This window comes from Cervus elaphus, chromosome 3 (assembly GCF_910594005.1).
Source record: "Cervus elaphus chromosome 3, mCerEla1.1, whole genome shotgun sequence".
NCBI lineage: Eukaryota > Metazoa > Chordata > Mammalia > Artiodactyla > Cervidae > Cervus > Cervus elaphus.
In genome coordinates this window covers 46,599,329-46,848,989 of record NC_057817.1, presented here as the reverse complement: position 1 = coordinate 46,848,989, position 249,661 = coordinate 46,599,329, and the positions used below count along the sequence as shown (strand labels likewise).

At 40.3% G+C, this 249,661-nt stretch overlaps 1 protein-coding gene and 2 long non-coding RNA genes across 7 annotated transcripts; 2 read left to right on the top strand and 1 right to left on the bottom strand.

Moving 5' to 3' along the window:
* Positions 1-14,456: 14,456 nt before the first annotated feature.
* MSRB3 (methionine sulfoxide reductase B3) lies at positions 14,457-184,154 on the top strand. 4 transcript variants are annotated; one of them, XM_043887958.1, is made up of 8 exons: positions 14,465-14,609; positions 30,567-30,608; positions 46,902-47,028; positions 66,099-66,207; positions 67,831-67,908; positions 107,292-107,320; positions 171,350-171,447; positions 180,934-184,154. In XM_043887958.1, exons 3-8 carry the CDS (start codon positions 46,953-46,955, stop codon positions 181,096-181,098), a joined length of 555 nt encoding a protein of 184 aa, XP_043743893.1. In that variant the 5' UTR covers positions 14,465-14,609; positions 30,567-30,608; positions 46,902-46,952; the 3' UTR covers positions 181,099-184,154. The 4 variants fall into 4 exon arrangements, with proteins under 4 accessions (XP_043743885.1, XP_043743893.1, XP_043743894.1 ...); XM_043887950.1 differs by lacking the exon at positions 30,567-30,608 and having other exon boundaries at positions 14,457-14,609; XM_043887959.1 differs by lacking the exons at positions 14,465-14,609; positions 30,567-30,608 and adding an exon at positions 14,872-15,014.
* LOC122684112 lies at positions 21,715-30,067 on the bottom strand. Its single transcript, XR_006337939.1, has 3 exons — positions 30,056-30,067; positions 28,990-28,993; positions 21,715-21,859 (listed from the first exon to the last, which is right to left on the bottom strand). It is a non-coding gene; the product is annotated as an uncharacterized LOC122684112 (long non-coding RNA).
* On the top strand, positions 59,532-66,089 carry LOC122684101. 2 transcript variants are annotated; one of them, XR_006337937.1, is made up of 4 exons: positions 59,532-63,513; positions 63,787-64,012; positions 64,106-64,180; positions 64,427-66,089. It is a non-coding gene; the product is annotated as an uncharacterized LOC122684101 (long non-coding RNA). The 2 variants fall into 2 exon arrangements; XR_006337938.1 differs by having other exon boundaries at positions 64,106-64,313.
* Positions 184,155-249,661: the final 65,507 nt, after the last annotated feature.

The window sequence follows — 249,661 nt, the reverse complement described above, 5'->3', positions numbered from 1 at the left end:
GTTTTCCATCATCTTTATCAATTTCATGAAATGCTACATATTTTATGAAACTTGCAAGTTCACTTCATAGTCAATTTTCATTGCACTTGCATTGTTTTTTGAATGACAATCTGTAGACAGTGGCAAACACAGACATTAACACAGGAGGTACTATGAAGCAGGGAAGAATGTTTGAGGAAGGGTTGTTTTCTCTTTTTTTTTGGCTACACTGCACGGCTTGTGGGACCTTATTTCCTCAACCAGGGATTGAAACTGTGCCCTCAGCGGTGTATACATGGAGTTCTAACCACTGGTTGCTGTTCAGTTGCCAAGTCATGTCTGACTCTTGTGACCCCATGGACTGTAGCCTGCCAGGTTCCTCTTTCCATCGGATTCTCCAGGCAAGAATACTGGAGTGGATTGCCATTTCCCCCTTCAAGGGATCTTTCCGACCCAGGGATCGAACCTGTGTCTCCTGCATTGGCAGGCGAATTCTTTACCACTGAGCCAGCTGGGAAGCCTCCCACCATGTTTTAATAACATGGAAAAATCAAAATCACTTTCCTTGGTTTTCCCCCAAGGCAGCTGAATATACTGAAAACACTATTTAGGGACTTCCCTGGGGGCACAGTGGGTAGGGATCTGCCTGCCAAGGCAGGGAACACAGGGTTTATCCCTGATCCAGGGGAATTCCACGTGCTGTGGAGCAACCATGTCTGTGGGCCACAACGACTGAGACCACATGCTGCAACCACTGAAGTTCATGCGCCCAGAGCCTGTGCCCTGAACCGCAAAAAGCCACCACAATGAGAAGCCTGTACACTGCAGCTAGAGAGAGTCTGTGAGCAGTGACAAAGACCCAGCACACCCAAAAATAAAAAATAAATAATTAAAAAAAATATTACTTGGTTATAAAACAGAACCTTACATATGAAGATAGGTGGAATCAATATTACCCTATGAAATTTAAATGTAGCAGTATGCTATTTTCATGATATTTAGAAAAAAATAAAGTTCAGTTGAACTTTAATATGGGTTTGAACTGCATGGGTCCACTTATGCTCAGATTTTTTTCAGTAGTGAAAACTACAGTACTACATGATTCGTGACAGGTTAAATTGACGGGTGCAGAACCACAGATACTGAGGAATCAGATATAGGTAGGGTTGATTGTAAGTTATACTTGTATTTTTGACTGCACAGAGGATCACCACCCAGAACCAGTGTTATTCACGGGTGAACTGTACATCATTAAGTATATTCTAATATTAGAGAAATTGGTAAGAAAATTACTATTTACCTGGAGTAATTTTTAAAGATATGCCTTAAAAAATTTAATATTCCACTCAACTAGTCCCTTGGACTGCAAAGAGATCCAACCAGTCTATCCTAAAGGAGATCAGTCCTGGGTGTTCATTGGAAGGACTGATGCTGAAGCTGAAACTCCAGTACTTTGGCCACCTCATGCGAAGAGTTGACTCATTGGAAAAGACCCTGATGCTGAGAGGGATTGGGGGCAGGAGGAGAAGGGGGCAACAGAGGATGAGATGGCTGGATGGCATCACCGACTCGATGGGCATGAGTTTGAGTGAACTCCGGGAGTTGGTGATGGACAGGGAGGCCTGGCGTGCTGCGATTCATGGGGTCGCAAAGAGTCGGACATGACTGAGCAACTGAACTAAACTGAACTGAGGAGCTAGAACCCAATTCAAAAATAACCAGTTTTCAAAGAAAAAAAACATTCACAGGGTTAAAACTATGGAAAGATTAATCACTGATGACTCACAAAGCAACTCAGAATCTTGAAGTGCCTCATTTCAAAACTTATTATAAATCAAAAATTGCAGTTATTTGAGTTCCCTGTAAAGGTCATGAATGCTGTGTTATTTATACGCATGTATTTTCCTGTAATCTTTTTCACCTCTTATGGGCATTATAGAAAATAAGAGTTTAAAACTTATCCTCTGCAGTTGGAAAGTAGACATGAAAATTACTCTGGTTACTTAAATCAGCAAGATCTGTGAAGACCTGTCTTAGCATCATTTGGGATGCTTGTTAGAAGTACAGATTTCTGAATCCCTCACCAGACCTGAATCACTGTATGTAGGAGAGCTCCCAGGATAGTAACAAGTAACAAGGTATTCTCATATCTAAGTTTGAGATCCATTGCCACATGACTTCTGGATCTGAGATATCAACCTTGAGAGCACAAAAATAATTCCTCCCATAAATGTTGATACAGGGAAAAAGTGACATTAAAATGGGTGTGCTACTTCCCACAGAGTATAAGAACAGGAAATAGTATGTTCTGCCATCAGAAGAAAGGAATTCTAGAGGCAAAGTTGGAAATAGTTAAGAGCTATTTCATTCTTGGTTATACTAATAACATCATTGCTTACATAATGTGTAGATTTTCCAATGTATTTTTCCTTATTGATGTTAAGTGACATGAAATTAGCTGAGCATCATTTGATGCCTTTGGAAAATGTTTTTGTTGTTCTCGTGTTTTGCTTTTACTTTAAACACTCAGATGTATCTTTAGGAGTTCTTTCCACTAAACATCTTGAGTTTTCAGAGCTATGGTTGTGATAAATGTTTTCATTAATGCTAGCCATTTTTACTTATAAGCCCAGTTATAATTGTTACCAGTGGAAACCGAATAAAATGGTTTTTATGGCACTTTCCTGGTGATCTGGTGGTTAAGAATATGCCTTGCAATGCAGGGAACACGGGTGCAATCTCTGATCAGGGAACTAAGATCCCACATGCCACAAAGCAACTCAGCCTACACGCCACAGCTACTGAGCCTGGCCTCCAGGGCGTCAAGGCTCAGCTAGACAGTCCCTGTGCCCACTGCAGTGAGAGACACTGCAAACGCAACAAAGATGAAGCAGCAATATATATACACACACACACATATAATGGTTTTTAGAAGGAACTAAAGTTCTTGATTTTTCTTTTTACACAACTGTGTAAAATTAAGTGGCTAATAGTTTTCATTTGGTCAATTTGTTTTTTGTGAGTTGAACACACATAATTCTTCCTTAATCATCTCCCAACTTCCCCTTCAAACCTTGCGTTTCCTCCCCCAGCCCCCCACTGCTGCTGTGCTGGGTTCAGCCATCTCCCACTCTGCAACCCTGTGGACCCACCAGAACCCTATGGACCCGCCAGGCTCCTCTGTCCATGGCAAGAATATATCCAGGCAAGAATACTGGATTGGGTTGCCATTTCCTACTCCAGGGGATTGTCCTGACCCAGGGGTCAAACCTACGTCTCCTGCATTGGCAGGCAGATTCTTTACCACTGAGCAACCTGGGAAGGCTGCTTTTTGTTTTTTCTATAGGAGTTGAATATACATGAATTCTTCCTTAACTGTCTCCAAGCTTCCCCTTCAAATCTCAAACCCCTCCTCCCAGGCCCAGGTTAAAAAGAATCAGTCAACAGCATTTACTGAGCATTCATCACACCATGGGGAATCACAAAAGAAGAATCTAGGCTCCTTTTCTAAGTTCTCTATCACTGATAAGAGTTCCATCAGTATCCAAGTCCTGCCTCTATTACCCCCAAATTTGCAAGACTCACTTTTGCTCAGGGGCCACCATGGACCAATCATGAGGTCTGGCCTTATTCTCCTCCATCTGTCTTCTCAAAAACGCTCTCCAGAGGTATGGGCTGTGGGCTTTTTGTGGTCTCCAGTTTCACAGGGGGCTGTTCTTGGGTGCTGTTGATCATCAGTTGTGAATCCTAGTGTGCCCCATATCTGCAAAAGTGTATTGAAACCAGACCTCTTTCTCCTTGCTATCATGACTTTTCAACCTCCACAGAGTGAGACACTAGGGCCTAGTAAAGATAATTTCAGGACAAAATTACAAAGCAGGAGAGAGAAGGGTTAAAGTTTGGAAGCTCCATTTTGAATTTTCACCTGCATTACCCAGGAGATAAAACCTTAAAGGTCTTAAGCTTTTAGATGGAGAAAGTCACCTTGAATGCTCCTGGTTTCGGGTTTGTAACACCACTTCAAATGGATTTCCTTCTTTGAATCTTTCAACTGTTCCTACTTTTCACTGAAAGGGACCCTGTTGTCTAAACCTTTTCCTTCCCATTCATACCACACACACTGTCCAATCAAGATAAACCAGGGGCTTGGGCTGCATAGGGAAGAACTCCCTGGTCCAGTCTCATGTGTACATGGGTGGGTGTGTGTGTGTGTGTGTGTGTGTGTGTGTGTGTGTGTGTGTGTGTGTGTGTGTGTGTGTGTGTGTGTGTGTGTGTGTGTGTGTGTGTGTGTGTAGGAAATGATGGATGGACTGTGGGTTCTCCAGTTCACGCTTCTTATTCAATCTCTCCAGGGTAATTGTAAGCCTGTGGCTTTTTTGCTAATTAACCCATACCTTAAACATACACACATGTGCACACACATTCACATAGATACGAAACTCATATATTGAGAATAGAATATAGCCACAATATTAGTAACTTTCCTGTCTGGAAAACAAATAGGTCTGTAATGAATGGTTTGATATATTTCTTGATCTCTTTAGGCTCTATAGAAGAACTGGAACTAGCTCTATATGACTTCATTTCATAGTGGTCACGTTGCCCACGTTTTTGTTGTTTCAGAATATGCCTCAGAAACATGCGGATGAGCGTAGCAATAAATTCACCAGTTTCTCTCTAGGATTGCCAGACGTAGCAAATAAAAATACAGGATGCCCAGTTAAACTGGAATTTCAGATAAACCATGAACAATGTTTTAGTGTAAGTATATGCCATGCGATATTTAGGATATACTAAACAATTATTTGGTGTTTATCTAGAATTCAAATTTATCTGGGCATCCTGTGTTTTTTACCTGGCAGTTCTTTTCTTATCATATCTCCTCGTTCATCTCTGGTCTCACAGCTACCGTCTTAGACCAGGGGCTCTCATTACCTCAAGCTTGGGTTTCTGCATCTGCCTGGGTTGCCTTCCCAACACTGCTCTCCTATACTGATCTATCCCATAGCCGGCTACACACTAAAGGTTTTTTAGATGCGACTTTCATTAGGTTTCTTTAAGAAATCACAATGGCTCCTCTTTCTTTCCAAAGTGATTTTCTAAAAAGAAATGATGCACATGAATTTATTTACAAAGTAGACTCACAGACTTAGAGAATGAACTTATGTTTGCCAGGGAGAAGGATGAGGAGAAGGGATAGTTAGGGAGTTTGGGATGGACTCGTATACACAGCCATATTTAAAATGGATAACCAACAAGGACCTACGGTATGGCACATGGAACTCTGCCCAGTATTATGTGGCGGCCTGGATGCAGGGGAGTTGGGGTTGGGGGAGAATGGGAACATGTATATGTATGGCTGAATCCCTTTGCTGAAACTATCACAACAATTGTTAATTGGCTAAACTCCAATAAAAAGTAAAAAGATTAAAAACAATAAAAACCTGATTTTCAGTCAGTGTACAATCAATTACATACCAAACTATGTGGGTTTGTAGGTATACGCATTTTCCTTAGAGGATCTTTTACTGTTTCAATTGGGATCTCAATGTGGTATCTTCAAGCTGTGTAAAGAACTGTGGCTCATACAAAGAAACAAAAGTAGATGAATTTAGAAAAATGCACCTCGCCTCAGTCATGACTTTTGCTTTAGACATCAGCATTTTGAAAGCTCCCTTATTAAATCATTCGACTTCCACCAGCATTTTGCAGAATAGGCAGAGCAGGGATTATTTCATTTTAAAGATAAAGTAACTAAATCCCAGATATGTGAATTGTAAAGTCATGCACAACTGTCATGGCATAGCCAGAGTTTGAAGGAAATCTGCCAACTGCAAGTTTGTTTCTCTTTCCCCTTTTATGATCACCAGCTTTAAAAATGGCTTCCCAGATGGTTCAATGGGTAAAGAATCTGCCTGCAATGCAGGAGACACAGGGTTCGAATCCCTGGGACAAGAAGATCCCCTGGAGGAGGAAAATGGCAACCCACTCCAGTATTCTTGGCTGAAAAAGCCCATGGATAAAGGACTCTGATGGGCTACAGTCCAAAGGGTCACAGAGTCTTACATGACTGAGCAAGTAAGTATAGTAGTACAGCTTTAAAAACTATAAAAAAATTTGTACAATATTTTAAACAACAGTTTTAAAGCCACTTTGTATATATTTGAGCCTCACAAAATTTCCTCTCCGTCTCTAAAGAGATGTTATTCCCCGAGCTGTGTGGTAGGCTTATCGTTTAGCTGTCCTTCACACGTCACAAAGATGGGGAGCTTGGCCATTTGGCCTATAGCGTTAACTTTTCAGTGTGGTCACAAGAGTATTTGTATTCCAGTGCTGCGATTCCTCAGAAATCTAGAGACTATTTTTTAGGGTAGGTTTCAGAGTCGATCTATAAGTCACAAAATAAAATCATTTTTAATATTTTATGTTTACTCACTTAAGCATAAAAAGGATATAACTTTATATGGTGATTCATCTATTTTGTTTCTAAGTTTTTGTCCTTTTCCACAAATAATATATTCTAAGCATATAAATTGAAGAAAGAGGAAAGAAAAAAGCTTCTGTTGCTTCCTAGGCCTCTTTACGGTATTGATTTTCCTGCTACCTCTTTAGCAGCCTCACTTTCTTTTTTCTTTTCTCTCTTTTGACCAGGAGTACAGCTTGCGGGATCATAGTTCCCTGACCAGGAATCAAACCCATGCCCCCCTAAATAGGGAGGTTGGAGTCTTAACCGCTGGACCTCCAGGGAAGTCCCAAGCCTCACCTTCTTAGTGGTTCTGCTGGCTTTAAAAAAAATCAATCTGGGACCTTCTCATGATCTCATGATTGTTCTCTATGCTACCTACAGCCCAGACATTCTCCTATAAATGCAATCTTCATATTTACTGCTCTAGATGAACATAGTCCTCTATGTCTAACAGCCATTTCCAACTTAACATGCCCAAAACCACCACCTCCTTCTAAGACCATAGTCTAGGAAATGGTAATTCCGCAATGCTCAGCCAAAAAAGGAAAAAAGTATAGAGGCATTCTCAACTTCTCTTTCTTTCACAATCTACTCTTGATTTGTCAGCAAATCTTGTGGCCCCCTCTGTCCAGATTTCTCCTCGACTAGGTCACTCTTCACCCCCCCCCACTGCTTCCTCCCTACTCCCAAATCACCATCACCTCTCGCCTGGATTATTATCAGGACCCTCCTAACTGCTCGCCTTTTCTGTCTCTGCGCTCCTTAACAGAACAGCCGAAGGATGTCAGATCATTTCAAAACTCAAAACCCTATAGTAGCTTCCCTTCTCACTCAGAATAAAAGCCAAAGTCCTTGCAAGGACTCTAAAGATCCTACATAGTTCCCTCTCAGGTCACGTTGTCTAACTTCCCCCCATGCCCCTTCGCAGCCTTTTCTCCTGGATGGTCTTCCTAGGAGGCAGGCCTGACCCTGCTGTGGGCATGGCCTCCTCACATGCCATTTCCCCTCTCCAGACTCCACACATACAGCTTCCTTTTTATTCTATGTCTTTAATGTTATGATGTCAACACTTTCAGCAACCTTTTCTGCCTTATTTCTCTTATTAGCAGTTTGTCACTAACATACTAAATATTTTACTGGTTTATCTTGTTTATGTCTATCCAGCATATAAAAAGCATTCAATAAATGTTTGTTGAATGAATGAATGCAAAGATGATTTTCCTGTGTTGAAGCTATTTTTTTTAAATGTATTATGTTTTTTGATGGCAATTCTAAAACTGGTTTTCACAAAACAGTTTGAGGAATTGTGTGTAGCCTTCTAATCTTATTGAGAAAGTTAAAAATATATTTGAAAACATAGTTACTATTAGTAACCTTGGGTATAAATATAAAATGTAAATTTGAAGAAAATATGTGTTGACAGGATTACTAAATCTGAACAGACTTCCTTAAGAGGTGATTATGGATACAAACATAGGACTCAGCTATGAAGAGAAACTATGAGTCATTTCAGAGGAAATCATATTAGATAAGGCTTAAAGGCAAAGAGTGGCTTTGTGGTAGTTGAAAGTTAGTGAGCAACTATAGAAGTTAATAACATTAGTACTACATTGATATTTATTAAGGGTTTACCATTTCCTAGCATGAGGCTAAGGGCTAAACATCATGAGTGGTAGGTATCTTTATTTTTCCATTACACAGAGAAAAAAGAATATCAAGGCTTAGAGTAATTAAGTAACTTACCCACTGTCCCAGAAGCTTTAATGGCAAAGGTAAAACTACTGCAGAAAACCCTGGAATGTAGCACCATTTTGGAGGGCAAAATACCATTTCCCAGGAAGCCCAACACAGCCAGGGGTTCCTCTGCCTTCGATTGGAGCCACTTTGGATGAACAACACGTCAAAGAGCTGGTTAGGGTAAGTTGTGTGGAAGACACCACACCTTTACACACTGGCCACACACACCACGGGGTGAGGTGCTTTGGATATCAGAAGCACTCAGGAACAGACCTAGGGAAAGCGCTGAAGCAAGTCTCCTGTCAGAATCTTCCTGTACCGACTAAAAAGTTTGTCCCTGTCTTCCGGCCCCCTTATTGTGTGTGTGTAGCTGCCTTTGCATATGCTGCTTTATGTGATACAATCTTGCCAAAAGCCAAGGAGCTTTGCTGGTCTAGAGAGGATTGCTTCATCCTCTACAATATTGAAAGTCTTGTTGTTAAATATTTATTACTTGTAGCATATCCACAGCCCAAGCTGGTAGAATCGGGCAGCACATTAATCACGGGAATGCATTCTTCAGATCGCTTCAGAATTAATCAGCGAAAGGGATGGCCTCAATGGGAACAACTTACAAATACAGGCAAACCATTTTACCAAGAGAAGGAAAATACCCACGTTAATTCAGCCTTCCGTCTTTCAGAGTTCTTGTCATTTTAGAGCCTTTGATGACTGGGGGCTGGGAGGGTGTCATGGAAGTGGGAATCCTTCCTCAGAATCTGAGAAAATGTTTGGTGTCACCCTTAGCCAGTCAGCGTTGACTCTGTGTCCTTCATGTTGCTGAGAAGAGTTCTCAACTCTTATCCCACTGCAACACCCGGAGGCACGGGGGCATACTTCCCTCAGTGTGAAACCGTGTTCTCAAGGGGTGAGGGTGACAACATTCTACTTTGCAAGATAAGAAAGCAGAATTTTGCGAGTTTGGGTTGAGTGAGGTTAGAAAAACTTTCTTCTGGAGAGTCTGTTACACCCTCCTATGAAGTAATTTCCTTTACTTTCCAATTGATCGTTAGTGGTTTAGAACAACTGTTGCTGTTCACTTTAAGTTGTATCCGACTCTGCGACCCCACGGACTGCACCACACCAGGCTTCCCTGTCCATCACTGTCTTCTGGAGTTTGCTCAAATTCATGTCCATTGAGTCAGTGATGTCATCCAACCATCTCATCCTCTGTCGCCCCCTTCTCCTCCTGCCCTCAATCTTTCCCAGCATCAGGGTTTTTTCTAATGAGTCAACTCTTTCCATCAAGTGGCCGAAGTATTGGAGCTTCAGCTTCAGCATAAGTCCTTTCAATAAATATTCAGGCTTGATTTCCTTTAGGATGGACTGGTTTCATCTCCTTGCTGTCCGAGGGACTCTCATGAGTCTTCTCCAGCACCACAGTTTGAAAGCTTCAATTCTTCAGCATTCAGCCCTTCTTCATGGTCCAACTCTCACATCTGTACGTGACTACTGGAAAAACCATAGCTTTGACTATATGGATAATATACTTGATAAACATACTTGATAAATAACATACTTGATAAATGCTCATTGAATTGAAGTACTAACTTGGTTTCTCACCCTGCCTGGGACTTTTGAATAACATTAGGTGGAATGTGTCCATTTTCCTGTTTGCATCTAGTCAAGATGTTCTTTTGGGTATATGACGTGGGGGCTGTCTCAGAGCCTTGCATAATGGCTGAGGGAATTTCATTAAAGAGGTGAGAATGGTATGCCAGCTTGTAGCTTGAATGCCTGCCATGCTCACAGACTCCCTTTTCAAGAGGCTGCCCCAGACGCACCCCCCTGAAAAGGCAGCAACACAGTCTGCTTCTTTCTTCCTTTCTGCCATGTTGGGTCTCAGCTGTGGTGCTCGGGCTTTTCTCTAGTTAGGTCATGAGCCCACAGGCTTAGTTGCCCCACAGCATGTGGGATCTTAGTTCCCTGACCGAGGACTAAACCTGCATTCCCGGTATTGGAAGGTGGATTCTTAACCACTGGATCACCAGGGGAGTCGCCAGTCTCTTTCTTTAGTAGAGGTGACCATGCCATGTCCCCTGTGAGCCTTCTCTCTTAGCGACAGCTGAAGACGCAGGAGAGGACGCCTGGCTCAGAGGTACTCAGTGGCTTATGAGATAACCTCACACAAGAACTTTCCCCAAGAGGGACAGTCGTGATAGAATCAACCTCTGCCCTCCAGGGCATTTGACTGTGAGCTCTAGAGAACTGCCAGCTGGAAGAAGGCTTCCCTGGTGGCTCAGATGGCAAAGAATCTGCCGGCAACGTGGGAGACCTGGGTTCAGTCGCTGGGTTGGGAAGATCCCCTGGAGAAGGGAATGGCAACCCACTCCACTATTCTTGCCTGGAGAATGCCACGGACAGAGGAGGCTGGCCAACTACAGTCCATGGGGTGCTAAAGAGTTGGACACGACTGAGCAACTAACAGTGGGGGCAGGAGTAGAAGGATCTGTGATTGTGCAACTTGAATTTTGCTGTGTTCGGAAGACATTAACAAGGAGTTGGGGAGTGGCGAGATGGGCTGGCTCATGCAGACGAAGAGCTGGTTGAGCAGATCTCTTCTCAACTTTGACTCCAGAGACTCAGGTTGCTGGGAGTATTGACATCCACATAAATTGGCTTTTGTTACAATTCAGGTTTCCTTCCTCCAGATCTGGTTGTTAAATATTTACTAGCACACCACTGGATTGGGTGAGGCATCCCTATAATATATATATATAATAAACAGAGGAAGTAGTTACCTCCTCTGAGTGTTTTGTCTTAAAAGTGATGCCGAAAGCTCAGCTTCTCTGTACACAGTGTGGAATCAAATCTCGAAAACAGAGTTTGGGGAGAGGTTAGAAAAGAGTATCTAGAGTGCACAGCAGTAAAGAATCTGCCTGCGGTGTAGGAGACACGTGCAGGAGAGGCAGGTTTGATCCCTGGGTCGGGAAAATCTGGAGAAGCAAAGGGCAACCCACCCCAGTACTCTTGTCTGGAAAATCCAATGGACAGAGGAGCCTGGCGGGCTACAGTCCAGGGGGTCACAAAAGAGTCAGACACAACTGAGTGACTAAGCAAATAGATTTGCCAGGCGAAGGGGGACACAGCAGGCTCACGCCCTCAAATCAAGTGTCCCAATTTGTGGAAGGCTGTGGTAAGTTTTTATAGTAATTGTGCAAAGAGGGTGTGATCAGCTCATAGACATTCTTCTAATGGGTTGGTGGTGAGTTAAATATAGTCCGCATTGTTCAACCTTCAGGTCCAACTCGTCTGGGGTCTATATGCTTGTGGGCAGTATACCATTGTTAATCGTTATCTGCAAAACAGCTCAGAGCTATTGTTGTGTGCATTAACAGGGAGCCAGGACCTTGCCCCAAGGCTGCTCTGACAGTTTGTTTCTCCTGGGTCTCCTATCCTCTCCCTTCCCTTGTTAAAAACTTCTTGGATCTGCCCATTGGAACTCAGGGAAGGGCACAGAGGGCGAATGAGGGCTGTTTCCTATAATCAAAGAAACGCTGGACATAAAGGCCTTGTGCCCAGGAACCCTCCACAGGGCCCTGCACGTATCAAAAGCAAACATAGTTTAAGGTAATACATTAACATGATTGTCATTAAGATTATAATAACAGAGAAAATGTTGGGAAATATATGATTTAAACTACAAAACTCATAGGAATGTGGTCATAGGGTGGTAACTTTCCTGTTTCTGGTACCCATCAAAGGCACAGGCCCCCAGCCCCAGGCTCACAAAGGATGACCTGACAAGCCGGTTAAGTCTCTGGCCTTATTTCCACACGTTTTCTTTACCCCTGTTACTTGAGGTAACCTGAGTGCACACTAGTTACTTAAAACCACAAGAACTCAATGAATACAGTTTTTGAAACCCCATTTTCCCCCCCTAATGTAGAGAAAATGAGGCAGATCAGATGAGTAAAAAGAGCATATGTAGCCTTTGGAATGAGATTTGAATTCCAATACTACTTTATCCCTTCCTGATAGCATAATTTCCTTATCTATGCCTCTCCTTATCTGTAAATGGGGACAAAAAATAAAAAGTTCAAAGATATTTGGAAGATTTAAATAAAATGCTGTGTACAAAACAACTAGCACAGTGACCAGCACTTACTATGTACTCAGGAACTGCTGTTCTTTCCTTTCCTCGTCAACATATTTATTCAAGCTTTTAGAACAGATGCTAATATCGCTGTCAAGTCAGCAGTTGACAGGATTAATCAAGCCCCCACTTACAGTAACAGGCAGTGTTATACTGCATTCTTTGTAATTTTATGTAATTTTGCACTTAAGGTCAACTATTTTAAATATAGACAAAATTATTACAATCCTTTGAAACAAGGTTTTCTTTATACTTAGGGAGCTCCTGTACACCAGTCTACAAAATGTGCTCATTTTACTTTTGTTTTTAAACAGACATTTAAACTATGGGCAAAGAATTATACTACATGTTGTGGTGGGTGCGTGCTAAGTCACTTCAGTTGTATCTGACTTTGTGGCCCTATGGATTGTAGCCCACTGCCAGGCTCCTCTGCCCATGGGATTTTCCAGGTAAGAATACTGGAGTGGGTTGCTATTCCCTTCTCCAGGTGATATTCCTGATCCAGGGATCAAACCCATGTCTCTTGTGTCTCCTGCACTAACAGGCTGTGGGGGAAATAAGAAAAAGTGAATATGAAAAGAAAAGTGCTTATATAATACAAAATATATAAAAAAGAGGAAAGAGAGGGAAACGTAAAGAGTTTCCTGAATATTCCCTTTCATATACCCCACTTCTAGGTACTTAAATTGAATAATGCCATGTGTCCTTTAAATCCCTAATATACTGTTTAATAGTTTATTTACTGTTAGTTTACTTAGGTCATCTGACCTTCATCTCATTATCACTGCTAGTACATTAAGGGTGAAATCTGCCCATTTTCCAGGAATAATTCATGGGATGTGGTGTTTCTCAGTACCAGATGATTTAAGGGGAACCACTTGCCAATGGACTGGTTTTTGGCATACAGGGCCTTAATAATACGCCAGAACTGAATTTGTTTTGAAATAAAGTTTCTAATTTTCAAATATAGCATTTTCAAACAAATAGTGTGATGTACAAATTACTGTACTTTAGGTCATGTTAGAATAATCCACCCTCTAAATCTGTTTGGCTTTCACCCCTTAAGTATTTTGCATCAGTTAATCATTTCTGTAGCATATCACAATGGTTATAAATAATTACATAATCCTACATCTTCAGGGCCTGTCCCATTAGTCCCAGTAAAAAAAAAAAAAAAATGTAATTAGACATCATTATGTCCTCTTGAAAAGCTAAGGTCATTTGGCCTTGATTGCTGGCAGAGTTATCAGTGCCAAAGAAAAGTCAAGCCACAATTGGCTTAGGCCTGTGATTAAACATTGGGCTTGACACTTTTGGTCGGTCGTCAGAGGCAGTACCTTTTGAATAAATTTCAACACTACCCTTCAGATAAGTTGAAATAAATACAAAACTAGTGTAAAGGGGTTGAAGACCATATATGGTATTCAAATATAAGTTTGGGAAGAGCCCCTTTTTAACTCTTGCTAAGCGCGAGGCACACACACACCCATACACACACCCTGGTGTAAAGGTCTCACTCATCTGGAATGCAGAGGGCTGGTTTTATGAGTTAGATCAATAATGCCTGTTCGTTCTGGGTAGGATGGCTCACCTGAGTATGTGCATTACTGACAGTGCTGCTCTAGCCTCCCCCTCCCACACTCAAGAGAAGCACTTGCCAAATATTTTTATGCCCTTACTCCCAGAGCTCTCAATTGATCGGGGTGGGGGGGCGCGGGGAGGCATCGCAGGAGTCTCCTTAAACTCCTTAGACGTCTTCCCGCGGGTCCTTGGCTAGCTGTCGGGTCTCCTCGTGATGGTTCCTCTCTCTTCTAATTCAGGGGTCTTAGGCGGGACCCGTGGAGGGGGGATGCTCCGCTCTGCTCTTGGGCCCTAACACTGGAAAGGGATGCCTTCTGGCAGAGGGCACCTCTGGGTCGTGCTCGGCGGCCGGCGGCCTTGGGGTGGCAGCCTTGGAGGAGGAGGAGAGAAGGGAGGGAGTTGGCGGCTGCCGAGACCCGGGCAGCGGGCCCCGTCCGCGGCGGGCGAGCTCGGCGGTCCTCCCTCGCTCGTCTCCTTTGCTCATATTTGGACTCGGCTGCCCGTGCCCAGGAATTTCCCGTCATGCCTCCCGCCGCCCCGTCCGTCGCCCGGAGCCGGGGAGGAAGGGAGGGAGGCTCGGACAGCGGCGGCGGCGGCGGCTCCCTGGCACTTCCATGAGCCCGCGGCGGACCCTCCCGCGCCCCCTCTTGCTCTGCCTCTGCCTCAGCCTCTGCCTGGCCGCGGCCGCGGCCCGAGGAGCAGTGCAGTCCGGTGAGTTGGGGCTCGCCCCCCCACCCCTCGTCTGCCCTGTCGCCCGGACCCCGCCGAGTTGAGATGTGACCCCGACCTCCGCTCCCCTGCGAGCGCCGGCAGCGCCCCCTTCAGCCTCCTGCCGGGAGCCCCCCTCTCCTGAGCCCAGGAGGGGCGCGGGTGGTGAGAGGCGGATAGAAGGAGGTCAGGGCTGGCTTCGCCCCCGCCGACGGGAGGCGTCTGGCAGCGTAGCTGACACCTTATCCCGTCCCGGGAGCGAACCCGAGCCCGAGGGAGGCTCTGGACCGACGTGGGCCCCCGAGGGAGGGGCCTGGCAGGACGGCTGGGGAAGGATCGCCGCCTCGGGCTCGGGAGGGCGCGGGTCCGCGCCGGGGACCACCTCGGAGTCCCCTGCCCCGCGCGGAGGTGTGTGTGTGTGTGTGTGGCGGGGGGTACTCCTGCGCAGCAGCCGCTGAGATAACGGGCCCGGGCGCGTGGGAACGGCCAGCCAGGCCCGTGCCTCCCGCCGCGCGTCCGGGAGGGGCGCCGGGGAGCGGGGCGAGTAGGGGGACAGCGCCGGGAGCGGCGGGCGCGTGGCGACAAGGGGCGCGCCCAGAAGCGCACCGCCGCCCTCGCCGCGGGGTCAGGCTCCCGCGGGCCCGGCTGGTGTCTAATAGGCCAAAACCGAACAAAATCCCGGGTTTTCCAGGTACCAGTTTTGTTTTGTTTTTGAGCGGAAAAAAGGGCATCGGAGTCTAGTTTGTAAGTTTCACCCTGGGCTGTTTGCAACTATAAGATCGAAAGGTGCCATTCCTGCCTTATTTGGTTTAGGACTACGAGCTATCAAGCGAGGTAATTTTGTAGTCTTAACAGGACGATTTTTAAAGATAGCTTTCTCTAAATAATGTGGAATAAGATTATTATAAAAAGTAATTATTTGAAAGTACAAATGTAGAGTTTAAGGTAAATGTCAAATTGCAGGAACTTTTATATCTGTGATGAGTATATAGTCATCAAAACTTCTCGATGCCTAATGTTATCTGGAATGGAAGAACAGAAAATATAATTGCTCAGAGTTGAGACCTCTTCGGAAATTTTAGTTTGCTTTTGTTTTTGCCACCAATAAGCTAAACTGTCAAAATAAGATATGGCTAACAGCTAAGATTTAAAATTAGTTGAAAACTGACTCTACAAAGTATAGATTATATTCAACACCCTCTGGTCTATTGCTTCCTTTTTCCATTTGCAGTGGTGGTGGCAAAGTAGATTTTTAAGTTAGTTTTGCCTATAAAATAGTCTTAGGATTCATGTAATTTATAAAATGGATAGATTTTAAAAATATTTAGTATGTGCAGATTATTGATGTTAATTTAAATAATATCAACTTCATGTTTGCTTCTGATTAATATTGTTTTTAAAAAAAGACCTACTTTTTAATGAATCTGCACTTTAAAAGTAACTTTAATAGCACTTCTTGGGGGACACAACAGGTTCTATCTTCACATTTTATCAATGGTCTTCTAAAATATACTGTGCTGCAGATAAAGGGTAGATTGTACTGCCAGACAGTATATGTTGTTTTTTTTTCCCTCAGTAATGTGTTGACTTAATACTTGTGGTCAAGCAGCCTTTGAAGACTGAAATCCAGAGTACTATGGCCCCTTGCCAGCAATTTTGGAAATCAAGTTTATATTTGGACCATTTAAACATTTATTCTTTTAATTTTGGTCCCAGCTGACATATAAGTCTAATTTCTGGTGACTTTTATTAGGGCCCTATGTGAATGTCTGGATTTTTTTTAATATATATTAAAATAAGCAACTCTCTGCCATTTAGAGTTTTGTCACAGTGCCTAAACTGCCTGTCTGCCAAGATTGCAAATATACAACATCAGATAGGTTTTTGAATCAACACACAGTTTTTTGACTTTTAAAGGTGCTTGGTCTAATATTACCTTAACTGAAATGCTAACCCATTTGGTCAGAAACCGTTTTGCTAAACTTAAGTAATAAGAATATGCAAAAAAAAATCCCAACAGTAGTTTTCATAGATTTTTCTAATACAGTATTTCTTTTATAATTAAAAATAAATTTTCAACCATTAGAGAAACTTTAGGAAATAATCTTTTTTGGTTCTGTCACAATCTGGTCACAGTCCCTTTGATTTTCATCTCACCTGTATTACTGTAGTTAGGGATTTGTTTAATGAATTTGGTTTCAATGTTTAGCTTCCTTCTCTGTCAAATGATGAATTTGTACATAGTCTCTATGTCCCTTCCAACTCCAGGATCCTCCAGGATTGTTTTTGTTTATAGAAACCTGCAGAGCCACCCACTAGATTGGTCCAGGCTTCTGATTATCAACTCTAACTTGCTCTACATGTTTAACTGGTCTCCTTGTAGTCAAATCTGTTGGGTGTGGATCCAGCTTTGGGGAGACGGGATCTGTCTCAGGAAAATCTTGATACTTGCCCCATCACACAGACGTGTACACCCGAAAAGAGTGCCGTGATATTAACCTTCCATTACTTTCTTCCCCTTATCTAATAGTAGAAAGTGCTGGGTATGTCATAGGGTCAATAGTTCAAGCAGGACCTAAGATGTTTTGGTATTCAGTGTTGAAATTTGGGTCTGGGTCAGGGATCTCACTGGAGAGCACCCAGACCTCTTTGTATGGTTGGGAGAACTGTGGCTAGTCACTCAGGGCATTCCAGATGCAATGCCCTGTGCTCAGTTATGACCTTTTTCTCATGCTTCAGAGGAGACTGAATTGGATCTACTCATCTGGTTTGTTCAGAATTATATTGGCTTTGGGTATGAGAGTAATCACATAGCTCTTTACATTACCGGTTGTTACTCACAGATTTAGAGAACGAATTTACAGTTGCCGGGGGACAGATTGGGGGAAGGGACTAGTTAGGGAGTCCGGGATGGACATGTACACACTGCTTTATTTTAAATGGATAATCAACAAGGACCTACTGTGTAGCACAGGGAACTCTGCTGAATGTTATGTGGTAGCTTGGATGAGAGAGGAGCTTGGGGGAGAATGGATACATGTATATGTATGATTGAATCCCTTCACTGTTCAAACTGAAATGACCACAATACTGTTAATGGGCTATACCTCCATACAAGATAAAAAGTTTTAAAAAAATTTACCAGTTGTTTGCATCCCTGATTGCTATGCAGATACCTCAAGGCTTTACCTTGAAGATTCCTACATTTTCTCCTTCCTGGAGATGATGGATTTTCCTTTTAAAAATACTCAACAGAGTCCTGGATCCCTGTTCACATATTTGTCTCTATAATATACCAAAGTCATGGTTATGGCTTTTAAAGGAAATACAAATGAGAAGAAAGTATAGAAAAGGTAGCTCAGTAATAAATCAGCCAATTGACCTTATGACGGATTCTGGTTTTTGCCTCATTTAAGCTTCTGTTCCAAATAACAGCAATGAACTTGAACTAGTTTTAGGAACAAGAAAGACAGGAATGTGATGGGAGTCAAATGCACGCAGACCTTATTAGGGACTAGGAATAGAAAACCTGGAACTTCCTCTGTCTTTAGTTTTCGTCTTTCTTAGCTTCATTGATCTCTCTGTGCGAGATCTTTCCCCCGCTGTGCTCACAGTCATATGTGGGTGCTAACAGTTTCTGGATATGTAGGTGTCTCTCAGGGCCAAGCACAGGGAGACACTAAATCAATAAGCCCTAATTCCAAATTCCTGGAATAACTAGATAGACATAGTTTGGGTCACATGGTTGATCTAGATTTTCTCTACAGTCTCTTCTAATTGTAGACTTCTTTGTACTATGCAAACATTTACATGGTTTGACTTTGCATTTTTAAACTTTGTATTACAAGGTTACCAGTCCTTAAAATGTATGTATGATTTTTCCTTGATTGCGATGTGTATGTAGAAGAGTGTGTCACCTTCAGTGGGATCCCAAGATGTTAGAGCTTTTCATTCATACTACTGCAGGAATGCCGAAGAGCCAGCCTCTGGGAGTCAGCTGAGCGCGACACCACACTCAGGGATTATAACGCAGCTTAGGATCCAACAGAGTTGAGAAAATCCTGTTTAATAACAACTAATCCATCCTGCAGATAATCATCTGCCTGTTTTCAGGAATTCATTGAAGTAAAACCCTGAGCTCAAATAGCTCATACACTTTTAATTAATTAAAACTGTGTAAGTGATCATTAGAGACGTTCAAAATAGTAATAGTTTAGGGGCCCAGGGTTCATCAGTTGTTTTCCTATTTCTCACACTTGTAGCAATTTCCACCTCTACCTTTCCGTTAGACCGTTTCTGCTGCCTGGAATACCTTTTTCTCAAGATTTGTTGAAGTCCTTACAGCCTCTGTTGCATGGTATTTTATGAAGCTTTCTTAATCTCTTAGAATTTCTAATTTTTTTATGCTTCTAAGACATTTTGCACCTTGACTGGAGCACGATTTTACTACCTTGCATTATGAAGTCCATACGTATTAATCTTCTTCAGGGGATTGTAAGTTCTGTGAGACCAGTGAATCATTTTGAAGAACTCTAGACTGTTAGCATCCATTGTCCCACATGTAATGCTTCTAACGTTTCAAATGTTCTGAAACTTCTATGGCATCCTGCTTGTCACTACCTTTTTCTTTTGACATTGCAGCTCAATCATACTGCTCGTCTTTGTCAACGTTCCCATCTGTTTTCTAGGTTTTACAAGATTTTCCATGAATATGATAATTTTCTGTGTGAGAATCAGTTATTCAGAATGATGGGATGTTTTCCTATAAATTGAGATGGCATGGGGAAGGAGAATATAGCAAACTCATATGGAAGGAAATCAACTTTTGTTGAGTACCCAGTATTTCCCAGATCAGATTGACCAGGAGTAGGAAACAGCTGGAGCATATATGAGGGGGCACAGAGAGAAAATAAAGTGCAAAGATGGAAAGTTAGGTTTGGCCCAGAACATGGGAGGCTTTAATGCTAGTCTAGAAAATTTGGACTCAGTTAGTCGACTCTGAGGTTGAAGTTATTTTTGGTCCTGGAAATGTCATGATCAGAGTTGAATTATAGGATATATTATTATCTAATTATCCAGAGGATGAATTAAATTGGGAAGGAAACCGTTGGACTAATAAGGGAAAGTTACAAGAGTTTTTGTTAGAGAATGAAAACATAAGCCAGGAGTGGCAATAGGGTTGGAGAAGTGTTGCTGAAGTGAATTAGACAGAAAGAAACAGGTAATTGGACCTGGGGATAAACAGAGGGGAAAAGAGAGGGATGAATAAAAGGTGATGGTAAGATGTGAAGCCTGGGTGATTAAGAGAAGTGAACTTGGGGCAAGTTGGTAGGTGGGGGTAAAAAAATAAGTTGTGTTTTAGATCTATTGCATTTGAGGCGCTGGTGGACTACTCATGTGGAAGTGTGTGGTAGAATTAGAAATGTGAGACTGTAGCTTGAAGAGACTGGAACTGTAGATAAAACATGTGTGAGTAAGGAAGGTTAAAAATAAAGGGGGGGAGAAGCATTTGTTGACTGGAGTAAGAACAAGGGCACAGGAAAAGCATTGTAGAGAAGATACAGTTTGATCTGACTGAATATGCCTGATCAGCATATGGCATTCTGTTTAGGAGCGTTTCCTGTTTAGGGGACGTGACATCTTCTCCCTCCACAAATAGTGCCTGGGAAACATTGAGGAAAGGATACTGCAGCTAGGATGATGTTCTTAAACTGCAAAATTGTTGCTGCTACATCTTTGCTTAATTTCCTTCAGTGGCTTCTTATCTTTTTGTAAGCTAAGGAACTAACTCCTTAAAAGTCTTCATCATCACCAAGCCTTGTTCCTCTGGACTTTGGGCTTCTTCCAAGTTGTTCAGTTGGCCTTGAACACAGGTTCTGCTAAGTCTCCTCCCAGTTCCTCCCTTCACCTTCCCCAAGAATATGAAGCGGGTGTGATTCCCACCAGATGGAGGACTCTGGTTTGTTGTTGTTCTTTATGGGCAATTAGACAGTGATTTTTCATGTTTACTTATGGCTATGCTGGGTCTTCGTTGCTGTGCACGAGCTTTCCCTCGTTGCAGAGGGTGGGGGCTGCTCCTCGTTGCAGCGTGCAGGCTTCTCATTCTCTTACCGTGGACCGTGGGCTCTAGGATGTGTGGGCTTCAATAGTTGCTTCATTGGTTGTGGTACATGGACTTAGTTGCCCCGCAGCATATGGGATCTTCCCAGACCGTGGATCAAACCAGTGTCCCTTGCCTTGGCAAGGTGGTTTCTTAACCACTGGACCACCTTACGGGCATTTTTTATTGCCATGCTCAGGTTTTTATTTATACAATAATTATTGACAATTTCCTTGTTGTTGTTCAGTCACTAAATTGTGTCCGACTCTTTGCCACACCGTGAACCGCAGCGCGACAGGCTTCCCTGTCCTTCACTGTCTCCCTGAGTTTGCTTAAACTCTTGTCCAGTCAGTGTATGATGCCATCCAACCATCTCATCCTCTGTCACTCCTTTCTCCTCTTGCCCTCTATCATTCCCACCATCAGGGTCTTTTTCCAGTGAATCTGCTCTTCTTATCAGGTGGCATAAGTGTTGGAGCTTCAGCTTCAGCATCAGTCCTTCCAATGAATATTCAGGATTGATTTCCTTTAGGATTGACTAATTGGAGCTCCTTGTTCAAGGGACTCTCAAGAGTCTTCTCCAGCACCACAGTTCAAAAGCACCAGTTCTTCGGTGCTCAGCTTTCTTTATGGTCCAACTGTCACATCCGTACGTGACTACTGGAGAAACCATAGCTTTGACTACACAGACCTTTGTCAGCAAAGGGATGTCTCTGCTTTTCAATATGCTGTTTAGGTTTGTCATAGCTTTTCTTTCAAGGAACAAGCATCTTTTAATTTCGTGGCTGCAGTCACCATCCACAGTGATTTTGGAGCCCAAGAAAATGAAATCTGACACTGTTTCCACTTTTTCCCCATCTATTTGCCATGAAGTGATGGGACTGGATGCCATGACTTTTGTTTTTTGAATGTTGAGTTTTAAGCCAGCTTTTTCACTCTCCTCTTTCACTTTCATCAAGAGGCTCTTTAGTTCCTCTTCACTATCTGCCATTAAAGTGGTATCATCTGCATATCTGAGGTTGTTGATATTTCTGCTGGCAATCTTGATTCTAGCTTGTGAGTCATCCAGCCCAGCATTTCGAATGATGTACTCTGCATATACGTTAAATAAGCAGGGTGACAATATACAGCTTGGAGGTACTCTTTTCCCAATCTCTAGTAAAGTAATTTATAATAAGTCACATCCCTCCTGCTTTCTTACAGAATGCTTTGCTTCTCTTATCTCTTCGAATGTCACCTACAAGGTTCCTGAACACTTGAGTTGACCACTCTGGCCACTGTACCCTGACTCTGATGCTTGGCTGCGGGAGCCTGGAGCAGAGCTGTGACCTGGATTTGTGTAATCAGATTGCCTAGCTGTGTGCTGATTTGCAAACTGTGAGACAATTTCTTGATACTCGACTTCCTGGAGGAAAGTGGAGGGAATTTACTTCATTGAAGACACTGACGGTAGATAGGTTTGTAGAGTATGGAGCTGACGGCAGGGGAAATAGAAAAACAGTGCTGGTACAGGAAGTGTGTTCTCAAGGCCTGGTTCCTGACCAACTGTCTATCCCGGTTCTGTTTCTAAAAATAGTACATTGTTCATAATGCTTGTCTAAAGTGACATGTTTATGTCCAAGTATTAAGGGTAATTTCTAACTCATTTAAGAAATGCTAGCAGTGTGGTTTTAGTAGCTATTGACTGAGAAAATATATACTGACAAACAGCCACTGGAAAATTTTGCATATTTTAAAATATAGATGCATTATCATATGTTTGGAAAGTGCACATTGGTGGAAATTATGACTCACAAGTCTACGGACAACATGATTTCCTGCTTTGTGGATACTCTCAGGGAGGCTCTGGTCTCAACTTTCAGCAACTCATTGTCGTCTCACTTCAGAATGTGGGGGAGACTTCTGTTTGAAAATGTGAGCCATAGCTAAACTTTTTCAATGAAAGGAAAACTGCTTCTCACCATCTTCTTTCAACTGCAGTTGCCTGCTTTATGCTAGGCAATGAACCTTATGCTAAAGTCGGGCTATTAAATAGTCTCAGGGATTAATACATGAACACTTTTTAAAAATTAAATTTTCAGGTGTATGGCGTCATTTTTAGGGCTATGATCTGTTATTATAAAGATGAAAATTAGTAGATGGTTTGTATGAAGTACTTTTCTGCAATCTGTCATGGCCATGGCATGACTGTCTTCTATTACTATAAATTACACGGTGAAATTTTATAGTTTATTGGGTCAGTTATTTTATTTAAAGCAAAAATGAAAATCCAAACAAAACAAAATCAATCCTTCAGTTACATATGTTAAGGCAACTTTGAAAATAAACCCATGCTGCATGTTAGAGACCGTAACAAATATCAGGACAGCCCTTGTATAAAGCCAAGAACCCCGAATTGTCCATTATTATTTCGTTTCTCTTGCTTCTGTTGTGTTTGGTTGTCAGAGCATCTGAGCTTGTTTGGGTTGGGAGGGCTCTTTAGTGACTATTACAGGTAGGTATTTCTTTCATCTTAGATTAGTAGAGTGAAATAAGGAAAGGTGCACAGTACAAGAGAATCGATGTGGATGAGGGACCACACGTAAGGTCCTGGAGCTCTGGGCTCGCGGTACTGAGCGTCAAAGAGTGCATGCACTGTTGGCCCTGTTCCTGATTTCTTGGTGTGTGAATATGCCTTCTAGTCAGAAGGGGCTGGAAAGATGGGTTGAAGGCAGAGGGCGTTTACCTTTATGCAGGATCAGTTGAAAAATTGCAGACTCATTGACATATCTGCGTTCTTGCCTGTATGTTCATGTCCCAAGGGAGTCAGCAGTCACTGGATAGCAACTTGAAAGGCTGGGTTTCCTAGTCCTGTTCTTATCTAAGGCATTTTAGCTTCCTATGCCTCAGTTTTCATACCTGTAAAATGAATGAATTTTGGATGGATAATACCTGATGTTGCTTTTGCATTAAGATTCTGTAATCTATGACTTGTCTAAAAGTCTTCAAGTAGCTTTCATAATTTTTAACGGAAGTGACATGACTAATAAATTACACAAAATTATGTATTGTCTTTTTTTTTTTTTTTGTCTTGTTATATTTGGTTCAAGCTGTCTATTTTGTGGAACTAAATATAAAGGTTATTCTGAGACTAAGATCCTATTTGAACCTTGCAGTCTACTGTGCCCAGTAATTTGATCCAGAGCAATATTACACAACCCTTTTAAAGATTTAGTATTTATTTAGAGGATAGGTTACAATGTATTAGAAACATCATATTATTAATAACTGTCCCATCTAAAGTAATGGCATTAAGCATGAGAAATTACATTGGTTGTTCTAAATGTACAGCTAAGAATTGTTTGTTTAGGCCATATGCTGATTAGGCATATTCAGTCAGATCAAACTGTATCTTCTCTACGATGCTTTTCCTGTGCCCTTGTTCTTACTCCAGTCAACAAATGCTTCTTCCCCCCTTTATTTTTAACGTTCCTTACTCACACATGTTTTATCTACAGTTCCAGTCTCTTCAAGCTACAGTCTCACATTTCTAATTCTACCACACACTTCCACATGAATAGTCCACCAGTGCCTCAAATGCAATAGATCAACTTATTTTTTTACCCCCACCTACCAACCTGCCCCAAGTTCACTTCTCCTAATCACCCAGGCTTCACATCTTATCATCATCTTTTTTTCATCCCTCTCTTTTCCCCTCTGTTTATCCCCATGTCCAATTAATTGTTTTTTCTGTCTAATTCACTTCAGCAACACTTCTCCAATCCTATTTCACTGCTATTTGTAAGGCCTCCTCAGACAGCCAGTTTGCCTTTTTGCATTTCTTTTTCTTGGGGGTGGAGTCGATCACTGTCTCCTGCACAATGTCATGAACCTCCGACAATAGTTCTTCAGGCACTCTGTCAATCACATCTAATCCCTTGAATTTATTTTTCACTTCCATTGTATAATCATAAAGGATTTGATTTAGGTCATACCTGAATGGTCTAGAGGTTTTCCCTACTTCCTTCAATTTCAGTCTGAATTTGGCAATAAGGAGTTCATGATCTGAGCCATAGTCAGCTCCCGGTCTTGTTTCTGCTGACTGTATAGAGCTTCTCCATCTTTGGCTGCAAAGAATATAATCAATATGATTTTGATATTGACCATCTGGTGATGTCCATGTGTAGAGTCTTCTCTTGTGTTGTTGGAAGAGGGTGTTTGCTATGATCAGTGCGTTCTCTTTGCAAAACTCTGTTAAGCCTTTGCCCTGCTTCATTCTGTACTCCAAGGCCAAATTTGCCTGTTACTCCAGGTATTTTTTGACTTCCTACTTTTGCATTCCAGTCCCCTATAATGAAAAGGACATCTTTTTTTTTTAAGGGCAAAAGGGAGGGCCAGATGAGGAGTTTAGATACTGTTCTTTGTGATTGAAGCCATTAAAGGCTTTTGGGCAGGCAGTGACCATATCTAATATGTATTTTAAAGTGGTCATTCTGGCTGCTATGTGGAAAATGATTTGCAGGGACCAAGTGTGGAAGCAGGTAGACCATTAGGGCTAGTTCAGTGGTTCAGAGAGGAGTTGATAACGGTTTGGACCAGGGTGCTGGTGGCGGAAGTGATAGGTTGCTGATGGATCGGCTACAGGGTCTAAGAAAATGAAACATCCAAGCTATTCCATTGAAACTGCTTTGACTGAAGCCACTAATGGTGTCCATATCACTAAATCCAGTGGTCTCTCTATCTTCCTTCAGTGAATTTGATATACTTATCATTCATTCCTAGAAATGCTATGACAAACCTAGACAGCATATGAAAAAGCAGAGGCATTACTTTGCCAACAAAGGTCCGTCTAGTCAAAGCTTTGGTTTTTCTAGTAGTCAAATATGGATGTGAGAGTTGATTATAAAGAAAGCTGAGCACTGAAGAATTAAAGCTTTTGAACTGTGGTGTTGGAGAAGACTCTTGAGAGTTCTTTGGACTGAAAGGAGATCAAACTAGTCAAGCCTAAAGGAAATCAGTCCTGAATATTCATTGGAAGGACTGATGCTAAAGCTGAAGCTCCAGTACTTTGGCCATCTGATGCAAAGAGCTGACTCATTTGAAAAGACCCTGATGCTGGGAAAGGTTGAAGGCAGGAGGATAAGGGGACAAAAGAGGAAGAAATGGTTGTATGGCATCACTGTCTCAATGGACATGAGTTTGAGCAAGCTCTGGGAGATGGTGAAGGACAGGGAAGCCTGGTGTGCTGCCGTCCACGGGTTGCAAAGAGTCAGCCACAACTGAGCGACTGAACAGTACTCCTAGAAACAGTCTTTTCTTTTAGCTTCTAACACTGTTATTGTTAGATATATGATTTTGAAAAAAGTGAAAGTGTTAGTTGCTTAGTCATGTCTGACTCTTTGCGACCCCATAGACTGTAGCCCACCAAGCTCCTCTGTCCATGGAATTCTGTAGGCAAGAATACTGGTGTGGGTAGCCATTCCCTTCTCCAGGGGATCTTCCTGACCTAGGAATTGAACCCAGGCCTCCAGGCCTGCATTGCAGGCAGATTCTTTACTGTCTGAGCCACCAAGGAAGCCCATATGATCTTAGGCAAATTAATTAAATTATCTGTGCCTCAGTTTCTTCACTTGTAGATTGAGGATAGAAGTGTTCCTACCACATGGACTATTGAAATCATTAGATGAGATAGCATATATGAGTTACTTAGTGCAGAGTCTTCCACAGACTTAATTCACAGTAAATGTTAGCCAGCACCCTCATCACCATCCTAAACTCATCATCGCCACTGTCTTTCTGGAACAATACTCTCCTTGACCTCTGCCTTCTTTGGCCACTGCTCTTTCTTGGTCTTCTTAGCTAGTTCTTTCTCTTCCAGCTCACCTCTGAATGTTGAGGTTCCTCAGGGCTCTGACATTTTGTCTTCTCATTTTACACATTTTCTTAGGCAGTCTTATTTACTCCGTGGCTTCAGTTCCATCTGATAAGTCAGTTCCCCCTAAATTGACCCACAACCTAGCTCTGTATCTAAGCTGCTGTTGCTGCTGCTAAGTCACTTCAGTCGTGTCCGACTCTGTGCGACCCCATAGACGGCAGCTCACCAGGCTCCCCCATCCCTGGGATTCTCCAGGCAAGAACACTGGAGTGGGTTGCCATTTTCTTCTCCAATGCATGAAAGTGAAAAGTGAAAGTGAAGTCGCTCAGTCGTGTCCGACTCACAGCGACCCCATGGACCGCAGCCCACCAGGCTCCTCCGTCCATGGGATTGTCCAGGCAAGAGGACTGGAGTGGGGTGCCATCGCCTTCTCCGCTGTATCTAAGCTACAGTCCTGTATATCCACTTGCTTCTATCTCGTCTCCATTTGGTTGGTTGTATGTACCTATAATAGGCTTAAAGTTTATTATTTTTGCCCAAGGTTACGTCTCTTGCCTTGTCCGTTCCCTTTTAGTAGATGGTATTACCGTGTGCCCAGTTGCTTCAGCCAGAACTGGACTCTTTATTAAATTTATTTCTTGTCTCATACCCTATGTCAATGGTTTGCCTAGACTTCTACAATAGCTTCCCAATTAGTCTCACTACTTCTGACTGATGCCACTCCCAGCCATATCCCACCTCTTAGCTGCGGCAATCTCTTAAACGTGAAGATCTGATCATGTTACTCTCCCTCAGTTACTTCTCTTTCTTTCTAGGATGAAGTTCCAAATTGTTTTAACAGCTTCAGGGTTTCTTCTGCCTGCCTCATCAGCCTCATCGTCTTGTCCATCTGTTGCTCACTTACACCTTCTAGCCACACTGCTTTTCTTTCATACCCTTCAGTGGCCTGCACTCACTTTTACCTCAGGGTCCCTGCTCATCTTTTTCTTTGTCTGGTACACTTCTTCCCTCCTTCTTAATTTGGGCAACCCAGCCTTATCCTTTATTCTTAGTTTAAATATTACTCCCTGCCGGTTGGCTTTCTTATGCCTCTCAAGCTAGACTTCTTCCTTCTGTTATATAGGATCTTTATTCCCCTTTTGCCTCTCTGTGATCTTTATTGCACTTGCTAATAATATCTTTCTCACAAATAGGTAAGCTTCATGGTGGCAAGGACCATGGTCTCTCATTCCTCACTTTGTTCCCCGCATCTGTTTAAATAGAGTAACATGAATGCAGTGTGGGCTTGCCCAGTTTGGTAAGTGAGAGAGGCTTCTATCTGAGTTTGGTGTGTTTTTCATAAATCTTTCAAGGTGGTAAAAGGGAAGGAGACAAAAGTTTAGGTGTACAGCAGTTGAACTTTCAGACTCCAGGGACCTCAGCTAGCGAGTAAGGAAGCAGCATCAGAACCGGAGGTGGCCCTAGTGAAAAGTGTTGCCTTAGGGTTAGTTTTTTCCCTAGGGTTAAAGTGACATCAGAATTTTCAGGCAGTGCCCTGAATGTTTCTCAGGCTTCACTGTCTCCTTCAAAAGTCAGCCTTGGCAGTGCTTCCCAAATCCTTGGAATGCTGGGCTTGGGCATCGCCGCAGAGTGCCTGTGAGTGTGGCTTGCAGTGTCAGAAGTGCTTGCCGAGGTGACCTGTTGGGTTTAGACAGACCCTGTGCCGGATATCAAGCTCTTAATGCCTTCCACCTACCTGTTCTCTGGCCTTGGCTCCTCCTCCTTAGAATCCTGGATTCTCCTTCACTAACTTGCAGGAACAGTGTTTGCACATAGATGAGTTAGGAGTTGGCCTTTTCTTTAAAACATCCTCTGTACTTTATCTTACACAAGTTTATCATGTTTTAGTTTCCAGGGCTGGTGTAGATTTTGCTCTGTTTTTATATTCTGCTTACCATTTCAGTGGGAGGTGGTTGGAAGCTGATTGAGGGAGAAGATGAGTGAGTTCTTTTTTAAAAGATATTTTTTATGTTGCCACCTTTGTGTGCATGTGGACTCACGTGTGCACAGGTATGTGTGCATGTGTGCAATCTCTCTTTTTTCTCTCTGCTTCTTTTCTCTTTTGATTGCATTATGCCATTTCTTTGTTTTGTAACTCTCTTTGAGAGTCATTTTTTAGCAGGTGCATTTACATCATTTATATTTTGTTATCATGGACGTATCTGATGACATTCCTTGTCTTACTGTTTCATACCTTTCTTATGATCTTTTCCCTTGATTTTCAGTATTTGGCATCTGGTTTCTGTGTTTTATTTGCTTTTATCTTTCACAAGGATTTGAAAGAGTGACATCATATTTTAGGTTCCACGACCTTGAACAAGTGCTTAAAAACATTATTGAACCTGAACTAATCTAATCATTAAATTAAAAAAAGTAAGATTCAGTAGCACTTGGCTCCTTTCTGCAGGAAGAATTTTGGAATCTTTTATTGTTTTCCTTCTCTGCTTTTGTTAACTAAAGTAGTACCTATAGATCTACACGATTGTTGCTATTATTTTTATATTATATGTTCACTTCAGGATTTTTATTTTAATCTTTTTCATTTAATTATATAATAACATCTACTGCCTTCAGTGATTATGACCATTTACCCCTTAGCTTATCATTCTTAAGGATATTTTGATTCATGTGCCATTTGGCTAGAGTCTATCCATGAGTTGATGTCTTTTTTTTCTTTTTTGGTAGGGAAAAATATATGCGTGCATGTTTCCTGAGCTCTCTTATTACCTGAGGGAAATACAGACTGTTGTATATTATGTGTTAACCTTCCCTTGCAAAATAACATTTAATTGAAACCAAAAAAAGCATAATTAGAAGGCTGGAACTTGCTTATAGAATAATCTGAATGTAATTAGTACTGCAATTATGGAACATAAAATATTGCTAGCATTCCCTATGGAAGAAGAACCTGGGAACAATGGAATTTACTGGCATTCAGATAACAAGTCAAAGGCTTTGGTGGTTCAGTGGTAGAATTCTCACCTCCCAGATGACAAATCAATATCAGTCACAAGGTTACTACCGGGAATTCAATACCGCTGATGTTGTAGATACTTTTCAGGGTCATGATGCAAAATTAGTTATAAGTCCTAGAATAGTTTTATCTCTGAGTAAGAATGGTGGTTTTAATTGAATTCCAGCAATATTTTATAACTGCTATTGATGTGTTCAAATTAGAGTTGACTAAAGCCTGGCGTCCTACAGTCCGTGGGGTCACAAAGAGTCAGACACAATTGAGCGACTGAACAATAATAAAGTTTACTTTGTCAAATTCCTGTTTTATTATTACATTTGCCTCATGCATGCATAAAGTTATATCACTCTATATAATCAACTGAAACAGTTGATTGCAAAACAAGGTTTTTCCTTTTGGTCAGAGATAATGATTTTTTGACAATCATTAAACTATAATTACTGAAGTAGAAAAATTAATCTTATCTAAGTTGCATATTAAACAATCACCTCACTCTTCCCCTGTCCAAAATTGAACTAATTAAACCCTCCAACACAGACACACAGACGCAGGCACACACATGAACACGGTCATCCTCACTCACACATGCACATATGCATACACGCACTCTCTCTCATGCTATATCTCTACATGGTATCTCAGACCTCTTCTTGCTTTTCCTTCTCAGTAAGGGAAGTAAAATTCACTGAGCAGTCTTCTAGTTATTTTTAAAAATATTATCTCACTTAATCCTTCTGAAATTTAGTGAAATAAGTGATATGATCTACATTACGCAGGTTAGGAATCAGACACAGGTAATTAATTTGCTCAAGATTTATCAGCTGGTTGAGAGATAGAGTCAGAAGTTAACTCGAGTATACTGCACTGCCTGGGTATAGAATAGGACTCTATCCTGGGGGAATTGGGACATTATGAACAGAGATGGGGGGATACAGAGGAAGTGACATTTGAGTTCAGTTCCGTGAAAATGTTTATTGAGTCTTTATTTTACAGAAGTGAATCCTGCTGACTACTCTCAAGGAATTTTTAAGTGAGGTATGTATATGTCTAAAATTCTAACTTGCAAATAATAGATATAATAATAGAGGTACCGAGGTTGGAAGTAGTAGAGGCAGAATTGATTCATTTTCTAATGGCATGACTGGGGAGAAAGGTGAGAGGAATAGCTGTGAAAAAATGTTTCCTAGGGCAGATGATGTCTAAACTGGCCTTGAAGGTTAAAAAGGAAGAGTTCATTCTTTATATGGTATGGAAAATATAAGTGATATGGTGAGGATGGAAAAGTGTGTAGGAAACATTAAATGGTTGACTATCATCAGAAGAGACTCTTCATTCATTCATTCAGTCAACAAATGCTTTTGGAGTGGCTTATTAAAGGTTAGACACTGGTGAGGACTAGAGATAAAGTAAAGGACAAAAGAGTTAATGGATTGTATAATGTCCAGTGAGTGTTGGGGTCTGAAGTTAAGATAGGAAGAGAAATGAATCTGATAGGTCTTGACTGCCAGAATAGGTTGGTTGTGTTTTCCTCATAGTTGTTGATGACTGTGGAAGCACATGAAGCAGAGTTCTGACGTGGTCAGAGTGAGTTTACATTATGCCTGCAGCAGAATGGAGGGTGGCTGTGACAAGGAGTCAGGGTAGAGGCAGGAAGACCATATTCTAGATGAGAGATGGAAAGAAAAGAATATATTTGAGCAATATCTTGGAAATAAGATTGGTGGCACTTGGTGTTGATTAAGTATAAAAAATTAAAGTAGAAAATGACTGAGGATGACTCTCAAGTTTGGGGTTTAGTGGTTGTATGGAATGGAAGTACTTTTTAACAGGATCAGGAATACAGAAAAAATAATAAATTGGTGAAGAAAGAAACAAATTGAGTTTTGGAGATGATAAATAGTTTGAGGTGCACATGAAATAACTAAATTCTTTTTAAAATATGATTTAATCATCTAAAATTAATGAAGAAAACAAACCATTGAGGACAAAGTAGAAACAACATAATGCAAGATATTTAGTATCTTTGTTTATGGTCTCATTTAGGGCTTCCACCTTTCTCCCAAGTTCAGCATAGTGTTAAAAGATAGTTGATAAAGGCCATTAAGATTTACCTTTCAGTGGAATAGGACTACATTTTCATAAAACTTGTCCTTTATCTGCTTTATCAGATACAAGGCACAAGGCATACTCTCATGAGAAAATTCTTACTTTCTGCAACAGAAAGTAAACTTAGAGGGGAGGGATGCTACAATTCTGATACAAGAGCAAACATTTGCAGTTTCCAGTGCTAAAACTTCCTATTCCAGGAATGGTGGCAAAGTTCTAATTTAAATATTTGAAGCATGATTTACAGATACATATTTTTAGGATTTATATTAAACTCATTAAAAATAGTCTTTTAGTGATAGATACAGATAACTGTATAGTCAAAGCTATAGTTTTTCAAGTAGCCATGTGAGAGTTGGACCATAAAGAAGGCTGATTGCTGAAGAATTGATGCTTTTGAACTGTGGTGTTGGAGAAGACTCTTGAGAGTCCCTTGGACTGCAAGGAGATCCAGCCAGCCCATCCTAAAGGAGATCAGTCCTGGTGTTCATTGGAAGGACTGATGTTGAAGCTGAAACTCCAATACTTTGGCCACCTGATGGGAAGAGTCGACTCATTGGAAAAGACACTGATGCTGGGAAGGATTGAAGGCAAAAGGAGAAGGGGATGACAGAGGATGAGCTGGTTAGATAGCATCACCAACTCAATGGACATGAATCTGAGCAAACTCTGGGAGATAGTGGAGCACAGAGGAGCCTGGTCTGCTGCAGTCCCTGACATCACAAAGAGTCGGACATGACAGCAGTAGATAATAACTGTAGTTTATAGTCATAAGGGTAAGGCAGGATTTGTTCAGCCTGTAATAGCAAGTTTTTCTTTAGATGAAATGGTGCACTGAGGCACTGCATCTTTTTTACATGCCTAAGTGTGTTTTATTTTTGTTTTTGCACATGGTTCTTGATGAGAGGGAATTTCAGGTGAAAAGCAACAGCCTCCAATTCTATCTCTTCTCATCTTTGCCTCACTTTTCTGAAGCAATGTTCTAAAATCATTCTTCTGTCAATCCCCTAGTTTTTGTCAGTACAGTTATAGCACTATTTCTTGATTCATCAATTTCAGATAATATACAGTTATGAAAAACAAGTATTTATCTGCTCTTTGTTCTCCCTTATGTCTACCGTTGTTTATTGTTTTGTTGATTTTTAATATTCCCTTATTGTTCACTTGGTGGTAGTGGTTTAGTCGCTAAGTCGTGTCTGACTCTTACGATCCCATGGACTGTAGTCCGCCAGGCTCCTCTGTCCGTGGAATTCTCCAGGCAAGAATACTGGGATGGGTTGCCATTTCCTTCTCCAGGGGAACTTCCCGACCCAGAAATAGAGCCCAGGTCGCCTGCACTGCAGGCAGATTCTTTACCACTGAGCTACAAGGGAAGCCTGTAGTTCACTTTTGTAACATTAAATAATATGTTTGCTCATCAACTTTTGATGTAGCCACATGACAACCTGTTGTGACAGAGAGATTCCAGGGAGAGTGACAGACACAAGTAGAAGTTTATCTTTCTCCCCAGAGACAGCCTAAGGTAGGTAGTAGCCCGAGGTTGAGTCGGTGAGTGGGCAGCTTTGCTTCATGGCCTGTTCAGTCCGCCTTTCTCATTAAGTAGCTTCCATCCCAGGATCCAGGCACGCTGCCGCAGCTTTTGCCATCTCCCAGGGGAGGAAGAAGTCCATGGGGTCACAAAGAGTCCGGCTCAGCTTAGCCATTGATCAACAACAAGGGGAAGAGGAAGTCTAAAGCACGTGACTTTGTCTTTAAAGGAGGTGACCTGAAAGATCACACATCATTACATTGGCTAGAGCTTAGTATCATATTCACAGTTAGCTACAGAGGAGGCAGAGAAATATAACTCAGTGCTCAGCTAAGATTTCAGAAGTTTTTGATACTCATGGGAAGAAGAGAGGATGGATTCTAAGGGACCAGTTGGCATTTTGCAGGCTAGTTAGTATCTCTGAATTTTCTGCTTCATAAGATGGGAGTCCTAGTACTCTCGTCCTTTATTCTGCCGTCCTTACTGGGCATTTTGTTAGCTATGTACATTTTCTTTTTGTTTTAAAATGTGAAGTTACTAGTGTTTACATTCTGATCTGAAACAACAGCCAAATCTTTGTCTATACATTTGTCTCTAAAATCTTGCATTGTTATACATATTGTTTACTTCCAGGTCAAAAAAGTGAACCATTAGAGTATTCCTTTTCCTTAGGCCAGGGTCATGATTCATGAGCCACTGAGAAGGACAGACATTTATCTTTTTAGCGTCATGGCAAATGAATCATTTTTTTTTTTTTTTTTTTTACATTTATAGATTAACATCAGGACACTATATTTCTAAGGTCTGTGTCTGGGCACTGACTTGTTAGATGAGTAAGAAGCTTCAGCAGGCCTGGTTAGTGGCCAGGGAGCTTTCAGTCACTTCAGAAAATAAAATCTTCATAAGCAGTCATTTTGTTGTGATCAGTAGCTACTGAGTCAGTTTACAGCTGAGTGAAGTTTTTAATTCTTTTTTTCCAATAGCAGTATATTTATTTTAATGGATATTAGTAAAAATACAGCTTACACATCAGACTTGGGATTCCACGTATATTACCACATAGGAAAAAGCTAAATTCAACTTACAGAAAATATTAAGTAAATAATAAGGCAGAGGAGTTATGAGGATATGGCAAAAATTGTGAAGAAAACCTTTAGTTGTTGAAGGGTTGGGACTTATTTGTTAGCTCCAGGAGATCCAAAGTGAAGTAGCTTTCTCCCAGTCTTTATGTCTGAATATGAGAAGAGAGCCATATCTTCTGACTCTCTTTGGGGTATTTAGAAATAGAAGGGGTGACTAATGAGAGGAAGGCCTTGGTCTTTTCAGAGTGGTCTCATTGTCTTTGGCATTCGACTTCTCAGCCTTCAGACCCTGTTGTTTTTCTAAACAAGGACAGCTATCTGGGAAATAAGAGTCCCTGCCCTTGAGGAATGTTTAATGTACTATGAAAGATTAAAATAGACTTCAGTTCAAATTCTGTCTTCAGTACTGACCATATGACCTCAAGCAAGTTATTCTCTGAACCTTAGTTTCTGCTGGAACACATAATCCCCAGATCCCAGTGGCCTCAGCCACTGAAGTTTTATTTCTTGCTTGTATTGCGTGTTCATTGTCTGTCAGACGGGAACTCTGCTCCACGTCTCCTACTCCAGGACTGTGGTTAATGGAGCAGCCATCATCTAATTATAGAACATTGCTGATCACTGTTGGAGAGAAAGAGAGTTCTAGAGAGCCTCGTGCCAGCAATTAAGTGATCTGTCTTAGAAGTGGCACACGGTATCATTTCTGTTCACAACTTCCTCCCCAGGACTAGTGACACGGTCTCATGTAACCACGGGGGCCCAGAAAGTACCTGGAAAATGGAGATTCAGAGTGTTGTGAAAATAGCACTGATGACTACCACATATAGGAATGCCTACCTCAGGGTTGACGTGAAGATTGAATGATATTAGCTACAGACATGGACATGAACTTGTGTGTGCCAGGGGCTTCTCTAGTAGCAGTTTTGCCAGGAAACTATTATAAACTCCAGACTTACAAATGAGACTTTCATAGCTCAGAGTAAACCTTGTCAAATGAAACCTAGCTAGTTGGTGAGAAGGTTTAAATTTGAACTCAAGTACTAGAAAAGCAAAACTATTACATAAACACAACAAAATGGAATAGTCAAAAAGACTGAAACATTCTGAAGGTATTTTTTAATAGTAATCAAAAGTGATTTGTTTATGTGGGTTTTGCTTTTCTGTTGACACTTGTTAAATATGAAGAAAAGCTTTGTAGATGAAACACATGTAATGTAGATGCTGTGGACCATGAAATCAATGCATATTTTAGAAGAAAAAGATTTGTATTCTGTACTGGTGATAAAAGTTTTAAAATATGAATGTGAGGGATTTCCCTGATGACCTAGTGGTTGAGAATCTGTCTTGCAATGCAGGGGACCTGAATTTGATCCCTGGTTGGGGAACTAAGATCCCACATGCAGCAGGGCAACGAAGCCTTTGTGGTGCAACTACTGACCCGTGTGCCTCGTCTAGATAATCAGTGCGCCACAGCGAAAGGTCCCGCATGATGCAACGAAGGTCCCTGGTGCTGTAACTAAGGCCTGATGCAGCCAAATAAAATAAATAAATACTAAGAATAATGTGAGAATGAATAAATGCCTGCATTTGACTAGATGACCACAAAACAGGAATCCTGGGAAAAAAGATAGCATTTAGTAGAGTTAAAAGTAGCATCAGAAGATGGGTTTATAGCTGGGCTTCCCTGGTAGCTCATCTGGTAAAGAATTCACCTGCAATGCAGGAGACCCTGGTTCAATTCCTGGGTCGGGAAGATCCACCGAAGAAGGGATAGGCTACCCACTCCAGTATTCTTGGGCTTCCCTGGTGACGCAGACGGTAAAGAATCCGCCTGCAATGCAGGAGACCTGGGTTCAGTCACTAGGTTGGGAAGATCACCTGGAGGAGAGTATGGCAACCCCCTCCAGTATTCTGGCCTGGAGAATTCCATGGAGTACAAAACAGGAATGCTTGGAAAAGAGATAGCATTTAGTAGAGTTAAAAGTAACATCAGAAGATGGACTTATATACATAATTCTATTTTAATTATACCATTGGTATACCTTCTTAATGGACACAGAGTAACCCTTGCATTGTCAATATTAGGTACAATTCTTTTTTTTTTTCTCCTTTATTTATTTATTTATTTTTTTCAGTGGGTTTTGTCATACATTGATATGAATCAGCCATAGATTTACACGTATTCCCCCTCCTTATGTCCTTTTCTCACTTTTTGTGTGAACCGAATAGAAAAGAAACTGTAGCTGCCACAACATGTACATAAAAGGAGTTTTAGCTTAATGTTTTCCCCAAGTGACTTTCTGACCTGGGCTAGGTCTGTTTATCTCTGTTTTGCTATTGACAAAATAAGAGCTTTGGATCAATTCATTGTTTTTCCCACTTTTTTTACAATGAGATACCCATGATGGATGATATTTCATGAGCAATATCCTCATGTAGTCATATACAGATGATACTTAGAGACTGAGGAGCAGATGGTCCAAGCTGCACATTCCTGGTGCTAGTTCTAGTTCTAGTTTCTGAAGAAAACACTTCAGAAAACAAGTGAAGGAAAGTGACATTATTAAAGAGATAACTCTAAATACATCCTAGTTGTTTTCTTCAAAACCTTATCCTCAAACAACAACAACATCAACAAAACAAAACAAACCTTATCCTCAAACTTCAGCATCTAGAGACAATTTTAAACAAATTTGTTGTGAAACGCCTTTAAACTAATTATTTTACCTTTATTGAGTGGTCATTTCATGTTCAAAAATCTATGCATTAGGTGTTCATCAAGAATTTTTCTAGTTCTAGACTTATTTAATGATAACAATTCTGTTATTCTCAAGTATTTCTGAAAGTTCTAATTCCTTGATTATTTTACCAGCAGTACACGGATTAATAGTACCACGTACATGATATGGGCTCAATAAATACTCTTGCTGTTGTTCAGTTGCTTGGTCTTGTCTGGCTCTTTGCGACCCCATGGACTGCACCACGCGAGGCTTCCCTGTCCTCCACTGTCTCCTGGAGTTTGCTCAAACTCATGTCCATTGAATCAGTGATGCCATCCAACCATCTCACCTTCTGTTGCCTCCTTCTTCTCCTGCCCTCAATCTTTCCCAGCATCATGGTCTTTTCCAATGAGTTGGCTCTTCGTATCAGGTGGCTAAAGTATTGATTGGAGCTTATCAACAAATTAATTTTCCTTTTTCTGGACCTAGCACTAATTTGCAAGTTGTTTTCTTATCCCTTAGAAGGACGTATACTTTTATATTGCAAGGAGTGGTGCTGAGGAAATTGGTCTGTAGTGTTCTGATTGTTACTTTCAGAAATCTGTCATAACTGTCCTCCTCAATTTGATAAAATAACTCACAATTTTACATTTGCATTTACCCATAGACTAGATGAAGTAGGAAATGAACTAATTACCTTAGAAGTAGCAAGAGATCTAAATACTACTGGTATTATTTTCTAACCACTTGTTTTTTCTAAACAACATGGGTTACGTTATAAATGTAGTTCTCTGTTCTCTGTTCACTTATTTAACAAGTGCTTATGGGGACTTCCCTAGTGGTCCAGTGGCTAAGACTCTATGCTCCCAGTGCAGGGGACCTGGGTTCAATCCCTGGTCAGGGAACTGGATCCCACATACTGCAACCAAGGCCCACCACAGCCAAATAAATAATAAAAATAAAGCATAAAAAAACTCAAGTGCTTATGAAACATTTCCTGGGCTTACTGTGTGTCAACCAGAGGGTTAGACCAGCACCTTTCAAGGTGTGGACTGAGGATCCCTGGAATCTGAGAGCCTTTCAAAGGATTCACAAAGTCAAAACTATTTTCATACTAATGCTGACATTATTTTCCTTTTTCACTGTGTTGACATTTGGGTTTATGTTGCAAGAGCAGTTGAAACTGCTGGTGTTTTAGCATGAAGTGAGGCAGTGGAAACAAATATCATTAGCCCGACTGAGCGACTAACACTTACTTATACTTCAACCAAAACAACATATCACAATAGATTAAATGCAGAAGCAGAGATGAGAATCCAGCTATTTTCTGTTAAGCCAGACGTTAGAGAGATTGATTTGAAAAAAATGTAAAAGTTCTCCCATTAAAAATATATTTGTTTGTTTTGGCTAATCTAGTTATTTTTCACTGAAAATGTCATTTTGGTAATGTGTATTGTTATTATTTCTATTTTTGTTATTCTAAATGGAATAAACAAATATTTTTAAATGGCTGTTTTAATTCTAATATAGCAAATATTGATGGGTGTAACTACAGAAACAAAAGGCATTTGGGGTCCTTGATAATTTTTACATAGTGTAAAGGGGTGCTAAGATCAAAAAATTAAAAAATGGCTAATCCTGGAGATATTAAATAAAATGTTCTTCTTTATGTAACTTTTCTTTGGTTCCCAACCCTTCATAACCCTGCCACTCCCTCCCCCTAAAGTGAAAATAAAAGTGAAGTTGCTCAGTTGTGTCCAACTCTTTGCAACCCCATGGACTGTAGCCCGCCAGGCTTCTCCATCCGTGGGATTTTCCAGGCAAGAGTACTGGAGCGGGTTGCCATTTCCTTCTCCAGTGGATCTTCCCAATCCAGGGATTGAACCCGGGTCTCCGCATTGCAGGCAGATGCTTTACCCTCTGATCCACCAGGGAAGGCCCCTAAGCTGGAAGAAATTTTCCTTCCTCTGAAACTCCACGTACTTTATTTCTGCCTCAGTAAAGGCATTGAGTACATATCTTTTGGTTCCATCTAGGCTAAATATGTTCTTTGACAGCATATATCTTTGTATATTCATCAGCTGTTAATACATTGTTTTCCATGTGGTAGGAATTGATACAGGTGAGCTGACTAAAATTTGGTATCTTAAAAGTGTTATGTCTCTGAATGGTTTGGAAGATAGAGGATTCTGATAGCTGGGGTTCTATTGTTTCTTATAACAAATACAAGAAGATCTCTGCTTAACAAAAGAAATGCCCGATTCTAGATTCTAGCTAATTAGGCATGTTGATTCTGAGAGGTAAATGATTGGTTGATCAATTCATTCAGCAAATATTAGTTGAGTGTAAACTGGGTGCCAAGTATAGAACTTTATCGTAGACATTTAGATTAGTGGTTTCCGCATGCTGGCCCATGATGAAGTTTCTTCTTTTCCTGAGAAATGAGAATAATAGCAACAATGAAATGTTTTTCCTCAAAACTTAAACATATTATTCAAAAGAACATTCTTTATCTTGAGCTTGCTTTCTGAGTTCCTGGTGTGGATATAATCTTTCTTTTCTGAAATTATGATGAGATTTGGGTTTGGGGCTTTTTGTTCTTACTTGACAAAATTAAAATTTGTCAACTTTCTGTTGGCCCTTGAAGTTTTGGGGGGAACATTTTACTAACTCATGGAAAACCACTGCTGTTTTGTCAATTATTGGAAGGGATTTGACCTTTAGGTTTGACTTTTTAAATCCACTAGCACGATCAGCTCATTTATTTTGGAGTTAATTATCAACTGTGTGAGTTCCCTGCTTTCCTGTTTATATCATCTCTCTTTGGCAGATGATTGTTCAATTGCAGGAAAAAAAGTAGAAGGAAATAAAAACAAACCCAAACCAAAAAACTAACAAACTAACGTTTGTCAAATTTTTGGATGTTGGAGTTCTAGGGATAAGAAAGGATGGAGAAGTAAACATTTTTGACCAAAAAACGGCATTTGAATTATCTTCAGATCTCAAGTCAGATTGCAGTTTCAACTTCCTACCTCTTCACAGATACTTCTAATTGCTCTGAAGGAATCAACTGATCTTAATTCAGATTCTTACCTTTAAGCACCATCAAACAGTTGAGATGGCAGAGAGAGCAGGGTGGGAAGTGATGACCCTGAACAACCATTTCCATAGTCATATTTATATAATCATTCTTCCACTCAATACATGAATGGCTGTTAGGTGCCAGGTACTAGGATACAAAGATGAAAAAGAAACTGTCTCTACACTTAAGAGGCTTATAATCTAGAAGAGGGGGGTGTGAGCAAATCAGTGCCCGAAGAATTGTTAATAAGGGATGTGACAGCATGCTAGTGCTTCACTGGGGACTCAAATAGGAGAAGTTAGAAGGGGTGGGAGTTGAGAATGGTGAAAGGAGAGGATATGGAATGAAGAAAGATTTGGAAGTGGAAGTAGGAAACAGCAAACCTGTTTGTGGAAAGTTATTTTTGGCCACCTGATGCAAAGAGCTGACTCATTGGAAAAGACCCTGATGCTGGAAAAGCTTAAAGGCAAAAGGAGGAGAGGGAGGCAGAGGATGTGCTGGTAAGATAGCATCACCGACTCAGTAGACATGAGTTTGAGCAAAGTCCAGGAGATAGTGGAGGACAGGGAAGCCTGGCCTGCTGCAGTCCATGGGGTTGCAAAGAGCCGGGCACAATTTAGCGACTGAACCACAAATGAGTATATTGGTATGGCAGGAACGTGGGGTGGGGTGGGATGTGGAGTATGGCAAGAGAAAGGGCTGAAGGTTAGGCAGCAGCTAGATGTAGAACTTTAGATGCTTTGTTCAGGAATTTGGACATGATCCAAAGGATTTACCAGAATGTGTTCTGTGGGCTGGTGCTAGGAAAGAAAGGGGTTTTGTAAGGTCAAAACCGTTTGAAAGGCACCAGCTGAGACAGAGGCAAGCAGGTGTATTTATTGTGAAACCTCTCAGGCCCTTCCTATTGGGTGGCATTTCCGCTACTAATTTTGTTTGAAGGGGTAACGCCTGTTTCTCAGAACAGGGTTTGGGAAACCCTGCAACATGCGGGGAGGAATCATTAAAAAGTTTCAAGCAGAAAATTATAGACAATTGTGTAATCTAATTCTCTTCTCAACACATAGTGTCACACTACTCATTAGGTATCATTCAACCCCTATTTTTTTTTTTTTTTGATTTATTTTTATTAGTTGGAGGCTAATTACTTTACAATATTGTAGTGGTTTTTGCCATACATTGACATGAATCAGCCATGGATTTACATGTGTTCCCCATCCCGGTCCCCCCTCCCGCCTCCCTCCCCATCCCATCCCTCTGGGTCTTCCCGTTCAACCCCTATTTTTAAACACTAAATAATTCCAAAGTGATGTATTAGATATTATGAGAGATTAGAAAGATGTGTGAATTGTGTCTAGCATTTGAAAAGAACATGTGGGTTATCTATAAATGTTACTCTCACCTGTGAAATTATTTGAGTCAAATTCACGTGGCTGTATGGCAGAACCCAATAAAACGTTGTGAACCAATTATCCTCCGATTCAAAATACACAAAAGACAAAAAGCACTATAAAAGTGAGGGAGTTGAGATAAACTTGGGGAGCTATAGATTTTCCGGGTGGTCTTGAAGCAGCAGGTAGATGCCCCTGCTGCCCCGCCCCCCAGCGCCCCCCACTCCAAGCACCAAAGCGTTTGGAGAGTCATCCCCTATGGACTGAAACTCCAAGATGAGACGAGCAGGACAATTAAGGGAGGAGCCTGGGCCCCGTGCAGACCACGTGTTTCTCCTTCTCGAAATCAGGAGACCTCCCTGACTATACATGCACAGAAAAGGTCCTTGGAGGTCAAAGGGGAATGATGCTGCTAATGCCAGGCTACCCACAGGCCTCTTGGGTAGAATCCGTCTTGGTTAAGGGTACACACGGGAGAACCCTGAGATACACCAGGCAGATCAACATGATTGGTCAAAGGAGACACAGAGGTGCCCCATGAAAGTAATTCAAACTGCCTCAAGGGGGCAACTCAGCGGCTCTCTCTCTCTGTCTGTCTGCCCGTGTGTCTATCCACATGTACTATACTCTGTTTTAACCTATTAATAAATAATTTACTTCCTTTGCTACTTTCTATCTTTGTGGAAATTCTTTTCTGCAAAGCCGAAGGCCAGGGCCCTTGTCACTGACCACTGGCCTAGTGGCTAGGATCGGGTGCTTTCACCACCGTGACCCAGACCCAATCTCTGGCTGGGAATCCAAGCCCTGCTCCAAGCCATTGTAGGCCAAGGCCAACTGAGGTCAGTCTTTGCTCAGTATTGATTTCCAGGGAATGTTATTTATTTATTTAGCTGTGCCGAATCTTAGTTGCGGCATGAGGAACCTTTGTAGGTGCAGCACACAAACTTAGTTGCAGCATGTGGGATCTAGTTCTCCAATCAGGGATCTAACCTGGGCCCCTTATATTGGGAGCGTGGAATTGTAGCCACTGGAACACCAGGCAGTGTAAGGGGTGTTTAATGCTAATTCTTTTCCCAAAGACTGCCATCACTCAAGGTATGTGTGTGTTTTGCCTCTTTTTGGGCTAGGGTTGTTTCTGGCTAGGGTCTTCGTCCAGGCAGCTCAAGGGGCACAATGGGAAAAAGCAGGCTAATTGAAACTTGAATATTTTGGCGGGGGGAGCAGTGTGGAGAGTAGGTGTTGGTTTGTTTGATCCTCAGAAGTACTGTATCATCAACATATTGAAGCTTTAGTAGATGCAAGTGGACTCAATTCTGGGCTTCTCTAGGTTATATATCCTAAAAGTGTATCAAAAGAGTGTAGAGAAAAAATTTGAAGATGAAAGGGAAAGAGAAGTTACATGTGGTGGGACAGAAAGATTAAATCTAGACGTCTGAGTATGTCTCAGGCTTTTTACTTCCTTAACTCGGTACTTTTTTCACTCAAAGTCAAGAAAGTCTTCAAATAATCTTCTTGAATTCAGTTCAATTCAGTTGCTAAGACAGGGAAGCCTGTCTATCACCAACTCCCAGAGCTTGCTCAAACTCATGTCCATCAAGTCGGTGATGCCATCCAACCATCATATCCTCTGTTATCCCCCTCTCCTTTTGCCTTCAATCTTTCCCATCATCAGGGTCTTTTCCAATGAGTCAGTTCTTTCGCATCATGTGGCCAAAGTATTGGAGTTTCAGCTTCAGCATCAGTCCTTCCAATGAATATTCAAGACTGATTTCCTTTAGGATGGATTGGTTGGATCTCCTTGCAGTCCAAGGGACTCTCTCAACAGTCTTCTCCAACACCACAGTTCAAAAGCATCAATTCTTTCAACCTCAGCTTTGTTTATGGTCCAACTCTCACATCCATACATGACTACTTGGAAAACCATAGCTTTGACTAGACGGGCCTTTGTTGGAAAAGTAACGTCTCTGCTTTTAGTGTGCTCTCTGGGTTTGTCATAGCTTTTCTTCCAAGGAGCAAATGTCTTTTAATTTCATGGCTGCAGTCACCATCTGCAGTGATTTTGGAGCCCAAGAAAATAAAGTCTGTCACTGTTTCCTCTGTTTCCCCATCTATTTGCCATGAAGTGATAGGACTGGATGCCGTGATCTTAGTTTTTTGAATGCTGAGTTTTAAGCCAGCTTTTTCTCTTTCACTTTCATCAAGAGGCTCTTTAGTTCCTCTTCACTGGAACTAAATCATTTAGTTCCTCTTTTTGAATTAAATGAATCTTTATTAAGTATTTATTATCAGCCACATTGTCTATTAGGAGAACATAGAGTCAGAGTATGTAGAGTGAATTGGTAACAACCTTAGACTTTTCATTGCCGATTGTAGTGGTCAAGAGCACTGGCCCTGGAACTAGATGGCTTGGATTCAAATCCGTTAAATCATTCAGTCCAGTGACTTAAGGGCTCTGCTTCTTACCAGCCAGGAAATCTTAGGTAAATTCCTTAGCCTCCTTATGCCTCAATCTTTAAAAGTGGGAAAATGATAATATGTACCTTTTAATGTCCTGAGGATTAAAAGAGCTAATAAATGCGAAGTGCTTAGAATACTGCCTGTCATATGGCAAGGGTTTCATCAGCCGCCAAGCTTAGAATATCTTTATCCCACCGTGGAAATCAATCCAAGAGTAGTAAGTTTTCTGGCCTAAATCAGAATCAATGTTTGGAGAATGGCCTGCTAAGGCTTAATAGAATTGGGTATAAATGGACTGTTAGAAATTTCTGATTCAAAAAAAAAAAAAGAAATTTCTGATCCATATAATTTTAAAATAAAAACAAATATTTGTACATTTAAATAATAGTAAGAGCTAATGTTTGTGAGCATAAACTGTGTGCCAGGAGTTGTTCCAAGTGGTTCTAACCAATTAACTGATTTAATTGTTCTTTTAGAGTTGAGGAAACCGAGGCTCTGAGAGGGTGAGCCGCTTTGCCAAGGTGACACCACTCCTTAGGGGCAGGACCAGGATTCAAACCCAGGCAGTCTGGTCTCCTAGATCCCATCCATCCATTATGATATCACATCTTTCATCCAATGTATTCTGCAGTTTAGACTGGTTTGTCAACGTATTTTATTTCATGTATTGCAAGCATAAACTAAGAGAAACTAAGTGGAAAACGTTAAACTAAATTTGTTACATCGTTTCACCATAAAAATATTCCATTTTCTGTTCTATAGATGAGTTGCTCCTGGTGTCACATTCAGAGCCATATTAACTAGGTTTTGTTTCCTGAGGTACAACATTCTGAGTTTGATTTCACCAAGGCATCCAGAGGCATGTATCCATTCTCTAGAAATGTTTCTCGCTTTCCATCTCAGCTGCATTTTTTTCAGGGTAGACTGTAGTACCTGGTGCATTTTTGCAAAGTTAGCTGCTTTGTCTGTTATCCTCACAGTCCTAACCTATGAAATGGCATGCTTTGTAGGACTTGAGGACGGGCGGGCACTGTAACAAACTGTACTTTTTGTTAAAGAGGCTAGATTGCTCTGAAAGTAGTCACTTTGTTCCTCTGCTTTGTTGGATACTAACACAGATGGGTTCGCTTTTAAAGAAAACTGGGCAAAACTAATTTGCCACTAGATGGAGCCCTGGCTTTTTGGGTAGAAATAAAGGCAAGCGTCAGAACATTAAATCACGCCGTCATATCACGCTGAAGGGCCCCCGGTATTTGAGGCCCTCAGCTTTTAATTGCAGAATGCATCTTTGTTCTCCGCCTGACCTGCGGAGTGACATCACTCGCTTTCTTCCTGTGCGCTGGCTTTGACACAAGCCAGATGGCTGTGGCCATCGGTAGGCGCGCAGGCCGCCTGGTACCGCAGTTGATGAAACAGAATAGGAAGACGCTTTATGGTCAACTGCAGGAGCACAATGAGGCCGCGGCTTTGCTAAGTAATTACGTTCACCGTGCCCACGTTACTCCTCACAGAGAAGGTCACAGGGAGAAAAATGCGTTTTTATTTATAGTGTTGCGAGGTACAGACCTTTGATCTTTTATTAGTCAGTAGTCTGCTCCAGAGGAATGCTCTCTTTCCCCTGCTCTGCAATCACTCGTGCGAATGACATGTTTATTTATGTTTAATGGTTCTTTCAGGCTGTGCATCCTGATACTTACCTTCCCTCTTCCTCCCTTTTGTCTCCAGTTAGTAACACAAAAATGTTTTGGTTTTGTAGTGAGTTTAGTTTGGAGAAGTCAGAGTTCAGGCATGTTAATACAAGCAGATTTCTGTCAGATATACTCCAGAGTGATTTGGTCAAATATATTACTGTTTATTATGTGTTTGTTCTTTGAGGAGGTCAGGCTAGACCAGGAACAGACTTTTATTTGGGGGGAGAGGGAGTGGGGGGGTGAGGGTCAGGAAATGAACGAGACATTAATTTTATATCCATTTTTGGACATTTAGTGGTTAAGGGCACTTGTAATGTTAATTTTAAATGAAATATGGGAAGTTACTATTCATCTAGTATTTCCACCTTCATTTGAAGTTAATCTTTACCAACTGAAAGATTGTCTAAAACTTTAAAGAAAATCCTAACAACTTTTCTTTAAAGTTTAACATTCACACAGTTCCACATGATTCATTTCCAAAAGCTTTAAAAATTATTTTTACCCACTTTAAGGCCAGGTTGTGAACACTGGTTACAGAATTGATCTAGAAATTATAAATCATAAAATCAAATGAAAATTCGTAGTTGATATGTTGTCTTCAAACGTAACGCTGTTTCTAAAGTGAAGCCTCCTAGTTGTCCTTAGGTTATTTGGTTCTCTATTTTTTAAAAGTATGAAACTCTAACAAAAGAAATCTCTTAACCTTACAGTCTTAATCTTTGCAGTCTTCTCCAGATTTGCAAATAATTGCTGGAAGAAGGCAACATGGTGTGAGGAGAGAGGGGGACTTTGTAGTTGGACAGAACAAGGCTTTCTCATTTTTTTTTCCCCACTGGCTGTCTTTGTGTCCTTGGACCTTTGAGCCTTGGCTTCCTCACATATACATTGGGTGATAAAACCTACCTCCTAGGTTTATTCTAAGAATTAAATGACACAATATATGTGTATTTGGCCCCAGACAGTTCCTGTCACTTGGTATGAAGTCAGTAAATGTTAATTCCTTTCAACTGTTTTAAACTTTGTCTCTTCTTCCAACCTCTTGCAAAATGTGTTCACAGATTACACTTTATATAGTGTGTATTTTATTCATAAGATATAAACACGCCTGGGTTGAAAGTAAGCTCACCATCGGAAAAATAGGCATTTGCAATTTATTAGCACTGTGTGTGTGTGTTCAGTTCCGGATAAAACCGTAACCATCAACTGTGCAGTGAACGTGTTTAACATTTGTGATGTTTTAATTTGTTTTTGTTTTCTTTTTTTCTCCTACTCAGCTCTTGCCCCTGTTCTTTGCCTCTCGTTTTGTTGGTGAAGATATCACAGTGATGTCCGCATTCAACCTGCTGCATTTGGTGACCAAGAGCCCGCCAGTCGCCCTGCGAGCCTGTGGGCTTCCCTCAGGTGGCTGCTTCTCGTGCTGTAACAAGTGAGGGCGCCGCTCCGGGGCGGGGGTGTTTCTGCTGCAGGAAATGCTCCATTTCGTTTTCTTTTACTTGGGCCCTAATTTGAAGACGGAAATTGGTTATAAATCACCACTCTACTTTGAGTAACATTCATTTCCACAATCCTTACAACCCTTGGAAACATTGTCCAGTTTCCTTGCTTAGTATACAATTGTCACTAATATTTCATGATATCTTCTTATTCTTTAATGCGCACTACACATCTGAAAATCATAATGTCCATAAGAGGCTGGCAGTCTTGATAAGAAACTGCCCCAAATCACACAAAATAGGACATTCATCTTGTTAAAGGATAATGAAAATGCTTTTCATTCCACATGTGGCCATTCCTTTAGGAAAGAAAAAAAATTAAAATGAGCAACTTTAATGTAATAAAGTTAGTTATTGTACTTGCAAAGAAAAGATGTTCTATTTAACAATGACCAAATAAAGAGAATTACTATAGCATGTGTTAACTGGTTCTTAAATTAGAACCACCACCCAGTCTTTTTTAAAATGTGATTTTAAGCATTTAAACAAGAGAGACATAAAAGTCCAAAATTTTACTATTTGCCTGTGTTTAACATTTTAATTTTGTTATGAAAATCACAATGGCCAGATATTTTCTGTGAACATTATTATCAATATTACTTTTATTTTCTTTTAGTTTTCTCCATTACAGTATTATATAGAGAATTTCATTCTAACTCATTAAATATTCATTGAATATTAACTATGAGTGCCAGGCATTGTGTGAAGCAGTGAAGATACAACGATAAATAAGATCAAGCCAATTTCTTTAACAAGCAAAGATGGAGCTGAAACTGTGTAAAGACCATTGAACCACGTGGTGATAAGACTAAAGTATTTATGCCTCAGATGTTAGGGGAATGCAGAGGATGGTCCTAGCTCTTTGCTTAGGCGAAGGCATTTTTGGAAGGGAGGGAATGTCTCTGAAGTTTAAGGAAGGCTTCATGTAGGATATAGTGCTTAAGTTGAATCTCAAACTATGAGCAAGAGTTAGCCAGATGTCCAAGGAGGGCAAAGGACTTTTCTGACATATGAAGTAGTGTAGGAAATACATGAAGACCTGAAAAGCCAAAGTATGTTCAGAGAAATACAAGTTATTTAATGTGGCTTGCTTTGGTGGGTGAGGGCAAGTTAGAAGAGATAAGAAAGAAAGGTAGACAAATCATAAAGTGCCTTATATGATGTTTAAAAAATTTTAAATCTTAGGGAAGGGATGAAGGGGGAGTAAAATGACTTGGTTTGCATTTATAAGGTTTATTGATTTAGTATGCTGGAAGGTCAGTGCTGGTTCCAGATATTTCTAAGAGAAGGTAGAGATGGCAGCTTAATTAGAAGTGAGGATAAGGCTTTTGTCTTGAAGCTATACTTGAATAGTAAACACTGTCCATTTCAAAAAATAGCTTTTACGTCTGTTTGAGTTGAGGGGTCAGTAAAGCTTGATGCTTGGAGTCCGTGACCACTCTTCTGACACCTTTGCTTCCCAACCTGCCATGTTCTTGCACTGCTGCCTCTGAGTATGTTGGCAGAGCTTGAGGCCGGAGGGGCTCATGGAGCATGCAGAGCCTTAACAATGATTATTACAGCAGGTGTGGAAAGAAGGGGGATGGATAAGAGAAAAATTCAAGTTATAGAACTGACAAGTTTTACTTCTTTTATTGTATGTAAGCTGGAGGGAGAGCATCAACCAGTGTAGTTTCTGTGCTATGTGAAACTTTTCCATGACTCTGAACTATGTATAATAATTCCTGGGTTGGGAAGATCCCCTGGAGGAGGAAATGGCAACCTGCTCCAGTATTCTTGCCTGGGGAATCCCGTGGACAGACCTCTGGTGGGCTACAGTCCCTGGGGGTCACAAAGAGTCAGACTCAACTGAGCAACTGAGCACACATGCACATAATAATTGGAGTATGCAAGTTATTTAACTAATATGTAGCCATGTTTTCCACCAGGAGAAAACCCCAGGTGTGAAAGCACTAGCATGATTCTTGCAACATTAGTTTGTCATACACCAAGGAGGCTCAGCATTTATGGAAACTTATTAATTAACATGGTATCACTCGAGATATGACAATTGTAGAGTTAAGAGGTTTCATAATGAAATTGTTTAATCAAAATATGTGTCTTTAAATTTTGATATCCACATGATTCAAAGATAAATTCAACAAAGATTGATAGTTTTTAAGAAGTAACCATTATAGCACAATGCTTAAGCACACAAATTCTGGAATTCCACACATCTAAATTCTAGCTTTGCCACTTAACTGGCTTCGTGCCTTGACTTCCTTGTTTGTAAAATGGGAATGATAATAGTACTAACCTGGAAGGGTTGCTGTGAGAACAAAATAGCTTAGGATGTGAAAAATGCTTACAATAGTGGCTGACATATAGTAAGCACTGTATATAAATGTTCACTAGGTCACTGTAGACATCTGTATCGATATAGATATATATTTTTTCGATTTTTCTAGTAAAATAGACTTTAAAAAACATTTCAATACATCCCATATTGCACTTAACTCTTTTTACTTTAATCGGAGCCACACATGCACTTTATATTTGAGAAATAACCATCTCAGTTTGTTGTTTTGATCTCTTTATTTTACTCATACATCCCAATGAACCAGAATTCAAGTCCTATAGATATACAACACATTTCTTTTATTCTTACTATCTAGTACTAATGGATGCTCAGATGGACTCGGTCTTTTTTGCTTAGGGCTTGTAAACCTATTTTACTTTGATAAATGAATTGGTAGAGTAGTATTCCATAATTGCTTAGCCATTCAAGGACCTAGTACTTTTTAAAGTGTTATGAAATTTCCAGTGTACACATATTTCATAGCTTCAGTGTCAGCAAAATCTTTGTTACCGTCCATTTCTCTAACAGAATTTTACTTTTGTTGTTGTTCAGTCACGTCTGACTCTTTGCAACCCCATGGACTGCAGCATGCTAGGCTTCCCTGTCCTTCACTATCTCCCAGAGTCTGCTCAAATTCACAGAATTTTACTCTTAGAAAAGTAGATATGTTGAAGACACTGCTAAGTTCAACAATAATGTGAAACAAACTATTTAAATTTTGAAAAAGAAAAGTGAAATCGAAATGGGAATTCTGGCCTTCATCACTTTATTCAAGTAGAGAGCAAAGAGGCCAAATTTGGAGATACAGGAAATTAAGGTAAAAGTTTGGCGTCTTGCTGTAATTCACTGTTCCCTGGTCAAAACCCATTACAGCAAAAATCTCTGTAAATCAAAAAGATTTCTGCTCCCTAGCCAGTACCCTACTAATTTTAGGTATTATTCAATACGAAATAATTCCAGAACTGAAAAATAATTGGAGCACGCTCTTAAAGTTGATTATAACTGGATTGGCCTGTGTGAAGGCCACATCCCAGAAGGCTGATCTATCATTTTTCAGCTTTGACTTCCTTTTCTTTTTATTTTTAAATAGGCATAATTTCAATTTAGAGCTTATTAAGTGCATCTGAGTTATGGTTTGCTCATGTTTGTAATTAAAGGTTATTTTTTTTTTTTCTCTCAGAGCTCTTCTTAATTTCCTATAACAGTTTCTTTTATGTATTGAAAAAGAGCACTGGAATAGGAGTCAGAGAACGAACCGCAGCTCTGTCATTAACTTGTGTGACCTTGAACATACCAGTAAACAGATCTCAGTCTCTTTATTTTTAAAATGAGAAATTTAAATTAGAAAATCTTTTCAGTTTTGAAATTCTGTGATTTTATGAACTGTCATTGTTTTTACTTGGCTTTGGGTTAATCAGATCTTAAGAGTCGGTACTAATTAACGACTGGGAATTTACAGAAAAATCTGCCTGGTTGTGGTGGGAGGACAGAAATATTTTCCATGTTTGAACATTAGAATTCCTCGCCTCTAACTCAGGACTGAAGGGGTTATCTTAGGAAGGGTTAGGAAGCACAATTTTACACATAGTTTCAGTGCTTGATAAAAATTAAGTCTAATTGTAACTTAGACTAGATATCATGGTAGTTTTCAGCCCAGTGAGAGTATTTGTCTAAGTAGTACTAATTACAGTGATAAATTGTGCTTTTCTGCATCATACACGTAATATGTGGTTGCTACTCTTATAGACTTTACTGGCATGTTTAACAGTCCATGAATTGAACAGCCACATGGCAGTTTATGCAGTTTTTAAAGTTATGTCATAATATTCTAATGTAGAAATTAGAAATCTTAAAGACAGATACTTTGCAAATGGTGTTTGTAAGTAGAACTATCATTTGGTTAAGTAGGGATCTCGAAGAACCAGGGGCCTGTGGCTCCAGAGCTTAGCACAGTGCCTGGCACTTAATAAATATTTGTTAAATGAATGAATAAACATTTGGAAAGTTTACATGTAGGTGAAGTGATAGCTATAACAGAGAGGACAAATTTATCTGAGACTCTTTTCGGCCTCAAATAAATCTAATGGGAAGGTTAAATTAAAGTTCATAGTTTGGGCGCCTTTTGAAAATATTGTAAAAAAACCAATTTCTCTTTTCTCACTTTATTGCATTAATACAATATGGTAGATTTCTTAGGTATAAATCACATTGTAGCCCACAAATAATAATAAAAAATGGTAACACAGATTCAAACTATATAATCCAAAATTTCTTTTACTTTTTCTCTCCAGCAATTTGAGTTTTGGTGATAAACTGTTTGAGGAAGGGAATAAGTACATATTATAAGTACAAATTATACATATTATGAATAAGTACGTATTATAACCTGTAATATAGTAAGTACATATTATAGCCTGCAGTCCATGGGGTTGCAAAAGTGTCATACACGAGTTGGCAAATAAACAACAACAAATACCATGAGAAGTAAGAACTCGGGTTCTTTTGGTCGCTTCTCTCTGGAATGAATTAACACTGTCTGTTGGGCTTTAAGTTCTGCATTTGTAAGGAGGAAGTGCCACATATACAGTGTTCTTGGGGTTTCTCTGGAGTGCCACGCACCAAAGCGACGTCCGCAAGTGAGAGGTCCTGTCGCTCAGGGCTGAGCTGCCAGTGTTTCATTAGCAGCGTGTGATGCTGTCTCTGTATTTACTGTAAAGAAATAATTGAAATCAGTGGTGTCCTACTCACCTACCGAATAGACTGGCTTTCTGTATTATTTTTATTTTTTAACCATTTTGGATCATGAAAACATGAACCATCTTTAATCTAAAAAAAAAAATTTTTTTTAATTAAAGTTATGACTTTTCTTCTCCAGAAGAAAAGAAACATATGTGCACCTATGCAAGTTTCCATCCAGTGTCAAGATTTTTTTTTTTTTTATTAGATACTCTGATACTTGTAATTGAGGGCTCTTTGACCACAGATTCAGAACCTGTCTTCTAAAAGATACACTTGAAACCAATACAAAAACTCTAAGCAGAATGCATTATTTCCAATTTCTGTATTGATGTCACCAATGAAATTTTCTCCCACAAGTTCAGTTTAATGTTCTCTATTCTCTGGCTTCACATTCTTACATGTTCACCTTACCTAATTTAATTTGATTAAATTGAAAGTGCCTTGTGGAGGGCTATTTTTTTTTTAAAAGAAACAAAGAGTTCTTAAAAAAAAAAAAAAGACATTCAGATTTCAGCTCCCCTAATTCACAAAATTTGCAATTAATTGATTGAAATGTATCCACTTTTCCCAGTAGATGGCACTAGGTTTACATTCTTTCACTTGAAAGGGTATTGATATCATTAGCACATAGGTGCGTTGTGAAAACTTAAACAAAAGTATGTTAAAAATATTCAGTTAAGAACACATGGATTTACAAACCACAAATTTTTTCTGCTTATATTATGTTCAAACAATATTTGTAGAGTGCAAAACCTTTTTCCATTTTCAACAGTCTTCCAACTCCCTTGTGCTTGGACATCTCATCGAAATTGTCTTTCATGTGTAGACTTTCTATAAACTAAAACACGTTTTCATAAATTAACTTATCTTGTATCCAAATAGCTGATTTAACAGTAATTTATGGTTTTATATGTAGCTAAATTTTCTTCAGCAGACCACCCAAGAATTAAAGAAAATTTCACATTTTGTTTTGCTATGTTTTGAGTTTTTATAGAATCTTGAAAATGTTATTAATTTAACATGTTGACTGTTAAGCATGAGTCCTTTCTTGCATAAATGAAAATATTTTTGGAAGCTAAGAAAAATTATATTTAAAATGTTGATGAGGACTTGAATACAGCTATATTCTTTACTAAAATAAAGTGTTTTAATAACTCCGTGATATAATAAAGTATTAGTTAATGTTCAAATGTTGCTGCACAGCATCTAATTATTAGATGAGTTTTAAAAATCATTTGTGCATGAGGCCAAATTGCTATAGAACAATAAATGCATATGTATGAATAAGGTGTTGGGCATATGGTTTGTTAAATGTGGAATTTGTTAATTTTTTGTTAAATATAGAATAAACTCTTCACCTACATTAATAATTATAAAATACCTAACAAAATCTAGTGTCAACAGAGATAAGATAGGCATGAACACAAAAGAATTTTAATTTTGTTTGAGAAATTCTCTGATTAACAATGACCACTGAATATGAAATATTTTAAGTTCTGAAAACAAATGATAATGTTACAGTTAGTTTATTGAGACAACACAGACTTTTGGGAATCATATAGATAGAATTATTAGATGTTTATCTAAACATGTTCACAAAAATTTACCCAACAGATCACAGAAGGATTTATTAAAACAAGCCGTCTTTTGCTTGTTTTCAGCAAATATGTGTTTAATGAAGAATGGGATGTGAATGACAGTTTACAAGGCGTTACTAATACATGGCTAGATATTTGATGAATTTTCATCGTCAGTCTTTTCTAGTTTTATAGCTTCATCCTAAACATTTTATTTAGAGATTGAATCTCTCATGGTTGCTTCTGCTAGATATATTTTAATTTAAAATGCTTTGAATAGATTTTATTGAGATGCAGTGGCAAATTATCTCAATTTTTGTGCCTTTGCATTTGAAATCAACCCTTTGAAAATTTAAAATCCCCATTTATTTTAATTCTCTTGGTTTTTCCCTCTCTCTTTTTTTACATTTAGTATATTTGCAATTGTTTTAGTCACTTTAGAATGCATGTTATAAAAATTACCATGAAATGACAAAGATATCAGTTATTTAGGTGACTTTTAAGAGATATACATTTATAGAATTTAAATTTACTCGGTTACTACTATGGTAAGCGTTTCCTTCAACAGTAGATATATTTATTGTATTCAACCACATAATTGCAAATTAAGAATGTACTGCTAATCTAACTTCCTAGATTACTTAAATTTTAAGCAAGCAAATAAAACCCCAAATTTTATAGCTATAGTTTTCAAGATTTAGTTTTGTTACAGAAGTGCATAGTTGCTCACAGAATGGTACAGCTGTTCATAGTATATTCCATTTTGATCAATATTTCTTATGCAAATTTTAGATAACATCACAGCAAGTTTCTGAGTTTGCTATCCTGTTTTTGGTATTGATGAAGAATGAGTTTGGAAGCATAATCTGCATTTACTAGTTTGTTTTTACCACCAACTTGCCTTCTGGCCCCAGAATTTGTTTTGTACCTTTTATTCCTATTCCTCATCTGTAAACTTAGAATGAAATACATTCTTGTCAAATTGTTCACAATTAGATATTACCCTCAAGTGTTAACGTTACTTGACATTTCCCAGAAATTCATTCTGTGCAACTTTAATCCCTGGCTATAAGGGAGAATAAACTGGAAAAATATAAAAAGGCAGGGGTGGGACATCAAATAAGTCTGGGAAAGTTGATAGGTTTGATCATCAAAATCTATTTCTATTACAGGAAAACCCGTGGTTCCTGTATAGTAAGCTCTGGCAAGGTAGAGATTTTTTTGTGTGTTTAGTTCACTGTGTCGTCTTAGCAACTAGACTTCTGTCATCTGTCACTTATTGAATAGGTACTCAATAAATATTTGTTGAATGAATGAATGGTGATGAATAAGTAGCATCATCTTACGTATCAAAATAATGCCACATAGTAAGTAATGTGAGCTCTGTTTTTAAGGAAAATACATTCTTGGAAAGATGGCTACTTTGGGCCCAAATTTTGTTATCTATAGAATAAAGGGAGTTATATACTTCATGTTTTTATGATTTTATATAAACATTTCCTCCTTTGCTTTACTACTGAAGAAAGGAGTAGAATAAATAGGAAAAGCATTGTGCGTCTTTTTGCCCAGAATGGCTGATGAACTTCTTAGATTAGGATTTGAAGCAGTGACAGTTCTTCTGGAGGATATTGAAGGAATGCAGTAGATGGAGTTATAATTAGCAGGAGATTGTAGGAGGAGAGGGTGGCGGCGTGGAGAGTGGAAACAGACTGTGGGCACATAGGTTAGTGAAAGATGGGCATGTTAATGTACAACAGAGCTTTGGTTCAAGAGAGGAATATAATGAATGAATAAATTAAAGGAGGAAAGCTGCAGACAGGAGCTCGCTCTCGTTAACCAGGTGTGTGACTAGGTCATACAACATCTTTGGGCCTTGGTTTTCTTCCTCATGAGGGCTTTGGGCTAGAAGTTTATCAATTCCCAAATTATGAACACTTGTTCTACTAATAGCCAATAAAACTGATTCCATCATCATATGGAGAAACTGCATGCTACCATATCTAAGATGACCTGTTTTCACATTTCCTCATCTTGGTAATGAGGATGCAGGATACAAATCATTTTGATAAGGAAGTATTGCTCTGGTCTGATTGACAGCTCTTTTCTACCTTTCTAGTGGAGCATAAAATAATGGTGTGTCAAAATACCACATATTCAGTAATGGACGCTGGCATAAGAAAGTCTGGACGAACTCTTCATTTAAAGCTCATGTAACCCAGATTTTCCTAATCTGGTTTGACTGTGGAAACTTCTCTCACCCCCCAACAGGAACTACCTGTAAGCATTTGTTTTGTTTTTTTTCAGAGCCAGTGTTTCACATGATATGTTTTGCGGAATTCTGGATTAAGTAATCTCAGAGTCTTAAATCCAGAGAATTAATGGAATATTAGCCATAATAAAAGACTTGAGAGTGGAACTCTAGAGAGGTAATAAAAGATTCAGAGTGGTAATTAAGAAAAAAATTTAGTTCACAATTTATTTTTTAAAAAATTTCATCGGTTTATTGAGCAAATATTATTTCAGTTTTTAAACTAACTTCTGAGAAACAGCCAGAGTGGTCATTTAGAAAACATCTTTAGGAAGAAAATTTAAATAGCAATAATTAAAATGGAGAGTTGAATAAATATTTAAGTACAACATGCACTTATTTAGTACTTACTCTTCTCTGGGCACAATGTAAGGTTCTGGGTTGCAAAGATTATTCAAATTATCCCCCTATCCCTTAAGGAGATATTGAATAATTCAGAAGAAGTCTTATGCCTTTACCTTAGTTATCTGGCTGATAAAGAAAACTGTAAATTTTTTGACTTTTTTTTTTCTCCAGAACCTCTTAGATTTTTCTGGACTGTATACATGTATAGCTAGACTCAGATTTAGCTGTTCATTGAGTGACAATTGCAGACTTATCTGTCCGTTGAGCTTAATTAATTTAGATTTTAAATTTGATTTGGGTGATAATGTAATTTTAGACATTTACAAAGCTGAGCTCTTAGACAGTGTAGATTTTAGTTTCTTTGTAAAAAGGTATACTTGATGTTACATGGAAATAAAATTCTGCATGGTAATCTAAGAGAGGGCTCCTCTCCGTCCTTTTTGGGGGTGGTTACCTGTCATCTTCCCCTTTCGGTCTGTGCTCCCAAGACGGTGAGGGAGGATGGGAGAGAGAGCTATTTTTTGCAAGTCTTTTTGATTGCATGTGAAATGTAGAATGGAAATGAGCCTGTCTGTTTTTAATTTTTTTTTCTATACTGGCTATGATGTTCTACTGAAGACCCATACTGGAAAAAAATATTAAAACCAGGGAACGCTAACTTTGTCAGACGTTTCACTTGCAATCAGTTAGACTTGAAGTTAAGTAACTTTCTCTTCCACTATTGTCATTTGATGATGGCAGTGCCTTTCAAAATTCTCTTTTTAGTCAGATGCTTTGCAAGTAAGAAAACGCTTTCTGGATCAACACATGTTTGAAATATTTCCCTGAACTCTAGTCTTCAAGGTCCACATTAATACAAAAGTCATTGTTCTTGGTATTGGCATTACGTTTGGAAGAATTGATAAGTACTCTTTAGTTTATTTTAACACACTTAGTGAACAGTGATAAAATGATTTCTACACGTGAATTCAACAATTAAAACTTTGTAACCTGCAAGTAAAGGATAGAAATGTAAAATGTGGTTTGTATTTTACAGAGTTCATTCAGGTTAATGTATCATCGGATAAATGTAGTGGTAAAGCTCTCCACTGTCTCCTCTCAAGAAAATCATGCAGCCTTACAGATTATTTACTATTAAAGGCTAGAATTTGAAATCATATTAATAGACTTTAGATGTTGTGGGAGGTACATTTACTCCTATTGACTTGCAGTGAGAAAACATTGACATATTTCCCTTTTAATTTTAAAACTGCCTTATTTCTCTGCTGCCCAATTTTTCCTCTTCCAGATCAGAATCTACATTTTATTGACTTTGCAGTGAGAAAACATTGACATATTTCCTTTTTAATTTAAAAACTGCCTTATTTCTCTGCTGCCCAATTTTTCCTCTTCCAAATCAGAATCTACATTTTATTCTGGCTATTTTACTTTGTTAAATTAGCTAATCCCACTGACATGAAAGACTCTGATTACCATCTTGACATTGTATGTATTTGATCACACTACATGTATCAGCTTGTTTACATAGAGTTCTCTTCCCTATTTGAATCTTCTTTGGCCCACTGACCCTGTAGATGCTGTTTCTACAAATAATGTGAGTTTTCTATATCCCAGTTATAATCGGACCTAGTCTATGTTGGTGGGCAAAGTTTAACAGTATTAATGTCTTCTTTGTTAACTCTCTTGACACAAAACTTTACATATATTTTTCCTATAAGACTGCACATTGTATTGATTGTTTTTCTTATCTTTACTGCTACAGTATGTGTTCCCCTAAGGGCAGCAACCTTGACTTCCTCATTTTTAATTTTCCAGTGCTCATCACAGTTCTTACTTCACTGTAGATGTTTAATAAATAGTTGCAGAAAGTATGAGTTAATATTAGGCTCAACAGTTTATGTGTTCAAAGAATTTATAATCTGGGAAGATAAAGCAGAAACAACTGAAGATATTTGAGAATAATTGCAAAATATTATATTAGCTCACGTAAATTGTACCCTGCAGAGTAAATACACTAGTACTGAGGATATTCAGATGAAAGATCAGAGTAGGGATGAATTTATAGGGATATGTAGACTTGGAAGGAAAACTTCCTTGAAAATATTTTCTTAGTTTATCTATTCAAACCTTCAGTATAGAAACCAGAAGACCAATTTTATCATTCAACTATGCACCACTAAAACATATGGTCTTGTTTAATTCAAGAAGTTTAAAATGCTGTGTTGCCTTGGCATGCTTATAATGTCCATTGATGTTAATTAGAACTCTGTGCATGCATCAGTAGAACAGAGCTGAAACTGATCTGTAGAACCGTCTTATGTGAAGTATAATAGAAAAACAGCAAGAAGGCATGAAATGCGATTACTACTATGAGAAATAAAGATATGCCTTTTCTCACATATAGAAAAGAAAAAGATCTTTACCTTCTGATCCTATGGCCTAGAAGGTTTTTTTGTTTTCTTTGTGTCGTATGTAGGACGTGGTGGACCAACAAAATTAAACTGAAACTAAGTGTAAAAATTAAGAATGTTTTTAAAAAATGAAAACTAAGTCAAGGTACTAATTTTATATTTTCTTTAGTTATGGATGGTTCCTGCTACCACCTACAAGATTACTTTGAAGGGGAGATTTATTGAAATGTTTCCTAAGGGTAATTGTTTGGCCAAAGGATTTTGTTCTCTAGGCCTGTCAAAAATTCATCACCAAAGAACACCTACTGAGTGTCTTGCACATGACTCCAGGTTGGGAGTGATGATCGATAGTCTGAAAGGGATGACATTAAGTACACAGAGGCAAACTAGCAGAGGCTGTGTTTGCCTCTGATTCTGTGTTCAGCGTTCAACCAAATACTCTCTAAGAGCTATTCTGAGTATAGCCTTTGGCTAAAAGGATTTCACTTGGAAGAAAGAAAGGTCATGTCAGACAATGTCTGTCCTAAAATATTGCAATTGTAAATTTCCAGATATAAAAGTATATTCTTTTTGTTGTTGTTGCTAATCTACATTTTGGCCATCTGATGCGAAGAAATGACTCATTTGAAAAGACCCTGATGCTGGGAAAGATTGGAGGCGGGAGGAGAAGGGGATGACAGAGGATGAGATGGTTGGATGGCATCATTGACTCAATGGACATGAGCTTGAGTAAACTCCGGGAATTAGTGATAGACAGGGAAGCCTGGGGTGTTGCAGTCCATGGGGTCGCAAAGAGTCGGACACGACTGAGTGATTGATCTACCCTATTCATATTCAAGTTTTAGTATTTGTGTTATAGTTACTTGTCTCCATCTCTACCACTGGACTAGGAACTTTTTAGTGTATTCATCTCTCACCTACCTTCCAGATGGTGAGGGGCAGGGAGGCCTGGCATGCTGCAGTCCCCGGAGTCACAAAGAGTTGGACATGACTGAGTGAACAGCAACAACGATCTCTCACATTGGCTGTTTCCCCCGGGTGTCCGGGAAGCTCTTCCTTCAGACGGTAGCACAGCCAGCTTCTCCTCCTCCAGGGCTGTGCTCAAATGTCACCTCTGTGAGGCTCATCTTGACCATTCTGTTTAAGGTTATAGCCCTTACTTCCAGCACTCCCCGTCTTCTCTGCCCGGCTCAGTTCTACCCTTTTCCCCCATCCTGTATACTTACCACCTTCTGAGAGGCTATATAATAATTTTCGTATTTATTTTTGTTGTGCTTTATCTGTTTTCTACCCCTGCTGGGATGGCGGCTCCCTGAAAGGATCTTGATTTTGCTCACAGATATGTCTTAAGGACTTAGAATAATGCCAGAAGATAGTAGGTGCTCAGGGCTTCCCAGGTGGGACAGGGGTAAAGAATCTACCTGCCAAGTCAGGAGACACAGTGTCCATCCCTAAGTCGGGAAGATCCCCTGGAGAAGGAAATGGCAACCCACTCCAGTACTGTTGCCTGGAGAATCCCATGGACAGAGGTACCTGGCGGGCTACAGTCCATAGAGTGGCAGAGTCAGATACTTCTGAATACACATGAGTAGGTGCTCAGTAAGTAATTGTTGAATGAATGAATGAGTATTTTACTTAGCTGAGTACTCTGTAAACACTCAACAATTTTGATGACTTAAAAAACCAGTCAGAAAAACGTATCGGTGGTTCTCAAAGTAAGCCCTGCAGCCCTAGTTTCATGGAAACCCCAGATCTGAAGCCAGTGTAATGATGGCTTAGATGGTATGTTCATCTCAGGTATGTTTTTCCTGTATAGGTCTATGCTGAAAGAAAAAAATCAAAAGAATTGAGTATTCTTCTACAAGCATGGAGCTTTTCTTTCTTGTGTTATGCATTTTTTAAAAAAACCTTTATTAAATTACTAGAATGCAAAACAAAACACAAGGAAAAATGGTTCATGGTACACAATTTTATATTCTATTGTAAAAATGGGCTAGACATGGCTTTTAAATGCACACTTATTTAGAAATTCCTAACACTACTACATCTGGGATAAAAGTTTCCTTAACTTTCCAAAATGACAGACTAATAACCGACTAAAAATTGTAATTTATAGTGAAAATTGAAATAGACCATTTGTAAATACAGTGGCAAGATATTTCAACATGAGCTTTACTCAAAGGAAAATAAGATAGTCTTATCATCTCTAATTCACTTACTATATTGGTAAAATAATAGTTTTATTTTTTTCTGATCCTAGGATCAAAATTAAAATTATGCGATCTTAAGATTTTGTTTTGTTTTGATTTTTCACACTGAAATATAAGATTTATGACTTAAAAGTGCCCTAAGATTTAGGTTACAGGTTTGATTTACTTCTTAACAAGAATTTTAAAAGCCTTTCAACATTTTATAGACATTGTGAGAATCCCATTTGAACCTTGTCACTGACCCTCTGCTGAAGGAGTGAACCCAGGTAAAACAGACATTGGCTAATAGACAAATGTTTTTACTTTCTGGATGTACTACAGTGATCATTACTTTCCTCTCTTGTTATCTTTAGTTGTTAGTGATAGTTTTCTAGTTGAAAGTTATCATATAATTTAGGAAGAAATAAGAAATTTGTAGCTTAATTTTTCCATGGGTTTTGCACTCTGACAGCCTGAGATTTGAGTCAGTATATCTTTTTTACTGTTTGTCCTTTTTAAGTTATGTTATAACCTCTCTGAACCTCAGTTTCTGTATCTGTAAAATGGACATGACATCTACCTCCTAGAATTATTGAGAGGATTAAATGTAGTTATGAGAAAGTGCCTAGAAATATGTCTGGCACAGAGTAGTTACTCAAATTTTAATTTTCTTTTCTTCTTCCAATTCTTGTTTGAATCATTTTTAAAGAGAACTTGTGAGGAAAATACTATCCCAAGAGAATTATTTTAGAAAAATAATTATCAATAAAATATTTCAGCACACTGAAATACCTGATCTGGTTATCTTCTAAAGTACAGTTTTAACCTCAGAATTCCCTGTAATAAAAATGATAATTTAATACTGTATTTGTTTAGACAGTGTTAGTTAACTGCTCACTGTGATTCTCATAGCAGACTTCTGAGGGTGGTGGTACGTGGAGAGAGACCCACTTGTCTAAGGTCCCATGACTAGGAAGCAGACAGAGGCAGAGAGTGAACTCTAATTCAAGACAATACTGGATTCGAGGCAACAATATGGAACCAGCTTTGATATACAAAGAGACTGTGGGCGTATTTTAGCAAATAAATGCCCTTTGATTGGGTTCAGGGTGGATCTGATATACGCCAAGCTTACTCCGTAAGGCACGGTGTTGTGATTAGATACCAAGGCAGCAATGTTACCCGTTCAGTTATGCTGCGTGTTGTCTGTGTATACACACACACTCGTGGCTTCAAAGTACTCTATTAAGCATTTAAATAAAGAGAAAAGTCTTTTCCTCACATACTTCTAAGTCAATTTAGGGGTCATTGAACAGATGTCATATAATACTAATGTCAAATTACCCTGTGTAATAAGAAAATTACAGTACCTGAGTGAAGATAGTAAAGGGAAACCATCCAATGAATTATTCTAGAATTTCAAAATGAAATGATTTCTTCGAAATTAACAGTGGCACCACACGACTTTAGAAAAGTGAGTCTGATAGGGAGAAGGAAAATTAGAGACAAAAGTGAAGCCTTTCTGTGTTTATATACGCCAGGTTTTGGTTATGATGCTAGGAGAGCTAATGTAAGAGTATAGCTTTCAACTGTCCAGGAAAGCATATTATTATTAAACTATGTGGCAAGAAATTTATTAAAATTTGACTAACTTCTCATTGTTTCATATTAAATCACAATAGTTTCTAGTCCACACACACTTCCTTTTGCTATTAGGCACACTTTAAAAGCCTAATTATTTTGAGAACATAGTATGACCAAAGAATAAAAATGTACAAAGTTTGACAACTTTAAATAAACACTAGCATTTCTTAAAGAACAAACCTCACTTACAGTTAGGAAACAATATTTATATTTAAGGTTGAAAAGCCAGGATGTAGGAAAATTTTGTTAATTTGGAAGATGACCTTTAAGTGCACCAAAACCAAATAATTTGTAGGCTATGACATAGGGCACATTCCTATGAAATTTGTGTGAATGCTGCTTTAGTGGTTCTTGAAAGACAAACAAAGAAAGCTGGAATGAAATCTTTACCCCCGCCACCCCCCCCCCCCCCAAATAAGACGGAGCCTAACAAAAGAATACAGCAGTACGCTTTCAAAGCTTGCCATTAAAACGAGGTCTCTGTAGCACGACTAATGAGATGGTTCATAGTGGAAAACAATCTGTTTTTAAGAATGTTTAGATCAAAAGTAATTTCTAATCTATGAAATAAAGTCTTTTCAATACCCTTCATTCACCAGCAAAGCTTTTATGTTTGTATTATTTACTTCAATCAGATGTTTTCAATTTTACCTTTTCTCCTTGTACAAATACTTGACATGGTTCGTCAATACTGACCAACAGTTTTATTCTTTTTCTTCAGAAAAGAGAGATTTTTGGAGAGAAGGAGAATGGAAAAGAGAGAAACATCTTTGCCTAAACGATTTGCAAGCATCTGTGCTTTAAGCTACTTTTTATGAACACTCCTTAGTAAATGACTCAAGGTAAAAAAGCAGAAAAGCATCCAATGTTAGGAAATTGCAATCCAATACCATGTAATTTAAACCTGCAGTTGCTTCTCTTGTACTAAATGACATACAGATGGGTAGCTTAGTTCTCTCAACTTTAGGAACACAATTGGTCTTTTTGTATGAATGAACATATATTAACAAAAATATTTTGGACAGAATTGTTTCAGAATTGTTTAACTGTACAGAGTTGAATTATCTGTGCCACTGGAAAGAATAATTTTAACCAAGATATTTTTATCATATTAGGTTTGCAATTAATGAATTTTTCTGGACAAAATCAACAAAGATACAACCCGTCCAACATATAAAGAAACAGAAACAAAAAACACCTCTTAAGATGTCTGTAGCGAATTGAGCGGAGACTCACCTCTCACAGCCAGTTCTGCTTTCAAGCTGTGGAGAGGCTTGTTCTGATCGGACAGACATTTCTCAGGGAAACATTTCTGTCTGTCTCTTAGAAGATATAAAAAGTGTAAGTAGTAGGTATTTGGGTAAAGCCTGGTGTAACATGGGGTCCAGCGAGGTGAGTGACACTGCGGCTGTTCATTCGTGTGGCTCTTTTCAGGCCAGAGCAGCACCAGCCACGCTTTGTGGAAGGTCAGAAGAGGTGCTGGTTGACAACCCACAGGCCTGCTCAAAGGTGTGCTTTTCCGTTTGGCTCTGCTCTGCTCTTTTTCTGCCTCCATATTTCCTCAGAGAATCAGTCACTCTGTCCTGGTGGCCCTGATTCTGGAAGCTGATATCCCTCTTCAGTCCCAGAGTCAGAGTCAGTGGTTAGTTGTGTTTCTCTTGTTATAATTCCAGTGATCTCATATACTATGACAGTAGGTGCCTTAAAGTAAAAGGAGTAGGAAGCATTTCTACTCCTCAATCATGTTTCTTTTAGGTTTCCAAAGAAGTTTTTACTATTCTGAAAACTTAAGCAAGCTTTCTCATAGTAACTTCGAAACATGGTAAGAAATTTTTGCACGTAGGGCCATCTGCATGCCTCTTTCACGCTGTGATGCAAAAGCAAAGAAAAGCAACTTTGCTGCATTGAGTAAGGGTTGCCATGTCTGTAGTTACAGGTATCCCTCAGCATTCATGGGGGATTGCAGTTACCAAAATCCGAGGATGCTCAGGTTCCTTATATAAATTGGCATAGTATGTACATATAACCTATGTACATCTTCCTTTATACTTTAAATCATCTTTAGATTGCTTGTAATGATACCTAATACAATGTAAATGCTGCATAAATAGTTGCTTTAGCATGGCAAACTCTAGGTTTGCATTTTGGAACTTTCTGGAATTTTAGGGGGGTGGTGAATATTTTCCATCCTGTTTGGTTGAGTGTATAGTTGTGGAACCCGCGGATACAGAGGACTGACTGTATTTCTCTTCAGTCATTTGTTCAGGTAAGACAGAATAACACATATAAGCAGGTGTTGTCTGGACATTTTACTGCAGACTATATAAGTTGAAATAAAAGCTAACATTGTTATTAGAATCACATTAAAATTATTTTACCATTGAAATACATTTAATCAGTGAAGTCTTCCTAGGTATACTTCACAAAAGGAAAATGTAGGTCTATAAATAAAATCCCATTCACTTTTCTTTATCTTTCCCACCCTCCTTATTTTTCTCACTCTTTTTTTTGGAACTTCTTGAAACTATATTAGTATACATGCCTTCTCCTGGAGTCTGTTACACGTTTCTTGCCCATTGAAACATGGTAAGATACAGTCTTGCAAGAGATATTTATTTTAAAGGACTCTTCAGAACCCAGGGAGGCCTCTGCCAGAATTACTGTGCCCTGCTCACTTGCTTCAGTTGTTCCGACTCTTTGCAACCCTATGGACTGTAGCCCGCCAGGCTTCTCTGTCCATGGAATTTTTCAGGAAGAATACTGGAGTGGATAGCCCTTCCCCCCTTCCCTTCTCCAGGGGATATTCCCAACTCAGGAATCGAACTCGCGTCTCCTATGTCTCCTGCATTCCAGCAGATTCTTTACTGCTGAGCCACTGGGGAAGACCCGACAGAATCACAAAGAATAGCAATTCCTAGTTGTGGAAAAATGCATCTCTCAGGTTCAGTAAATAACTAGGATAGTATTTAAATCACTCAGGATGGAAATTGAATGAGGAAGGTTTCAAGCTCTTCTACTAATTGAATGGAGAGTTACTGTTTAACATAATATGCCCATCATCTTATATATACAGCAGAAATGCTTATAGTTATGTGTTTTGAATTTGTTTGTAAAAAACATTCAAGGTCTTGGAAGACATAAAGGATGTGTTCCCATCTTGTGAATGTTCAGTGGGTTTTTACTGTCTTGTGCTAGCAGCTTTGGCTATAGCACATCATCAGCGCACCAGTGGGATCACTTGAATCTTGAGCACCTTTCTTTTTAAATTGAGAGAAATAACTGCAGTTCAGGTAAGTTTGCCGAGTGTGTCCGGGACTGCTCTGGTCATTGACAAGTGACGGCAGAAGCTGTGCTGTGGCGGTCAGCCAAAGCGGTTATTTAGGATTGAAGCTAAAACTCCTCCTTCTCCTTCTCCTCCTCTTTCCAGGGTCATGCAGGGATAAAAAGAACTGTAAGGTGGTCTTTTCCCAGGAGGAACTGAGGAAGCGGCTAACACCCCTGCAATACCATGTCACTCAGGAGAAAGGGACCGAAAGGTAAGGTGAGCTTACGAAAAAGTCATTAGGCAAGAGCTAGTTTTCTTCATCCTCTGTGCCCCTGCTCCAACCTTTGAGTCCTCTCCGTTGCCATTTAATTTAAAGGATTCTGCACTTATTTGCTAAAGTCTGCAAATTAGTATCCTTGAAAAGGTTGAAAATAGTATTGTTTAGATTAAGACTAAGTTTTATTTATTCTTTCCCCCATTTAATGAACACTCTATCTTTTGTAAAGTCACAAGGCTTTTGTTAAGGGCCTGTTTTTAGTTTACTACAAAATGTGTGGAAGTAATAGCGATTTAGGTACATTTTTTGGGAAGACATCACAGTAAGCAAAACCATGAGGGAATGGCACTTTGCCAGGATGCTGAAAATTTGAAGGTGGCCATTGTAAGTATAGATGTTTTGGCTGCAAAAAGAAGGTAGCATAATTTAGTTCCTTTCTACCCCACTCCAGTTTCTTTTTGAAGCACATGTGGAGAAAGTATTTATTGGCTCATTTGTGGTTGGAATGTCAAAAATTTTCAATAACTGCCCTCACATGGCTTTGGTCCTTGGAAGTTCGCCCTAAGTCCTGAAAAAAGAGTTTGTTCACTTCCAAGACTGTTTTTGGTGAATAAAGTCTCTCTCAGCTGATTCCAGCTCAAAGGTAACTTGCCAGAGTCCGACCATTTTGTTGTCTAATTTATACCATGGAGCTTGGCATAAGGCCGTAACTTACCTCTGATCCAAATTTATTAATGATGTAACTTCTTGTTTTCATTCATGAACTGAAAGAGCTCTTTGCCACACATGGGGTCTTTGTTAATAGGCAACACTCTCTTCCTGTCACCGTATATACTGTTTACTGACTTGAACAAATGTTGAATCTCTGACAAAGTCCACCCTCACCCCACAAGGAGCTAGAGATGGACTTGGGTCTCGGCCCGAGACGTCTACTTGTCCTGTTGTGTACATGACTAGCAAAATGATTTAATGCACACAAACAACTAGAGATTAGGTCATTCTTAAAAATTCTGTTTATAAAAAAATTGGACCTCATAAAGAGGGTGAAAGGATAATAAAAACAAGCTGTAGAGCACATAGACTTTTTGTTGGGCCTAGCACAGCTGATTTGTATTAGCTGAATGACCTCCTAGCCTTTAAGATTGTTAACTTAGAAAAATATTCCCTTAAAGCTGCAATATTCCTTTTCAAACCAGAAAATAAGACTCCCTCCACTTGAAGTGTTGGACCCTTCTGTATTTTCTGGTATACATTCTTGGACACTGTAGAGGAGCAGAAATATCATGTAATAATGTTTCTCTCTGTGAATCTGAACTACAAGCTTTTTTTTTTTTTTAAATAGGAAAAAAAAATTTCTAAGCATTACATAACTAGACGGCTTGATTTTTTAAAAAATTTAACCTGCATTAGTTTGGAGTCGTTATATGCACATTTTATTATACAGATTTGAAATATATTAGTAATGTTCAGATTTCCATATGTTTGGTCTGTTCTCATTTTAAGACAAAAAGCCCTTGAAAGATTTATTAGAGAAATATATTTTAAGCAAATACGTTCTTTAAGAAATAATGCTAACTTTGTTTCATTTTTTTTTATGCTCTGTTTATTCCGTATCAGTGCCTTCGAAGGAGAATATACACATCACAAAGATCCTGGAATATACAAATGTGTTGTTTGTGGAACTCCATTGTTTAAGTAAGTATATTAAAAACCTAAGGATGTGAGCAAATCACAGATGGTAACAAACTTGATTTTGCCTGTCCACATTAGATCTTCCCATTCCTAAATTTTCTTATTTCTAATGTTTCTACTCCCTGCCTCCCCGCACCCCCCCACCACAAAACAAAAGTAATTATTGGCTTTCACAATAAATTACCAGTTTGGTAGACTGGCTGAGTTCTTGTTACTTGAATCTTTAAAATACCTAGCATTAACTTGGTCATCTCAGTAACCAAGGTGCTTAGCAGAGCTATGAAAGAGATTTTGGTGAACATAAAAATGTCTATATTTATTGATTTTTCTATTACCAAGTGATGGCCCTAAATTTATTTATTGGACCATAATGGAAGTTCTTTATGTGCATCCTTCAGATTGAATAATATGCACCAAGTGGATTATTCATACTCCTGCAGTGAAGGGCAATACCTTTATTGAAAGTCAAGTGGGAATTATAACAAATATTTATACATACGTAAGTAAATTACATACTCAGAGTTTAAAGTTTTGCGTTGATCGAAAATCTTTTATTTTAAAGATCCCAGTAGATTACTATAAAACAGGTAGTACATAGATTTTTTTTAATGGAATAGTTAAGTCAGACATTGTATTCTAGAGATTATGGATCTTATCCAAGAAAGAAAACTCTTTATTAAAAATGTATTTATTTAGGTCAAAAAAATCCTAGGAGCCCCATACTCCCCGTGGGGATGCTGATTTAGGGGAATAAAAAGACAGAAACTTTAATTGAGAGTAAGTGTCATTTATTTAAAACAGAATTACAAATTTCTTAGGGGAAATGCACAAACAAGAATCTGATATGTGTAGCTTGTAAAACATACTTAATATCTCCTCACAAATGTTTCCTTTTGAAAACACTAGCATTTACAGATTTTCCAGAAATAACAGGAAACAGTTTCCTTGAAAAAAAATTTTAAAAGTTTAAAACCTTTCTTAACTTGCATAAACCTTATTGCACATTAGTGTTGGTTGAGAATCTGTTCTGAATTCTTAGGTATTTATTCATTCTGTTAAAAATACCAGCCCTTCAAATTGTCACCCAGTTCCTCTCAGAAAACACACGTCTTTATATTTCAGCACCTTTAGTTTGTGTCATAATAGTTGATATAACACTTAAGATAGTTGCCGAGCCATGTTAAGCTTGTTAATATCCCAAATGGTAAAAATTGGCCACATCTCCTTTGCTTTTGTTTAAGATTCTTCATTTCTTTCCCTATTATATGATTCAGTGAAGTAGTGGATCTAAGGAAAACTTACTGTTTTAAATAAGAAACAGAGCCACTGTAAATGAAGGATTTAAGCCATGTGACATCTTGAGTCACAAATAGTAAAAGCAAGACCCTTATCCAACCATAGGTACTGGTGGGGTTCAGGAGTTTCATATTTGATGTGATATTGACTCTAAAGGAAACTTTAGCATTCTTGTAAGGAAAGCTTTTAGTTTCTAAATTTTTATGGAATATAATTTAATATTTTTAGTCTACATTACATGAAAAAAAAAAATGCTGAACTTCTTCCGCTTGGTTTCTTGTCAGTTTTGGGGGAACAGTATCTCTCTCTGCAGTGTAGAATGCAGTAGTTCTTTGGTCTGGCGCTGCTTTCTTCATCCTGGAAAACTTGTACCCTGGGTGTCCACAGGGCATGAACAGCTTTGAGGGAAGCAATTTTCTGGTCCTTAGCCCCTAAGCAAGCATTTTCCTGAAGCTGCTGTCTGTTACTGAGGGAGTCTGTGGTCTGCCACCTCGTCCTTCCAGTCTCCTGTGTCATGGTTCCCCTTCTCCCACTTCACAAAAGATGGCAATGCCTTCCACCCATCCCAGTGCTTACTATGATTTATTATCACACGGTAAAAATCTCTAAGGCATTGAGCAAAAGGACAGTTCAGGAATGCATTACTTCTGGAGAGACCCGTGAAAGCAAGGCCAAAAAAAAAAAAAAAAAAAACCATTGAAAAGTATTGAACTGGTAAAAAAAAAAAAAAGTATTGAAACAGTATTTCATCTTGGAGATAGTCTGTCTGTCTGCCGGCTGTCTGCTTATCTATCGCTCCATCTGTCTATCTGTCTATCCATGTTCTACCAGTCATAAGTGAGATGTGTGTCATGAAAACATGTATTGATATATTTGTTCAAAACTTTTAGGTGAAAGTCTTTGTGTATGTATGTGTGTACAGGAAATAAATCCGATTTACTTGAGACAGTGAGGACTGCTTTGCAATAAGGTTGTACAGTAGTCTTCTCCATTCATTAATTGATCAAGATACATCACTCTTAAGGTTTTGACAAAAATATATTTTAAGAATATCTATATTCAGAACACCAGATAATTTATCTTTTTTTCAATTATTTAACTTCTTGGTAAGAAATTTTAGCCATCACCTTAAAATGTATGAGGAAGTGTGTATCAGTCAGCACCCAATCTGGATACAGAAGCCACACAATAATTTGAACAGGAAAGTCTAATGCAAAGAGTGACTATCTGTGACAGAGGACAGTGGTGATGAGGGATTGGTAGGTAAGAAGCAAATAGAAATTCTGAAGAATATAGAGACAGCAAATACAGGAAGTGACCATGACCCCGAGGGCTGAGATAGACCTCAAGGGAAAGCTTCCCTTGCAAACTGCCCCCGTTGCCAGGGGCTGACGGTCCAGGAGTCACTGTGGGGCTATGATGGTGCAACTCCTGGGATTCTGCCTCCTGGAGTGTACTGGATACCTCCCCTCTGGGGTGCTGGGAAAAGCTCTTGGCAGGGAAGTGCCTCACTGGGGGCCCTCCACTCCAAAACTACCCGAGGGAGCTGCCAGGGGAGGCTGCTGGCCACCAGGTGAGCTCATCCGCCTGCCCTGAAGCCAGCAGCTTGCTCCAGAGGAGATGCGGGTGTCACAGGAGCCATCGCCCGAGAAGCAGCGCGGCCCCCAGTGATGGGGACCAGAGAGGCTGCGCACACTAGGGGTCGGGTGCTGGGGGGGCTGCCCTCTGCGAGGCCTGCAAGGAAGAGGCGCTCCGCGAGCCGTGTGAGCCACACGCCAGGGAGGCAGCGGGCTCTGCAGGAGCCCGCTGAGAAAGCATGCTGAAACTGAGAAGGAAGAACCTCTTTCTCCCGCAATCCTTCTCCTGTGCCCTCTGCTGACAAAGAGTCATATCATGCTGGCTGACAAAAAGACAAAAATATTTAAAGGTCCCAGCTCCATTTTAGCAAAGCAGGTGAGGAAGATACATTTAGAGGTGAGAGGCAATGGACTGATAACTGGCACAGAGTCTCCATTTTACTCAAAATTCTTTTAGGGATTTGTGAGCAAAAGTTTGAAAGCCACTCAGTAGTCTAGTGAATTAATGGCATCACTGTCAGACCCCCTCTTGATAGAGCTGGTTTCATGCTTTGAACACAAAGTGTGGGAAACAGTTGACTTGGGTTAGTGTGAGTGTGAATGAGAAAGTGTGTGGAGGTTTTGTCTGTTAGGAGGGAGTGAGGAGAGAAAAATTCAGCAGGAAAGGGTAAATAGAGGAGCAATAGGAGAAATAACAGTGGGAGGAAAACAGATAAATAAAAAGTAATAAGAAGGAACTGCTGAGTTTAAAAATGCCTTATCATTAGCAGTGTGAAAAGGTTGTTTTTCCAACTGCCATTTCTGTTACCTTATTCACTCTCATTTTGTGTGTGTATGTGCACATATTCACATATATGTATAATTCTCTTCATTTACTTGACTGATATATATATGTATATATAAAATACTTCCATACATAAAAGGCCATTCAAACTTGTACTCTACCCTAAATACATTCCTTCTCAACAATATACTGCTTTTTTACTGCTTACCAAGTACAAGAACCTTATTCACAGGCTGCTTTATAAACCAACTGCGTAATTTATTCCATGGTTCACGTTTTCTTCACATTCACAAATTCTACCAAGCTAAGTTTATTTCTCATATAGTACTACTGACTTTCAGTTAGTAAATTAACTGACAGAAATAAGAATGTTCTCTCCTCTGGCTATTTGAACTTCTAAACTTTCATAAAATGAATTTATTGCACATCAGATAAACCATAAAAGGCATTGGTGAAATAATTTAATTCAGAAAGTATTTTTGACATCTTGGACTTTGCTCACACTTTGCTGGGTGTTGTGAAACAAAATTAATTTGTGAACCCTTTTTTTCCTTAAGGTATTTATAGTTTTGTTGGAGTGATATGATAAACAATAAGCAATGATAAACTGTGAAGAAATAACATTAATCTGCACATACATGTTTGAAATGCTTTCATGAGTAATAGGAGAGTATATGACTGTATGCCAGCAGGACCTGTTTTCATGGAGGAGATGAGAACACGCTACCAGGCAGAGAATATCTGATGGAGAATGCCATATGAGGAAAGGAATTAGAGATAGGATCAAAACTGGGTTTTTCAAGGAAACAGTTCTGAGACTGATGCAATAGGAGTTGGGAGGTGAGTTATGTTGGGAGTAATGGTGAAATGTCTAGAGGGTTAAAAAGGATCAAATAAGGAAGGCTTGGGATCCCAGCGAAGCCTTTTAAGTTTCTGCTTGAAATCGTTAGCACCTTGGCATCCTTTCCTCCAGAAGCCAAATCTGAGCCCTCCAGCGTGAGCTCCGGTGCTCTCCACCTCTGCTCCCAGAGCATCTTGTATGCATGCTCTTCCTTCATTGCGCTTTGCGCTTCATTCTGTGCGTGAGTGCATGCTAAGTTCTTCAGTTGTGTCTGACTCTTTGCAACCCCATGGACTGAAGTCCTCCAGGCTCCACTCTCCATGGGATTCTCCAAGGCAGGAATACTGGAGTGGGTTGCCATGCCCTTCTCCAGGGGATCTTCCTGACCCAGGGATTGAACCTGTGTCTCTTAGGTCTCTTGCATTGGCAGGCGGGTTCTCTACCACTAGCGCCACCTGGGAAGTCCCACTTTGTTTTGTAATTATCTGTTTATGTGCCCGTCTGCCCACTAGTAAGTAAACTCCACAGTCACAGGCCATGCCTTAGTCGTATTTATATCTCTGGTGGTTTAGTCGCTAAGTTGTGTCTGACTCTTGCGACCCCGTGGACTGTAGCCCGCCAGGCTCCTCTGTCCAAGAATACTGGAGTAGGTTGCCATTTCCTTTTCCAGGGGATCTTCCCCAGCCAGGGATTAAACTCAGGTCTCCTGCGTCGCAGACAGATCTTTACCAAATGAACTACAAGGGAAAGTGAAAGTGAAGTCGCTAAGTCGTGTCCAACTCTTTGCGACCCTGTGGACTGTGGCCTACTAGGCTCGTCCGTCCATGGGATTCTCCAGGCAAGGATACTGGAGTGGGTTGTCATTTCCTTCTCCAGGGATCTTCCCAACCCAGGGATCGAACCCGGGTCTCCCGCATTGCAGGCAGACGCTTTACTGTCTGAGCCACCAGGGAAGCCCAGAACTACAAGGGAAGCCCTATTTATATCTATTTATATCTCTAGCCTCTGACATACAATAGCCACCAAATATTTGTCTGTTGATCAGAGGCATGTCTGAAGTTAGTGAGATAGACTGTGGAGAGACTTTGAATAAGACAAACACATGATGAAAATGGGAATTAAGCCAGAGCAGTCCACAAGATAGATTTCTGGAGCTGAAAAGAAAAGGAAATAGGGGTTTAATAGCTTCAGTGGGCACTTTTTTCCTTGTCAGCTGATAAACCTCAATGTTATCCATATTAATCAGTTCCTGATAATTTTAAGGTTTTCAGGAGCCACATAGGACAGTTTTTATTTCCTACATGTTTACTAATAAGGCCTTGCACTGAATTAATAGCTCATTTTACACAGGTTCACTCATGATGAGGATAATAATAGTAAATAATCAAGAGTGCATAGCACTTACTTCTTGCCTATTATGGTTCTAAGTGCTTTGTATTTAACTCAGTCTTCACAGCAAAACATTTTATAGATAAAGAAACTGAGAGGATAAGTATCTTGTGAAGAACATACAGGCAGTGTACATGGATTTAAAACTGTAATACTCAAACTTTTAGGAAAGGAGAAAGTTAATTATAGGAAAATGAAGTTTTAAAATTTTATTTTGATCACTCATATCTGATTATCTTACTCGGCATACTTGGAACAAATGCATCACACGTACATACACACACACCTCAATTCCTTGAAAAATCTGCCTTTGTCGTAGTGTTTAAGTTGAAAATTGAAGACTGTTCCAATCTAGGGAGGGCTGCTGTTCTTGTCACTCAGTCGTGTCCAACTCTTTGCTGCCACATGGACTGCAGCACGCCAGGCTTTCCTGTCCTTCGCTATCTCCCAGGGTTTGCTCAAACTCACATCCATTGAATCTGTGATGCCAACTCATCCTCTGTCGTCCTCTTCTCCTCCTGCCCTCAATCTCTCCCAGCATCAGGGAGGGCTGAATCAAAAGTGAATAGATCCATCACGGCAGGTCATTAAGAAGAATTCAGCTTCAGGCTGGCGGTTATCCTCAGGGAGGTCCCTTGGAATCTGAGCAGGAAGATGTAGCCAGTGTTTAGAAGCCATCAGGCCATTTACCATCTGCAAAGTAGGGCAGCACTGGATTTCTGGGCTGGATTCTAGTTATTAAAACTGGAAAGTCATTTTATTTTTTACTACTAACCCCCCGTTACATTTTCTCAAGGAACTGTATTCCAATTTTTTTTTTAAATCACTTTTCTCTTTTAAATTCTGTCCTTATATTTCTGAGAAAATTGAGGCCACCTGACATGAGGTTCTTTTAAATGTCTTCCCTTCTATCTTGAAATTTCTTTATATCTCCATTTTTATCAAACAATCAGAACAAGCACGGGCTAAAAGCAATTGATGGGATGAATTGAATACCAGGCCAGATGTGTGACCTCAAATTCATCACCTATAAGGTGGGGAAAATAAAACCAAACAGGTGTAAGTAAAGTTCCAAGTATATGGCAAGTATTCAACAATGCTAAATTCAAGTGGCCTGACCAAGTCTGAGGAACACATCTTACCATCACAACAGTCTAAGAAACCCCTTCCAACGTGAGAAAGTGCAGGCTTTACTGGAGAGCGTCTGTCTGTTCACAGTAGATGTTAGTGTGGTGAGTCACCGCTCCAGCTGCGTGGCTATGTTTCAGATGGGACTCTGCTGCAAAACTGTTCACACATGCTGCTTTTCACATGCGCCGCCTGTGCAGTCTTATTCCAGGCTACTAGAAAATTTAAGCCTTTTTTCAGCTCTTTAAGAACATAAGCCATTTCACTGAAGAAATTCCAGTTCAGTGCCACACACAATTTATTCAACTATTCTATTCCATTTATTACTGAAGGAGACTTTCAACATAAGCTTTCCCTCTTCTGGTAGAGTGGGGTGTGTGTGTGTGTGTGTGTGTGTGTGTTGGAAGCATGGAGGGGGAGGAGACAGGGGAAGAATGAAGGTGTGTTTCATCCTTACTTTCTATTCAAATTCCATTCTTCCAATCCTTTTCCTACTCATATAATATCTACTCATAAACCATTCTAGTCGCTATGGAATTCTACCAGGAAGAGGAGCATGAATTTAACTTCAAGCTTTCTTTTTATGGAACTCTAGCTGGAAATTGCTCATAATTCTAGCAAATGTTTCTTAACCTTTAACAAAGTACATTTAACTTGAATTTAAAAGATCTGAATTGCCCTTCACCGAATCATTCTAAATCCTTTAACAAAGTAAGCTGTCCAGTACAGTGAAACCATTATGGAATGAACTAGATTTCTGAGTAGTGACTTAAACTTTTGTTATATCTAAAAACTCATATATTATTTTGAAGAGAATACCAAATTGACTTCTCTCATTCCATTGATCCTTCCTGTCTTGTCCATACATACAATGATTTGCAGGAAAAGAATCTGTAATGTAGAGAATTTCTGTTCTATCTTCAAATTATCTGAAAGCTACTGGCAAAGATAGGGAGAGAAAAATAATGTTAGTTTTTCTGACTAATTAAACTTGACTCATTAAACCATCAGAAGAAAAAGAAAAGCATAAATAGTGAAATCATAAAAGCATAGCATAACATAAAGAACAACTCCAGTTTGAGAAACTTGAAAACTATAGTAAGGGATGATTCAAAGTCTGGCAATATGCAAAGATAATTGTAACTGCATTTCTTTAATTAAAAACTACATAGACACATATAGAAAAATTGAAGTGATAATTACACATAAAATCTTTGGATAGTTGAAATTGGGTACAGGGCTGTCTGTGTATCTTGGAATGGGGAGGATCTTGCCTTCTGTTTCCTAAACTAAATCCTAGTTGTTTAGTTAATTTTTCCAATGTAGACAGAAGTAGATTCGTTTTTCTTAGTGAATTAGAATGGATAATAAATTGGGAAACAAAATAGGCAAAACTTTTAAAACTATAATTCATGTAAATTTATCCTGGTTATATGAAAATACATCAGAAAATTAATGAACATCTGTTATTCCCGTTCACAGACTTTGAAGTTATTTAAAGACAAGTTTTAGCCAGTACTTCTGAGGCAGTCCACAAAGCTGCTCTCCTTATAAATGAATAATGCTTTTTTCAAAACATGGTCATCAGTTCAATGAGAATTGCATGAATTTTCACCCAGATACATGTCTTCAATGTGTCTTATACATGGATAAGTGACCCACCACACAATATTACCAAAGAAAAGTGCAGAAGCTATCCAGAGTACCAAGCAGAAATAAAGCTTTATAAAGTTTCAGCGACTTAGCAGCAGCAGCAGCAGCAGCACGGATGTAACTACATAACCGTGAGCAAGTTACTTAAACATTCCCCCTCATTTTTCTCATCTATAAAATGGTAAGAATAACATTAGCCCTTTCTAACTGATAGTACTTCTGTACCAAATGAGATAAACACATAAACATGCTATAAAAGATATAAAGAACAACTCATCTGGCTTGCAAAAAGGCAAACAACCTGATAAAAAATAGATATTTTTCCAACTAAGATATACAGATGACAAACAGGCACTTGAAAAGATGCTCGATATCAGCAGTCAGTAGAGAAATGCAAATCAAAACTGCAATGAGGTATCACCTCATACCTGTCAGACTGGCCATCGTCAAAAAGTCTACAAACAATAAATGCTGGAGAAGGTGTGGAAAAAAGGGAACCCTCCTACACTGTTGGTGCAGGCACTATGGAAGACAGTATGGAGGTTCCCCAAAAAACTAAACATAGTTACTATATGATCCTGCAGTCCCGCTCCTGGGCATGTATCCGACAAAACTATCGTTAGAGAAGAGGCAGGAACCGCAGTGTTGGTAGCAGCACTGTTTACAATAGCCAAGACGCAGGAACCACCTAAACGTCCACAGACAGATGAGCAGATAAAGATGTGGTGCATACATACAGGAGTATTAGTCAGCCACAAAAAGAATGGAATGCCATTTTCAGCAACATGGATGGACCTAGAAATTATTATATTAAGTGAAATAAGTCAGAGAAAGATGACTATCATATGATATCACGTGCATGTAGAATCTAAGAAAAAGATACACATGAACTTATTTACAAAGCAGAAATAGACTCACAGACACAGAAAACAAAGAAATTCATGCTTACCAGAGGGGATAGTGATGGGGGGAGATAAATTAGGAGTCTGGGATTAACATATACATACTATTATATATAAACTAGATAAACCGTAAGGATCTATGAGGAACTGAAGTCCTAATAACCTATAATGAAAAAGATTCTGAAGAACAAACATATGTACATATATGTATAGCTGATTCACTTTGCCATACATCTGAAACTAACACAACATTGTAAATTAACTATACTTCAATTTAAAAAACAGTTAAGGGACTTCACTGGTTGCCCAGTGGTTAGGACTCCTCATCTTGCCAATGCAGGGTGTGCGGATTCGAGTCCTGGTTGGGGAGCTAAGGTCCCACATGCAGTGCAACGAGGTCAAAAGATTTTTTTTTTTAATTTTAGAATACTTTAAAAAGATATAAAGGTATAAATATAAATAAGGTTTGTGAAGACTGCAGCTTTAAAAGTTTACATGGCAAAATATAAGTAGCATACAAAGCTAAAATTAAGTCAGTTTCTATCCAATAATTTAATCTGGATTCTAAATTCCCCAAATAATGGAACTTAGATAAAGTAACTGACAGTTTTAATACATTAGTTATTTACAAGTCTGTCCCTAACAAATCTAGAAACCTCTAGAGAGAAGAGGTCATGACATAGGATTTTTGCAGCCCACATCTGCACCCTGTGCAGGGGCACGAAAGTGAAAGTCGTTCAGTAGTGTCTGACTCTTTTCGACCCCATGGACTATAAAGTCCATGGAATTCTCCAGGCCAGAATACTGGAGTGGGTAGCCTTTCCCTTCTCCAGGGATCTTCCCAACCCAGGGATTGAACCCAGGTCTCCTACAATGCAGGTGGATTCTTTACCAGCTGAGCTAAGACTCTACATATCCTGGCTACTTAATTATTTATTAAATAAATGGCTTTAGTTCCAGTAAATCAAGAGTAACAGCAGAGTTAAATGATTCAAGTTGATACTGGCATGGTAGAAGTATAAATAAAAACTTGGAGTCTCTAAATTGTTACCCCCTACCACACTTTTCAAAGTAACATCTATAGACCTCTCAGGGAACTTAATTTTAGTGGATGCTTCTTTCAACAATAGCACTGCTTGCAACTGCAGAGATACACCTATTCCAACTAAGGGAGAGATGGAAATGTCCATGGCTGGGACTGTTTAGAAGGAAACACTGAAAAGAGCAGGAAGTGAAAATAGACAAGGTCAGCTACCAGAAGTGATATCAAAAGAAAAGTTTGTAGTCAAACATGTTTATTAAATATAAGAAAGATTAAAAACAACTGAACTAAATAGTGACTCAAAACACTAGAAAAATTACAACGGGAACAACAAAATAAACTGGGATAAAATGCCCACTTCTTTCCTCAAAGGCATTTGCCTGTTCTAGGCAATGGGAGAAAGGTAAAGATTCCAGATGTTTAGAAGCAGAAATGCCAGTAGACTAGGATTTCTCAGCCTCAGTACTACTGACGTTTGGGTTGGATGATATCTGGTCATGGGGGGTGCCCTATACATTGTAGGATGTTTAGGACATCCTTATTCTCTACGCACTAGATAGCTGTAGCTACTGTCCCTCTTTTTCTCCCACCCCCTCCCCACCATTGTGACAAATAAATATAATTCCAGGAATTGTCAAATACCTTGGGGTGGGGGTGGGGCAGCCAAAATTACCAACAGTTGAGAACAATTGATCCAAACAATCTACAAAACGATAAACCCTGATTTGTAGGGTTTGCAGATTCCTGTGGTGCAGATACTTCCCACCATTGGCTATTTCAAGTTACAACTCTCACTTTACTGAATGTGGAGTTGATAAGAGATGTGTAGTAACACCATTATATAGTATTTTTGTAATACAAATACACAGATGTAAATAGCATAGAACAGCAGTTAAATTTAGTTAAAAATTTAGAAGTGGTGAATTTTGAGTGTATGTTATCTTTGTTTATAATTTAATTCTAAATTTATAGAATTTGTTTTTAATATTGTTTATGTTTAGCAACTATATCCCAAAGTTTTAAAAATTTTAACAATAGACTCTTTTGAGCTTTAGCACACCAGTATAATGGGGACAAACCAAAGGTGGACCAAATTTATCAAAAACTGCAACCCAACCCCAAATGAATTCAGTCCCTGATTAGATTAAGTTAATCTTTCCCCCCTTCCCCACCCCATCCCAGCTGCCTATCAGAGAATAGGATAAACCCTCTGTAGAAGATTACATCATCATCATTCAGAGTCCAATTTTTCGTACACAATGTCTGGCATTCATCAAAAATTACCAGGCATACCAAAGTAAAGGACCAAGGGAAATAAATTGACAGAAGAAACAGGTCTGTAAATGGCCCAGATATCCAGACAGTCAAGTCATCAGGCACAGACTTTAAAATAATTGTGATTAATATATTCAAGAAAATAGATGACAAGATGGAGAATTTCACCAGAGAACAGAAATCTATTGTTAAGAATAATATAGTTCTAGGTCTGAAAATGCGATAACTGAAATATAAACACATGAGATGAATTTAATATCGTATGAGACATATAAGAATGCAGGGCTGATGAACAGAAAACAGGTAAGTAGAATAGATTCAGGCAAGCTAAGAGAGCTAGAAATATGAAAAGGTGTTGGTAAGATAATATATGATACACAGTTTCAGGTTTAAAATATTAGAGCCACTGAAAGGGAAGAAAAAGATAATGGGAAAGAAGCAACATTTGAAGAACACGATAGTCAAGAATTTTCCCAAACTGAGGAAAAAACTCAAGTCACCGATTCAAACAGTGCTACAAAACTGAAGCAGGATGAATTCAAAGAAAGCCACATCTAGGCACATCATAGGCAATCAGGTGGAAAATCAGAGGCAAAGAGAAGATATTAAAAGCACTTAGATAAATTAACTTGAAAAATAAAATATTAGAATTAAGTAAATCTAAAAGGTTGATCTTTGAAAAGACCATTGAAGAGAAACCTTTCTAAGAAAGGAACATAGGAATGTCAAAACACTAGGAATGAAAATGGGATAAAACCAGATACAGAAAATATTATTATAATGTAAGAGAATACTATGTAAAACCCTATTCTCTTGAATTTAAAATCTCAGCATAGTTTTCTAAAAATAAAAAATTTGACTAAAGAAGAATTATAAATGAATTGACGAGTAACTCTATAACAAATCTAGAGTTATCACAAACCAGCTTAGACTTTTACAGAAAAAAAAAGTATCCCTATGCTAGTATAAACTGTGTCAATCACAGGAAATAGAAGAAAGTTTATCAACTTCTTTGACAAAGGTAACATACCTCTAAAACCAAGATGTGACAGAGACATTATGAAGGAAAACTATAGACTGATCTGATTTATGAAAATAGCTATAAGGATCAACACTGTGTTGAATGAGTAATATGCCATGGTAAAGTAGGGCTTAGTTTAGGAATGTATGAATAGTTCAGTACTAGAATATCTTATGGAAATTTTAGTATATTCCCTGGAGAGATTTTTATAAAAGCTCCAAGTGCATTCTTTAATTAAAAAAGAACCTCTTAGTGAAATATTAGAAGGAAATACTATATTTTGTCAAATCTAAAAAGCCCTTAATTAAAGGATTTGTTATTATTTCAAGTAACATTAAGAAAAAACTTTCCAAGTAGATTGTGAAATGTTTATTACAGACACATTCAGGTTTCAGAGATGTTAACATGTATGAAATAAAAAGTGCCAAATAGAATCAATGAAATACATATATAATTAGTGTTGGGGCACCCAGCAAAGTATTTAAAAACTAAATTTAGACTCCCACCCTCAATATCTTACAACCCAGTGTCTTATAAATATATCTTATCCAATGAAGTCTATGATGAATAAAAACTTTAAATATTAACAGTAAGACCATACAAGTCCTAGGGGAAACTGTAAGTAGGAAATTGATATAACATTGGGGTGAAGTAAGCTTTTCTAAACAAGATTCCCAAAGCAGAAATTAAAAAGAAAAGGTATATAATATTAAGTTGGATTACCTAAATATTTTACATTTCTATAAATCAAAATATTATTTTAAAAACTGGTAAACAAACTGGAAAAAGTATTTACACAATCCATGTGACAAACAGAAAATTAATATTCAAATCAATTAAGAAAGACAAACATTGGAAAAATGGGCAGAAGATATAAACAGATATTTTTCAAAATAAGAAACATAGGTAATAAGTGTAGGCAAAAATTATTCACTTGTTAGTAATTTTTTAAAAGGAGTAAAAGGTGGAATAGTTTTTTATATATCAAGCTAGTGAACATTTCAAGTATCATCAAATCCAGTGATAGTCAAGGTCTGGGAAATTAGCACTGCTAGTAACTTTCTGGACAGTTTAATAAGTTATGTCAAAAGTCTTTGTAGTCTGCATGCCATTAATCTAGCAAATACACTTCTAGGAATTTATGCTGAAAAGTCATGTTTATGCATAATGATATAGCTGCAAGAATGCTTTTAATCACTCTTTTTGTGGTAGTAAAAAAATTAATGATTTAAATATCTAAAATAGGGGGCTAGCTAAATGAAGTATCTGGGAAAATATATATGGCATTACAACTAGTATTGCAACAGTATTTGGTGATCTGGAAAGAAATTTTAAACGAACTTAAAAGTTTACAAAGCAATAATTATATATGACCCCATGTGTGTAAAATACATATATTTCCATATATATGAAAATAATTTAGAAGGGTATATACTAAATGTTAACAGTAGTTATCTGTGTGGTTGGATTGTGGGTGACTTTTTTGTGTGCTTATCTACTCTTTTAATTTTTTTAAAAAGATAACACAGTTTTTGGGGAGCAATAAGAAAAATATTTTAATATTACCTTTACTCAATGTTACAAACACCAATTTATTTATTTATATCTGTTGAACATAGGTTTGATGATTTTTCTTTTTTAACCTTTATCCTTTAGAAAAATTTTATTGGAGTATTTTGATTTACAATATTGTGTTAGTTTTTGCTGTATGGCAAAGTGCATCAGTTATAGATATACATATATCCACTTTTTTAGAGTCTTTTCCCACATAGGTCATTACTGAGTATTGAGTAAAGTTCCCTGTGATATACAGTAGGTCCTTACTAGTTATCTTTTTATTCCCAAGTTTACCTTTTTCCAGTGATAATTTGAAAGAATGAAGTGGAATGTAATTTCACGTTCTGTATGAATGTGATTAAATTATAAGTTTAATATAAATTATGTCCATTTAATAATCTATTCCCATCTCAAGTAGGTACTTTACTCACTGCCTTCTTTTGTAAGTTGTTGCTTCTTTTTTTTCTCTCTTCTGTCCCTAAGTGATTGGTAATGGTGATGATAACCAAGGGGAGGCAGTCCCTGAGAGCGTCCACTTAGCTCTAACCTTCTATTTACATACCTTCTCTGGGCTTCCGCTTCAAGCATCATTTCAAATTTTCTCCCTCCTTGTGACTGTCTTCCATCTTCCCATAGTCTTCACACAGCCCTCTTTCTAGACATCTGGAGGTAACTGATGAAGGATGGAACACCAAAGTCAGAAGGTTTGTATTTATTTCTGAACAGATTTATTTCAGTAAACTGTTTATTGTGTTTGAATTAGGGTTTTAAAATAAAAATTGAATGAAAACTTACCACCTGCCAACATTACAGTGAGCCCTTTAAAGAAAATTATCTCTTTTATTCTTTGTAATTGAAATAGAAAATTAAAGCTCACAAAGGACATGTAATTTACTCAAGGTAACACTGGCAGTCAGAAATGGAGCTAGGACCCCAGTTCAGGGCTGCCTTACCCCAAAGACACCACTCCTTAGCTCCTGTATTATGTTATAATGCCTCCCCAGATTCTAGGTGATTGCTCTTTTTGCTTAGTAATTCACCATCTGGTAGCAATCACACTCTGGTGTTAATTGGTGCTAATTTTCTGGCGATGACCAAGTGACTATACTTGGATTTTAAAGTGGAGAAAGGTATGATTAAAGTGCAAGACACGAGGTTAAAGTCACAACTTTCCTCACTTACTGTGTGTGATTTTGAATAAGCTACTTAACCTCTTTGAGCCTTAATTTCCTCATTTGTAAGATGAGGATAATACCCATGTCACAAGAACTTTTGAGGGGATTAAGTAAATAATGTTGAAATGTTTTGTAAGTGGAAAAAACACTCTGTAAATGTGGAGCACTGATTCGAAAATATTATAAGGATTGACATAAATTGTGGCTTTCAGACCTAAAGTTCGGTAGAGAAAGGGAGGCATGCCACTTAATTTAGAACAGAGATCAGAAGGTCTTTTAGGTAACTAATGCTTTAAAATTCTCCGAAGTTATATCTGTTTGCCGGGTGATTCATATTCTGGTAGTTATTACAGATCAGAGTTGATTCTAACAAGTAGCAGTTTGCTGCAGAGCATGGAGATGATTTTGCTTGTCCAACATAAAGGCAGATCTAGAGAAATCCAGGAGACAATAGAATTGATAGTTCCATTGTCTCACAAGTTGGCCAGACTATACTCTGTGGTTCAGTATAAAACCCTTGCTTGAAAAGGTTTATAGACAAAATGGACCACATTCAGAGAAAAGCAACTGATGTTTCAGTTCAGTTCAGTCACTCAGTCATGTCCGACTCTTTGCAACCCCATGGACTGCAGCACACCAGGCTTCCCTGTCCATCACCAACTCCCGGAGCTTGCTCTAACTCATGTCCCTCAAGTCGGAGATGCCATCCAACCATCTCATCCTCGGTCATCCCCTTCTCCTCCCGCCTTCAGTCTTTCCCAGCATCAGGCTCTTTTCCAATGAGTCAGTTCTTCACATCAGGTGGCCAATGTATTGGATTTCAGCTTCAGCATCAGTCCTTCCAATGGATATTCAGGACTGATTTCCTTTAGGATGGACTGCTTGGATCTCCTTGCAGTCCAAGGAACTCTCAAGAGTCTTCTCAAACACCACAGTTCAAAAGCATCAATTCTTTGGTGCTCAGCATTCTTTATAGTCCAAATCTCACATCCATACATGACTACTGGAAAAACCATAGCTTTGACTAGATGGACCTTTGTTGGCAAAGTAATGTCTCTGCTTTTTAATATGCTGTCAAGGTTGGTCATAACTTTTCTTCCAAGGAGCAAGCGTCTTTTAATTTCATGGCTGCAGTCACCATCTTCAGTGATTTTGGAGCTGCCAAAAATAAAGTTTGTCACTGTTTCCATTGTTTCCCCATCTATTTGCCATGAAGTGATGGGATCAGATGCCATGATCTTCGTTTTCTGAATGTTGTGTTTTAAGCCAACATTTTCACTCTCCTCTTTCACTTTCAACAAGAGGCTCTTTAGTTCTTCTTCACTTTCTGCCACTTTCTGCATATCTGAGGTTATTGATGGTTACGAGACTCAAATCATGTCACTTGAAGAGATGAGGGGAGAGAACTGAAAAATGCTTAGCTGAGGCAGAGGAGAAGAGTCCTGGAAACTTCTTGGTCTACTTTGCACGCATGTGCATGTTAAGTCGTTTTAGTCATGTGTTACTCTTTGTGACCCTGTGGACTGTAGCCCACCAGGCTCCTCTGTCCATGGGGTTCTCCAGGCAAGAATACTGGAGTGGGTTACCTTGCCCTCCTCCAGGGGATATTCCCAACCCAGAGATGGAACCCACGTCTCTTATGTCTCCTGCATTGGCGGCAGATTCTTTACCATTAGCGCCACCTGGGAAGCCCATGGTATACTCTGTGTGTGTGTGTGTGTGTGTGTGTTAGTTGCTCAGTCGTGTCTGACTCTTTGCAACCCCATGGACGATAACCCACCAGGTTCCTCTGTCCGTGGAATTTTCCAGGCAAGAATACTGGAGTGGGTTGCCATTCCCTTCTCCAGGAGATCTTCCCAACCCAGGGATGGAAATGGAACCCAGATCTCATGCATTGCAGGCAGATTCTTTACCAGCTGAGCTACCAGGGAAGTCCATGGTCTATTTTAGCAGTTTGCGAATTTGGCTGTCCATTAAAAGCAGAGATTCCAAGCCTCTCCCCTCAAAATTCTGATTTAACAAGGTTGCGATGGAGCCTGGAATTTTTTTTTTAAAGCTCTCCTCTAATTCTTACGCTTGGTAAAAGATTTGCCTTAGGGTGACATTAGTAGGATGATGTAAGGGAGGGAAAAAATACTACAGACAACAGACAGTAAGAGCTGAAAAGATTTATCAAGCGTCTGAATTATGAGATTGGTGAAAATCTTTAGCTATTACTAAAGATTAATTTGATGTTTAACACCTGGTTTGGGAAGAAAGATGATGAATGCAGTTTTGGAAGCCTGATGGATTTCAGGTTTTAACCTATAATTTCAGGTGCATCAGTATTCCCCAAAGTATGTTCTACAGAGTATCTGTTTAATCAGAATACTATTCCTACATTAGAGGAGCTCCATGATATGTTAATATGTGTTCTATGAAGAAAATTTTCAAAAGAGTTCTTTTGATGCATGAAACAAGATTGCTTATTGGAAAACACTGAGTGAAAATGAGTCAAATGGTTGCTTTATCGTAAAAGTCAAGGAGTGCCCAGTTCACTCATGTTCATTGTAGAGCTTTTGGAGTAGAATGTTGTATGTAGAATTTTTTGAAAATTTCTGACCACAAAATCTTTTCTTAATTGAGGAACTTACAGTGAGGCCAACATTACTGATAACACACATAGGGAAATGCCAAAGTAGACAAGAAGATTTTTAAGTTTAGTATGCAGGCCAAAGTTGGATGTACAGGTATTATATAAGACACGAACTAGACTGTGAAGGAATGCTGAGACTTAGAAGAATAAGAATTAGTCGTTGGGTTTGGCAGTTGTTTAAAATTTTTTGTTGGTGTGCTAGTTTCAGATGTGCAGCAAAGTGAATCAGTTACATGTATATATACACCAATATCCACTCTTTTTTTAAAGATTCTTTCCCCATTGTAGCCCATTATAGAGTGTTGAGTAGAGTTCCCTTGGGGTTTGGTGATGTTAGAAAACAAGTTTGGTAGACCTGGTAGTGAAAAGAAGATTGTGAAGATTTTCGGATACAATCTGGTGTTTTCAAACCACACGCTGAGGTGGAGATACAGCAAAATTTTTGAAGTTGGAATCATCCCCCCAAAACACAGTCATCATGGCTGTGTCATTATAGTTAAAATAGGAATTTGAGGCCAATCTCTTGTGTCTGGATGGAAAACAAACTCAAGGGAAATTTTTTTTTTTTTTTTTGATAAATTGAAGAAAGTTGTAAAGTGGGATCTATTTAAGGTGTTAGAAACAAGGGAAAGAGATTTAAAGAACAGGTAGAATAAACTTTAGAAAAGATTAACTTTTCCCCTTCTATTTCTGGGCAAGAGGTAAAATAGAAAATGTTAGATGAATATCCATCTATGAGATAAGTTTTTAATGTTCAGTTTTTGGGAGTAGCCAGGTTCTTTGCTTGTGTGTAAGTGTTAACTATGCTCGCCGTGGAGCCAGAGTTCCACTCATGGCAGCTTTTCTTACTGTGGCTGTTGTTTCCACTCTTTGAACACTTACTGCATTGTGCCACCCCCAGTGAGTGGACAAAGGAAGGGAGCGTCAACATCAAAACAGACCTTGACTTATTATTCCTTTGTTTCATGATCATGGATTAGCTGGCTGTAACCTAAGATTCCTTCCGCTATTTCTGTCTTTATTATCTTGCATTGTCCTTGGAACAAACTATACTTTTGTTCGTTTGTGCCTAGATTTGTTTTTTAGTGGTCATTCCAGTTGCAATTATTTTTTTGCCCTAAGGAAAGTTGGCCTTATGCTGCTGGAGATTTGCACATTTTACTCCTATGTACTCACTTAAGTATATAGTGTTAATGGCTGTTGCATGACTCATAGTCTACATAAGCATAAATTAACTCCAGTACCTCTGCGGTGTGCCCTCTTTGAGATTGCTCTGGAAGACCACCCAGAAAGTGGAATTTACACAAACTGCAAAGGCCCATTCAACTTAAACTGAGCAGCACTGACCAAATTACACTTGCATCCTTCAGTATGAACCAGCTACGCACTTGCTCCTGCTTGAGGTTCCAACTGTTGATCTTTAGCTATAAAGGGCTTTATGGGCTGAATTATGGCTACTTTAAACGAGACCTCTTCCTTCAAATAGAGTGCTTTGCACATAGTGAGCACTCCATAAATACTCTTGACTATGACGGAAAGAAAATTCAGATCTTCCAGCAAGCTTCAGTTCATGGTTTCCGGACTCAAAGGAAAGCTTCTTGATATTGAATCTTTTTGTCTTTCCTATTATTTTTGCTTGGGGGGTTTAATGGAATGTAAATTTACTGACCACACAAGACACATCTTTTTAGTGTTGAGTCTTTCTAGGTGATTTGCTAGGCTAGTCTGAGTAAACCATACAATCTAAAGTTTTATCATTTGCTTCATCTGGCCAGAAACAATAGCTCTGAAATCGAATGTTTTTAAGAAGTTCACCAAGAAAGTGGTTAATGTGTCATTTTTTACTCTGGGATTAGGTCTTTTCTGACAAATCTTTTACTTGTTTGGCGCTTAGTTCAGTGCTCCACAGATAGCTTTATAAAGTGAGATGCATAACAATCTGTGAAGGTGGGAGTGTACACAGTGTGATGGGATTTTTTTTTTTTTTACTTCCTTATTGGGCAAAAACTTATTTTGGAAATTACTAATAGAAACAAATCTACATAATTAGGAAGGTGGGATGCTTTGTTATTTTAAATAGGAAAACTTTTTCTTTATTTTATGCCATCCAGGTCAGTGGTTGTCACGATCATCTGGAGAATTTGGGAGTATAGATTTCCAGATTAATCTGTGCTTTTTAAAAGCTTGATATAATCATATATTTTCCAGACTCATTGATGTGGACTTAGGGAACTGGTGATTTCATATGAATTTTTGTCTCCAAATTAGGTCAAGAAACATTTTGCATCATCTCTTTTTAAGGCAGTTGTATACTTTTCTATTGTAAAGCATTCTTGTAGTATCTTTTGAGATTCAGTTCAGTTCAATTCAGTCACTCAGTAGTGTCCGACTCTTTGCGACCCCATGAACTGCAGCAGGCCAGGCCTCCCCGGCCATCACCAGCTCTCGGAGTCCACCAAAACCCATGTCCATTGAGTTGGTGATGCCATCCAACCATCTCATCCTCTGTTGTCCCCTTCTCCGCCTACCCTCAATCTTTCTCAGCATCAGGGTCTTTGCAAATGAGTCAGCTCTTCGCATCAGGTGGCGGAAGTATTAGAGTTTCAGCTTCAACATCAGTCCTACCAATGAACACCCAGGATTGATCTCCTTTAGGATGGACTGGTTGGATCTCCTTGCAGTCCAAGGGATTCTCAAGAGTCTTCTCCAACACCACAGTTCAAAAGCATCAATTCTTTGGCACTCAGCTTTCTTTATAGTCCAACTCTCACATCTATATATACTTGAGCAGAAAACCCAAGATTCATTCCTGATTCTTCTTTTCCTCGTGCACTTTCAAAATATGTTCTGAATCTGACTCCTCACCGTATCCACTGCTTCAGCATCATCTTTATAATCTTTGACCTAAATTAATGTGATGGTCTCTTTGCTCTTTTTTTTTTTCTTAATAGACTTTATTTTTGAACAGTTTTAGATTTGCAGAAAAATCGAGGAGATTGTACAGCGTTCCCATGTACTCCCTTATTCAGTTTCCCCAATGGATATCTTACATTTGTTTAGTATGCTTGTTATAATATATAAACTAGTATTGATATATTTTTATTAACTAATTTTATTCATATTTCTTTATTTTACCCCTTATGTTCTTTGTCTGTTTCAGGATCCTATCAAGGTACTATATAACATTTAGTTAACAGGTCTCCTTAGGCTTCCTTTTACCCTGACAGTTTCTCAGACTTTCCTTATTTTTGATGACCTTCAAAATTTTATTTTTATTTATTTGTTTTTTGCAGGATGTGTACTTTTTAAAATTGGAAGATAATTGTTTTGCATTGTTGTGTTGGTTTCTGCCATACAACAATGTGAGTCAGTTGTAATTATATATATCTCCTTCCTCTTGAGCCTCCCTCCCCGACTTCTTCCCAGCCCTCTAGATCGTCACAGAGTGCCAAGCAGGGCTGTCTGTTATATGGCAGCTTCCCACTAGCTACCTGTTTTATATGGTAGTGTATATCTGTCAATGCTGTTTTCTCAATTTGTTCTACTCTCCCCTTCCTCCACAGGGTACCTTCATTCCTTCCCTGCAAATTGATTCATCAGTACTATTTTTCTAGATTCCATATATTTATGCATTAATATCTGATATTTGTTTTTCTTTTTCTGACTTCACTCTGTACATTCAGGCTCTAGGTTCGTCCACCTCACTACAACTGACTCAAATTTATACCTTTTTATGGTTGAGTAATATTCTACTGTATAGGTATGACACATCTTCTTTATCCATTCATCTTTTGATGAACATCTAGGTTGCTTCCATGTCCTAGCTGTTGTAAATAGTGCTGCAATGAACATTGGAGTGCATGTGTCTTTTAGAATTGTGGTTTTTTCAGGGTATATGCCAAGTAGTGGAATTGCTGGGTCGTATGGTAACTTTTATATTTTTAAGGACTATTGGTCAGGTCTTTTGCAGGCTGCCTCTCTGTTGGGATTTGTTTTTCTTATGTTTTCCTAACGATTGTGTTGTTGTGTTCATCACTCTGACATGTCCAACTCTTTGCGGCCCCATGAACTGTAGCCCACCAGACTCCTCTGTCCGTGGAATCCTCCAGGCAAGAATACTGGAGTAGGTTGCCATTCCTGTCTCCATTTCTAATGATTATATGAAGGTTATGGGTTTAGGGAAAGGTCACAGAGATGAAGAGAGAGTTTCATCACCTCATTTCAAGGGTGCATACTGTCAACGTGACACTTTTTTATACTGAACTTGGTCACATGGCTGAGGAGTATTCATGGGGTTTCCCCCCATGTGAAGTTACTCTTGTTTTCCCCCTTCTCCTATTGTCCCCTTTGGAAGGGAGACATTATGCGCAGCTCACAGTTAAAGAGTAGAGAGTTATGCTTCCCATCTTGATGGGTAAATTATTTGGAATTCTCCTGCAAGTGAGATTTGTGCCTTTTTTCCCTCATTTTTAATTTAATCATTTGTTTATATCAATATAGACTCATGGATATTTATTTTATACTTTGGGTTATTCTGTTGCTCATTTTTGTTTCAATTTTGGCTATTGGGAGCCTTTCAGCTGGCTTCTATATCCCTTTTACATATCTCCATTACTGTAGGGCTTTTTGTTTCTTTGCTTGTTTATTTTCGAGCCCTTCCTTCCTCTCTGGCACTACTTGATATTCCTGGCTTATCTTATATATTTCCCGCCCCAGTCCTAGAATCAGCCATTTCTCCAAGGGGCCTTAGTTCCTTTTATTAGAGAATGGTATTAAAAACCAAGATCTGGGTGCTAGGTGGATTCTCTGCTTTGGCTGTTTTTCCATTGTCATTAATAGCAGGTGTGCTTAGTCGCTCAGTGGTGTCCAGCTCTTTGCAACCCCATGGACTGTAGCCCACCAGGCTCCTCTGTCCATGGGGTTCTCCAGGCAAGAATACTGGAATGGGTTGCCATACCCTCCTCTAGGGGATCTTCCCAACCCAGGATCAAACCCAGGTCTCCCAGGTTCGATAAAGGAGGTCAAGGAGGATTCTTCACCGTCTGAGCCACCAGAGAAGCCCAAGAATACTGGAGTGGGTAGCCTACCCCTTCTCCAGGATATCTTCCTGACTCAGAAATTGAACTGGGGTCTCCTGCATTGCAGACTGATTCTTTACCAGCTGAGCTACCAGGGAAGCCCTCACATAGCAGGGTAAGGATTTAAATAATTTAAATCAGATTTTAATTTGTTCTTTTAAAATGCAGAAGATTTATCATTGTATCTTCAAAAATCACAGTTTCTTATAATGGCTTTTAAAGTTGTTATCTGGTTCTCATCTACTCTGATTTCCTCCCTTGCTATTCTCTTTTATTCACTTATTTCTAGATCCAGTCTTTTTCTCCCATTCCTCTTTCTCTCCCCCTCCTTCTCCTTCTTCTTCTTCATGCCAAGCTTGGTTTTTGCACTGGCCCTTTCCTTGGGAATCTCTACTAAAGATTCCACATTGCACCTCCTTCGTATGTGGGCTCTTTGTTGTTCTTTAGGTGTCAGCAGAAATGTCCTATCCTTCTAGAGCATATCTACGACCACTTTATTTATTACTTTATTTTCTTTTTTAAAAAGCTTTTCATTTTGTATTGGGGTATAGCCTGTTAACAATGTTGTGATAGTCTCAGGTGGACAGCAGAGGAATTCAGCCATGCATACACATGTATCCATTCTCCCCTAAACTCTTCTCCCATCCAGGCTGCCACATAATACTAATCAGAGTTCCTTGTATTATAGAGTAGGACCTGGCTGTATTTTAAATACAACAATGTGTTCATGTCCATCCCAAACTCCCTAACTATCCCTTCCCCTCATCTTTCCCATCCCTGGCAACCACGTTTGTTCTCTTAAGTCTGTGAGTCCCTCTCTGCTTTGTAAGTAAGTTCACCTGTATCATTTCTTTTTAGATTCCACATATAAGGAATATCATTCGAAATTTCTTCTCTGTCTGATTTATTTCACTCAGTATGACAGTCTCTAGGTCTGACCTCTTTATTTAGAATAGTTCCCCCAACCTCACCCCTAAACTCTATCTCACACCCACTAGATTTTACTACAGAAGACACTTTATTTTGGCCTCTATGAAAAATCATCTAGCTTGTATAGTTGTTTGCTATTTGACTCTCTTTACCAGAATATGAGCTCCATGAGAGCAAGAACTTTGTCTCTCTTAGTCTCTGCTGTATCCCAGAGCCTAGACCAATACCTGTACATGGTCAGTGCTCAATAAATATGTTTAATGGATGAGTGGAAAAAAGAATCAATGGTTTTATCATCCATTTTTCCCTTGAAAGTTTTCCTTGAGTTTTAATTTCTCCAACTAGAAATGCTAAATTTTTTAAAGTGAAATGATGGATGAATTTAAGATTCTTAATGAAAATTGGTTCCTATACTCAGTTTAATTACTGAATTGTGTAATCCTAAAATTCTCAAGGAAAATTCATTCCTATAATATTTTCCTGTGCTTCATACATTATTAATTTTGTTCTAAAGAATTGTATGGAGTAGCAGGTATTATTACTTGAAAAAATTTATACAATTTTTAAAGGTTACACTTCATTTGCAGTTATTACAACATATTGGTTATATTCCTTCTGTTGTACAACACTTCCTTGAAGCTGATCTCACACCCAGTAGTTGAGTATCAGATACTGTCTTTACAAATGGGAAACATAACTGGCTTTTTAAATTCTAATGACTTATTTCAGAATTTTGTAGAAACAGGGAGTAAACTTAAGGTTGGGAGTCAGTTCTTTTTCTCCAGGATCTCTTTATTCTTAATTTAGGTTTTTCTCTTCCAATTTTGTGTTGCTTCTTCTGTTTGTGTACAGTGATATCTAAGAAATGAAGGGCTTTGGATTAACATATTGCTTAGACAACTAAAACATCTATCTTAAACCTAAGATTATTAACTAGTAACTTTTAAAATATAATTCTATCAAATAATACACTCACATCTTACTAAACAGAAAATTAAATGATTATTTTATGACTTGTAGCTATCACTTAATATTACTCAAATTTTAAAATATTTTTAATAACTAAAGCTGTTCTAAAACAACAATGCAGTTAGGTTGTAATGAACTATATAGCTTGTCCCTTTAAAGAACTCCTATAGAATTCTATAAAGTGTAGAGGTTGATCCTCTTTTATCTTTTCATCCATCTACAGTTGATCTTCTCAGAGGCCGTTGATATGTCTAGAGTCTTTGCCTCTATACAAGTCAACCATGAATTGCTTTTATTTGAATTTCTTTTGTTGTCTCTCTAACATTTTAGGATCTGTCAATTATTGTGTCTATCCCTAATCTGCTAGCCACAAAATTCTATCATTCTTTTTCTGATTACAACCTAGGATAGAAAAGAAAATTTCCATGGAAAATAAGAAGCAAATATTATATGTAAAACTGATGTAGAGCAGTAAACTTTACTACTGCCCTAGTCTACCTCATGCTCCAGACAGCATATGGCAAGTATGTATACAGCGTCAGTGTCAAAGGACCAAGCAGAACCATTGGAATCATCCTCCCACAGTGATATAAAAAGACAAAGAGCCCTTTGATTATCATCTTCTGCTGTGCTTACTGGTGGTCTCTGCTCATGTGAAGAAGCAGCTGCCCAATGCAGATAAAACACTTTGGCAGAATGTGGTTAAAAATACTAAGGAAGAATATATAAATCAAATATATTTTGTACCTAAAAATGGGTTAAAGTGTATAAAATCCATAAACATTTTTATTTCCGGCTAATTTCTAGGTTTGGGGCTTTTATTGGAAGTCTGAGGTTGCTAAAATGGCTGACAGAAGAAGAAATGAGATGTAGTAGTTGGCTGGTGTTGCCATAACAAAGTACCACAGATGGTGGTTTAAACAACAGAAATTGATTGTTTCACTGTCCTGGAGGCCAGAAGTCTGAGATCAAGGTGTCAGAAGGGTTAGTTTCTTTTGCAGCTTCTCTCCTTGACTTGTGGATGGCTATCTTCACATGGTCTTCCCTGTGTGTGTGTCTGTGTCCTCATTTCCTTTTCTTATAAGAACACCAGTCATATTGGATTAGGGCCCACTTGAATGACTTCATTTTAACTTAATTATGTCTTTAAAAGCCCTATTTCCAAATTTAGTCATTCTGAATTACTAGGGTTTAAAACTTCAACAGATGAAATTTGGGAGGACACAATTCTGCTTTTAATGTGAAAGTATATTCTGTTCTCCTTAACCCTGATTATTACTTTAAGTGTTTTGAATTTATTCTCAATAGCTAAAGGATCTTTACTTTAAAAGCTTTGTTCTCTCTACAGATATAAATATACACAAGAAACATTATTTTAAATGATTAAGTACTATAAACCATACAGACAGGAAATGGTATTGAAATTCAAATAAGGCAGTTATCAATATGGCCTAGAGAAAATTATAGAACCTAGGGAGCCAAAAATGACCTTAACAGTTGTTTTTTCAATCTTACTCATCTGCAGGTTCAAGTTCTACAGAGGTAGATTTTTATTATCTCATACTCACTTTTCCTCTACCCTCTCTTCTCTCCTTTTCTTTTCTTTTCTTTTTCATTCTTGGAAACTGCAGGAAAATTTAGATAGCTTACCTCTCCATGGGAGAGTTTGTGTGGAGCAGCATTGATTCATTTCAAATGTCTCATTTTATCACTAAAAAAAAAAAAAAAATACAGCTCATAAATTAAATGACCTCTGGGTTGCTGAACTAGCATCCAGGTCTCCTGATTCGTATTCCAGTATGCTCTCAAGTGCACGGTACAGCTCTTTTAGTTAGAGAGTGGTTTATTTGTGTTTTAAGGACAAATAAGATTTCTATAGGGCTCCCCAGGTGGTGCTAGTGGTAAAGAACCCCCCTGCCAGTGCAGGAGACGCAAAAGATTTGATTTTAGATTCAATTTTAGGTTCGATTGCTGGGTCGGGAAGATCCCCTGGAGAAGGGCATGGTAACCCACTCCAGTATTCTTGCCTGGAGGATCCCATGGACAGAGGAGCCTGGCGGGCTATGGTCCATAGGATCACCAAGAGTTGGAAACGAGGGAAGCGACTTAGCATGCACGCACGCAAGATTTCTGTAGGGCTTCCTGGGTGGTGCTAGTGGTAAAGAACCCATCTGCCAGTGCAGGAGATGCAAGAGACTCGGATTTGATCCCTGGGTCAGGAAGATCACCTGGAGTGGGAAATGGCAACCCATCTTTATTTCCAGCTAATGGAAAATTCCGTGGACTGAGGAGCCTGGCGGCTACAGTCTCCATGGGAGTGCAAAGAGTTGAACATGAGTGAGTGAGTGAACACACACACACACACGACTTCTATATTGTGTAATTAAGTCATTTATATTATTTTCCATTAGTCTTCCCTCTTAAATATTTCCAGTTTTTTCAGTTATTTTTATTGCTGTTCTCTCATTTTTTTCTACATGGCTTTGACACTCATATTAAAATCCCAAGTAAGATATCTATCAGGGTACGTGTGTGCTACTATGTCGCTTTAGTTGTGTCCGACTCTTTGAGACCCTATAGACTGTAGCCCACTAGGCTCTTCTGTCCATGGGATTCTGCAGGCAAGAATACTGGAGTGGGTTGCCATGCCCTCATCCAGGGGGTCTTCCCAACCCAGGGATCAAACACAGGTCTCCCACATTGCAGGCAGATTCTTTACTCTCTGAGCCACTAGGGAAGCCCATGAACATTGGAGTGGGGAGCCTATCCCTTCTTCCCAACCCAGGGATCGAACCCTTGTCTCCTGTGGCTATTGCATTACAGGCAGAGTCTTTACTGCTGAGCCACCGGGGAAGCCCATCTATCAGCGTAATGCATTCTTTCTTTTGATAGTATAGTATTTTATTTTTACTTGTTAAAATACTGCTATTTGTACTTGTCGCCACAAGCTTTAATATTGTTGCTACCATTTTTTAAGTTTTAAATTGAGACTTCTTTTTTAAAAATTGTATTGACTTTACTTTTGCTCCGCTGGGTCTTTGTTGCTGGGCCTGGGCTTTCTCTAGCAGCGGGGGCTGCTCTTTGTTGTGGCGCCTGGCCTCCTCACTGTGGCGGCTTCTCTTGTTGCAGAGCATGGGCTCTACGCGCACAGACGTCGGTAGTTGCAGCATGCGGGCTCCAGAGTTCAGGCTCAGTGGCTGTGGCTCACGGGCCTGGTTGCTGCAAAGCATGTGGGATCTTCCCGGTCCAGGGATCGAACTTGTGTTCGATCTGCCTACACTGGCAGGCAGATTCTTATCCACTGTACCATCGAGAAAGTCCCCTTACTGCTGCCCTTTATTCAGATTTTCATATATGCCAGGACCTGACCTGGGCACTTTATAGTATCCTATCATTTAACCTATGTATGTGTTAGCTGCTCAGTCATGTCCGACTCTTTGTGACCCCATGGACTGTAGCCCACCAGGCTCCTCTGTCCATGGAATTCTGCAGGCAGGAATACTGGAGTGGGTAGCCATTCCCTTCTCCAGGGGATCTTCCTGACCCAGGGATGGAACCCAGGTCTCCTGCCTCCAGAATCTGCAGGCAGATTCTTTACTGTCTGAACCACCAAAGTAGCCCCATCTAACCTATACACAACTTTTTAAAGTGTAAATACATTGCTGCCACTCTGTAGACAGTGAAAGCAAGGTGTAGAGTGTGATGAACTTCTCTGAAATCACATAGGATAGAAAGTGGAAGACCTGGGACGGGGCTCTGATCTGTCTGTCTCCACTGGCTACCTTTTCCATTATCGTTACCTCAGTCTTAAGCCCTTCATAGACTATATTACCGCTGTATAAAGTCTCCCGATTACCAAGGTGGCAGTGATCCCAGTGAAAATGCTAAGATCTGGTTAAGATGAGAAGCAAAAACAGTACCAGTGGAAGCAGAACTGTGTCGAGGGGAGCAGGAATTTAGACAGCTGTGTTGTCTGCAGTAATTACAGTGCTCAGTGAGAGTGATAAATGAAGAATTGTAGCTGCACTCAGCCTGAGCGTTCTCAGTAACAGGCTCATGTCAGAGACCTGCTAACAACAACGTAGGAGGAACTGTCTTGCTCTTCTGCTCATGATGATCAGTTTCAAGTCTAAATTTCTGGTTTTTTAATTTATATTTTTTTAAGTTAAAAAAATTAGGCATGTAGTTAATGGGTACCTTTTATTTTTATCTCTTTGTTTTCAGTTGTGGTAGCTAACATGTCTTTAAACATTCAAGTTTATTTTGTTTTCTTTCTGCATATTTTTCGGTCTTTTGTGTTGTATGGCATCATTGTTATCAAAAGATAACAAAATATATCAAAGTATAACACAGAGGCCTAAGTTTTAAACACGGTAAGTAGATAGTTCATGAGCGAGTACTCCTATGGTAGCGATATCAGTTAGAATATGTTGGGTTAAAAGTAACAGAAGTACCCACACAAAAATGGCCTCACAATGCCAGACCTGGCTTTCTAACTCAGCAGGAACTCTAGAGAAAGACTGTTTTGAAATCCCAGTGACCTCAGAGTTCTGGCTTGGCATTTCTACAGTTTTCTTGGTCTTTTCCTCCTGGTTACAGGGTTGCTACAACAGTTCTAAGTGTCATATCCTCACATAATAACTTCAAAGCCAGGAAACAGGGAGAGGGTAGGAAAAGGGCTTTCTCCCTAAATCAACCCAGTCCTTTTCATGAGGGAAAACCTAACCAAGAAGTATCCTGCACAGGCTACCCTGTACCTTTCACTGCTCGGAGCTGGCCTCCACGCCTGTCCTTGAACCCGTCCCTGACAGAAGGAGTGTAGAATTGCCACAGTTGGCTAAGCCTAATAATGATTCAGTCCTGAGGTGGTCACATTTTTTGCACCCTTCAAAAACTTCAATTCTGTTATCAGAGAAGAGGGCGAGTGGCGATTACCTACGTAACAGGTCGTGTCCACCACAATTATTGAACTCTTCTAGTGTGATCAAATAACTCCATGAACAAAGGTAGAATGAATTACAGCTCTGATGAGTGCAAAGGAGTGGCTGGTGCTGTAAAAAGTATAAACTCTAGGGATTTAATCTAGTCTGGCCACTTGTCTTCAAAGAACTGATAATTATTAAGCTAATAATGGGGAAAGTTTTAGGAGTTAAGTAGGCGGAGGGGTTAAGAGATACTGGAGTGGGTGAGGGGAGGAAGAGAGAGCTTTCCAAGGAGAGGACGCTTACTGTGTTTATGTAACTGAAAGAGGCGCATAAATAGTCACTGCCATTATTACCAGCCTCTGGTCTGAGGAAAGCCTTTGAATTACTTGTAGGGGTAGGAAAAAATTCTTAGACTTATAAGTAGGATCCTGAAATATTGGAATTTCTGATGTCCATTTTTTATGAGGGACAACAGGATAGGTTATTAGACTTGGATTGTCCTAGAAAATCCTTGGCATGGAGTTGCCATATATAATACACAGACAGGCAAAAATCAGTCTGCCCCTCCTACTCCTTCCCTCTAATAACTTTTTGCAGCTACAATCTTTAGTTGACACCCATTAAAAATAATATGAACAGCATCCTCATTCTTCTACATGTTGTTGAAACCTTTTGAAACATTGACTTCATTAACTCGTAGTTCATACTTAGGTGAGTCCCATTTAAATTTCTTCAATACAATTGAAAGTAATCAAAAAGCCATGGAGACTTTCATGGATTCCTCATGAGAGACAGTAAAAATTTTAAAATAATAGAATAACTTGACTTCAATACACATAGAGCTTTCACAGATACCAGGTTGGTGCGCTCAGTCACTTCAGTTGTGTCCGACTCTTCGCGACCCTGTGGACTGCAGCCTGCCAGGCTCCTCTGTCCATGGGATTCTCCAGGCAAGAGTGCATTGCCTTGGAGTGGGTTACCATGACCTCCTCCAGGGGATCTTCCCGACCCAGGGATCAAACTGGCGTCTCCTGCATCTCCCGCACTACAGGCAAATTCTTTAACAATGAGACACCAAGGAAACCCAGATACTGGGTTATTTCCTGTAAATAGAGAACAGTAGTTTTATAAACTTGTTCAGGACTACAGAGCTCTAATCTATGACTAAAACTGCCTTCTTTTTAAAATCTACAACTTTATTATCAAAAGAATGCCTATGTTATATATTTTAATTATTTAAAAAATAATAACGACACTTAAATTTTCCTAGAGCTGCCTTTTATGGTTTTAAAATTCATAAAAGCTTTTTAGGTTTGAAAATTCAAAAGTTTTAGTTTAAGCCTTTTTTAATTTTTTTTAAAGTGTGGTACTATTGTTACAACTGCTCTGACAAGACTCCAAAATAATGCTTAAACATGGTAACAGTTTGGGATTGATATGGTGCTACTAGTATGCGTGTACAATCAGCCAAAGGCTGGTGCTCTACTATCAGCTTCTCTCTCATGATCTAGGAATGGCTGCTTTAGCTCCAGGAAACAATCACTTCTTCCCCTGCCAGTGGGAAGAAGTGCGGAATTTTGCTTCAATGGCATAACTCATAATTCTTCTCCTTGCATCCTTTTGACAGGAACTTAGTTCCATGGTCAAAACTAGCTATAAGAGAAGTGGGAAATAGTGTAGAAAAATTGTCTTACCTCAGTGGCCATGGGCCCATCTAAAACTCAGAGATTCTATTTCCAAAATAATAAAGGGGAGAATGGATACTGGAAGATAGCAACATTGGGGCTACATTCACCGTCTTTCTGCAGTTGCCAAAAGAACTGGTTGAATAGCTTTGAGCTTAGATATAAGTATATAATCAAGGAGTGAAATGTGTCTCTGTGGAGACACAATTATATTCATGCATCTTATACCTCATACAACCTTACTTTATACATCTTTGTATTCCTACCATCCAGCATAGTATATGAATGAAAATAAGCACATAAGGAATGAATGAATGAACACCCCTCTTTGTCTTTCCTGTAAAGTATGTATTTATGTGAATTCTTTTTTCACACTTGCCATTTCTTTGTTCCTATCTATATTTTCAGTCAGTCAGTCAGTTCAGTCACTCAGTCTGACTCTTTGAGACCCCATGGACTGCAGCACGCCAGGCCTCCCTGTCCATCACCAACTCCCAGAGCTTGCCCAAACTCATGTCCTTCGAGTCGGTGATATCACCCAACCATCTCATCCTCTGTCGTCCCCTTCTCCTACTGCCTTCAATCTTTCCCAGCATCAGGGTCTCTTCTAATGAGTCAGCTCTTCGCATCAGGTGGCCAAAGTATTGGAGTTTCAGCTTCAACATCAGTCCTTCCAATGAACACCCAGGACTGATCTCCTTTAGGATGAACTGGTTGGATCTCCTTGCAGTCCAAGGGACTCTCAAGAGTCTTCTCCAGCACAACAGTTCAAAAGCATCAATTCTTTGGCACTCAGCTTTCTTTATAGTCCAACTCTTACATTCATGACTACTGGAAAAACCATAGCTTTGACTAGATGGACCTTTGTTGGCAAAATAATGTCTCTGCTTTTTAATATGCTGTCTAGGCTGGTCATAACTTTTCTTCCAAGGAGTAAGCATCTTTTAATTTCATGGCTATAGTCACCGTCTTCAGTGATTTTGGAGCCCAAGAAAATAAAGTCTGTCACTGTTTCTACTGTTTCCCCATCTATTTGCCATGAAGTGATGAGACCAGATGCCATGATCTTCGTTTTCTGAATGTTGTGTTTTAAGCCAACATTTTCACTCTCCTCTTTCACTTTCATCAAGAGGCTGTTTAGTTCTTTGCTTTCTGCCATAAGGGCGGTGTCATCTGCATATCTGAGGTTATTGATATTTCTCCCAGCAATCTTGATTCCAGCTTGTGCTTCCTCCAGCCCAGTGTTTCTCATGATGTACTCTGCACATAAGTTAAATAAGCAGGGTGACAATATACAGCCTTGATGTACTCCGTTCCCAATTTGGAACCAGTCTGTTGTTCCATGTCCAATTCTAACTGTTGCTTCCTGACCAGCATACAGATTTCTCAAGAGGCAGGTCAGGTGGTCTGATATTCCCATCTCTTGAAGAATTTTCCACAGTTTGTTGTGATCCACACAGTCAAAGGCTTTGGCATAGTCAATAAAGCAGAAATAGATGCTTTTCTAGAACTCTCTTGCTTTTCCGATGATCCAGCGGATGTTGGCAATTTGATCTCTGGTTCCTCTGCCTTTTCTAAAACCAGCTTGAACATCTGGAAGTTCACAATTCACGTACTGTTGAAGCCTGGCTTGGGGAATTTTGAGCATTACTTTACTAGCGTGTGAGATGAGTGCAATTGTGTGGTAGTTTGAGCATTCTTTGGCATTGCCTTTCTTTGGGATTGGAATGAAAACTGACCTTTTCCAGTCCTGTGGCCACTGCAGAGTTTTCCAAATTTGCTGGCATATTGAGTGCAGCACTTCCATAGCATCATCTTTTAGGATTTGAAATAGCTCAGCTGGAATTCCATCACCTCCACTAGCTTTGTTCATAGTGATGCTTCCTAACACCCACTTGACTTCACATTCCAGGATGTCTGTCTTTAGGTGAGTGATCACACCATCGTGATTATCTGGGTCGTGAAGATCTTTTTTGTATAGTTCCTCTGTGTATTGTTGCCACCTCTTCTTAATTTTTTCTGCTTCTGTTAGGTCCATACCATTTCTGTCCTTTGTTGAGCCCATCATTGCATGAAATGTTCCCTTGGTATCTCTAATTTTCTTGAAGAGATCTCTAGTCTTTCCCATTCTTTTGTTTTCCTCTATTTCTTTGCACTGATCACTGAGGAAGGCTTTCTTATCTCTCCTTGCTATTCTTTGAAACTTTGCATTCAAATGGGTATATCTTTCCTTTTTTCTTTGCCTTTCTAGTCTCTTCTTTTCACAGCTATTTGTAAGGCCTCCTCAGACAGCCGTTTTGCTTTTTTGCATTTCTTCTTCTTGGGGGTGGTCTTGATCCCTGTCTTCTGTACAATGTCACCATTTACATTTTATTTACTTTCTTAAAGAGGATTTATGAGTAGAGGTGATCAGAGTCCATAGTATGATAGAGGAGTGCTTTGTTTCTCTGTGTATGTATGTGTATATATAAAATTCAATAGAAATTAAATTAACTTATACCATGGAACCAGTTTTCTCTAACCCTAAAACTGATAGTATTCACTTTTATTATCGTATTTTAATTATTATTAGAATAGTTGTGGATTTTTCAAATATTTATTTTTATTTATTTATTTGGCTGGGTCAAGTGTTAGTTGTGGAACTCAGAATCTTAAGTTTTGGAATGTGGGACCCAGTTCCCTGACCAGGTACTGAAGCCAGGCCCACTGCATTGGGAGTTCAAGTCTTAGCGACTGAACCACCAGGGAAGTCCCAGTTATGGCTTTTTGAAGGTACAGAACTGTGCCTGAGAATTCTGAAAATACTTTTTTAAGCTGATACTTAAGGTCATTAATTAGTTTGTGAAAATGTTTCTCTGTACATTATGTGTATTTTTTACATGTTGACCAGCTTTCTCTGAAGGAGATAAAATGGTCTGGGGAATAACAGTTTCTGACATGATTTTTCATATTGCAAATGAGGCACTTTATAGTTTTTGGTTACTATATCTTGTTTTTGGCCCTCTGTTAATTACAGAGTCATTTGTTCAATATTGATTCCTGCTACACACTTAAAAAATTGTCACTTTTCCCATATAATTTTTAAAGTTGATATGTTGTATTTTCATTTTTATTCAGTTCAAGAATTTTTTTTTTTTTTGGCATAGCAGATCTTAGTTTCCTGACCAGGGATCAAACCAGCGTCCCTGCAGTGGGCATATGGAGTCCTAACCACTGGACCACCAGAGAAGTCCCCTACTATACCTATTTAATAATTCTTAAATAGTAGATGCTATGCTCAGTGCTGGGACCATGAAGAGACTCTGATGGGCTTAGTGTCAGTAACACGTGGTGGTGGGGGGCAGGCAGTTTGCTGTGCCAGGACCCAAACCATGGAGTTACTGAAGGTAAGCAAGAAACTCTGGGAGAAGACGGGGGCAGGCAGGCTGCTGCCGGGACTGAGGCGAGTCTACGGAGTAAACATTTGTCAGTGATGAGCTGGAGGAAAGGTGTTCTAAACTGAGGATGCTGGATGAAGGCTGTGAAATACTGTGGCAATTGTTGGATTCGGTGAGACTGAAGGCTACAGTCTAGAGGTGGATTCGAGGCAGGATTACAGGTGGGACGGGAGACCCAGATGATGGTGGGCCCCTTATTGCAGAGGAAGGTGAACTTGGTGTCCTTAGGTCAGTAGTTTTTCAATGTTTTTGTCTATGACCCATTGTAAGACATACTTTTCTACATGATGGCTCATTACTAGGCCTGGCCCCAACATATGCAGGGCCTGGGCAGGAGGACAAGTGGGGATATAGTACAGCTAATTATTTAAAAGTTATAAGTCAAGGCAATAAACTGTTAGAAAAGTTTGCTAACCTACCTTGACAGATAAACCTTGTAACAAAAACAGTGAAAACGTTGTGTAGAATCACTGATATCAAGTGATTGAAAAGAATGCAAATTTTATTTTATTAATTTTATTTTTATTTGTTTATTTTATAACTATGGGGCATGCAGGATCTTAGTTCCCTGACCAGGGATTGAACCTGTGCCTCAGCAATGGAAGTATGGATTTTTAACCACTGGACTGCCAGGGAAGCCCTAGGTTAGAGCAGATTTTAAATAAACTCATCTTCCACCAAAAGACTGTTATTCAGCCTGGGGAAATGCAGAGGTAATGGTAACCAGGCCAAGTGGGAGGGGAGGAGAATCTTCCCTCAGCCTTCTCTTCTAATGGTTATGGAATCCGTAAGAGAAACACCTTTCTTTTCTTCTTCATTGAGGGAGAGACTCTTTCATTTCTGCCACAGGCTCTATACTCCTCTCCACTCCCCATTCCCTGTTCCCACCAGCCAGGCCCCCATTTCCAAGGCCATCAAGACTGTGACAGTCTGGCCTAAGGGGCAACCCTTGGCTTCTTGGTCCTCCCAGCTCCCCACTCTCACAGAAGGGTTTGAATGAAGGATTTTCTGAGCAGGAATGTGGAAGAATAGGAAAAGCATTTTGCCCTGCCCTCTTTGTTTCCCCTTCCTTCTACCCTCAGGTCCAAGCTCCTTCCTTCAAGGAACAGCCTTTGGCCACTGCTTGGGCTGGAGACACACACACTAGTAGCATAGGCTGACCTGTGAAAGGTCCACATAGGCTGAGGAAGTCAGCTCAGGGCCATTTGGGCCGAAAATGCTGAGGACTTTGGTACTTGGAGCTTCCAGGGGAATAAGAAGAGACTCTTTGCCTGGTGGAGAGGAGAGTGCAGCCAGAGGAAGGCCAGAGCAGATGTTCTTTGCTCATTTGTAAGGCTAGTAACTGGCCAGTATGCATATGCGTGAAAACACACACACACATACACACACACACACACAAATGCATGCACTTCTACCTAAAAGCTATACAAAACTGCACATGCTCTCAATATGGGATGCATCTGTCTTCTGTTCTACTTCATTAAAAAAAATACTAGTCCTAATCCACTAAATTAATTGTATAATCCACTCATGGGTCAACTTGTGATTGAAGTTTGGAAAAACTCTGCTCAGTTGTTGGGTGGTGGTGTTAATGTGATCAGATTAATGTTTGGAAAACACCTGGCAGCTGATTAGATGATGGGTTGGAAGAGAGGTGGGGAGACAGGTTATGAGATGATTGAGCCAAAGTGTCAGTTGCTCAGTTGTGTCAGACTCTTTGCAGTCGCATGGACTGTAGCTGGCGAAACTCCTCTGTCCATGGAATTCTTCAGGCAAGAATACTGGAGTGGGTTGCTTTTCTCTTCTCCAGCGGATCTTCCCGACCCAGGGATCAAACTCTGGCCTCCTGCATGGCAGGTAGATTCTTTACCTTCCGGGCCACCAGGGGAGCCCAAGATAGGCCTAAAGGTGGTAAGAGTGAGGATAGAGAGGAGGGGGAAGGTGGTAGAATCAACAGGTTTGGATGACTAATTAGATATTGGGGGTGCAGAAGAAAACCCCAGAACAGCATCATCATTTCTGACTCAAAAGGATAGGAAATATAGCAGGAGAATTATATTTGTGGGAAAAGAAAATGAATTCAGTTTAGTACATGTGGCATTAGAGGTCACAGCACAAGTTTCAGGCAGAATTTTAGTGGGAGAGAGGCTTAGTAAAGTGGGGACTGTAACAGGGCTGTTGGGTTTGGTATTAGGAAACCTTTGAGAAAACTTAGCAAGGACAGATCCTCGTGGTTTACAGAGTGACTATGTTGGGGGGAGGTCAGGAAAGGAAGGTGGGCAGTATAGGTTAGAGTCTATCCTCTCGGTATACTTGCTTGAAAAGCCAGGAAGAAGAAGGGATAACAAGAGTATCACACAGGTTTGAAGTAGGGTTTTAAGTTAATTCTGGAGCTCTTCTCTACATAAGGGAGGAGGAACCCGGGGAGACTCAGATATTGAAGATTTAACAGGAAGCAGGAGCAATTGCTCTAGCCTGGTTTCAGGGGAGATGACAGAGCGCCCTTTCGGACATGAGTGTAGGGAATGTTAGACAGAAGGAAGGGATGCATGGGGAGGCAGGGATTTCCCTTTATAGATATTTGTTGAAATGTCTATAGCCATTTGTTGACATATAGACATTTCCCGATATAGGCGTAAGCACCGGGCACTAGGCCGACGCTGTGGCTGAGGACTCTAGTGAGGCATAGTTTAGTGGAGAAGACAGGCAAGGAGACCAGCAGGACAGTGTGTGGTGAGTGTTGCCGTTTAGAGCTATGCCCAGAGATGCGGGAAACAAAGAAGTGGGCATGATGCCAGGCTTTCCAGAAGAGGAGAGGACAAAAAGTGAAAGTAGGTTTGCACATGAAACAGGAATCAGGGGCACCTGAGAAAAGCATCGAGCTGAGGACTGTAGTGGGGCCAGGATTTGAGACAGATACGAGCCTGGATTACAGCGGTGGTTGTTGATAACCATGGTTGTAATAATCATTTTTTGTGTTTATGGTTATTGACTTTGTTGAAGCCTCAGCTGAAACTTTATTTGGGAATACTTGAGAAAACGAATTTTTATGTCAAAGGAACCTGTTTCTTGCTTATCGTTTCCCCCTTCCTCCTTTGATGACTTTTCTTGAAGCTAATTTAGGTAAAGAAAGCCACCGCTTCCAAAAGTGCTTTGGTACCCTGGCGTAATTTCAAAGAAATCTCCTTTCCCACTTAGTTAACTAAATTTCCCCAGAAAAAAAAAAAAAAAAGAAAAAATCTTCTCTGTCAATGTAACATCCTTTAACAGGACTCCTGCTGGCCGGTTCTTGTATCTTGCCATGGCAGCTGCGAACATATATACTATTGATTGTTAATGTGTGATATAAATCCAGCCGGAGCATGCCCACTAATTGGTTTGAGAGCTAGATAGAGACAATGCTGTCTTGTAGTGGCTTGTGTAGATAGGCCTAGTCAGAGGGTTAATTCTGCTTGACAGCACACCAGCAGCATCTTGAGAGTAATTACCCAACAGAAGTTTTCCCACAGCCGGACTGAGAACTTCAAAGGCTTCTGAATTTACAACCAGTATTAACCTATATCTGAAACATCATGTTCCCACAAGGGCTCCGATTTTTTTTTTTTCTCCTTCTTATTAAATGTATGGAGTTACTAGGTTCATTTACTCTGTGAAGAACTTAGTGAAAAATTACTTGATTTTGAATAATTGAAAGTCTTTCATAATAAGTAAAAAGGATAATTTAAAATTTGAGGGTTTTTAAAATTGCTTTATTGTATTACTGAAAAGTTAATCTATAAAGACTGGCTGCCTTTTTTTGTTTGTTTGTTTTACAAAATTTATTCTCTTTCTCTCTCAAAAAAATGCTGAGAAGTTAATATCTTTTCCATACTGTGCCATCTCTATGGATATGTACATGTTTAGAGGACCTAAGGTTATATACATGCACTTAAAATGGTTAAAATAAATATGTATTTACATTTTAAAAAGCTATCTTATTTGTTGACCAATGTACTGAAATCTGTAACTATATTACATCTTTCCCCCCTCTTAAGTTACTGTTTAATAAGCAATTTTTATATTGGAAAAAATTTCTTTCCCTTTGCAGGTCAGAAACCAAATTTGACTCCGGTTCAGGTATGTTTATATTAATAATGTTATTCTGAGTATATTTTATTTACATTATTCTCTAAGGAGTAATTCATCAGATCAAGAACCATTTTGATTTTAAACAGACTAGGCAGTCTCTTTTCAAAACATGAACCCCACGTCAGAGCAGGACTATTGACTGCTTGGAATTGTAAGTTATTAAGATGTTCACTTTAGGATTCTCGATGGTTCTGAAATAAGTACTAAAGGCTCTGTATCTGCCGAGTTTCATTTTAAAACCAAAGGTGAAAGTCATGGATACTCATTGCTAAAAACAGAATGTTATTCTCTCAGTGGACAAAAGTCCTGAATAATTTGAAGGTTCTCTGCAAGTGACTTGTCATCACATATGGGTAATAGATACATTTAATCCAGCAAACTGTAAAGGGTTTTAGCCAATAGAAATAGAAATTTGTCTATGATTTATTCATTTTTTAAAATTTGTCTTGCCAAGGAGATGGGTGATGGAAAATGAAGGTCACCTTAAGCCACTGTTTTGTCTCTGTCAAGACAAAATTTACATTCTCACAAACAGTGGCATATCACCCTCATTGGATGTTTTCTTCTCATTAAGAATGAATATAGCTATATAATCCTTACGTTTGACTGTGTCCTTATCTCACTAGCTGAGATTTCCATGCTCCAGAGTTTCTGATGGTGTTTACAGTTAAAGGACAAAAATTACCTCATGTTCAGTACAAAGGAATTATACCTTTTGTCGAAGTATTATAGACAAATAAACATTAATTTTCAATTGCAGAAGAAAATAATTTGCAGAAAAACATATAACTCATTGAATTTAAAAGTAACATTCTTACTCTGGTTTGAGTTCCGCTATGTTTTAACTTAAAAAAAAAAGTTTTTGTTTATTATGTTCACAAAGGAACCAAGGACTATACTTTCTGATGGTGATGTTAAGGAGCCGACATGTTTTTCTTCCTAAAAACTGTATCTTTTATTGTATGGTTTAATGAATTTCTTCAACTTGGTGTGAGACCCTTTAAATATGACAGCTGTATGTGTGAGTTAACAATTTCACCCAGTTTAAGAATTGTGATATCAGAAATCTTTCCATCCTGTGCGTTCTTGGGTTCTGAGTCACACGTGACAGTGATGATAGAAGGTAAACGTTTCTGGTTTACAGGATCGATGATGTGGAGACCAAAGGCATGATGGCATTGTATCCATTCTTTTGACGTTTTTTCTTTAATTGACTCATAGGAGTAAAATAGGGTAAAATATTCAAAATAGGGTAAAAAGTCTTTGTCATTTTTAAATAGTTTAAATATTCAAATACAATAAAAGAGAAATGGAAAAAAGTGAGGATTCAGTTTTACATAAAACCGCCTGTCTTTTTTATCATGCCAATCAGCCATCAAGTATTTACTGAAAATCCCCTTTATCATGGTCAGATCCCTTAAAAATCAAGTCAAAAACTGGTTTTAGCCTACAGGATCTGGAATATAACTTTTAAAAATGAAAAAGTCCACTTGGTTCATTTTGAAGGCAAAACCTGGAAATAGTGTATAAAACTGAAATATTAGGCAGCTATTGTCAAAGTTAGAAAATTTATGTTAAATTTTCAAATCCAAATTGAAGTGTGCTGCTAAATTCCTGTAGTGAAGGTTAGTATTTATCATGAAAATAGTTATAACATCTGTACAGGCACACATCTTTCACTCTTGTGACCAAAGATTTTGTTCATGATTCTTATTTTTTCTAAGTCTTAATTTTTTTAAACATCTTTCATGGACAACATCTGCCTGTCTCTGAAAGCTCCCAAGTTTTGTGCTCTAAAAATCTTACAGGGAATATGATTAAATGTTTATTTTTTCTTTTAATTTTGAATCTAAATATGTCGTGGAAAGAATTCAGATGGTTTCAAGTTAAGAATCAGGTAATTCTTTTTTCTTATAAATTCTTTTAGCTTAATATCAAAAGAAGGAATCATGACTAAGAAAGCTAGAAATGTATTCTTTGGCATTCTATAGCATGCGAATCTTGGTTAGAATAAGGTAGCATATTGGAACAATTAAATATATGACTTTAATAGGTTCAGGTTCTCTATTGTTCATCAAATACAGAAAGTAAACCAGCTCTGTTTAATGTTGTATACAACTGTAACAGTGTTCCTGACAAAGTAAGATTTTTAAATGAAGGAAGATGCTGATCTTACTAAGAAAAAAAAAAAAAACTCTTAAAAAAATAAATAGTGTGGTCAATGACTAGCCATAAAAGAAGGAATTTCAAAGTAAAAAAAACACATATATATGTGTGTGTGTGTGTGTGTGTGTATACACTTTATTTGGTTCCTTCAAGTAAAGGACCCAACTTATGCAGCTTACTGCATATTTGCAGTTTGTATAAATGAGTTTCAGGCTGTAGAGTGAGATTCAGAAGGAAGGAAGGAAGGAAAGTTTTCATTGTCAGCACATGGTGAAAAATGTCAGTTTTTAAGTATTTACCAAGATGACCAGCCTAGGAAGTGTTTTAATTTTTTCTTATCAAAGTTGTATAGATTTTTTCTACAAAAGCAGATTCACAAACAACTTTGCACTTTTAAAGTTTAAAAAAAAATTTTTTAATGAAAAAATTTCAACTGTATATTAAAGTAGAGGGTATAGTATAGTGAGCACATACTCATTCATCATCTAGCTTTTACTGTTATCAATACTTTGCCTTTTGTTTCAGTTTTCTTTTTTTGCTTGAGTTATCTTAAAGTGAAATACATTTCATGTGAATTTTAAAACCTGAAAGTTATAAATTGTGTTGACTTATTGAAAGAAGTCAGTCATTTTTCTGAGGTTTTCATTTATCTCAGAAATTTGAGACACATACAAATTCTTATAGAAAGGATCTTGACATTACCGTGTCCACATTCATTTGGAGATGTTGCAAGTTCTATTCATGTAGTGAAGGTTAAGAAAAAATCAGAAGGTGCTGAATCAATTCTAATTTGAGAACCCCAGAATTGTTCTGTCCTCAAGATTAATTTGATGCAAACTTTAGCTGCCGTCTAGCTGTGTCCTCTATGTACCGAGTTGTATCCTGTTTAACCTCCATTTCTGTTTATAACCCAATGACCTAAAGGTTAGCTTTGCCAATTGAGAACAATCAGCCTACCTTGTTTCTAAAGGAGTTTTAAGGGTTCCATTTTAATATTGTTTTCTAGTTAATGTACTAACGTTGCTTGCCTATGATCCTGAGTAGTTGGTGATTTTACTAATAGAGTAAAACAGACTTCCCTTTATGTTCAGAAGTAGCAAGAGGCAGTGCTCTTCTCCCCACCTCCCAAGAAGGGAAGTTAGTTGATGCTGGAGGAAGCAGAGCATTGAGTTTAGTGTAGTGATTAAACATGAAAGCCATATATCAAATCTCAGGAGAAACATGCTTTTGAAAGAGGCAGAGAACTGTGGAGCATATTGCATGATAGGCTATGTAAACAGAGCCCTGGAGGTCAGTGTGTGGATGCAAACCAATTAAATAAAGAACTTACTGGCTTTGCTTTCTATCATCTGGATGGGGAGAATCACAAGTTAACATGCACAGGGCCGAAGTGTAAACTTTGCTTGAATAAGCTAGGCACCTTTGGAAACTTCATTAACTCTTTCAATTCACTACCAAGTTTGGTTGGGTTTTGTTTTGTGTGCTATTGTCGGTTTTTAAAAATTTAACCAAAGTCCTTAGGAAGTGAAAACAAATCCCAGACTAAATGCTTTCTTGGCCTTTCTGTACATACCTAATCAGCAAAGGTGCCAGTGATGAGCAAAATGGAAGACAAAGCAAAGAATAAATTGCTGAAAAGATCAAAGTTGGCTGTGTAGTCAAATTTCAGTGATGGGAACATCTCTTTTAAAAAACAACCCATTTGGAAAAGCAGAGCTCTTGCAGAATAACTGGAAAAAGATGTTTTTTCTCGTCTCCTGAATTCTGGGTATGAGGAAAAGGTATAGTTAGAATTTACTAGCTACTACATAACATCAGGCTATTATTATTTCTGCTCTATTAAAATAGAATAGTTTTCTGACCAAGAAGAACATGAAACCTGTAAGTTAAAAACTGTATGGTAAGGACTGCCCAGAGTCTAATTTTGCGGTCCTCACCTTCTCAGGCAGTGTTTGGGTGAGAAAATGAAATACCAAGTTAAATGGTATAGTTTCATGGTCCATAAACATTCAAAACAAAGATTTTTTTTTTTTTTCCTGTAGAGTCATGTTGGCTGAGAAAGTGAATAAGCTTATGTTTAGTGGTTGTTGATTCTGGGCTGCTTGGAATAGCAGTACTAAGGAAATGGGCTCATAGAACACAGCAACTCAAAGGTATAAGATTTCATGGAAGCAAATTATGGAGGATTAAGAAGCCTAATGAGCATGGTTTAGTGTGGAGAGTGGAGGAGAAAGCTCACTATTAAATAAAGTCCAAGAGTGTACAAGGTTAGGAGATCCTAAAAGACACCATAATAAAAGGCACAACAGAATATAATTATCCTGAAAGAGAGAGAGAAAAAAAAAAAAAAACCCTCAAAAGCTCCAAGGAACAAAAAGCAGCTAGTGTCGCTTTTAAGATCTGTAGTTGAAAAGGAGTCTACACCAGGGGAAGGAAATCAAAGAATATAATCAGTTAAAGCTTGAGGCAAAAACATATGGGTGGTGAAAAACAGTGGGCTGTTAATGGTGGTCACTAAATTGAAGGAAAATGGGGAATTTGAATGTAGAACTAGAATTTTGAAAGTTTGTTAGCAAATGAGACAATCTGCCTAACATAGTAAGCCTTTCTCAAGAAATATTAATAAGGAAAACATTTTCAGATCTTATAAATGTGAGAATATGTTGACAGTATCATTTCACTCCTACAAATCAATTTGTTATTTTAGATTTCTTATGTTTCAGGTTCTCTTAACAGTGAAGAGCCAGGAAATAAAATATAGATCTCTGTAAGAATATTGAAGTCTGTCTTTGGGCATCATTCAACATATATTTATTAGGCATACTATATGCCAGATGCTGGTACTCTACCTCTGAGCAGAGGGGATACAATTCCTTCTCTCATAGACTCTTAGCTGGTTGGTCTGTTATACAAATTCACATGAATTTCTTTGCATGTTTACCTGAGAAGGGCTACTGAGGTTAAATTTAGATCCAGATGGTGTGTTAAAGAACTCTTGATATTTAGAAATAAGCCAATATATTTTAAATTTTGACAAATTCACCTTTCTTACCTTTGTTCAAAGCATCTCACTGCTTTCTACCTTAAAGAGAACACGTTTAAGAGAACAACCTAATAATGCTAATGGCTAGTGTTTAGTTTTTCTATAGCTTTTAATAAGGAGTGACATTTCACATTTGATTATCATTAAGAGAGATTAACTTAGAAGAGAACAATGACAAATGTTTGTGAATACCATTCTCTTCACTTTTATTTATTTTTTAATTCATTCTTTTACTGGATCGTATTCAAGGTTGGCCTGGAAAGTCAGGCAGCCTCCTCTGTAACAATCTCATGGGATTGTGCGGAAGCACTTAGAGGGGACATAGCCCTTCATTTGCCTTTTACAGACTAAATACCAGGAAGCAGCGGGGCATGGTAGCAAAGTACTGAGGTGCTAGAGCAGATAAATCTGAGTGAAGTCTCTCTTTACTTCTAATCATTTTCAATTGGTTTTCTTGGATTTCATGTATAATCATTATGTCCTAGACTTAAATTTTGTGTTTTCATCCCTTCTGACTTGCAATTAAAGCGTTTAAACCCATAAATTTCCTTCATCAAAGCTTTAACTGAATCCGAGATTTTTTTTTTTAGATCATCTTTTAAGTAGCTGCTGTTTTGATTTTCTTTTGGACACGTTGATTATTTAGGGAAGTGTTTTTTGAACTTCCAAATTTTCTACTTGCTACTTTTGTTTAGTAATTTTCAGTTTCATTGATTTGGTGGTCAAAGAATGTGAGCTTATTGCTTTTTTACTAAGTTTATTGTTCAGGGCTTATTAGATTTTTATCTTGGGGCCTAATTGGTGTTTAAGTTTTGTAACTCTTCTGTGGGTGATTTGAAAACTATATTCTCTGCAACATAAGGAGTGTGATACATAGTTATTAGATCAATCCAGTTCATCATTTTTACCATTATTTGTTTGTTTTATTCTACCTGACAAAGACTTTGAGAGGAGAGATAATTTGTCATTCAGTGTTTTTTCTCCTGAATTCTGCCTCCTTAAGTATCACCGCCTCTGTGTTGTCTGCCCTACGTACTCTATATATTCTGGCACTTGCCATCTTGCTCAGGTCATAGATTGCACTTGTCCTCCTGTAGAGAACATTATTCCAAAGCAGTGCTCCTTGAAATGAAAGCTGCTCTGATTAGTAAACTTCTTGTTGTTGTTCAGTTGCTAAGCCGTGTCTGACTCTTTGCAACTCCATGGACCGTAGCCCGCTAGGCCCCTCTGTCAATGGGATTCTCCAGGCAAGAATACTGGAATGGGTTGCTATTTCTTTTTCCAGAGGATCTTCCCAACCCAGGGATTGAACCTGCGTCTCTTGTATCTCCTGCAAAGTCAGGCAGATTCTTTACTGCTGAGCCACCAGGGAAGCCCAATTAAGAAACTTATGTTATTCCAAATTTATATGTGAAGCAAGAAGCTATTTTACCATTGTAAATACGAGTGTTTTCCTCTTCCCTCTTGCCCTTGATACCATAACTTTTTTATAAGGAAAAAGGCTCTGCACCGTTATATGATGCAAACCTTTGTTTTCTCCACTTAGCATCCTCCCCTACTTCTCCATCTGTCTGGCAAGATTCTATTTATCTTTTAAGGCTCGGCTCAGGCATCACCCCCTCAATTAAATATAGTCTTCCTTAACACCTCCCCAGAAATTCATCATCCCTTCCACTGTACAAACACTGGATCTTGTATTTACATTTACTGTAGCATTTATTATCTGCTGTAATTATTTGTGTGGATCCTTCTCTCTCTCCAAGTCTATGACTTTTTTTGAAGGCAAGAATCATGTCTTATTCACCGTTATAAATTTGGTATCTGGTGTGAGATAATTAGTCAATAAACAAAAATTCAATGAGATTGGGAGTCTTTGTTCTGTTCTCCAGCTGTGATTGAAATGCTTAACTAACGACCGAAGATCTGTCCTCCCCTTTCATGGTGTAGAGTTGTTGCTGGGAAGTGGGTCCTCAGCCAGAGATTACAGTTTCCAGCCCCTTTGCATCTGTGTGGGGACATATGACTAATTCTCCCAGTGGAGTATATGTCATTTCTGGGCTAAGTGGATTAAGTATCCAATAAGCTTTCCCACATCTCACTTCCCCTTCTGAGGTGACATCAGAGGTACGTGTTGAACATGATGGCATCACGGTATGGAAAGCGTTCCTCAGTCACACTTGGAAGAGATCCACTCAGGAGAGCTCTTTGTCCAAGAACATCTTCATTGGCCTTTATGTAGAGGGAAATAAACTTTTACTGTAATAGGCCACTAAGATTTTGCCATTGTTTATTAGGGAAGCTAATGTTCCATACCCTGCATAGCCCAGTGCCTAGAATATTCCCTGGTAAATAGTTAGTAGTCACTGATTACTTCTGATTAAGTGATAAAATTAATGGCTATGGATTACATTATCTGTTAATAACTTAAAGATGATCCTTTAAACTAATGATCATACAAGTATAGTATACTATGTTCTGTATAATCACTGTAATCTGTGTAATCACTGGGCCTATCAGTTAGTGATTGTCACAGTAACGAAGTATGAAAGGATACCATAAAAAGCAGTGACTTAAAGCAACAGTGGTTTATTTGTGCTCACACATCTATGGCTTGGGCGGGAGTTGGTTGACCTGAACTAGTCACAGGTTAGGTTCGCGTCTGCTTCACAAGTCTTATCATTAATGGTAAAAGAGAAGAAGGCAAGCCCCACTGTGCAAGCGCATTTCAAGTCTCTGCAGCAGATCTGGAGCATCCCATTGACCAAGCAAGTAGCATGTTCAAGCCAAAAGGAAATAAATTGGAAAGAGCATGTTCTTCTCACTTGTCATACAGGTGTTAAGTATTCTGCCTTCCCTCTAGTGGGCAGAACTGCCGAATCACATGGTGAAGGGTGTGGAGATAGGAAGGGAAGAGTAATAGAAGCCCCAAATTGAGTCTTTCACGGGAGAACTTTATGTCCTTAGGTCAGTTATTTGGTAAAAATATTTTATAGAGGTAGCATGATTATATTTTTAAGTGGATCCAATTCCTTCTATGTAGTTGCATCATTTGGTAACCTAACTTCAGATGTGATATTAATGGATACATGATGATAGAAATATTTATATTATATAACGCTTTACCATTTGAAAAGCATCTAATTAATCTTATCATTTGAGATTCACAAAAATCTTTGTAAATACACAGGGATATTTTTACCTTTCTGAGATACAGTAAGGTTTATTGAGTTGCTTAAGTCCACATAAGTGGTAATTGGCTAATCTAGGACTGAACTTCAAGTCTTCAAGTTGCAAGGACTGTGTCCTTTTTATTAGATCATAAGATAGTTATTTTAATGAGCAACTTTTGTTTTAAAGTTTTCTATAATTAGCTTTTTATTTTGTATAATTACTTTATGTACTATTATATATTATCAAATTTAATCTTTTTTCAAATTAAACATAATATGTTTATAAACACACCTTAAAAATACCAAGTATAGTACAGATTTATAAATGATTACAATGTGGCCATTAGTAGGCCATTGAAAATGTTCCTGTCAGTTTCCCAAGAGGCCTGAAATATTAGTATCAATTGCCTTGGTGAATTTTCTGTTTTCCAGTATCTAGTCTTAAAATTTTAGACTCAGAAACATAGATATTTCAATAGCTCCCAGGGATGGACTCATGTGGACAAACCCCAAAGACAGATAATGAAACTAAAATTGAGATATATTTGTTTACAATGAGAAGTCTAATTTTCACATGGCTCAGATACTTATATCTGCATGATCATTGTCTTTTTTCTCTAGTCAAGCTCTATAACTCACAAAATTACCATATGAACTCTTATCAATTTGTCAAAATAAATCATTCATGTTGGGCCTGAAATTTCCTCGCTATTGTATATTATCACCCTAAAGGCAGACCTACATAGGGAGTCAGATCATGTCCAGAAAGTTACCCTGTTGCACACAGAAGAATGTCAACTAAAAACAATGTACAACCTGAGAGTTAGGAGTGAGGTTTTATTTGGGGGCAACGTGAGGACTGCAGCCCAGGAGACAGGGAGCTCAGAGAGCTGTGAGGGACTGTCCCCGAGACCTAGGGGGACGGGACGTGTATCTATGGCTTTGGTAAAGGGGGAATACATGCAATCAAGCACTTTTTTTTTTTTTTTTAGAAAGTTTCTGCTGGTCCTGTGAAACTTTTGCTAGTCACAAGAAATAGTCATCACCATGGAGGATTTTAGTGCTTTTCTAGATATGAAGAGATATAAGAATTGGGCTCATAAAATCAGCTCCTGAGAATATCTCACTTTCTGAAGACCTGTCCTGCCAGTTTTTGCCTGAGCACAGAGTGCCTCATTTCTGCTCTTACCCTGAGCTCCTTCAAAGGGTGTTGAACGTCAGCAGCTGCAGCAGCACAGGATTTAATCCTTGTAGAGGGAGATGGCAAGCACTCATGGCAAGCGCCAATTTGTGGTTGAGAAGAACAAAGTTTGGAAACAGACCAATTGAATGTTTAGCTTTATGAGTTAAAGTTACCATGAATTATCTATCTCAAAGTAGAAATGGTCCTGGCTATTGAGACTTTATTTGACTTTCATTGGCTTCAACTTCATCTATCCATCTGGTCATCCATCCATACAAAAGATAGTTTTGCCATTAGACTTGGAAAACATACTACAAATCTGCTACTTAAGTCTTTGTTTCCAAGTTCTTGGAGCAGGAGATCATGGATAGTGACTTTAGAACTTAAAATTGACAATTTAAATGTTGTTTTAGCTATTGAAGCATATATTAAAATGTTAATAGTTTAACCCACCACTTCAGCATACTAAAATTAAGATATAGACCAATGTCAATATATAGGCCAAGACAGAGGCCATTTCCTTTACCCTAGAATGTTCCCTCATATTTTCCTTCAGTCAATAACTACTCCCCAGAGGGAACCACTGTTCTGACTTCAGTCATCATTGATTAGATGTCTGTTCTTTAACTTCACATAAAATGGAATCATATAGTATGTAGTCTTGCATGTGATGCATGTGTGTGTGCTAAGTCGCTTCAGTCATGTCCGACTCTTTGCAACTGAACCCGCATCTCTATGTCTCCTGCCTTGGCAGGTGGGTTCTTTACCACTAGCACCACTTTGGAAGCCCATTGATATCTTTTCTCTATACTATGTTTTTGATATTTACCCATGTTATTTTTATGGGCTTCCCATGTGGCTCAGTGGTAAAGAATCCACCTGCTAATGCAGGAGGCGCAGGAGACATGGGTTTGATCCCTGGGTTGGGAATATCCCCTGGAGAAGGAAATGGCAACCCACTCCAGCATTCTTGCTGGGAAAATCCCATGGACAGAGAAGCCTGGCTGGCTATAGTCTGTGGGGTTGCAAAGAGTCAGACTTGTCTAAGCCACTGAGCATGTATGCATGCATGTTATTTCTAAGTACCAGGAGCTATTACCAAGTAGTATAAGCTGGGATGCTTATTTTGGTCCAGTTCTGGCTACCATTCATGCAGTTGTGTTGGCTGTGTGTAGTCTCTTGTTTCTAAACATTCTCAGGTCCAGAATACTGTTGTTAATACGTTGAGCCAGTATGTAGACACTTTTGCATTGATTCTGCATGATCAGTCAAATCACATGTGCATGTAGAGCATTTACTATCCCTAAGACATGGTGGAGGATATATGAGTATGACAATTCCTGCAGTCATGGAGCTTATAATCTAAGTGAGAGATGAGATACATATACACACACACTAAGGTATCTGTAGGTGTAGGACAATAGGAGTGGTTCCAGTAATAGAGTCCTAGTAGAATTTAGAAGAAGGGGGATTACTTTAGGCTATGGTGATTGATCAGGGAGGTTCCTTGTTGAAGGCAAGACTTGGGTCTTCAAGGGTAGAGTTTAGATAGAAAGAAAGTCAGTCAGTCAGTTCAGTCACTCAGTCGTGTCCGATTCTTTGCGACCCCGTGAACTGCAGCACACCAGGCCTCCCTGTCCATCGCCGACTCCTGGAATTTACCCAAACCCATGTCCATTGAGTTGGTGATGTCATCCAACCATCTCATCCTCTGTCGTCCCCTTCTCCTCCTGCTCTCAATCTTTCCCAGCATCAGGGTCTCTTCTAATGAGTCAGCTCTTCGCATCAGGTGGCCAAAGTATTGGAGTTTCAGCTTCAACATCAGTCCTTCCAATGAACACCCAGGACTGATCTCCTTTAGGATGGACTGGTTGGATCTCCTTGCAGTCCAGGGGACTCTCAAGAGTCTTCTCCAACACCACGGTTCAAAAGCATCAATTCTTCGGTGCTCAGCTTTCTTTATAGTCCATCTCTCACATCCATACATGACTACTGGAAAAACCATACATAGCCTTGACTAGATGGACCTTTGTTGACAATGTCTCTTCTTTTTAATATGCTGTCTAGGTTGGTCATAACTTTCCTTCCAAGAAGTAAGTGTCTTTTAATTTCATGGCTGCAGTCACCATCTGCAGTGATTTTGGAGCCCAAGAAAATAAAGTCTGTCATTGTTTCCACTGTTTCCCCATCTATTTGCCATGAAATAAAGAGGGAGGTCATTTTAAATAATAAGTCAGTTGAAGGCAGACACAGAAGTGAAGGTACAAAATTTATACTTGAGGAACAGTAAGTAAACCAACTTGCCAGAACTAGAGGACTTTTGTTGAGGGCTAATGGTGTACTTAGAGTCTATTAGAATTAAAGGATTTGGACCTAATTCTGTGGATAATAATAATAGTAACAATTGCTAACACTGATTTTATATTGCTGTGTGGCACATTGTACTTAGTGCTCTATATTTACTAACTTATTTAATCTATAAGAATTCTAATAATTATTTTCATTTTAATGAGTAGACTAAGGCTCAGAAGGTTGGATATTTTACAGTATGAAATATTTTAAGGAATAGGTACAAATGTAGTAATAAGCAAGCTAGAAATCACTTGCTTATTATATCAAAATTGATATTAAAATAATCTAAAGTGATAGTGACTTTTTGGTTTTTTTTATGTCTCAAAAAATGTTTGGTCTTGTCTTTTGTGTTATAGAACTATGGTATAGGAAAGAACATTTTCCAAGAGGTTCTTTTGATTTTTTAATTAATTTTCCTGGATAGGAATCAAAGAAGAACAAATTAAAAGTAAATTTTTGCTTGATGACCACTTTTAGTGGATTTCAGCGCATTTTCAATGTATATGTTTTGGAGATTCAAATACATACATCACTTAAGTGGGCAGATGGCCTACGCGGTATTCAAACACTGCGAATCAGTAATCTACCAGTTTCATTGTACTGATTTTTGTTTTTGTTGAAATTGTGCTGTGCTGTGCTTAGTCGCTCCGACTGAGTTGTGGCCCCATGGACTGTAACCTGCCAGGCTCCTCTGTCCATGGGGATTCTCCAGGCAAGAATGCTGGAGTGGTTGCCATGCCCTCCTCCAGGGGATCTTCCCAACCCAGGGATCAAACCCAGGTCTCCCGCACTGCAGGCTGAATCTTCACCATCTGAACCACCAGAGAGGCCCTTTGTTGAAATTAAAGACATTTAATTGATATACACCTGAGGTATACTTATTCAACAGTATGTTTTTACACAGTAGTATGGGGTAAGATTTGTTGAATAAGTGATGAATGAATGAATGATAAATGGAATAATGTTGAGTTTTGCAAAGGAAAGTATTTTTGCCACTTACAAAATAATGCAGAATATCTACCACTTATAAAAATCATATTTTTCTTCATAAAATGTACTTATAAACTACCTTGCATCCAAATCATTCATGATATTATTGGAAGGCCATTATATAGAAGGTGAGATATATAAATAACAAAAAAATTTGCTAGCAACTAGCATATTTTACAATCAGTCATGTCCAACTCTTTGCGACCCCATGGGCTATAGCCCACCAGGCTTCTCAGTCCATGGGGTTTTCCAGGCAAGAATACTGGAGTGGGTTGCCATTTCCTTCTCCAGGGGATCTTCCCGACCCAGGGTTCGATCCCAGGTCTCCCGCACTGCAGGCAGACTCTTTACCGTCTGAGCGACTAGGGAAGCCCAACATATTTTACAACAGAACATAGCAACACAAAACAGCAATGCAAAGACTTAAGTTTTAGAGTTTATCAAATTAGTAAGCCCCAGGCTCCACAATCAATCAAAAATAGAGTTTGAGGTTTTATCCTGATAACGTATTGGATTTAAATTCATTTCTACGCTACAATATTTTATTAAAATGAATTTAGTTTCCCCCTGTGTTGCTGTATACTAAAGTAAAATATACTTTTACTATACAAATGAAAGGAGCATTGAAATTCATTCAAATGTGATACATTACAGTTGTCTTCATAGGAATGTCTTCAAATTTGTCACATTTTGTGGCTTGCTTTATATTAATTTTTATCTGTATTTTTGCCTTTTAAATTATACTGTACAAAAATGTACTCAATTTTTTTATTGTGCCTTGTTTCTTAGTTAGCAGTACTTCTTAAAATATTGTCTGGATATGTGTCTTTTGCTGATTTATTCATTGAGACATTTGTTGATTTTTAAATTCTAAGCCATGTACTAATATATTTATTTTTCTAGCTGTATGATTTTATGTTTTTTAAGATTGTAGTAGAATACTGTGTACTACAACTTAAAATTGCCTTTAAAGTGTGTGCATTAATATATACAAGAATTTAATATTTCCCCGCAAATCTAGTTTTAAAATTATGTGAAATTCATTCATGATGAAATACAATTCCCCCTTCCCAAATTTTCTGGGTAATTAGCATGCATTTTATGTAACCTGAAGATTTTATAAAATTTTATGAGAATACAGTCATGTCAAAATACAGAAATTTCATAGAACTACATACTGTGATGTTTTGTTAGAATGATTCATATTTTTTTGTAAATGAATGAATAAAAAGGGAAATTTTAGTGTCAAGTGAATACCATTTCATCAGTTTGGAAGTTTAACATGCATGCTTGCTAAGTTGCTTCCGTCGTGTCTGACTCTGCGACCCTCTGAACTGCAGCCCGCCAGGCTCCTCTGTCCGAGGGGATCCTCTGGAGTGGGTTGCCATGCCCTTCTCCAGGGGTTCTCTGACCCAGGGGTCTAACGCCTGCCTCTTGTATCTCCGGCATTGGCAGGCGGATTCTTGACCACTAGCGCCACCTGGGAAGCCTCCCTTGGAAGTTTAATGTAACCACACTCAATCCCAAAATTGTTGATTACACTCAGATAAAGCTTTCATGTTGCCTTAAGCAAGCTATTTGTAAATTATCTTAAGATAGTTTAGTATCTGACAGAAACAACTTTCAGTGTAGAAATTAACTATAAACTACTGTTAGGATATTCTTACATGACTATGATAAACGGGCAGCAGTCACTTCTCTCTGCTACATGTTTGTTTTATAGTTAACAAGGCCAAGGGGGAGAGGCTTTTGATTATTTTGTGTTTGTGTGCCTGCACATACCCAAGGAAAAAATAATCACAGATCCCAGTGTCAGTTTAATTATGCGATTGATTAATTCAACAGCTAGTTATGATCACAATGTTTTAGTATTTGTAAACTTCTCAGTGGTAAGGGTGACAGCAAAGTAATGATAAATGTATGTGTTTTCCTTAAGTAGGAAATTATATAAATGAACAAAGATGCTTTGTTAGTAGGATTATTTTAAATTTAAAGATATGCAGCTTAATATTTCATTACTTAATAGGCATGACTATAGATTTGAGGAAAACATTTAAAGACAACATTTAAAGACAACCATGTTTATTTTCACATGGTTAATTCTACTCTCTATTTTATAATCAATTTTAAAGGAAATATTTTTATGGTTTTTCAAAAAACTAACTTATTTTATAGAAATCCAAAGTATATCATGTCTTAGCTGTTATTTTTATAATTACCATTTAGAAATTCCCCAGTTGGAAAGCAGTTAGACTAATTCTCATCTCTATCTTGTAACCAGTTTATTAAAAAGTAATTTTTTTCTATTGTTTCAAAATACTTCAGATTTATCTATTAGAAATCTGAAAGATACAATGCCATACTTTTATCAAATGATTGGTAGCAACTTTCTCTTATGATTTATTCTTACTGCTATATTTAATAATCTTTCTTTTTTGGCATGATTTTTCAAGAAAGTGTTTTCCCAATTCATATGAATTTTGATATATATGTTGTGTTACCAAACAAGTCATGGGTCTACGTAACCAAAAAATGAAAGCATCTACATTTATCTGTTACCTGCATTTCTCACTGAGTTAATAGAATGGCTGTATACGGGATGTTCAGAAAAAGGAAAGCTATGGTTTAGCAAATGTCTTAATCTGTTTCAAATAACTTAGCAGGGAAATCTGGTAAAAATGACATGATTAATGACCGAAGATGATTAAAATATTTTCACATTCTGTTTTTAATGACCACTATCTTAAGCTTCTACTCTAAAATTTATAACCAGTAAAATATTACAGGAAAAATATATCATTCATAATATAATCCACTGGAAGTTGTGTTTTACTTTATCAAATTGTACTTGCTTTTTAGCCAAAACAGCATAAATTAAAAAGAAATTTCAACTAAAATATAGCTTTTGTGCTACACTTGAATACATCCTTTGAAGTGTTAATATTTATTAGGTTAAGTTCAGCATAAAAGAACTAGGATTATTGTTTTCAGTTAGGGTAGCATTTCAGTGAATATGTAATTTTTGCATTTACTTTTACAACTAGGCAGACCTTCATCATTTGCAAATAAGTCATTTTAGAGAGTTTAACTGTAAATGTTTTCTATGTGTATAAGTAGGTGGCAAATATAACTATTAATTTTGGAGTTTTGCCCATTGATTCTAGTTGTTCTGTCTTTTTTATCCAGAGATAATGATGTGTATTCAGTCTCTGTCATATTTACCTAGAGGAAGTCTTTTTAATCCCTCATTTTGCTCCTTCACCGAGGTTATGTGTAAATACTACATAAAATGGCAAATGGGAAAAAGTCTGTTTGGTCTAAAGATACCATACATCTTAAACAAACACATCAGTCTGTCTTTTGAAAGCATAGTGATACAAGTTGTGTTTGGTGGGAAAAGGAGGAGGATGGATAAGACCAAAGCAAAAATACGTTGCAAACTATATGAACCAGTATTAAATCCTCTTAAAAACTGGATAAATTTTTCTGATTGTGTCTACTTAAGGCAATCATGCCACCCCCATCCCTTCACTGTTTCTGTGTTTCTTAATTTCTGTCACCACTGGTAAACCATTTTTATAAAAACATACATTGACTTCTGATCAAATCTGAAGCTAATTTTTAATCAGATATCATAATACAATTTTTTTGAAAATGATGTATATGAATTTATAATTCCATATAGGAAAAAATATGTTAATTTATTTTATTTCTAGCTTGGAATTCCACAAAATGGAATATAATAACTTTAACTTCCTATCCTATAAAGTCTTTGCGGTTAGAGGCCCTGTTTAATTCTTCTACTATATTTATCCCCAGCACAAAGCATAATTAGGTCACGAGTGATGACCGAATAAATGTCTACTAAGCTAATGCCACATGATTAGTCTTTAATTGCTTATATTTGATTGACCACATTTATTATGAAAACCAATATATTTGCTATTGTTGCTGACATCTTGTCTTCTTTTTATTACACCATTGTCCTTGTCCTTTTCTCTCCTTTCCCTCTTTGGTTGGATTAATTAAATTTTTACTCCTTTTAAAAAACTTCTAATTATAAGTGAAACGTAAGTTTATATTTATCTGTCTACCAGCTAACTTTAAGAAGCCTGTCTGACTTTGTGTTCTTTGTTAATATAGGGAATATGTTAACATCTAAAACCTCCATCTGGTCCTCCCAATATGAGAACTTTAGTACTTTTGATTTGTCTCTGACCACCGTGCCCTTAGGAGTTTCCCTGGTGGCTCAGAGGGTACAGAATCTGCCTGCATTGTGGGGATCCCAGGTTCGATCCCTGGTTTAGGAAGATCCCCTGGAGAAGGGAATGGCTACCGACTCACGGGATCACAAAGAACTGGACGTGACTAAGCAACTCACACACAAACACACACACTGGTGCCCTTAAGCTGCCTTCAATCTGGAATTCTTGTAATATTTTTCATTATGTCTCTACTTTCTTAAAAACCATTTCTTAAGAATTTTATCAAGTGTTCCAGCCATGTTGTGAATTGCTATTTAGAATTAACTATTTAATTTTACCTGTTTATTTACTCATCACTGTTTCTTGTGTCCTGATCTTTCTTAGATCTGTTTTCATTCTGCTATAGTACTTCTTTAGGTATTCTTTCAGAAATGGTTCTAGATAGCAAATTATGTGAGGTACTTTATATGTAGATTATTTATTCACACATCTCCTGATATAAAAAGGGATTCAAGGCAGAGAATGCATTGTGCAGGTTTTCAAGTTAGGAAGTTGATGAGGAGAACGTACGTGGTTCTAAGATCTTTGTGTGTGCTTCCATTAAGACTAGACTTTTTATTTTTCTTTTATGTGCTGAATGTTTTTACAGGTATGATTTAAAATTAATTATAACTTATTTGCTAAGAATTTTTCTCTTGGAGAAAAAAAAGAACTTGTTACATATCATACAGTTAAAAATATGTACTTCAATAAATAGTTAATAAGCATCTTTTCTATGCAAAAAATAAACAGTATTGATACCCAGTATGTTTCCAACAAGTACCCAGTATGTTCCATGTGGAACATACTGCATACAGTACTCGGTAAAATGTATTAAAATATGCATTTTTTTCATGTTATAGATTAAATTTGGCCTTTATAACTCTGGAGTTTTGTTTTAAGAATATTTTAAAATTAAATATATGTAAAGTAAAATTTAAAGATCTGTTATTATCATCTTTAATCAGATTGGGGTACAAGTTGTACAACTTTTTAAATACCATTATCTAATTTTGGGTACTTAGCTAAGTTAACAACATGTTACGGCAATTCAAGAGATGAGAGGGTTTCACTTTGCTTTTTTTACTTCACAAAGATTAACATGGCAAAGACCTTTCACGTCAGTTTTGTTGTAAGTGAAAGAACTATCTATTTTGCAGATATATGTGATTTTAATGTAGACTGTATTTTCTGATATTTTTCAGTCTTATCTCTTTATTTCTACTTTTGGGTTTATTTGTGTAAGACTATTGTAGAGCTAATGGATGACAGGATTATAGTACAACATTGGTATCTCATTTTAAAAGCATTCAGGGAGTTAGTTTGACACAACAAAGAATATAGTTTGAAAATGAAGGACAAAGAACAAAGGGAAGTAGAGGAAAAATTTGGCAGTGTGAATAAACAAAAATAAAATAAATGGAAATGAAGGCTGAATAGTCTGCACCTTTGAAAGATTTTAGTTTTCCTGCAAATTAGCCTTCCAGAAAAACGGTACCAGTTTATACTCTCAGCAGCTGTATAAAGTGTTATCTTCTTCTGGTTACATTGGCCAACCCTTGAGTATTACCATCTTCCTACTTTCTTTACTAATCCCATAGGTGAAAAGTAGGATCTCATTGTTTTAATTTACATTTCTAATGACTAGGAAGAGTGAACATTCTTCTTCTTATATATTATTTATCATTTGTAATTCTCTTCTGAATTGTTTATTAACTTTGTGTGTGTGTGTGTGTGTGTGTGTATGGCTGGAAGTAAGAGCAGGGCTTGAGTCAGACAGACCATTATTTATATCCTGGCTCTGTCTTTTAAGCTTTGTGTATTTTGGGGCAAGTAATGTAATCTCTCTGAGCCTAGTTTCTTCATTTGTAAAACAAGAATACTTATAATACCTATGTAAATGTTATGAGGACTAAATAAAATAATATATAGCTAAATCCCTTATCAAGTGTTAGATACGCATTAGTAATGCTATTGCTGATTATTAAAAGGATAATGCATTTAATATTTTTCCCAATTGATTGCTTGATGTTTAAGATTTTTTTCTCTACAGAAATTAAAAAACATTTATTAGTAGCATGTCAGTCTTTTCTTTTATAATGTTTACTTTGGGATTATGTTAAGAAAATTGTTCTTCACACCCTATACTATAAAAATATGATGGAAGTATTTTTGAATGTGACTGAGCTATAAATTGAATAATTAATTTTAGTGACTCACACTAAGAAGGTAGACTGATAATATGATTTTTCATTTGTTTGGGAAAATGTTAGCTTTTACTCTTGTTGAAAAAATTCAGAAGACATTAATTCACATATTTAACAAATTATTATTAGTTTTTATCTTTTTAAAAGACTTTGACAATACAGCCCCTGGATTATTTGTGTGTTTAGGAAAGGCCTACTTTATAATGTGTCCATTAGAAAATGGTGCTGTCCTTAGGCCAATGAATTAGATAAAGCCCCCTTCTCCACCCTCTCCTCCACTGTAGCTGAGTGACTTTTCAGGGTCAGTGTGAGTACACAGGCTTGGGAGAGAGGGAAGCATGAGCTAGAGTTTCCACATGACTCTTCCACCAGATTCATTTGGCACTGCCCAGATTATACCAAATTATCTGATGGCCCCTGTTTCTGGGCTTAGATTAATGAAATCAGATTAATTTTGAGGAATTAATGACTGACTTATCTAAAACCACTTGCATGATTCAATTGGATGGAGCAAGCTTTTATACTGGTACTTTTATAAAAACAAGAAAAACCTTTTTATTCGAATATTGCAGGCAAAAAATAAGAGAGCAGTAAGACAAAGCACACAGCCCTCTATTCTTCCACCCTGAGTATTAATTCAGTGTGTTCTTAAGGGTTGGTTTCTCCCTCCCAGTAAATAGTGTTGTTAACGACCCATCTGAGGCCATGTCTTTTTGAATGTTTTTCTTGTTATGGGAAAATTGATAGGTATGAGGTTGCGTCTCCCGCAAAATGTGCTTTGCAGAAGTCTCACCCTGTCACTATGCTTAATCATCCCATGGCGCTCCTCTCTTACTTTATTCTTCTGTAGACTATTATTCATGATTCTTTCTTGCTAACCCTATAGCCATTTTTACTTTGTTCTTTGGAACTCTCATTCCATTATGAATACATTCTAATTTATCTTCAAGTCTGTTCAGAAAATGTCTTCATTTTCTTGCTTTGAGATTTGGCTGTGTCCCAAGGTTCTTCCTGCAACTGCAGTTTTTCCCCCACCCCTCAAGGCAATGTCGGTAACAATCCTCTTTACCTTCTTCAAAGCCTCAGGTTTTCTTTCTCATGTTAAGAAGTCCTCTTTGGAGGTTTGCCACCTTATTCAGTGACAGCACACACAGTTCAGTTCAATTCAGTCTCTTAGTTGTGTCCGACTCTTTGCAACCCTATGAACTGCAGCACACCAGGCCTCCCTGTCCATCACCAACTCCCGGAGTTTACTCAAACCCATGTCCATTGAGTTGGTGATGCCATCCAGCCATCTCATCCTCTGTCGTCCCCTTCTCCTCCTGCTGTCAATCTTTCCCAGCATCAGGGTCTTTTCTAATGAGTTAGCTCTTCGCATCAGGTGACCAAAGTATTGGAGTTTCAGCTTCAGCATCAGTCCTTCCAATGAACACCCAGGACTGATCTCCTTTAGGATGGACTGGTTGGATCTCCTTGCAGTCCAAGGGACTCTCAAGAGTCTTCTCCAACACCACAGTTCAAAAGCATTAATTCTTCGGTGCTCAGCTTTCTTTATAGTCCAGCTCTCATACATGATTACTGGAAAAACCATAGCTTTGACTAGATGGACCATAGCTTTGACTAGATGGACCATAGCTTTGACTAGATGGACCTTTGCTGGCAAAGTAATGTCTCTGCTTTTTAATAGGCTGTCTAAGTTGGTCATAACTTTTCTTCCAAGGAGCAAGCGCCTTTTAATTTCATGGTTACAGTCACCATCTGCAGTGATTTTGGAGCCCAAGAAAATAAAGTCTGTCATTGTTTCCACTGTTTCTCCATCTACTTGCCATGAAGAGATGAGACCAGATGCCCTGATCTTCGTTTTCTGAATGTTGTGTTTTAAGCCAACTCTTTCACTCTCCTCTTTCACTTTCAACAAGAGGCTCTTTAGTTCTCTTCGCTTTCTGCCATAAGGGTGGTGTCATCGGCATATTGACTTCACATTCCAGGATGTCTGGCTCTAGGTGAGTGATCATACCATCATGATCGTCTGAGTCGTGAAGATCTTTTTTGTATAGTTCTTCTGTGTATTCTTGCCAATACACCTTTTCTTAATATCTTTTGCTTCTGTTACATCCATACCATTTATGTCCTTTATTGTGCCCATCTTTGCATGAAATGTTCCCTTGGTATCTCTAATTTTCTTGAAGAGATCTCTAGTCTTTCCCATTCTGTTGTTTTCCTCTAGTTCTTTGCACTGATCACTGAGGAAGGCTTTCTTATCTCTCCTTGCTAGTCTTTGAAACTGCATTCAAATGGGTATATCTTTCCTTTTCTCCTTTGCTTTTAACTTCTCTTCTTTACACAGCTATTTGTAAGGCCTCCTCAGACAACCATTTTGCCTTTTTGCATTTCTTTTTCTTGGGGATGGTCTTGATCCCTACCTCTTGTACAATATCATGAACCTCTGTCCATAGTTCTTCAGGCACTCTGTCTATCAGATCTAATCCCTTGAATCTATTTCTCACTTCCACTGTATAATCATACAGGATTTGATTTAGGTCATACCTGAATGATCTAGTGGTTTTCTCTACTTTCTTCAATTTAAGTCTGAATTTGACAATAAGGAGCTCATAATCTGAGCCACAGTCAGCTCCTGGTCTTGTTTTTGCTGACTGTATAGAGCTTCTCCATCTTTGGCTGCAAAGAATATAATCAATCTGATTTCAGTATTGGCCATCTGGTGATGTCCATGTGTAGAGTCTTCTCTTATGTTGTTGGAAGAGGGCATTTGCTATGACCAGTGCGTCCTCTTGACAAAACTCTTATTATGCTTTGCCCTGCTTCGTTCTGTACTCCAAGGCCAAATTTGCCTGTTACTCCAGGTGTTTGACCAGAGAAGGCAATGGCACCCCACTCCAGTACTCTTGCCTGGAAAATCCCATGGACGGAGGAGCCTGGTGGGCTGCAGTCCATGGGATCGCTAAAAGTCGGACACGACTAAGTGACTTATCTTTCACTTTTCACTTTCCTGCATTGGAGAAGGAAACGGCAACCCACCCCAGTGTTCTTGCCTGGAGAATCCCAGGGACGGCAGAGCCTGCTGGGCTGCCGTCTGTGAGGTCGCACAGAGTTGGACACAACTGAAGCGACTCAGCAGCAGCAGCAGCCAGGTGTTTGACTTCCTACTTTTGCATTCCAGTCCCCTATAGTGAAAAGGACATCTTTTCTGGGTGTTAGTTCTAGAAAGTCTAGTAGGTCTTCATAGAGCTGTTCAACTTGGGCTTCTTCAGCATTACTGGTCAGGGCATAGACTTGGATTACTGTGATATTGAATGGTTTGCCTTGGAAACGAACAGAGATCATTCTGTCATTTTTGAGATTGCACCCAAGTACTGCATTTTGAACTCTTGTTGACTATGAGGGCTACTCCATTTCTTCTAAAGGATTCTTGCCCACAGTAGTAGATATAATGATCATCTGAGTTAAATTCAACCATTCTAGTCCATTTTAGTTCACTTTTTCCTAAAATGTCGATGTTCACTCTTGCCATCTCCTGTTTGATCATTTCCAATTTGCCTTGATTCATGGCCCTAAAGAGCAATGTTGCTCTTTACAGCATCAGAATTTGCTTCTATCACCAGTCACATCCACAACTGGGTGTTGTTTTTGCTTTGACTCCGTCTCTTCATTCTTTCTGGAGTTATTTCTCCCCTGATCTTCAGTAGCATATTCGGCACCTACCGACCCAGGGAGTTCATCTTTCAATGTCCTATCTTTTTGCCTTTTCATACTGTTCATGGAGTTCTTCAGGCAAGAATACTGAAATGGTTTGCCATTCCCTTCTCCAGTGGACCACATTTTTTCAGAACTCTCTGCCGTGACCTGTCCGTCTTGGGTGACCCTACAAGGCATGGTTCATAGTTTCATTGAATTAGACAAGGCTGTGGTCCATGTGATCAGATTGCTTAGTTTTCTGTGATTGTGGTTTCCAGTCTTTCTGCCTTCTGATGGAGAAGGATAAGAGGCTTATGGAAGCTTCCTGATGGGAGAGACTAACTGAGGTGGAAACTGGGTCTTGATCTGATGGGCGGGGCCATGCTCAGTAACTCTTTAATCCAATTTTCTGTTGATGGGTGGAGCTGTGTTCCCTCCCTGTTATTTACTTGGGGCCAAACTATGGTGGAGGTGATGAGGATAATGGCGACCTCCTTCAAAAGGTCCCATGCATGTACTGCTCCTCTCAGTGCCCCCAACCCTGCAGCAGGTCACCACCCACCCACACCTCCACTGGAGACTCATGGACACTCCCAGGCAAGTCTGGGTCAGTCTCTTGTGGGGTCACTGCTCCTTTCTTCTGGGTCCTGGGGCACACAAGGTTCTGTTTGTGCCCTCCAAGAGCATGCACGTACACATCTTATTCAGCCACACACTGCCTTTCATCATTGTTGTGATCTATCAGCCCCTTCATAATGCCCTTCATTTTTTCAGGATTTTGGACCTCCACTGTAATCCTTGCCATTCTCATGGGCCTTTTCAGTGACCATGTGGACAATCCAACCAACCTGGAGGCTTCTTTAACCTCAGTGTTCTGGCCCCTTCCTTTTCTTCCCAGTCTATTATGACCCTCATTGTTATACTTTCTTCTCCATCCATCCTAGACTCTGGGGTGACCATTTTGTCATTTTTGCCAGTACCCTCTGAGATCTGGATTAATAGACCAGGATGCATGGCCTCATTAAAGGGAAGAGTATAATTATTGGATAGTTGCCACTAGAGATTTATGGTCTTTAATTTCAGATCACTTCTTGGCACTGTTCTACATCTTTACCACTTTTCTCAAATCCCCTTTTCTACTACCCCACCCCCTTTTTTGGTCTCAGCAATAATCCTGCTTCCTATTTCATAGAGAAATTTGAGGCTACACAGCTTGAGTTCTTCCAACTTTTTCTTACTATTGGGACTTCCCTGGTGGCTCAGATGGTAAAGCATCTGCCTACAATGCAGGAGACCCAGGTTCAGTCCCTGGGTTGGGAAGATCTCCTCAAGAAGGAAATGGCAACCCACTCTAGTATTCTTGCCTGGAAAATCCCATAGACGGAGGAGTCTAGTAAGCTACAGTCCATGGGGCCACAAAGAGTCGGACACGACTGAGCAACTTCACTTTCACTTTTCTTCCTATAACTACAAACATCTCTCCCCTCACTTACATTCTTTCCTATATAATTGACGGGAGAGAGAGATGCTCTTTCTGCTAGTAATCCCACCAACTCTGCTTCTATAGAAAGGTAGTTTATCACTTATTTACTCTGAAGCAAACAGCTCGATAGCCAAAAAACAATCTGATTAAAAATCAGCAAAGGACTTGAATAGATATTTTTCCAAAGAAAACGTACAAATGGCCAACAGGTACATGAAAAGATGCTTATTATCTCTAATCATTAAGGAAATGCAAATCAAAACCACAGTGGGATATTGACTCACATCTGTTAGAATGGCTTCTATCAAAAAGACAAGAGACAACAACTGCTGATGAGGATGTGGAGAAAAGGGAATGCTGGTGCATTGGTGGGAATGTAAATTAGTATAGCCACCATGAAAAGCATCGTGGAGGTTTCTCAAAAATTTAAATATAGAACTACTATATGACCCAGCAGTCGTACTTCTGGCGTATATCTGAAGGAAATGAGATATCTGCACTCCCATGTTCGTTGCAGCACTATCCACAATAGCCCGGATATAGAAACAACCTTAGGGTTGATGGATGAATGGATAAGGAAGACGTGGTGTACATATATACAATGCAATATTATTCATCCATAAGAAAGAAGGAAATCATGCCATTTGCAACAACATGGTTGAACATTATCCTAGGTTCAATTAGAGTAAATCAAAAACTGTATGATCTCACTTATATTTATAATCTAAAAGAAAAAGTCTAATTTATAGAAAGTAGAATGGTGGTTAACAGATGTTAGGAGATGGGGGAGGTCCTGGTCAAAGGATACAAGCCTTCAGTTATAAGATGAATAAGCTCTGGGGAATCTCATGTACAATGTAGTGGTGCCATAGGTAATAATACTATGTTTGTAATTGAAACGTTCTAAGAGAATAGACCTTACATGTTCTCACCAGGATGAAAAAAAGGTCAGCTGTGAAAGGTGATGAATGTGTTAACTAACTTGATTCACAAAGTATATGCGTGTGAAATCATTGGACTATACATTTTAAAGTTTGATTTGTGTCTCTTACTGTAAATAGTGATAGCTCAGAAATTGCTTGTTAGTACTCATTTAAAGTGCTACTGAACTTATTGGTTTATTAAATCATTATTATTACTTTTGAAAAAGGATAATACAGAAAATGTATTTCAAAAAGAATTTCTTTTAGCTCTTCACTTTGTATCTGCTTTACAAAATAATTTAGATTGAAACAAAATTTCAGAAATTGTACAACTTTAGCTTGATTTTTATGCATTTAGAAAAATACAGTTCATTTATTGACCAGAAGAAAAAGTGAGATCAATGAATTTAAATATAACAGTTCTCCAGGGAAGGCACACAAATGGCTAATATGCACTTTTGAAAAAAAATGCAAAAAATAAGCCAGTTTGAAAATGCTAGTGAAAACCACAATGAGATACCACTTCTCACACAGTAGGGTGGTTATAATAAAAAAAAAGACAGACAATAACAAATGTTGGCAAGGATGTAGAAAAATTGAAACCCTCCTGCATTGCTGGAGGGAATGTAAATGGTATAGCCTCTTTGGAAAACAGTTTGGCAGCTCTTCAAATGTTAAACAAAATTAGCATATGATCTTTTTGGCATATACCACTCCTAGGATATAGCCAAGAGAATTGAAAACATATGTTTACATAACTTGTACACAAATATTCATAGCAGAGTTTTTCGTAAGAGCCAAAAGATGTAAACAATTCAAATGTCCATCAACTAATGAATGGATAAATAGAATGTGGTAAATCCATATAGTGGAATATTGCTCAGCCATAAAAACAGATGAAATACTGATGCATTCTATAACATGATGAACATGGAAAACATTATGTGAAAAAAGTAATGAAAGAGGACATATTATATGATTCCATTGATATGAAAAGTCCAGAATAGTCAAATCTATAGAGACAGAATATAGGTTAGTAGTTGCCCAGGGCTAGAGCATCTAGAGGGGAACAGAGTGACTACTCAGCTTCCCTGGTGGTTCAGATGGTAAAGAATCTGCCTGCAATGCGGGAGACCTGGGTTCCATCCCTGGGTTGGGAAGATCCCCTGGAGAAGGGCATGGCAACCCACTCCAGTATTCTTGCCTGGAGAATCCCCATGGATAGAGGAGCCTGGCGGGCTACAGTCCATGGGGTTGCAAAGAGTTGGACATGACTGAGCGACTAAGCCTGCACATAGTGACTGGTAATGGATACAACAGGTGTGTGTGTGTGTGTGTGTGATTTTCCCTTTATCCTCTCTTTCACTTTTATAGGTTCGTTGAAATAACTGGGCATTTGGGTTTCAGATTATCAGTAATTGTTTTTCTTAGGAAATGCCTCATCCATTTATAAAATCCTTTTTTATGTTACCTTATACTTTAAATCACATTATCAATGGCTATATTGATTTAGCTTTAAAATAACTCTTGTAAGTTCTGCTTATGATAGGTGTTTCTTACGTAGTAAGTCTTACCTGGTCTTGAGCTTTTTTTTCTAATGTTTAAAGAACAGATAGTTTAGAACCACAACAGGAGTGGTATATGTTCTGTTTCCTTGACTTGTTATGAGCACTTCAAAGGATTTTGGTAGTTTTCGCTAAATTGTTTTCCAGAAAAATTGTGGTGATTTAACTTAGCTTCTAGACTTCCCTGTAGCTCAATGGTAAAGAATCTGCCTGTGAGGCAGGAGACCAGGGTTCAGTCCCTGGGTTGGGAAGTTCCTCTGGGGAAGGGAGTGGCAACCCACTCCAGTATTCTTGCCTGGAGAATTCCATGGACAGAGGAGCCTGGCGGGCTACAGTCTCTGGGGTCGCAAAGAGTCGGACACGACTGAGTGACTAACACAGTAACTTCTCGGTGGATTCTGTGGGCATCTCCATTTCTCCCTGCTCTCTTTCCTCAGTATTGAATATTTTCATCCTATTTAATACCTGATAATGTATGTCATGTTTGAAACCCAGTATCTCATTAATGTTTCAATTTGCATTCTTTGTGTTTATATTTTTAAATACAATTATTAAACTTTTTTCTTTTATGTATTACTGGTTTATATTATTTGCCCATTTTTAATTGGGTATTTTATATTTTTCTTGCTCTGTAAGTTCTCTTTTTATAGTAAGGATATCATCGTATATGTATGATACAAATAATTCACGCAGTTAATATTTTATTTAGTATGTTCTATGGTTGTCACCAGACCAAAAGTTGTTGAGATTTCATTAGGAAGATGGTAAGAGCACGAAATCCCAGCTCAGGGACTTGTTCCTGTGTAATTTGGGAGAGTCTGAATCTCTTGTCATTTATGTTAGCTGCTCAGTCATGTCAGACTCTTTGCAACCCCGTGGACTGTAGCCCGCCAGGTTCCTCTGTCTATGTAAATCTCCAGGCAAGAATACCAGAGCCAGTAGCCTTTCCCTTCTCCAGGGCATCTGCCTCAAGTCTCCCATATTTCAGTCAGATTCTTTACAGTCTGAGCCACCGTCTCTTAACTCCTGCTAAAACTGGTGTAAAACAATAGTGTCAGCTTCATGGGACTGTTGGGTGAATTAAATGACCTAAAGAACTTAGCTAATACTTGTCATAATTTACTAAACACTGATCATTTCTAGCTGTTACTATTTGTGTCCTTTTTAACAAATGAGCTAAGTAGAGATAAAGAGATTAACTTGGAACAAATGAATGTAGGAGTTGTATTTGTTGCCCTGTCTGGTTTTAACCTTTCCCACAGGTGAACTTGCTGGAGACCTTTTCACACTGTGGCGTTTGGGTCCTGTTTGTCAGAACGACTGCCATTGGAACCTCTCCTCCCTTTTGTAGCATATTCGATATTCAGATCTCATTCTCCTTTTGTTTCAACAACTTGGGAATTTTTTGGGTACTCATTGTGTAGGTTTTCAATTAACTGGACTTTTCAAATAAATACAGTTCAGCCGCACAGAGTACTGCTTTCAGATACAGTATATACTGCATTTAAGTCTGTTTTTCCTACTTACCTAATGATGGCATTTGTACAAGTGAAAGATGTATCTAGTGAACAAGTGGGTGTTTCTAGCTCTGGATATGCCATGGAGGCTTTAATTCTTTTTTATTAGTGACTTTTAAAAAAATCTCTCCCAGATGCTTGGAGGAATGGGAACATGAGCTTTCCACAGGGAAGTCTTACTTGTATTGTTTCTTTTTATATAAGTTTTATGTAACTGTCTATTTTGTGGTTGAATAAAATATGTCCTCTCTATGGTTACCAGTGTAACCTTTGTACACATGCTACCCATGATTCTCAGATCTCCTTTTTAAAATCCCACATGCACAAATGAATGCAAATTTTATACTCTTTTACCTTTGAAAAATTTGTGAGGATCTGTATATCCTTTGGATCATTAGATTAGCAAATGCTTAACTTCTCACAAAATTCCCCTTAAAAGATATTTAGCTATTTTTAGTTTTCAAATATTCAAACATACATGCCTTTTAGAAAGACAGAATATATGTATATGATTATTAATGAAAGGGAAGAAAGAATTACTGCTACACCATAATCTATTGCTTATGTCATTGTAAACTAGATTGTTTATAATATATATTTTGTGTCTACGTGTATATTTATATTTGTGTGTGTTCACTTGCTCAGTTGTGTCCAATTCTTTGCAGCCCCATGGTTTGTAGCCCACCAGGCTCCTCTGTCCATGGAATTCCCCAGGCAAGAATACTGGAGTGGGTTGCCATTTCCTTCTCCAGGGGAACTTCCTGACCCAGGGATTGAACCTGAGTCTCTTGTGTCTCCTGCATTGGCAGGTGGATTACTGCTAGCACCACCTGGGAAGCCCCACATTTATATTTAATATATACTAAATATATAACATATGTAATGTATAATACATGTATGCATATGAGTGAGTGAAAGTCGCTCAATTGTGTCTGACTCTTTGGGACACCATGGACTGTAGCCTGTCAGGCTTCTCTGTCCATGGGGATTCTCCAGGCAAGAATACTGGAGTGGGTATCCTTCCCTTCTCCAGGGGATCTTCCCAACCCAGGGATCGAGCCCAGGTCTCCAACATTGCAGGTGGGATTCTTTACCATCTGAACCACCAGGGCATATACATAAAACAGAGGATGTCATTTGTCATGATTTGATTTTATAAGAACAGAGTATTAGCATCTGAAAAAGAAACATTAAAGATGGTGTAATCCAACACTCATTTAAAAATGATACAAACTTAGAGGGATTCCCCAAGGTCTCATGTGGAAGAATCTAGTCAAGAATTTGGGGCTGTGTTCATGATACCATTACTATAGTCATATTTTCATTCAATTCCAAAGCCTTTTAATGTTGTAGTCACTATTGTTAGTGTGCATGTATGTGTGTGTGTGTGTGAGAGAGAGGCTCAGCCCTTTCCATTTATTCCTATCCAGTAATTTGGCAGATTTCCTTTAAACAAATGTCATTAATTTAGGAGCAGGTTGATGAGATATCACTGAAGCTAATGAGAAAAAAAAAAAATAGCGAGTTTCCTCTCACTGAAAATGTTCAATAGCCTCCCTAGTACCTACAATATGTTATGTATTTTTTTCATCTTGCAGCCTCAGTAGAATAATAAGTGGTTACTTGATTTTGCCTTTACCTGTGTTCTTCGTTCTGCTTACTGAGGGCTTTGAAATTGTATGCCGTGTTCAAAGGTTTCTAAGTAACCCAAAGTGAAAGTGAAAGTCACTCAGTCCTGTCCGACTCTTTGCGACCCCATGGACTATACAGTTCATAGTATTCTCCAAGCAAGAATACTGGAGTGGGTAGCCTTTCCCTTCTCTAGCAGATCTTCCCGACCCAGGAATCAAACTGGGGTCTCCTGGATTGCAGACGGATTCTTGACCAGCTGAGCCACAAGGGAAGCCCCCAAGTAGCCCAAGACCATCCTAATTAACTGGATAGGCTTAATGGGATTGAGAATGATGTTCCAATGGCTGTGCCTTTTCATTAAGCAAAATTATTAAGAGTACAGCAAGCTCTGTTTAATTACACTGATGCTGGTACCCACTCCTTTTGAGGAATTTAGTGCCCTGTATCTGCTAAGTAGCAGCTGACAGTCTCTCATCTATTGATGTCTCTTTTGGAGAAGAAAATGACAACCCAGTCCAATAGTCTTGCTTTGGAAGATCTCATGAACAGAGGACCTGGTAGGCTGCAGTCCATGGGGTTGCAAAGAGTCAGATGTGACTTAGTGATGAAGCAACAACAAATGTCTCTTTAAATTTCTAAAATGCCCTTTTCCCTACCTTCCAGACTAGGCACATTTGTTCAAATATCAGACCATGCTTTATTTATGCATTAATTCTTTCTTTTAAACATCAAGTGTTCTAACGGACTGGGCACTTAATGTGTATGGTGGAACGTTGACTCAGGCCCTGCCCTAACTGGATGGGTTCTTTAAATATGATTACAAAGAGGAGATAGGAGATTTTTGGACCTAGCAAATCTGCCCGTATCACCCTTTTACCCAGAGGTTTTCAGTGGCTTCCCTTTGGCTACACGGTGACATCTCTCCATCTTTGCATAAAATGGAAGGGCTTTCATGACCTGGCCCTCTTTCTGTCCATATTTAAGGCAGACTCCGAGTAACAGGCCAAGGGAGGTCTCTGGCTTTAAACTGAAACCTGGAGGACGAGTAGGAGAGATGTAGGCAAGGGAGGGGGAGGCTTGAATGAGAATATTCCCAAGAAATAGAATGAGACTCAGAGAAGGTCCTGCTGCTGCTGCTGCTAAGTCGCTTCAGTCGTGTCCGACTCTGTGTGATCCCGTAGACGGCAGCCCAGCAGGCTCCCCCGTCCCTGGGATTCTCCAGGCACGAACACTAGAGTGGGTTGCCATTTCCTTCTCCAGTGCATGAAAGTGGAAAGTGAAAGTGAAGTCGCTCAGTCGTGTCCGACTCTTAGCACCCCATGGACCGCAGCCCACCAGGCTCCTCCGTCCATGGGATTGTCCAGGCAAGAGGACTGGAGAGGGGTGCCATTGCCTTCTCCGTGAAGGTCCTGAGGTAGGATTAAACACAGCAAACCCCCTGTTGTCTTTCTTACCCTCGGTTGTTCATCTGAACCATTGTTGTTGTGCAGTCGCTCGGTCGTCTCCGACTCTCTGTGACCCCGTGAACCGCAGCACGCCAGGCTTCCCTGTCCTTCCAGTATCTCCCAGAGTTTGCCCAAATTCATGTCCACTAAGTCAGTGATGCCATCCAACCGTCTCATCCTCTGCCATCCCCTTCTCCTCCTGCCCTCAGTCTTTCCCAACATCAAGGTCTTTTCCAATGAGTTAGCTCTTTGCATCAGGTAGCCAAAGGATTGGAGCTTCAGTTTGAGCATCAGTCCTTCCAGTGAATATTCAGGGTTGATTTCCTTTAGGCTTGAACCATAGGCTAAAGAAAAAGACTTGAATAACTAGTTTTTCAGTTTTCTGAAAGATGATACATAACGAAGGCCACTTCAGATGCTTAGGAGAGAGGTTGATGACACTGCAGTGGGTGCCTTGGATTAGGCCCTCTGTCTGGTTTCTCAGGCTTAACTATCTCTGGTTGAGAGAGGCTGTGAGCTTGGAGGATCAGCACCCTGACAGATCACAAATCCGTAAGCCTCTCTTCTGATTTGGAGATCACCCCATCCTCTCATTTTTATCTCCAGCCTGCTTGGCAGTCTTAGAGATTTAGTGACTTTCTGGTGCTTTCTGTGTTTCTGCAAAACTCAAGTCCCTGAAGCCACGGCCAGGCCCTGGGCCTCGCCGGTTTTCCTGTGCTCGGCCTCGTGATGCTTCCAGTCCTGTTGCCTCTACGTTTAGACCCTGTACGCGTGATGCTCCGCAGTCTGCCTGAATACACTGTGTGGCCACACTGTTCCCACTGGCACTGGAGCTAGAGAATTGGGGTCTGAAAGATGAGGCGTGTCCACACATCCGTGAAACAGAATTCCTTGTTCGATGGCAGCATTCTACCTCTGAATCCTGCTGGTATTCAGGAGGGAGAAAGTCTGGGACCCTTGAATAGCTGCAGATGAAAGAAGAGCGTCCTATCCAGTGTCTAGCTCAGTCCCTATAGCCCTTCTTAGAATGGACACTATTATCCAGAACCACACTGAGGGCTGCCCCATGGCTGAGTGTCACAGCCTATAAAGCCACTCAGAGGCAAGCTAGGTGTTCGGCAAGATGTGCCTCGGCTTTTCCTGCCATTGAATCCCTCTGCCTATTTCGGATACCTACTTATTGTGGAACTCTGCTGGCTATCCCTTTGCTCTCTGTCCCTCATCTGATTTTCTGAATCACCTAAACCTGTTATCATATTTTTTTTCTAAAATGTAAATCTGCCACGTCACCCCTCTGCCCAGAGTATTCAGTGGCTTTCCACGGCTGTGGAATGAAGCCTGTCTTCCTTTGCATAACAAGGAAGGTCTTTCATGACCTGGATCCCTCTCTGTCCAAGGTGACATCCTTCTCTCCCCACTCTCACCCCTAACAATTTATATTTTATAAAACCTGAACTGATTCGCACAGAATGGAATTTATGTGCTGTTATGGCTGTTTCTGGGCTTCCCAGGTAATACTGGTGGTAAAGAACCCCCCTGCCAATGCAGGAGATATGAGAGACGCAGTTTCGATCCCAGGGTCAGGAAGATCCCCCGGAGGAGGGCAGTATTCATGTCTGGAGAATCCCATGGACAGAGCAGCCTGGCAGGCTTCGGTCTACAGGGCTGTAGAGAGTCAGACATAAGTGAAGGGACTCAGCACGCATGCGTGCACGTGGCTGTTTCTGGGCCTTTGCACACCCAGTGCACGCCCTTGGAATAGACTTTTTATTTCCCAGTAAGATAGGCATATGAAGGAAGGCTCTTTCTACTAGACTTCTGTGCCTCTGTAAAAGCATTATCCTTCTTTATTATGATTACTTGCCAGTCTCCATTCTCTTTATAAGGTTTTCGAGGATGAATCTATGTCTTTTCACGGTATTTTACCCTCAGCCTCTGGTAGAGTGGTAAACACATCCATCCACTAAATATTTACTGCTTTAGCAACAAGAGGAAGAGTGGTAAACAGACAGGCAGGGCTCCTGATCTTGAGGCGTTTACATTCTAGTGTGTATATGTGCCTGGCACTAAACCAGTAAACCGATGAACATGATGACATCTGATAAGAAGAGCAGCGGAAATGGAAAGGATCACATGTTAGGGAATGGTGATGTCGGGAAGGAGGCGCAAATTTAGACAGGATTTCTAGGAAAGCCTCACTGAGGAGGAGATATTTGAGCTAAGGTCTGAAGTATGAGAGTCCAAACAAAGAGTTTAAGGGAATGTTCTAAGCAGAGGAGAAAGCAAATATAATGGACTCTGATAAGCAATGAATTTGATATGTTCGGGAAACTGAAGAAGACCAATGTGGTTGGAGCACAATGAGGAGAGTGGTTCAAGATGTGTTTGGAGTTCCCTGGTGGTATAGTGGTGAGGAATCTGGGCTTTCAGTGCCTTCCTATAAGCTGTGCGGTGCGGCCAAAAAAAAGAGAGGTGGGTGGGAGTTGGATAATGTACACTTTTGTCTACCTTGAAATATCTCTAATTGGATGTGTCAGGTCTGGTCTAATTATGCACAGGCCCTGTATTGGAGAAGGGGTCAGCGGAGGATGAGATGGTTAAATAGCATCAACAGACTCGATGGACTTGAATATGAGCAAACTCCAGGAGATAGTGGAGGAGGGGGAAGCCTGGCATGCTGCAGTCCGTGGGGTTGCAAAGAGTTGGATACGACTTAGTGACTGAACAACAACTGTATTGGTTGTCTTCATCTTCTGCATAGCCTTAGGATCAACTCCTCCCCAGTACTCCTCTCACCAGGCCCCAAATCACTGCTATAAGCATGTTAAATGTATCTCTCCTTGGTTTTATTTATGGAATTTCACCAGATCTGGAAACATTACGGGAATCAACTTGGCTCCAATGTTTCGTCTTCGGAGCTGGCCTTTGACGGGACTCATATCACAATGAATTCAGGATGATGTTAACAGTGATTACAGAGGAACAGGCCCAAGCACAGGTCAGAGACTTCTAAGTAATACCAAGAATGGGAATCCTTGCATTTGTTCCTGGCTTTTGTCTTCATCTGAACCAGCAACATGAAAAAGGAAAGAAAAACTCCATAACCAGTTCACTCTCCACCCTAGCAGAAAGTTAGTATAGAACCCAGTGCATAGATCATGAGTGAACTCTAGAAATCTTACTATGCTTTTCAGAGATGGCAATGGAATTGTTTTTGTTTTATTAAAACAATTGCTCATATTAATGAGCAATGAAGGAAGTAACTGCTGATCTGAAGTCTCTAAAAGGCTTCGGGATAGTAGTGAAGTGGACTACACATTCTTCCAGCTGCCGCTGTTCACAACACTCTTGACAGTTAAAATACATCACACATTCTCTTGTCCTTTTAATGTAAACATTTACTGCTTAAAGTGGACTATAGAATCAAACCAAAATAGAAGGATGCAGACTGATATTTCAGAGGTGAAGCTAAACACGAGACTAAATTAAATAAAAGTAATTTGCAATCTAACTCATAGTTACATATTGTACATTATACTGTGTTTGTCCCTGGGAAAGCTTAAACAGAGGGCTTTCATTGCTTGCTTTATTTTTACAACCTGTTACCAGAAGGGGATTTCCTACAGAAGGCAAAATTTTGAGTTAGAATAAAGTTAAGAAAATATGGGAAATGTTTTAAGGTAAGGATAGGCTCCTTGAGGCTGATTTTCTTCTGTGCTTGAGCATTGTCTAGAGTCAGGAAAATAATGCCATGTCTGGTTTTTGTTGTTGTTGATCTCCCCAGGAAAAACTCGACCTCCGTCTTTCTCTCCCCATTGGCATCTGGCCCATGCCTTTACCTTCAACTCTTATAACTTCTTTCAAATTGTATTAAATTTGAAGACAAAGAGCCTTCCAAATGACCCACATTTGAATCCTGGGCCTACTTCTGGGCTGACTTGAGTAAGATATGGATTTTTTTTTTTTAAAGGGTATAAAATTTTGCTTAAAAATCCCAGTAGTTAATTTCTTTTTTTTTTTTTTTTTTTACACAATGGAATATTACTCAGAATCCCAGTAGTTAAAAATGTGGCATTCTATAAAATGTTAGACCCGATAAGAAATTCTGGTATCCTTGAACTTATTAGTAGTTTTACCCTGAAAGGAAAAATTATAAATGAATATAACTTCAAATTTGTTCACTTTTCTGTCTTGCTTAAGATTTCCATGCACAACACATAAATTTATCAAACTCCTTTCCTGGTGACAGTACATCATTAGATTACTTCAGTGAGTATTCAGGAGATTTTAATCTTATGAGTCATAAAATTCTTTTATTCCCCAAAGAATTTCCTGTGTCTGCCTGGAATTTCACGTCTTTGTAGTTTTAGCGGGACTCCTTGAAGCAGTTACTTTCTAAATGACTGTATTCTTGAGGTCTGTATGTAATACCTGGGAGGCCGGGTCACAGATTGAGTCCTGTTTTTCAAGAAAATTGAAAAATGAATCCCTTTCACTGCCTTAGTTCTGGTGATTTTATTCAGAAATTTCCTTCAACTTTTTAACCTCTTCCTCTCATGATGGAGATATTTTCACTTGCTGCTTATGCAGTCGGTTCCCAGCATTAGCCTTTTGTGCCCACGTAGGCCTGTTTTTGTTTCTTTCTGTGAATATCCTCCAGTTACTGGATATTAGTGCATTGCTGGCCTGTTCCATCAGGTTTTCATCACTCACTTGGTGTAAAGGAAAAGAGATAGAGTTACAAATATATAGGACCATTTAGCAATTGATGAGAAATGCCTTTGGATATCCTTTACCCTCTCTTTTTTTTTTTTTTTAAGCCCTTTTTGAAGAAGGTGAAAGTGAGGTTATAGTGGAAAGCCAGAACCCTTGTGTATTCCCATTTAAAAGGTCCAGGGGAGTGAAGATGATACTTTTTGACATGTGAGTTTCAGACATTCTTGGTGATTATTGTTAATATACACTTCACTTATGTGAAGAGCTTCATCTGCGTGTGCATGTCTTTATGTGTTTTAAAAGATAATGCCTAACTGCATTCTGATAATAAATGGCAGATGAACAAGCACGGAGGAGACTGAAGTCCGTCTGGATATGCTATTTGGCAAGATTCATCTAGCCCAGGACAAACAAAAAGTGGAAGCCTAGTAGAACATCGACTCTAACCAATAAATTATTCAGTAGTTGATTACCAGGAAGTCTTTTATCAGATTTCAGTATGTTTGGTGTCATTAAAACAAATCTAGAATTTTATCCAAAAAGCTAGGACCTTATATAATATTTGCTTTATGGCTACTTTCTCATTTTTCAGCAAAGGGTTTTAAAAATGTTTTAAATCAATAAAAGAAGATAAAAGAATATACATATCAGATACATGTTTTACTTGGTTGATGAGTATATCACTTATTTTTAGAGCAGAGAAAAAAGTCAATGCAGTAATTACTTTCTGTTCACTATATGTGAAAATATAAGTCCTTGGAATGTAGCACACATTATCATTGCATAATCTATATCCATATGCTGTTTATAACAAGCTGAAATGTTAGACCCATGAGAAAAGAACCAGATTCTGGCACAGGACAGTTTTGTGGTAAGGAAAGATGAATGGATTCCAAAAAAAAAAAAAAAAATTGTTAAAAGCTTGATGTTTCCACAGTAAAATAAGAGAACTGAAATGGGGGTTTTAGAGATGTATGTTAACACAAACTGACGTTTAAAACAGCTAATTCCTTTCTTCGTCTGTGTTTTCCTCTGGCTCTTCTGATCCTGATTTGGGTAAATGAGCTGACTCACACCTTTCTTAGCAGGTAAGGATAGGAACACAGATGTCTGGCACTGTAGCCCTTGCCCATCCCCTGGCGTGGCCTGTCTTTAATAGCTGTTTTCTCTAACAATTAGAGGCAGATCTGTGCCGCTCAGCGATGCCTTGGTTGGAGCTTGCTGGCTTAACAGTTGTATTTTGCTAACGATGCTAGGACTACGTGTTTGATGGCCAGTGTGGGTATTTTCATATCGTGAAAAAGGCCTTTGCCCAAACATTTATTGCTCACCTCACCCTTTCTTAAATAAATTTAAGATAAGGAGATTGGTGAATATGAGAATGACTCAGTAAAAAATCTATTTGGAGCCCATTAAGATGGCCATTATTAAAAAAAAAAAGAAAATGGCAAGTGTTGGAGAGGATGTAGAGAAATTAGAATGCCTGAACATTGTTGGTGAGAATGTAAAATGGTGCAGCCAGTGTAGAAAACTGTATGGAAGTTCCTCAAAAATTAAACATAGCAATTCCACTTCTGGGCATATACTCAAAAGAATTGAAAACAGAGAATTGAACAGATGTTTGTACATCCACGTTCGTAGCAGCATTATTCCCAATAGCGAAAAGGGGTTAACAACTCAAATGTCCATTGAAGGAAGAATGGATATACAAAACATGGTATATACCCAAATTTGAATCTTAGTCTTAAAGAAGAATGAAATCTGATACATGCTACAATATGGATAAGTCTTGAATACATTATAGGCAGAAACAAAAGAACAAACATATGGTTACACGTATACGAGGTACCTAGAACAGTCAAATTCACAAAGACCTAGAGTCACAGAGACAGAAAGAATGGTGGTTAACAGACTAGCAGGCAGGGAGAGAGGGGAGTTGTTTAAGTGGTGCAGAGTTTCAGTCTAAGAAGTGGAAAAGTTCTGGGAGACAGACAGTGATGATGATTGCTCAATAATGTGGATATACTTAGTGGCACTGAACTGTACACCTAAAAATGATTAAAGTGGTAAATTTTATATTATGTATATTTTATCCCAATAATTGTGTGTGTATATAAATGTATATAAAATATTATTTTCTTGGGTTCCAAAATCATTGCACATGGTCACTGCAGCTATGAAATTAAACGATCCTTGCTCCTTGGAAGGAAAGCTATGACAAATCTAGACAGCATATTAAAAAGCAGAGACATCACATTGCCGACAAAGGTCCGTATAGTCAAAGCTATGGTTTTTCCAGTAGTCATGTATGGATGTGAGAGTTGGACCACAAAGAAGGCTGAGCACCAAAGAACTGATGTTTTGGAACTGTGGTGCTGGAGAAGACTCTCGAGAGTCCCTTGGATAGCAAGGAGATCAAACCAGTCAATCCTAAAGGAAATCAACTCTGAATATTTATTAGAAGGACTAATGCTGAAGCTGAAGCTCCAATCCTTTGGCCACCTGATGTGAAGAGCTGACTCACTGGAAAAGACCCTGATGCTGGGAAAGACTGAGGGCAGAAGGAGAAGGGGGAGACAGAGGATGAGACAGTTAGATGACATCACTGACTCAATGGACATGGGTTTGAGTAAACTCTGGGAGATAGAAAAGGACAGGGAAGCCTGGCATGCTGCAACACATGGGGTTGCAAAGAGTTTGACACAACTGAAGCATCTTAACACACACACACACACACACACACACACACAGTGTCAGAGCCCACAGGCCCATTGAGGGCTCAGCCCCACAAGACAAGCCTCCACCTTCTACTTCAGAGACCAGTCGCAAGGCCAAGTTGTTATTTGTACTGGTGACTGACCTGTGACTATAAATCGAAGGTTCCCAAGACTCCTCGCTCAGGTTTGATTAATATGCTAGGGCAGCTCACACAGTTCAGAAAAGCCATTCGCTGAGTAGATTATCAGTTTGCCATGAAGGGATATGACTCGGGTCCAGATAGATGGAGGAGATGCACAGGGAATGCAGAGGAGATGCGGGAAGTTGGTGCAGGGCTTCCATGCCTTCTCCTTAAGCACCACTGTCCTCGCAGTTCCACCTGTTAATCAAGTGTAAGTTTTCTGATCCCATCCTTTTGGGTTTTTATGGAGCTCAGTCTTCAACCCCTCTTTTCACCCAGGAGGTTGGGGTGCATGCGTGCGTGCATGCTAAGTTGCTTTAGTTGTGTCTGACTCTGCGACCCTGTGGATTGAAGCCTGCCAGGCTCCTCTGTCCATGGGATTCTCCAGGCAATAATACTGGAGGTTGCCATGCCCTCCTTCAGGGGATCTGCCCGACCCAGGGTTCAAACCAGTGTCTCCTGCCTTGCAGGAAGATTCTTTTACCATCTGAGCCACCAGGAAGCCCCAGGAGGTTGGGGAAGGAGGCTAATCCTCTCATCATGTGGTTGATTTCCCTTGGCAACCAACCCATAGTCTTAAAAAGTCACGGATTTCACATAAACTCAGGGGTGGTTGGTTGAAAGGGTCTTGTTAGGAATGACAAAAGACACCTTTGTTGCTCTGATCACTTAGGAAATTCCAAGGGTTTTAGGTTTGCCAGGAAGGGAACAAAGACCAAGTATATATGTCTTATTATAATTTACAATATCACAGTCTAGCCCCCGCTTCATGTATTGACCCCTTACAGCAAAACGATTGTAAAAGTCAAAAGGTACAGACACATTGCTAAAATCCCATTGTGCAATTAATAATTATCTAATCTACCACTGCAGCATATGTAAATGTGTTGCAGGGAGAGACCACATAGATTTGTATATTTATTTTATTATAAATATTAATAGGGCCTCCCGGATGGCTCAGATGGTAAAGAATCTGCCTGCAATGCAGGACACCTGCGTTTGATCTCTGGGTTTAGAAGATCTCCTGCAAAAGGGAGTGTCTACCCACTCCAGTATTCTTGCCTGGAGAATTCCTCGGACAAAGTAGCCTGGAGAGCTACAGTCCACGGGGTTGCAAAGAGTCAGACTCAGCAGACCAGCTAACACGTCGAGCTTCCGCGATGGCTCCGTGGCGATTAAGGAAACAGGAGACATGGGTTCATTATTTATACTATTATAAATCACAATATCATAGTATGTTAATACATATTATCTAATGTAATTTGCCATAACTTTTAATAGTAGTTATTTTACAAAGTCCTACACAAGAATTTTCTTCAAACCATCATAACTAGAGATTAAAGAGGAGAAAGTTAGATTTAAGGTACAGTGGCAAGAAGAAAAGACAGCCGTTCCTCCTATACTCTACTAAAGTCTAATTAAAATAACCAAAGCGATGCGGAAGAATTGTTCAAACACTGAGAATTACTACCAGATAAGGAAGGTTAGGATGTGACTATGGACCATGTTAAGGGAAGATTTGTCATTCTCCCTCATGAGAAAATGGTATAGTTGTAAGTTAGGGTGATCCTGTCGGAACCCAAACAATACTTCAGACATTGGAGGGTCTAGAGCTTAGAGGCCAGGCTAGTGCTGGGGACAGTTGGGGAGCTTTCCATTTTGGAAATCCTGTCACCACTGTGGAACAACTATTTGTATTGAGAAGCAATTGAGTGGAGAAATCTAAAGGCAGTTATCATCACACAACATAGGTCAGGATTTGGATTTGTCCTTGCAGGGCCAGGCAGTAGATAGTAACCAGATGGACACCAGACATTGTTCCATCATATGCTTGGAAAGGAGGCCAGGCCAAAGATTAAATTACATGTGGAAAAGATATTCCTTGGCATTTGCCAAACACAGGGAAAGGTATACAGAGTCAAGCGTCCCCACGGAGGCCAACCTGTGACACCTGTTCCCCCCCGTTTCCCTCAGTGTGCTGGATTACTGGCCTAGCAACAGGACGGTTCTCCAAGCCGCAGTTACCCTCCGCGGAAGTCTTTAAGGTCAAGCTTCAGCAGTTCTGGTGTGGGTCTTCTCTTTACCCATTGTGTGCCGGATGAGATCCTGCCCGCACACTTCCACCCCTCACACACAGCCTGCAGACCTGGGCACTGTCTCTGGGGTGTTTTGGAAGGCATTTCTGAATGTTGTCACATTGCTGCTTTACTGATAACGCCTCTCAAAGGTTGTCGTATGATGCTGATAGTTTTCCTGACTGAAAACATACTCTTTGCTCTTTCATAAACTTATTTCATTGGATTTCTACAGAAGGAAATCTTTTTCTGCCTCTGTGCTGCTTCCTTGACCAGAGTCTACTTTGTGGCCTTTGCTTTTGTTTCTCTATAAGATATTCTCTTGGATTCATACACTGCAGCCCAACAGCAGATCCACTCTATTTGTATTACCCTGGTGCCTAGCTAGATGCCACATCTCAGGCAGGGAGAAACTTGATCATTTCCCTTCATTCCTTTCAGAGTCTGACATATTCTGAAAATCTTCAGTAGTGGAGAATCGTTGCTCTTTAAGGTGTTAACTTTTCTAAGTATGGTCAAATTAAACTCGCAGCCCAGTCTTATGTGGAACCTTCTTTGGTTTGAAGGCTACTTATTTACAGTGTGTGGAGTCCACTCTTCTTTTTTGAAAATTGGACAAATGGATCCTTCTTGTCTACTCTACCTACAGCTGTGAGCTGGACCTATACATCCATGTCAACATCTGACTTCAAGCTCTTGGCTCTACCCTCTAACTTCCGTCCTGCTTCTTTGGAATTGGCATTCCTACTGTGATCTTTCTATCCTGACTCTGGGTATCTTCTCTAGGATTTGGCTTGGATCTGCCCTCCTCACTCTATTCTAGTATATTCTTTAGAACAACCTCTGTCCAATATTCAGAAAACTTAAAATGTGTGTGTGTGTGTGTCTGTGTTAGCCTCTCAGTGTCCAACTCTGCACCTCTATGGACGGAGGACCGCCAGGCTCCTCTGTCCATGGAACTCTCCAGGCAAGAATACTGGAGTGGGTTTCCATTCCCTTCTCCAGAGGATCTTCCCAACCTGGGGATCGAGCCCGGGGTCTCCCGTATCGCAGGCAGATTCTTTACCATCTGAGCCACCGGGAAAGCCTACTCTGCAGGTAGCTTAATATCTGGTTGGGAAGATAAGCCTAAACATAATAAAACAACAGACAGTAATTTAAAGTGTCACTGAGTAGGTTTCAGGTTGTCTAATACTGTGAGCATTCAGAAATAGTGGAGAGTGATTATAGAACCCTTCAGGGAACATACAGGACTTCAACAAGGTTGTAGCAAATGGTTGGGATTTAGAGATAGCAAAATTCCAGTTAAATGAAAGCATATGAATGAAAGAAGAATGTGGTAATGAGCTTGGGTGTATTGATGCAACCATGAAAACACTCCTCATCTTATCCATAAATGAGATAGTAAATAGAGGAACAACGAATAGAATTGGGAAGTGATTTGGGCAGGGAGAGTCTTCTGTCTGATAGTCCAATTAAATGTTATCTAGATAGAAAATAGATATTTTGATGGTGAATGAGGGGTGGAGAAGAAGGGATGGAAATTAAAGATCATAGTATCATAGTCGTTAATGTAGATGTGGGAGCACCACAATGGTGATGCCATCATCAGAGGCAGGAAAGTATGTGTAAGTCAGACCTCCGATTTGTTATTTCAATACAGTTACTTTCATTTTATAAAATAAGGTAAGGAACTCTTTCTGACTCTTTGCACTTTCCTGTTTAAAGTTTTTGTTGTTTTTTTCTTCATCTTTCTGTCAAGACCAAATCTATATTTTAAAATGTTTCACATATTTCATGACTATTTTGTGTCTACTCTTCAGCTTTCTCTTTGCCAGACAACATAATCCAGGTACTCGCTTCTTTAACCATTTGTACAGCCATTTTTAAAAACTCTTTTTTTGTATTTGTGACTGTCTTCTGAATCTTTTTCATTTATCCACATCTCTCTCTGGATGGTAAATTCAGATTTGGTCATACTACTTCATTATAGTTACAGCCTGAACAATATCGATTTTGAATAAGGAATAGTACATCAAGTTTCTTCGAATGTCTACACCAGTTCATTCATAGAAGTAGGGTGTTACACTACGTGATGAGCCAAGTTCAGGTCATTATGTTTCCTGCAAAGTGCTTTGAAAGATTTTGGTAACATTTGTGAAAGTTTCTAGGAAAGTATTGATGGGCTTTCAGGCAAGATTCCTTCTCTAAAAGGTAGAGGTCTCTGATAAGAAAGGAATTTATCAAGGTGGCAATAAAAGATAAAGCATGGGTTAGTAACTCAAGGTCTGTGAAATCCTGAAGTTTTGGTATGTACATTTAGATTAATAGTTTTGTAGAGGGGATCCAGATATTTCATTCATTATTCAGTAATCCCCAATAAATCTCAGGAAGTAGATTCCTATTTCAAATTACAGAAGAAGAAAATGAGGCTCAGTGAGGTTGTACTTACTTTTCAGAGATTTCACAGATAGTTAATTGCAGAGCTAGGATTGAACCCAGTTGTGTGTGTGTGTGTGTGTAAATTAAACATCAAATTCCATGCTTTTTCTACTTAATACATCCTACTTAGTCAAAATGATTCTAGTCTATCATCTTACTGAAACTAATACAATATTATAAATCAACTATACTTCAAGTGAAAGGAAAAAAATTCTATTTGTTAATGAAAAGATACATTTATTACTAAATCAGAAATTTGGGTTTTTTTCCTGGTATTTTGATAATTCTATTTAAAGGTTGTTTCTTCTCTGTAATCCCATGTATTCCCTCTCATGCATTTAAAAACATTATCCTGAATGGCCCATAGGCTTCACCAGACTTCCAAAAAGCCCATGGGACCAAAAAACAAAAGTTTAAGAACCCCTGCTTTGGGTGTTACTTTGTCATTTCATCATTTCCGAAGTTTTTATTTATTTATTTTTTAAGTGCCTTGCACATGGGACATGGAGCTCTGGATTTCACACATATAATATTTCTTATTGAAAAGAACATTTACAAAAATCATTAATCATCTGGTAGAATGTGGACTCTTTGGCTTTCAGGAAATGTTTGTAGCTTCTTACTATTTTATTTCTTTTCATCACTAGTTATGTTCTGTCACAGACTGTCTCAACTTGACAACTCTCTGGGCTGCCTCAGAGACTTTGTGGGAAGCAAAGTCATTCTTGTCATTTGCAGGCTGGTTGCAAAGTGGAATATGATGCAGCTACTAGATCATTTCTGTTTATGTGTGTGTAGATATCATTTTGTGAAGCTATAAGAACATGGAAAAAACTGTGCCACAATCCTTATTAGGTTGTTAACATAGATTTCCTGCAGGATGAGGGAAGGGACCAAGAAAATAGAGGGGAAAAGGTTGCACTTAAAAGTATGTAGGATATATTCACATTTATGCATTTGTATATGGTTAATAAGTGTATGCATGACATATATAAAAAGTAACAGGACACACTACATGCACGCTGGGTCACTCAGTCGTGTCTGACTCTGCGACCCTGTAGACTGTAGCCCTCTAGGCACCTCTGTCTATGGAATTCTCCCACTCCAGGGAATCTTCCCAACTCAGGGATCAAACCTGCGTCTCCTATGTCTCCTGCATTGGCAGGTGATTCTTTACCACTGCGCCGCCTGGGAAGCCCCAACAGGACACAGGACTGTGTATAAAATAGGCAGTGAGGACCTCCTGTAGAGCACTGGGGACATCACTCAGCACTCTGTCCTGGCCCATGTGGTAAAAGAGTCTAAAAAAGAGTGGATCTGTGTATATGTACAACTGATTCACTTTGCCGTACACCTGAAACTAACACAACATGGTCAATCAACTAGACTGCAAAAAAAAAAATTAAAATAGAAAAGTAATAGGGGCCAAGCAACAAAGCACTAAAAAGTAATAACATTAAGATATCTTGGAGGCTAGAGGCCCAGGGCAATACCTGGAATTAAGCAAAGAGCTGAAATTGAGAGGTAAAAATTATTTGTGTAGGAGAGCTATTACAAATAAAAAAGCACAAAAATAAAAACTATTAATTATCAAAGAGCTATTATACTGGTTTTTGATTTATACCTCAAATCAAAGGAGGTGATTTTAAAAGACCTTTTAGATAGCCGCAGACCTTGGCGAAATTTCCCAAGGGAGTTTTCTAATACAGGAAATCCAATTAAAATTTATTTTTATATAGCCTTTAAGACCATAATTTTGGTGATTATTTAATAATACATGGTTGAGACTTTAGTAGTACATGGTTGAGTGCTTTATGTCTTTGGATGCCGACCACACCTTCTAAAATATTATGCTACCCAAACAGGAAAAAAACAAAAGAAATTACAGTGGGTGCTCATGACATACTATCACAAGAGAGTAATCCATGGATGCTATACTCTGGTCTAGGGATGTAAGCAGCAATAAACAAGTGAGAGGTGACATTTATCAAAATGCCATAAATATATACACTGATTTAGTGTGATATCATTTTCACAATTTTGTTAATAATTTCTTCATCTTCAATTTGGTTCACTTATTCAACAAATATTTATGTAATGTTTGTTCAGTACTAAGTAGCCAACTTTTGCAACTGCATTTTGCATCATTAACAAATGGTTTAGTGAGCAAGGGCTTAAATATTACTACACACACAGCTGACAGAATGCTATATCAACCTACAGCCCTTGGAATACACTATGGATGTGCTTGTATCTTTATGGAATTTTCCCCATTTGTTTCTTTGTCAGGATGATCCAGTGCCAAATTAAAATATGTGCACAGTCCCACAATCCTTTCTAGCTAAATTCATGTATCTGAAGTTCAATTTTCTTCATGTGATGACTTCTAATTTTTTAATGCATTAACCTGTCAGTAGTCAGAATCAAAGCCACTGAAGGTGACTTTCAATTTGTACCCAGGGCTCTTGCTGAACATAGGATCTTGGCTCCACGGACTAGATTAGTTTCGGCTTTCTGAGATACTAAAGTGCTGTTAATATGAGGACTATTAGGTGGGTTGCCTTTACAGAGGTCCCTAGAATGTAGGTAGCAGTTTGGAATGGAGAGAAAACTGTCAGCCAGGTATCAAAATCCTCAATAAACATTGGTATGTGACCTAGTGCAGTTCAGTTCAGTCACTCAGTCGTGTCTGACTCTTTGTGACCCCATGGGCTGCAGCACACCAGGCTTCCCTTCCGTCACCAGCTCCAGGAGCTTGCTCAAACTCATGTCCATCAGGTCGGTGATGCCATCCAACCATCTCATCCTCTGTCGTCCCCTTCTCCTGCCTTCAATCTTTCCCAGTATCAGGGTCTTTTCCAGTGAGTCAGCTCTTCACATCAGGTGGCCAAAGTATTGCAGCTTCAGCTTCAGCATCAGTCCTTCCAATGAATATTCAGTATTGATTTCCTTTAGCATTGACTGATTTGATCTCCTTGCTGTCCAAGGGACTCTCAAGAGTATGCTCCAACACCACAGTTCAAAAGCATCAATTCTTTGGCACTCAGCTTTCTTTCTAGTCCAACTCTCACATCCATACATGACTACTGGAAAAACCATAGCTTTGACTAGATGGACCCTTGTCAGCAAAGTAATGTCTCTGCTTTTTAATAGGCTATCTAGGTTGGTCATAGTCTTCCTTCCAAGAAGCAAGCATCTTTTAATTTCATGGCTGCAGTCACCATCTGCAGTGATTTTGGAGCCCAAGAAAATAGTCTCTCACTGTTTCCATTGTTTCCCCATCTATTCAGCATGAAGTGATGGGACTTGATGCCATGAATTTTGCTTTTTGAATGTTGAGTTTTAAGCCAACTTTTTCACTCTCTCTTTCATTTTCAAGAGACTCTTCAGTTCCTCTTCACTTTCTGCCATAAGGGTGGTGTTAATTGCATATCTGAGGTTATTGATATTTCTCCCGGCAATCTTGATTCCAGCTTGTGCTTCATCCAGCCCGGCATTTCGCATGATATACTCTGCATATAAGTAAATTAAGCAGGGTGACAATAGACAGCCTTGACATACTCCTTTCCTAATTTGGAACCAGTCCATTGTTCCATGTCTTACTCTAACTGTTGCTTCTTGACCTGCATGCAGATTTCTCAGGAGGCAGGCAAGGTGGTCTGATATTCCCATCTCTTGAAGAATTTTCCACAGTTTGCTGTGATCCATGCAGTCAAAGGCTTTGACATAGTCAGTAAAGCAGAAGTAGATGTTTTTCTGGAACTCTTTTGCTTTTTCGATGATCCAACACATGTTGGCAATTTGATCTCTGGTTCCTCTGCCTTTTCTAAATCCAGCTTGAACATCTGGAAGTTCTCAATTCACATACTGTTGAAGCCTGGTTTGGGGAATTTTGAGCACTACATTACTAGCATGTGAGATGAGTGCAATTGTGAGGTAGTTTGAGCATTCTTTGGGATTGCCTTTCTTTGGGATTGGAATGAAAATGGACCTCTGCAGTCCTGTGGCGACTGCCGAGTTTTCCAAATTTGCTGACATATTGAGTGCAGCACTTTCAGAGCATCATCTTCTAGAATTTGAAATAGCTCAGCTGGAATTCCATCACCTCCACTAGCTTTGTTCATAGTGATGCTTCCTAAGGCCCACTTGACTTCACATTCCAGCATGTCTGGCTCTAGGTGAGTTATCACACCATTGTGGTTATCTGGGTCATTAAGGTCTTTTTTGTGTAGTTCTTCTGTGTATTCTTCGCACCTCTTCTTAATATCTTCTACTTCTGTTAGGTCAATACTGTTTCTGTCCTTTATTGTGCTCGTCTTTGCATGAAATTTTCCCTTGGTATCTCTAATTTTCTTGAAGAGATCTCTAGTCTTTGTCATTTCTTGTTTTCCTCTATTTTGCTGAGGAAGGCTTTCTTATCTCTCCTTGCTATTCTTCAGAACTCTGCATTCAGATGGTTAAATCTTTCCTTTTCTCCTTTGCCTTTCACTTCTCTTCTTTTCACAGCTATTTGTAAGGCCTCCTCAGACAACCATTTTGCCTTTTTGCATTTGTTTTTCTTGGGCATGGTCTTGAGCTCTGCCTCCTCACAATGTCATGAACCTCTGTTGATAGTTCTTCAGGCAGTCTGTCTATCAGATCTAATGCCTTGAATCTATTCGTCACTTCCACTGTACAATTGTAAAGGATTTGAGTTAGGTCATACCTGAATGGTCTGGTGGTTTTCCATACTGTCTTCAATTTAAGTCTGAATTTTGCAATAAGGAGAATGAATGAACTCTGTGAAACTATGAGCTATGGCATATAGGGCCACCCAAGATTGATGGGTCATGGTGGAGAGTTCTGAAAAAAAACATGGTCCACTGGAGAAGGGAATGGCAAACTACTTCAGTACTCTTGCCTTGAGAACCCTATGAACAGTATAAAAGGCAAAAAGATATGACACTGAAAGATGAACTCCTCAGGTCAGTAGGTGCCCAATATGCTACTGGAGAAGAGTGGAGATATAACTCCAGAAAGAATGAAGAGGTGGAGTCAAAGCAAAACAATGCCCAGTTGTGGATGTGACTGGTGATGGAAAAGTCCAATGCTGTAAAGAACAGTATTGCATAGGAATCTGGAATGTTAGGTCCGTGAATCAAGGTAAATTGGAAGTGGTCAAATAGGAGATGGCAAGAGTGAACATCGACATTTTAGGAATCAGTGAACTAAAATGGACTGGAAGGGGTGAATTTAATTCAGATGACCATTGTATCTACTACTGTGGGCAAGAATCCCTTAGAAGAAATGGAGTAGCCATCATAGTCAACAGAAGAGTCCAAAATGCAGTACTTGGTTGCAGTCTCAAAAATGACAGAATGATCTCTCTTCATTTCCAAGGCAAACCATTCAGTATCACAGTAATCCAAGTCTATGCTCCAACCATTAATGCTGAAGAAGCTGGAGTTGAATGGTTTTATGATGACCTACAAGACCTTCTAGAACTAACACCAAAAAAAGATGTCCTTTTCATCATAGAGGACTGGAACGCAAAAGTAGGAAGTCAAGAGATACCTGGAGTAACAGGCAAGTTTGGCCTTGGAGTACAAAATGAAGCAGGACAAAGGCTAACAAGAGTTTTGGCAATAGAACACACTGGTCATAGCAAACACCCTTTTCCAACAGCACAAGAGACAACTCTACACACGGACATCACCAGATGGTCAACACCGAAATCAGATTGATTATATTCTTTGCAGCCGAAGATGGAGAAGCTCTATGCAGTCAGCAAAAACAAGACCAGGAGCTGACTGTGGCTCAGATCAAGTGACCTGGAGATTCTATGTATTTGTATTGTGTGTGTACTCAGTAGTGTTTGATTCTTTGTGACTCTTTGGACGGTAGCCCACCAGGTTCCCCTGTCCATGGGATTTTCAGGCAAAAGTGGGTAGCCATTTCCCCCTCTAGAGGATTTTCCCAACCCAGGGATTGAACCTGTGTCTCCTACATTGCAGGCAGATTCTCTACCTGCTGAGCTATTGGGGAAGCCCTATAACTAATTCTATAACAAAGACTTCAGTGGCTGTGTATTTTAAAACCAAAGCAAGAATTATTTTTAAATCCCAGATTTTCAGAGTAACAATAATATATATAGAAAGTTCATTAAACCAAAATTTATTAAATCTCAGGCATCCTTCTAGGAGCTTTGACTGCATTGGGAACAAAACAGTTATCTTTACACATAGGGAACTTACATTCTAGCTGGCTGAATACAGACAAGAAAAAAAACAAAACATAACAAAGACTATTATAAACAGTAAGTTATATAGTTTTTTGGAACATGATTAAATATAAGAAAAGGAAAAGCTAGGTAATGGGGATTTGGTATTGGCAAAAGATTTCCTCAAAGGATTTTTAAAAGAATGGTTATCAGAGTATGTCTTGATTTGATGTATTTTGTTTCATGTCTTTTTGATGCTATTTATTTTAAAATTTTAATATGTTAGGGAATATATAGTGTTTGATAAATTGCTTCAATTTTGCCATGTGTCTGCTACAAAGGAAAAAACATCTTTTGTCATGTAAACAACTCTAAGTAATCATTTTGTTCTGGATTATTTGCCTTTAATAGCTTTTCTGAGCAATCTGTTCTGTTTCAAAATATTCTTTCAAGATGGGTTGTCAGAAATTTAAATTGTGATAGGTGAACTGAGTTTTGACATGCCATAAAAAGGTGATAGAGAGCAGCAAAGGATCACAGATTTATGAAAACAAGGAAATATTTTATTTCATATTGTGGTTACTAAAAGTAATAATAGAATAAAGATCTAAAGCCTATTCAGAAACTTAGAGAGAGTTTAGTTAGAGAAAAACATCAGGAGAAAATTTTAAAAAGAAAAATAAGTTCAAGACCTAACTTCCTCTTAGAAGTAATCTTACATTTTTATCAGGCACATATACTTAGAGGAAATAGTCTAAAATTTTGGATAGGTACCCAACTGAAGAATGTAAGTGATAGTCTGACAGTCCCCAAAGATGCTATATGGTGAATAGACCCAATTCAGGACTGCACTTGAATGGAACATTATTTCACTGTTAGTCTGGATTGCCTGTCGCTGAGAATAGAATCTGTATTTCTTTGAATTTCCCCATTCTGTATCCCTCCTGGAATTCTTAAGGTCAGTTAAGCACAGTAAATAATCTTCACTCAGCAAGCAACCCAAATCACCATCTTCCTGTTCGATGTAGCTAATAAATTCTAGGCAAACTCGAAACTCTTTGTGAAGCTTCCTAATGGATGCCTTCACTGGACTGAAGAGCTTTTGGAACAAAATAAAATAATCATCTAAAGTTGAATGTTTGGGGATCAAGGTTACTAGGTCAACACTAAATTTAAAACTAGTTTGAGAGACATTTTTTAATGGCACTTAGAAATTATGGCTAAAGGTCAGGCCACTACATGCCATGTTGCTCAGAGCCTTTGATGCTAAAGGTCTATGACTGACTTATGTGTAAGATATATTTTTTAAAACATTAACTGTGATTTAAAGTAGAAAGAGACAGTGTTGAGGCCAGGGAAAATAAAAGTCCCTCTCCCCAGTTTTTTGGTTGAAACGGTTTGAGCTCAGTAATTTTATTGAACCTGAAAAAAAATTATTAATAGCTGCCTTCACAAAGGGGCACAGGGAAGCTTTCCTCTGTCAATTCCTGCTTAGGAGTTTCTGAGATGTTTTGTGACTGTAAGGAAACTGTGGATGAAATCCATACCAATTAGAGATCTTGTGTGTTTGGAACCATTTAAAAATGCTGTGTGGGGCTCAAAGGAATTAGCGAAGGCCGCTGAGGTACGGCTACATTATTAATATCCAAAGAGAATAGATCCCAGATGTTCATGCTGCCCAAAGGACACCTCAGCGTTCTTGACAGTTTTTAGTCATGTTGTCCTTTCACAGATGCCAATGCCTGAGATCCTTACAGGTGACAAGGCTATGTGGCTTCTACATATGAGATTATTAGTAATCAGTTTGAGGAAATGCACTATTGACAGGCAGGAAAATTATCATATTATGTTAAGTTTGATATTTGTTAAAAAAAATTGCCTAAAACAAAATAGTAGAAACTCTTCATCTTTTTTTGTTCTGTTCAGCATAGTGATAGGCAGGCCCACACTAAGTGATAATCCTTTAATTCAGTCCAATTTTGTTGTTAAATAATGAATTTGTGCTGATATTTTCTTTATTAATTCATTCAACAGATATTTCTATGAGCTATGTGTTGAGGATATAATAGTAAAGAAAGAGTCATATTCACATGGAGCTTAGTAGAAGAAGTAAACAGTAGTCAAAAATTACCCACATAAAAATAAATAGTCACAAACCATGATACATACTTTGAAGAAAAAGTACTGGGTGTTGTGAACATCTTTGACAGTGAAACTTGACCTAGAATTAAAGCTCTGGATTCATTTATTCATCCATATTCAGTAAGCACCTACTACTGTGCCAAAAAAGCAGGACAGATTGCCATAGTCATTTAAAGTGCAAAGTCATAACTTTCAGTTTGGTAGACCAAAAGATATTAGGAGCAAAACAACAACAGACAACTTAAAAATAAACTAAAGATAAAATGATTCTGGGGATGGAATTCTATTTTAGTCTTTTAGCCTTTCTTCAAATACAACTTCTGTTCAGAAAGCTAAGGAGCATTTGAGTAATGCTTAAGATTTTTTAGCATGTCTAAATATTTTTCATATCACTCATTTTATTGCAAAAACTCCATAGAAAAGTAATAGTGTAAGATGTTAAACACCTTAGAAAAACAGAAAGGTGGAATCAGTAGGAGGGACCCCAAGAACCCAAATATTTTAGCACAAACGTCATTATGCTTTCCACTAGCCATCAACCTGGCTTACCTTCCTTCCCTGCCAGGCTTTGTAAAGAGCAGTCTTTGTTCACTTTCTTCACTTCACATATGCTGTTCAACCCAACGGAGTTCAGCTTCTGTCATCATCACATTGAAATGTCTCTTCCTAAAGTTCCTCAGATCTCCTAATTATTGAATTCAGCAATCTCCTCTCAGATTTTACTCGACTGGTCCTTTCTGTAGATTTTGTCACTACTGTCTGCCCCCCAGCCTTGAACAGTTTTTGCTTTATTATCTAACTTTGTCTTGGTACCCTTGTCCTCCTCCTATTTTCTGGAACACCCTCCTATTTTCCTTTGTCGACTCATTCTTCAGCTCACCGTTTAAATACCTGCATGATTCTCCACTGCCGCCCTGTTCTCCTCCTTGCAAACCTCATTCTAGTCTTACTGTCTTCTGCGCTCTACAGACTTTCACATCTGTATCTTTAGCCAGGGTCTCACTTCTGAGCCCACATATTTCTCTGCCTCCTAGGTAGTTTCACACTAGACTGATTTTGTTATTTTCCCTGAAAACATGCATGATGGGCATGATCCAACTGGTCATACAAGCTGGAAATCTAATCATAATCTGACCCTGCCCTTCTCCTTGACTCCCCCACAGGTACCCCGGTCACCACAGTCAGAACTGTGCTCCCTCAGTCTCTCTATAATCTCTCTCCTGATCCCCAATCCCACTGCAATCATCTTCATTTAGAACCTCTAGTCCTGTACATAGTCTTCATCTGGTAGACCTGCTTTCATCTTCCCTTTTATCCCTCACCCTCCAGCCTGTTCCAGAGCCATCTGCCTAAAACACAAATCTGATCATGTGGTCTTTATGTGATTCCCCATCGTCGTGCCATGCAAAATGTGCCAGCAACAGTGCCACTGCCATTTAGAGCTATTGGGTTACTTGACAACAAGACAGAAAAGCAAGGTAACTAGTGACCAAAATCAAATCCATGTTTGAACAGTACTTCGTGTGCATGTGTGCATGCACACTCAGTCATGTCTGATTCTTTGTGACCCCATGGACCACAGCCCGCCAGCCTCCTCTGTCCATGGGATTTTCCAGGCAAGAATATTGGTGTAGGTTGCCATTTCCTGCTCCAGGGCATCTTCCCGACCCAGGGATCAAACTCAAGTCTCTTGTGTCTCCTGCACTGGCAGGTGAGTTCTTTACCAGCTGAACTATAGCACATTGTGTTTACATTTTATCAGCATTATTTATCTTCATGGGCTTCCCTGGTGGCTCAGATGGTAAAGAATCTGCTAACAATGCTGGAGACCTGGGTTTGATCCCTAGGTTAGGAAGATCCCCTGGAGAAGGAAATGGTTACCCACTCTAGTGTTCTTGCCTGGAGAACCCCATGGACAGAGGAGCCTGGCAGGCTACAGTCCCTGGGGTCACAATGAGTCAGACACAACTAAGCGACTAACATTTTCACTTTCATTTATCACTATCTTCATTGATTTTTAGTATCTATAGATTGATTCTAATTTTATATATATTCTAAACTTGCTTTAAGTATCGTTTTTGCTTGAGGTACCACTCATTAAAGTTGAATGAAGCATAGGGAAAATGTTTGCCAAACCAATGACTTTATTTTTGTCATACTTACTGTTAAAACCATTTACTTGAGAGTTTGCCACTTGAGAGTTTGCCTCTTGAGACTATTGCTTGTTTACAGTAATGAAATCATGTCATCAGCATATGGGGGATGCTTGTCCTTATATTTGCTATGGCCAGGAGGGCCAAAACACAAGAAATTCTCAAACCACATTCAGCAAATATAAAGTTGAAAAGTAGTCTAAGAAATTTCTTTCCACTGAACTGGTCAGGGAGGAGACTATCCTGCCTGCCTGATTCTAAACCTAGAGGGCACTGTAGAGGTCAGGAAGTAAGTGCTAATCTCATCTAGTTAGCCCATAATCACGTTTTAGCCAGAGTCAAGTCTGAACCAGTTAAAGCTGCTAAACCTTACATTAATTTTGGTATTTTTTTATGAGTAAGGTAAAAAATAATATAATTGTGATTAGTGGGAAAAATTATAATGCCTAAAATCTGTTGCACCTTTCTATAAACTATTAGATCAAGACACTAAAATCTGCAGGCTATTAAAAAGAATCTCAGCTTCTTGATGATAGACTGAGCACTTGTTATTCAGTCGCTAAGTCATGTCTGACTCTTCCCTACCCCATGGACTGCAGCGCGCCAGGCCTCCCCGTCCTTCACCGTCTCCCGGAGTTTGCTGAAACTCATGTCCATTGCGTCAGTGGTGCCACCCAACCATCTCATCCTCTGTCACCCACTTCTCCTACCCTCAATCTTTCCCAGCATCGGGGCCTTTTCCAGTGGGTCGGCTGTTCACATCAGGTGGCCAAAGGATTGGAGCTTCAGCTTCAGCTTCAATACTTCCAGTGAATATTCAAGGTTGATTTCCTTTAGGATTGACTGATTTGATCTCCTTGTTGTCCAAGGGACTCTCAAGAGTCTTCTCCAGCACCACAGTTCGAAAGCATCAATTTTTGGCGCTCCGCCTTCTTTATGGTCCAACTCTCACATCCGTACATGACTACTGGGAAAGCCATAGCTCTGACTATATGGACCTTTGTTGGCAAAATGATGTCTCTATAATATGCTTTTTAATATGCTGTCTAGGTTGGTCATAGCTTTTCTTCCAAGGAGCAAGCATCTTTGAATTACATGGCTGCAGTCACCATCTGCAGTGATTTTGTTTATTAAAAGGAATCTCAGCCTCTTGTTCATGATGATAGACTGAACATACATGTTTGTTTTCCTGTCTTCCAAGAAACCTCATTAAAGTGACAATTTTAAAAAGCAGAAGAAAGAGGAGGAGGAGAAGAGGGAGGAGAAGTTAAATAGGAAAAGAAACCAGTTGCAAAGAGAGTTAGATTGGGGGAAGGAGTAGCGGGATCTTGAGCAGACAAGAAATTGTAACCAATTTTCCCAAGGCGGGGAAAAATGGGAGGAAATACATTAATGGGTATGGTTGATAAAGAAAGATACAGCCCAGAATATGTGCGAGAGTTGTTTTGAGATGCCCAGCGGAATTATCAAGAGGCAAACAGGGGACTGACAGCAAGGTGTTGAATTGAAAGTCTGAAGAACAGCTAGACCAGCTTCACCTCTTCCCCATTTTCATATTTAGACGGACAGATCATCAGTTAGTCACATGGAGAAAGAAAAAAACCCAGAAGACTGCTCTTTTCAGATATTAAACAGCCTGTCTGGGAGAATTGGTGCTGTTATCGAGGTATTGTGCTCCAAAACGAATCATTCTTCAGTCAGCTATTCAGAGGGACCCTAAGACTAACAAATTCTTGGGCATCAGCAAATGATCGCTGTGTTCACAGAGCTCCCAGTCAGCTCTTCTATTCAGAGCCAAGACTAGTAAGGAAACAAACCTGTACTGTACCTGAAAGCAGAGGACCTTGCATAGTATAGCTGCAGAAGATAACTGACCCAGACCTCCATTCTCATAGAGAAATGCCCGAAGATCACCATCGATATACCAAGAAAACTAAGAGCATGAAAGACAAAATCCAAGACAAAGAGAACAATTACCCTAGAGAAAGCAGAGAGATTTTAGAGAGTAACAGAAAAGCTAAAATAAAACAACCCACTAATTTATATTATCAGGGATATTGGAAATACTTCATATATAAAAATAAGATGATGCTGTTAAAAAAAAACCCCACAAAATGTAAAAACAAACAAAATAACTGGAGGCCAGGAATAATGTGAAAGAGTAATCTGCCAGAAGGTACCTATGATTTGATGTCATTTATATAAATCATTAAACATTTAGAACACTGTATATTGTTTATGGATATTACATTGCAGAAAATGAATCAGAACAGGTGTTGGGGTGGGGGGGCTGCTCAGTCGTGTCCGACTCTTTGCAACCCCATGGACTGTACCTGCCAGGCCCCTCTCTGTCCATGAGATTCTCCAGGCAAGAACACTGGAGTGGGTTGCCATTTCCTTCTCCACACGTGTTGGGAATGGTACATAAATGATTATCTTTGTGGTACCAGGATGTATAGGAGTAGGGAAGAAGGTTGGAGGCAGATCTGGCTGTACTTGTAACATTTCATTCTGTTAGAAAAAGAGAAAAGTTGAAGCAAATATTTTTAAAAATTATTGTCAAATATGGATAATATCTGTTAAATCATGGCTGCCTATTATATTTTGTAAACTTTTGCATATCTTTTAAATATTTGTAATTAAAAATTCAAAAATTTAAATACTGAATTACAGAAAAATTTTGTACAATTGTATAGTGAAAATCATGGTCTAAAAGAAAAACAAAAGAAAACGTGACATGCCTTTTAACATGGGATGCAATGTAAAAACAGGCAAATGTTTGACTTGAAGCATTCTGAGATTATGACAATTGGACCATCCAGAAGGAAAGATAATCCCAGAACACTTCAGCTCTGCAATAAGCAATACATGTATAGTCATAATAATATACAGGCTGCTTGCTCATTTTCAACTCTTAGGATTAATCTATAAAAACATAGAAGACTTCATTAACATTAGGCACTGGAAAGGCAGGAAAGAGTAGGTGGAGGGAGGATCACAGCACTGAGGAGAGCCAAACAGTATTAGGTTACAGGATAGTCATGCATTCATTCAGTCGTTACATAGTTTTTAAATAACATTCTTACCTTGAAGGCACTAAGTAATTGGCAATATATGCTAAGTCGCTTCAGTCGTGTCTGACTCTTTAGGACCCTGTGGACTGTTGCCCACCAGGCTCCTCTGTCCATGGAATTCTGCAGGCAAGAATACTAGAAGCAGGTTGCTATGCCCTTCTCCAGGGGACCTTCTCGACACGGGGATCAAACCCTGTGTCTCCTGCGCTGGCAGGCAGGTTCTTTACCACTAGCGCCAGCTGGGAAGCCCAATTAGCAATGCAGAGGTGAACAAAATTCCCTGCCTTTATCCAACTTACATTCTAGTTCCAGAAGCAGTTTAAAACCAAACAAGGTTTTAAAAGAATTATCAATAAAAAGAATGTAACTATAAAAATTAGAAGGGGGAAGGAAGGGGAAAGGAAGGGGAGATAGTGTAAATATGAATACTAAGTCATAATTCACAAGAAAGAATCATTTATAGTTCATAAACAGCACTGTTCAATGGTGAAATGTTTTCTATTTGTGCAAAATAATGGTGGGAATATTCTATATCTGTATCTGTGTTGTCCAGTGTCATCACCATTAACTACGCGTAACTGTTGAGAACTTGAACTGTGGTTAGTGTCACAAAGAAACTGAAATTTAAATTTTATTTAATTTTAATTAATTTTAATTTGACTTGTGACATGTTCTTGGGTGCTACTGTATTGGACAGCACAGATTTAAAATGAAGGGTTCAGATAGCATGTGCATATTTTGTAGAAATAAATAGAAAACCTGTTAAACATGATTGTCTACAAGGTGGGGAGAATTGAAAGGGAACGTTTCACTGAGTCATCTTGCACTGTTTGATTTTCTGCTACATGCATGTATTTGGTTGATTAAACTTTTGGGTCTTTGAGGGGGAATAGAGAATCATCCTTTTAAAAATGTTATTCCAGTTATACCTGAAGTATCAACTGAAGTGAATAACGGGGCAAGAATCAGAGCTTTAAGCTTCAAACAATTTTTGTTATTAGGAGGTCTCCATAGAGAGCTTTATTATTTGGCTTGAGATAGCTAATAAGGTAAATATTGGTCAGTGAGGTTAATAGTTTCTGGTTTCAGAGAAACTAAAAGCTAAAAATTTTGAAGTACGGCCCTAGAATTATAGAGCTATGAGAATTGCTATCCGCAGAAAATTATGTCTGCAGATCTCTAACTTGTGTCACCAAAACCATGCTCAAATATATATCATCATTATTAAACCATCACTCAGGCCCAAGTGGCCTTATTTTTGCATTTGAAGATAACAAAATACTTGTCATTACATTTCAATTCAGTGTATTCTTGGTCGTGGGTAGTTTCTGCTGTGTTCTACTGATGGGTCATGCAGCTAATTTACTGAGGTTTCTAATCTTATCTGGGGGTTGAGGGAGGGGGTAGGGGAAGAGGAAGCTGGATAGCCATCCTTGTTAAATGAAGAGTAGAGGAATGAGGACCACTTTTTCTAGACATGGTACAGATGGAATTGGCTTCAGCTTGTTTATAATCTGTTGCTCGTTTTAACAACTTGTTTTGAAGATATTTGAGAGGAAGGAGGAAAAGGTTGGAAGAGAGAGCTAAGCAAGTTTTTCTCAGGGGGCAGTTGGAATGAAACATTTTAAATCTGTGAACAGTACACTGCTTTTGGAGAGCTGTATCACTATAAAATTCTGGGTTCAAGTAGACGTAAAGCAGCTTTGTTAAGTTAAGTTACATTACGAGTCAGCAGGAATCATTCTTCCTACCGCAGTCTAAAAAAAATCCATTCGAGTGTAGGTGGTAGCAAGCACCAAGGACCTACTGTTAATAAACTAGATCACTTACTCTTACATTCGAGATGTAAATGAACATATCCTGGATTTGCGTCACATTATACCAGCATATACCATAGACACGAAGCTATGTCTGCAGATTAATTTGGCCTGATGTTTGGATAAAATTGAAGCAGAACTGCCATATTCCAATTTGTCGGTATGAAGTGTAGTACTTGTAGTTACTTGCTATTGAGAGAGGAGAATTCTTAGAAAGGAGAACTATTTATTGAATATAAGTTGTTCTTGATATTAACAGGCTAATATCTAAAAGGTACAGGTTATGGTCTTGGAAATAAAATGATAATCAGCCCATATCCAAACTCTTTGAATAGAAAGAAAAGGATGTGCTGGGGATAGGGTGAGTCAACTCTGTTTATACAGGTTTTCACATGACTTTTCTTTTAAAAAGTATATGGAATGCATCCAAAACAAATACTGTTTTGTTAGATGAGAAGACCAAAAGGGAAATCCTAGAGAAAGGAGGATGGATGATCTTTCTTTAATGTCAAAACTGACAAAAACACATTCCCCCCCTCTTTTGCTCAAGATAATTTTCTCAACAAGACCCAGATTGCTTCAGTCTTTGCCTATCACCCTTTGAAGCACTTTCCTTATTATTAGGAGTGGGGGCAGGGTTTCCTTTGAGGATTTTTACAGCAGTGAAGAGTTCCTCCTTTAAATACTTTCACATGATGAGGGAATTCCGCTTTCAAAGTGCTGTCATCACTGTGGCTTCTCTGCCATAAGACGATTTATTCTTGGGTGAAGGTCCTTCTTAGTTTGATTGTCAATAGGACTTACCTTTCTGATGGATTCTCTTTCTATAGAGCTTGCTTTTCTGAGAGATGCAGCAAATGGGCTCAACATGCTCTTTTGTTCACCTTACTGATGAAGTTGACCAGTGATTCTCTTTTGAAATATGTTCCATCATATACATTTATAGACTTCACTGTGGCTCTCTTTGTCAGTCTCCGCCAATTAAGCTGTGGGTGACATGTCCAATAGTCCTTCTTGAAAGCTATATTTCTTCTGCAGTGCAAAGGGACACTGATTTTGTGATGTATAGTGTCTCCTCCAGTGTTTAGATAGCTCCATGGTAAATAACAACAACTATTCAAGTGTCAACAGTGTTCCCAGAAACATTGAAGTCTTTTGAGAACCTGTACTCCATCCATGTCACTCCAGATCACCCTGCTCAACTCTTAAATAGTCTTCTGGAAAATTCTATAAATATTTAATTCGTGGAAGCAAAATGTATAGCTGTATGGTTTCATAGCTCATTTGAAAGCAGTTCTCTCCCCTCCCCAAAATCTTTAGTAGGCAGTGATTCACAATTATTAGAGAAGAATTAGAATGAAGAAACCCCAAATAGAGCAGATAGTTTTCTCAATATTATTGCCTAAATGTGAGCTTTTAAGTCTTCCTAGCTGTTTTAGATAAATGAATAAAAATCTTAACTATATCCCAAACTAGATGACATCATTTACATCATTACTGTTGGATTTTCCCTTTAAATAGTTTGGTCTTTAAAAGGTGCGGGAATTGGCATTGTCTAGGGTACCCATTCACTATCCCCTTCCACCTAGCAGCTCTTTTTTTTTTTTTTTTTTTTTTCACCTAGCAGCTCTTAAGTGCAACTGTGTATGTATCAACTGATCCAGACTGGCGGTAAACATAATTCTTAAAACCTACAACTTCCTTCCTGCTAGAGTGTTTAAATGATTGACCTCTCAGCCCTTCACTGAGGAAGAAAGTGGAACATAAGTAGAGCAGCTAGACTAAATCAGCTGTAGATTAAGACAGATTCTAGTTTTGACTTTGCCACTTCCTGCCTGAGTAAGGTTGGCAAATAACTATTCCTTCTGCTCCCCGACCCTCTCCCCGCACAACCCAGTAAAGTGAGTAACCTGACAATCGTTATGTGTTTTTACCACCTTAAATAAATAATAAGGATATTTCACCTAGATAGAGAGACTTAATTATAGAAATTGAGCCAAATTGGATAGTCCAGTGAGAGATTAGAACTGTTATTCCTTAGTCTGGTTTTGTAAAGGAGTGTGACTATGTTCTCTCCTCTTATGGACTCTATGATGTACTATAAATATTCATTCCACTTTCTTCTATAAGCCAAGTTGAAAATCAGTTTAATAAACATCTCAGCTGTACCTCTGTGCTGTAGATCATGGGAAACTCTGAATATCCTGAAGTCAATTACCTTCAAAATGCTCACCACCTAAGCAGGGAGAAAGCATGAAAACAAATCACAAATCTAGTGTGATGAGTAGAACAAGATAAGTACACACAAAACGTACGGGTAAACATGGGAAATACATATATATTTCTCTGGATCTATTTTAAATTCTAGAAATAGGAAAATATGTGTGGGGGGAGGGAGGTAGCTTTATGGTAAATAAAAAAAAAAGAAACCTCTTGACTCTTTACCTGTTTACTGCTGAATCAAATATGTCTCCTCATAATATTAGTTGCTATAAACTGTAATCAAACAAGTTAAGACATGGAAGGTTTTCAAAAAAAACCAGAATGTTCTCTTTCTTTTCATAGATAAATTATTTTTCAATGTCTTAAAGCAGTGGAATTCCCTGGTGGTTAAGACGGTTGAGTCTGCCTGCAGTGCAGGAGGCCCGAGTTCGATCCCTGGGTCGGGAAGATCCCCTGGAGAAGAAAATGGCTACCCACTCCAGTATTCTTGCCTGGAAAATCCCACGGATGGAGGAGCCTGGCGGGTTACAGTCCATAGGGTTGCAAAGAGTTGGACACGACTTGACTTTCACTTTAAAACATCACCACTAAGTTTCTCTTTAGTATTGGTAGCCTGGCTTGCTGCAGTCCATGGGGTTGCAAAGAGTCGGACATGACTGAGCAACTGAACTGAACTAAACAGATTGGTACTTCTGTCATGAGACAAAGAAGAACACTGAAATGGGTCAAGTAGTCATTAAAAACCAAATAGTGTAGCCCAGAATATGTTGAGAGTCTCTCTGGAATTTAGAAAATGGGGAGAAAAGAGTTTTCTTAAGGATATTAATGTTTCTTAGCATAATTAGGTTTTGTGGATTATTATCCTATATCTACTAAGTTAAGGTTTTCTTGGTGATTTGTAGCAATCTTGAATTAAAATCAAGGAATTGGAAAGTGTTTAAACTCCAGGTGTTAAATCTAGCACTATGAAAGCTGTACTGTTGCATGAGGGGAGTGCGGGGCGGGGAGTGCAGGGAAATTTAGTATAAAAACCTGGTCTGAGCTAATTTGTTTTGTTTGAAACTGGAAATCATATTGTTGAAATTTGCATTCTGTTTTCTTTCAGTAGGTGTATTAATACAAAGTACTCTGCTTTTAAAGGGCTTCCTCCTTTCTACAGGAAAAATTTAGCTTCTGAAAAAAGAATTGCACAAGCAATTCAGCAACATTGCACGTCTTTCATCATTTTAGGAATACAGACTTCAGCTCAGTAACTCCAGACATATTTTCTGGAAACATGTAAAAACAAGCCCATAAGTACTGAACATAAAACCTGGGTACACCCATAAACATGTGTACAACCTTAAGGTCTACTTACCACTGAGTTTTTTTTTTAAAGCTGTGTGCATATTTTAAAAATCACTAGAATAAATGAAAATTGTAACAAGATGCTGTTTGAGAGAAGGTGCTACCTGGAGATTCCTGAGGAATACCGCTCTGTAACTGTCCTATGAAGTGAGCACGCCTCCTGCCCACCAGTAGATAGCACCTGTGCTTTCCAGACAAGTTCCTGTTGCTGTTCAGTCGCTCAGTCATGTCTGACTCTTTTTGAACCCACGGACTGCAGGATGTCAGGCTTCCCTGTCCTTCATTGTCCTCCTGGAATTTGCTGAAACTCATGTCCATTGAGTGGGCGATGCCATCCAAGCATCTCACCCTCTGCCGCCCCCTTCTACTTCCTCGGTATTTCCCAGGATTAGGGTCTTTTCCGATGAGTTAGCTCTTCGCATCAGGTAGCCAAAGGATTGGCTTCGAAGCTTCAGCTTCAGCATCAGTCCTTCCGATGATTATTCAGGGTTGATTTCCTTTAGGATTGACTGGTTCGATCTTCTTGCTGTCCAAGGAACTCTCAAGAGTCTTCTCCTGAGAAATTAGATTAAGATGGAAACAACAGAATTAAAAAAATATATATTTTAACTATCCAAGTGTTAGTCACTCAGTTGTGTCCGACTCTTTGCGACCCCATGGATTGTAGCCCACCAGGCTCTTCTGTTCATGAAATTCGCCAGGCAAGAATACTGGAGTGGTTAAGCCATTCCCTTCTCCAGGGGATCTTCCTGATCCAGGGATCAAATCTAGGTCTCCTGGGTTGCAGGCAGATTCTTTACTATCTGAGTCACCAGAGAAGCCCTTAACTATCCAAACTAAGTACTAAAAAAGTATGGTTCCTAAAGAAGTATGGAATAGTTAAAGTTAACAGCCAGACCAATTGGATTGTGTTTTGGGGGAAAAAAAAATCACACTGTAAAACTCATAGGGCTTTCGAACTATGCCTGGTGACTCTGAAGATAAGAACAAGAGGCGGAAATGCTAAAAGAGAGCTTTGTAAATTTGGGGATGTGCTCAAAACTACTGGGTGTTCTAAGAGTGTCTCATGAAACATAAATCTCAATGCAACTATAATCTGGATGTGAGGAAAAGGTTATTCTTAAAAAACAGTTGCATTTTTTGCAAAATACTTTAACCTTTGGTCTTTGGCCTTCCTTTTTTCAGGTTGAAAAAGTTAAGCATGATTCATATACTAAAGTCTTCCTGTCTATGCTTAGTATTCCTTTTAGAGTTGCATTCTAACCCATGGTTGTATCTCTCTCTGTTTCCGTTCTTGTGCGTGCTCTGCCCCAGGTTGGCCTTCATTCCACGACGTGATCAATTCTGATGCGGTCACATTCACAGATGACTTTTCCTATGGGATGCACAGGGTGGAGACCAGCTGCTCTCAGGTCAGTGTACCCCACCTAAAAACCCGAAATGTTGCTCATTCTGCTTTGCAGACACTTCCAAGACTCCTGGTTGTGCTAAATATAGTAACTAAGGCCAATTGACCCATCACAAAAGGGACAGACAAACACAATGAGGTCTCTGTCAAGTCCTAATGATATCTCAGTCTTGAGGAGTTTAGCAAGTCCTATTAAATGTCAGTCATTGGCTTCAACGCTAGTAAACAAAATCACTGGTAGGAAAAATTCTTCTCATTGACTCAATACAGTGGGGAGTTGAATGAAGATTTCATTACACGGCTTCACGTGATCTGACATTTCACGTGCGCACTCATTGTTCCGTCATCATACCTCTAATGGTAATGATCCCAACATGGTCAACAAAGGCCCTAGAAACGTCTCTCCTTGGATGGATGTGAAGAGGGAGGTTGGAGAACAGAAGAAAAAAGAGGAAGTTCAGTGGCTGGCTGTGCGAGGGCAGAGAGAGAACGTTCGAGAAAATAACTCCTTCTGTAGGTCTTCTAGAAATAGGCTTATCTTCATTTCCAAGGATGTCCCTTTCACTCTCCTCTGACTGAATCAGTGCTGGATCTAATGGGGAAATGAACATATGTTGAGGAGGAGGCAAAAATATAGTTAATCTGTCATCCCAATCAAGAAACTTGAACTTAAACCCAGAGACCTGGCCAGAACCTTCTTGTACATAGAACTAAAGCAACTGCACATTCTAGTCCAGGGTAGGTCATCCTGCTCCACTTTGCTTTAAATAAGTGAACGTAAAGTCTGAGTGCTGTGGTACCGAAACTCACCGATGCTAGAGTGCGTTGCTGGGGGCTGTCTCTTGTACAAATTAGAGGTGGAGGGGCGCTGTCAGGCAGCTGTGAGTGCAGAGGGATTGCCACGTGAGCCTCCCTCAGCATTCTTCCACCTGCCCTTTAACCCTGTTCATCAGCCACAGGAGTTTTAGGGAGGAGGTGGCATATTTACTACCAAGTAGGGAGGAAGATTGGTTTGAACCTAACCATCTGATGAATTTCTATTTTATTTCATTTATTTTTAAGTAAAGCTGGCAAGTGAACTGTCTTCTAAGTATGAGGACCACTCTCTCCCTTGAAAAAGCAGGCTTTATATCTTATCTAAGTCACATTTTCCATTCACCCTCATTTCTCAGATCTGAGTCTAAGCCAGAAAGTGGTACTTTTTGATCCTGGGTCTCACCCTCAGAGATATCTAATTTAATTGGTCTGGGTGATGTCTGAACATCAATGTTCTTAAAAGCTCCCCAGGTAAATGCTCACAGTAACCTTCTGAGTAGATAATGTTATTCTGTCTCATCTTACAGTGGAGGAAACTGAGGTACAAGAAGTGCAGTTACACTTGTATAAATATTCATAGATTGAACTGAGACTTGAATGTGGGCATTTAGCTCCAGAGCTTTTTATGGTGCTCAAATGGATAGGTAAGTAGATAGATACAAGCACCATAAGAAGTCATGTTGAAATAAGAAAAAAACAAAAAACAAATCCTATGATCCTCCAGCAGTTAGTTTAATTCAATTCAGTTCTGGATTCAATTGAATGTTTATTCTTCATAACTTCCACAAAAGCAAATTGCGAATATCTACCCAGGAATCTAAAATATTTGACAAAAAAAGTGAGATAGGATGGTACATAGTCATTTATAACTTAGGTACATAGTATTTAGTAAACCTCCCTTAAGGCTAATGGTTGTGGGGTATTTTTTTCCCCTTTATTTTTTTAAGCTGCCTTAAAGGTTGTTGTATGATTGCTCCTTTTCTTTTCACTCAGAACCTATTTTCAAACATTGAGTTCTATGAAAATCATATGAAAAGGGACAGAAAAAGTGGGGCATAAGATCGTAACTTTCCTTCAGGGCCTACTCTCTGAAGTCTTTGTGACTAATTCTTAAAATTCACAGTTGGAATACATTTCCTCATTTCTCTGTGCCAGCCACTGAGGTGACACCAGTGGGAGTCAGATAAGACTGTTAGGAAAGTGTCCTGCAGGGACCGGAGAGGAACGAAACCACAAACTGTGCCCAAATTAGGCAGCATTCATAGCAGACACCACCCTAACCCGGGCACAGCTCTCAGCCCTCGATCGAAGGCCTAGTGACTGTTACTGTTCTTTGGGTACAGTTGGGTAAAGCACTAATACTCCTTTTCAGCCTCTTTTTCCACCACCTTTATTTCTCACGTAAGAAAGTGCATCTTGCTGACGATGCATGATGTGTGTGGTCAGTCGTGTCCGACTCTTTACCACCCCATTGACGGTAGCCAGGCTCCTCTGTCCGTGGGATTGTCCCAGGCAAGAATAACGGAGTGGGTTACCGTTTCCTCCTCCTGGGGATCTTCCAGACCCAGGGGTCGAATCATGTTTCTTTTGCTGCATTGGCAAGTAGATCCTTAACCACTGGGCCACCTGGAAAGCCCAGAAAGTGCTTGACCCTTTCTTAAAGAAAAGTCTTAACTTTACAGAAAAGAGCAAGGGATATTCGTTCTGCTTCTTTCTTAAATGTAGAGAGAAAGGGAGGGAAATTTGTTCCACTAATGCATGTGCAAGAGTGCATGCTTTGGGAAGTAAGTGCCACATAGAAAATAATCAGGTTCCAGCCCCAAAGAATATGTTTGCTGGAATCTTCCCCATGTGGACAGAGTGGGCCTGCCTGCCCCACTTCGGGCTGACAGCTCACTAAGCCAAAAGTGTGCATCTTGCCTTTCAGTTTCTTTGTCTCTTAATTTGTGCTTGACACAGAAATTTATTTTTCTTTGTTTTACATTTTTGTTTAGTTTTCTCTTTTCCATTTTCTCATTCATCCTTTTTATCTTGACATGGTAGGTGGGGGAACTGATTTAATGGTTTCCGTACTAGAGAAACCACCTGTATCTTGCTTCCCGGTTTCTCATCCTTAATACTGTTTTTCACTATCAGTTTATCTTCTTTTACCTTTTATTCTTTCAGTTTATGTAGTCTTCTACTTGCAACTTTTTTTTTTTTTTTAAACTTTTGGATGTTGACATGGTAACTTATCTAATTTGCTTCTCTTCTTAATAAAACTCTTGTGTTTTGAGTTTACATGGCTTGTCATTTCTCTGGACTGAATTGCATCAAAGGAGTTTGTGTTATGACGAATCTGTTAGTTGTTTTCAGTATCTTAGAGACATTTTCAGTTGGACACGTTATGTGGAATGCTTCTTTCTTTACAGTAAAGATGGAGCATCTAAACAAGAAGACCCTTTTACTGCCAACTTAACACCAATAAACTGAGCTTCTGTGGATAAAACCAGTAGACTCAACTTGCCTGCAAGGCAATATGGTGATTTTTTTTGGTCTATGGGTCTCTAATTCTTGCTTTAGTACTTAGAATTCTTCTTCTTCCACTTCTCCTTTTTTCCCCTCCCCCGTCCCCCCTTCTCTTCCTCCCCTGTTCCTTCTTCATTGTTATATGAATCACACCATGCAGTTAGGCCTCATATTTGGGTGCATGCATGCATGTTAAGTCTCTTCAGTAGTGTCTGACTCTTGGCGACACTATAGACTGTAGCCCGCCAGGCCCCTCTGTCCAACCAGGAAAACTAGAGTGGGTTGCTGTGCCCTTCTCCAGGGGATTCTTCCTGACCCAGGGGTTGAACATGGATCTCCTGAATTACAGGTAGATTCTTCACCATCTGAGCCAGCAGCAAAGCCGCATATTTGGGTAGAAATGACGAACACACTGGGAGCCATGTCTACCACCTCTTTATACTACATTGTAGCTTTTCCGTGTGCCCAGGGACATCTTAGGTTGTAATATTTTAGTAAAATTCTTATTGAGAAAGTTAAGATTTATTCAGTACTGTAATCACTTTCCAGAGAACTATTACAGTCAGGTCCTTCTAAAAGAATCTCTGTGCTTCTTTAAGTTAACACAGAAAATAAGCAAGGGTAGTAGAGCTTCTTTACTTCATCAGGATTCCTGCTTCTGAAGGAAACTGGTTATCCTTTATATTCTGATGTTCCTTGCAACTATACTTATTTTCTTTTACCATTCTATCTACTAAGTTAAGGAATTATACTCCACTTATCTCTTCCAAAGTGGAACTTTATCCTAAATCTGCCCACTTTGGGGTGGGCATAGGTAGGTATCTTCCCCCTGGCTCTAGCAATTTCCTAACAAATCTCAGTTATAAAGAATTTTCCTCAATTTTATATAACTTACATTTTTAGTTAGTGATAAAAATATGTTGCTTCTAATCCAGTTTCACTGATGACTATCAATTAATTGCTTGACAGCTTCTCCCTACACCTCCAACCCCAGCCTATTAAGCAACGCTGTCAGGAATTTAAATTCAGTGGAAAGAGGTAAGGTTTGCATGATGTAAGCTGTAGTTCAGCAAGATAAGTCCCTCCTGGAAATACTTGGGGAGTTCTTCCTTTTTTAGATCAAATTTCTACGTCTGCAGCAAATGGGAGACCAATAAATCACTGAACATTTTCTAATAATCTGGGAGGAAACCACCAGAACCCTGAGTTTACCCAAGCTGGACTCTGTTTATGACTGCAGCTATTACGGTTTGAATCTATGGTAGAGTCCTTTAGTTTGTTTTAGATCATTATTAATTTGTTCTAAGTCAGCCAGATCAACAGAAAGGTAAATATCCACCAACACAAAGTATTTTTTCAAGAGTTGAGCAGTTTTGGGTAAAAACCCCAAACCTTATTAATCTTTTGCAGATGACAACTCATATATTGCTGATGATTAAAGATACCCATGTGTTACAATAGGGTTTCAGACTTACAGCCCCCTCTCTCTTTTTCTTGATCTTTCAGTAAAATCATAATGCTAAACTGGTGACTTCACAATCCTTTCCTTGGCAAAAGATTAATATCACAAGCACAGAGGAAAAGAGCCCTACTTACGCACAAGTGTCTTCAATAACAGTGGGAGAAAACAGGATACTACTGGCAAAGTCAATTGCTTTTCTTCTTAAAACTCTTTTCTCCTTCCCATCCTGCCCCATGCGCCCAAGTGTAAAAGCCCGGCTTTGAAACCACTTCATCTTGTAGATCAAACACTTAAGAGAAAATGACAACAATAAAGCCTAAAACATCCTAGGAATAGCTGGGAGAAAACCCTCTAAGACAGTTGGAAATACATCAGTGCAGAAATATGTAACTGGGTTGAATGCACTATTTGTGTTTCCTATGCACACAATTGAGAATTGCAGTCAGATTTTAAGGAATTACGTTAAATTTGATGCCCAATCACTTCTTTTGGATGTGGCGGGGTGGGGTGTGGGCATCCTTTCCTTTTGTCCTCTGCAGGTTCTTTAGTTGCCAGTTTTTCTGAGTGAGAGGCTTAGGTGATAAAGGATGCCTGTGGGAATTTAAAATTTTTCTTTTGAACAATGCTTATCTCATGCTTCCTCAGAATGAGAGCTAGAATATCCTGTCATCATTTGTATTGTACCTGTAAAAGAAAGAAATGCATAACCACCTTAAAACAACTTTCAAAATGCACACCGAAGCTTCTACCCTGAAATAAATGATTAACAGCAGGTTTCAGAGATTTCTTCATCGGGCAACCAGTTTGTCTCAGTCACAACCAGGTGTGCTAAGCGAGCCCAACACATTGCCAGTTGGCTGGGGCCGGGGAGGCAGCGCTCGCAGGCGGCTAAAGAAACAACGCGTCACTGACAACTTTCATTCATCATCCCAGCCTTCCGCCAGGGGTAGGGGGTGGAAAGAATGGGCTCCATGTGCGTTCCCCTCAGGGAGGAGCCTTCAGGGTTTGTGCACTTTTAAAAGAAAGTGAGCACTTGTCTTTTGGACTGCAAGGAGATCAAACCAGTCCATCCTAAAGGAAATCAGTCCTGAATATTCATTGGAAGGACTGATGCTGAAGCTCCAATACTTTGGCCACCTGATGGGAAGATCGACTCATCGGAAAAAACCCTGATGCCGGGAAAGATTAAAGGCAGAAGGAAAAGGGGATGACGGAGGACGAAGATGGTTGGATGGCATCAACAGACATGAGTCTGAATAAGCTCCGGGAGTTGGTCATGGACAGGGAGGCCTGGTGTGCTGCAGTCCATGGGGTCACAAAGAGTCGGACACGACTGAGCAACTGAACTGAGCTGAACTGTTATGGGCGGCTGGGTGTTCCTGGGAGGAAGCAGAAATGGTACCGTGTGGTTAGGCTTCCTCCAGACGTACAGTCTTACAACTTTACAGGCAGCCAGATGGGCATGTACGTGGTGGGGGTGGTAGTTCAGTCTCTAGGTCGTGTCCAACTCTTATGACCCCGTGGACTGTAGCCCTCCAGGCCCCTCTGTGGGATTTTCCCAGGCAAGGATACCGGAGTGGGTTGCCATGTCCTTCTCTAGGGGATCTTCCCTACCCTGGGCTCGAACCCTGGTTTCCTGCATTGCAGGCAGAGTCTTTATAAACTCGGACACCAGGGAGGCTCATGTATGTGGTGACGCAGATATAAATGAGCACCTTGCTCTTCCCTCCAGCTGGCTCAAGCCATGAAGAATCTGCCTGGAGTACAGGAGACCTGGGTGGGGAAGATCTCCTGGAGAAGGAAATGGTGACCCACTCCAGTATTCTTGCCTAGAGAATCCCATGGACAGAGGAGCCTGCTGGGCTACAGTCCAGGGGTTCCCAATAGTCAGACACGACTGTGTGACGAGCACTGTACTGCACTGCTCCTCTGTCACTTATGTGAGCCTGGAGTGAATCTTCCAGAACATCTTGTGTGCGAGCATGATGAAGCAATCACTCTTGTTTTTAGGGGACCCACATCTTTTCTGAGGATTTCCCTACCCCATCCCATCGCCAACCCATACAGTTATTTGCAAGTGATTTTTGTTGCCTTTTCCCAAATATAATTTCTCCTCCTCATCTCCCTCCCATTTTCTCTTGCCTGGATTAGGGATGTCGAGAATCTGTGTTTTTCTTACTGTTTAACCGAAAAACTAGTGTCAGATCTAGCAACTGAAACTGCAGGCTGACAACCAACTCAAGTCCAACAGATTAAATTACTCTAATTTGGATTTTTAAAAAATGATTTGGGGAATGAATGATCTGGGCACTAAATACTACAAAGTGGCGTGAAGTATACTGTTGCTATGCTTTATTTTTGAAGTAAGATAAAGAGAACCATTCGTTAAGTATGCTTGAGATGATTAATAAAGGCGCTATCATTTATTTTTGCCCAGATAACTGTATTCTCTCATTAAAAAAAAAAAGAAAATCTATCTGAGGCTTTCATGTGAAAACTCCACTTCTCAGATGCCGAGTGATCAAAGTGCTGGAGCTGCACGTGAGATCAGTAATTGTGCACACATACTGGTCACCAAGAGCACCAGTTCCTGCTGGCCTGCACACTGACTGTTTTGGCAGGCAGAAATAGGTGCTTTCCTGTGTCCATTGGGTAAGCATATGTATTTTCACTGGTGCATCTTAGCTGCTGATGCCTGAAAATTTGGCCTCAATTGTTTATAGAAAGGAAAAGCAATCTGAGCTGTCAGCCTTGATATTACCTAAACCTGCATAAAATGTGGAAAAATAATGCAAGATTTGTTTTTTAGGCCTGTTTCATATTTTCCAGGCAATAGATCAAATCAGTTCAGGGTTCATTTTTAGTTCTTTAATAAGCTGACACAGTATGTTGGCAGTAAAATAAGAATGCACTTTTAACATGGAAGTGCCATGTAGTCGAAGTTGCTATTTGTGCTATTTATTAATAGTAGAGAGCCCTCGAGAATCGAGCTTAGCACTTTCAATGGGGAAACTGAGATTCTAGCCCTTTCCATTGTAATAAGCACCGTCCTTCACTTCTCTCTCATCATCTCCGTTTGGTATGGAGGGACAGAAAACCCCATTCCCTTGTCAAGTCCTGCTTTATGTCCCTGCGGTTTATAAGTGTTTTATACACCAAATGAGCACAGTGAGAAGAATTAATAAATCATCTCTATGCCTCTTCTCGCGTATTCTTCCCTAAATCTTGACTCCTCCATCTGCTTAAAATGTTCTCCCCTAGATATCTGCGCCTTCACTTCCTCCAGGTTCTTACCCCAAAGTTACCCTGGGAGAACTACCCTTGACCACTTTACCTAAATTGTCAGCTCCCAGTCTGACACTCTGTATCACTTTCTCTCTGTTTTCATTTTTGTGGGTTTGTTTTTGCTTTGTTTTTGCTCCTTAGTGTTTATTTCCACCTACTATGCTTACAGTTCCTTATTACCTTCGTGGTTTCGGTCTCTACCAGTGGAATGTAAGCTCCATGAGGCCACTGCCTGTACCTGTGGAGTCTGGGACAGTACCTGGCATAAAGTGGGTGCTCCATACATATTTGTGGAATGAATAAATAGGGGTCATTTGCCCCAGGCTTTGATCTCTTTGTTACGTGACAAACTAAAGGATGTGTTTTCGTAGCCTGTTTGAATGTGGTGCGCTCATATCCTGGTGGGCTGCCGTCTATGGGGTCGCAGAGTCGGACACGACTGAAGTGACTTAGCAGCAGCATCAGCGATGTCACCATACCCTCTACCCTGTCCCTGCTGAGAGGGGTGGGCGGTAGTGAGCGTGACCTGTGCGCTGGTCTCCGGGAGCCGCACTCAGCAGCAGACTGGTGAGCCAGCCTATCTGGGGACACTTTCTCTGGGCTGGGTTTCTCCTAAACACCATCATAACCACCACCCCTCCTTCTGCCTCTGTCGGGACTCTCTGCCTCCTCTCCTTCCCCAGCGTTTTGGATAGTCAGTAGCACGGACTGAGCTTGACAGCTTGTTCCTCCTCCACATGATCCAGTTCGAGCAGGAAAGCAACCCTCCTGGTACCCACCTCTCCGAGGCCAGAAAAAAGGATTGCGTGGACTAGTGACATTTCCATTCGCCACGCTGCAGTCCTGGTGACCATAACATAAATCCGTTGCACCCTGCCGTTGCTTTACTGGGTTCCAAGAACATCCAATGCTTTTCTGATGTTAAGTTTTACTGCCCATGAAAACCAACACCACCTCCCTCAGGGCCGGTTACACAGTATCTTTTACAGTGGACTTCTGCATATCTGAAACCCACCCATCCAAAGCCAAAAGCAATGCCGGGGCGGGGGTGGGGCGGTGGGAGGGGACGGAGATTTTATTCTGCCGTGTTTCTTACAAGGGGAGATCAAGGGTCAATTCAATTCATGAAATTACCGCAGTCATTTTTCAGCTGGCTGAGAGGCTTCACAGATCAAAAAATACAGTGGCTCTTAAATGACTTCTGATATGCACAATTCTAGCGTTTTTTATTCTCAGCATGTGGTGCAAGGCCTGCCAGAAACCATCTTTGTAGCTATTGACAGGCAGATTAGAAATCAGCCACGATGGTTTCCATCATTTCTCTCCAGGCCGGTCATCCATTTAAATCGCTGCCTGTGAGCTCCCCTCAAAGCCTGCTTTGTACACGCTGGTGACCTACAGTTTGTTCTTCTCTTGCAGTGCGGTGCTCACCTCGGGCACATTTTCGACGACGGACCTCGTCCAACCGGCAAAAGATACTGCATCAACTCGGCATCCTTGTCTTTCACCCCTGCAGAGAGCAGTGGCGCCCAGGGGGTCAGCGCGGGGGGCAGCCCAGCCCCCGGTGACAAGACGGAGCTGTAGAGAAGCGGCCGGAAGCGGCGACAGAAGAAACAAGTGTGCTTAATGCACAGCTTATTAAAGCGAATCCCATAGCGTTTATCTCAGATCTATTTTTTCAAAACTAGAAGGGCAGTTTTATGCTATTGATATTTTTCTTCTTGCTTAAACAGAGGCCCTGGCCATCTATACATCTTGCTGTTGACTAGATGGGGAACCGCAGATCTTGAGTGAACTCAGAGATAGCTTCGTGAAACTTCTTTACAAGCCACTTACGTAGCATTTGGCATTATTTTCTTTGCCCACATAGCTTCCTTTGCTTTCTTTTATTCCTCCCCACCCCCTGCTTGCTTAAGAGGCAGAAGGTGCTTGGTCTTCAGACAAGAAAATCAAGGTCTGCTCTGCAAAGCAGAGACCAGGGCTGAGGGATGGTGGGGATGTTGAGACCTGCAAGACACATGGCCTGGAGGCTTTGTGCAGATCCACCTAAGATAAGGATGGAGTGATGTCTTCTGAGACTTCTCAGCTTTGTGGAAAGTTTGAGCTAAGGTCGTTTATTCTCACTAAAAGGGTGTGAAGGTCTAAAGTCTTTCCTTATGTTAAATTGTTGCCAGATCTGAGGGGGCGCCCTGAGTGTTGTGGCAGAGAAGTAAACATTACCTCATGGTTAGGCCTTTATTTTTATTTTTTCCTTGAAAACATCAGACTGTAAGATAACTGTAAAATGTTGAACCCCATTTTGTCCAAAGTTCACAAAAGAAGAATGCCTGCCATTGCCTTTTGTAAGTCTGTCTCTCCACACCTAATACCAGCTGCAGCTGGAAGGGCACTTTGGTGACTTCCCCATGTAAAATAAAATATTGGGAACAACACACTTCATTAAGGCAACAGAATAAGAGAGAAAGCAGAGAAGGCTGAAGAGGAAGCCTGGGGGTTAGATGTCCAGAGCCCTGCAGAAGAGCTGACCACAAGTCCCCAGCAGAGCCCGGGGTGGGGTGGGGGGACCTAGTACACTGGGCCAGGTGACCTCCTGGAGGATGTTGGGGCTTAAAATAGAAACAGCCAGGAGCTCACGTCCCACCCTTGACACCAATCTGCTGTGGGACGAGGGACAAGCTGTCTGTTCAGCCTCTGCATGCCTATTCTTTATGTATAAATGCGGACTTAGAATATTTGTAAAATAATTGACACTCTCAGGGGAAAATTACTGTATTGCTCTACAATTAAGATCAGTGTTGTAGAATTAAACTGATCTGGTTCTAATTGCCGCAAAGGCCGAAGCCCAGGCATTTGAAATGGAAAGAAGCAGAGAGGGGGCTGACTTAGCTGATTGGTATGGAAACAGTTGGGCCAAGAGCCAGAAAATTTTCTTTGTAGCAAGATGGCTGGTTTTACTCTAAGAAGCTTGGCTCGGCTCGGTGGCTGTATAACATTTAGTCTGGTGGGATGGATGTCATTGAGCACAGTAAGGTTTTTATGGCCCTGAGCGATGGGGATACGCATTGGTATTGCCGCCAGGTGTGAAGATAACAGTGTATGACTGATATATATTGTGTTTGTAGCCTTGAGTGCTAAGCCCAAAGTGTAGCTTTTAAAAAAATAATATTCTGTAAATTTTTTGAAAGCTTATGAAAACTGACGTCTTTCTTTATCAGCCCCAAGACCAAAAATAAGAAAGAGAAACACGTGACAATCTTAAAGAAACAATGAGGAACTAAAACAAAAAGTTGTGGTCAATCCAGGTGTCAGGGCGGTCATGTCCACATCCTTCTGTGTCTCTCCACACACCACCTGGTGAGGCCCTGACCTCCGGGTGACCTTCACTGGCACGTGGGCCGCACCTTTGCCATTCCAGGTTCATTGTGCTCCTCCTCCCTCGGCTCCCAGACATGGCACCTCAGGTCCTGGGGTCACTCTGGAGTTCACAGGTTTCACTCCCCTGAGACATTGAATTTAAAACCCGTGAAGCCTCAGTGTCCAGACTATCCTAGAAGTCTTTTCTGACCTCACAGAAAGAGTCCCAGCATTTCCCAGCAACCCAAGGATCCCTAAAGAAACAGGTCTCCCAGGACATGTCCTTCCCTCGTGTGGTCCATCCTTCAGAGGCTCACACAGCACTTCTTGAATGGCTCCTGCCTCACGTGGTGGCCTGCCCTGGGGTCTGCCGGACACAAGCCCCAGGGCCGGGGTAGACAAGGAAGATAAACGAGGGGCTTCTCCCTCTCCACAGAGACTCTGGATTTTCATTGCTCCTCCAGTTTTATTGTAGGGCTTAAGATTCCCCTCAAAAAGCTCGTCTTCTAGTGCTTGGTCTTTGTTTCAAGAAAAGCCAGTTTTCTTCTACCACATTTTCCAGCATCAACTTTAAGAAAAATGCAACCTCCATCGTGAAAAGAGAGTGGGGTGTATGCATGTGGTTTAATTTCAGGTTGCTTTTGAGTTTAAGTGGTATCGAATTTCAGTATATTTCTGTCTTATGTTAAAGAAATATATTACTAAAATGTAAGTGAGCAATAATGTCAGCTGTCGAGCACTAGATTTATTTTTGCAGGATATGGAGTGCAATGAACTGAGTCAATATGGTGAGGTGTATGTGATCTGGGGGAGTTATACCATTTAACGTAGGAAATGCACAGGACTTCCCCTCCCTGCACTCAGGCCCTCCCTATACCATTAGGAGACGCAGGTTTCTTTGCCGATGTGTAAAAATGTTATGTCCGTACACTTAGGTAGAATGGAGCTGAAGAAGGCAGCAATTCATGTTATACTAGGGGACATTTCTATGTGTTCAAACTTTTCACTTTATAGATAAATTTAAACTCAATGCAAATGACATAGCAACTTGAAAGTCTCCATGTTCATCGAATTGAACATGCCTTGCTTTAAAATACGGAGTATGATGAAAGGGATTAGCGTTTTTTCTGAAAGTCAAATACTACTTTTGCCTTAGACAGCTTTGTAATAATATTTCTCTAAGCGATTCAAAACTTTTGAAAAATGACATGAAATTTTCATTAAAGACTGTTTTCCTATGTTTATTGTATATGGAAATTATTCAATAAAATTTCTTTATAAAAATGTTTTCTTCTCTCTCTGATTCCTAAAGACTTCTCTTCTTTTTTATCACAGATGCATAGACCATCCATTGGAGCTTGCCACAGGCTGTTCTGTTTACCTCTTTACCCAGCTGATGTGTCTCTTTGTAGAGAGGGCCTTTATCTGGTGTGACCTTCATAAGCGGGGCCCTGAGAGTAGGGTCTAGGCCACTCTCCAGACCTCAGGCCCCAAGAGAGGCCTCCTGCGATCCGAAAGGTTGGAGAGAAGGGAAATATTTACAGGATTATTCTGCCTTCACCTCACCTCCGCAGAATCTTCAGCAGCTTGCAAGTATTTTTGTGCTTAAGACGTGGACTCTGGCAAGTTGCATCACGATAACTCTATAGCTGAAAATGCAGGAGTGATACCATGTCGATGGCTGGGCTGCTGGTAAAGAAATTTGACAGGAGACTTACACGGTCGTCAAGGACTGGTTTCCAGGGAGATGTGTTAGGGGTATTTCCCCACTGCTCACAGATGATTCGCCTTTAAATATCTCTTAACAGAAGAGTTTTAATATAGTATTATTTGTTATTAAAATTTTTTAGTTGAATGTTTTGGTTCGTTGTGTTGATTCATTCATTTGGAGAGGAGAATTGAGGTGATGGGGATTTTTGTTTTTCAGCCAATTCTTTGAGAGTCATACTCCTGGGATCCTAAACTTCACAGGCCAGCAATTTCATGTGGTGTACCTGAGAACAGCGCTTCTCAGAGTGTGTCCCCAGATGACAGCATCAGCATCACCTGGGAACTTGCTACAAATCTGAGTTTTCAGGCCTTCTCCCATGCTCACTGCATCAGAAATTCTGGGGAAGGGCCTTATCAATCTATGCGTTAGCAGCTGTCCTTATTATTCTGGAGTTTGTTCAAGTCTGAGAACCACTGCCTTGGAACTTCCCATGAAAAAAACATCATTTAGCATTAATTCTAAAGGCATTTATACCTGACCCTCCAAAATGGCTTATCTTGTCATCACTGGTTGTCTCTCTGTAGAAGTGGGTCAAACGGTTTTCCCAAAACTTCATGTCTTTCTGCTATTCCTGTTCATCGCTCGTTTGTCTTGTTCTGGAAGGCTAACTGGTTCTCAGCAATCATCACCACCTTAGCTCTTGTTCACACGTCTGAGTTAACCCTAGATTGCCTGGTGGCGCTCGCCACTACCTCTTTAGAACATGGCAGGGTTCATCTCAGCAGTTCCAAGAACTAGAGGACAGATGTCACTGCATAAATTTACATAATGACCGTTCCCATTTCTCTCATCATCACTTTTTTAATCCATTAGAGGAGATTTTTACAAAAGGGCCACATGCCCAAATCGTGACTCGTTTTTATCAGAAATCTGCTGCTGTTACCCAGATCTTAACAATGAAATGACTTCTAGAAGATGCTGGTATTAAAAAAATATATATCTTGGGACAGGCTTACAAGCATCCTGTAATGACTTCTTACCAGTGTTTATTGTTTGTTACATAACTGATAGAAATTTAACCGTTTTAATGTGAGACCTGAAGAAATGCCATAAAAGAAAAGTCTGGAAAGAACTCTTCCTATCCACTATCTCCCAGAGGCTAGCCTTGTCCTGGACCAACCTGGAAAGGGATTGGCCAAAGGTAATTATAGGTTCTAAACCAACCTACTCTATAAATTCATCATGCAAGTAAGGGGCTTTTATGGAACCATGATAGAATAAGGAGATTGGAGATTTAGGAACCAAATCAGATCCTCAGGCCTACCTGAGACTTACCCTAATTTTTAGATTGGTAATGGAATCACACCCTTGTCAAATTCTGGATGCTAGAGAACCTCATTTTTATTTCAAGGTTTGCAATTCCCCTCCCTCCAGGATTACCACCACCAGCATTCCCAGCAAACACACACTCACCCTAATCATCCAGGCTTGTTAGGGACCAGACAGATTTTCAGGAGTGAATAGCAGGACAAGTCAGTAATTTTTAAGTACTTACCTCAGCACTGTTCCGACAAGGTAAGGGAGTAGAAAGGTGTCAAAATAACTAGAAAGCAAAGTAAGAGAATGTTGCGAAGGCAGGCCTATCAGTGATAATCCGATCGGCTGGAAAAGCCTAGAGTCACTCACCTGGGCCCCAGTAAGTTTCCCACAGACATCTCCCTTTTCCAAACCTGGCCAGAACCTTGTGGTTCTTATTACGGTTACAAGACGCCCTCAGCAATAACTGCCTGGAAACTTTGAAGCAAAAAGTGTATTATTTATGAGCCCTGGAGAATACCAGGCATGCCCTGGGACACACAGTGGAGTTGTAGGTAGAGAAAGAATGCGTGAGCACAGCTTTTATATTGGATTGAGGGTGGAACCCTAGGCCTTCATGGGCTCACTCTTTACTGATGAGTTTAAAATGTAAGAGCTAGAATTTAAAGCATGGGAAAAAAAGAAAAACAGTGGCCCAAGTGGCCAGTTATCGGAATCAATCAGGATCTCTAGGGCAAAGGAGCCTGGGTTTGGGCAAGAGGAGGGGGATGATGGAAGGGGTGGGGAGGGAGAGTTCCCCTGTCCTGGCTCTTCAGTCATATGCCTGGCAAAATGTTTATTCAACCCAGCCCTCTTTGAAGTGGATGCCTTGGCAATGGAAGCTTAAATCAGACATTTACGTTGCAAAAGAAAAGCCAACTGTCGGGGCTTATATTACAATCTACCCAGTGATTCCAGGCATTGTAGTCAACGGCAAGGACATTAAAGGCCTAGGTAGCTGATATGCTAAAAGTCAGGTGTAGGGCATGTTGTAAATAGAAATTGCACATATAAATTGGATTATAGTAGCAAATACTATAATAATTATACAGGCAGTACTGTGAAATCCTGTAGGCACCTGTTGCCCTAAACTTGAAAAGTCCAGTCCTGAAAATAGATCAGGGATCTCAGGAGCCCTGGAAATCTGTTCAAAGATTTGGTAAGATTGTGGAATATTTTAACACCTTGGGCCATCTGGTGTAAAAAAGTTTGAGCCTGCCCTGAGTTGGTGAAAGTGAAAGTCGCTCAGACACGTCTGACTCTTTACAATCCTATGGACTATAGTCCCTGGAATTCTCCAGGCCAGAATACTGGATTGGGTAGCCTAGCCCTTCCTTCTCCAGCAGATCTTCCCGACCCAGGAATTGAACTGGGGTCTCCTGCATTGTAGGTGGATTCTTTACCAACTGAGCTATGAGGGAAGCCCTGAGTTGGTAGGTTGCTCCATATCTCATTGAATCAGTTCTCTGAGTCCTGAGAATAGGTCAGGCTCCTCTGTCCATAGAATCTTCCAGGTAAGAATACTGGAGTGGGTAGCCATTCCCTTCTCCGGGGGATCTTTTCAACCTAAGGATCGAATCCAGATCTCCTGCATTGCAGGCAAATTCTTTACCACATGAGCCACCAGGGAAGCCCCTCTAAAAGCATACATTATCTCATAGAACAATTTTTCAATGTGGTGAAAGCCAAGTTTACTAAGAGACTCAAATACCTTTGGTTCCACTGTAGTAAGAAGTTAAAAATAGGTAAACCTTAGACTTGGTTAGTGATTAACATTGTTTCAGTGTTTTCTCTTATTTGGAAATGATCAAGACATTCAATGAATTCCCATCATTTAGTTTAACTTAGCAAAACTCCGAAGTTTCAAGTTACCAAAGAGATTTGGGAAGTTATTTTCAAGTGGAAATTCCATAAGACATGATTATTGCTAAAAAGTTGACCTACATTTTTATTTCAATTACATACATCTAAATTATTTTCTCCCAACAATGGTGTTTAGACTATTAAGGAACTTTCATGAGACAGATGGCCATTATACCCAGCTATGTTTCTTGCTGACAAATTTTGTAAGCATTGACATAAATTTGTTTGAATGGTAAACCCTGGTAGGACAAAAGTTATTTATCCAAATTATATTTAATGCTGATAATTCTAAAGATAAACCCATTTTAATTAGAGCAAATTTAATCTAGAATTATTTATCAAAGATTACTCCAGATCATGTGAATTTGAAAAACATTTTGGTTAGTTTCTGCATTACTGAGTTTTAGGAATACTCAATTCCTAAGTGCCTATTAAATTTAAGCCAATTAAGTGGAGCTGTTTTACAAATTATGGGCTTCCCAGGTGGCACAGTGGTAAAGAATCCGCCTGTCAGAGCAGGGGACACAGGAGACATGCGTGGGTTTGATCCCTTGGTGGGGTAGATCCCCTGGAGGAGGAAATGGCAACCCACTCGAGTATTCCTGCCTGCAGAATCCCATGGACAGAGGAGCCTGGTGGGCTGAGTCCAAAGAGTCTCAAAGAGCTGGACATGACTGAGCACACATGCACACATACACACACTTTTATAAATTAATTTTGGCAATGTCATCTGCAGGTAGAAAGAGAAAAAAATCATATAAACATAACATACATCTGTAGACATACATAAACACACAGACAGATACAGAGACCCTGTAACTTCTGTTCCAAGATTTTAGCCATGAATCAGGTACAAAAACATAAAACTCGCTAGTTCATAAATAATAGTTGAATCCAAATTGGCAGAACAATTTAAGGTTGCCTGCTTCAATGGCTAAAGTTTTTACTAATATTTGTGGAAAAGATTTTTAAGATTTATATTTGTCCTTGACAAGTAATCTTGAGGCTGTGGACTAGGTTTGGGACAGAGAGCTCTTATAGCATTTTGTGTTTTAAAAGGCTGATTACTCCTTGCACCAAATTTGGTCCACTCTGCTTCAGTCTCAGGTGATCATGTGCAGAGTTGCAGTTGCCTCGTGAGGTGTTTATATTTCAAAGACACAGTAAGCTATATGTCTTCAGGAGACAAAGGTCATAAATTTTCTCCTGGGAGTTTTAGTGCCTTTTGGATGGTTATGGCAGTCCCAATAAAATGAAGCAACTGCTGCCCTGTAATGAGAGATTCCTCTGTAATAGTGATTCTCTGGACTCAAGGTCAAGGGGGACCCCTGCAAGACCGGAAATGAAGAGGGGATCATTTGGATGAATATGGCCAAGAAAATGATGAACGCATGGTGAGTGGGTGCCGTCGCTTCAGTCTTGTCCCGCTCTTTGCAACCCCACAGACTGTAGCCCGCCAGGCTCCTCTGTCCATGGGATTCTCCAGGCAAGAATACTGGAGTGGGCTCCCAGTGCCTTCCTCTAGGAGAGCTTCCCTACCCAGAGATGAAGCCAGTGTCTCCTGCATTACAGGTGGATTCTTTACCATTGAGCCACAAAGGAAGCCCAATGAACCCAATGGCTCATGCCAACTTTGCACTAAGTCTTAACGTTTTCCATTAACTGTGATCTTTAACAATGATCACTGATGCGAGGATGGCCCCAGCCCCAGGCAGTAAATATGCCAGTGAGGAGAGGAAAGACCCTGACACAGATATCATGGCTCTAGGGCCTTGGCCTTGTCATTTCCCTCTTCCTCCTCACTAGAGGCTTCGATAGTCCTGTCAGCTTCTCCGCGGGCACAGGGACACCTCGTGAGCCCTGGCTTCTAGTTCAACCTCCTCCCCGAGTCTCATGAGGCGCCCAGGGGAGGAGTGGAGACCAGGGAAGAGCTGGGGAAAGCTCGCAGAGAACTTTGCAAACTCCTTTGTGAGTGTTAGCTTGACTGGGAGCTCTGGAACCAGCTGGACCGCTTGTTCAGGTATTTTAATCTGAAAACGTGTCGTGAGCAGGTGCCACCAGTGGGGCTCCTTAGAAAAGTCGCAGGCGATGAGGCAGCAGCGGGCATCCTTGGTTTCTTGGTGAGGCCGCGTGTGCAGTGTGGTGACCACGCCCTCTAAAGAGCCAGAGTGTGGCCTCCTTGCTTCCCCAGCAGCTTTCCAGGATGTTTCAGAGGAGAGGGCAGAGCCCCTGAGACCTCAGCTGCTCCAGCTCAGAGCTGAAGAGTCCCTTTCTGCACTTTGGGTGCCCTCCCCATCCCTTATTTTAAAGATTGTTTTTGTATGTGTGGATCTTTTTAAAGTCTTTTATTGAATTTGTTGCAATATTGCTTCTGTTTTATGTTTTGGTTTTTTGGCCACCGGGCATGTGGGATCTTAGCTCCCCAACCAGGAATGGAACCCTTACCCCCTGCATTGGAAGGTAAAGACTGAACCACTGGATGCCAGGGAAGCCGCAGGGTGCCTTTCTGGTCCTTAAAAGTGTGGCACTGAAGAGTGTCTGCTCACGCTTGTGGGAACTGGGCCATGTTGGAAGATGAAGATGAGCCCCCAGCCTGCTTTTCGGGGTGACACTTGACGGTGGCCACAGCCAGGAGCAGGATGCTTGGCAGGCAGTTGTTGTGAGTGAGGCTGTGGGGTGTTAGGGTTCATGTGCCTGTCTAGAAGCAGGTGGATAGAGGGGGCACCAACGCCTTTGTGTTGTTCAGTTTTTCAGTCGCTCAGTCGTGTCCGACTCGTTGCAACCCCATGGACTGCAGCATGCCAGGCTTCCTTGTCTTTCACCATCTCCCAGAGTTTTCTCAAACTCGTGTCCATTGAGTCAATGATGCCATCCAACATTTCATCCTCTGTCACCCCTTTCTCCTCCTGCCTTCAATCTTTCCCAGCATCAGGGTCTTTTCTAATGAGTTGGCTCTTTACATCAGGTGGCCAAAGGATTGGAGCTTTAGCTTCAGCATCAGTCCTTCCAATGAATATTCAGGAGATTTCCTTTAGGATTGATCTCCTTGCTGTCCAAGGGACTCTCAAGAGTCTTCTCCAGCACCATAGTTCCAAAGCATCAATTCTTCAGCACTTAGCCTTCTTTATGGTCCAACTCTCACATCTGTACACGACTACTGGAAAAACCGTAGCTTTGACTATGCGGCATGTCAGCAGCCATGAGTAACAATTCAGAGCCCATCACAAACGAAGAAGAAAACCCACAGTAGCCAATTAGTTCCCCTCTCTCCTTCTTGCTGTCTGAAGAAAAGTTTGCATTTCATTTCAGGTAGAGTTTCTGACTCCAGCTTCCACTCCTTGGTTTTCTCCCATCACCTTAATCTTATATGTTGGTACAGGAAACCTGGTTGCTCAGCTGGTAAAGAATTTGCCTGTAATGCGGGAGACCTGGGTTCGAAACCTGGGTTGGGGAGACCCCCTGGAGAACGGAAAGGCTACCCACTCCAGTATTCTGACCTGGAGAATTCCATGAATTGTATAGTCCATGGACTTGCAAAGAGTTGGACACAACTGAGAGACTTTCACAGGAATCCACCTCTTTGCAGGTGGCCGCTCTTCACCAGGGTGTCCCAATGCATGGCTTGAGGATTGAATCTGTACCCACTAGTACAACATACAGAGTCTTCTAGGCCTCTGGAGTGTAATACCAGAGTCTTGGCATGCTGGTGTGCCCCAGCACTGAGCAACACTCACGAGGCTTCCATGGGTTTCTTGCATTTTTCAAGGAAGCTGGTGCACTGCCTCGGGGATCTTAGGAGGTGCTGGCACTAGATGTTCACAACACTTGTATCTGTTGATTTAATTTTTTAGCAATATGGTATCAGGGACCATGATATCCCATTGGGTCAGGGGACGAAAAAGTTACAGCAGCGAGTAAAGCAGGGGCACATGGACCACAGGCCTCTGAGGTATTTTTCCGTCTGGTGGTGCAGTTGGTTTCCAGTTGCAAGACTGTTTCAGTCTTCTAGGTTAGGGCAATCTGGGAACAGCCCACTGACTCAGCAGTTGCAGGAAGAGGTCTTCTGCCCTCCTTACTTACTGAAATCCTTTCCTCATGCCTTCAGTCCAGAGCTTCTTTTTGGGCAGTGACCACAGCCTTGTTATCCAACCACCCTCCTTAGCTCTCCTTGGTCTTGAGGCGTGGAGGACACTTATGCACATTGGGGTTGAAGGTAGAGAGAGAAAGAGAGAGAGAGAGAGAAAGAGTGGCCTGGGATTCTGTTTCTCTTGGGGTTGAGGATGGAACCTTAGTGTTTGATGGGCTCACTCTCTATTGGCAAGTTTAAAACATAACAGCTGGAATTTAAAGCATGGAAAAAGAGAAAAAGAAAAAGTGACCCAAGTGGCCAGTTGTCTAAATCTACCAAGATGTCTAAAACAAAGGTGCTTCCTGACGGAGATTGGGAGGTGCATGTGTCCTGACGCCTCGTGTGGCTGCCATGTCTTTGTTCGAGAGAGCCTTCCTTCAAGTACACCGGGTGCCTCGCTGATTGACGCTTCTGTCAGCACTTGCGTTAGAAAGAGAAGAGCTACTGTCAGGGTGTACACTGCAGAGAGGGAGAAGGGAGTCCTAAGAGTTGAGATGAGCTTGCCTGAAGCTTTATTCCCAAGGCCTTTGATCTCACCATGGGACTCCTTTTCACATTAAAGATATTAAGCAATCTCTATAAGTTCAGTTCAGTTCAGTTGCTCAGTCGTGTCCGACTCTTTGTGACCCCATGGACTGCAGCACGCCAGGCCTCCCTGTCCATCACCAACTCCTGGAGTTTACTCAAACTCATGCCCATCGAGTCAGTGATGCCATCCAGCCATCTCATCCTCTGTCGTCCCTTTCTCCTCCCACCTTCAATCTTTCCCAGCATCAGGGTCTTTTCCAATGAGTCGGTTCTTGGCATCAGGTGGTCAGAGTACTGGAGTTTCAGCTTCAGCATCAGTCCTTCCAGTGAATGTTCAGGACTCATTTCCTTTAGGATTGACTGCTTGGATCTCCCTGCAGTCCAAGGGGCTCTCAGGAGTCTTCTCCAACACTCTTTGTGACCCTATGGACTGTAGACCGCCAGGCTCCTCTGGTCATGGAATTCTCCACGCAAGGATACTGGAGCAGGTTGCCACACTCTCCTCCAGGAGATCTTTTCAACCCAGGGATCTAACTGACGTCTCTTGAGTCTCCTGCATTGACAAGTGGGTTCTTTACCACTAGCGCCACCTGGGAAGCCCCTAAGTTACACAACCAAGCTCAAATTGAAGTTCAAGTTTGTTCAAAAGCTTTCAAGGCTGTGCTCCCTACTTTGCACTGAACTGCCTCCACTGTAGACCCTGGCCACCTGGATAGTGTTCAGTTCAATAAGGCAGGTATTACACAAGGGTAAAAGTGTGGTTATATCATTTCTTATTTATTTTAAATTAATTGTAAAATTTGCCCTTCCAAAATATATTCCACTGTGTGACTGCCTTATCCTAGAGAGAGCTAAATAACATTGTACACCTTAATTTTTTTTACACTTCAGTGATGGAGAATTTCTCCCCCCCGCCTTAATAGTCCAAATCATATCTTTTACTACTCCAGAAAAAATAAAATAAAATAAACCACTCTTCGGATCCATATGGGAAAAAAAGGAAGAATACAGGTGATTTTAAAGATGCATTTGATCAAAATATTTGATTTCTGGCATCACTGATCCAGTTAATCTTTCCTCATCTAGAAAGATGTGGAGCGCAGGATGGAGGAGTGGAGATAGGACATCCTCACTGATGTTGCTAAGTGAGAGTCTGCAGTTGGAGACTGAAGGAGGGGGACAGATTCCTGAGGTCTCTAACCACACCCAGAGCAGGTCTGCAGGGCATATGATGGACCTGTCCCAAGAACTGACGGAAACAAGAGGTTTGTTTCTGTTTGATTACAGTTCATGACAGATTGATAACTGCAAAGGCATTCAAACTTGGTGTTTCGCCACCCCCCCACCTTTGCTTTAACACTACAGCTTGCAAGGCGAGTCAGGCATCTGGTGTTTGTTAGATGGCTGCGTTGCATCATCCTGGTGATTGCTGGGGAACATCTCTCAGCATTCGCGCGATTGGAGAGAAGACTGTGGGGCACAAAATGGTCTCATCCGGTTTACATCTTCATTATTGCGCTTCTCACATACCTGCTTACATCTGGAAAAAATCTCTAGGTAAACCTCCTGGGCTCTTTTTCTAAAGAGTAACTGTAATTATTAGGGCTATACCCAAATTCAACTTAGAATAGGTATGTGGCTGAACTTCAGCCAAAATCCTGTGCCTGTCGAAAAGAAATTTTCCTCTTTTTAACATCCAATTACATAGGAGGGGCATTTTCCCCACACATGGCCAGTTGGGTTCTTGGTTCTCTAACCCAAACTTTCCATTTATGCCCTGAGGGAAAAGGCAAGGAGATTTTAAGGAAAAAATTTAAAGATTTCTTCAAGTCTCCCACTTGACTTTTTTTTCTTAGTATCAAATCCCAGAATCCTAATATGTATTGCCGGTCATATCAGAATTTTGCGAATATCTTTTCCCCACTAGGTACTTTCACAAACTCTCTTACCAAGTAACATCATCACAAAAAACTTGACTGTTTTACTGTTTCCTGCTTGTCCTCCTTGTACAGGATTCATCCACTCAACACATTTTGATTGAGCACTTGCTGGGGTACCAAGCCCTGTGCCAGGCGTAGGAAACCTAAAACTGAGTAAGATGGGATGCTTGCAGTCAGTTGGAAAAACAGACATGCAGCTAATTACACATCATACTGGAATGTTGCAGAAGGTTATGTGAAAGTGTGAGTTAAACATTGTGAGAACTCCGCTGGGAGAAGAATGAATTGTGCCATTGAAAGGGATGTAACAGAGTGGGTGGCAATCAAGGAAAACTTCATTTAGACATGGAATGTAAGCTGAGTTTTGAAAAATACATGGCATTTCACATAGATGAGAAGAAAACAAGGTCAACCAGGGAAACAAGAGGACATGAGACAGTTAGTAAGGGACTTAAAGGAGCTCTGACTTTTTCATACAAGCTTCTGTTTCCATTGATAAGTAATGGTTTTGCAAGATCATTTCATGATATGATTCTTTTTCATTTACCGCTCCTCTTCTTTTAAAAACATTTCTCATCAATAAAAATTCATATATCCAAATGCTCATATATGGTGTATAACACACATGATACATGATATGTGATATATGATGTATATGATAGATTTGTCATGTATATGTATTGTTGTTGTCCAGTCACTTAGCCATGTCCAACTCTTTGTGACCCCATGGACTGCAACATGCCAGGCTTCCCTGTCCTTCACCATCTCCTGGAGCTTGCTCAAACTCATGTCCTTTGAGCTGGTTAAATTATCCAACCTTGAAATGTGTGTATACATATATATATCATGTATCAAATGTATACATATGTATTTATATATGGAGAGAGAAAACCATAGGAAGAAGAGGAGGAAGAGAACAGTCCAGTGGCTAATACTCTGAGCTCCCAACCTAGGGGGCCATGGTTCCATCCCTGATCAGTGAAGTAGATCATTCATAATTAATAATTAACTCTTAATTAATAATTAAGAGTTCATATGCTGCCACTAAAGATCCCACATGCTGCAACTAAGACCTAGCATAGCCACATACATACATAAATAAAAATAATATATTTTTTAAAACGGAGGAGTTCTTAGAAGAGGTCTCGGTTGTCATTTATACTGTTTCCATGCCCAGCACGTGTAAAGAGGAAGCAGCCTCTGCGAGGTCTTTGTGTCTGCTTCCACCTATGTTCTACTCTCTGGGCTTGAGGGCAGACCATCGTGAGCTCATCTGGACCACTGCAGCAGCTGTCAAAATGACTTCCTGTCTCCAGGCTCCTTCCCTTCCTTCCAGATGCCACAATGCAGCCAGTGATCTTTTGAAAGTATAAATCTGGTCATCTGGCTGCATCCACTCTAGAATGCTGTGCAAACACACTGTAGGAACGCCTGAAAAAGCCCTTCACAATCTGGCTACAAGCTGCCCCTGCCGTCTCCTCTCTCCCCTCCCCTCCCTCACTCCCCGCCACAGCTACTGTCGACTTCTTGCCACTTTTCCGTGGCACTCAATTTCTGCCTGCAATATCCTTCCTGCCTTTTCTGAGTGGTAGACTTGAGTCATCCTTCAAACCCAGGCATAGCATCTCTTTTATGAAGTACATTCCCAATTTCCTCTCCTCCATTAGCACAAATGGATTCCCATTATCATTTGTCTGTGTCTTGATTCTCGAGTTCATCACATTGAATAATTGTCCCCTCACCAGATTTGGAGCTCCACTTGAGGACAGATGCTTTGGATAAATCATTTTAGTAGTTCCGATGCCTGGAACAAGAGATAGTTAGACTCACTCTAAGTGAAACAGATGGCTAAGTTCTTTTTCCATTCTTCTCTTTGATTTCTTTGCCTTTCCCTGTCTTTTCTTCTAACACGCCACCTAGGTCTGTCTTCTAGGCAATACTCATGTCCCCAACCAAATCTCTTTCATCATGATCCTTCTAGGAGCTAAATCTGACAGATGACAGTTACTGCCTACCCCCTGCTGCCTCAGAATTTATTAGAGGCTGACTTAGTGTTAAGATTCACTATCTCATCTCATCTTCTGAGAAAGAGAGAAGTCACAGATGAGAGGCAGAAGGTGTGTTTTCTTTGCTGACACCTTTAAAAAAAACAAAAATGTATCTTTACCAATATTTAAAAATCAGGAGATCTCACATAAAAACCCAGCATTTACTGTGATTTTGAATAGAGGGACAAAATGGCAATTCTGGGTAGTTGTCAGATAGTGCTGAGTCTCAGCTGAGTACTTGAAGTAAGGATGACATTTCAAGTTTGCCGCAAACCTTGCCACTTCCTGCAAGCTCCCATTTATTGTCCTGTGTATGCTGTTTTATTGTTTCTTATAACAGACAAATGTGTTTTGAACCCTTGTCTCCTTCAAAATAGAGAAATAAAATACAGACTATGCAGGCAACATGACATTTTGTTTTCACTTACCTAGTTCCTGTCTGGAGAAGGGAGTGGCAACCCACTCCAGCATTCTTGCCTGGAAAATCCCACAGACAGAGGAGGCTGGTGGGCTAGAGTCTTGGGGTCGCAAAGAATCAGACATGACTGAGTGACTCAGCATAGCGCAGTGCCTATTTCCTGTAGGTGTCTGATTTATGAGCCTTGAAGTAGGTAATATTTTTATCTTTATTTTACAAACGAGGAAACCGAGGCAATGGAGGTTAAATAACTTCACCGTGACTACATATCTAGGAAGCATCAGGGCATCAGGGCAAAGACAAGGACGTGCATGCGTGCTAAGTCGCTTCAGTCATGTCTGACTCTTTGTGCCCCATGGACTGTAGGCCACCAGGCTCCTCTGCCATGGGATTTTCCAGGCAAGAATACTGGAGTGGGCTGCCACACACTCCTCCAGAGGATCTTCCTGACCCAGAGATCGAACCTAAGTCTCTTACATCTCGGGCACTGGCAAACGGGTTCTCTACCACTACGACCACCTGGGAAGCCCAATTTGACTGCAAAACTCATCCTCTTAAATGGAGACTTTTTGATCCTGTAGTTCTACAAATAAAACCCTTGAGCTTTCACACCTAGTTTATACATTTATTTAAAAAGAATTATTTATTTATTTGGTTGCAGTGGGTCTTAGTTGTGGCATGCAAACTCTTAGCTGTAACATGTAGGATCTAGTTCCCTGATCAGGGATCAAACCTGGGCCCCTTGCATGGGGAGCACAGAGTCTTAACCACTAGACCACCAGGGAAGTCCCTACATTTACTTTTAAATTACATACATCCATCACTATAGTAATACAGTGCACACATTCTAAAACACATACAGAGATAGAAAATCTTAACAGATGAGTTTAAAAAACTTAAACTCAAGTTTAAAAGTAATCTAAATGCTATTTTGAGGATACCAAAAATATTTTTGCCTTTACTAAAATATTAAGATTTTAGGTAAAATTTTTAGGGATAGCGGCATGATTTGAATCCATTATTGTTTTTTTAAAATATGGATTTAGCAGTTTGAGGGTCTGGATATAAATTCAATTTATTTTAATACTTGCTTAAGTGGTTGATATAGCTGAAAACTACATTCCATGGCATCCCAAAAGAAAGTTACATTGTGGGCTCACTTATGGGTCATGACACTTATTTTCTAAATCCTAACCACTAGTGTACAAAGATGTCTGTGGACTTTTGGTTAGTGGATCTGCATATTCCCAGATGTCAATAAGGTGTTCTTGCAAATTATTCATGTATTTTAAAAAATATTTAGCAAATGTGAAAATCCATTGTACAAGGTTAAAAGCAGGTTTTAAAATTCTGATCCTAAGTTTTAAAAGCATTCAGATGTAAAAGATTCTTAAGATAAGACACATACATCCTTTTTGGCAATAAAAATCACCCAGAAATGGAGATAGTTCCAAATACCCATTTTTATAATGCTCCCTCCAGAACCTGAATTTCTTTTAAAAAGCAGTTATTCATTGTTGAGATGTCATTTTTACCTGAAAGGAATGGATTGAGTACATTTTTGAAAGATCATTGTTGGATAACATACAACTAACAGGCACTTGTCATTACAAAAAATGTTGGAAAATTTGGAACTTAAGAAAACACAACTCATCTTTAAGATGGATAGGCCTTCCATGGAATGGCCAGCAAGTATAAAATATTTTCAGAGCTATTACCTATCTCACTGCAAGACATTTTAAAGATTGCCCATACTTTCAGGATTTATTTTTATAAAATTAACCACACCAGTGACATACTGTAGCACTTCTGGCTTCAATCCCTTGTGAGAAGGTTTATTGGTACATAAATAGTGAAGGGGAAGACATTCAGATGCAGTACTCTTTCTGGAATTTTCTCGTGGAATCCACTCTCTCTTTTTTTTTTTTTTAATTAACTTGTTTGGCTGCACCAGGGCTCTGTTGCTGAGGGCAGGATCTTTAGTTGCAACATGTGAGTTCTAGTTCCCTGACCAGGGATCGAATCTGGCCCCCACCAGCATTAGAGGCACACAGTCTTAACCACTGGGCCACCAGAGGAGTCCCTAGTGGAATCCATTCTTTCCCCTAGCACTCCGTACTCTACTCAAAGCAGGTATGGCAGAGATGGCCACACTCACAGGGTCTACCATAACATTATGTTTATTAAATCAGTTATTTCCATCTTTCCTTTATGGACTCCCAAGACAGTAGTTCTTCATTATTGAAACAAAATCTAACAAACACCATAAGCTGAGACATGACCGAGACTTCTATTGCAGTAAAAGTCCTCTATTTTTACTACAAAGTAAACTGCAAAAACTATGTAGTTCATCTAATGACTTTTGTTTCTTCACATCTTCATCATATTCTCTCTGCATCTTCCAATAACATTTTTCTTTCTGTAAATATATTTTAGCTTGTTACCATCTTATTTTCATATTACTTAGGGTACTTTCATCAAGGCAGGAAAAACAGTTGGTGTGTGGCCTTTCATAGTTTACTAACATTAATCATTACATTTATGGAAGATTGATAGTGTATTGAGTATTATGTGCTGCTAAACATCACTGAAAAAAAAATCATAAAGTTTGCTTTCCTGTTCTGAGCATTTGGTGACTTAATGTTGAGCTCACTGTGATGGTCTCCTACTATCAGCTGCTAGTAGCTCAAGACCCCTTATCTACCTAAAGCAAGTTCACTGTTAACCACAGTGGGTGTAAACTGATATTTTGTATACTCAGCCTCATCACCTCTCATTTTTTGCTGACTTCTTGATAGATCTCATCTTTGCTTATACCTCAGAATGTGGCTGACACAGAGCTCCAATCAGAATTGGCATCTCTGTCATTTCCTTGTGGCGCGTTTGGCGTTACATTTTTATTATTTTCAGTCTGCCCTTTAGTTGTGGAAGTTATCTGAAGACACTCCTCAGTACTCCAAGGGTTCATTTCTTTAGGTATGGATTATCCACAAATTTTCTAGTAGCACCTGAGTGTGCCCCTAGGAACTCTGGAGGTGAAGACCTCCCCCCCCAACTTTCCCCCGACACTGTGTGTGGCACGTGACCATTGGTCCTGTGAACTCGTGAGGACAGCAGCCTCCGTCCCTCCATCAGACAGGCTGTCCTTACTTTCCGAGATGATGTGAGGCCACAGAAACCACCAAACAAAAAATCACCAAACAAAAGTAAAACAGATATTTATTGAGTGCGCATGTGTGTGCCGGCTAAGTTGCTTTAGTCGTGTCCAACTCTTTGCAACCCCATGGACTGTAGCCCACCAGGTTCCTCTGTCTGTGGGATTCTCCAGGCAAGGATACTGGAGTGGGTTGCCATGCCCTCCTCCAGGGGATCTTCCCGACCCAGGTTTTGAACCCATGTCTCTATGTCTCCTGCCTTAGCAGGAGAGCTAGCACCTTTACGACTAGCACCATCTGGGAAGCCCCTGAAAGTTTCACTTTCAGTGGCTGGAGTAGTTTGGTTAGCACTTGCCTTCTCGTTGTTTAAGACTCAGCATCTTTTCTGAGTCTTATGCCGCATATTCATGGTCAACTAGAGGGCTGGCTGAGGATTGGCTGCTGTAACATGGCCCTTCCTGGGACAGCTTGGCTCTCCTGCATGCGTCTCTCATGTTCCTATAATTGGTTGGCCTTGGCATGTTCTCCTGGTGGTGACAGGGGTTTAAGAGAAAAAGCAGAAATGTGCAGGTGCTTTTTCAAACTTCCGCTTGTGTCATTTGTTACTATTCCTTTGGCAAAAGCAAGTTACATGACCACAGCTAGAACCAGTGTGAGCAGGCCTTACCAAAAGAAATGGATATAAGAAAACACAAAAAATTCCAGCCACAGTAGAGTCAGTCAGGACCAATAGAAGACACAGTATGTTCTGGCCATCCTGTTTTCTGGCCATCATCTTAAGAAAGTTGCTTAATACCCCTGAACCTTAATTACAGGCATACCTCATTTTGTCTGGTTTTGCTTTATCACACTTAGCAGATACTGCATTTTCTCCCCCCACAAATTGAAGGTTTATGGCAATTGTGTGTACAGAAAATCTATCAGCACCATTTTTCTACAGTATTTGTTCACTCTGTGAGTCTATTGCACATTTCGGTAATTCTCACAGTATTTCAAGCCCTCTCCCAGAAGAAAGACTATAACTCACTGAAGGCTCAGATGCTGGTTAGCATTTTTTAAGCAATAAGGTATTTTTAAATACCCTATTTAAGGTATTAACTTTTTCTGGACATAATGCTATTGCACACTTAATAGACTACAGTATAGTATAAACACAGGTTTTATATGAACCAGGAAACCAAAAACTCTTGAGCTCCACTTTATTGTCTGTTCATTTTATTGTGTTAGTCTAGAACCAAATGCATAGTATCTCCAAGGTATGTCTGTACGGTATTGGTGACTTAGCTTCTATATAGGGTACTTTAAAAAATATTTTTCATATTAAAGAAATATATGCACAAATTTAAAAAGTGAAACAGTGCCAAAGACATACCAAAAAGAGCCCATGACCCTTCCTCCCATTGGATCCTATTCCTCAGACACAGTCAATTTTAATTCTGCTTGCTGTTTCCCCTGACATTGTATCCCTGTTTTGAAATAATATTCCATGTTGTGCGTGTGTATGCTAAGTCTCCTCAGTCGTATCCAACTCTTTGCGACTTCATGGACCATATCAGGCTCCTCTGTCCATGGGATTCTCCAGGGGAGAATACTGGGGGGGTTGTTATGCCCTCCTTCAGGAATATTCCATGCTGCCATTAATTAATTCTAGGCATCATCTATTGATTTATTAACTCTCTTACTTCCCTCTTTTCTCTCTCCTCATCCATCCAACATAGTTTTATCATGATTTTTGGTGATAGCCCATTTAGGGCCTTCTTTATTATAACAATGAAAAGAATTATTTAGTGTGGAGCCAAGTAGTATATTATTATCATATTTCTTTTTCTGTATGACTTTGGTTTTCCTTGGAGTTAACCATTGTCTCGTGTGTTCACATGTTCATTTACTTCCTTTTTTCACTTAGACTCTAGTTTAAGCCTTCCTACGTCTTCCAACTGCTCTGTAAAATAACTTTCAAAATCATGTTTCTCTTTCCCAAGAATGTCAGATAATATATATTACATTTTACTCCTAGAAATATCAGTACTGGAGTCCACCACACACACAAACACCCACACACAGAGTACATGGACTTGCGCCTCGAGAATTCCTTGGACCAGTTTGGACTGCCTGCTCCCTCGATCTTCAGCTCTGCTGATGCCCTAGATCCTTACTTTGTCATCATCCTGAGGATTCCCACCACCCTTTCCTTGTGCCGCATCCTTTGTCGTTGAATCCCTTCATTTGTGTCCTTGTTTCAGTAGAGCAGATCTTCTCTGTATTCCTAGGGAAACATTCAACTTTTGAGACACGGTATGGTTTGAAAACAGCTCTCTTCTGCTGTCACACTTTGTCTTTTGGCAGAGTCTAGACTTTCAGGGTGAAAGTCACTTTCTCTTTGTATTTGGAGACGTTGCTCTATTGACTTCGGTATTCCAAGGTTTCTGTTGAGAGAGCCCATGGAGATTCTGATCTTTTGGATATGAGCTTTGTCTCTAGAGTTTGAAAAAGATGCTATGCCCCGGGGAGGGTCTTCTCCCATTCGTCTTTCTGGGAACTTGAGGGGGTCTTTTCAGTCTAGAACTGTGTGCCCTTGCACTCTAAGAGATTTTCTCATCATTCCTTTGCTTGCATCCTTTCTTGTGTCTGTGTGTTCATTTTTTTCTTTCTTTTTTGTAATTTCTCTTAAAGGTTGAACTTCTTAGATTGATTTATTTTTCTTCTCTTTTCCAGCACCTTTGTTCTTTCTAGGAAATTTTCTTACATTTCTTTACAACCACTTTACTGAAATTTTTACCTTTCATATATTTCATTTCCAAGAGCTCTTATTCTCTGGTTGCTTTTTTAAAAAAAATAGCATCCTTTTCTTGTTTTATTTATTTATTTGTTTTTTTCTCTCTTGTCATTTAAAAAAAAGCAATTTCTTCTCATTTCTCTAGGAAAAATCAATGCTAATTTCAAAATACTTTTACTTCTCCACTCTGTATGTATTTCTTACACTGCCATTTCTTTGACCACAGTTTCTGGGAAAGGCTCTCAGCTCCTAAGGAACCCAGTGTCATTACACTGGGCTCATCCAGATAATCCAAGATAATCTTTCCATCTCAAGATCCTTAACCCTAATCACATCTGCCAAGTCCTGTTTGCCATGTAAGATAGTATATTCGCAGGTCCTGGAAATTAAGAGGTGAACATGTTTGGTGAGGGACCAATATTTTGTTTACCACAACGTGCAAAAATTTCTCTAGGGCATATCCCTAGGAGTGAAATTTCTGAGTCATAGTGTATGTGCATTTGCAATTTTATAAGAAGATGGCAAAATAATTTACCAAAATAGTTATACCAATGTATACTTTCACCAGCAATATATAGAAATCCCTGTCCTCTTGTCAATGCTTTGTGTGATTGAACTTCTTCCTTTTTGCCAATCTAGTGTGTGTAAATCATCACAGGTTAAATTTGAAGCTTCCTCATTAATGATGATGCAGAGCTTCATTTCTTATGTGATGGCCATGGATTCCTCTGCCAGGAGAAACACTTAGCCATGATGTTTGGTCATTTTTCCCTTGGCTATTTAAAAAAAATTGACTTGTATTTTTCTGCATTTTGAATATTAATCTCTTTCTTATACATGTGGCAGTCTTCCTCCCAGTTTGTTGCTGATCTTTCCACCTTCTTCATGGTGAATTTTATAATTTTCCTCTGGTGGACAGTTACTATCAGTTTTAATGTAGTCAGATTTATTAATCCTTTCTTCTGTTACAGACCCTGGTTCTTGGACTCTTCAATTAGTAGACATTGATAAGAGGCCAGATGAGAAATTCAGGCAAGGCACGAGGGATCGAAAACAAGTAACAGCTCACCTGCTTGCTCCATGAGGGGAGCAAGTTGCTCCCTTAAATGCGGAGAGGGTGGGGACACCTGGTGGGTTGGGCCAGAGGAGGGGCAGCTTAGGTGGTTTGCAACCCATGCCCCCTCCCCCCCCATAGAGCTGTGTGCAGGGATCATGCCCAGTATCCTGCTCCTGGCTCCTGAGAAGTGCCGGTGGGGTTTTGGCCTTTTTGTATCTTGTTGTTCATAATTTGCCCCAACTGCACATGCAGGCAGTTATTTTCAGTTCCTTATAGTTTCTTTGCGTGCTATTGTATTCTGAAGCTGAAAGGAGACATCGATCAGGCGTGAGCATGGTCTTAGCCCGTCTCTCTTTCATGTCACCACTGTTTTTATCTTTTCTTACTTTACTGTATTGGTAAGAATGCCAAGTACATAACTGAACTTCATAGTGTTAGAGAAATTTTCATCTTGATCCTGATTTAAAAGTAAATGGTTCCTACTTTTCATCTCTAAGAGTGCTGCTGTTGTAGGTTTTGGTGATTATCAAGCATATTCTCTTCTATTCTGTTTGGTACCAGTTTTTATCATGAATTGGTGCTGAAATTTATTCAATCCTTTTTCTGCATCTATTAAAATTATAGTATCATTTTTAGTTTTAAATATACTCTTTCGGCAATTTACATGTATAGCATTTCCAATGTTAAACCATTCTTTTGTCTCTAAGATAAACTTATTTTGGCAGCATTGGTTCCTCAGTATTTTGGGTAAGGTTTTTGACCCCTGGGTTTATGAGTGAAAGTATCCTGTAGTTTTTCCTGTTTATTCTGTCCTTAGCTGCTTTGGGCATTACAGAATACAGATCTTACACAGTTAGTCAGGGTATTTCCCATTCTTTTCAATTTTTCCATGAGTTTGTAATAGATTGGAATGATTTGTTCTGTGATAGTTTGGTAGAGTTCACCTGTAATAACATTTGGGCCTAACGTTTTCTTTGTGGAATTGTTTTAACTACTGATTTTATTTCTTCAGTAGTTATAGAACCCTTCAGACTTTCTACTTCCTGATTTCAATTTTATTAAGCTTAATTTTTCTGAGAATCTGTTCATTGTAACTATGTGTTTAAATTTATAGACATCAAGTTGTTCATAATGTTCGCTAATTCTTTTTAGTGTCTGCCTTGTCTGTATTTATGTATCCCTTTTCACTCCTATTGTATTTAAATTGTGGCCTCTTTTTTTCTTGACTAAAATACCAAAGATTTTATGTTTTGAAACAACCAAGTTTTGGTTTTGGCGATCTTCTGTATTGTATCTTTGTTTTCTGTTTATGAGATTCCTGCTTATTTTGTATTATCTCTTTCATTCTGCTTTATATGGGTGCTTTTCCCTAACTTCTTAAATTGGATGCTTAACTTACTAATTTTCTTTCTTCTTTTCTATTATAATTTTCCCTCAAAATAGTATTTTCCCTGAATCTTACAATTTTTGTGTATGTAATAAGTTTATTATCATTCACTTCTATTCAAAAAATTTCTATTATGTTTGCCTCTTTGATTTATGAATTATTTATTTCTTGTTTATATTTTAATTTTAATTTTATTGTGGTCAGAAAACAAAGCCTGTATGATAAGTATTCTTTAAAATTTGCTGAGGTGTGTTTTATAGCCTTGAATGTGACCAATTTTTATAAATGTTTCCTGTGTGCCTGAAGAGTTATTAATTACATCATTCAATTCTTCTATATTTTCACTATGTTTTTTGCCTGCTTGACCTACAATAGTGGACAAAGATACTTTGAAATCTCCAATACAATTGCAGATTTGACAATATCCCTGTACTTCAATCTTTTTGAATTTTGTATATTTTGGTAATTTTTGGTGATGCAAGTTTGGAATAATTGTTTCTGTTAGGTGAATTAAATATTATCAGTATGTAGTGATCTTCTTTATACCAAATAATGGTTTTGATGATTATATATTTTGCTTGGTAAAAAATATAGCATCTCCAACTTTTGTTGTTTAGCATATATATTTTGAATGTGCATTTTTGCATTCATCTTGTTACTTTATGTTTTAGTGGTTCCCTTTTAAACAATATATAGTGGAATTTTCTTTTTAAAAATACAACCTTATAATCTCTTTTAACTGGTGAGTTTACATGTGTATATATATATATACACATACACACACAGAAAGATTGAAATTATTGCTATGTTTGGATTTGTTTATGCCATCTTATGCTTGCTATTTTCCCTGCTTATTCTACGATTTTATTTTCCTCTTTAAATTGATTTTTGGTTTTTTTTTTCACTTGCTTTTTCTATTAGTTTGGAAGTCATAAACTCTCTTTGTAAAATGTTGCCATTGAAATTTACCATGCATAGTTAACTTAACAGCATCTAAGTTTTTTAGTATCTGAATAATTCAACAACTTTAGCCTACTTTGACATTAGTTGTTCACTTCCCAATTTAGATACCGTTGATACATAACTTTAGTTTTGTCACTTTGTTCATCTCACAGTATTATTATTTATGCTGACTTACTGATTGTACCCAGAGGTAATGATGACTTGCCTACATGTTTACAAATTTCTTTGCTCACAATTCTCTCTTATTTCCTCAACCCTTCTTCCAAGCCAATTTTTTCTTATTCCTGAAGCTCATCCTTTAAAAGATTCTCTGGTCAGTGTCTTTTGAAGACAAATCCTGTCTCTTTTTTGTTGTTGTTTATCTGGGAAAAAAAAACAAAACAACCCTACTATTCTCGTTCTCCAAAGTTGTCTTTCTTTTGTTTTAAAGTTGTTCCTCTTGATACATAGTTTTGGTTTTTTTTTAATTATTTTATTTGCTTATTTATTTATCTTTGGCGTGCTGGGTCTTGCTGCACTGGAGCAGGCTTCCCGCTGCAATGCTCCTCTTGCTGTGGAGCATGGGCTCTGGGGTGCACAGGCTTCGGGAACTGAGGTGCACGGGCTCTAGAACATGTGCTCAGCAGCCGTGGTGCATAGACTTAGTTGCTCCTTAGCCTGTGGGATCTTCCCCAACCAGGGGTCGAACCCGTGTCCCCTGCACTGGTAAGTGGATTCTTATCCACTGTACCACCAGGAAGTCTGGTACGCAATTTTAACTTAGCAGTTATTTTCTCTCAGCACTTTGGACATCTTATTTTCCCTTTTATAGCTGTCCTAATTATTATTATTATTATTATTTTTGGACTATCAAATGGTCAGCTTTATTTCCAGTAAGTATATAGGAGAGAATACAACCTGGACCTTAACCATGATCAGCTGTCCTACTAAGCCTCACCTAACTGAATTCATGTGACACAGTGAGATAAAAAGAAACAGGACAATTGAATCTATACCACTGTGCAGGGCTTTAAGGGTAAGAGTTACTAGCTGTCCTAATTCTTAATCTTTTGTAGATGGCCTCTCTCTTCTCTATGAGAGCTTTCCACCCCCCCAACTTTTTTTAAAACTGTAGTTGATTTACAATGCTGTGTTAGTTTCTGTTGTAGAGCAAAGTGATTCCATTATACATGTATATATGTATCATTTTTAATATTCTTTTGGTTTATCACAGGATATTCAATATGGTTCCTTGCGTGATAATATGGTAGGACCTTGTTTACCTGTCCTATATATAATAGCTTGGATCAGCTAACCCCAAACTCCCAATCCATCCCTCCCCCACCCAACCTTCTCCTTGGCAACCACAAGTCTGTTCTTGTGTCTGTGAGTCTATTTTTATTTTATAGTTAGGTTCATTTGTGTCATATTTCAGATTCTACAAATAAGTGACATCCAATGGTATTTGTCTTTCCCTTTCTGACTTCACTTAATGTGATAATCTCTAAATCCTATGGGTGCTTATAATATTGTCTCTTTTTTCCTCAGAATTCTTCCCCACTACATTTTTTTCAAATCCTACTTATAAACTATTTTTCTTACATTTGTGGATTGGTCTCTTCCATCAGTTCTGGAACATTCTCATCCTTTATCTGTTTGGATGTTCCCTCTCTTCCATTTTCTCTATTCCTTTTTAAACTTGGTTTACAATTATACATATATAAGTCTTTCTGACTGTCCATATTTCTTAATTATTTTTTATATTTTCTAATTCCTTGCCTCTGTGCTGCATTATGGGTAATAGATTCAGCTTTATCTTTCCAGTCTCTAATTCTTTGCTTAGCTGAGTCTCATTTGTTGGTAACCTCATTCACTTAGTTTAAAATATCAATGATTCTATATTTCAGTTCCAAGAGTTCTTTTGCTCACTCTTCAAACATGGTTAGCAATATTTGGTAGTCTTTTATCCTTGGCTTTTTTCAAAAAAGTCAGGAAAAAAATCTCAAAATCTGTCACATTTTGTCTATTTGGTTATTTCATATTCTATAACTGGTGATTTCAAAATCTGAGATTCTTAGGGTCTAAATCTGAGTTTGCGTCAGCCATCTCTTTTTAAAAAGTTATTTATGTGTTTATTGGCTGCGCTGGATCTTTGTTGCTGGGCTTGGTCTTCCTTTAGTTTCGGGGAGTAGGTGGTACTCTCGTTGCGGTGCGAGGGCTTCTCATTGCAGCGGCTTCTCGCGTGCAGCACTGCTCTACGGCATGCGGGCTTCAACAGTTGCCCCTCAGCATGTGGAATTTTCCTGAACTAGGGGTTGAAACTGTGCCCCCTTCATTGCCAGGCAGACTCTCTATCACTGGACCACTAGGGAAGTCCCGTAGTCATCTCTTATAAGTGGCTTCTTTCCATTTTTGTTTGGTTAATTTTGGATTGTGCACTCATGCCTTTTACAGAATTTATTCTTTGGGAGTTACAGGATGCTTTCTTCCAGAGAGAATTTACACAAACTAAGTTGGAGTCACGTGTGTACTTTCCCAGTCCTGGATCAATTGAGAGACCTTGTGTTCATTTCTCCCATCTTCACATGGGGCCATGATGAGTCTCCCAACCCTAACTCAGGTGTTGACACTTTTGCTCCCATGATCTCAGGCAGACAACTCAGGAATAAACTTATTGAAGTTTACTTTTGTGGTCCTGTACTCATATTTCAGCTAGCCTTTATATTTCTCCCTCAGAGGAAGGGACAGGGAAGGAAGCTGGAGATTTGTCTTACTTTTTAGTAATCCCAAAATGCGTTAAAATGATCTTTGTTGTAGTTTATCCAGGCTCTAATTGCATTTTGGCAGGAGGGGACTGTATTGTATAATCAAGTCTGCCATACTACTAGAAGCTGAAATCTCTTCCTGCTTAGTCTCCTCACCAATTTCCCTGTCACCCCAATCTCTTCTGTGAGTAAGAATAATCCCATCTGGTGTACCTGGAACTTTGAATTCCTGTGTCTTTTCTTTTAGGACAGCTTTAATCAGTATCTTTTTCTGAGGATCCTTAAGTTTGACTTTCTTCCACTCACTATGTCATTTAACTTTTCTCCATCTACTTTCAGTCTTCATATATTATGGTTTATGGTTGCATATGTCTTCTAGTTTAATCAAAGATGGGGTCTCTGTTTTCCTGTGTTTTGTTTTTCTTTTCCTTTTAGAGCAATTTTTAAGATAAAGAAGAGGTGGAATGTGCATTACTCTGCCATTTTCAAAACTCTGCTTTAACTTAAAAGCCCCTTAAAACTGATCGCTCACATAGCTTAAAAGAAGTATTATAACTTCCACACAGTTCATATTTTGAAAGAGTATCTTCAGCTTTGGATCCTTTCCAGTGAGAGGTAGGTAGCTGGTCAAATAAGAGTAGATGCTTTGGATTTCATAGATTAGATTTTAGACTTTTGGATCAGCAGTCAACACTAGACACCTCTAAATGACCCATGGAGACATAGCTTCAGAAAGGAGGCCAGAACAAACATCAGCCCTTCATGGAATTATTCTACAATTACTGTCTTCGTGACTTTTTTTTTTTTAATCTCTAAAGAGATACGTGTGGGTAAAGACTTTCACATTTGCCTTGAATGAATATTTATGCCTTCTATAAGTTCTTATCTCTCCAGGATTTTGTGCCATTTATCCTTGTCTCGCCCTTGAACTTGACTTTACTTCTTCATATTAATGCTTCTCCCCTTGTACAAAAGATTGAATCCTTAGTGTTGTTTTCTTTGCCTATTCCTAAGTGCTTTTTTGCTGTAACTGTCAAAAATTATTTAAGAAATTTCACAGGCACTTGAAAGAAAAAAAGCTTAATATCCTTTTAAGATGAAGTCCATCATTAAAAAATTAAATTTTAAGGAGTATTCCCAGTTTTGGCTCCTTGGATCACCAGCCTAAGAAATAAGAAACTATACAAGCATCACTATATTTATATGAGAATGGGAAACTTGGGCTTCCCACTAATAAAAATATTTTTGTAGATGTGACTTAATTTGAGTTCTTAAAATTCTGAGGGAAAATTGCCAGCTTTATTTGAGGTAGGATAGGAAGAGTTTTACAGTGAAATATTTCAGAGTGGTGGTGAAAAAAAACCCACCTAATTCAGAACAACAAAAATTGGTCAGCCATCAAGATGTACCATATTTTCAGGAAGCCTAGTCCATCCTGAGCAAATGTTTTTATACCAAATAACAATCCTTCCATAATCACTTTTATTGAGAGACATCCCAAGGTTACCAGATGGAAATATGTTAAATATGTTCTGAAATCCAATCTAACAGAATCCCAACATTTGAGCTCATTCACAGGAAGGCATTCAAAGGCAATGCAATTTTCATAAAATATGTCCGTCTAGGTAATCATGAATGCTGAATATTGTCAGGGTTTCTCAGGAATTCTCAGGCTTGTGGAAAATCTTTCCAACTGGACTTTTAACCACCAAGAAGAAATAACAATAATAACTTGAAATTTAAAATAAACAGTCCTGGAAAAATACTATAACTCCCACCCTGAAAGGCAGCAATAGGAATTTAGTGCTACTTGTAATATGACACGGGGATGTGAAAGAGAACATAAATACTAGACTTGGGACTGACTGCTTGGGTATGGCAGACAAGTGGAGTGTATAAAATAAAGCGGATTTTCCAGAAATGATCCACCCAGGTGATCCTTGCATTCTCCCAGTAATTATCTAAGGATGTGTAAATGGCAGGAATGTATAAGTTACTCACGAATTCATCACTGCATGTGATGCTAATAATTAGAAGGACTAGCTCTGGGTGCCTACCTCCTTGAGAACATAAAAAGAAAAGAAACAGGCTGGGAGAAGACCTACTTCTGGGCACAACTCTGTCTGCAAAGTCTCTCTGGCTTGGAGATCTCTGAAAGAGAAGACAGAGGGAGAGAATCAGAGCTGGGCTTTAATGGTTTTGTACCACAGTTGCCTTTTTACATTTTGCTTCCAAACAAAGTCTCCTATAACAGAGCAGGGACTATATACCAACATAATATTTTTTTTTTTTGGCCAAGTTGAATCTGTCGAAAAATGACTCAGTGTTGAAGGGAGTGGGGTTTTCTGGCTTTTCCTCATGCATCTGAGTCTTTTTATTCTGATATGTTAATCCTTCAAGTCATTTGATCTGCCCCAGGCAATATAAACAACATTTACAGCGAGTCTTGCACTCTATCCGTCATGCGCAAACGGCCTGCTTTTCCCATTGCCAATTGAAAGTGAGAGATTCAAATGGGCCCATTCAGACTTCCCTGCTCGGAGACAATTAGACAGTGTCAGCTTCACGCTTTGGCATCACTATTTCTCCAGGAGCTAGAATCTGATGGGGGAGGGATGGATGGTTGTTTCAGCACTTCCTACACAGCCAATGAGGAGTAGATTTGGGGTCATGCTGAGCTCTGTGGAGACTACAGTAATAGTAAAGCCCATGATTCTCTATATAAACAGAAATTGTGGCTGAGGGAGGGGAGACTTTGAACCAAAAATTCACTCTCCATTGGTAAAGTACATTGTACTTGGTGTGAAATTGTCCTTTAAATGCCCTTATTCCACACATATTTATTAACTCGTTCCTTTGTGCAAGGTCATTTCCACCCTGTGTATGTATGGCGGTGGTGGTTTAGTTGCTCAGTCATGTCCGAATTTTGTGACCTCATGGACTATAGCCCAAACAGGCTCCTCGGTGTATGGGATTTCCCAGGCAAGAATACTGGAGTGGGCTGCCATTTCCTTCTCCAGGGGATCTTCCCAACCCAGGGATCAAACTCAGGTCTTCTGCTTGGTCTCAGATTCTTTACCTACTGAGCTATGAGGGAATCCCCTGTGTATGTATAAGGTGTTTTAAACCTGATCGTCAGTGTGGATCATCAGCTTGCATCGGTTGCCAAAAAGGGCTTTCAGTTTTAGGAAAGCAGAGGGGGACACATCAGAAACACTCAAAGGCAGAGAGTAGGCCAGAGGGTGTGGGAAGATCTGTGGCGAAGGTTTTTGTGCATTGTCTCATTGGTATGGTATTATTTTCAGTTTTGGTATCTTAAAATTAGGTGCTGGAGCTTTCCTCTGCTGCGAGTGGAAGAGTGAATTGGTACAACCACCTTAGGAAACCGGCAGTATCTATAAGACCTGAGGGCTTCCCAGGCGGCTCAGTAGTAAAGAATTCACCTTGCCAGTGCAGGAGACATAAGAGATGCAGGTTTGCTCCCTGGGTCAAGAAGATTCCCTAGAGGAAGACATGGAAACTGACTCCAGTATTCGTGCCTGGAAAATTCCAGGGACAGAGGAGCCTGGCAGGCTACAGTCCATGGGGTGGCAAGGAGTCAGACATGGCTGAGGGACTGAGCCTGCACAGACAAGAGCTTGGCAGATGCACACGTTATGGCCCAGCTATTGTACTCTTATTTATACCCCTGGCAGAGGTGTTCACCAAAGGACTGGCACGTCCCTAGCAGCAAGAGTGGAATGAGTAGAGAAACTGAAGAATATCCATACACTGAAATATCAGACAGTACTGAGAATGAACAAATCATAACTGCACACAGCAACAGAGATGAACCTTCCAGACACAGTATTCAGAGAAACAAGCCAGACACAAAAGAGTTCATACTACACAATTTCCTTTATATAGAGTCCAAAATCAGGCCGAGGAATCTTTGTGCTAGGAATCACACAGAGGTTCCCACTGGTGAGGGGTGTGGTGATGGTTAGTAGGCAGATAGGAGGGGGTCACAAGGGGGCTTGGGCTCAGTTGGTGAAGAATCTGCCTACAGTGCATGAGACCCTGGTTCCATCCCTGGGTGGGGAAGATCCCCTGGAGAAGGAAATAGCAGCCCATTCCAGCATTCTTGCCTGGAAAATCCTATGGATAGAGGAGCCTTGCAGGCGACAATCCCAGGGGTCACAAAAAGTTGGACATGACTTAATGACTAAACCACCACAAGGGAGCTTGTGTGGGTGCTAATATGCTGTTTCTTGGTTGCTTGCTGCATAAATAGTTATGCCCAGTCTGTGAAAATTCTTTGAACCAAGGACTTATGAATCATTTTCCCAGTGGTTCAGTGGTAAAGAATTCGCCTGCAATGCAGGAGACATAGGTTTGATCCCTGGGTCAGGAAGATCCCCTGGAGAAGAAAATACCAGCAACCCATTCCAGTATTATTGCCAGGATAATCCCATGAGCAGAGGAACCTGGTGGGCTACAGTCCACGGGATCCCAGAAAGTTGGACACAAGTGAGTGACTGAGCATGCACGTAGGCATGAATCATTAGCTTTTCTATGTGTGTGTTACACTTCCGTAAAAAGTATAGCTTCAAAAATAGATGCCTCACCTTTATTTTTTAAATCTAGAGAAATTAATTTTCTCCAATTACCAAATGCAGTTCAGAAATCAGCAATTTCTTTCCTGGCTACCTGTGTTCCAACCCACTCCTCATCTTTCCCACCCCAGGTCCCATGCTATAGACCCTAGATTTTTCCAGTAAGTGTGCACATGCAAGCACATACATTTGCACACATGTGCATGGACACACACATACATGTTCCCTTCTACATTCATTAAATGTGAGTTTAGCTCTATGCAATATACGTTTCTGGTACATAAGGCATTCTGCTGGGAACTTAATATGCATTCATTCATTTTACCCTGAACACTATCCTATAAGGCCAACATAATTGTCTTCATTTTACAGGTGAAGAAACTGAGGCCCAGAGAGACTTATGTGCCTTGCCCCAAGTCCCAGAGCTAACCAGGTCTCACTGATTCCAGAGTCTTTGCTCTTTCCCCTACACTGAACTTCCTTCTCCTTAAGCAAGAAGATAGCAACTTGAGAAGTACATCATGTTAAGGGAGACATAACCCATTTGCCTCTGTTTATACATGACAAAGAGGGGAAATGACTGGCCCAAGGTTTCATGCTGGTGGCCACTGTATCATATATTAGCTATTCACTGGAGGAGGGGCTTCCCAGCTGGTGCAGGTAGTGATGAGCCCACCTGCCTATGCAGGAGACATAACAGATGCGGGCTCTATCTGCGGCTCAGAAAGATCCCCTGGAGGAGGAAATGGCAACCCACTCCAGTATTCTGCCTGGAGAATCCCCACGGATGGAGGAGACTGGTGGGCTACAGTCCATAGGGTCTCAAAGAGTCAAATACAGCTGAAGTGACTTAGCACCCATGCACATTCACCTTAGGAAACATGAAGGAAAAAAAAAATACACAAGTAAGAACAAAGGTTAAAAAGCTGCAGAAGAATAGACATAGGATGTTGCTTTGGTACTACGCTTTACAATTTTATAATCTCACCCAAATTTCTTCTGTTGTGTCTTGAGGATGAACCACAGCTAAGTCTTTTTTAAAACTTTAATTTAACTTTTATTGAAATGTAGTTGATTTAAAATTGTGTGTCAGGAGTACAGCTAAGTGATGCTTTTTCAGATTCTTTTCTGTTACAGATTATTACTATATATTGAGTACAGTTCTCTGTGCTATACAAGTAGGTCCTGGCTGGTTATCTATTTTATAAATAGTAGTTCATATATGTCAATCCTAAATTCCTAATGTATCCCTCCCCCTCTTTCCATTTCGGTAACCATAAGTTTGTTTTCTACTTGGGTCCGTTTCTATTTTGTATTAAAGTTCATTTGTATCATTTTTTTTAGATTCCATATGTAAATGATATGACATCTGTCTCTAGTTTACTTCACTTAATATGATAATCTCTAGGTGCATCCATGTTGCTGAAAATGGCATTATTTCATTTTTTATGACTGAGTGATATTCCATTATATATATAATTATAGTAATATTCCATTACACATATATTCCATTATATATCTATCCCATTACATATATAATGGAGTAATATATGTAATATTTTATAAAGTAATATTCCATTTTCTATATATATATTGGACTGGGAAGCCTGGCATGCTGTAGTCCATGGGGTCGCAAAGAGTTGGACATGACTGAGTGACTGATCTAATCTGATCTGATATATATATATTTCATTACATATATAATAAAATATTACTCAGCCATAAAATACATAATATATATATATACATATATATATATATATATATTTTATCCATTCATTTGTCAATGGACATTTAGATTGCTTCCACGTCCTGGCTATTGTGAAGAGTGCTGACATGAACATTGGGGTCCATGTATATTTTTGAACTTAACCTTTCTTATACACAGGTGAGATGGTCCTGTTTTGGGATTTAGAAAATGCCTCACAAGTCACAAATGACTTTGCACTTCGATCTCTTGGAAGTTCTCTGATATATAAAAGGAGGTAGGGATAGATCAATAGACATAGATACATAACTCAGCCACAAGAAAGAAGAAAGTCACGTGGTAACGTGAATGTTCCTTGGGAAGTTATGCCCAGTGAGAAGTCAGACAGAGAGAGAAAGCTGCTTATCTCCTCCGCTGCCCCCTCTCTCTCCTCTTTTTCTTCTTGTACTCCACTTCCCTCTCTCCTCCCCCTCCCTCCCCCACCTCATCTTCTTCCTTCATTTTAGTGAGAAAAGACTTTTCTTGGTAACCATTCACTCACTTTCCTCACGTTCCTCTTCTCAATGCCGATTTGGCTCAAACCTAAAAGATCACAAGTTTTTTTTTTGAATCTGACTTTCTGCCAAAATTCTTTAAATAGGCCAACTGTTTTTATTCTCTAACATTTTAAAACTCATTTGCATCAAAGAGAATTGAAAGGTCTTAGAGTATAGTTATCTGGTGTTTCCTCACAATCAACAAAGATTATTATTCCAGTTGATAGCATTTTAAGTCCAGTAATGATGCAAGTTTTCTGTTTCATAGAAATATCATAGGGACAAAGAACATAGAAGTACTATTATTGCCCTTTCTACTGGATTTTTGGATAAGAGTCTTATCTCAGTATTTAAATTTTCTGTCTTCCTGGCTTTACTCAGCAAGTGGAGAGGAAGTGGGTTTCCTATACAGCAGTAAGACAGGCTACTTCTCATTTGTTGCCATCCTCCTGACCCCACTTTTCCACAAATTACTCTGTATTGGGCGAGATGGTTGCCAAGATAGGCAGTCTAGACTATAATTAAAACTCAGCTTTTTTTTTTCTTTCACTCTATGCATTTAACAGTTTATTTCTTGAAGTCATCCTGTTTCTCCTTAATATGTCTCTAGGAAAATAAAGTGACACAGACTTCATTGTGGTTTTCTTAGGCACTGTGGCCAATCTTGGTTGGGGTGTTAGGATTTACAGTGGCTCCAGATTCAGGTTGGGTGATGGTGGTAGGTACCAGGAAGTTTTCATGGATAGAACCCCAGTTGAGTTTTCATGGATAGAACCCCAGTTGAGTATAATAAAAATTTATTTGACCAGAAATGAAATATCTTGGAAATCACCAGGACCAAACTACCGAAGTCCCCAGGGCAGCTGCATGAGATCTGTCAGACCCATTCTTATTTATAATTCATTGGAATCATCTAGAATCTCAAAAGCACTGGATGCTTTCTCAACAACTAAACTCCACCATGCATTAGAAGTAACCTAAGACGGGTTCCATAATGAAGTCTTTAAAGTATCCATAAAGAAGTATGGAGTCTAGCAAGTACGTGCGTACTAAATTGCGTCAGTCCTGTCTCTTTGCGCCTCTATGGACTGTAGACTGCCAAGCTCCTCTGTCCATGCAGGATTCTCTACTGCTGAGCCACCGGGGAAGCCCAGTCTAGCAAGCACTGAGTTGCAAAATTCTCCAGGGTGTTTTAGTTACATTTTTGAGCACTTACCACAGACATAGAGTTAGACATATAGATAAGCTTTCGTTCATGGGTTTGCAAATCTTTATTGTTCACTGTTGTGTTAGAAGGTATTTAGAAAATAAAAAGTCTGGGGCTGGTCCATGATGTGGACTGTTTTGTAAAGTCTTCATTGAATTTGTTACAGTGTTTTTCCTGTTTTATGTTTTGGTTTTCTGGCTGCAAACTATGTGGGATATTAGCTCCCTGATCAGGAATTGAACCTGCACCCCTTGCTTTGGAAGGTGATGTCTCAGCAACTGGACCACTAGGGAAGTCCCCATGATGTAATCTCGCTCCCAGTTCTGCCCGTAAGATTGCTCAACAGTTGTAGTCTGTGGCTTCTTTTCCTTTTGAAAATGATCACATTTTGTTGTCTTAGAAGGTGTGGCAAAAATTCTGTGACATGCTTATTTAATAGAACCTGAAAATCCAGAGCCTCTGAGGCTGTGTGATTTTTAATTATGCAGAACACGTCTTGTAACTTAAGACACTTGACTCTCAGCAACTGTGAGTATGGCCTCTTTTCTGCCTTTGGAATAATACAAATGGTGATAGTGATAACCTCAGTGAGAGTTAATGATGCCTGTGCGTGTGTGCATGCTTAGTTGTGTCCGACTTTTTGCAACACCATGGACCATAGTCTGCCAGGCTCCTCTGTCCATGGAATTTTCCAGGCAGGAATACTGGAGTGGGTTGCCATTTCCTACTCCAGGGGATCCACCTGACCTGGGAATCGAACCCATGTCTCTTGCGTCTCCTGCATTGGTAGGCAGAGCTTCACCACCGTGCCACCTAATGCCTGTACTGTATGTTAGACACTAGGGTAAGTGAATCATAGGCATTATCTTATTTATTCCTTCCAACCGCATCATGAGATCTGTGTAATTCTTATCTCTATTTTACAGACAAGGAAACTGAGGTACAGAAAGGCTCAGTAGCTTATTCAAGGTCTTCCAGCTAGAGAGAGATGGAAGAGAGAAAGAACACAACCAGCCTGCCTCCAAAACCCATATTCTTAGTCTTTATACTCTCCTGGGGCAGATACGTTAGATCATCTGTTATAAAGCAATTGAAGAGATCAAGAAATACTCCAAGGCAGATTTTTGTTGCCTTTTGAATCCTTAATTATTCTTTCAAACTTTCCAGTTGGCATGGCTCTCTGCTTATAAAAGATGTTTCATTGACTGAAACGTGACTCCAGAAGTCTTGTGAATGCAGCCAGCTCACAGTGGGTAAGAAGGAGTTAAAAGCGCTGACAGTTCTTCCTGTGCCGGGGTCCTGCCAGCAGCAGTTCATCACAAAGACGGGGGGCTTTGATCCTGACAGCTCTCCTTTCACTCAGGGGGAGCAGGGAGGTTTTGACGCGGGGAAGAAGGAAAGACTATAGAGAAAAGGGTCTTGTTTGTTTCCTGGGTGGATTGCCTCCTTCTTGGCATGCCTCCAGGAAGTGAGTCTTTTCCTGCCCTGAAACTTCAGGGAAATAAATCTCTTCCCTGTGGAACAGACCTGAGAGGCAGGGCAGCCACATGAGATCCATCAGGTCCAGTGACTTGGCTGTCAGGGTGGCCAGCTTGTGGCTTGGCAGGTTGCATCCCCTGGCTGAGGCGGGAGGGTAGGGGGTGTCAACATGACCGGGGAGAGGAGGGTGATGCCAATGAGGGCTTTGATCCTGGGGTGGGGGAGGGGCAGCAGCAAGAGCAGACCCGTAGAGAAATAAGTGTTTTGAGACTGATCCTCTGGGGGAGAAAGCCTAGGAGGAAGGGCAATTTTGAACGTGTTTCTAGAGGGCAGCCAGGAAGGCAAGCTTGATGGAGACTGAGTCCAGCACTCCAGAGGCCAAAGCCAACCCGAGAGAGAAACAGGAAGTGTCCCGGATGCAAGCTCATGAGAAAAAGGCCCGGTGCTGAGAGTAAGAACAGAAGAAAGAATTGGGGGATGGGGAGGGGTGGGAGGAGTAGGGTCCCCAGAGTGGACAGGTAGTTTCTTACAGACCAGGATCCTTTGATGCCCATTCTTATAACAGTGTCTTTGTTTCTTGCTGTAGAATTTACCCCGTGCAAGTTGAACAAGGTGATTCACTTCCCAACTCGAGTCAAGGCAAGTAATCCTGTTTGTCACAGTAACTGGGATGGGTGAGAATGCAGTGGGGCCAATGAGAAGGGGAGACTTTTGTTGGACTTGAGGAAGGCATTCTTCTCCTTGGACCTGAACTTAAGAATGATACTGAAGAGACTGCATTTATGTTGGACTGTGATGGCGGAAGGAGACTCTGCTTGATAATTATTCCAGCATTTACACTCCTCCTGTAACCAAGCAGGATCCTATCAGGCCTTCCCAGGACAGGCCTTTCCCCATATCCTCTCTGAAGTACCTAGATAACAGTATCCGATGCACATTTCCTGAGTGCTTTTACAGATGTGGAAAACCCCCACCAAATGGAAAGATGTTAACTACTTGATGACCGTAAGCACAGCCCCCACGTTCACTGGAGCCTAAGGACTGATAATGTTAACCCCTGCTGACAACATCCTGCTCCCTCACCAGTAGCCAGACAATTGTGCAGGAGCTGATTACATACACTGGGACCCTGCCTCCCTCACCTGGCATTTAAAAATGCTTTGCCAAAGCCCTTCAGAGAGCTCTGGGTTTTTTAGGGCATGAGCCACCCGTCTCCTGGCATGGCCCTGTAATAAACCTTTTCCTGCTCCAGACACTGACACTCTGATTTTCTTGGCCTCACTGTGCACTGAACACACAAACGTGTACTAATGCTCCCCCCTCCCACTTCGATGAGAGGAGTGTACTTCAGAGCAGTAATGTCCGGATTGGCCAGGTGACTCGCCTCACGGTGGGTAGCCAGCCTTTGAGTTTGGGTTCAGCCATGTGACTTGCTTTGGCCAATGAGACGTTAGCAAAGGTAACACAAGCAGAGGCTTGAAATGGGCTTGCGAGGTTGTTCTGGCTCTTGGTGCATCTACTGTGGCCACGAGAAGAATCTTCCAGGTAGCTGCTGCCCCCTCAACCCAGCCTCAATGTACATCCCCAGCCTGCATGGAGGACCCAAGCTTAACTGGACTCCTTGTGAAGCAGAGCCTCTAGAATCTAACTCCACTGACAGGTGAAGGGCGTGACTAAGCCCAGGTGACGTCAGCTGACCTGTGGGTGTGTGAGAAGGAAACGCTCATGGCTGACTGCCTCTGATATTCTGTAGATGCCTATGCAGCAGCATCCTTGTGATAATAGTTAACCAATAGTGACTTTCAGAGAGAGGCCAAAATGGCAGTGACAGGGCTAAAAGACACACTGAGAAAAATACAGTGAGTCCTGGTAACATCATTTGAAACCCCTGATCAAGCTGTTCCTAGATCCAGGTGACTTCTGGAACTTTCCCATTCAGGAAGCCAAAAATACCTCTTTCGCTTAAGCCATCTCAGATCAGATTTTTGTCATTGGAATTGGGTCCTGATTTGACTGCTGCTGCTAACTCACTTCAGTCATGCCCAACTGTTTGCAACCCTATGGACTGTAGTCCGCCAGGCTTCTCTGTTCACGGGATTCTCCAGGCAAGAATACTGGAGTGGGTTGCCTGGCCCTCCTCCAAGCGATCCTCCTGACCCAGGGATTGAACCTGCCTCTCTTATGTCTCCTGCATTGGCAGGCAGGTTCTTTACTACTAGCACCACCTGGGAAAGCCCCTGATTCAACTAGATACATACTAAATGTTAAAAGGATCTATGTGCCCTTGCAACGCAAACACACAATGTATACACGTATCATAGAGATATCTACTAATAGAAAGAAGCAAAAGGCGGATAGAAAATTAGAAATCAAACAACAGATGGAGGAAGGGGCTTAGTTTCTTGGAACACAGATTCTGAAATGGAGATTTATGTGCACGTGCGCAATGGGGAGATTTATTTGTAGGACCAATATCTGGGAGGAAGTAAGAGAAACAGAATGAGGCAAAGGGAAAAGCTGAATTGCCATGCATCTTGCAGCAGAGACCCCAGGAGGCCTCGTGGGAGCCCTGGAGCTGGGCTGGCCCCTCAGACTCGTTCCCACGGAGGCGAGGGAGCCAGACCTCTGTATCCACCCCATTGACCAGGCATTGGATACGTGCTGGCCTCGGAGAGGCATTGTAACCTTGCGTGAGGCAGCTCCCTTTAGCTGGATGCAGGTCCTGGAGAGACACTCAGCTGTGAGTGGCAGCAGAGAGGTTGAGAGGCTTGGTCCTAAAGGGGATAGATGATAGTCTGATAGTCTGAGAGTCTCTTGGACAGCAAGGAGATCAAACCCAATCAACTAAAGGAAATCAACCCTGAATATTCACTGGAAAGACTGATGCTGAAGCTCCAATACTTTGGCCACCTGATGCAAAGAGCAGACTTGTTGGAAAAGACCCTGATGCTGGAAAAGATTGAGGGCAGGAGGAGAAGGAGGCGACAGAGGATGAGATGGTTGGATGGCATCACTGACTCGATGGACATGAGTTTGAGCAAACTCTGGGAGATAGTGAAGAACAGGGAAGCTTGGTGTGCTGCAGTTTATGGGGTCACAAAGAGTCGGACATGGCTTTGTAACTGAACAACAGTGGATGGGTATGGCAACAGAGCATCCACTACAAAGGTCACAGTTTGATGCAGGGACTAGATTGGTTCCTGGCTGAAATTATCTAACAGGTGAGAGTACAGTATCACCCAGCAGCCATTATTTGGTCTACTTTTGCTTTGCATTATCAACAAGGGAGTCACAAGTCAATCAGCGAACAGGCATTTTTTTAATATGGAGAGGATACAAAAGAGCCTGAGGGGTGTGTGTGTGTGTGTATGTGCATATGTATTCAGAGAGAAAATAAGTGATAATATGATCATAGTAATTCGATTCTAGGAGAGTCAGAGGAAATTTGTCATGAAAAGCCGTGTCTTAATGTCAATCATTCACTTCTTACAAAAGTGATGGGAGAGTAGAAGAACTGGCTGGTTCTCCAGTGTACAAGTCTTCACAGTGATGATGTCTCTGAATAAAGCTTTCATGCTGCTGAGTATCCCACGGGCCTAGAGGTACAGACATTCAGTTCTTGCTAAGGGAATCAAGTAGGCCCTGCAAAGCTAGGGGAGGTCTATTGCTCCCAGAGCTGGTCTGGTGTTCACCATATTGGGAAATGAAGGCCAGTTTCTTCTCTTAAGCATCCTTATCTTTCCTTGGGATATCCTTGTTCCCTCTTCCATCTTTCTCAATAGTGTACAGAGCCTCCCGTATGCCAACTTAGAATGCAAAAGGGGAGCCCCTTTACCTACAGCTCTTCTTGCTGAGAAAGTCTGCTTCTTGACTTTTCAGCGCCCTTATGTGGAAATGTGTTACTTACAATGCCTGAAATATTTGGGGTGGAAGGGGTGGAAGCAGGGAAAGTAATAATATTGGCAACACATCATAAATCCTCGGAGACAGGGATGCTGAAAGTGGCAGAATTAAGGACTTTGGAAAGCACACGGGGTCAGCTGTGAAGAGGGCACTATTGTGAAACACTCGAGGACTGTTTTCTTAATCCTGGTGTGCAATATGGTACAGAGAGCATTCAGGAGTTACACCATTAGAGGACTGATTTCACATGAGTTTAGTATTTCATGTTAATCGTTTTGACATTTCCAGACATTGGCTAATATTGGTCCCCATTCTGTAACAGCCTATTTCCCTCTTCTCCACATGAAAGGCAAAGCTGTTGAGTGTTCCATCCCCATTGGGTCTGGATTTTTACCAATTGTTTGTTTTAAGTGAAGCATGATTTTTAGGTATAAAGGAGAATTGAAATTTTCTTTCTAGCTGGTCCTTTTTTGGAATTGGGGAGTTAAGACTTTGAGGGAGACAAGATATATTGTGAAAGGAGAAAGAATTTTAAGACTCAGAATGAAGAAACTGATTAGATTTTTAAACATAGGATTTGAGATTGTTTTCATCAGAACATGAAATGACACTTATAATTTGGATTTTAGTATTCACAATTTAAACTATCTTAAAAATATGACTCTGTTATCATGGATGTCATATAAGACAGTGATTCATATTATTCATTATGCCCTGCTAACAACTCTAAAATAAGATTAAAAAGGTCTACTTTCCCCAAGAAGGACATTAATTTATAGATATTTTGCTACAGTTACTGATCAATTTGGAAAGGCTGTAAAAACATAAAAAAAACTATAGTAAGATAAGCTTTATTCTGAATTATCAACAATTGTTATGAAAACCCTGTATTTAATGAGATTTTGCATTTAATAAATCTCAACATATTTCTTGGTAAGAAATCCTAACAAACTTGGGATAGAAAATATCTCTCTTTTAAAAACCCCATGGAAAATTTCTACCATAAAACTACAGCAAATAATATGGTTGCTGGTGAAATACTAAAGTAGACCCCTAGATGCAGAAATAAGGCAATGATGCCAGCCATCACTGCAAGATGCCACATAGTGGTGAAGGTCCCAGCTATTGCAATAAGATAAGAAAAAAAAATGTAGAAAGATGGAAATAAAGAGAACACTATCTATATAGAATATCTGAGAAGTTCAAGTGAAAAACCACTAGAACTAAAAAAAAAAATTGCTCAGCAAGGTAGTCACATATAAAAGATCTGATGTACAGTGGTGTTCACTTAGAGAATATAAAGGAAAGAAAAACCATATTCACAAAAGCAAAAACAAAGTACATAGGAACAAATCTAACAATAAATGCATAAGACCTATGTGAAGAAAATTATAGTACTTTACTAAAGGATATACTAGAAACCTTAAATAAATTGAGATAATATCATATTCTTCCATGGGAAGATCCAATATTGAAAAGATGTTAATTCTACCCAAATTAACTTGTTGATTCAGAGAAATTCCAGAAAACAAAAAGCAGTTCTGGCTTTCCCTGGCAAAGGGGAAAATGTTTCAGTTTATAAGAACAGCGCTTGAGCCCACAAAGCTTTCGTGGGTAGTAGCAGAACTGCCACTTCAAAGGCGCACACCTTAGCTACAGGTCCACAGAGATGACAATGTATGTCTTAGTCACTCACTGCAGCAAGCTCGGCTGGTGACCAGTTACGCCATGAGGCAGTAGGGTACCTTCTGCAGCTCTAGAACCTATATCTCCCCTGCTGATTGAAATAGACTTCACTGGAGCGATGTAGATCAGAACTGATTCTCAGTTTTTATATTTATCACAAAAGGGGAAAGGGCCTCAGGGATGGGGGAAAAAGCGGTACTCTCTAGATAACAAGACAGGACATTTTCTTTGAAACAAAAATTTTAATATTTGACTTCATTTTGTTTCCCAATCTGATGTAGTGGCCAAAATCAATTCTGTAGTTATAAGCACAAGGATAATTAATTAATTTACTAACTTTTCTCCTCCAGTCATTAGCCTCTATATTTAGAAACAATATAGACATCTATACCTGTTCCTTGCTCTTCATTAGGTCTTTCTGTGTCTTTCTTTTGGAAACATTGCTAGATGTTGTATGAATTTTTAAAATCTAAAATGTCCAAAATTAGAAAATCCAAAGGAAGTTTCAAGAGTATTGGTGGAAACCGTTATTATCTTTATTCATTCTCTTACAATTGTTTTTGAAAAGTCCAAGAGAATAGAGTAGATGCCAGGAAATTAGAAAAATGCAGCTATGGTGCAAATCTTCAAAAGACTGAAATTGAGCAGTCCTTTCAGATTACTCTCCCTCACTGTCAGTTTGCAAGATTTGGGAATAATTGTATAAAGCTGAAATACAAAAAGAGAGAGACACACAAAGAAGTTTAACAAAGCAATTTGAACTTGAGTATGTGCCATAATAAAGGGATGAAGAGACTGGTCCACAGATGGTCATTGTACTTTGCTGAAGCACATTGCCTGCCAGGACCCCACACGACTTCATTTATCAAATTCCTTAAGCTTGAAAGAGCAATTGTGATGACTTCACTTTACCCTAGCCCTGAACACAGTGAAAAAGATCAAGGGGGGAAAAGCTGAGCTATATATATCCAGAAGCAGCAATGCCAGACGATTTGATATATCATCTGAGTGATCAGGAGAGAGAAAGACCAGAAGACTGCAGTCTAGAAAAAGTTCCTGTACATTTGGAAGTTTCGGAGACACCAAAAACACCAGCAAAGATCTAAGAAGTGAGGCTGACAGGAAGTAAGAAAATGAAACCAGTGCCAAGAAAAAAAAATTCAAACCAACTCATCAGGGAAAATAGATTTGGGTATTCAGAGTCGAGAGTAATCTGAGAAAGCCACAGTGACATATGTGATGTCATGAGGATCGTGACAGCAAATTAGATATGTAATCAGTGTATCTCTTCCTTGAGCTGCCTGTCTAATGTAAGCCTTGAAGTTCCATCACCCGGAGGGCAAACTGGGGTCATATAATTTCAGGATCACCCTTGCCATTTTCCCACTGTCTTCTGGCAACCAGATCCAGACTCGCGAGTTCACTTTGGCCCAGGTTTTAGCCCTCTCCTTCTCTTGAGAAACATTGGAAGGTGTGGTGGCCCCTTGTCCTGCAGTGAGGACATCGTGGTTTCTGGAATGGGATGGGGATGTCTGCAAGTGTCCTGGAAATTTTCTCCCTACTTCCCTGCTCCTGACCACCAGAAGAGAAATCTGAAAAAGTGAAACTATCTTTTCAATAATCTCCTTTCAGAAATCCCGTTCGTGGCTGGGTTTGCCATTCATTTTTGTACCACGAACTTTATGAAGTGGAAATGGCTGAACTTCTCTGGCAGGGCTCTCTGCTCCAGACGGCCAGCTCCCCAGTCCCGGAGGTGTGAGGGCTGGGTTCTCCCCAGCACGTTCTTTTCAATAAACATTCCCACACTTGGCCCTTTAGTCTAGCCGCCCCGTCCCTGCCCTCCCAGCGCCTGCAGCTTTCCACCTTGGCTCTGGCTCTGCTGAGCCTGGGCTCAGCCTTCCAATTCTAGGTTGACCTTGGCTGAGCGCCCCACATGGTCATTCTTCTTGTAAAAGTAGAAAATCTCAGACACAGATTTCTGCACTTGGCCTCTCTGCAGAACGTTTTAGTACTCAAGGCAAATGCAACCTCCAGCTGACACTGAAGGAAGGCAAGCACACTTGCTTACCAGAAGTCTGTGTTTACTGAATTGAATTTGGCCTTTGGCGACCCTGCTGCTGAGTCCATGGTGAGAAGAGCCTTGGGCTGGGTCAGATCCCTGGTCTATCCTCGGCTTGTTTAGCACCTGCAAGCACATAAGGCTCCCCCCACCCCCCTCTCTGACGTTCTCAGTACACACTTCACCTCCCACCCTACAGGATAAATCCTTCCAGGACGTTCTTCACCGTCATTGCACCCCAATGCCTTTTGCAAAAGACTATTGTATGTGTTTTCCTCATTTGCAAAATTGACAGGATGGTAATACTTACTCGGGTGGTTTTGAAGGGTAAATATTGTTTAGATCAATGTGTGGCTGTTTGAAATGTATTATTTAATTGATTCAGCCAAATTAGATAATTGATAATGAAATACAGTGTGAGGGACTTCCCTGGTGGTCCAGTGGTTAAGACTCCACCTGCCAATGCAGGGGACAAGCATTCAATCCCTGGTCTGGGAAGATACCACACGTTGCGGGGCAACTATGACTGTGTGCCATGACTACTGGGCCCATGCTATAGAGCTGCAACCACGGAAGCCTGCATACTTAGAGCTCATGCTCCTCAACAAGAGAAGCCCGCGCACCGCAGCAGAGTAGCCCCTGCTCATCACAACCAGAGAAACCGGTGCACAGCGAAAAAGACCCAGCACAGCCAAAAAAAAAAAGAAAAGACACAGTGTGAGAGCAAATTGGAGAAATAGTCAAGCTAGGAATCTTTGGGTCTTTGATCTTTTTCCTTGGTTTTTATCCCATGGAAAGATCCTCCCATAATCCACAAGGTAGCAGGTTTCACCTTCCTGTCAGAGAGAGCTGGGGTAGGGGCTTGGATAAACCTCCTAGTTCTTGGCATCTGACAGACCTGTGACTGAAGAGAGCTCTGCAATTTCTAACTGGGTGACCTTAAAAATCTTTGAGCCTCACTTTCCTCATTGGTAAAATAGGAAACACAGTTTCTACCATATAAGGGAGTTGGGAAGATTAAATGCTTCCAGTGCTGAAGAATGCTTGATAATCCTCGCTTTGACTCCTGGTATCAGCACCCTCCTGAGCCCTGACCAACATCACTGCAGGCCCTGGCTTTTCACAACCTCCCAACAAATGGAGTGAATTATGTGGTCTAGTCCTCCACTTCCTATCTCCAGTCTAACCTGCCTGGCTCTTCAGTTTTTCTTTCAAGCAAGCCTTTCTGGTTGTTGCCCATGTTTTGGTGTGACATGTTATATATTTTCAAGTTAAAGATGCTAGGCCAACTTCATTAAGAATCTGGAAACTTCTTTGACATTTTTCTTGGACAAAATTATCATTCTTTGATTCCTTGGCCACCTTATCACCAGTATCAGGGAGGGCAAAGACTATGTGTATTGCACACACTGCCAGCACACCCTCCGAGTCAATGACAGACTTCACTAGTTGATCATAGCATGTTTTCCCACGAGCCAGGAGAGTCTCAGAGTTACTTTGAGGGCATCATATGATCTCTCCACACCTTTTACTTGTTACCTAAGAGCATGGACTTAGCTAAGGACTCATGAGCATGTTAGTATGATCCTTGTAGTCATCTGCCAGTCCTCCTCTGTTAGACTGAATGTACGTATTATGAAGAATTCTCTGCTGATCATTAGTTCAGCTCTGTCCAAAAAGACAAACATATGACCATTAGCCCTTCCCCAGTAACTATAACCAAGGTCTGTCATTGTAGGTTATGTAGTAAAACTATCTTTTATTTTGCTCTTTCCTTTTTCTAATCATCATTATTTCCCATGACATTAAATAAGTATTCTTTGAAAACATGAGATTTAATAACTGTGCAAATAACCTATCCAATTGATTTACTTCTGTCTATTTAACAGGTTCCCTGGTGTTGGACTTGGTATACAGCAACTCCTGGTATCTGTGTATGTATGGTAATTCACACTGCAATGGCTATCATTGTATCTATGTGTGTGCCTGCATCTCCAGTTATTTTTTTTAAGGGTGGATTTCTAAAAATTAGAATCATTGTAACAAATGGTAAGCTTTAAGGTTCTTGATAAACACTGCCATCCTGCTTTCTGGAAATATTGAGACTACTACATTTCCTTCAGGGTAGAGTAAAATAGCCCCCGGAAAAGAGAATAGCAACCCACTCCAGTATTTATGCCCGGGGAATTCCAAGGACAGAGGAGCCTGGCGGGCTACAGTCCATGGGGTCGCAAAGAGTCAGACACGACTGAGTGACTAACACACACACACGGTGTAAAATAGTAGTATTAATCATCACTGAGCCAGACACTATTCTAAGAACTTGAAATACAATAACTCAGTTCTCACCAGAGCCTTATTTTACTGCTGAGGAAACTGAGGCACAGAGTGGGTGACCAAATTGCCCAGAATCACAGAGCTGGTCCATGGCAAAGCTCAGATTTGAATCCACTTCCCTAGCCTAAAATACTTCATTGTGGCTTCAACAGTCTTGAGCACAATCGATGTTTCTTTTTTTAAATTTTTTTTGTTTGCTTGTTTGTTTCTTTTTTTTTTTTTTAATTTTTTATTAGTTGGAGGCTAATTACTTCACGACATTTCAGTGGGTTTTGTCATACATTAACATGAATCAGCCATAGATTTACACGCATTCCCCATCCCGATCCCCCCTCCCCCCTGCCTCTCCACCCGATTCCTCTGGGTCTTCCCAGTGCACCAGGCCCGAGCACTTGTCTCATGCATCCCACCTGGGCTGGTGATCTGTTTCACCATAGATAATATACATGCTGTTCTTTCGAAACATCCCACCCTCACCTTCTCCCACAGAGTTCAAAAGTCTGTTCTGTACTTCTGTGTCTCTTTTTCTGTTTTGCATATAGGGTTATCGTTACCATCTTTCTAAATTCCATATATATGTGTTAGTATGCTGTAATGTTCTTTATCTTTCTGGCTCACTTCACTCTGTATAAGGGGCTCCAGTTTCATCCATCTCATTAGAACTGATTCAAATGAATTCTTTTTAATGGCTGAGTAATATTCCATGGTGTATATGTACCACAGCTTCCTTATCCATTCATCTGCTGATGGGCATCTAGGTTGCTTCCATGTCCTGGCTATTATAAACAGTGCTGCAATGAACATTGGGGTGCACGTGTCTCTTTCAGATCTGGTTTCCTCAGTGTGTATGCCCAGAAGTGGGATTGCTGGGTCATATGGCAGTTCTATTTCCAGTTTTTTAAGGAATCTCCACACTGTTTTCCATAGCGGCTGTACTAGTTTGCATTCCCACCAACAGTGTAAGAGGGTTCCCTTTTCTCCACACCCTCTCCAGCATTTATTGCTTGTAGACTTTTGGATAGCAGCCATCCTGACTGGCGTGTAATGGTACCTCATTGAGGTTTTGATTTGCATTTCTCTGATAATGAGTGATGTTGAGCATCTTTTCATGTGTTTGTTAGCCATCTGTATGTCTTCTTTGGAGAAATGTCTGTTTAGTTCTTTGGCCCATTTTTTGATTGGGTCATTTATTTTTCTGGAATTGAGCTTCAGGAGTTGCTTGTATATTTTTGAGATTAATCCTTTGTCTGTTTCTTCATTTGCTATTATTTTCTCCCAATCTGAGGGCTGTCTTTTCACCTTACTTATAGTTTCCTTTGTTGTGCAAAAGCTTTTAAGTTTCATTAGGTCCCATTTGTTTAGTTTTGCTTTTATTTCCAATATTCTGGGAGGTGGGTCATAGAGGATCCTGCTGTGATTTATGTCGGAGAGTGTTTTGCCTGTGTTCTCCTCTAGGAGTTTTATAGTTTCTGGTCTTACATTTAGATCTTTAATCCATTTTGAGTTTACTTTTGTGTATGGTGTTAGAAAGTGTTCTAGTTTCATTCTTTTACAAGTGGTTGACCAGTTTTCCCAGCACCACTTGTTAAAGAGGTTGTCTTTTTTCCATTGAATATCCTTGCCTCCTTTGTCAATCGATGTTTCTATTTAAAGCAAGATTTAAATAAATCTATTGCTGGAATGACTTGAGAAAAGTCTTATCCAGAAGCAGATGATGGCCCAGGTTACATTGCTCAGTCCTTTCAGCACAACAGTGTTTTACAAAGAACTCAGAGTACTTGGTGCAGAGTAAATGAAAGATTGGTTATAACTTTGCATACATGAGGGAATGAAAGTGTCCGGTCTCACATTTAGGTCTTTAGTCCATTTTGAGCTTATTTTTGTGCCTGTTTTTATGAAAGACATTGCTCATTCTAGTCTTACCCCAAGTTTGGAAGATTGGTCTTCTTTTCCATGTGATTGTTGCTATAATAACAGGAAATATGATATTGCACAGATTTCTGGGCTTTCTTTGTTCTTAAGAGTACATGCTGTTTCAAGCCTGCTCAGGTTTCTAGGCTCTTGGAATCCTAATCATTGAGTTCAATTACTGTGACTCCCATTAACTCCTTGGAAAATATGTTCCTGAGTTCAACTTGGGTGAGAGAAACGTGTGTTTTACCTTTACAGCCTTCCAATCTTGGCCAGGCAATGAGATGGTCAGCCTTTCTTGATGCATCTCACTGGATGGTGAGGCTGGGGACCGTCAGCTCAGAGGCCACAAGTGGTGAATCTAAGGCCTTCGGTTGGTGGAACTCCAATGGGGCAAAGATGGCGGTGGGTGGGGAGAGGTGAGGAGATTCTGCCTAAGTGAATGTCCTGTTCAGTCCTTGCCTTCTGCTTTCCCTTCTCCTCAATATTGTGACAGAGGATGAGATGGCTGGATGGCGCCATCGACTCAATGGACGTGAGTTTGAGCAGACTGTGATGGTGAAGGACAGGGAAGCCGGTGTGCTGCAGTCCATGGGGTCACAAAGAATTGGACATGACTCAGTGGCTGAGCAGCAACAACAAGATCACAAGGAACGAGCCCCCTGCTCCTCTTTGTTTTGTCCCCAGCTGCTGCTCTGGTAGGATATCCTTGGCGTCGCTCAACCAACTCTGTCTCGAAGATAAACAGAAGCTGGTGTCCTGCCTTCTCTCACTCTCTCCTCCCTGACAAGGCCAACTCTACTCACTGATGAGATCCTGTGAGGGTTTGTAAGAGACGCGGGTTCTATCCCTGAGTCAGGAAGATCCTCTGGAGAAGAGAACGGTTACCCACGCCAGTGTTCTTGCCTGGAGAATCCCACGGACAGAGGAGCCTGGTGGGCTACAGTCTAGGTGGTTCCAAAGAGTCAGATACAACTGAAGCGACTAAGCCTGTACCCTTTGTAACAAAAACAGGAAGCAGCCAAGGCTTAAGAAGTCTTCTTCCTCAAGCCCACTCCCTTCTCTCTTTCACCCAGATTCCCTCAGGAAGGAGGAAAGCTACCTGGGGAATCACAGTGGGTTCTAGAGGTGTGAAGGCATGCAGTTGTGTGCGGGGCTGGGGAGGGGAAAACCCAGAGGGGCTTGACTTCTGGGCTTTTCCTCATAAGAGTGGATGGGCATGTGGGCGTGAAGGGGAGAGAAACCAGCACGCAGGCCTGGGAGACTCTGGAAGCTCTTCGACATGGAAGGTGTGGAAGAGGGACTTGGGCTGGGATTAACGGTTCCCAGCACTTTTCGTCTCTCCCTTCCCCTTTGCAGCCAGTCCTGCCCCCTAGTGGGTGTGGGCTGAAGGAGCAGGACTGCCAGGCAGCTCTACAGTCCACAGTGGAGAGAGAAGGCAAGACGCGAACAGGGAGAAGGCCTGGACGTTTCAGACATTAGCAGCCTGGGAGAGGAGAAAATCCTTTCTAGAACTCAGCTGGGGAGAAGGGGTGGGGCTTGATAGTCACTGCTGTTATTACATACGGGACAGGTGGACAGAAATGTCAGTCACAACCTGCAAATACATCCATGACAGACTTGAGCTGAGAACTAGGAGAGGATGACGATAATGAGGGTTACCTTTTGCTGAGTTTTCTGTGTGCCAAACTACAGAGAAAACTTTCTGTAGCTCATTGCAACTCTGTGCAGTGATCATTGTTGTTACTTTGAAGATGAGAAAGTTGAAGCTCAGAGATATGAACAAGCTTGCCTAAACCACGAATAAGTGCAAAGATAGATTCCAACCTTGGAGGGACTGTCTCTAAGACCCATTCAATTCAATAGCTCCCCATAGAATATGAACTCTAAGCCAAGCCCAGCAAGGGCATAAAAAATGGGAATGACATCACCCTTATTTTTCAAAAGTTTGCAGTCCAGTGGTATTGCCAGACCTCATTTGTATTTCTTTGCGTCGAGTCCACCCCATTTGATATCCAAACTCCTTCTTAGAATTTCTTCTCCACAAAGAGAAAAGAGGTCCTGAGTCCCTGTCACTAGGCCAGTGGGCTCATTGCTTTTCCTGAAGGCAGAGTGAAAATAAAGGCAAGAATCCAGAGAACGACCATGTGGCTTCTAGTGCAGGACTCAGACTGGTTTTCTGGAAATTTGGAGCCTTGAATTCAATCTATGGATGTTCATGCTTCTGCAGAATGCTAGGGTCCCTCTGGGCACCTCGGGAAGTTTTGCCCTCCTGCTTCTGGCTAACAAGAAGGACTGACACCACCCCCCCACCCCCGCGCCCCCGCAGCTTGGCCTTTGACTTTCATTCTTTGACTATCAACCCAAAAAATCTCAAAGCCACATTTCACTGCCAAACTACCTCCCTGACCCAGTACAGCTTTCAGATATGTGGCTGTACTTCTCCACCTTTCAAGCTTCCCCACATGGATTATTCTGCAGGGGGAGGGAAATCAACATGGCTCACCCTCTCTCTGTCTTCATTGTTATGCTGGCCACCTCCTAGTGGTCCCCATAAGGGGAGGCTCCCTGCTTTCCTGCTTACCTTCTGTGGTGCTTTCAACTGCCTTTGAAGTTTTATCCCTTATAGTTTTGAATTGTACTGTGCTTTTGTCTATCCAATTCTTGATGTTGTCATCTGGACTCTGATTTTATCTTACTCTGGAATCAGGTAGCTCGAGCCTTATTTATTTATTTTTTTTGATTTTCACTGGAGATGGCTTTTTTGCTTATTGTACCTTGAATGCTGTGCCTTTAACTTTCAAATGTGGCTATGTGTGGCTGGGGTACTTTACCAGTGGCTCCTAGGCCATTGGAGGGGGAAAACATTAAGAGGGGGCGTGATTGGAAGAAAAGCTGGGGGAGCCCTGGGACGGAGATGACTTTGCCGTTAGTTATGAATGAGGTCAAGTCTCTGCTTCAGAACTGGGGAAGACATGTTTTAGAAGACCTGAGAGGGAGATTCCTTGAGGCAAGGATCCTGCCCAGATGGAAGGGGAGGTCTCTGGGAATTCCCTGGGATCTGTGCTCTGCCTGAGAGGTTCCAAGAGACATTATCTCAGTACATTCCATTTTAATAAAGAACATTTAAGGAGATGGCATCTGGGGAGCATGTGCAGCCTACAGAGTTGCTATAGGTAAAAAGAATTCTTTCTGCTCGTGGTAAATCCACAACTGCTTGGCCAGTGTGGATTTATTGCCCCTAAATCTTCCCTGCTCATGGTAAGAGACTGAAGTTGAGTTCTAACAATCCCACCTCTGTAATGGTCCACACGAGCAGAGCTGGCATGCCGTTGCAAGCATGTCCCACAGTGGATCTCTCATCCATGCTGATTACCATCCCCCGGTACAGTATAACCACCACGAGTGTTAGCTAGGTCTGTCCAGCGACAAGTTTCCTCCAGGCGTGGGAAAGGCCAGCACCATGTCAGCTGCACCCACACTTCTCACTGTATTCTTAATGGCTTTTGTCAGATGAGGACATGTTTACCACCGGCTGTCTCCTTAGAAGCAAATAATGTGCTTCTAATAGTGGTAAGACTTTAGAACACACATTGTCCCTCCTTAGAACTTTGGAACAAACTTTTACCCATAAAAACAAGAACCCTCTCACTAAACCTCATTGTTACTTATCTGCCTTTCTTTCTATTTGGACTAGGTACACTATGATTCTCCTCCTACCTCCCCCATGCTACTTACCACTAGAAAGGTGATAATATTCCTTTCTTATGGGGCTTTGGTGGAGGTCATCAGGAAGACATGACCACTGGTTGACCCACAAGCTGGATGTGGGTAATTGGTGGTTCCCCAATCCCTCCTCTGTCCTTGGAATATGTGTACTTCTTACCTTCCCTATTCCCAGAAGGTGCCCCAAGGACACAGCCTTGACATAGAAATGTGGTTTTGAGACCATCTGGATGGTCTACGTGACTGAGCCCAGTTAAGGCCTCTATATAAACCTTTAAGATTCTGGTGGGCAGATGCAGAGATCTATTCATTTTGCAGCCATGTGAGACAAGTTCCTTTTCTTGTTAAACCTGTCACATATAAACCTGGAGTGGTCGCCTCTTTCTTTGGCCTCTATCTGCCCTCTGTGAGTCTGGGGGCCAATAGATTACACCTGGAAAGCTCTCTAAGCAGTTTCAAACTGCCACTAGGAAGCATGCATCCTAGATGGGAAGGTCAGAGAGTCAAATTTTTGTCTTTTTTTTTTTTTTTTTTAACCAAGAAGATGTATATCCTCTTGCTGCATCTGAATTTTTTTTTGCTTTTTCTCTTTAGAGATTAAGAGATTAGACCCAAAGATCCCTTTCCATTCCAAATGCCAAGGATGCTTCTCAGAATAATGTCTGCAAAGGTCATTCATGGCTTGCTCAGTTCCTTTCCCTTTGGAGGCAAACGATGTGCTTCTAATAGTGGTAAGACTTAAGAGCATGTATTGTCCCTTCTTAATGATGCCACATCCACTGAAAATCAGCTACTGCCAAGAAGTTGGATCTCTTAAACCATGCAATATATGTCCAGGGTTTGTTTTTTAAGTGAACTCCAACATCACAATAACTAACTTTATTGAGCGTGTATTATGTATTAGGTATTCTTCTAAGCCTGTACATGTAAAGTCCCTTTTCTTTAAATGTTTCTCTCTTTTGCATATCACTTGTATTTATCTATTCAATTTATTTATTTTTGCCTACTTTGGGCCTTTGTTGCTTTGTGCAGGCTTTCTCTAGTTGTGGTGAGTGGGGGCTACTCTTTGTTATGATGCTTAGTTTTCTCATTGTGGTGGCGTCTCTTATTGCGGAGCACAGGTTCTAGGTGTGTGGGCTTCAGTATTCGCAGCACACAGGCTCGGCAGTTGTGGCACATGGACTTAGTTGGTCTCTGGCCTGTGGGATCTTCCCGGACCAGGGGTTGAACCCATGTCTTCTGCAGTGGCAGGTACATTCTTATCTACTGTGCCACCAGAGAGGTCGGTAAAGTCACTTTTCCTTTCATCCTCACAGATATCCTGTGAGGTAGACTCTATTTTTTATCCTCATTTCACAGAGAAGCAAACCAAAACATAGAGTGGATAAATTACTTTCCCAAGGTCATATAACAACGTGATAGAACTGGGATTCTAGTGCAGGCTGTCTAACACCTGAATTTATGCTCTTTTAACCTCCAGGTGGAATCTGCACTCCTGCAAATGTTCCCCCGCTCCCCGCCCCAACCTCAATTATTTTAGGTTCTGTTTGCAAGGACATTATATTTCCCAAATGTTAGTGTCTAGAACTTACTTGTATGTCTTGGAGATACGATTTGACTCATGCTGTATATAAATATATGTAACACCAAACTTGGTATATACAAGATCTTAGGATGAATAAGCTTAACATTGAGTTTCCTTTAAAGAACCATAGAGACAGATGACTGCCTCTAACATGGGTAGATACTGATTTGGAAACTTTATTCTGTTATATTTTCTGATTATATTTTCTAATAGGAAGCCCTGATCTTTTCATTGAGCCTCTGCCCATAGCCTCTTGCTTTGGGCCTTAAACAGACAATGAGCTCAGCTTGTCTTCATGAATGAGAAATATTGCCCAGTCGCTCAAAGGGAGATTGCCTGGCGGATGCCTTCTGGCAGGGACAGGATGTAGCGCCAGCTGCAACCTCTCCTCCTTCTGTACTCAGCTCAAGCTGGTTTAACCAAAAGCAACAACCACCCTCCCAAAGGTTTTTCTTAAGCTCAGGGACCCCCAACTCCCACCCCCACCCACCACCATTGAAAGAAATGCTCATGGCACCGAGAGCTAGGCCTGGCACATGATAAGCAGTCAATAAATATTTATTATCTCGTGGCAAGATCGATCCACTCAGCAGTGATTTTTCACTTTTCCCAGAGATGCACTGCAGGGTCCCTTTAAATGGCCAGCTCCCCGAGTGCATTTAAAATGCGGCTTGATTTATAGGAATTCCATGTGCATGGTTCTGCAGGGCCACATCAATCGTGTAAACTGAGATGCGTGTGCTGCCGGGTTCCCACTGACCTAGTGTGTTGGCAGCTCTCCTCCACCAGCTTGGAATGCACACAAACCCCGGGTCTGCTCTCCCTCTTTTTATCACAAAGGAGCTCATTTTGTGAATGAACAGCCACTGCCAACAGCATGATGGTATTCCCAGTGACCTTTGCCCGGGGATTGGATTCCCGCCCAGCAGGGAGACGAGGCCTTAGGAAAAGGCTAGTTCATTGATTGCCACAGCCCGCTGGGCTGAGGTCTGGGGAGGAAAAGGCTCAGAGAACTTCCCTTTTTTTTTTTTTCCTGAATCGCCTCGGAGAAGCCACCCTTCCCGCCTGTGTAGCTGTCTCCCTTCTTTGCGTGGGCACATTGGATTCTGTTCAGCAGGGAAGTTTTATTGCTTTTGCTGCGCATGCTCCTGCCTCTTTTTTTTTTTTTGTAGCCGTGAATAAGAATCACTTTAGTTTGTCTGTGCCATTTCCCAACTGCAATTCTGGGGTCCTCGTGAGCTTCACCCTGTCCTCCCCCCACCCCCCCTTTCCTCCTCCTCCTCACCAGGGCTTTTTCAGTTTGATGTTTTTAGGTATCAAAGGAAGGTCTCCAGGAACCCTGCAACTAAAGACTTTAATGAGGACCATGCCCAAGAAATCCTGGCTGCCAGAGACATGATGATGATTTATGTCGCTCACTCACTCCCTAACAGCAAGAGGACTATTTGTAAAAATAAAAAAGCTGCTCATATGGAATTAAACAAGAGCATAGCTGCTTCCTTCCAGACCCCGGGAGCTTAACAAAGAGCACCCACACTCAGTTGCCAGCAGCACATGGCTCGGGGCCGATATTAGTCTTCCTGTCACATAAAGATAAATCCTGTTAGCCCAGGCAGCAGCGCACACTCTGTCGGTAGACTTCAGAAGGCTCGCTGCGAGGAAAGAGCAAATGTGCACAGACACGGAAGGGTATGTGTGCTCACCCTCAGGTCTAGGCTGAGCCGCTGAAGGACCCTGTGTGTCCAGAGCCGGGGCTGCTGCTGCAGGGGACGCTGAAACTCGATGCAAGGTATTTGTTCCTGGCATCGGAGTTGAGTGACTCACGGATACCAACTGGGTTCTGGCCAGCTCGGTGGAGTAAGCGTGGAGGGAAGATGTAAACTCTAAGGCCTACCTCCTCCTCTGTGCACTGAGGTTCCCTCACAGTCTTGTTGTCAGCAGTAATGGGATAGAGCCCAGAAAACACAGCACAATGCCGAGACGTGGTGATGCCGTGGTAAAGAACCTGCCTGCCGCTGCAGGAGACGCAACAGACCTGGGCTTGACTCCTGGGTCGGGAAGATCGACTGGAGAAGGACATGGCAACCTGCGTCAGTATTCTGGCCTGGAGAATCCCACGGGGTCGCAAAGAGCTGGACTCGACTGAGCACACAGCACGTGCCGATACATGCTAATTATGAATATTCCGTGTTGTGGCCGCCATGAAGCAGGGCCTCTCAGACCTCCTGCAACAGCAGTGGACTGTCCTGTGTTCTCTCGTGGGATGGGCAGTCAGGTGCAGCTCCCAGCAGGACTCAGAAGAGGCACAAGAGAACTAAGCAGGTCCTAGAAAGGGAGTTATTGCAGGCCACGAAGTGTCCCAGGGAACAGCTGGTTTCTGGTCAAGCACCCAAGGACAGGATGGAAAGAACTGTCTAGGTCAGGGCCTCGTTCTTTACTATCTCTTAGGCTTGCTTAGCCCTTGGAGGAGCAGTCTCTCTCCAGTCAGAAAAGGTTTTTCAATATGTTCAAATATCATATGCAGAAAGTTAAAAGTATACACAGTGGACGGTCCCAGCTACAGGGCCCTAAATCCTTGGTGCGCCAGGCTGGCCCCAAGGCTACACTTCCCCCGGGTCCTCCAAGGTGTTGTTGGAGCCTAGCAGAGATGCTGGTACAGCCTCCTCTTGAGAGGCCTGGGACTCCTTGAACTGCAACTTCAGCTCAAGGATGCCCCAGGAGTTGAGTCTGGCTCAGTCTTCCTGGGGACGGGGTTGCTCCCTGAGATGTTCCTATCTGGCCTCCCTCACAGGGGCCAGACCCGCATTAGGTCTGAAGGTTCTCTCTGCCTTTTCTGCTCGCCCTTGAACCTATTTTCTCCCACAGACACTTCCTCCAGTAACTGCAGCGATGTGTTACATGTCTAAAGCTCTACATCACAGCACTAGTACGGAAGTTGCTAGTAAGCCAACTTCTCTGATTAAGGACATTTATTCGTTCTTTCACTTTGTCACTTAACCTTAAAAGCATTGAATAAATAGGCAAAGAGTGCTGTAAACTGAATGTTTGTATCTCCCTCCGTTCCTGTGTTGAGACCTAATCCCCAGTGTGATGGTGTTTGCACATGGTGATTAGGTCATGAGGGCTCCACCTCATAGGATGACTTGCTTGGTGGTCCAGTGGCTAAGGATCTGCCTTGCAGTGTAGGGGACACAGGTTCTATCCCTGACAGGGGAACTAAGATCCCACATGCCTCGGGGCAACTGGGTCTGTGTGCCACAACTACTGAGCCTGCAGGCATCAAAATAACCCACGTGACACAATGAAGATTCCCATGTGCTGCAACCAAGACCCAAAAAAGCCAAAGAAAACAGTAAAAAAAAAAACAACAAACTGTTTTTGAAAGAGAGAGATCCCAGGGAGCTCCTTGCTTCTTTTGCAAGTGAGGACGCAGTGACAAGAAGGCCATCTCCAAACCAGGAAGTGGGTCCTCTCCAAACCAGGAAGTGGGTCCTCACCAGACAGACTCTCTTGGCACCTTGATCTTGAATTTGCCAATTTTCCAGAACTGTGAGAAATAAATCTCTGTAGCCATCCAGTCTATGGAATAGAGTCCCGAATGGGCTGACAGTGTGTGCTAAAAAACACATACACAAATAATCATAGTAATATGGTGAATATTCAAATAAAGAAATGCAGATATCCATGAGAGGAAGTATTTTATTCTGCCAAGGTCGTGGGAGTGCATGGGGATTGACGAGGAAGTATTCATTAAAGGATCTTTAAACTCAGGCGAAAGACACACACTCCCTGCTCTCACCCTTACTGTGGTGTGACCCGAGGAGTGAATGAGAAGGCAGAACAGGAGCCCATAAGCGGTAGAGCATCACGTCCTTCCACGAGTTTTCTCCCTCCTCTCTCACTGCCTCTTACAGTGGCTGTAAAGTAGCAGTAATTCTCCATAAAGCTGAGAAATACTCCACCTTGCCAAGTTGAAAGAGACACTATGACCTGAGCTTGTCCATCCTGGAAGGCAACTGTCGGACCGGTAAGCCTAGTCTGAGCCTAGTCTGAGAGACCGCCAGGGAGCAGCGACCCACCCTCGAGTTTCTCACCCTGGAGGTGGTGTCGATTCTTACTCGGGCTCAAGCTGGACCCCAGCTCCAGCCTCCATGGTCAAATGGGGATCTGCTATGGACAGAATGGTGTCCCCCCAACAACCCAACTTCATACATGGAAGTCCCAAACCCTAGTACCTCAAAATGTGACTTTATTTGGAGTAAGGGTCTTTACAGGGGAACTCAAGCAAAAGGGAAGTCATCTGCGTGGGACCCAATCTAGTATGACTGATGTCCTTATGAAAAGAGGAAATTAGATATAAAGACATGGGAAGAGAAAAGACAATGTGAAGAGTGCTGGAGGAAGATGACCATCTCTACACTAAGGAGAGAGATCTGGAACAGAGCCTTCCATCGAGACCCTCACAAGGAAACAGCCCTGCCCATGGCTTGATCTTGGATGTCTAGCCTCAAGAACTGTGAGACAATAACTTGCTCTTGGTGAAGGCTGCCAGCCTGTGGTACTCCACACGGCAGCCTGAGCACAATATTGCGACTCCTTCCCTCCTTCCTTGGGGAAAGGATCAAGGCCCACTCTGCTCAGGGCGGTGAGCAGGGAATGATGGTGTTTTTCTTTCCCACAGAACTGGGAATCAATCTCTGACTGTGGGAGAGAAAGCAGGGGAGGTGAGACCTGAGGAAAAGCAGAAAGCTGGGCTTACCACAATGCGAGATGAGGAAGAATTGTCCAAAGGACGTAGGTCCCAGGAGCCTCAGGCAAATGTTGGGAAAGACACACTTTTGCACCTTTGATTTTAAGGCACAAATGCTTTTGGAGAACGAGGCAAGCTATTTCTCAGGAACTGAGAATGAAGATAGGCCATCTGATAAGGATTGGGGTCACCAGTTGCACTGCAGTCCAAAAGGGAAGAAAAATGAGGCAAGAAGAGGGATGTGTTTAAGGACTATGACCTAAACAGCAACTTACATGAAACCTTTGTTTTACCCCCTGAGAAACCTGAAATGGGAATTTGTGAGAAAAGCCTGAGCGATACCTCAAACTCACATCTTGACATTGCTGGAAAGGAAGGCTTCACTGGCCCTGGGTCAGAAGTAAGAAGCATGAGTAATTTTAACTTGCAAGGTGTGATGTGACAATGCAGTCACTTTCCTGGGGACAAATCCAGTCAGACCATGACAGATACTACATTATAGCAAACCATGTCTGCTGGGAGCGAACCAATGCCCAAGGCAGGACCCGCAATGTCTTACTGCCCAAACCATCTCCCTTAAGTGAAACATTTCTTGGAATTGGTTTATTCACTCTGGTGTTTTTTGACATACTGAACAGGCACATTTCCTGCTAAAACATTTTCTTTTTCATTTTAACGTACACAACAGAAATGTGTGGGGTGGACTTCCCCAGTGGTCCAGTGGTGAAGACTCTGCCTTCCAATGCAGGGTGGTGTAAGTTCAATCCCTGGTTGGGGAACAAAGATCCCACATGCCACATGCAGCCAAAAAATTTTTTAAATATATAACTAAATAAGACTTGTTTTTTAAAAGAAATGTGTGAGGTTACTAAGCATAAATCTTTCCCCACAACATACACACTTACTGTTTGTGCCTCTTTTCAGCGTCCCTGAGGTGAGACCAATGTGGCCAGTGCACCTCATATGACCTTACGCCACTCTCTCTTCCAACATAATTTATGGGACCTCCTCTATCCCACTCCTATATGGCCAGTACTTGCAGGAGTAGTACAAAATAGCCAAGATGAAAGACGGGAGAGAACTGGGGTCTAAATTATAGGACAAGTGTCCCCACCCTCATCCATGCTGAGGGAAGCAGCTCAGAGAGAATCTACACCCACTGTGAGAAGCAGTGATGCTGAAAGGGCAGAGGGCGACCCTGGGGTCCACAGGGGGCCTACAGCAGTAGCCACAGCTAAGGAGAGAGGACTCTGGGTGACAGCGGCCACCTCTCAGGGGAATTCTTTAGCTTGCGGAGTGCCTTACAGGCACGAGGAGAACGAGGTCCTGAGGATGGAGAGGCACAGCGATCCACCGTGCTGTGTGCATTGGGCTCCGTGGACCCCAGTGACTGCCTGCCCCTCAGCACTAGCCTGGGGCAGTCCTCTGCTTTTTCTCCTCTCTCTTCTGCTAACCACGTCTTCTCCAGTTCCCATTAGGAGTATCCTTACATAACAAAAGCCCTAATCTGAATTTCCAGTTTGCTTTCTAGAGGAGCAGAGAAGGGTGTTTCTCCCCGGTATCTCGCGGGCAGTCTATACTCCCCATGCTTACGTGTGCGCCTGTGTGTTCAGTGGTTTCAGTCATGCCTGACTCTTTGCCACCCGATGGACTGTAGCCCGCCAGGTTTCTCTGTCCTTGGGAATCTCCAGGTCAGAATATTGGAGTGGGTTGCCATTTCCTCCTCTAGGGGATCTTCCCAACCCAGGGATCGAACCCGTGTCTCCTGTGTCTCCTGCATTGCAGGCGAATTCTTTACCTCTGAGGCACTGGGAAAGTCCCTGTATACTCATCGCCTTTCCCCATCTCTTCTGCCCTCCCCTCCACAAACCAACAGAAGCCCACACCCTTTTTCACTTGTGGGATCAAAGCTTCAATTTCCTTTGACTCCTTTGTCTTCCTCCTGGTCCAGTTTACCATGTTATTTTCAGCTCCCTGTATAAGGTGTGTAGTAGATGCACCTTCCTCCCCGGTTCAGCTGTCAGCATCACTGTCCCCCCATCCTCATCCTTCAATATATCAGTGCTGTGGACTCCCAAAAGATTCTTCAAACTGTAACTCTGAGCTGCCTCTAGTATCTCCAGTATTCCCCTGGTGGAATTCCCTTTGAGATGGTAGCCCCAATGCCCCTGTTTCCTCCATGAAGTCTCCATAATATGCCCATGAGTTATAGGCTCTTCCTCTTTCCAAACCACACAGCCAAAACGTATCTTACCTTGAGTACATGAAGTTGCCGCCCAGGTTTCTATATTGTGCCCTCTGTGCTCCGTATAAACCTATCCAATATTTTACTTGACTTCTCCACTTGGATAACTTACGAGCACCTCAAATTAAATGTCCTTTATTTCTTATATTACTTAACAAACACGTCTTTCCATTCCTCAACTGCAAGTGTTTGTATCTAGGCAAAATTTTTGGTATATCTGATAGAAGTGAAAGACATAATAACTTTTCCCTTTAATATATTTTTAAAAATTATTTCTATTTATGTATTTATTTGGCTATGCCAGGTCTTAGTTGCCATGTGTGGGATCTTCTCTCCCTATTGCATCATGTGGGATCTAGTTCCCTGATTAGGAATGGAACCTGAGCCCTCTGCCTTGGGAATGAAGAATCTTAGCCACTAGATCACTAGGGTGTCCTTCCTTTTAATATTAACAGGACTATTTTGGCATTTAAGTTTTTCATTTAGTGGAAGTGTTTTCATAAACAAATTCAAGTTATTTAGTGAGGGAATGGATGGGTATACATGTTTATAGAAGGAGACCAATAAATAGTTGGATGGAAAACAGAAGGTACTACCTGTTGCTCAGACCCTGAGCTGGCCCTGGAATTCAAATCTCACAAGCCAGCATGCTTTCTCTATACCATATCTTGCCTTACTTAGGATGATAATTATTTGCATACAAATCTTATCTTCTTGAGTGCAACCTCCTCAAAGTCGGGTCTGTTTTAGTCCAGTTATAATTATACTCATCTTCCCATTTAAGGTGCTTCTCTATGCACCTTGTTGGCAAATTTACTGTAGAACCACCCACCACATTTATTTACTCAGCAAACGTTGACTGAGTGCTTCCCCAGATGTCAGGCACTGTGCTAGTTTCTGGATACCCGAAGATGAATGCACTTCAGTTCAGTTCAGTCCCTCAGTCGTGTCTGACTCTTTGCAACCCCATGGACTGCAGCACGCCAGGCCTCCCTGTCTATCACCAACTCCCGGAGTTTACCCAAACTCATGTCCATTGAGTCGGTGATGCCATCCAGCCATTTCATCCCCTTCTCCTCCCGCCTTTAATCTTTCCCAGTATCAGAGTCTTTTCAAATGAGTCAGCTCTTCGCATCAGGTGGCCAAAGTACTGGAGTTTCAGCTTCAACATCAGTCCTTCCAATGGACACCCAGGACTGATCTCCTTTAGGATGGACTGGTTGGATCTTCTTGTAGTCCAAGACTCTCAACAGTCTTCTCCAACACCGCAGTTCAAAAGCATCAATTCTTTGGTGCTCAGCTTTCTTTATAGTCCAACTCTCACATCCATACATGACTACTGGAAAAACCATAGCCTTGACTAGATGGACCTTTGTTGGCAAAGTAATGTCTCTGTTTTTTAACATGCTGTCTAGTTTGGCCATAACTTTCCTTCTAAGGAGTAAGCATCTTTTAATTTCATGGCTGCAGTCACCATCTGCAGTGATTTTGGAGTCCCCCAAAATAAAACCTGCCACTGTTTCCGCTGTTTTCCCATCTATTTGACATAAAGTGATGGGATCAGATGCCATGGTCTTAGTTTTCTGAATGTTGAGCTTTAGGCCAACTTTTTCACTCTCCTCTTTCACTTTCATCAAGAGGCTCTTTAGTTCTTCTTCACTTTCTGCCATAAGGGTGGTGTCATCTGCATATCTGAGGTTATTGATATTTCTCCCAGCAATCTTGATTCCAGCTTGTGCTTCAGCCAGCCTGGCGTTTCTCATGATGTACTCTGCATATAAGTTAACTAAGCAGGGTGACAATATACAGCCTTGACGTACTCCTTTTCCTACTTGGAAATGAATGCTGTGTGATCCTTAATATCAAGATGCTCACGATTTAGTAAGAGAGAAGAAGAAAAAGCAAACAGTTAAATATAGGGAAAAGAAAGAGTCAAAAGCTCTAATAGAAGAGTAAAGGGAGCATGCTGGTGCAAAAGATTTGACTCTATCACAGGAAAAGGAGGGTTAGAGGAAGATTTCAGTGAAAAGGGGGCTTCCCTGGTGGTTCAGATGTTAAAGAATCCACCTGAAATGCAGGAAACCTGGGTTCGATCCCTGGGTTGGGAAGATCTCCTGGAGAAGGAGATGGTTACCCACTCCAGTATTGTAACCTAGAGAATTCGGTGGACAGAGGAGCCTGGCAGGCTACAGTCCATGGGTTGCAAAGGGTCGGACATGACTGAGTGACTTTCACTCACTCAGTGAAAAGGATGCTTGAGTTTGATCCTGAAGGGATAGCACTAGCGATCAATGGATGTTGGTTGATGCTGCCTCCAAGGCACTGTTGGCTTGGGCTCTGGAACTGTTCCTGAGGTTGGATTATTGTTTTCCCTAGTGAATGTAGAAATCAATGAGAGAAAAGAATAATGAAGACATGAGCACTGACCTCAAAGCTGGAAAGAATTCATTCATCATGCATCTTAGATTAATTCAAAGAAAATGAATAGAGAGGATTATCCAGATTTCTTCCTTGTTGAGTTTTCTCCTTTTCATTTTAAACTTTGCCGCAGCAGGATTCTCTTAAAGCTTCTCAAAGGTATAAGAGACTGTCAGTTGGTTATTATGACTGAAGTGGAAGGGCTGGAAGCATTTTCAGAGGTATCCAAGTGCATAAGGTGCAACTATTAGGTAATGAGTTGGAATTTTAACAGTCCTGGACGCATACATCTTAATGAGCATGGTCCCCCGGGGAGGAGGTCAGCCGCTTATTCAAGTGATTTTGCCATTACTGAAAGCATTCTGAGAATGCACGTCTCTCTGGAAATTGTCTTCAAACCTACAGCATGTTCTTTTGAATTGCCCTGATGATGGGTAAACCCTGGTCGTTTGAGTCTGAATTTTTACTTATGTGTAACAGGTTATTTTCCAGGCCATACCAGCCTGGGGGAATAGTTTAATGATAAGACAATGACATAAGCCCATTACTCCATAGCTCAGCTCCACCAGCCAGTTTGCTAGAATTCCGAACCACCGCATTCTGCCTCCAGGTGTACATTTAGCAAGTGAAGAGAAACATTGGGGTGGAGAGGCGGAAGAGTAGAGATGAGTTTTTACAAATAGGCTTATTTTAACTATTCTTCCATCTTTTTCTCCATAACTCTTGAGTTGTCTGGCAACCAATTCTAATCCACTCAATGGTAGCCCAATGAGTCTCACTGAATCTAGAAGATACTCTGTGGAGATGCTCCATGTGTAGCTTATTTAAGACCTATGCCATCATTTCCTTCTCTCCTTTTATGCTGTTTCAACTCCGCCATTAAGAAGTGAAGTTATGGACTTCCCTGGAGGTCCAGTGGTTAAGATCTGCCTGCCAATGCAGGGAATACAGATTCAATCCCTGGTCTAGAAAGAGTCTACATGCCATGTGGCAACTAAGCCTGTGCGCCGCAACTACTGAGGCCGTGTGCTGCCAACTACTGAAGCTCGGGCGCCTAGAGCCTGCGCTCTACAAGAGAAGCCGCCGTGAGAAGCGCACGCTCTAACTAGAGAGTGGCCTCCACTCGCCACGACTAGAGAAAGCCTGTGTGCAGCACCGAAGACCCAGGGCAGCCAAAATAAACCAATTAATTAAAGCCATTTTTAAAAAGGAGTAATGTCTGTCCTCCATCTCCTAAAATCTGGGCTGATTTGGGGTTGCTTGGACCAACAGAACACAACAAAGGTGACATTGAACTAATTCTATACCTAGCCTTCGAGAGAACCGGCAGCTTCTACCTTCTGCGTCTTGGATTACCTCCCCTTAGGATGTCTCTTCTAGGAACTCAGCCACCACTTGATGAGAAGTATAAGCCACGTGGAGGTCAAGTACTCCAGTGGACAGTCCCCTACTGAGCTTCCAGCCAATGGCCTGCATCAATTCCAGCCATGTGAATGGACTTTCTCGGATGTCCAGTCCACTGAGACTTTAAAGAAGTTCTCATCCAGCATGAGAACCACCCAACTGCAGCTAGCAGCCTCACAAAACCATGAGAAACAGGTATTATTGTTTTAAACCCATGCATTTTGGGATGGTTTGTCACGCAGCAGTAGGGAAGCAGAATGTCCCATGTCCCTATTATGCCAGCCCTGGGCCAGCAGTCTTGACTCACTGCCCTGCTGCCACTGATACTAACATTCCTTTAGGCAGTCCACCCACAGTTAGCCTCTTTGGTAAATAACCTCTATCAAGCGGTGAAGCGGAGGCCCTTGTATAGCTTGTCCATCTGTACTACCTGCCAGAAATGACCATTTTCCTATTCTTTCTTTATTCTTGTTCTATAGCTAAAACCCAACCAGTGGGAGGAAGTAGAATTTGTTTTTACTATAAGATGGGGCTATATTTTGCCAGAACCTTGGCCGTCTAGGTGGTAATTCCTTTGCTTCACACTCCAGACCTAAGAGGACAGAAAATTCAAGTCCCCTACTTTTTCACCCATTAGTACCCCACTTTCCACTTTCTTCTCTCCTCACCTTCTAGCCAGCCACTTTCCCCAGAATTTGTCCATGTGATCCAACTTAATTTTTAAAAACTAGCACACTGTTGCACACACATTAAATGCTAAAAAAAAAAAAAATCCATTTGCTATCTCATTTATTCATTCACCAAGTATTCATTTAGATGTTGGTTTTATACCAGGTACTACATACACTAGGTTATAGGGAGACAATTAGCTCAATTTTTCAAAACTTTTAAAAAAAAACAAAAAACATGGTTGTGTTGAAGTGGTGGAAAAGAGCAGAGGAAGCAAGCTTTTGCAACAGATGGAAACCAAAAAAAAAAAAAAAAAAGGAGCTAAGTCTCAAAAGGGAGAGGAGTGATGAAACTATGGAATTCTACTTTAAGTTTTAAAAAAGTATCATTTATATAGTAAGAGGCTGACTTGTTTTGAGGTTCATATATCAGTCCAGAAGGGGATTTCAAAATAGTATGCATGTCCAACATGTTTTCAGTGATAGAGACGTAACTGGAAATCGTGAAGCCTCCTAGGATGACTTTGAATAGGATTGTCCTTAGTGGCATGTGAAAAGTTCTTGAGGGGTTGTTAAAGAAAAAACTCAATCACACCAGTATCTGCTTCAAAGATGGGAGCTGTATGAGAGTGTTACATAGTTTTGCACAGTTCTCAAAGGAAGCGGAAGTGTCTACAGTGTTGCTTCTTCTCCATCTTTAAGACTCCAAGGAGGTAAGTGTTTCAGAGGCAGAGATGCTCCCCTTGGTTCCAGTTCACCTGAGTCAGAGTGGGGGCTCTTATGGTCCAGACCTCTGCTCCTCAACTTTCTCACCACCGAGTCACCATCAACTCTTACCAAGATCACAGCAAGAGTTTCCCAACTGAACTTTTCGCTTCTGTTCTTGCCCACTTCCCACTAGCTTGTTCTCCACCCAGCAGTCATTGGGATTCCCTTAAAATGAAAATTCAAAAACCATTGTTTCTCTGCCTAGTACCTTCTAATGGTTCCCCGTATTTCAGAATAAAAACCCAAATCTTTAAAATGATCCATAAAGTGTTTCAGGGCCTGTGGCAATTCTCAGTCACCTCTCTGACTTCATCTCCAGCCCTCTCCCTGAGATGGTCAGCACCTTGGGCTCACAGCTCATCTGATCATTTTTTAAACAAGACTTTGCATGTGCTGTTCCCTCTGCCTGGCACCCTCCCCTTTGAGTAGCCACATGACTCACACCCTCACTGCCTTTAGTCTCTGCTGAAACGTCACCTTCCATCTATGAGGGTTTCACTCTCCATCCTTTTAACAAGAGCAGTTCTTAGCTCTTCTTAGCACTTCTTATTCTCCTTGCTTGAACTGTTTTTCTCGCTTACTCTCAGAAGCACACACATGACTTTTCCATTCATTGTTTCTCCCAACTAGAAGGTTAGCTCCAAGAGACAGGTAGTAATTTTTGTTTGTTCACTTCTGTATCTCCAGCATCTACAGTCATGCCTGGTACAAAGTAAAAGCTCACATATTCATTAACTGAGCTTCCCTGCTGGCTCAGATGGTAAAGAAACTGCCTGCACTGCAGGAGACCCAGGTTCAGTCCTTGGGTCAGGAAGATCCCCTGGAGAAGCAAATGGCTACTCACTCCTGTATTCTTACCTGGAGAACTCCATGGACGGAGGAGCCTGGTGGGCTATAGACCATGGGCTCCCAAGGAGTCAGACAGGACTGTGTGACTAGCACTTTCACTTTCATTCATTAACAACTTAATTAGCTACTCCCAATGGCAAAGTGAAAGAGGAGAGTGAATAAGTTGGCTTAAAGCTCACCATTCAGAAAACTAAGATCATGGCATCCCGTCCCATCACTTCATGGCAAATAGATGGGGAAACAGTGACTGACTTTATTTTTGGGGGCCCCAAAATCACTGCAGATGGTGATTGCAGCCATGAAATTAAAAGACACTTACTCCTTGGAACGAAAGTTATGACCAACCTAGACAGCATATTAAAAAGCAGAGACATTACTTTGTCAACAAAGGTTCATCTAGTCAAAGCTATGGTTTTTCCAGTGGTCATGTATGGATGTGAGAGTTGGACTATAAAGAAAGCTAAGCACCAAAGAATTAATGCTTTTGAACTGTGGTGTTGGAGAAGACTCTTGAGAGTCCCTTGGACTGCAAGGAGATCCAACAAGTCCATCCTAAAGGAGATCAGCTCTGTGTGTTCATTGGAAGGACTGATGTCGAAGCTGAAACTCCAATACTTTGGCCACGTGATGCGAAGAGCTGACACATTGGAAAAGACCCTGATGCTGGGAAAGATTGAGGGCAGGAGGAGAAGGGGACGACAGAGGATGAGATGGTTGGATGGCATCACTGACTCGATGGACATGAGTTTGGGTGAACTCCAGGAGTTGGTGATGGACAGGGAGGCCTGGCATGCTGGGGTTTTTGGGGTCGCAAAGAATCGGACACGACTGAGTGACTGAACTGAACTGAACTGAATGGCAAAGGAGAGGGAGTTCTTAACTAC

Excerpts from the sequence above, each read along its gene's own strand:
- MSRB3 (XM_043887950.1), top strand. The coding sequence starts at position 46,953 with ATGTCCGCATTCAACCTGCTGCATTTGGTGACCAAGAGCCCGCCAGTC. Across the intron at positions 47,029-66,098 it reads AGCCTGTGGGCTTCCCTCAG|GGTCATGCAGGGATAAAAAG; the intron begins GTGGCTGCTTCT and ends TCCTCTTTCCAG. Across the intron at positions 67,909-107,291 it reads TGTGGAACTCCATTGTTTAA|GTCAGAAACCAAATTTGACT; the intron begins GTAAGTATATTA and ends TTCCCTTTGCAG.